General features: G+C 42.9%; 14 protein-coding genes and 5 long non-coding RNA genes across 34 annotated transcripts in view; 13 read left to right on the top strand and 6 right to left on the bottom strand.

Annotated features, from left to right (window-relative positions):
• Positions 1 to 1,096, top strand: part of LOC146756497 (kinesin-like protein KIF20B) — a 6,280-nt gene extending 5,184 nt beyond the window's left edge. Inside the window, exon 7 of the mRNA XM_085524409.1 lies at positions 514 to 1,096. Coding sequence (XP_085380535.1) covers positions 514 to 594 — 81 coding nt within the window. The 3' untranslated portion in view covers positions 595 to 1,096. The remainder of the gene's footprint in view (positions 1 to 513) is intronic.
• A 6,748-nt stretch (positions 1,097 to 7,844) lies between these two features.
• LOC146756496 (pre-mRNA cleavage complex 2 protein Pcf11-like) lies at positions 7,845 to 24,991 on the top strand. Of its 6 annotated transcripts, none has more exons than XM_085524444.1 (16): positions 7,845 to 8,058; positions 11,264 to 11,389; positions 13,494 to 13,682; positions 14,100 to 14,291; positions 15,208 to 16,316; positions 16,588 to 16,777; positions 16,865 to 17,504; positions 17,998 to 19,310; positions 20,252 to 20,339; positions 21,015 to 21,137; positions 21,665 to 21,770; positions 22,068 to 22,251; positions 22,652 to 22,774; positions 23,273 to 23,365; positions 24,039 to 24,074; positions 24,773 to 24,991. In XM_085524444.1, the coding sequence occupies exons 1-16, from the start codon at positions 7,870 to 7,872 to the stop codon at positions 24,896 to 24,898; spliced, it is 4,827 nt and encodes a 1,608-aa protein (XP_085380570.1). In that variant the 5' UTR covers positions 7,845 to 7,869; the 3' UTR covers positions 24,899 to 24,991. The 6 variants fall into 6 exon arrangements, 4 of the variants coding, with proteins under 4 accessions (XP_085380570.1, XP_085380569.1, XP_085380568.1 ...); XR_014937434.1 differs by having other exon boundaries at positions 7,846 to 8,058; positions 23,620 to 24,074; positions 24,773 to 24,875; XR_014937433.1 differs by having other exon boundaries at positions 7,846 to 8,058; positions 23,620 to 24,074; positions 24,689 to 24,801.
• A 1,715-nt stretch (positions 24,992 to 26,706) lies between these two features.
• On the top strand, positions 26,707 to 39,081 carry LOC146756495 (ankyrin repeat domain-containing protein 42-like). The gene is made up of 10 exons (XM_085524539.1): positions 26,707 to 27,982; positions 28,911 to 29,074; positions 30,606 to 30,713; positions 30,974 to 31,093; positions 31,525 to 31,660; positions 34,745 to 34,945; positions 36,490 to 36,615; positions 37,836 to 37,941; positions 38,537 to 38,712; positions 38,990 to 39,081. Exons 1-10 carry the CDS (start codon positions 27,964 to 27,966, stop codon positions 39,079 to 39,081), a joined length of 1,248 nt encoding a protein of 415 aa, XP_085380665.1. The 5' UTR covers positions 26,707 to 27,963.
• LOC146756494 (ankyrin repeat domain-containing protein 42-like) lies at positions 38,090 to 59,500 on the bottom strand. Of its 3 annotated transcripts, XM_085524494.1 has the most exons (7): positions 59,132 to 59,500; positions 57,431 to 57,577; positions 56,897 to 57,132; positions 56,328 to 56,437; positions 55,898 to 56,021; positions 40,517 to 40,643; positions 38,090 to 39,590 (listed from the first exon to the last, which is right to left on the bottom strand). In XM_085524494.1, the coding sequence occupies exons 5-7, from the start codon at positions 55,941 to 55,943 to the stop codon at positions 39,296 to 39,298; spliced, it is 468 nt and encodes a 155-aa protein (XP_085380620.1). In that variant the 5' UTR covers positions 55,944 to 56,021; positions 56,328 to 56,437; positions 56,897 to 57,132; positions 57,431 to 57,577; positions 59,132 to 59,500; the 3' UTR covers positions 38,090 to 39,295. The 3 variants fall into 3 exon arrangements, with proteins under 3 accessions (XP_085380620.1, XP_085380621.1, XP_085380623.1); XM_085524495.1 differs by lacking the exons at positions 57,431 to 57,577; positions 59,132 to 59,500 and having other exon boundaries at positions 56,897 to 57,389; XM_085524497.1 differs by lacking the exons at positions 56,328 to 56,437; positions 56,897 to 57,132; positions 57,431 to 57,577; positions 59,132 to 59,500 and having other exon boundaries at positions 55,898 to 56,287.
• A 14,033-nt stretch (positions 59,501 to 73,533) lies between these two features.
• On the top strand, positions 73,534 to 94,774 carry LOC146756493 (uncharacterized). The gene is made up of 3 exons (XR_014937450.1): positions 73,534 to 73,780; positions 90,009 to 90,119; positions 94,745 to 94,774. It is a non-coding gene; the product is annotated as an uncharacterized LOC146756493 (long non-coding RNA).
• Positions 94,775 to 99,219: 4,445 nt separating this feature from the next.
• Positions 99,220 to 103,047, bottom strand: LOC146756492 (uncharacterized). The gene is made up of 2 exons (XM_085524488.1): positions 100,707 to 103,047; positions 99,220 to 99,348 (listed from the first exon to the last, which is right to left on the bottom strand). The coding sequence occupies exons 1-2, from the start codon at positions 102,305 to 102,307 to the stop codon at positions 99,345 to 99,347; spliced, it is 1,605 nt and encodes a 534-aa protein (XP_085380614.1). The 5' UTR covers positions 102,308 to 103,047; the 3' UTR covers positions 99,220 to 99,344.
• A 1,211-nt stretch (positions 103,048 to 104,258) lies between these two features.
• On the top strand, positions 104,259 to 163,136 carry LOC107309412 (uncharacterized). 2 transcript variants are annotated; one of them, XM_085524487.1, is made up of 6 exons: positions 104,259 to 104,625; positions 154,729 to 155,059; positions 156,586 to 156,954; positions 158,576 to 158,776; positions 159,320 to 160,367; positions 160,786 to 163,136. In XM_085524487.1, exons 5-6 carry the CDS (start codon positions 160,275 to 160,277, stop codon positions 162,487 to 162,489), a joined length of 1,797 nt encoding a protein of 598 aa, XP_085380613.1. In that variant the 5' UTR covers positions 104,259 to 104,625; positions 154,729 to 155,059; positions 156,586 to 156,954; positions 158,576 to 158,776; positions 159,320 to 160,274; the 3' UTR covers positions 162,490 to 163,136. The 2 variants fall into 2 exon arrangements, with proteins under 2 accessions (XP_085380613.1, XP_085380612.1); XM_085524486.1 differs by lacking the exon at positions 104,259 to 104,625 and having other exon boundaries at positions 153,329 to 155,059.
• LOC146756491 (uncharacterized) lies at positions 138,917 to 140,103 on the bottom strand. The gene has a single exon (XM_085524554.1). It carries the CDS (start codon positions 139,826 to 139,828, stop codon positions 138,971 to 138,973), a length of 858 nt encoding a protein of 285 aa, XP_085380680.1. The 5' UTR covers positions 139,829 to 140,103; the 3' UTR covers positions 138,917 to 138,970.
• A 3,503-nt stretch (positions 163,137 to 166,639) lies between the features above and the next one.
• On the top strand, positions 166,640 to 170,669 carry LOC146756490 (obscurin-like). Its single transcript, XM_085524538.1, has 4 exons — positions 166,640 to 166,751; positions 168,647 to 168,823; positions 170,303 to 170,605; positions 170,653 to 170,669. Exons 1-4 carry the CDS (start codon positions 166,640 to 166,642, stop codon positions 170,667 to 170,669), a joined length of 609 nt encoding a protein of 202 aa, XP_085380664.1.
• A 183-nt stretch (positions 170,670 to 170,852) lies between these two features.
• LOC146756489 (obscurin-like protein 1) lies at positions 170,853 to 175,882 on the top strand. The gene is made up of 3 exons (XM_085524493.1): positions 170,853 to 171,271; positions 171,969 to 172,236; positions 175,413 to 175,882. Exons 2-3 carry the CDS (start codon positions 172,077 to 172,079, stop codon positions 175,859 to 175,861), a joined length of 609 nt encoding a protein of 202 aa, XP_085380619.1. The 5' UTR covers positions 170,853 to 171,271; positions 171,969 to 172,076; the 3' UTR covers positions 175,862 to 175,882.
• A 7,553-nt stretch (positions 175,883 to 183,435) lies between these two features.
• LOC146756488 (uncharacterized) lies at positions 183,436 to 185,134 on the top strand. Its single transcript, XR_014937529.1, has 3 exons — positions 183,436 to 183,707; positions 184,403 to 184,665; positions 184,876 to 185,134. It is a non-coding gene; the product is annotated as an uncharacterized LOC146756488 (long non-coding RNA).
• An 817-nt stretch (positions 185,135 to 185,951) lies between these two features.
• Positions 185,952 to 197,647, top strand: LOC146756487 (kinesin-like protein KIF20B). The gene is made up of 10 exons (XM_085524489.1): positions 185,952 to 186,391; positions 187,028 to 187,297; positions 187,935 to 188,201; positions 188,831 to 189,097; positions 190,862 to 191,129; positions 191,625 to 191,686; positions 191,890 to 192,009; positions 193,220 to 193,415; positions 195,856 to 197,055; positions 197,496 to 197,647. Exons 4-9 carry the CDS (start codon positions 189,065 to 189,067, stop codon positions 196,215 to 196,217), a joined length of 1,041 nt encoding a protein of 346 aa, XP_085380615.1. The 5' UTR covers positions 185,952 to 186,391; positions 187,028 to 187,297; positions 187,935 to 188,201; positions 188,831 to 189,064; the 3' UTR covers positions 196,218 to 197,055; positions 197,496 to 197,647.
• A 417-nt stretch (positions 197,648 to 198,064) lies between these two features.
• On the top strand, positions 198,065 to 202,490 carry LOC146756486 (kinesin-like protein KIF20B). Its single transcript, XM_085524537.1, has 7 exons — positions 198,065 to 198,178; positions 198,575 to 198,635; positions 198,879 to 199,004; positions 199,268 to 199,407; positions 200,604 to 200,759; positions 201,688 to 201,878; positions 202,319 to 202,490. Exons 1-7 carry the CDS (start codon positions 198,065 to 198,067, stop codon positions 202,488 to 202,490), a joined length of 960 nt encoding a protein of 319 aa, XP_085380663.1.
• Positions 202,491 to 204,742: 2,252 nt separating this feature from the next.
• On the top strand, positions 204,743 to 209,468 carry LOC146756485 (kinesin-like protein KIF20B). 2 transcript variants are annotated; one of them, XM_085524492.1, is made up of 6 exons: positions 204,743 to 204,982; positions 205,617 to 205,736; positions 206,679 to 206,759; positions 207,488 to 207,614; positions 208,152 to 208,294; positions 209,308 to 209,468. In XM_085524492.1, the coding sequence occupies exons 3-6, from the start codon at positions 206,721 to 206,723 to the stop codon at positions 209,386 to 209,388; spliced, it is 390 nt and encodes a 129-aa protein (XP_085380618.1). In that variant the 5' UTR covers positions 204,743 to 204,982; positions 205,617 to 205,736; positions 206,679 to 206,720; the 3' UTR covers positions 209,389 to 209,468. The 2 variants fall into 2 exon arrangements, with proteins under 2 accessions (XP_085380618.1, XP_085380616.1); XM_085524490.1 differs by lacking the exon at positions 204,743 to 204,982 and having other exon boundaries at positions 205,356 to 205,736.
• Positions 209,469 to 213,442: 3,974 nt separating this feature from the next.
• Positions 213,443 to 230,841, top strand: LOC146756484 (pre-mRNA cleavage complex 2 protein Pcf11-like). Of its 4 annotated transcripts, none has more exons than XM_085524482.1 (16): positions 213,443 to 213,690; positions 216,877 to 217,002; positions 219,105 to 219,293; positions 219,710 to 219,895; positions 220,798 to 221,906; positions 222,178 to 222,367; positions 222,455 to 223,094; positions 223,588 to 224,963; positions 225,907 to 225,994; positions 226,672 to 226,794; positions 227,323 to 227,425; positions 227,723 to 227,906; positions 228,306 to 228,428; positions 228,927 to 229,019; positions 229,692 to 229,727; positions 230,341 to 230,841. In XM_085524482.1, the coding sequence occupies exons 1-16, from the start codon at positions 213,502 to 213,504 to the stop codon at positions 230,548 to 230,550; spliced, it is 4,965 nt and encodes a 1,654-aa protein (XP_085380608.1). In that variant the 5' UTR covers positions 213,443 to 213,501; the 3' UTR covers positions 230,551 to 230,841. The 4 variants fall into 4 exon arrangements, with proteins under 4 accessions (XP_085380608.1, XP_085380607.1, XP_085380610.1 ...); XM_085524481.1 differs by having other exon boundaries at positions 227,320 to 227,425; XM_085524484.1 differs by having other exon boundaries at positions 213,444 to 213,690; positions 227,320 to 227,425; positions 230,425 to 230,841.
• Positions 230,842 to 233,028: 2,187 nt separating this feature from the next.
• On the bottom strand, positions 233,029 to 234,796 carry LOC146756483 (uncharacterized). The gene is made up of 2 exons (XR_014937449.1): positions 234,583 to 234,796; positions 233,029 to 233,570 (listed from the first exon to the last, which is right to left on the bottom strand). It is a non-coding gene; the product is annotated as an uncharacterized LOC146756483 (long non-coding RNA).
• A 2,153-nt stretch (positions 234,797 to 236,949) lies between these two features.
• LOC146756482 (uncharacterized) lies at positions 236,950 to 242,748 on the top strand. Its single transcript, XR_014937448.1, has 3 exons — positions 236,950 to 237,289; positions 240,377 to 240,577; positions 242,123 to 242,748. It is a non-coding gene; the product is annotated as an uncharacterized LOC146756482 (long non-coding RNA).
• A 1,572-nt stretch (positions 242,749 to 244,320) lies between these two features.
• Positions 244,321 to 246,973, bottom strand: LOC146756481 (uncharacterized). The gene is made up of 2 exons (XM_085524480.1): positions 246,274 to 246,973; positions 244,321 to 245,347 (listed from the first exon to the last, which is right to left on the bottom strand). Exons 1-2 carry the CDS (start codon positions 246,471 to 246,473, stop codon positions 244,936 to 244,938), a joined length of 612 nt encoding a protein of 203 aa, XP_085380606.1. The 5' UTR covers positions 246,474 to 246,973; the 3' UTR covers positions 244,321 to 244,935.
• Positions 246,974 to 271,369: 24,396 nt separating this feature from the next.
• LOC146756480 (uncharacterized) lies at positions 271,370 to 276,295 on the bottom strand. 4 transcript variants are annotated; one of them, XR_014937430.1, is made up of 5 exons: positions 276,200 to 276,295; positions 274,881 to 274,920; positions 274,502 to 274,648; positions 274,105 to 274,214; positions 271,370 to 273,801 (listed from the first exon to the last, which is right to left on the bottom strand). It is a non-coding gene; the product is annotated as an uncharacterized LOC146756480 (long non-coding RNA). The 4 variants fall into 4 exon arrangements; XR_014937429.1 differs by having other exon boundaries at positions 274,502 to 274,920; XR_014937431.1 differs by lacking the exon at positions 274,881 to 274,920 and having other exon boundaries at positions 276,200 to 276,291.
• Between the last annotated feature and the right edge of the window lie 2,197 nt (positions 276,296 to 278,492).

Raw genomic sequence — 278,492 nt, 5'->3', positions numbered from 1 at the left:
TGTAATATCCCTCTGAATTTTTTGATGATTTGACGAATGATAGGGGCAGAAACCAAAATGTTATTTTTTTTTGTTAGAGGATGAAGAAGATGAGAATTTCTTCTCTCACTGTAGTTCTGAGAACATGGAACTGAACCGAGAACTGAAATTCTGGGCAAGTCATATCTACAGGGATTGAGGCTAAAAATGTTTTCTGAACGTTTCATGTTTCACAAAACAAGTATTATAATACTCTTTTGAAAACAAGTATTTCAAAATGAAAGCTGCCTTCAGGCTTTCCTCAGATGTGTGTGCTTTTTTAAGATAAACAGGATTTTGTACATTCTCCATATTTGTTCCTTGTGATTAAGCTGCATTAAAATGATCTCGGTATCCCATAGTTTTCTGAATAAAATATAATAAGCAAATGCCATTCTGAAATCCATTTAGGGGAAGAAATATGTTTGCGTGGGTCAAGAAGAGCTTGTCAGTCTTGTGTGAAAAGATGAGTAACTTTTGAAATGTTTTCTTCAGGAATCTGAGGAACAAAAGAAGGAAAGTGATCATCTGATCATCAAGCGACGGCTGAGATCCAGAACAGCTAAAAAACCTTGAAGAAGCATGTTTGTTCCCCTTTCTCAGGACATACTTTTATCGTATTATTAAAACTGGTTGTTAATAAACAGTAACAGTTACTCCTTTGTGTTCTTAAATTTGTATATAGATGTTTGTTGCAGAACGGCGGGAGAAAAGCAGACGACCACACCTGTCATTGACATATGATCAGCTATTCTCGTTTATTCCTTGGCTGCGTGTACCTTTATAATACGGATAATTAGCTCATACATATTCCAAAAGTGGAGCTCATCATTGGTTCCCAATTACATACTATCCCCGAGTATCTTAACAGCTTGTTGTTATCAACTGAAAGCTACTCCCTTGCTGAGTTCCCAGAACCATGGCTAGTTTCTCACCATCCCAGGGCATCCTGTTGTTCTTGCTGTCCTTGCAGGTGTTATGGCTGCTTGCTTAGCTGCACCATGTTTACGACCCTTCTCAGCTAACTAGCTGTAAAAAACACTCTCTACATTTCCCCCGTTTTCTTTTAGGCTGAAAAGGGGTTTGATTTAATGACCGATTAATCATATTTAACAAGCAGTTCAGTTCATTTGTTCAATCAGTTCTCATGTAGTTTTATCCTGCTTCGTAGCTGCTGTTCTGTGAACTTCTCATCTGGATCCATGACGGACGCTCCATAGAATTCTTCTTACAATACTGCCTATAGAATAGCAACACTACTTAAATTAATAACATAACTATTATAACTCAATCAAGGCCTCGATTGACAATACTCTAAAAGTGAAAAAAGAGACAAGTCAAATACAACATAACAACATTACTGTTAAACCCACTAAAAAGAACAAACATGTTTGTACTGCAACCTAAGTTTCTGTAAACTGAAAATAAATCCATGAGGGTCCAATTGTGTTAATCTGTAACTGATCAGGAAAAGTCTTCAATTTTCATATACTCTGATATATTGATTTTAATGACCACTAAAATTTGTGCAATAAATGCTTTTAAGATGCTCATAACCATGCTCTACCGACTGAGTTATCTGGGCTAATAATTGATTAATGATCGTGCAATTTTATGAAGTAACATGTCAAATAGAACCAATTTTAGAGGACAAACGTACTAGAGTATCACTAGGGGCATTATTACTTATTGACCCTTGAGAAACAGCAAGCCATGTTGGTGGAGGATGCGACAGGTAGTGCCAGCAGGGCGTCCCCTGCTTCAAGGTGCACATTTCCTCTCTCACCCATCACAGATTCTCTCCTGCATTCAGGGTCTGAAGGATTTCTTCCAGTTGTACACCATATCCGCATGGCCAGTGCGTGATATAGAGCCCAAGTGGAACACCTGCTTGGAAAACAGAATAAACTATCAAATTTAGTTCTATTAGCGTGCACTTTTGTCTAAAACGATGCATGGTTATATTTCAAAAATCCCAGTTAGTTAGATGTAAGAGAGGTATCTATTCTATGATACAGGGTCATCTCTTTGCCTGGGATTCCTTTCCAGGTTTTGTCTTTGCAAATTAAGAAAAGCTAATTAATAGGCTAATAATATCATAACCAAACAGTACTAAAACATTAAAAGAGCTATTCCTGTAGATTCTAGCATTGATTAGATCAAATCCTGTTTAATACACATCTGATCTATTACTAAAATAGAAGAAGCACACAACATCCTAGCTAATGCCTTAAACTCTAAATCTTGAGACTGCATTGGTAAAACAGAAAATCACACACTATGTCGAACTATTACTAATATTATCTATAACACAGCAAGTTACAAAGCAATATCACTAAGTAAGAAACACACAATTACAATTACTATGAAGGCTGGATGCTATTTTCTGCCTTCAGATGAGACCGAAGATATCATGCTGGAACCCACCAAGGGCCAGTCCCTGTGGAAATACGAGCATATTCATGACCCCAAGTTGTCAGTGGTAGGGGACAGCCCCAAAGTCCTGTGGCCATATTCCAAACATTAACCATAGGCTGTTCCTTTAGCACTGGGGAAGCCTCAAAATGACAATTCACATAAGCTGTATCTCTATGATCACGATTCAAAAAATTCAGCACAAACAAAACAAGCAAAACCTTACATAATATTTTCAAAAAATTCAGCACAAGCAAAACAAGCAAAACCTTGCATAATATTTCTTGTAGCGTGTCTCCCATATTCCCCCTTTTTTGTTTAATAATAATAAGAATGGATTTCAATGTTTGATAAATGTGATCAGTGATAGCTTGTCCAGTGGGAGAATGAGCAATGGCCGTAGTATGTTTAACACCCCCTTCTTGGAGGAAAGTTTGAGTGGCCTTAGAGGTATACGCAGGCCCATTATCTGTTTTTGTAGTATGTGGGATTCCCATAGCAGCATAAGCAGATAACCAGTGTTTACGGGTGTCATGACTGTGTTCACCTGTATGTGCTGTGGTAAATACGTAAGAAAAATTAGTATCTATTATTACATGTGCATATTTTAGACAGCCAAATTCAGGAACGTGAGTGACATCTGTCTGACACAGTTGAAGAGGTGCTGTGCCACATGGATTTGTCCCAATTTGAGGCAAAAAGATATCAGTCAAATTATGTAGCTGGTATTCAGTCATAAACATGGTGTATTGCATAAGAGAGAGGATCATTCTTAACACAGTTTTCCAGTCGTGAGGGGTCATAGAGTAACTGTCACTGTTTGCAACCAAAAGATTGTATGTAAAGGCTGACTGAACTCCGTATGTTCTCACTGACTCCCTTAGCTCCTTCACTGCCTCACAAAGCAGGGATTCCAAATGGGGGACCTGATTAGGAAAGGTTTGCAACGTGTCAGCATCACCCCTTAATATAGTTTCTTTTCTGCACTGCTCTAAGACATCACAGTGCGCTGTAGGGAAATTTGTCATTCCTGCTCCCTTCAAAGTATCATCAGGAGGAAATGCGTCCGATTCTCTTTCTGGATCTACTGGACCGGGATCACAATGATCCTCTGGTTTCGGTCCGTCCGTGTCTTTAACTACGTTACACATGGGCTGCACAGACGCAGCCGTGCACGACGAGGGGGGGGTGGCATGGCGAGGCGCAGAGAACGACGTGGGCGGAGCAGAGGGCGGGGGCGCGACGAGCGACGTAGGCGGACTGAAGGGCGGGGGGGCCGTAGAGACTGACAACGCGGTGAGCGACGTGGGGGGGGCGGCAGGCGGCCGCTGGCTGGGAATGGCTGGTTGTGTCGGAGCGCGGCCGCTGTTCTTTCTCGCGCTGGGCTGGAGGTTTCTTGACCGGTGACGGCAGGTGACGGTGGTGTGGTTGTCCGAGCGGCAGTTCTGGCACCACACACCGACAGCTTGGCAATTCCGTCGCAAATGTCCCTTAGTGCCACACCGGAAACATTTAAAAGAGGTGCTTGGGCCTGCACTGGTTACCACAGATGCTTGTAAGGGTGCAAGAGCTGCTGACACTTGATTCTGAGAAGCCTCAGCCTGTGCCTTTAATCCTGCCCCTAGCTCTTTAATAGCCTCAACTATGAAAGCCTGAGCCCCTGTGGGCACACTCGATAATCTGTCTAACGCCTCCTCTATTGTCCAGTTACTCCTCAAAGTACTTAGAATGCCACGAGCTGTAGCATTACAATTCTGAAGTGCACAATGTTTTAGCATTATTTCCCTCATGTACTCTGGTACTCCAGCCTTCTCTATGGCTCCAGCTACCTTATCTAGAAACGCTCCAAAATCCTCATTTCTTCCCTGCTGGATTCCCATATAAGACGGCAGCCCACCTGGTGCCTTGATCTTATCCATAGCCTGCCTGGCCAGATACATTGACTCCCTACATTTAACTGGTCCTAATAAAGCCTGGGCCTCCGTCCGGATGAAAGGACCCACCCCTAAAAGTTCTTCAACGGCGACATTATACAAGGGATCTCCGGGCTGCCTAAGTATTGCAGCACTCTGTTGGCACATCTCTTCCCAATAAGCATTAAATAGCAGTTGTTGGTGCTGCGAAAAAATCAAACGACAATCAGATGGCAACAAAACCTGAGTACTCCAGGTATAATCCAGTATCTGTCTCGCTGGCTCACTTTTTACTCCAAACTGACTGACCGTAGACTGCAATTGTGACAACAACTTCCAATCTAAAGCACTGATAGTAGCCTTTGTCCCGCCTGCAACATTAGGCGAATACCCCCCCGGCAGCACCATCTGTTGCACCGCTTCCAACGCCTCACCGTCTCCTGCCTTTAAACAAGCCCGCGCCAGCGCAGCCCAAGCCCCCTCCCACTCCTGCGCGACGGCCTCCACCAGGGCACTCCGTGCCCCAGGGAGCGGCTCATTGCAAAGGGGGGTCGAGGGGGCCGGCTGTAGCGCCATGGTCGATGCAGGCGGCTCGTCTGATACAGACGTGCCGGGAGACGGAGACGGGGCACTCGGCTCCGCAGCCACCGGCAATGCAGGCTCGGCGGCCAGCGGCAACTGTACAGTGGACACAGCAGGGGGCACCGGGCAATCCAACCACTCATTATAATTCTTATTCCTCCCCTGCACAGCACTAGCTTGCTCTGCCGCTTTCTTTTCTGCCTGATGTAGCAACAAATCATTATAAATCATATGCCACCACTTCCCACATTTTTTAGCTGTTTTATCCCCATCTAATATTCCCTGAAAAATTGCATCTCCAAATTTACGCCACTCAAAAAGATCATGCACTAAATGCGGATTCTGAAATAACCATTTAGCATACCCATACGCTAATAACTCGGGGAGTTCCTTTTGCAAGTCTGTCCCCTTAACCTGACGCTTTCTTTTCAAAAAACAAGAAAATACCTGACACCTTTTTTTAAAAAAGCAAGAAAATAATTCATAAACCACTTGCCTTCCCATACCTATTTGTCAGCGCGCTGTTGCAGCCTTAAAGGACGTCGTCGGCCCGTATCAGCTAGGCCCTTCTATAAGGTCATGTAGAGCACCTGCACCTTCTTTTCCTGGTGTATGCTATCCCCGCTGCTTAAGAATCCGAACACCTTCGCTGCTGCGATCCTTCCTGGTAGGCCACGTCGGGGGTCACCAATTGTTGCAGAATGGCGGGAGAAAAGCAGACGACCACACCTGTCATTGACATATGATCAGCTATTCTCGTTTATTCCTTGGCTGCGTGTACCTTTATAATACGGATAATTAGCTCATACATATTGCAAAAGTGGAGCTCTTCATTGGTTCCCAATTACATACCATCCCCGAGTATCTTTGCAGCTTGTTGTTATCATCCTGAAAGTTACTCCCTTGCCAAGTTCACAAAACCATGGTTAGTTTCTCACCATCCCAGGGCATCCTGTTGATCTCACTGTCCTTGCAGGTGGCATGGCTGCTTGATTAACTGCACCGTGTTTACGACACTTCTCAGCTAGCTGTAAAAAACACTCTCTACACAGGGCTCCTTTTCCAATTCTGTAATGCTTTTCTCTTTCAGGGCTGCTTTTCCTTGCTCTTTTCCCCTTGCAGGGCTCCTTTTCCCCTTGCAGGGCTCCTTTCCCCCTTGCAGGGCTCCTTTCCCCCTTGCAGGGCTCCTTTTCCAATTCTGTAATGCTTTTCTCTTTCAGGGCTGCTTTTCCTTGCTCTTTTCCCATTGCAGGGCTCCTTTTCCCCTTGCAGGGCTCCTTTTCCAATTCTGTAATGCTTTTCTCTTTCAGGGCTGCTTTTCCTTGCTCTTTTCCCCTTGCAGGGCTCCTTTTCCCTTGCAGGGCTCCTTTTCCCCTTTGGGGAAAACAGTATTTCCTCCTTTGGGAGGAAATTTTACTACTCGGAAAGGGTAGTCAGGCATTGGAATTCACTGCCCAGGGAGGTGGTAGAGTCACCGACCATGGGAGTGTTCAAGAAATGCTTGGATGTGGTGTTGAGGAATATGATTTAGCCAGGAAGTATCGGTGATGGTTGGACTGGATGATCTTCCATGTCTTTTCCAGCCTTGATAATTCTGTGATTCTGTGAACCACAGAGAAACACCATCTGCTTCCTTAAGTGAATCTGGGCTGGAGAACAAAGGACTTGAGCTCATGTACAGTGAGGTGATCTACATGTAATTAAACTGATGTTTGAAAACCTACAGTACAGTGAGGTAATCTACATGTAATTAAACTGAGGTTTGAAAACCTACGGTGTTTGACTCTGGTAGTATCTGCAACCTTAGATGTTTGGGAAAGTACTTAATTCTTGAATGGCTTCTTACCACGGTTTAGTGGGCAAATACTGGTGGTAGGTGGATGGACTGGATGATGCTTTAGGTCTTTTCCAACCTTGGTGATTCTATGATAGTATTTCTATCTATCTATCAGACCTGGCTGCCCTGCCTGTCTCATAGAGGCATCAAGTTCAGTTTCGTTTCCTCATAAAGGAGCAGCATTTTGGAAGGGCTGTGGAGAAAACACTTCGCCACCGAGATTATTTACACAAGCTTTATTATTATCTTTGGGAGAATATCACGAGCAGGCTTTGTTACTACGACTACGGAAAGCCGCGTTACCACAACAACGGCTGGCCAATAGCGAACCTGTTCTAGTAAAGATCTATGTTTGATCTAGTAAATGTGTATGATTGATCTAGTAAAGGTTTATGTTTGGTGGCCCTGCTAGGCAGGGGGTTGGAACTACATGATCCTTGAGGTCCCTTCCAACCCGGGTCATTCTGTGACTGATTCTGTGTGACTCTGTGGAGGGTGAGGAGGAAAGGCAGGATCGCAGCGGAGCACCAATCAGAACTGAGGGCTGAAGGGGAAGGCGGGAGGGATTGGCCCGGGGAGTTAGAGGAGGGGAGTGGGGAAAAACAACCAATCGTAAGTCTGAACGCAGAGGTGAGGGCGGGTTTTTGGCCATAGCAACCAATCATCTGTAGATTGAGATGGTCCAGCGAATCACATTCATGTTCTTCAGGTCGAGCCAATCGCATGCGGAGCGGTTGAGCATCACCCAATGGGGACGCGCTGAGCGAACAAAAGGGGCATTCCAAGCTGCCGGCCCCTTTTTTCCCTCAGCCCAATTTCACATGACGCAACGGTTGGAGGAAGCGGTTTGCGAGCCGTAGTCGCCGCCGCCATTTTGTGAGCGTTGAGACTTGAGCCGGCGGCGGTCGGAAGCGCATTGGCGATCCGGACAGCATTAGCAGCGTCATTAAGCAGCGGAGACGCAGCTCGGAGGATGCGGTAGAGGAGCCCAGCGGCAGCGGAGGGGGGGAAGCGTCGCTCGGTGGCGGAGGCGGCAGGGGAATCGCAGAGAGGGGGCCGTCGGTCGGTGGGTCGGGTCCTGGTGCGGGCCCCGGTCGGAGGAACATGTCGGCCCCGGAGAGCAGCACTGGTAGCAGCGAGGCCCGGGAGGATGTGTGCCGCGATTACCAGTCATCGTTGGAGGACCTGACGTTCAACAGCAAACCTCACATCAACATGCTGACCATCCTGGCCAAGGAGAACGTGCCCTTCGCCAAGGACATCGTCTCCCTGATCGAGGCGCAAATCGCCAAGGTTTTTATATTCAACTGCCTACTACTCCTACCTATACTGCTGGGGGGACCGGCCGGGGTCAGGAGAAAGGGCTGAGGGACGGAGGAGGCAGGGAGAGAAGGAGGGCCCGAGAGAGGGAGGCAGCGGGGCCGAGGCTGGAAGGGGGAGGGAAGGGGAGCAGGGCTCGGGGCCTCAAGTGAGGTGCTCCCAGGGTCAGAGATGGCAATGGGGGGACCAGGGAGAGCTGAGGGAGGGGGGGTGGGGGCAGCAGGCCTGGGGGTCGCTGTTGGGAGCAAGCGGAGGACAGCGTGGCTCGGCAGGGAGCATGGCCCTCCCCTAAGCGGCCTTTTACCCCTCCCTTCCTGGCCAGGCTGAGGGCTGCCCCTTATTCCCACACCCCGTAGGGAACAGGGGACCCGAGGGCACCCGGACGGGTTGGGGTCCCTTGGGTTCGGTAGCAGATGCAACATGGCGGCCTGGCCGTGACTGGGCAGAGCCTCGCCCTTGGAACTGAGTTTTCCCCTTTAAACTGGTGTCAAAACCGTTGAATTTAGCGATTTCTAACGTAGATAACGATTTTATAAGTCTCGTTAGTGAGAGCCTGACCTTGTGCAGGTTTCTTGTCGTCCACCCCCCCCCCCCCCCCCCAATTTATATCCAGGTAGCGTGAAGGAATATAAATAAGGTTGAGTTTATAGCATGGAAATCGTCCGCTTTAGAAAGGCTAAGTATAATGATTTATTTTAAAGTATCGTTTGTAGTTTGAAAGATAAGGTTATTTTCCCAGTGAGATATTAACTGGAGGAGTAAGGGTGGGGGGCTGATCTTGCAGGGAAGTTTTGAGGTGAAAGGCGATCATCTGCTCTTAGTAGGGAAGTGTGTGTGTTGCTGGTCGGGTGATTCTTGTGTTTTCTGCTTAGAGAAAGCGATGTGGGCTTGGGGTAACCCGTTTGGCTTGCAGGTGGCTGTTTGCCCTAAGTAAAGCGAGTGCTGTGTTATCTTCACGTGTCTTGGTTAGCGAGGTTGATTTGGTGAGGATGGGAAGAAGAAATTCTCCCCGACTGTGTAGAAAAGCCTGTAGGATCCTAACATGGCGTCTGAAAGCCTTGTGATAGAAAAGGAAGGGAAAGAGGAGGCTCCCTCTGAGCCCAACCCAGGCAGTTGCTGACATCAGTCAGCCTCAGAACACGGATGGGGGTGGGGTAGGGGGTTACTGTACCTTTCTATTGCAGCTTTCTGTAAGAAAAGGGTTATTTCTTCAATCCACCGTGTGTTCTTGCCAGTCACCCCTTCCCCATTGTCTCCCTTGCTCCCTCTAATACCAGGCTCCCTCTAATATAGGCCTTTTTTTCCCCCCTTTGGCTTTAAATCGCTGTTTATAATGGTGAGAATTGTATTGTCTTAATGCTGGGGAGGGAAAGATCTCTTACATTATTTAATCTGTCTTTCTACCAATGCAGGATGGCTCTTTAGCGTTCCACAGACCTCTTCCAGTCTAGTTTTAAATGGTACCAGTGACCAAGTTTTGCCATTCCTTGGGGAGGTGACGTCATAATCGAATAGATCTCACCATTATATCTCCTAAAGGGCAGTGGTGGATGTATATAACATGTGATAAATATCAATGCTGTCAAATTTCTTCATTTCTGGGTGTTTTAGAGCCTGCCCTGAAGTGTGTTTTTAATTTTTTTTTCCTCCTTCTTTTGAAAGCTGTCTTTAATCTTGTATCAATGGTTAGTTTTGCCTTAGTTACTATTTGTGACTGTGGTTTATTCAAGGCAAGTTTTCTTAGTTGTTTTTTTTGGGGGAAAGTGCTCTCCTTTGCTTAAGCCACTTTTAAAAAGTGTTGCCTGGAGACAGTTTTGTTTAGTGTAAAACTGGAGTGCTCTGCTTTACGACTGAATAAATGGCTCTGAAATGTGTGACTGCTATGATAAAAAAATATGTAAATAAAAAGTGTGAAATATGTATTTGTCTTTTTATTTACCATTGTATAGTGCAGAGTTTGTTTCTGAGACCCATTTTGTGTACAAAGTTGGTTTTTAAAATCTTTTTTTTTTTTGCAAGTTTGTGACTCGGGGTTTGATTATGGTTTGATTTTCAGTTGTTTTTTTTTTTTTTTAAGTTATCTTTTAGGAAACTAATAAAAAAAAACCAAAGCCACACATTTCCAACAATAGCTTTCATACGTTATTTGAAAGAAGAGTGGGAATTCTGTGGTGATGAGCTCAGCGTTAGCATTCTGTGTGTTCTGGTGGTATGCGGAGCCTCCCTGCTGTTGGTTTAGCTCTGTGTGGGTCTCTTTCTTTGCTTAGGGGGTACTGTCTAGATCACCTGAAAACAAGAGGTTCAAATCTGGGATTCCATTTGTGTGGTTATTGGAACGTGGGCTAGAGAACATAATAAACATTACCAAAAAATGAAGACTTAAATAACCCAACTCTTTTGAAGTCACGGTTCTTAGACTGTGCCACCTGAGTAGCTGATGTTGGAAGGAGGGCACTGCTAAACTAATGCTGTCACGTTTTGAAGTAGGCTTCCTTAATTTCTGTGTGATTACTTCTAACTACTCCCAAACACATGAAGTGCCATCAGAGACTGGGACTGCTTGCTCCGTTCCCTTGGATTACAGTGATATAGTTGTGACCTTTTCTGCGTGTGGCTTGTGAAAGGACTGTGATGTTCAACGTATAATCTGCTACTACCGAAGTTCTCTAACTCGGGCTGTTCACAGGAAGTCTGATTTGTGTTCTGTGAGATGGAGAAAAGCAGCATTCGGGAGGTCCAAGTGATAAACTATTTTTTAGAAGTTCCTTGAAGTGCTAGCGATGGCTTCCTGCTCATTTCAAGTTACTTTCTCCAGTGGGTTTTGAAAGGCTGCACTCAGTACACTAGCAGTAATACTGTCTTGTGGGCTTCTTTTTTCTTTTTTTTTTCCCCCCCTTTTTTCACCCCAAAGCTTTGAGACAAACAGGATTAACCCAAGTTGTTCCTTTTCTCTGTGGTAGACCCACCGCGTTATACTTTGAACTGAGTATTGATTTTCCAGATTTAAGTTTTTAAGTTTTTGTATAAACCAAAACCAAAATCCCAAGCAAATCCCTTGGTGTTGATAGTGGCAACCCAAAAGAGAGGTCTGTATTTCTGGGATTGGTAATCCCTTTATATATAGTTTAATGTATGTCTTTGTTGTACTAAACTTCTCAGTTTCTTCTTCTTACTCCAGGCTCCTGCGTCAGAGAAGCTTCCTGTTATGTACCTTATGGATTCCATTGTCAAGAAAGTTGGAAGAGAGTATCTTACTGCATTTACTAAAAACCTAGTTGCAACATTTATTTGTGTATTTGAAAAGGTATATTTACACTTTCAGAAAAGTTCTGTATTTAAGCAAAGTTGTTCCTGGTAAAATAAATACATGCTCTCAGCTTTGGGTTTTCTTGGGTACCGAACCAGAAGAACTAATTGCTTTTTATGAATGGCAAATACTGTATCTATAATGTGGAAGGGCATTCCTGCTGTTGTCAAGCCTGTAAGTTAAGTTAGTAGAACAGTTAATTATGAATTGCTGATTTATTTTTTAAGGAAGTACCTAGTCTTTGTGTCAGGAATATATTGAAAATCAGTTTCTTAGAGGTTTTCTGAGCTCTCTGAGTTAGATTTGTCTGATTCACTTAATTTTTGATGTGAAAAATGGGTGCTTAAATTGCAACAAATACCACTAGCAGCTGATATTCTTCAAGTGGTCTGTGATTAAAAAACATGATGGGCGAGGGGGGGAGGTTGTGAGAGTATATTATTGCTTTGTTACATTAAAGATACCCATTTTAATTTCATTCAGTGTTGAAAATTGCTGCCAAATGTATTCACTTTTTTTTTTTTTTTCCTAAGTCTTTAAACCCAGTGAAGTAATTGTGCTTATTCCTCAATGAGAATGGCAAATCCAAGTCCGGCTTTTGAAAGACTGGACTTGAATGGGTTTAAGTTGAATTAATGGTTAATTTCTGTGGTTTCCTGTATGCCCTAACATAACAAAGTGGCACTGCATCTGAATGAGATAAGTGGAGCTTTGGTGTATTTGTTATTGCATAGCAGCGAGGATCTGTGATCCCAGAATGTTTTATATCTGTTTTTCAGGTGTACAATGAGTGACTAAATAAGGGGTAGATTGTAATAGTGAGCTCAGAGATATTGAACTCCTTTGTATAGAGTAGATAGGCAGGCATTTACTTATTTTTCCAATATTGGTTTGTGTTCTTTCACATAGTTGCATTTAAACTTGCAGCTGAAGCTCTGGGTAATTCATTTGCTGAGTTTTGTAGTTAACTGTCCAATAAGCTAACTAGAACTATTAAATTGATATTCAATATGTAAAGTGTCAGTCACTTTAGATAACTCATGATATCGCAAGATGAAATTCTCACCCTGACATTGCTAGAGATTCTGTTTTATCAGTAAATGATCACTGAAGGTATCTTTAAACACTTAGCGATGTCAGAAACTGGCTCAGTCATGGCAGCGGTGAACTTGATACCCTCACACTGAAAGTTGTGTAGAGGCACCTCCCACCCATACTAGCTAAGTATGAGTTACTTTTATTGAAGTTCCTGCCCTCTTTTTCAAAGAACTTCTGAACTTTCTGGACAACGTGTCTTAATGTGACAACTAAAATAAAACTGTAGCCTGAAAAAGGTTGAAAAGCCAAAAAAAAAGGGTCAATGTGTAATGGTTGAGTTAGCAGCAGCATGTGTTTTGTCAGCAGATGTTTTCCATTTGTTTAAATTAACTACTTGAGTTATGAGATTAATTGAATTTTTTCTTTAATGTGAGTTTTGAGCTTAATTGCTACATCTGATTGCAAAGAGAAAATGGGTTGTAGCACTATTAGTGCTTGATTTATGGGTCTGATTTTGCAGTTGAACTGAAATGTACTTGAGTTCGTTTTGACTCATACACCTTTTGTTGGATTTATTAGGGGGATTTATTAGGGGGAAAAAAACCTTCAGTGATTAAACAGCTCAACAAAACACTTTCTCTGTTCAGAAAGTTTGTTGTTCTCTGATTTGGTTGTTGTTGCTGTGTGCCGCTCAGCACGAACATTTGAGTTACTGTATTGTTTCAGAGGCATTTTCTTTGGATATTTTTGTCGCTGTATTTTTTTTGACAGAAATTGGCCAAGTAAAATGAGAATTTTGGTAATGGAAAAGCTGAAAGAAAATTCTCAGAGAACGGTAATACACAATTAAACCTTCACATGTCCGCATTTGAACTTCTGTTACCGATTCTGTTGGTGTAGATGTATCAATCTACACCACTTACAAGTTCTTTGTAGCCAGTTCGTTGTGTTAAAATGATAACTTTGGTAAGAATATAAAGCATATGAGATCTTAAGTTCTACAGAAAAGTATAGGTTGTTTTATATTAACTTAACAAGCCATAGAATTGTTTTATTGTTTTAGGTGGATGCAAATACTAGGAAAAGTTTATTTAAATTACGCTCCACATGGGACGATATTTTTCCTTTGAAGAAACTGTATGCACTTGACGTCAGAGTCAACTCATTAGATCCTGCTTGGCCAATTAAACCTCTGCCCCTAAATGTGAATACTTCTAGCATCCATGTGAATCCTAAGTTTTTAAATAAATCGGTAAGTCTCTATACCTACTGTATGAACAGATGGCAGTACGTGTTGTTTTTGTTGTTTGTATGCTGCTTTTGACAAACGTAGTGTGATAAGAATAAAGCATCTGATCTCTGGAGACAGGCAAGAGGAATTTATGGACTCAGTATTTAAGGGGCTTATTGTAAGTATTTATAACTTGAATTCTAGATTTCCAAACATTTATGTTAAATGCCATATTCTGTCATGGTGGCACAGTTAATCCTATGACAGTAGGCAATTCCTAGAGGAGCAGAAATTGTTTTGTTTGTATTTTGCATAAAAAATGCAGTCATTAACTTGTGCAAGCTAAGTCCCAGTTTTGTATCACACTAGCAGTTAAGAGAGATGGAGTTAGCTGGATCCATTAAGATGTTGAATGTAACCTTATGTTCTATTTTTTAGCCAGAGGAATCTACTGCATCTACCTCTGCTGTCACTTCTGGTGCCTCTACTCCTCCAGCTGTTCCAGAAATACAAAAGAATTTGACACAGGAGCAACTGATAAGGCAGCAATTGCTTGTGAAGCAAAAACAGTTGTTAGAACTTCAGCAAAAAAAGTTAGAGCTGGAGTTGGAACAGACTAAAGCACAGTTGGTGAGTAGGATAGTTGGTGAATGGTCCATAGTTTGGTCTCACTTTGTTTGGTCGTACCTTAGCGTCTATACTGGTAACTGCAGTTAAGTTTAGACAAGAGGAGCTGTTTTAGGACTAGAGTAGTGCAAGTTGATCTGGTCCTCTAGACCAGTAATTGTTACATAAAAATCTTAAGGATTACATTCAGAACAGATTAAAAATGTTTGTGGTCTTTTGTTCTCATCTTGAAAATTATGTCTACCTGTGATGTGTCTTCCACCTCTTTTTGTGGCTCACCATAAACAAGGCTTTTTTTGAATACATTTGTGCTTAGAAAATTGAGTATTTCCATAAGGAACGGGGAATCCTGATTGTTGGAAATGTCAAGGCAGTTTCTTCTTTACGTCAGGTTGGTGTCTTCATTACGTCAGGTTGGTTTGATGTCACAATCTGAGGGTGACATTGAGGGTGGTGGCTGTCACAATCTGAAGGCGGTGGCATTTAAACCTGTTTTGTTTTTACATTCATAATTGAAAGTCATCTTGTGTTGAAAGTTGATGATACTAAAGTGAAATATCGTAGAAGTGTAGAAATGAAAATATATAAACATGCTTGGCCGTTTAGTTGTCTTGGAAATGAGGAATGTATAGAAAAACTAAAGCTGTATTGAGGTGTGCTTTCGTTGATTTTTTTTGCTGCGTTGACCTTGTAGTATTGACTTTGTACTTGATCTTCGCCTTTTGTGTTGGTACTATGTTATTTTAATTGCTGCGATGAGGAATGAATGGGTCATTTTCAGTTAAATGGATTAGTCTGATAACTACTTCAAAACATTTCTATTTTCATCTTTGTTTTCAAAACAGAACATGATCATCTCTGTGCAGGTGTTGTATCACACAGATTAATGCTATTTTTTTTTCTTGTCACCTTATTTCAGGCTGTTTCTCTTAGTGTTCAGCAAGGATCATCTTCTATACCTTCAGTTCCAGCACCTTCCAAGCCACATGTGTCCCAGACACCTCACATGGCCGTTAAGACGCCTACTCAGGCTTCGTTACAGTCTGAGAAGATCAAACCATCCCCAAGTCCTCCACTTCACGATGTCAAAATAGTAAATAGAGATCCTCGACTTAATAGAATGTCACAACATTCTTCTCATGCTAAAGATCAGTCCCATAGGAAAGAATTTCCACCAAGCGCATCTGGTCAGTCTGATACCAAGGCGAGCAAAACATCCCAGTCTGAAAAACAAAGCTCAACAAAGCCAGAGAAAATGAAAGCAGGTGAAAAACCACAAAAGAAAGAACCTGATCAGTTGGAAACGAAGTCTAAATCTCCATCTCCTTTGAAAAACAAGCTTCCCAATACTAAAGATACTAAAACCCAAGAATCTGAAAGCACAAAAGTATCTGAAATGAGTAAACGGGATCCAAGACTGAAAAAACATCTTCAAGAAAAGCCAGAGAGCAAAGGGGATGAGGTGAAAGAAAAGAGGAGAAATACAGAGAAAAAAGAAAAAGATGAGCATAAGACATCTGAGCATAGACCAGTAGGCAGCAGGAATAAAACAATTAATGGTGTTGTCCAGAAACAAGATGTGACTACAGAAGAATCAGAAAAACAGGGTGAAAAACAAGGGAGATCCAGTAATAGAAAACGGTCACGATCCCGTTCTCCTAAGTCACGGTCACCATCTACACATTCTCCAAAACGAAGAGAGAGGAGATCACCCAAAAGAAGACTCAGGAGTTTATCTCCCACTTCTTCAACTCCTAAAATTGGAAAGATATGCCAGATTGGCGCTGAACAGTCTCCTGCTGAAGAAGCCTCACAAGGGGCAAGAGATGAAAGAAATTCTAATAAGCGAAATGTTAAACAAGAGGTGCGAGATCCAAGGAGGGTGAAAAAAAGCCAAGAAGACAGGCCCCAAGAAACAGCAAGCCAGCATTCTACAAAAGGTTCTCCTGATCCAAAGGAGAATGCAGAGAATTGGCAGGGATCCAAAGCAGGCAAGAGGTGGAAACCCGGTTGGGAGGAAAATAAATAGTAAGTTACCATATTTCAAACAAATTCTCTCTGAAGTAAGTGGAAATTCTGCTCTTGGCTGAAGTACAGTTAGGTTTGGGAGGAAACATTCAGACAGCCCATGCTGACAGAAGTTCTTGATTGAGATTCATAATTTGCTTGTAGTAAAAAATGGCAATTATGCATACTTTCTAAATCGATAGTGATGTTTTACCATGATCGGTTCTGATAGAGATGTAATACATCCTGAATAAATAACTAACTTGTGTTTTAAACGTGTTCCTATTCACAGCTCTCAGCAGACTGAAGAACACCAAGCAGTTGGTAAATCCCCTCACCAACAACACCGAGAAAACTGGCCTGCTGCTAAAGGAATTCTGTCACCCCGAGCACCGAAACAGCAACACCGGTTAAGTGTGGATGCCAATTTGCAAATTCCCAAAGAACTGACGTCTGCAAGCAAGAGAGAATTACTTAAAAAGGTAATACTGATTGATTGATTTGTAGAGGTGTCTTGGATATAGTTGTGCTTTGCTTTTCTTCTTAGAAATCCAAACTTTATGTTACAGGCCAATGACCGCTTAGCATCTGGTGAAATAACACAAGACGAGTTCCTTGTGGTAGCTCATCAGATTCGACAGCTGTTCCAGTACCAGGAAGGAAAGCACAGATGTAATGTGTGGGATAGCCCTACAGATGAAAAAGGCTCTTTGAAAAGGAAGCCTCTTCTGTCGGATGCGGAGTTAACATACTATGAGCATAAAACTAAACTGAAGAGGACACAAGTTCAGCATTCATTGTCAAGACTTGATCTCTTGGATCCTGATGATATTTTGGATTATCATGTACCTGATGCATTGCTCTCTGTGAACTGTGAGCAAGGGAAAGCAAAGTGTGGAGTGCAGTTTGAAAGAAAAGAACCCTTTGGAGAAAGATCAAGATGGCACTCTCCTGTAAGTGGCACCAGCAGACCCTTTGCTGATAACCTTTCACCTCTGGAGGGTCGACAAAGGCTTGAGGAACAAAATGCTAGTAAAGGAGGAAGAGGTTCAAAAAACTTCGACCCTTACGACAACTGGGGAGAATCAGATGAATTCAGAGATGCTCTCAGACAGCAGGGAAAAGGTACAACAGAGTTCCAGAAGATCGATGGTGATGCAGTCTGTAGGTTTGATAACCGTGAAGAAAGACAGCTGCTTGGGAAATCTGGTATGTATTTTTGCCTTATTTTACAGATGTCAAATAATTTGCAATCTTTTTGCAAGTAGTTATTGTTGAGTTGTAGGAGATACATAGTCCAACGCCCCAGTGCTAAAGCAAGTACCTTAGAGTAGGAAAGTGTCTGGGCAGATTATGATTATCTCTGGAGAAGGAAAACCTTTCTGGGCAGTTCGTTCCAGTGCTCTTTAACCCTCAGAGTAAAGTGTTTTGTCTTTTTTCTTTATGTTTTTATGGAACTTTCTATGTTACAGTTTGGTTCCCATTGCACCTTATCTTGTCGCTGAGCACTGCTGAAAAGAGCCTGACCTCATCTATTATTCCCTTGACCTGCTGGCCGTGCTCTTTTTAACGCACTCTAGGTTTATCATTGGTCTCGTTGGCCACAAGGGCCTACTGTTGATACATGGTCAACCTTTTGTCCACCAGGACACCTAGGTCCTTCTCTGTACAGTGCCTTATCTTTTATTTTCTCCTCTTTCAGGTGTTCGAGATGAACCAAGATCACCATTCAATGAACGTTTCAAAAGAGCTAGATACGAAGATCCAGATAAAGAACCATTTCCTGACAGTCCAGGGTCAAGATTTGGAGGCATAGAAGCAAAGCCGAGAATAAGTGCACTAATGGAAGACAGACCTTTATTTGATGGCTCATCTAGACCATCTGCTGCAAGAGTTGGGGCAGATGGACAAGGAAGTCCTTTTATCGATAGCCCTACTGCTGGTTCAAGTTCTAGAATTGATGGACCGACTGGACAAGCTGCTCTGAGATTTGAGGGCCCTTTGGTGGGGGCAGGTGCTTCTCAGTTTGATGGGCCCCTGGCAGGAGCAGGGGGAGCTGGATCCCTAAGATTTGATGGGCCACCAGGGCAGCTGGCAGGGGCTCTCAGGTTTGAAGGACCTCACGGACAGGTTGGTGGGGAAGGTCCTTTGAGGCTTGAGGGACCTCTTGGACCATTGCGGTTTGAGGGGCCTGCAGGCCAGCCTGTTGGTGGTCCTAGATTCAAAGGACCTGGAGTTGGTCTCAGGTTTGAGGGACCCCGTGGTCAGCCTTCAGGTGGTCTCAGGTTTGAGGGACCTCATGGTCAGCCCTTGGGGCCTCATGGTCAAGGTGGTCTCAGGTTTGAGGGTCCGCATTTACAGCCATTGGGGCCCCATGGTCAACCTGGAAGCGGCCTCAGATTTGAGGGGCCACATGGGCAGCCAGGTGTAGGGCCCAGGTTGATTGATGGACCAGTGCACCAGGGCGTTGGTGGACTTAGATTTGATGGTCCTATGGGACGGACCGGTCCGAGATTTGATGGCTGTCATGCTGGCTTTGATGGTCAACCTGGACAACTGTCTCTTTTGCAAAGATTTTATGGAATTCATGGACAGCCCGGCCCAAGATTTGAAAGGGCTCCTGGCCAGCCCGCACAGCCACGATTTGATGCAGCCATACCTCAAAGATTTTATGGCCCTCACCAGCCTGCCTCAAGATTTGACCTGCCCCTTGGCCTTCATGGTTCACGTTTTGAAAATATAGCTAGCCATCCTGCCTCACGATTAGAGATGTCGCCATATGGACAAAGTGGTCCGTTTGTTGACCATCCCAGACAGGGCTACAGCGGACCAGCTCATGGAATGCAGTTCCAAAGGCCTGAAATGTTTGACAGTTCACTAGGACCAAATTTCAGTGGGCCAGCTGGCCCAGGAGCACAGAATTTTGCATTGAGAGCATCCGGACATTACTTTGATGACAAACTTCAAGGTTCACAATACGGAAACTTCAATAATATGTCAATGGGAGGTCATCAGGTAAGAACTGATTCTAGTAAATAATTTACTTAGAGAAGTATTCTTGTGTAGAAAATTAGCAGTTTTTCCTCTAAAAGCATTTTTTTGCAGACTAAAAATACCCTTAAGTAGTATCTGGATGATTCAAGGAAAAAGGGGCAGGCATTGCTATTTGTTAAGTCTTTGTTTTTAGAAATTAAAAGCCAGTTCTTTGCAACCATTTTATAGCTGAGGATATTGCACTGACATCAGTATCTTTTATTTGAAAATGAATTAAGTAATAGGAAGAATGCGATGTTTTCTCTTACACAAAGCATGTTACCTACAAATCATGAGAGATTATTGAAGCGAATATACGTAATTACTTTTTCTGAGAGGTTTAGAATTAAAATGAACCAAAATAATTGCAGTCTTTTTGGAGACAACCATAACTTGGGAGCAGTTGAGAAAGATGCAGGCTTTTAAGCTATGGCTTCTGAAGAATGATCATGGCACTGGCAGGCTTTATGGTGTCAGTTGTCCTTGCGTTTGCTTCTTGGAAGCGCTCTCTTCTAAAGGAGAAAGTAATTGTAAATCAGTGAAAACAATGTCTGTTCTCCCAGTAGATTGGAGGTTGTAGGGGACATACTACAAGCGTGCTGTAAAAATTTATTTTCTTTCTGAAGTTTCTTGCAGCTGGCTTGCTGAAAATCCATCTTTCAGGATGCATTTCATGTCATGGGTACTATCTCAGTTATTAGATAAAACCTCATTGTGATCTTGGTGAACGTTTACCAGTTTCTTTTGCTATTAGCCCTTTTTTTTGGTGAAAAGGATTGCTTTGAAATACTTTAAGTGGAAAATGTGCTTGAAGGATGCGCAAGTAGAAGAAAAGTTTGTACTGAGAAGTGTGTAGAGGTTAATGATGGAATAATTAAAAACAAATTGCCTTGCCAAGATTGCTTAAATGCTTAATTTTACAGGTTTCGCACATGTCTGCTCAGACAGGACCTTATGGCCAAGGTCAACAGTATCTACCAAATCCTGGAAGCTTTGTTCAGAACCCTGCAGGTACTGTAATAGTTAACTTCCTTCTGTGTCCTTTGGACTGTTCTCTGTTCATGACCACAAAAATTAGTGCTGTACGGTGATGGTGCCGTGGGTCCTTGTACACTAAAGGGCATCCTTCTCTGTGAGATGGCAGTAGGTGGCGTTTCAGGAGTACTGTCATCTCTCCAGGGGTTTCTCTCAAGCAGTGAGTGCTTTAACTGCGTGGTTTTGGTATGTAGTTACACTTTAAAACAAAACAGAACCACTGAAACCAATTTTTGGATTGCTTTTCACATAGCAGAAGGGCACCTCAATTGGCCAGGCTGAATACACATTCCCACTATATTAATTGTTAGTAATAAAAGTCTTGTATCAAGTTGTAAATGATACAAGTAGATGGATTCTCATGAGATCTTTAAGCACAGAACAAGAAAATACTACGTTTTCCATGGGAATTTCAGTAGAAAACAGGTAGATGGCATTTCAAAACACATTAGGAAGGAAGTTGTAGGGGCAGAAATGAGGCAAAGGCTGCGTATGAGGCAAACTGAAGTGGATGAGTAGATTGAAGTTAAAAATGGAAGTAAAAAGGGGTAGAAGGAAAAGAGTGTTGTGAAATGCTGATGGAGGTGATTTTTTTTTTTATGCTAACCTTTGGTTTCCTTGAGTGTTGTGACCTTATTTCCCCTCTCCTAGGAGGAGCAGTTCCACATTCATATCCTGATAACCACGTTGGTCAGCTCGATGTCAACGAATTGTTTGCTAAACTGTTGTCAACAGGAATCCTCAAACTGTCAAAAACGGATTCCACTTCAGCACGTATGTAGCTTTCATTACATTCTGACTCACCAGTTTACGCGTAGCTAAAGTGTAAAGTGAAATGTAAGAACTATGTGAACTATTGCATTCTTTTTTCTTAAATGGATCTTTGTGGGAAACCATTTGGTGCGTGTGATAAAGTGAATTATTAACTTTCTAAATGTATCTTTTAAGCTATTTAGAGCCTCCGTTTCTTTTTTTTTTTTTTTTTTGGTGCCCCACCTCAATAACTTGTCAGTGATTCTAATCAGATTCCTGTCAGTCTCTGAAATATTTGTCTCTCTCTAAATACTGAATTTTAGTGCCAGAAGCTTAGATGAAGTAGAGTCATGTTAAATTGCCATTTGGAGTTGTATACTGTTTTTTGTACGCTTTTTAAAGCTATGAGACTGACTCAGCTCTTATGCACATTCAGGTTAATGTAGTCAGATTATATTTATTAGTATTTGAATAAAAATAATATCCAGGTGCACCTTATTTTGTTCTGAAAATGAGCTGAAATTTTGATGAAATTCTTTCTTTTAAAGAAGCGAATGAAACATCGGCGCAGCCAGCTGCTGAAGAGAAGGATGATGACCAGGGTGATCACGATGTCCCAGACCTCACGAACTTTAAAGTTGAAGAACTCAGTCAGTGCGTATTGCAGCATGAGCTTACTCTGCACTAGGAATAATGGCATGGTGGTATCTAGGCGGTTAATCCAAGGCAATTGAGTAGGTGTGATATAACAATGCTAGTGTGTTCACTGTGAGTAGTTCATGCTTATTTGAATGCTTTTTAATGTACTTACATGAATGCTTTGACTGTCAAATGCTTTAACCTTATAGGACAATCATGCTTTTCTTCTACTCCTGAGGTCACTTGAAACAACTTACTGAGGAACTTCCAATTTCTTTCCAAAGAAATGTTAACTTCTTTTTGTTTTTCTAGGCGTTATGATAGTGTTATAAATCGACTATACACTGGAATTCAGTGCTGCTCGTGTGGAATGAGATTTACTACTTCAAAGACAGACGTTTATGCAGACCATTTAGATTGGCACTATCGCCAGAACCGTTCGAAAAAAGACGTTCGCCGAAAAATTACACACAGAAGGTGGTACTACAGCGTAACGGTGAGCAATGCAGGACCTGGGCCTTGTTAATTAGGGCTGGGTTTGGTGTTTCACATACATGGAGTGGGATTGAGATTGAAGTTGTATTACCATTGGAGTTTGGTGATCAGTGATGTATGAAAACTACTTGATATATCAGACATACTTGCCAAAAGAAAAGGCTGTTATGTGGTGAACAATAAGCAGCTTGGAGTTATCCGTACTGCTTTGGTTGGACTAAGAATGAAATGGAAGTTGAAGTATAATGGCCTTTCACAGACTGTTTCAGTTTAACGAACTAAGGCTGATTATATCTGTTACTTCAGGGATTCCATTTTTCTTCTTCTTTTTTTTTTTTTTCCAAACGTATTTTTTAATGATTTCTGGCTGTTTGTGATTGTGATTGAATTCTTGTCCTTAGGATTGGATTGAGTTTGAAGAAATAGCCGACCTAGAGGAGCGTGCAAAAAGCCAGTTCTTTGAAAAAGCTGCAAAAGAAAAGCAGTTTCAGAGTGTGCCTGCTGGACCAGCTGGAGCAGTTGAGGTGAGTTCCAGTTTTCCTGCTGTAACCCATATGGTCTGTAAGTAGATTCAAGTCTTGTGCCTTGTTCTCAGAGGTCGCTGTTTATTTTGCAGAGAAGTGTGAAGGGTGTTAATGCTTTGTGCAGTTCTCACTCTAACTCAGAGTTGAGTTTTGGAAGATGCCATGAAATAAACTAAATCCCTGCACCAGATTGTCTTAATTGACAGTAAAACAGCATTAGATTGTTACAGAGTGTCTTGCTGAGACTTCCTTGTTAAAGGGAAAAGACTTAACTTTTTCAATTGACAAATGTTGTTGCTCATTCTACCAACTGTACTCAAATAATTTCTATTAACATTTTCTTAAAGATATTTTGGAAGCGTGGAGGTAAAATGTAGTTTTCGTGTTATCTTAATGTATATATATATGTGACTGTTACTAGCCAAGTTCTTGATGTTGATGTTCAGTAATGGCTTTAATAACACCATGTATCTATCATGTTACTTCAATAACTTTCAGAGGTGTGAAATCTGCCGGGAGCAGTTTGAGCAGTACTGGGATGAGGAAGAGGAAGAGTGGCATCTAAAGAATGCTATCAGAATGCATGAGAAGGTAATCCAATCTTGTTACGTGGCACTCATTTATATTTAAAAAGCAAAACAAAAGCATAAGAGAAGAATTACAGAAATAGACCACAGTGACCCATCTTTTCTGAAGGACTCCCCTGTTAGTTTTCCTGCTTCTAGTTGTATAAATATCTCAACCTCTGGACATGCTTGAAGTCCTGGGATCATTAGTACAGGCTCAATAGGCTTCCATCGTAATATGTTGCTAAAGGATGAATGAAGGTGATCTTCTCTACTTAGCATTGTTGAGTCTGCCTGGATTACTGGGTCCACTTCTGGGCCCCTCATTACAAGAGAGACCGTGCTGGAAAGAGCCCAGTGGTGGAGCCTGTTTCTCTTTGGAGGCCTTCAAAAGCCAAAGGATGTGGTGCTGGGCAGCTTGGCTCCAGATGTCCCTTCCACCCATTCTGTTCTGTGAATGTCCTGTGAGTGTGGGTGTTGGTTTTGGTCCAGTTATTTCCCTGTGCTAAACAAGGTTTTTATATGATGGCTTTTCCTAACTAAGCATACACCAGATATCTTCCCAGTCACATTTGACACCATACTTGTTCTACACATTGTTGTCCTGGAGGAATAGTGTGATTTGGATTTGTTCTGTTTATGACTGGTGCTTTTACTGTATCCCTAATGTATTTAAATGGTTAACAATTATTTTCCAGATTTTCCATCCATCCTGCTATGAAGATTACCAAAACGTAAGAAAACCTTTACTTTCATATATATATTTTTTAAAACTATTTTGCTTTCAGTTTGTTTGCTTGATCACTGTCTTTATATAGAGCAGGTCTGCAGAATCAGTTCCTCTTGCATGTGCCTAGGCAAAGAATCAGAGGGAATGCCTTGGGAATGGCAAGTTTGTAATGTATAGTTAGAGTTAGCTATGATGTATCCATGACAGCTTTCGTGTTATATAGGTGAGACTAAAGTGAAGCCATTATGATTTTATTGTTAGCATGTGTAATCTTAAGAATTTTAAGAAACGGAGAAAATGAGTGTTAGTATATGTTAAATTTGTTATGACTTGGGAGCTAACAGTGGGGGGAATAGTTGGGAATATTTTACAGTAACATATTAAGCATTTCATCGCTGTGAGGATAATACCGTTTGATAGTAATTATGGAAAAGTAATGCTATGATATAGTAACTTTGTATTATTAGATAAAGTAGAAAGTAATAAGTGGAAGTTTGGATTTTGAGTGCTCTGCTTGCCCACGTGTTTGCGCTTTGAAAGAGACAGAAAGGAAAAGAAGGTAAAAAAAAATGGTTGTTTGAACAATGTGTTAATGCTGTGTGAATGTTTGTTTTATAGACATCATCATTTGATTGCACACCCTCTCCCAGCAAGACCCCTGTAGAAGATCCCCTAAATATTATGTTGAACATTGTTAAACAGGAAACGGATGAGTCCTGTGACTCACCTCAAGTGAAAGAAGAACCTGATGACACCCCTGCTGCCTGTGCAGAAGAGAGCACACCTGCCTCTATAGATGTTAAAACAGAACCAGATGAGTCTGTTTAGAATGAGGTTTGATTTTTTTTTTTTACAGAAGAGCTCCTGTGTTAATTCTGGAAAGCAGATACTTTTTATAGGAAATAAAAGCATTCAAATTGAGGCAGGGCCTCAGCGACTGTTTGGTTAATAAATACATTTTTGTATTTAAATTTCTTATTGCCTGCACTGTTTCAGGTGTCATTATGTGAAAATTCTGTAGATGCGTGAAAATTTAATGGAATGAAATTGTATATGTAAAAAATGTACAATTTTTACTTGTGGAAATGTAAATTATAAATAAAACCTATTTTTGCTATATACGGGGAGTGTAATGTTTATGCACACCATCAAACAAAGACAGCGTTTCTGTACTTTTTTCAGTTTAAATGGAAATAAAAAGACCTCAGTTTTAAACCTGTTGCTGAATCAGATTCAGAAAAGTGAAAGCAAGCAACTTCCTTCAGTTATTTCATAAGCGGGTGATCAAGGGAAGCAATGCTGGGACTTCTCAAGATAAAATCCTAGATTTCTTCTTAACCTTAACTTGAACAATCTTTTACATATCCAGATGTTAAAACAAGTAACCATAAGACTGTTTTGGGTAGAAATGCCAGAATTTAACAAAGCAACCAGAGTTGCTCAGTTGTGAACACAAGTGCCAACAGACCATTAACAAACCAGGATGCCTGGTAGATGAGACATCTTCAATGATAAATTTGCCCATTAGTCACACATAAGAGTTTAATACAGCTGGACAAACTTTTCTTTACAGGGGAGGTATGAATCTAAGAATGCTCATTTGAAGTTTTTTTTTTTAATTTTTTTTTTTTTTAATTTTTTCGTTGCTTATGACTGAATTTAGGTGATAAACCAGATATCCTGAGATGTTAATACTTCTTAAATGTAATAAATAAAATTGAAGCATATGTTTGTGTCAGTCTCTTTCCTTTCTGTAGTGGGTTTGTGTGGTTGGGTGTGTTTGTGGGATGGGCAGTAAGCTGCATAGGTATGTATGCATGGAAGTGTAAGTGTGCATAAGTCATAGGGTGTTTGTCTTGGGATAAAAATGCATTTTGCCAGGTGTGGATTTCAGGGGCAGGGGTGGATTTCATCTAAAAGTCAGAGGAAATGTCACTGTCTTAGGATAGATGGCTCTTGCAAGGTCGGGTACTCAGAAAATCCAAATTCATCCCAGTGCATGTTGTAAGTATCAGCTGTGAACTTTGACAACCAGACCTCAAGCAATAACCCACACCTTTATGTAAGGCTGCAGTGAGAGGTTTGATACAGGGAAAATCTGGTCTAAAAGCAGTGATGCATTGGCACAGGCTGCTGGGGAAGTGCTGTGGCACTGAGGGATGTGGCCTTCATGATTCTGAGAGGAGCCACAGCAACCTCCCGCATCACTGTGGGGCAGGGCCCGTCCCCCTGAGCCGCCATGGCCGCCCGCCATTTTCCTCCCGCGAGGACTGCGCCCATAGCAACCCTGCTGCGGTGTGGGGGAAGGACTGGAAGAAGAGGAGAACGCGGCTCCAGCCCTATTCCGGCCAGTGAGACTGCTCCGCCCGCAGCCTTATCCCCGCGTCCTCCCCTGACGGCCGGGCCGGGCTGTGCTGCTCCTTGTCCCGCTTCCCCCCATCGGCCGTGAGGGGGACGCCCGCGGGGCGGCTGTGCCCGCGCTTTCCGGCTCTCCTCAGTTGTTTTGCCCGTTAGTTAACTTCATATTTCGTATTGGGCCCACCTAAAATACCCCAGACTAATCGATATTTGCCAAACACGCGGAGAAAGGTGGCATAACCCCCACGGGCACTGCTGGGATGGGGTTATAACCCCACACAGGGCTCAGGACCTCGGTCTTTGCCCACTGTGTGGTTTTGTGCCTCATCCCCTTCAACTGCTGCCAAAAAGCACCACAATGGCTTATTTTTGTGTGTTATGGAGATGTAGGGAAAACCTAACACTGTCTCCTTCCCTCAGGCTGAGTAATTTCTTGGGTGAATTCTGGCTAAGTACCATTGTAACACTTACTCTCTTATCTACTTCTTTCTACAGGGCAACTAGGGAACAAGCATTTGATAACAAAGTGCACTGAAGTTATGGAAAATATCACTTGCTCTCAAAACTGGTTGTGTTTTGTAGGGAGTTTGTGTTAACAGCTGTTCATTAAACTCCAGTCCCAGCTGTGCTCGTGGTGCCTGAGCCATGGGGCTGCAGCTTGGCACCCACCTGCACACAGCTGTAGTTCATTGCCCCTTCTGGAAGAAAAAAGAGGGCAAAATTGTTCTGGATTAAAAAACAGTAAATATTACCTTGAACCCATTGCACTGGTACGTGGTGTTAAGCACATTTGTGCTCTGGCAAGCAGTCTGGTTGGCTAGATATGCTTCTGATGTCAGCCTGCATCACCGTGCTGAAGTCTGTAACCCTCACCTGGCATCGTGAGAAGTCTCTCCCTTGGGGGAAAATCAGGTCCTAGTGATGCTTTGTTTAGAAAACACAACACGAGAATGCTGCATGTACTTAAGTTCTATTTAAAAACATGGACCCCAGGAGGTCCCTTCCAACATGAGCTGTTCTGAGTTGCAGCTGGTGTTGGTTCATGCACTGTTTTGCTGCCTCTGTGCAGGGCAGTGGTACAGCCTGGCGCTGGGGGGAGTGGGAGTGAAGTGATGGTACACCAGGGTGTGATACAACACTCAGCTTTGCTTAATGAAACAGTTTAACCCCCTCTTTTCCTCTCTGTGGCAGTGCTGAATCTGGCCAAGCATTACTTTCATGCTACAGACTACATGGGAACAGGTATAAGTACTGGTAAACAACGTCAGCTGTTTTCATCATAATTTCTGCTTTTATGTACGCCAGGCACCTTTGAGCAGCAACTCATTGATATGCTTTAACATTTTTGATCTCACATTTATAACTATTTGAACTGTTGCCTCAATTTCTTCTCCACGGGCAGGAAAACTGAGGCTCTAATAACTTAAGACCAATATTTCTGTGTATGCTTGACTTGCAGAACAACAACCTGCCTCTTCAAGACTTCTTAGAGCCTGAAATTTAATCAAAGAGTGTTGGTGCGTTTTGGTTCCAGAATGATGACTACTCCAGAAGGTGATTATCAATTGTTTTGGCTTACTCATATGCTTAGCTATCTCAAGTTAGCCATCCCAGCCATTAAAACTACTTACATCACTTATTTTTATTGGCAAATATAGGCAAAATGCCAAAATGTTGCAAGAGGATTTAGATATCCAGCTCCCATTGTTTACAGTTACAGTGTCAAACAGTAACTAGGCCTGAAGGAAAATACAGACTATTTGATCCCATGGCCTGGTGATGGTTTTGTTTTTTTTTTTGGACCACGCTGTGTCTACATTCAGAGTTTGATTCTGAGCCACTGAAGTCCACGAAAACACTATTGACTTTGGTGGGAGAAAAATACTAGGTTTCTAACAAAGTAACCTGTGCCAGAGCAGTGCTATGGGTATAGCAGCAGAACAGAGCAGGATGACTAACACATTGTATAAAGCATTGCTTTTATGTAGCAGCTTTAACTGATAGGTTCAGCTCAGTCAAGAGCATCTGCATGACCTTATGTCCTATTAGCAAGGTTTGCCTACTTAGCGAAGGGCCCTTGGTGTGCCGTGTCCTTGGGTGGCAGTAAGGAGTGTGGCCATGCAGAGCCCCTGAGGAGCAATGGCTGAACACCTGAAGGCGTGATTGATGAAACAGTTTAGGAAGAGAGCCAGCATTGGGTTGGACTTGATCCAGCATCTGTATACATAGATGGAGTTTCTCTGCTGTCCTGTTCTTTATCTGTGGCTGCAGGGGACGTGGCTCTTTCAGGTTCTTGAATATTGGTTTGCTTCTGGGAAACACAAAGGGCTAAAGACTTGTGCTGATACAAGTTACCCTCTCATAGGTTACACTATTGTCTGGTTCTTATAAACTGTCACCCTGATGCTTATTTGATTCATCACTTCTTTCATCTCTCTGAAATGTGACTGAGCTGGCTAATGCTTTTATTATCCCTCACTAGATGTCAGGAAGAAGCAAACTTACACCAGTGTACATGAGGCAGTGAAAGCTGGTGATGTAGAACAGCTTGCATTAATGATAAAACGTGGAGCCTCTATCGACGAGGTGGATTTAGTCCACAAGTTCACACCATTGCACTGTGCTGCACACTCTGGAAGCCTGGAGGTAAAATCATAAAATCATAGAATAACCTGGGTTGAAAAGGACCACAATGATCATCCAGTTTCAACCACCTGCAGGGTTGGCAACAACCAGACCAGGCTGCCCAGAGTCACATCCAACCTGGCCCTGAATGCCTGCAGGGATGGGGCATCCACAGCCTCCTTGGGCAACCTGTCACCACCCTCTGTGTGAAAAACTTCCCTCTAATCTCTAACCTAAACCTCCCCTGTCTCAGTTTAAATTCATCCCCCCTTGTCCTAAAAATATCTACCCTTGAAAACAGCCATGCCTCCCCTGTTTATGTTAGTGTTTGGACACAGCAAGGTTTTATGGGTTAACGTTTTCCTCTGGGGAGAGGCTGAACACAACATTGCTAGCTTTGATCAAGCTAGATCTATAATATCTGCCTGCTCTTTTTTTCTGATTTAAGGTATTCACTAAGGAAAGATGTGCAGTTTGTTAGGACTACATTTTACCTTTCTGAAGCCCCAGGCAGTTTATGTAATCAGTGTCCTCAGATTTTACAAAATCAGAGCTTTTCTAACACCAAACAAGGTGTGCCTTCTGGTCTCCCCTTCTAGCCTCATTACCTTCTTTTGTCCTTGTGTTTTCCCCTTCACTCAGAACACTTGGAAAATCCATAAGGATATGTTTAATATTCTGAAAGTGACTGAGCCAAGCGAGAAGTGACACAAAAATGTTTGTTCATTTCCCAGTGTTCTGTCCCATGCCTCATTCTCTACAGAAACAGTTCAAATACAGTTCATTTTCATAAGCAAGAACACTGACTGTTGATGCAGAAATGATTTGATTTCCAGAAGGACTGAGCTGCTGCATTCAGCACATTCACCTTCCTGTTACAGCCTCCTTGTGCAATGTTTATAGCGATCTTACTTTGAAACAGCAAGGCTGTAAATAACCGTATAAAAAATGAAGTCCCAAAGGAAAGAGAGCTGGAGACTAGCCTAAAAGAAGACAGTAAATAGTAATGATGTGTAACAAAAAGCTTTAACTAGTTTTGTAGTTTATTATTTTCTTAATTGTTCTTTAAGCTTTCCATGGAAAGCAATAACACCTGCTGAAAAAAAGGTGAATAAAGTTAAAATAATCTGTGATGGGTGAGAGGAGAGATGGGATTACATATACTCAAGAAAGCCTAATAAATGAACTGAGGCTTTACATTTGATTCATGGCATCTTTCCTGCTGTTCATTTTAGCTGGACTTCAAATGAGCATCTTTGCACCATTTTTCCCCAGTGTTTTTACCTCATGCCACATGAACGCTCTCACAGTCTGCATTTTAAGTATGGAATTGTAAGATAAAGAAGGCACACTGCAAGTCATTGCAATTAGTAGGTTGGTTGTGCTTTTTGTGCCCTTGGATGAAGCCTTGAGACCATGTCATTTCCTAACACTGTTTGAAATGTAACATCTACTGTTGATTTATAGTTAGCATTTGCCTCAGATGAGTTATAAGAATTGTTATGGAATAAGAGTTTATTAAATGAATAAGAGCTTGTTTTTGGTTGCGCAGTGCCTTCACTGGTTGCTCTGGCATGGAGCTGATGTGACACGTGTGACAGTCAGAGGCTGGACAGCAGCTCACCTTGCGGCAATCTGTGGGCAGGATGCTTGCGTGCAGGTATGTAGAGATATTCACTCTCCAGCAAAAGGAAGGCAGGCCTTTGGTTTGGACACTTCCTCATGAAGATCAGCTGAAAGTGTTCCTACTGGAGCTGGCTCTGTGTCTTTACAGCTGAAACCAAGTCACTGGTAAAATGACTGCACTCGTTTGTTCCCTCTGTGCTATCAGATTTATCAGAGGAACCCAGCTGACCATCTCAAGTCACCCTGTGAGACAGTGTTTGCTCTTTCAGCCTGTGAGCTTTGCATTTCTTGTAGGCTTTGTTAATAAATGGAGCAAACCTAGAAGCTCGAGATGACCGCGGGTGCACTCCATCACACCTGGCTGCAGCCCATGGGCAGTCGTACACATTGCAAACCATACTGCGAAGTGGAGCGGTGAGAGCCTTCTACCTGCAATTCCCTAATGCAGAGCCAGAGTCTGGTATCCTTTTCCATACCAAACCCCTCACTAACTGAGGTTTGGGACTATAGATTAACCTCTGTTGGTACATTCTCATTGGTGACGCTGTGAATTTATTTGTAGTGTAAATTTGCATTTTTTTAATCGTAAGATGTTAAAAAAATCCAGTTGTGTATTATATAACGACTAACACGGTGGTAGATGTCTGAAAACACAACTTTTATGTGTGTTTTATTTCAATGAAGCCACGAACCTGTGAGAAATACGTCTTATGCCGCTTTCGTGGCTTGAATTTGGAGAAATATTTGATTTTGTTTAAATAAAGTAGCACAATGAACTGTTGATACTTATTTATAGAATGTCTCATGTCTAAGCTTCATAAACTAACCTGCAGCTTTTGTTTTAGAATGTAAACGCAGCAGACAGGAATGACTGGAAGCCTGTTCATTATGCTGCTTTTCATGGTCGCTTGGGCTGTTTGCAGCTTCTTGTTAGATGGGGAGCATGCATAGGTGATGTGGATACTGATGGAAACCTTCCAGGTATGTCAGGAATAATCATTTGGTTTTTCAGCCCTTGTTGTGGATGTGATAACTCTAGCACATCATATATAAAACACACCAGCAGCACTGATAGGACAATAGATAATGGTTTGGTAGGACAGAAGGGAACCACTTAAAACTAAAAAAGGAGATTAAATGGTAGGAATAAATTCTTTACTCACAGGGTGCTGAGGCCCTGGCATGGCTGCCCAGAGAGCTGTGGGTGCCCCATCCCTGGAGGTTCTCAGGGTCAGGTTGGATGGACCCTGGGCAGCCTGAGTTGTTGGGGGGCAGGCAGCCCATGGCAGGAGGTAGGAACTGGGTGATCTTTGAGGTCCCTTCCAACTGAACATGTCATTCTGTGATTCCAAGTCTCTGGAGCTGTTCAAGGCCAGGTCAGGTGGCATTTTGGGCAGCCTGGTCTAGTGGGAAGCATCACTGCCTCCCTGCCCATGGATGGTCTCTAAAGTCCTTTCCAAACCTAACCGATGACTGTATGATTTGTTCCATGCTATCAACCTCGTTATTCTATTTTTATAATGATGGGGGAATACATAAATCCCAAAGTACTTGTTGGTTGGCAGCAGTATCCTGTTCAGCTCCCACTGCTGCTGGCAAGGCTCAGAGCTCCTGGGAGCTGGCATAACTCACATCAGAAGCAGGCACAGCCTGACTGAGTGCTGTGTAGGTGGGCATTCCCTGTGCCTGTGCCAATGGAGATCATAGGAGGAGAAGGGCAGGTGGGGCAGCAGGCAGGTTCTGCTGCTATCTGCTCCTTTTTGAATGTATGCCAAGCTTGAACAGCTGTGCCAGTGTGATCAGATTCTGGCATGTTCATATGCAAGCTTTTGCATCCAACTACTTCTTAACTGGCTTGGTAAAACCCTTGTTCTCATTTACCTCTGATTTCTCCATCTTGATTTATGGCATACCAGTATTTCTGTGTTATCTATAGTCTGTACTCTCTTCAAAATCCTGTGTGTAGCCACTTTAGCACAAAAAATGAGCACTCTTTGTTTCTTGCCCTTCATAGTTTCTCCACTGTCCCTTTGCTTACCACGCTACTGCCTCAAATTACTCTGTAAGGTGAATGCTGTCTTTCAACCCTTTATTCTTGTTACATCGTTTCCCCTTTAACATTTGCCTTCTTAAGGTTTGTCATATTATTTGTTCTAAATAGCCTATTTTCTTACCTCTATAACTTGTTTGCAGGTTTAGATTTATTCTTTAAATCCATTTTAAAATATTTTATCCTCTGCCGAGTGCCATTTACCCAGAAAACTGATGTCTATGTTCTGTTCTGCAAACCCAGGCTTTGTTAAAGGACCTGGGGCTCTTACATCCCAGCAGGACATCTGGTGTAGTGGCTCAGGCAATAAAGAATCATGATGCTAGGTGCTCTGGTGACAACATAGAAGGTAGCTCAGTTTGCACTTGCTTCTGTTATCATCCAGAAGAAAGAAAATGCATTGTAACACTGTTAATAAAAGATTAACAGAAGTGCTGTGCTCTACATACCACTGTCAACTTAAATCATCTTTATATAATTCAGCTTCAAGATTAGTTGGCCAGTGCTATAATTTAATCTGAAAGTACTGACAGGAATTTACTGAGGTTGCAAATCTATGCTCCTAAAGCTCAAGAATTGTAACACTGCAACTTTTGCATGTTCAGCCTGGAGAAGAGGAGGCTCAGGGGAGACCTTATTGCTCTCTTTAACTTCCTGAAGGGGGGTTGTAGTGAGCTGGGGGTTGGCCTCTTCTCTCGTGTAATCAGTGATAGAACTAGAGGGAATGGTTTTAAGCTGCGCCAGGGGAGGTTCAGGCTGGACATTAGGAAGTATTACTTTCTCGGAAAGGGTGATGAGGCATTGGAATGCACTGCCCAGGGAGGTGGTGGAGTCACCAACCATGGGAGTGTTCAAGGAATGTTTGGATGTTGTGCTGAGGAATATGATTTAGCCAGGAAGTATTGGGAATGGTTGGACTAGATGATCTTCTAGGTCTTTTCCAACCTTGATAATTCTGTGATTCTGTGATTCTGTGATGTGCCAGAAGTTAGCTTAGGGGACTTGTCCTGGATACATCATTAGCAACTATGAAGATAATCAGAAATACATAACTCTTTTGCCCACAGAATGTCAGTCAGAGCATTTTGATGGAGTGATAATGCATACTGAGTTAATACGTGGGGTGATAATCTATATTGAGTTAATACATGGGGTGATAATATGTTGCATAATAACTGTGTTTATTTTGCAACTTCTTCCCATTGATGGGACTGGAGACTATGATTTATTACATAATAACAAACATATATTTTGTACCTCTTACTTTGCTACAGGCCCGGCACTCTACTGGTGTTGAATAACTAAAGCTCAGAGTAGCCTAAAGGACAGGGGAGGGAGCACTTCTGCCATATAGGGAAGCAGTCAGTGCTGCGCTGGGTCAGAACAGCTCCTGCTCACACAACTCTCCACAACTGTAAATGTTAAAATTGTAATAGTGCATTGAATACATCTACATATTAATGGGAATATCAGGGGACGTACCTCCAAAGCTCTTCCCAATAAAGTGAATGTCACTGTCATTTTATAAGGTGAAGTAATGGAGCTGCAGAGGTGTGATGCAGTTTGTTGGGAGTGGTGCAATGGATGTGGGACTGAAACAGGTGCCCTAACTCCTAACCAAAGACTCCTCTTTCAATCCCTCTGTAGTCTTATCTAGGAGAGAGAGGCCAGATCACAGCTGCTAAGGAGTAAACATTCTATGGGGAACAGAAGACCCCACCAGTGCATCCCTAGTTGTTGCTCTGGGGTCTCTTGGCAGTGTCATGATGTGTTGGCTGCAGTCAGCTCTGACAGGGCATTTTCTTTTCAGATCCTGTTTTTGACAGCTTTCTTTTACCTCCTTTGCCTATAGCTGAACTCTGTCCTGGATAGGAGCTGAGCATTCCGTATCCAGCTGCCTGCTCCCTCCCACTGTGCAGTGTTGGACACTAGATCTAACAGTTGGTGGAAACACTGCCTTCCTGGTGGTCAGCAATACCCTGCTCTAACATACTTGGTTTCCCCTTGTTCCATAGCTCATTTGGCAGCAGTGGAAGGACACCTGCATTGCTTTAAGTTCCTGGTCAGTAAAATGGCCAGTGTTATGCACACTTTAAAAGCAAGGAATGACCATGGAGAGACTCCAAGGGACTTGGCTGAGAGGTTCTATAAAGACAATATTCTGCAATATATTGACAGTGTGGAAAAAGAGGGGGAGCATCCAGAGACACAGGAAGGTGAGTAGGCATCAAATCTTAAAAGTTGATTAAAATTTACTGTTAAAATAGACATAGTAATTCTATGAAGCACTCGATTCTGAAATCTTGTATAAGCAGAACTATAACCTTTATATATTGCTATTGTAAGGTATGACTGTTGCTTAGGATGCTTGTGGCTCTTACTGACAGCTAGACTGGGATACTCTGCTCAACTTCATAAATAGTATTTACAATAATCAGAATAAAGCTTCTCACATTGTGTTGCAATATGAGTTGTTGTACCAAGTTGCCCATATTCTGCCTAGACTCCAGCAGAGATCCAGAATCAATGAGTTTGCAGATTTGCCTGTTCATGATTCTCAATAACTGCTTAGCCTGGAAAGATCCCACTGAAATTAAGGTTACTTGCTAACCAGGAATACTACTGCAGTCAGTATAGCAAAGGACACGAGGGTGGTGAGGTTTCAGAGGAGGACGCTGAACAGAACAAGGATATGAGCACTGCACCTTCACCTCTCTACTATTCCCAGACACATGATTTCCCTATCTGCTAGTCTTTTGTCATTGTGCTTACAGGTATAAACACTAACACTCTCCACCTATAAAAAATAACCAGAAAATCAAATGGCCTGCATGAATAGTTTTTAAACAAGAATCGTGGAATCATAGAATGGCCTGGAGTGAAAAGGACTGCAGTGATCATCCAGTTTCAACCCCACTGCTATGTGCAGGGTCACCAGCCACCGGACCAGGCTGCCCAGAGCCACATCCAGCCTGGCCTTGAATGCCTGCAGGGATGGGGCATCCACATCCTCCTTGGGCAACCTGTTCAGTGCGTCACCACCCTCTGTGTGAAAAATATCCTCCTAATATCTAACCTAAATCTGCCCTGCCTCAGTTTAAAACCATTCCCCTTTGTCCTATCACTGTCCACCCTCATAAACAGCCATTTCCCCTCCAGTTTATATGCTCCTTTCAAGGACTGGAAGGCCACAACAAGGTCTCTCCTGAGCCTTTTCTTCTCCAATCTAAACAAGCTCAGTTCCCTCAACCTTTCCTCATAGGACAGATGCTCCAGCCCTCTGATCATCTTAGTGGCCCTCCTCTGGACCCACACCAAGAGCTCCATGTCCTTCCTGTACTGGGGACCCCAGGCCTGGATGCAGTACTGCAGATGGGGCCTCACAAGAGCTGAGTAGAGGGGGAGAAGTAGTATAGTTTATGTATTTGTTTAGACTATGGAAATCTGAATAGGTAGATGACTACTGTTACCGCCAGTAATAAACATTAGCTATAAAATAAAGGTATACTTCTTAGTTCAGATTTGTGAAATTAATCACTCAGCTGTATAAGATGCCTGTAGACATAACCAAGTGAAGTTTAGTCAAGTCTGTGATGAACAATCCTAGATATGCAGCTGCATTTTAGCTAATTAAAGGTGCATTAACCTTGCTATGGAATGCCTGTGAGTGAGTTGTTATCAAAGATGCAAATTGAGACAAATATGAGCACGTTTAGTGGAATTACTGGCATCTGCTCAGAAACATGCATTTCATTTTCAGTTTTAGATTTCCCAGCTCATGACGCTGCTTTCAGAGGGGACTTGTTAGAACTCAGAAGATTAGTGAGTTGTGGAGCAATCAATATTAATGAGCAGGATGATAAGGGATCCACTCTCATGCACAAAGGTCAGTAATTATGATCAGTGTTTGAGCTTTTTACTGTTTATTGCTGGCTTCTTTACTTACATTTTCAACTGGCTGCTCATTAGATAAACTTAATGAAAACCAGCATCTCATTTTCTGAAGGCCTGAAGGAGCAACCTTGAAAAACATTTAATGACATATGCATATGCAGGGGTCACTTTAACAACAAAATAACCAAGCTGAAGTCAAGATAGAACACAGAATCACAGAATCACAGAATGACCCGGGTTGGAAGGGACCTCAAGGATCATGTAGTTCCAACCCTCTGCCTGGCAGGGCCACCAAACATACACATTTACTAGATCAGGTTGCCCAGGGCCCCATCCAACCTGGTCTTGAACACCTCCAAGGACGGGGCATCCACAGCCTCCCTGGGCAGCCTGTTCCAGGCCCTAACCACTCTCCTAGTGAAGAACTTCCCCCTAACATCCAACCTAAATCTTCCCTCTTTTAACTTAAAACCATTTCCCCTAGTCCTGCTATTAACAGTTTGTTTTAAAAAGAAAACAATTTGTATCCAAATAGAAATGGCAAAGAAAAGATAGAGGTATTCCTGTAATATGCTTTTAACACAATTTCCCATAATTCGTTTTGCTCAGAGAAAAAATGGCAGAATTTTTTAAAACATGTAGAGAAAAACTTTACATTCCTTCACATTTCTTCCCACTACCTTTTCTTGGATAGTTTCTAGCCAACAATTGTTTCACCCCCAAACTTCACCTCCAGTGTTTCAGTTACGGAGAACTTTTATGGCTGATTATCAGTACATTTCCTTGTTTTAGTCTGACACATCTCCCAGTGGGGTGCTGTCAGAGGCAGATCTGTTTTACCTTAAGAGAAAGGCTCACTGGTTTCAGCCAGACATGCCAAGGACAATCTTCCATATGTGAGACATCATTACTGGGGACCATGCATTGTGGGCAGTAGCCGTGCTGATGCATGGGACTGAGAACATTTAGTACAGAAAGCTCACGTACAGAAAGAGTTGCACGTACATTTCAGGGACCAGAAAAAGGTTCAAACCCACTCTGTGTGATATTCCCTAAAAATCAATATACTCACATATTCTCTGAAATAGCATCTCTCCTTTGTGGTCTTAATGAACCCAAATTATGTCATGTTAAACCATGACAGAAAGGGGAAGTAGGAAGTTCAAAACGCTGCTGTACATGGCTGACTTGTGTTTACCTTTCTTCCCCCAGCTGCAGGACAAGGGCATATCCATTGCTTGCAGTGGTTGATTGAAATGGGGGCTGACTGTGACATTACAGATGATGCTGGACAGACTCCAAAGGACGTAGCCAAGAGGTAGCAGTACATGCCACAGCTCTTTTCTTCAACATTTATTTTACTATTTAAATATCAAGTCAGCTTTGTTGTAATTACTCCTGATTTTTGGTGATGAAGCAAGAACTAATCAAGCCCTTGAACTACACTGATAAGCAAAGCCACATCGTAGCTGTAAAAGTCTGAACGTTTATTTTTTACTTATTTATTTTGAGCAAGGTCAGGCATGAAAGATGAAAACTATTGGATCTGCAAAAGGAAAATTGCGAACCTGTGTGCTCCAGCTGTACAGAGGAAATGGGAGCTAGAGAAGGCTGGTTGATTTTTATTTGATAAAAGTAATGTAGTTGCTGATGAGATTCAGTTAAGAAATCCTACAAAGCAAAACATGTTTCTGAAGTGGGAGTCGCTGTAATAAGATTTCAGTGAGGCAGAGCGCTGTGGAAAGGAGATTGCTGCTCATGGTTTGTGCACTAATGCTTCCTCAGATCCTGAAACACTGTCCTCTGGACAGGAACACAAAGTGTTTTAGAGTTTCTATCTTATGTGGGGGGCATGGCTGTGTGCTTATAGCTTACAGGGTTATATCAGTGTAGGTTAACTGTTCTCTGTGCAGATTTGCCCAGCTAGCAGCTGTGGAACTTTTGACCCAAAGAACTGGAGATGGTAACTCTAGTGATGAAGAACTGGATGCAAGCAACATAGCATTTTTTGAAAGACATGGTGTGGAAGGGAGTACAGATAGCAAAGAAGACTTAATCCTGGATACAGAAGAGAAAAGGAATGCACGCAGTAAGCACTGTCTTTCTTCACTCCTTATTCCAACAGGCAGAAGAATTAGTTCTGTTTTCTAAGTAAGTCAACCTATCTGCACCTGCTTTGCTGTCAGTGGGTTTGATAATTAAGATGACATGAGACCAGTTGTTGAATTCAGCCACTGCACACAGCAATGCTGTAATACAGGCCTCCACTAACTCTATTTCCAGCCTGGGGCAAAAAGGGGGGAGAATAAACCCATTCTGAAGGAGAGTTCTGATGCAAAAGAGTGATCCTGCAATATGCGTGGTAGCTGCTATGACCTGTGGCAGCTGGGGAATGGGGGGACAACTCCTAAAGTCCCCAGTCCAGTCTGAACTGGGCATCAGCTACCCAGCAAGATGAACAGCCAGCAGCCAGTCACCATGGAAGCATTCAAGGACCATTTCACTCCCTTTTCTAAATACAGAGAATTCATATTCTCTGTCCGGGACAAACTGATAACCTCTCAGTTCAGAATGTAGCAAAGGCTGCAGCTCACTTCAGTGTCCCAAGCTGAAAGCTGTTAACATACTCACTCCAGAATTTCCTTGCACCACACCTCACAATCTTAGCAAGATCAAGCAGCAGGGCTGCCATCCATCCCACTAACCGGAGGCAGAGCAGCAGGGCTGCCATCCATCCCACTAACCGGAGGCAGAGCAGCAGGGCTGCCATCCATCCCACTAACCGGAGGCAGAGCAGCAGGGCTGCCATCCATCCCACTAACCGGAGGCAAAGCAGCAGGGCTGCGGGCTCTATCCCGGCTCTCCCTGAGGCGGCCGATCTCGGCTCGGCAGCCATCCAGCTGGCTCTCCAGGTTTTCCCTCCTGACTCGCTCGGATTCCAGCTGAGCCTCCAGCTCCCTCACAGTCCTGCAAAACACAAAGGGGACAAACAGCATCAAGAACAGCCAGCCGTGCCCAGTCCGCTCCAAGAGTGTTTTAAGGAACAGGCTAGTGAGAGCAGAAAACAGCTCAAATGCAGCGTACTCCTGGCTCGGGACCCTTTGTAAAAGCTCCTGCGTCGACTGCTTTGACTACCATAGAGTCAGCTGTGCTTGACTCTTCTGACCGCGAGATGGAGACGTCTCCCTGCGCAGCGAACCAGCACCGGGCTCCGGATGGGACGAAACCCAGCTCCGCCCCCAGCAGCAGCTGGCTCCTGTGCACACTTTCCAAAGTGATTTGGAACAATCAAATGAGAGACTGCATGACACTTCTAAAAGGAAGCTGAAGCACTGGCTGAGCCAGTTGCACAGGTCACATCAGTCACATTCACAGTGGCTATTAAATTCACTATTAAATTCCCGAAACTGCTTAGCTGAGACCTAATTCTGATCTATACCTATATATAACAGCAATTGACCACCTGAGAACCACTACTTCAGTTTCAGAAGGTCCTAGGGATGGACCTAGAGATGATGCTCTCTGGCCTCCACTAATTGCACATCACTTGTGACATGGGTTTGAGGAGGCCCAAGCACGTTAAGGACATGTTCATCTACAGTGACTAAGAACAGCACATAGCCAAATGTTTGACAGGCAGAGGTAGAGTTAGGGATGTCTTCTTGTGCAGGCTGTCATCCTGCACAAGCACAAGAAGAATGGAGCCATCAGTCATTTGTGTTGTACTGCAGTGTTGATCCTCATGGCAGGAGCCCACAAATGGCCTGAAGTCCTTTTCTTTTAAGCCTGGCTAAATTCACTAAGTGAAAAAGGCAGAAAGGCCAAAGCAATCTGAGTGTAAAGTACCCTTAAAAAATGCACTAAAATGGAACACATTATAATGTTGGCCTTACTTCTTAAACTCCTTTTCCTCTTTTTTCATCTTCCTCTCCTCCTCAGTTATTCCTCCCAGCTGTCTGTAGTTGCTGTAGGAAATTTCCAGAAGTTGCTGAAGTTCCTGAATCCTGCGATAGGCCCTTACTGTAAGACAGGATTCAACAGGTAAGTAAAATGCATGGAAATAGCTGAAGACATTCATGCTGATGTTCAGCATGGGAAAAAGTCACACACAGAGCAGTAACCACGCTCAGCAGATGCTGAGATACACCTGCACAGCACACTGCGCTCAGAAACAATGAGCATTCAACTGTGGTTTCACTGCAGGGATTATAACAGTCTAACAGTCAGAATGTCCTGTGCCACAATTCTCTAGAATTTCCTGAAGGGAGGATGTAGTGAGCTGGGGGTTGGCCTCATCTCAGTGCTTACACTGAGCAAGTGCAAAATAGGAAAAGCAAAACTAAAAGACAAAAGCAAGACTAAAAGGGAAAAGCAGCAGTGAAAGGGAAAAGCAAGAATAAGAGGAAAAAGCAAGACTAAAATGGAAAAGCAGCAGTGAAAGGGAAAAGCAAGACTGAAAGGGAAAAGCAAGACTGAAAGGGAAAAGCAGCAGTGAATGGGAAAAGCAGCAGTGAAAGGGAAAAGCAGCACTAAAAGGGAAAATCAGCACTAAAAGGGAAAAGCAGAAGTGAAAGGGGAAAAAAACAGGGAAAAGCAAGACAAAAAGGGAAAAGCAAGAATAAAAAGGGAAAAGCAAGACTAAAAGGGACAAGCAAGACTAAAAGGGACAAGCAAGACTAAAAGGGACAAGCAAGACTAAAAGGGACAAGCAAGACTAAAAGGGACAAGCAAGACTGAAATAGAAAACCAAGACTAAAAGGGAAAAGCAAGACTAAAAGGGAAAAGCAAGACTAAAAGGGAAAAGCAAGACTAAAAGGGAAAAGCAAGACTAAAAGGGAAAAGCAAGACTGAAATAGAAAAGCCAGATTAAAAGGGAAAAGCAAGACTAAAAGGGAAAAGCAAGACTAAAAGGGAAAAGCAGGACTAAAAGGGAAAAGCAGGACTAAAAGGGAAAAGCAGGACTAAAAGGGAAAAGCAGGACTAAAAGGGAAAAGCAGGACTAAAAGGGAAAAGCAAGACTAAAAAGGGAAAAGCAAGACTAAAAAGGGAAAAGCAAAACTAAAAGGGAAAAGCAAGACTAAAAGGGAAAAGCAAGACTAAAAGGGAAAAGCAAGACTAAAAGGGAAAAGCAAGACTAAAAGGGAAAAGCAAGACTAAAAGGGAAAAGCAAGACTAAAAGGGACAAGCAAGACTAAAAGGGACAAGCAAGACTAAAAGGGACAAGCAAGACTAAAAGGGACAAGCAAGACTGAAATAGAAAACCAAGACTAAAAGGGAAAAGCAAGACTAAAAGGGAAAAGCAAGACAAAAAGGAAAAAGCAAGACTAAAAGGGAAAAGCAAGACTAAAAGGGAAAAGCAAGACTGAAATAGAAAAGCCAGATTAAAAGGGAAAAGCAAGACTAAAAGGGAAAAGCAAGACTAAAAGGGAAAAGCAGGACTAAAAGGGAAAAGCAGGACTAAAAGGGAAAAGCAGGACTAAAAGGGAAAAGCAGGACTAAAAGGGAAAAGCAAGACTAAAAAGGGAAAAGCAAGACTAAAAAGGGAAAAGCAAGACTAAAAAGGGAAAAGCAAAACTAAAAGGGAAAAGCAAGACTAAAAGGGAAAAGCAAGACTAAAAGGGAAAAGCAAGACGGAAAGGGAAAAGCAAGACGGAAAGGGAAAAGCAAGACGGAAAGGGAAAAGCAAGACGGAAAGGGAAAAGCAAGACGGAAAGGGAAAAGCAAGACGGAAAGGGAAAAGCAAGACGGAAAGGGAAAAGCAAGACGGAAAGGGAAAAGCAAGACGGAAAGGGAAAAGCAAGACGGAAAGGGAAAAGCAAGACGGAAAGGGAAAAGCAAGACGGAAAGGGAAAAGCAAGACGGAAAGGGAAAAGCAAGACGGAAAGGGAAAAGCAAGACGGAAAGGGAAAAGCAAGACGGAAAGGGAAAAGCAAGACGGAAAGGGAAAAGCAAGACGGAAAGGGAAAAGCAAGACGGAAAGGGAAAAGCAAGACGGAAAGGGAAAAGCAAGACGGAAAGGGAAAAGCAAGACGGAAAGGGAAAAGCAAGACGGAAAGGGAAAAGCAAGACGGAAAGGGAAAAGCAGCACTGAAAGGGAAAAGCAGCACTGAAAGGGAAAAGCAGCACTGAAAGGGAAAAGCAGCACTGAAAGGGAAAAGCAAGCCGGAAAGGGAAAAGCAAGCCGGAAAGGGAACAGCAAGCCTGAAAGGGAACAGCAAGCCTGAAAGGGAACAGCAAGCCTGAAAGGGAACAGCAAGCCTGAAAGGGAACAGCAAGCCTGAAAGGGAACAGCAAGCCTGAAGGGGAACAGCAAGCCTGAAAGGGAACAGCAGCAGTGAAAGGGAACAGCAGCAGTGAAAGGGAACAGCAGCAGTGAAAGGGAACAGCAGCAGTGAAAGGGAACAGCAGCAGTGAACGGGAACAGCAGCAGTGAACGGGAACAGCAGCAGTGAACGGGAACAGCAGCAGTGAACGGGAACAGCAGCAGTGAACGGGAACAGCAGCAGTGAACGGGAACAGCAGCAGTGAACGGGAACAGCAGCAGTGAACGGGAACAGCAGCAGTGAACGGGAACAGCAGCAGTGAACGGGAACAGCAGCAGTGAACGGGAACAGCAGCAGTGAACGGGAACAGCAGCAGTGAACGGGAACAGCAGCAGTGAACGGGAACAGCAGCAGTGAACGGGAACAGCAGCAGTGAACGGGAACAGCAGCAGTGAACGGGAACAGCAGCAGTGAACGGGAACAGCAGCAGTGAACGGGAACAGCAGCAGTGAACGGGAACAGCAGCAGTGAACGGGAACAGCAGCAGTGAACGGGAACAGCAGCAGTGAACGGGAACAGCAGCAGTGAACGGGAACAGCAGCAGTGAACGGGAACAGCAGCAGTGAACGGGAACAGCAGCAGTGAAAGGGAAAAGCAAGACTGAAAGGGAAAAGCAAGAATAAAAAGGGAAAAGCAAGACTAAAAGGGACAAGCAAGACTAAAAGGGACAAGCAAAACTAAAAGGGACAAGCAAGACTAAAAGGGACAAGCAAGACTAAAAGGGACAAGCAAGACTGAAATAGAAAACCAAGACTAAAAGGGAAAAGCAAGACTAAAAGGGAAAAGCAAGACTAAAAGGAAAAAGCAAGACTAAAAGGGAAAAGCAAGACTAAAAGGGAAAAGCAAGACTGAAATAGAAAAGCCAGATTAAAAGGGAAAAGCAAGACTAAAAGGGAAAAGCAAGACTAAAAGGGAAAAGCAGGACTAAAAGGGAAAAGCAGGACTAAAAGGGAAAAGCAGGACTAAAAGGGAAAAGCAGGACTAAAAGGGAAAAGCAGGACTAAAAGGGAAAAGCAAGACTAAAAGGGAAAAGCAAGACTAAAAGGGAAAAGCAAGACTAAAAGGGAAAAGCAAGACTAAAAGGGAAAAGCAAGACTAAAAGGGAAAAGCAGCACTACAAGGGAAAAGCAGCACTACAAGGGAAAAGCAACACTAAAAGGGAAAAGCAAGACTAAAAGGGAAAAGCAGCACTAAAAGGGAAAAGCAGCACTAAAAGGGAAAAGCAGCACTAAAAGGGAAAAGCAGCACTAAAAGGGAAATGCAGCACTAAAAGAGAAAAGCAAGACGGAAAGGGAAAAGCAAGACGGAAAGGGAAAAGCAAGACGGAAAGGGAAAAGCAAGACGGAAAGGGAAAAGCAAGACGGAAAGGGAAAAGCAAGACGGAAAGGGAAAAGCAAGACGGAAAGGGAAAAGCAAGACGGAAAGGGAAAAGCAAGACGGAAAGGGAAAAGCAAGACGGAAAGGGAAAAGCAAGACGGAAAGGGAAAAGCAAGACGGAAAGGGAAAAGCAAGACGGAAAGGGAAAAGCAAGACGGAAAGGGAAAAGCAAGACGGAAAGGGAAAAGCAAGACGGAAAGGGAAAAGCAAGACGGAAAGGGAAAAGCAAGACGGAAAGGGAAAAGCAAGACGGAAAGGGAAAAGCAAGACGGAAAGGGAAAAGCAAGACGGAAAGGGAAAAGCAAGACGGAAAGGGAAAAGCAAGACTAAAAGGGAAAAGCAAGACTAAAAGGGAAAAGCAAGACTAAAAGGGAAAAGCAAGACTAAAAGGGAAAAGCAGCACTAAAAGGGAAAAGCAGCACTAAAAGGGAAAAGCAGCACTAAAAGAGAAAAGCAAGACTAAAAGGGAAAAGCAGCACTAAAAGGGAAAAGCAGCACTAAAAGGGAAAAGCAGCACTAAAAGGGAAAAGCAGCACTAAAAGGGAAAAGCAGCACTAAAAGGGAAAAGCAGCACTAAAAGGGAAAAGCAGCACTAAAAGGGAAAAGCAGCACTAAAAGGGAAAAGCAGCACTAAAAGAGAAAAGCAAGACTGAAAGGGAAAAGCAAGACTGAAAGGGAAAAGCAAGACGGAAAGGGAAAAGCAAGACGGAAAGGGAAAAGCAAGACGGAAAGGGAAAAGCAAGACGGAAAGGGAAAAGCAAGACGGAAAGGGAAAAGCAAGACGGAAAGGGAAAAGCAAGACGGAAAGGGAAAAGCAAGACGGAAAGGGAAAAGCAAGACGGAAAGGGAAAAGCAAGACGGAAAGGGAAAAGCAAGACGGAAAGGGAAAAGCAAGACGGAAAGGGAAAAGCAAGACGGAAAGGGAAAAGCAAAACGGAAAGGGAAAAGCAGCACTGAAAGGGAAAAGCAAGACTGAAAGGGAAAAGCAGCACTGAAAGGGAAAAGCAAGCCGGAAAGGGAAAAGCAAGCCGGAAAGGGAAAAGCAAGCCGGAAAGGGAAAAGCAAGCCTGAAAGGGAACAGCAAGCCTGAAAGGGAACAGCAAGCCTGAAAGGGAACAGCAAGCCTGAAAGGGAACAGCAAGCCTGAAAGGGAACAGCAAGCCTGAAAGGGAACAGCAAGCCTGAAAGGGAACAGCAAGCCTGAAAGGGAACAGCAAGCCTGAAAGGGAACAGCAGCAGTGAACGGGAACAGCAGCAGTGAACGGGAACAGCAGCAGTGAACGGGAACAGCAGCAGTGAACGGGAACAGCAGCAGTGAACGGGAACAGCAGCAGTGAACGGGAACAGCAGCAGTGAACGGGAACAGCAGCAGTGAACGGGAACAGCAGCAGTGAACGGGAACAGCAGCAGTGAACGGGAACAGCAGCAGTGAACGGGAACAGCAGCAGTGAACGGGAACAGCAGCAGTGAACGGGAACAGCAGCAGTGAACGGGAACAGCAGCAGTGAACGGGAACAGCAGCAGTGAACGGGAACAGCAAGACTGAAAGGGAACAGCAAGACTGAAAGGGAACAGCAAGACTGAAAGGGAACAGCAAGACTGAAAGGGAACAGCAAGACTGAAAGGGACAAGCAAGACTAAAAGGGACAAGCAAGACTAAAAGGGACAAGCAAGACTAAAAGGGACAAGCAAGACTAAAAGGGACAAGCAAGACTAAAAGGGACAAGCAAGACTGAAATAGAAAACCAAGACTAAAAGGGAAAAGCAAGACTAAAAGGGAAAAGCAAGACTAAAAGGGAAAAGCAAGCCGGAAAGGGAAAAGCAAGCCGGAAAGGGAAAAGCAAGCCGGAAAGGGAAAAGCAAGCCGGAAAGGGAAAAGCAAGCCTGAAAGGGAACAGCAAGCCTGAAAGGGAACAGCAAGCCTGAAAGGGAACAGCAAGCCTGAAAGGGAACAGCAAGCCTGAAAGGGAACAGCAAGCCTGAAAGGGAACAGCAGCAGTGAACGGGAACAGCAGCAGTGAACGGGAACAGCAGCAGTGAACGGGAACAGCAGCAGTGAACGGGAACAGCAGCAGTGAACGGGAACAGCAGCAGTGAACGGGAACAGCAGCAGTGAACGGGAACAGCAGCAGTGAACGGGAACAGCAGCAGTGAACGGGAACAGCAGCAGTGAACGGGAACAGCAGCAGTGAACGGGAACAGCAGCAGTGAACGGGAACAGCAGCAGTGAACGGGAACAGCAAGACTGAAAGGGAACAGCAAGACTGAAAGGGAACAGCAAGACTGAAAGGGAACAGCAAGACTGAAAGGGACAAGCAAAACTAAAAGGGACAAGCAAGACTAAAAGGGACAAGCAAGACTAAAAGGGACAAGCAAGACTAAAAGGGACAAGCAAGACTAAAAGGGACAAGCAAGACTGAAATAGAAAACCAAGACTAAAAGGGAAAAGCAAGACTAAAAGGGAAAAGCAAGACTAAAAGGGAAAAGCAAGCCGGAAAGGGAAAAGCAAGCCGGAAAGGGAAAAGCAAGCCGGAAAGGGAAAAGCAAGCCGGAAAGGGAAAAGCAAGCCTGAAAGGGAACAGCAAGCCTGAAAGGGAACAGCAAGCCTGAAAGGGAACAGCAAGCCTGAAAGGGAACAGCAAGCCTGAAAGGGAACAGCAAGCCTGAAAGGGAACAGCAGCAGTGAACGGGAACAGCAGCAGTGAACGGGAACAGCAGCAGTGAACGGGAACAGCAGCAGTGAACGGGAACAGCAGCAGTGAACGGGAACAGCAGCAGTGAACGGGAACAGCAGCAGTGAACGGGAACAGCAGCAGTGAACGGGAACAGCAGCAGTGAACGGGAACAGCAGCAGTGAACGGGAACAGCAGCAGTGAACGGGAACAGCAGCAGTGAACGGGAACAGCAGCAGTGAACGGGAACAGCAGCAGTGAACGGGAACAGCAAGACTGAAAGGGAACAGCAAGACTGAAAGGGAACAGCAAGACTGAAAGGGAACAGCAAGACTGAAAGGGACAAGCAAAACTAAAAGGGACAAGCAAGACTAAAAGGGACAAGCAAGACTAAAAGGGACAAGCAAGACTAAAAGGGACAAGCAAGACTAAAAGGGACAAGCAAGACTAAAAGGGACAAGCAAGACTAAAAGGGACAAGCAAGACTGAAATAGAAAACCAAGACTAAAAGGGAAAACCAAGACTAAAAGGGAAAAGCAAGACTAAAAGGGAAAAGCAAGACTAAAAGGGAAAAGCAAGACTAAAAGGGAAAAGCAAGACTAAAAGGGAAAAGCAAGACTGAAATAGAAAAGCCAGATTAAAAGGGAAAAGCAAGACTAAAAGGGAAAAGCAAGACTAAAAGGGAAAAGCAGGACGGAAAGGGAAAAGCAGGACGGAAAGGGAAAAGCAGGACGGAAAGGGAAAAGCAGGACGGAAAGGGAAAAGCAGGACGGAAAGGGAAAAGCAGGACGGAAAGGGAAAAGCAGGACGGAAAGGGAAAAGCAGGACGGAAAGGGAAAAGCAAGACGGAAAGGGAAAAGCAAGACGGAAAGGGAAAAGCAAGACGGAAAGGGAAAAGCAAGACGGAAAGGGAAAAGCAAGACGGAAAGGGAAAAGCAAGACGGAAAGGGAAAAGCAAGACGGAAAGGGAAAAGCAAGACGGAAAGGGAAAAGCAAGACGGAAAGGGAAAAGCAAGACGGAAAGGGAAAAGCAAGACGGAAAGGGAAAAGCAAGACGGAAAGGGAAAAGCAAGACGGAAAGGGAAAAGCAAGACGGAAAGGGAAAAGCAAGACGGAAAGGGAAAAGCAAGACGGAAAGGGAAAAGCAAGACGGAAAGGGAAAAGCAAGACGGAAAGGGAAAAGCAAGACGGAAAGGGAAAAGCAAGACGGAAAGGGAAAAGCAAGACGGAAAGGGAAAAGCAAGACGGAAAGGGAAAAGCAAGACGGAAAGGGAAAAGCAAGACGGAAAGGGAAAAGCAAGACGGAAAGGGAAAAGCAAGACGGAAAGGGAAAAGCAAGACGGAAAGGGAAAAGCAAGACGGAAAGGGAAAAGCAAGACGGAAAGGGAAAAGCAAGACGGAAAGGGAAAAGCAAGACGGAAAGGGAAAAGCAAGACGGAAAGGGAAAAGCAAGACGGAAAGGGAAAAGCAAGACGGAAAGGGAAAAGCAAGACGGAAAGGGAAAAGCAAGACGGAAAGGGAAAAGCAAGACGGAAAGGGAAAAGCAAGACGGAAAGGGAAAAGCAAGACGGAAAGGGAAAAGCAAGACGGAAAGGGAAAAGCAAGACGGAAAGGGAAAAGCAAGACGGAAAGGGAAAAGCAAGACGGAAAGGGAAAAGCAAGACGGAAAGGGAAAAGCAAGACGGAAAGGGAAAAGCAAGACGGAAAGGGAAAAGCAAGACGGAAAGGGAAAAGCAAGACGGAAAGGGAAAAGCAAGACGGAAAGGGAAAAGCAAGACGGAAAGGGAAAAGCAAGACGGAAAGGGAAAAGCAAGACGGAAAGGGAAAAGCAAGACGGAAAGGGAAAAGCAAGACGGAAAGGGAAAAGCAAGACGGAAAGGGAAAAGCAAGACGGAAAGGGAAAAGCAAGACGGAAAGGGAAAAGCAAGACGGAAAGGGAAAAGCAAGACGGAAAGGGAAAAGCAAGACGGAAAGGGAAAAGCAAGACGGAAAGGGAAAAGCAAGACGGAAAGGGAAAAGCAAGACGGAAAGGGAAAAGCAAGACGGAAAGGGAAAAGCAAGACGGAAAGGGAAAAGCAAGACGGAAAGGGAAAAGCAAGACGGAAAGGGAAAAGCAAGACGGAAAGGGAAAAGCAAGACGGAAAGGGAAAAGCAAGACGGAAAGGGAAAAGCAAGACGGAAAGGGAAAAGCAAGACGGAAAGGGAAAAGCAAGACGGAAAGGGAAAAGCAAGACGGAAAGGGAAAAGCAAGACGGAAAGGGAAAAGCAAGACGGAAAGGGAAAAGCAAGACGGAAAGGGAAAAGCAAGACGGAAAGGGAAAAGCAAGACGGAAAGGGAAAAGCAAGACGGAAAGGGAAAAGCAAGACGGAAAGGGAAAAGCAAGACGGAAAGGGAAAAGCAAGACGGAAAGGGAAAAGCAAGACGGAAAGGGAAAAGCAGCACTAAAAGGGAAAAGCAAGACGGAAAGGGAAAAGCAGCACTAAAAGGGAAAAGCAGCACTAAAAGGGAAAAGCAGCACGAAAAGAGAAAAGCAAGACTAAAAGGGAAAAGCAGCACTAAAAGGGAAAAGCAGCACTAAAAGGGAAAAGCAGCACTAAAAGGGAAAAGCAAGACTGAAAGGGAAAAGCAAGACAGAAAGGGAAAAGCAAGACGGAAAGGGAAAAGCAAGACGGAAAGGGAAAAGCAAGACGGAAAGGGAAAAGCAAGACGGAAAGGGAAAAGCAAGACGGAAAGGGAAAAGCAAGACGGAAAGGGAAAAGCAAGACGGAAAGGGAAAAGCAAGACGGAAAGGGAAAAGCAAGACGGAAAGGGAAAAGCAAGACGGAAAGGGAAAAGCAAGACGGAAAGGGAAAAGCAAGACGGAAAGGGAAAAGCAAGACGGAAAGGGAAAAGCAAGACGGAAAGGGAAAAGCAAGACGGAAAGGGAAAAGCAAGACGGAAAGGGAAAAGCAAGACGGAAAGGGAAAAGCAAGACGGAAAGGGAAAAGCAAGACGGAAAGGGAAAAGCAAGACGGAAAGGGAAAAGCAAGACGGAAAGGGAAAAGCAAGACGGAAAGGGAAAAGCAAGACGGAAAGGGAAAAGCAAGACGGAAAGGGAAAAGCAAGACGGAAAGGGAAAAGCAAGACGGAAAGGGAAAAGCAAGACGGAAAGGGAAAAGCAAGACGGAAAGGGAAAAGCAAGACGGAAAGGGAAAAGCAAGACGGAAAGGGAAAAGCAAGACGGAAAGGGAAAAGCAAGACGGAAAGGGAAAAGCAAGACGGAAAGGGAAAAGCAAGACGGAAAGGGAAAAGCAAGACGGAAAGGGAAAAGCAAGACGGAAAGGGAAAAGCAAGACGGAAAGGGAAAAGCAAGACGGAAAGGGAAAAGCAAGACGGAAAGGGAAAAGCAAGACGGAAAGGGAAAAGCAAGACGGAAAGGGAAAAGCAAGACGGAAAGGGAAAAGCAAGACGGAAAGGGAAAAGCAAGACGGAAAGGGAAAAGCAAGACGGAAAGGGAAAAGCAAGACGGAAAGGGAAAAGCAAGCCGGAAAGGGAAAAGCAAGCCGGAAAGGGAAAAGCAAGCCGGAAAGGGAAAAGCAAGCCGGAAAGGGAAAAGCAAGCCGGAAAGGGAACAGCAAGCCTGAAAGGGAACAGCAAGCCTGAAAGGGAACAGCAAGCCTGAAAGGGAACAGCAAGCCTGAAAGGGAACAGCAAGCCTGAAAGGGAACAGCAAGCCTGAAAGGGAACAGCAAGCCTGAAAGGGAACAGCAAGCCTGAAAGGGAACAGCAGCAGTGAACGGGAACAGCAGCAGTGAACGGGAACAGCAGCAGTGAACGGGAACAGCAGCAGTGAACGGGAACAGCAGCAGTGAACGGGAACAGCAGCAGTGAACGGGAACAGCAGCAGTGAACGGGAACAGCAGCAGTGAACGGGAACAGCAGCAGTGAACGGGAACAGCAGCAGTGAACGGGAACAGCAGCAGTGAACGGGAACAGCAGCAGTGAACGGGAACAGCAGCAGTGAACGGGAACAGCAGCAGTGAACGGGAACAGCAGCAGTGAACGGGAACAGCAGCAGTGAACGGGAACAGCAGCAGTGAACGGGAACAGCAGCAGTGAACGGGAACAGCAGCAGTGAACGGGAACAGCAGCAGTGAACGGGAACAGCAGCAGTGAACGGGAACAGCAGCAGTGAACGGGAACAGCAGCAGTGAACGGGAACAGCAGCAGTGAACGGGAACAGCAAGACTGAAAGGGAACAGCAAGACTGAAAGGGAACAGCAAGACTGAAAGGGACAAGCAAGACTAAAAGGGACAAGCAAGACTAAAAGGGACAAGCAAGACTGAAATAGAAAACCAAGACTAAAAGGGAAAACCAAGACTAAAAGGGAAAAGCAGGACTAAATGGGAAAAGCAGGACTAAAAGGGAAAAGCAGGACTAAAAAGGGAAAAGCAAGACTAAAAAGGGAAAAGCAAGACGGAAAGGGAAAAGCAAGACGGAAAGGGAAAAGCAAGACGGAAAGGGAAAAGCAAGACGGAAAGGGAAAAGCAAGACGGAAAGGGAAAAGCAAGACGGAAAGGGAAAAGCAAGACGGAAAGGGAAAAGCAAGACGGAAAGGGAAAAGCAAGACGGAAAGGGAAAAGCAAGACGGAAAGGGAAAAGCAAGACGGAAAGGGAAAAGCAAGACGGAAAGGGAAAAGCAAGACGGAAAGGGAAAAGCAAGACGGAAAGGGAAAAGCAAGACGGAAAGGGAAAAGCAAGACGGAAAGGGAAAAGCAAGACGGAAAGGGAAAAGCAAGACGGAAAGGGAAAAGCAAGACGGAAAGGGAAAAGCAAGACGGAAAGGGAAAAGCAAGACGGAAAGGGAAAAGCAAGACGGAAAGGGAAAAGCAAGACGGAAAGGGAAAAGCAAGACGGAAAGGGAAAAGCAAGACGGAAAGGGAAAAGCAAGACGGAAAGGGAAAAGCAAGACGGAAAGGGAAAAGCAAGACGGAAAGGGAAAAGCAAGACGGAAAGGGAAAAGCAAGACGGAAAGGGAAAAGCAAGCCGGAAAGGGAAAAGCAAGCCGGAAAGGGAAAAGCAAGCCGGAAAGGGAAAAGCAAGCCGGAAAGGGAAAAGCAAGCCGGAAAGGGAAAAGCAAGCCGGAAAGGGAAAAGCAAGCCGGAAAGGGAAAAGCAAGCCGGAAAGGGAAAAGCAAGCCGGAAAGGGAAAAGCAAGCCGGAAAGGGAAAAGCAAGCCGGAAAGGGAAAAGCAAGCCGGAAAGGGAAAAGCAAGCCGGAAAGGGAAAAGCAAGCCGGAAAGGGAAAAGCAAGCCGGAAAGGGAAAAGCAAGCCGGAAAGGGAAAAGCAAGCCGGAAAGGGAAAAGCAAGCCGGAAAGGGAAAAGCAAGCCGGAAAGGGAAAAGCAAGCCGGAAAGGGAACAGCAAGCCGGAAAGGGAACAGCAAGCCGGAAAGGGAACAGCAAGCCGGAAAGGGAACAGCAAGCCGGAAAGGGAACAGCAAGCCGGAAAGGGAACAGCAAGCCGGAAAGGGAAAAGCAAGCCGGAAAGGGAAAAGCAAGCCGGAAAGGGAACAGCAAGCCGGAAAGGGAACAGCAAGCCGGAAAGGGAACAGCAAGCCGGAAAGGGAACAGCAAGCCGGAAAGGGAACAGCAAGCCGGAAAGGGAACAGCAAGCCGGAAAGGGAACAGCAAGCCGGAAAGGGAACAGCAAGCCTCAAAGGGAACAGCAAGCCTGAAAGGGAACAGCAGCAGTGAACGGGAACAGCAGCAGTGAACGGGAACAGCAGCAGTGAACGGGAACAGCAGCAGTGAACGGGAACAGCAGCAGTGAACGGGAACAGCAGCAGTGAACGGGAACAGCAGCAGTGAACGGGAACAGCAGCAGTGAACGGGAACAGCAGCAGTGAACGGGAACAGCAGCAGTGAACGGGAACAGCAGCAGTGAACGGGAACAGCAGCAGTGAACGGGAACAGCAGCAGTGAACGGGAACAGCAGCAGTGAACGGGAACAGCAGCAGTGAACGGGAACAGCAGCAGTGAACGGGAACAGCAGCAGTGAACGGGAACAGCAGCAGTGAACGGGAACAGCAGCAGTGAACGGGAACAGCAGCAGTGAACGGGAACAGCAGCAGTGAACGGGAACAGCAGCAGTGAACGGGAACAGCAGCAGTGAACGGGAACAGCAGCAGTGAACGGGAACAGCAGCAGTGAACGGGAACAGCAGCAGTGAACGGGAACAGCAGCAGTGAACGGGAACAGCAGCAGTGAACGGGAACAGCAGCAGTGAACGGGAACAGCAGCAGTGAAAGGGAAAAGCAAGACTGAAAGGGAAAAGCAAGACTGAAAGGGAAAAGCAAGACTGAAAGGGAAAAGCAAGACTGAAAGGGAAAAGCAAGACTGAAAGGGAAAAGCAAGACTGAAAGGGAAAAGCAAGACTGAAAGGGAAAAGCAAGACTGAAAGGGAAAAGCAAGACTGAAAGGGAAAAGCAAGACTGAAAGGGAACAGCAAGACTGAAAGGGAACAGCAGCAGTGAAAGGGAACAGCAGCAGTGAAAGTGAACAGCAGCAGTGAAAGGGAACAGCAGCAGTGAAAGGGAACAGCAGCAGTGAAAGGGAACAGCAGCAGTGAAAGGGAACAGCAGCAGTGAAAGGGAACAGCAGCAGTGAAAGGGAACAGCAGCAGTGAAAGGGAACAGCAGCAGTGAAAGGGAACAGCAGCAGTGAAAGGGAACAGCAGCAGTGAAAGGGAACAGCAGCAGTGAAAGGGAACAGCAGCAGTGAAAGGGAACAGCAGCAGTGAAAGGGAACAGCAGCAGTGAAAGGGAACAGCAGCAGTGAAAGGGAACAGCAGCAGTGAAAGGGAACAGCAGCAGTGAAAGGGAACAGCAGCAGTGAAAGGGAACAGCAGCAGTGAAAGGGAACAGCAGCAGTGAAAGGGAACAGCAGCAGTGAAAGGGAACAGCAGCAGTGAAAGGGAACAGCAGCAGTGAAAGGGAACAGCAGCAGTGAAAGGGAACAGCAGCAGTGAAAGGGAACAGCAGCAGTGAAAGGGAACAGCAGCAGTGAAAGGGAACAGCAGCAGTGAAAGGGAACAGCAGCAGTGAAAGGGAACAGCAGCAGTGAAAGGGAACAGCAGCAGTGAAAGGGAACAGCTGCAGTGAAAGCGAACAGCTGCAGTGAAAGGGAACAGCAGCAGTGAAAGGGAAAAGCAGCAGTGAAAGGGAAAAGCAGCAGTGAAAGGGAAAAGCAAGACTAAAAGGGAAAAGCTGCAGTGAATGGGAACATCAGCAGTGAAAGGGAACATCAGCAGTGAAAGGGAACATCAGCAGTGAAAGGGAACATCAGCAGTGAAAGGGAACATCAGCAGTGAAAGGGAACATCAGCAGTGAAAGGGAACATCAGCAGTGAAAGGGAACATCAGCAGTGAAAGGGAACATCAGCAGTGAAAGGGAACATCAGCAGTGAAAGGGAACATCAGCGGTGAAAGGGAAACGCAGCGGTGAAAGGGAAACGCAGCGGTGAAAGGGAAAAGCAGCGGTGAAAGGGAAAAGCAGCGGTGAAAGGGAACAGCAGCGGTGAAAGGGAACAGCAGCGGTGAAAGGGAACAGCAGCGGTGAAAGGGAACAGCAGCGGTGAAAGGGAACAGCAGCGGTGAAAGGGAACAGCAGCGGTGAAAGGGAACAGCAGCGGTGAAAGGGAACAGCAGCGGTGAAAGGGAACAGCAGCGGTGAAAGGGAACAGCAGCGGTGAAAGGGAACAGCAGCGGTGAAAGGGAACAGCAGCGGTGAAAGGGAACAGCAGCGGTGAAAGGGAACAGCAGCGGTGAAAGGGAACAGCAGCGGTGAAAGGGAACAGCAGCGGTGAAAGGGAACAGCAGCGGTGAAAGGGAACAGCAGCGGTGAAAGGGAACAGCAGCGGTGAAAGGGAACAGCAGCGGTGAAAGGGAACAGCAGCGGTGAAAGGGAACAGCAGCGGTGAAAGGGAACAGCAGCGGTGAAAGGGAACAGCAGCGGTGAAAGGGAACAGCAGCGGTGAAAGGGAACAGCAGCGGTGAAAGGGAACAGCAGCGGTGAAAGGGAACAGCAGCGGTGAAAGGGAACAGCAGCGGTGAAAGGGAACAGCAGCGGTGAAAGGGAACAGCAGCGGTGAAAGGGAACAGCAAGACTAAAAGGGAAAAGCAAGACTAAAAGGGAAAAGCAAGACTAAAAGGGAAAAGCAAGACTAAAAGGGAAAAGCAAGACTAAAAGGGAAAAGCAAGACTAAAAGAGAAAAGCTGCAGTGAATGGGAAAAGCTGCAGTGAAAGCGAAAAGCAGGAGAGAAAGGGAAAAGCAGCAGTGAAAGGGAAAAGCAGCAGTGAAAGGGAAAAGCAGCAGTGAAAGGGAAAAGCAGCAGTGAAAGGGAAAAGGAACAAGAAAATGCTGCCCTGAAAGGGAGAAGCAGAACTGATAAAGAAAAGCAGCCCTGAAAGGGAAAAACAGCCCTGAAAGGGAAAAGCAGCCCTGAAAGGGAAAAGCAGCTCCGAAAGGGAAAGGAACAGCATAAAGTAACACTGATAGGGAAAAGGAGTACATAAAGGGCAAAGGCAGCACTGAAAGAGAAAAGGAGCCCTGAAAGGGAAAAGCATCAAAGCAAGGGAAAAGAAGCACTGAAAGGTAAAAGGAACAAGCACAGGGAGCAGGCAGGTAGGCACAGCAAAGCAGCAAGCAAAGCCCAATCTTTCAGAGGGGGCCTGCTAACAGGAAGCCCAGCTATTGCCCTCCCAAAGAAACTCCACCATTTTGACAGCCAAAACAGAAACTACGGTTTCGGTTCTCATGACTCTTCCCTGCGCTCCCAAATAAATGGTTTCGTGACATCCTCTACCACACTGCTACTGCTCTGAATAATCAAAATTATATCATTCATGACATAAGAAACTCACTTTTGCCTGGTGACAACGACAGTCCATTCCCATCCTGTCCCTCCATGTAATGAACATTGCATTTGGCCTTCTAACAGCCTCCTGGATGAATCCACCAAAAGCAAGGAAGCACCCTGCCCTTACTCTGAAGAGAGAAAGAAAGCAAGGTTCATGGAAACAGGCACACAAGGCTCGCAACAAGACACGGTGCTCCAGATCATGACAGAGATAGGGCTACCACAGTGCCAGAACATGATTTACCACTAAAGGAAACATCTGGGGGCACATTCACAACTTCAGCACAAGCTGTAACGGCTCAGCATGTTCAGCTTTCTTATCGTTCAGCTGGAGAACGAGATACTCCGAAGTATCAGTCAGCAAGCACTCGGATGAGCCTGCCCTCTGGTTTTAACGATGACAGACATCATTACTGCCACCTCTGACACCTTACCAGGAGAAGCTTCCATTTATTAGCCTGGTCTTGATTCCTTCCATCAGCAGCTGCTCCTAAACTGACCTCCATTCATACAGTGATACCATCAACTTCCAGCACGAGCTGACCTGCAAGACAGAGAAGAGAAAGCAGGATGGCAACAAACACTGACATAGCACGTTCAAATATTCTTAAACTGCCACAAAAGAGACAAAACAGGAGAGAAACGCATCCACAGCAACACCCCAGTTCATAAAGAAATGCAACTCCAGCCTGGCCTCAGCAGCCCTTATATATTTCTTACACATTTGATTAAGCCGACTGCAGTTTTAACCAGGAGAATTCACAGTCTCTTGCAAATGTCACCGTAAAGCAGAACATGAGTCAGCAAAAGAAAGAAAAAAAATAAAAAATAGCAATACAAACACCAATAAAGAAAAAATCAAGCCAAAGACCAGGGAATCAAAATTTTAAAATAAACACACAAAAGAAATATAAAAAAAAAAAACCACAAAGTATCTGTAATAGCAGAAATACTGGCACAATGGGAACATATTACAAAGGCAAGGAAAGAACAGCTCACCCACCTCTGAGGATAGAATTGCACAGAACAAACTCCACAGCGGAGAAATCCTCAGAAAAATACCACCCAGGGGCAGTCAGCCTTCAAAAATGAGCTGTAAGAGAGGTGCAGCCAGGCTCCATCCCTTCCAGTCACTCAGCTGCATTGCCATCACCTGCACTAACCAGGGCTGACCAGGTCCTTTCCCTAGGTGATAATCAGTGGCTCAGGCTGTGATTCAACAGTTCTCATACAGCGTATCTAAAGAAAAATAGCAAAGCATAGATGAAAAACACAACAACAACAAATAAACCTTGAAGGATTCTAGGAAACAACATAAAATTAAAAAAAAAGATAAATAAATAAAAGCAAAGAAAAAATAATAAATCAAACAAAAGCAAAAAACTAAGACAAGGAAAAACAGAAACAAACTTATTAAAAAAAAAACAAAACAACATAGAAAACACCAAATAGGAAAGAAAACCATAGCACTGCAAAGGAAAAAAAATCACACAGCAAAGCAAAGCACAGATGACAAAAAACAACAAGGAAAACACACCTCCCTGACATGACATCTTGCCTCCTGAGCAGGTCACAATGTTTCTCACTCAGGTGCAGGGCAGGAAGGAAGCTGAGACCCCATGTGTTCCTTGCTGCGCACTCCCATCTTAAAGGTCCATATGCTCCTTGGGAAGCACAATGCCACCTGGGGAAAAGAGAAAGCAGGAACAGGACATGCAGGCAGCTATCACCCAGCAGAAGGCCAGATCCTTCCATCTGTTATCCGCTCATCTTTTTAGTCCTAACAGGGCCCCGAGGATACAGAAATAGCAGTGCTTAGCAGAAGGACTCGGAGAAGGATCGGTAGAAACTGTCAGGAGGACAACTGGCATCGTGTGGACACAAACAGGCTGTTGGTGCAAGGAAGGAAACGGCACCTGAGCATTTCACCAAACAGGTTCCCTCCTCTCTGTCTTCCTGCAAAGATACAAGGATAAAAACCTCATTTCCTCTGAGCAACAATTGGAAACAAGACCAGAAAATTATTCATTCAAAGGCACTTTTAAAAGATGTATAACAGAGTCCTTCCCAGTTACACGAGCTTACGCTGTGGCCTTTGGAGAAACAAGCTGCCTTTGTGGTCCTGAGGGTTCCTTTTTGTCATCTGTTGGGCACAGCAAGAGAGCTTTTCTTGTACAAATCTATGCCCTGTGTACCTTTCTCCATCCCAAAACCTAGAGTTGCGGTGCAGACACTGGATGCTGACCAGAGCAGTAAAAGAACAGAAGAGGGGAAAAGCAGATACAGGTAAGACACCTAAAAGAAAGGAAAAGAGCAGAAGAGAAGGAAGGATACGGTTAAGAACAAAGGACAGAAGATGGAAAGTGCTATAGAGGATTGGACTGGACATGAGCAGATCAGAGCTACACCAAGGTGTGGCTTCTCTGTGTCCCTGTCCACCACTGGCAACATCCCCCAATGACAGGGATGATGCTGCTCCAGCAGCTGATGGGGTTGTGGTCTGGGGTTACGTTCTATGCAGAGCCTCCACAACCTGCTACAGACCCCACGTTCCCTGCCACTTCTTTTTTTTCCAGGTGTCTGCACACAAGGAACAGGTGTTCCCCATGCCCTGCATGCTGGTAATTAGTGTGGGCAATTACTGTGTGGGAACTGGGGGAGGGAAATTCAGGGGTGGGATAGTGAGGAGGAATTGGAGGGGGCTGGGAAATTGTTTGGGTGGGATTGTAGAGATCAGATACAACTGCTAGGATGGGGGACATTTGGTTGGAAATACTGTCATTTCTATTACTCATTGCTTTGTATGATAAGTTATTAAATGCTTTATGTTCCCTCTGCTACATCTCTGCTTGCAGTCATTTGTGCAGTGACAAAGGTCCTCAGCTCTACATGCCCACCTCCAGGGCAGGATGGAGCACCACAGATGGCAGTGTTCCACAGCTGCCACCAGCAGCCCCAGCTTGTCCCTCCACACCTGAGGTGTGAGTGGCTGTGAGAGGAATGTCTCTGTGGAAGTGCAGCTCATTCCTCCCCTCTGATGGGGGCAGAAGGCATCTGCATTTCCCTCATGGCTCTTATTTCCTGTGTTACTGTGGGAAATGAGCTGAGCCACTGTGCCTCCCTACTATGGCAAGCTCTGCAGCTCTGCCACTGTCTTTATACTCAGCTGTTCCTGTGTGTAATGCTCCACACTTGGACCCTGCAGAGCCCAAAGGCCTCCTTGGCTGCTGTTACTCACCTGGACATTGAGGGTGCTGTGTCTCCAGTCTGTACCTGCTTCCAGGTGTCACTTGCAAGACACTGCGAGTCCACCTGGTTGGAACTGCAGTCAACAAACACAAATGTGAAAGAAATAAGAAAGGATTCTCTCATTTCACAGGCTTTCATCTCCATTGAAAGATGTTCTGCTGTGCAGCACAGCTGGGAGCATTTCATATGTGCAAAAAAGGGGGATAGGCCCTGGCTGTGCCGGGCCCCCTTCCGGCCCAGGCCCCAAAGCAGCCCCGACTGTGCTGGGTTCCCCTCTCACCTGGGCCCTGCAGTGGCCTCAGCTGTGCCTGGTCCCCCTCTGCTCTGGGCCCTGAGCTGGCCCTAACTGTGCCTGGTCCTCCTCCATCCTGGGCCCCAAGGCCCTGCCTCTGCCTGCTCCCCCTCTGCTCTGGGCCCTGAGCTGGCCCTAACTGTGCCAGGCCCCCCTCTGGCACAGGCCCTGCCTCAAGCCCCGCCCCCTGTGGGCAGCAGTGCTAGTGCCTGTTGGTTTTGCTCTCTTCCCTCTTCTTTCCCTGTTCTCTTCACAAATGCATTCAGATCCCCCAGGATGACGTGCACTGATACTGCTGCCTTCTTCCTGCACAAACTTTCTGGGCAGCTCAGCTTTTTCTACAGAGCAGCGTGCCTTTGGAAGTGCTTGGAGGATGTAAACTAACAGCAAGAGAACACTGAGCTCTTCTGGGTCTTTCTAGACATGGCAAAGGGACAGGAGAGAGTGCTCAGCCTCGAGTGGTTGCTTGTATGAAGAAATCCCTGTCACGTTTGTCAACATCTGTGCTGTTTTGCTGTAGGCAGTAGTGTGTGACAAGAAGCCTACAATTACCAATTTAGTGAACGTAATTAATTGTAACAGTTCCCCTTCCTTCTTCCCTCGACACTTGGGTTATGGAGTTCTCCTATGCTATGTGCCGGTGTAATACCTCTGAGCCACAGCACTGTTGCGTTTAGCAAAGCTCATGGCAACAGGCTTTGGCCAACCTCAGAGCTACGTAGATGATGAGAAGATATCCAATGATAGGAGGGAAAATGAACAAGCTCCAAGGTAAGTGTTGTTTTTTCCTTCTAGTCAGCACGCCATCGCTAAATCTTCCATGCTGTGACTTTTATCGTGACAGTGATGATCCCTTAACCTCACACCTTTAGCACAGCACTTTCTGTGGAGATTCCCACCAGTGACAAAGTATTAGTGCCGCTTTTCTGCCTGTTTCTTTTTTGTCTGTATTTTCCAGAATGTGGGTATTTCTTTCATTGCCCACAAACACTGCCCAGTGCAGGAGGAGGCAGGGACAAGAGTCAGGAGCAAGGGCAGAATAGTTTCTCTGTTAGTGAATGGAATGCCAGTGTTTTCTGCATATGGACTTGCCATAGTGCTTCTTACAAGGCCTAACAGTGGGATGAAATGTGCCCTGAAGCAGGTGTGCTTTTTAGGAAGGCAAAAGAGAAATGCAGATAATGCTAAGGGAGGCCAGTAAGATGATCAGAGGGCTGGAGCACCTTTCCTATGAGAACAGGTTGAGGGAACTGGGCTTGTTGTGCTTGGAAAAGAGAAGGCTCCAGGGAAACCTCACTGTGGCCTTCTAGTATTTGAAAGGAGTGTATAAACAGGCAGGGGAATGGCTGTTTACAAGGGTGGATAGTGATAGGACAAGGGGGAATGTTTTTAAAGTGATACGGGGACGTTTAGGTTGGATATTAGGTTGATGTTTTTCACACAGAGGGTGGTGATGCACTGGAACAGGTTGCCCATGGAGGTTGTGGATGCTCCATCCCTGGAGGCATTCCAGGCCAGGCTGGATGTGGCTCTGGGCAGCCTGGTCTGCTGGTTGGAGACCCTGCACACTGTGGTCCTTTTCAACCCAGGCTATTCTATGAGTCTATGGCTGTACGATTGTATCAGACCTCAGGGAAGTCACGTGGAAGAGACAAGGCTTTGAAATTAAGCTTGATTCACTTTGCCCCTCATACACCTGATCACTGCATCCCTTACTTGGCAAATGGTCTTTCTGCGGGGTGTAGATGAGGAAAGGGGAGGAGGAAAATAAAGCAGCTGCTTTGTCTTAGAGCTCTTGTTTCGTTGGGGTCTGGCCATATTTTCTGAAACTAAAAGACGATGTGTGAAAGAAGGACAGGGAAAGGCACAAGGAGGTTTTAGGTTTGGTGCTGACTCCAGCTCGCTGCTTGGTGCTGGGAAAGGCACACTTAGCTTCAAGGAAGGGTGCATGCGGGGAAATCCAGTGGCCAGGAGTAAGGGGTACCCAGCAATAGAGGGCAACAAGAGCTGGGGTGATTTGCTTTTAAACTGCAGCCAGTGAAGTCCTGTCCCATTGGATCTGACATATGTCTCCCCATTCCCTTCCAGTTTGTGCAGAGATGGCATGAGGCATTGCTTTCTGCCAGACTGCAGGAGCAGAAGCATTTCAGGTGCCTAAATGGTTTGGTTTCCTCATTGTGGTGGAATGGGGTACACATAGAAGGAGGACTTCCATTCTTGGGGTGGATATGCACATGGGAGGCTGTGCAGGGAAGGCTCCATCCTGGCCAGTTCAGCCAGCAGCTGTATCCAGCTGGCAGAAGCCCCAGCCCATGAGGCCGGCACTGGCCCTGGGCCATAAAGCCACAGTAAGGGAAGCCAACATCAACTCTGGAGCCTAAAGCCACAGTCAGAGAGGCGAGCACCAGCCTCGGGGCATACAGATGTGAACCCCTATTCATTCCCACTATCTCCCTTGGGACTCCATTGAGCGCTATGAGGCCACATTAGTCTTGACTGGTTTTTAATGAAAATTACAAAACCATGACATCTGCACAAGAGTCACCTTCACTTCCCTGTTGTCTTTTAGTCTTGCTTTTCCCTTTCACTGCCGCTTTTCACTTTCACAGCCGCTTTTCCCTTTTAGTCTTGCTTTACCCTTTTAGTCTTGCTTTTCCCTTTTAGTCTTGCTTTTCCCTTTTAGTCTTGCTTTTCCCTTTTAGTCTTGACTTTCCCTTTTAGTCTTGCTTTTCCCTTTCAGTCTTGCATTTCCCTTTCACTGCTGCTTTTCCCTTTCACTGCTGCTTTTCCCTTTCACTGCTGCTTTTCCCTTTCACTGCTGCTTTTCCCTTTCACTGCTGCCTTTCCCTTTCACTGCTGCTTTTCCCTTTTAGTCTTGCTTTTCCCTTCCACTGCTGCTTTTCCCTTTTAGTCTTGTATTTCCCTTTCACTGCTGCTTTTCCATTTCACTGCTGCTTTTCCCTTTTAGTCTTGTATTTCCCTTTCACTGCTGCTTTTCCCTTTCACTGCTGCTTTTCCCTTTCACGGCTGCTTTACTTTTTTGTCTTGCTTATCCCTTTCATTTCTGCTTTTCCCTTTCACTGCCACTTTTCCCTTTCACTGCTGCTTTTCCCTTTCAATTCTGCTGTTCCCTTTTAGTCTTGCTTTTCCCATTCACTGCTACTTTTCCCTTTTAGTCTTGCTTTTCCCTTTAAGTCTTGCTTTTCCCTTTTAGTCTTGCTTTTCCCTTTTAGTCTTGCTTTTCCCTTTCACTGCTGCTTTTCCCTTTCACTGCTGCTGTTCCCTTTTAGTCTTGCTTTTCCCTTTTAGTCTTGCTTTTGCCTTTCAGTCTTTCTTTTCCGTTTCAGTTTTGCTTTTCTTTTTCACATCTGCTTTTCCCTTTCACTGCTGTTTTTCCCTTTCACTTCTGCTTTTCCCTTTAACTGCTGGATTTCCCTTTTAGTCTTGCTTTTCCCTTTCACTGCTGCTTTTTCCTTTTAGTCTTGCTTTTCCCTTTCCCTGGTGCTTTTCCCATTCACTGCTGCTTTTCCCTTTCTCTGCTGCTTTTCCCTTTCCCTGGTGCTTTTCCCTTTCACTGCCACTTTTCCCTTTTAGTCTTGCTTTTCCCTTTCACTGCCACTTTTCCCTTTTAGTCTTGCTTTTCCCTTTGACTGCTGCTTTTCCCTTTCACTGCTGCTTTTCCCTTTCTCTGCTGCTTTTCCCTTTTAGTCTCTCTTTTCCCTTTTAGTCTCGCTTTTCCCTTTTAGTCTTGCTTTTCCCTTTTAGTCTTGCTTTTCCCTTTTAGTCTTGCTTTTCCTATTCACTGCTGCTTTTCTCTTTAATCTTTCTTTTCGCTTTCACTGCTGCTTTTCTCCACCGCGTAGCAGTACCTGCTAAAGGAGCGCTGCCGCAACACCATGTTCGTGAAGGCCAAGCACAAACAGACATTTTCTGTTGGGGTGACCTTCAGTGAGAACTGACCACTGAGGAGTGAGAGCGAGAGCAAACCCAGGCTCTGTGGGAAAGCATCTGGCGTGAGTCTCTGCTGCCAGCCTGCACTGCAGCAAGCACAGCCGTGGCTGCCAGCTCTCACAGAGGGTGGATTAGGGATTTGAAAGTGCAGGAAGAGAAGACAAAGGCAAGGGCTGTGTGCTTGCAAGCCCTTGCTGCCTGCTAGGGTGCAGTCTTGTGTAACTTAAGTCTTGTGATTGGAATAACACCCACTACAGAGGGGTGTAAGATCTAGGAATATAAAGGTATGCTAAAGGATTCAGTAACTTTCTAGAATGAGAAATATGAGTGCAGACAATCAGCATTTCTCTCTAATTTAGATAGGTGATCTGACCTGTCCTTTATCTGGCATGTAAGGCCATGAGAGGTAGCACAGTGGATTTTGCTGAAGAAATGGGCCAAATTTGGTTGGCTGCTCCACCTTTTATCTGTGAATTGCACGCATAGCAAGGCAAGAGACCCCAAAAGATGGGCAAAGAAGGAAGACGGACATCAGTTTTTATGTTGGTGCGCTGAGCCTTCACATGGGATTCTTGCACTTTCCCACCGTCTGAACGGGAGTCTTGATTTCCAGACATGGGAGCAGATTTCCCATGGACATGTGGCTCACGGCTGACAGAAAGGCTGGTGTCCATGCGAGGATGCGCTTTGCTACAGAGGCTTAAGGAGATGCGGCAGTAATGGCGTGGCCCACCTCTTGTTCCCCTCTTGGCAGGCTCTCTGCCCTCTGATGAGATTTCTTTGGCTGGGGAACTGCACAATCACTTCTTCCTTACCCAGATGCTCTCCCAGAACTGGTTGCATCTGGCTATCCGTGGAACTTCCAACTTTGCTGGCAAATACATTCAAAGCTTCAGGAGGTAGGAGGGAATGCATATACGAACATACACTTATGTATATCCATTTGCTACCTTGCAGGACAGTATCATCAGAAGTGCTGTTTCTATGGAAACAAGACTAAAAATACAGAATAACAGAAATTAGAGTCTCATCTAACAAGTATTTTCTATCCTGGACAAGGTTATTCTCATTTATATACTGTGCCTGCACATGTTTGCATGGAGACGGGGTTTCATTTTGTTTTGTTGGTGCTCTCGTCTGCTCTTACATGCAGAGCCTCTCAGCAATAGTCCTGCTGTTATTTCTTCTGAAAAGAAATGCTGCATTGCATCAATATGTGCTGCTGAAGCACCTCAATGAGATCAAGAATTGACGTTAAGGATTCTTCCCCATCTCAGCTGCTTTGCAGCTGCGTCTCCAGGGCACTATAGCAGGTGCCCAAAGCAGGCAGCTTTTGCCCTTTGGCTCAGGGCAGCCACCTGCTTTGCTCCATTGCTGGTGGTGTCGGAAGGGCACTGCAGGCACTGATCTGCCGTCACCTCACAGCTTTCCCAAACAGGCCTTTGGGGCAGCAAAGCACTGAAGCACCAACAGTGTGTTGTGTGAACCCCGTGCCCTTCCCTACTTGAGCTGCCCGAGCCCACTAAAAGCTTTAAAAACCCATGAAAGTGCTCTTGCAATTTGCATATAAGCAAGACTGCACTTCAGAAAATCTTACATTTTACTTCATAAACATAGGCATCTGCTGCTAATTAAAGTAGCAGCATATAATTATACCCTTTCTTATTAGTAGATATAGAGTCTGACAGTTGCTTAGATACAAAATAAGCAACCACGGATTGTCTTCTGCACTTTAACAAGCAGAGAGAGCAGGAACAATAGAAATGTAAACTTATTCTATATTATCTCTGGTAAGTGCGCCTGGGAAAAATGTTTAATCTCATTGGTAGCTTGTAATTTTAGCTCTAAGGTTCTTCAGCAACCCCTCTGTTTTCCACAGTAAAATACCAACCAGTTGGTTCCTTGCCCCATCCTTGGAGGTGTTCAAGACCAGGTTGGACGGGGCCCTGGGCAACCTGATCTAGTAAATGTGTATGTTTGGTGGCCCTGTTAGGCAGGGGGGTTGGAACTACATGATCCTCGAGGTCCCTTCCAACCCGGGTCATTCTGTGATTCTGTGGTTCCTCTGGGGAGAGCAGTGAAGCTCCGTGGGGAAGGTGTCGGGCAGGAGGAGTGATAGTGGAGCGAGTAGACACCATTTTTCAGAGACCCCATCTTCTGGCTTTTTATTTCCAGGGAAGTAATGTCTGCTTCCTGATTAAAATAAAACCAGTGCAATCCAGGATTGTCACTGTAGACAGAGGCAGGTAAACAGGAGCAAAGTGAACTGTGTGCAGAGCGTAGGTAAGGGTTTTAAAAGGCGGTGATATTGCCAAATGTGGTTGCCTTATTTTCTAATGGGTTAAGTTTGCAGCCAAAGCAGCCCGGATGTGACAAGATGGATCTTCAAAGTCCTTACTGCTTCTCGTCAAAATACTAATGACGCTGTAGTGAAAAATCACTTCCCTGTCCCACTGAATATGTCAGCTGCATCCTGAGAGGCACATTGCAGTGCGTGACCTTTTCTTTCCTCTTGTTCTGCTAATAACCCCCAACTTTCCTTGCTCACAAATCTAAAACTCTGTTGATACACCTACAGTCTAAGTGCTCTTGTTATTAAACTGTAGGGAAGGTAATCAGAGCAGCTAATGCCACGATAATCCCCCTGATCCATACTGTTATCTTTGGAGATATCAGAAATGATGCTGCCTGTAAAAGCGATGATGTATGTTCTGGTTAATTCTGCACTGGGAAACATTTGAAGCTAACCTTCAGAGTGTTACATGCTGGAGGCTGCAATGGGATTTCAATTGCCTTTCTTATTGACTAACAAAAAGTGCAATATTTCTCAGCAGAAACCACTGGCTTATTTCTAAAAAGTCATAGTGATAATAAGAAAGTTCATTTTGGGAAAGGTCCTTCTTCCCTCTGCAGCACTGTGACACCTAGGCAAAAGGCCAAGGCTCATAGGGATGGGCAGCAGCCTCCCTTCCTTCTCCCTGTGTGGGGCGTTAGGAGTTGAAGAGAGACATGAAGCTTCCCTTTGCGATGTCAGCTGGAGCAGAATTTTGGGTATGGCTTCCCGTGCTCTGAAGACAGATTCGGTGGGCTGTTGCTGTTCTCTCTTTTCTGAAGCATCACCAGTTTTAGGTTCTGCGTTACTGTTTTGGCAATGATGCCAAGGAGATGGCACAAACACTTTGCCAGCCTACTTGGTGCTTTCCAAGCTGGCCAGATCTACAGCATGGGCATTGCTGGCACACCTTCTGGTTCAAAGTTTTTCTGCTATGGCAGCACTGGGATGCCAGTAGAGAAAGGCCAAGGCAACTCTCTCTCGCTGTGCCAGTCCCTGGAAACCACCTTGCCACCTCCTCCCAGCCTGCACACAAACCAATTGATTTGCTCCACTCTCTGAGCCTCCTGGCAGCCCACTGTGAGCTGACACAAAGGAAGACCCACAGATCAAAAGAAACCAGCACAGAGACAAGGGGAAAGCATTACAGGAAAGCAAAGTGCTGCAGTGAAGTTCTCTTAGCATCTTTTTCCATCTCTGTTTTTGTTACTGGGCGATTTCCTTTTCATTCCCAGTGTGATAGAAACTTTATCATCCCAGTAACATTAATTTGCTAGATCCACCCCTCTCTGAAAGACTCCTGACAAGAGGACTGCATGGCAAACTCCTGTGCTCTCTGCCTCCCCATCGAGTTTCTCAAATATTCTGATGTTGTCTCAGAAGTGCCTTTCTTCTGCTGTTTTTGTTTCTCAGCATGAACTTTATGGTCCCCAGAGGTAGATTCAGAGTTTAAAGGTAAGTGAAATGCAGTGTCACTGGGTGTGCTTCAGGCTCTTCCGCATGAAACGCAGAAACAACAATCTCTTCACATCCTTCCAAGCATAACTAAAGCCCTATTTTCAGTAGGACAAACTCATGCAAAAATTCCATAAGGTTCTTAATAGAGCCAGCTGAGTTTGCTGCTCACCCTTTCAATCTGTGGGCATTTGACAATTGTGAGATGATGTTATTTTAGCGAGTATCTGACAAAGCATCTGGTAAATTTTGCCCCCCTATTTTTCAGGAAACCAGATTTCAAGGTAAGGTGATCTTAGAGGTTGCCTATTGCAGCCGTGCTTGACATTTTGGCTGCAGGCAAGACATGCAAGTGCACGTCTGTGCTGTGCCAAAAAGGTATTTCTCTTTTGTTCTTGGTGTGAAGTCTCATCTAACTCAAGTACAGGTGAAGAGGTTACCCAGTGTTAACAACAGTGGGCTTTCTCCGTGCCTGCTTGCAGGTATAGGTTCTACTAACAAACCATGGGAGACTCACATGTGGTAAGAAAAGCAACCTCCAATGAGCTTGCATAGTTTCTCTGTTCCTTACTATCCCGTTTTTTTCATGCACTTTTCATTACAGCTCCTTTTTTTGTACTTCACTGATCCCTCATTCTTTTTAGAAAGACTTTTTTTTTTTAAATAGCTTTTAAAAATACAGCTTTCTTATAAGATGGGCTCCTCAGGCAGCACGCCTCCCTCGAGACAACAAAGTAGGCATCTCACACAGAGCCCTGAGACGCTGTGGATGTCCTGCCCATCAGTTCACTGTTTGCTTTCCCATCACCCTGCTGAGGATTCTGCTACTTCAGTGATGCTACAGCAGCAAATAGACTTCGTCTGTTTTAGGCCTTCGCAAGGCAAAGGGTGACAGCTCCCAGCTGTCTGCACAGGGCTGCAGGAGGAGGCTCTTCATATGAGCAAGTGCTGCCCATGGATCAGCTGGTGCAGAAACATTGCTTCCACAGGTCCATGAGCTCTCTGTGCTGGCCAGTGTCTGTGTGGGCTGAGGAAAGGGGCCCAGGGGAGAGAGGCTGTAAGGTGGTTCAGTACCAGAATAGGAAGGGACGTCAGGGAGCATCATTTTGGCTGCACCTGGGGGCTCCTGTGTGGGCTGGTATAGGGCTGATACCACTTCACCACATGAAGGGGCTAGGCTGAGAGCCCCCACAGCAGATGTCTCTCCTTACATACACATTACAAGTTGCTGTAGATCCAGGAATGAGTTCCTAGTGCAATGTGTATGGTCTGGGAAGGAAGGTATCTGAGAGGTGGAAATGTAATCCTCCAGCAAGAGTGGAGGTAAAACATCAGTGTACCAAAGGGGTTTTGTACATCCCCATATATGCTGAAGCAATATTTAATTTGTGCTCTCACGAATGCACAGAGCTCATCAAAGCTGTAAATGCAATAAGCTTTTGTAAACTGACTCACAAGAAAGGAGGAAAACTGGGGACCTGGGAACTGCTCTGGAGACTCGGCATATCATCTCGATAAACTGCCGTTAGCATCAGTGCATCAGAGAGCCTAGAGCAGGGTCCTGTTGGCAGTGTTTCTCTATTGGCTATGGGATATCTAAGAGCTACAGCTAACTGATTCCTTGCTGTACCTCAGTGTATCTAGCATCTCCAGCATTAGCAGTATGTCTGCTAAAAGGCGTCTTGGAACAATCTGAAATACAATAAGTGCTGTTGTACAGAAAGCTGTTTTTGTGTCTGCAGTCCAGGCAAAACGGGTAAACACCTATACTGTCACAATGGGGTCATGTTGTTCCCTCAATAAAAAATAGGGTTTTCGCAGCATAGGTTGCTAAAATTTGCTAGTCACAGCATATTTGAAAAAGAGCCTCCAATTTCCCTGTTACCTAGTGCTCTTTCTCTGCCATAAACAGTAATGCTCGATCAAACATCTTGATGCTGTTATAATGAGCTGTACCTAATACCTTAACGAAAACATCTGTGTAGGCTAAAAGGGAGAACAGACTTTCTGGCTCTCAGCAGATTTAGAGCTCTGTATCTGATGCAGTCCAGCCAGATAGTCTCTGTTCATATCTTTCCCTGTTGGCTTTCTTCTTTTCCTACATCTGCTCAGGTAGCACTGGGTGTCCACGACCAGTCACAAGTCACCAACCTATACAGATGTTCTGCTTAGGGCTGTGCCACCTGTGGAGAGGAAATCCAGCAGTGATGGGAGTTAGTGGTTTCTTTGCAAGCCCACCCCATGTGCCATGTTGTCCTGTTTTCCCCTTCAGTAGACCTTTGATTTCTCTTTTTTGCAGGCTGCTTTCAATATTCTGTTTCTCCAGATACTGGTGCCCTTCTCTTGCATTCTCTGTGTACCCACATGCATGTAGTACCTCATGTAGTAGCACGTAATACCTCATTCATAAAATTTCCCAGGCACGCTTCTAGACCCAGATAGCAAGGGCATTTGTTAACTGAGACAGGATTTCAACCTGTGTGATGCAGTATCTGTGGAGTTGACAGAGCCTGCGGAAAGCTGACAAGAGATGATTTCATTCAACTGTGAAGCCTTGAACCATGAAGATCGCAGCGCTGCTCATCCTTTCAGAGCACTGTCATCATTTGATAGATTAATCAGGGTTACTTAGCAGGGATGCTTACCTGGCAAGGCAATTCCTTAGCTTTTGTACCCCTTGAGTAAAAAACTCAAGAGCAATGAGCAGCTGCATCTGGCTCCAGCAGCACTATTAAACTCCAATACCAATGGGGTATTCAGTGAAGGGTATGAGGGCTCCATGTCTTACAGTTGATTTTTTTCTCCCTTGAAGATACCTCTGTATTTTGTCTTCGGTGAGGTGAAAATTTCACTGTAACCCGCATTGTTGCATCTGATAATATTTACAGAGCTTTCTGCCTTAGTAGCCTTGAAGAAATTCCTGTCTCTGGTTTATATTTGCTATGAGCAGACCAGTGCACGTTACCATTGTTGTTTAAAGGATATTTGTGCTTCAAGACCTTTTGTGTAGCATCTCTTTCCAGCTTTGGAGTCAGACTTTCTGCTCCTCCCCTGCAGGTCTTCATGCTTCCTAAAGCGTGCCCGTGGGCACAAGATGAAGCACACACGTACCAGTGTCCTGAGGCTCAAATGCTTTCTGTCCTCAGGAAAGATCCTGAAAAGCCTTTTCCTAAGTGAAGCTCTGGCCCTTGTTTGGGTTGGCTATGAGCTGGCAGACAAGATCCTTAATGCTACCTGCATGCATGCTTAGATTGGATTTTATGGCTTGTGAGCCTTCCTGCAGCCCTCTGTGTGGCAGCCTGACATTTAGGCTTCTTTCTTCTTCCATCTTAAAGAGGGGTCAAAAGCAAGTTAGCTTTCTGCCTTCTTTCTTATCTGATCTGGTCTTTGTACCATGATCTGAGCTTTTGTCACCTGCGTGGACAGCTTATATTAACACTGATTTTAGTTTCCAGCCTTTGATCTGCTCTCTTCTAGCTATTAATCGTCTTATCTCGTTCATCAGTAAGACTGCTTTTCCCCTGAGGGGAGATATTCTCTTCCTCTGCCCCGTTTTCCTTTATATTACTGCTACAGCATGTTTGCAGTGCCTGAACTTGGCTCTGCATTGTATTTTCTCTAACTTCTTGCTTACAGATGCAGATTATCAAATAACATCCCATCTGCAAATGGACTCTTAATTTAAGCTTCATAGTATCTGAATATCACCACGCTGCAATCACATCAAGACTGAAGGGAGAAACACGTTTTGCAGAATGGCAGTGTTGTATTTCAGATTGGAGTCAGCCTCTTGTGAAAGCAGCCAACACTTTTGCTCCAACTGGAGCATACTGATGCTTCTCTTCTGTGACTCACTTGAGGCTGCAAATCTAGCTCAGTAACATCTTATTCTTGGTAACAGTGGTCTTCAGAATCCCTCCAGTTTTGGAAGGCTTGTATCACATTTTTTTTTCCCCAAGGACTGAGCCATAGGTGGGCTATGGCTTCTAGGCTGCAGACCTTGTGTATGTTTTTATAAACCTAAAGGAAAGAACTAATATCTTTCCTAAACAACTTAGTACAAGCTGTGCTACGTTACTTGAATACCCTTTCCAATTAACATCTTCTGTGTACAATTCTTGAACGGCCACTAATTTGTGTTTGCTCCATTTTAGTGTAGCACTGTTTAAGACATCAGTTTATTCATTTAATTATTTTAGCCACAGCAGTGGCACTCCCAAATATACTTTTGTTCCACTGTCCAGGTAGCTTGTCAATGTGCATATTGTTAATGCTTTTGTTTTCTTCTTTGCTTTCCCTTCTTTTTTTTCCCTCCTGCAGTTCTGCTGCAGTCAGCCCTAGAAATATCTTGAAGCATAGATTTCTTCTCTGTGCTAATTCTTTAAATGCCAAAAAGTCTTCCTGCTTCCATATGGAGGCTTTTAAGCTTTTTCTTATGCAGAAAACAAACATTTTCTGACAGCTGCAGAGGAATTCAGCCTGCTCTGGCATTTCAATACAGACACCTTTTTGCTTGCTAGATAACCACTTTGGGATGAGAGGTAGTCTTAAAAGTAGAATTTTATCGAGTATTTCCTTCCTTTCTCATAACAAAATTCAAAGCCTTTGGTCTACAAATACATATGACTTGTACCTGCCTCACTGCTGCTGAGTGTTAGCAGCAGGGTGCAATGAAGCCCTGTTTTCCTGAGTTACAGAAGGTCTTCTCCACCTGCACAGAGGCTTTTTCACCTCCCGCTAGTGCTGTGCAGTGGGAATCAGGGCTCATTTGGAGCAAGTGTAGGTGACCTCTGGGTGCTCACAATGCAATGAAAATACAGTAACCCCAAATACAGAGCTTGCTGTACCTAACACATTTACTTTGCAGATCCCTTTGTTCAGATTCCTGTTGCACAGAGTGATATGCTTTATCCTGCATAAAGATGGGTCACGCTGCTCCTGGGAGTGCAGGCTGTACAACTTTCCACTCTCTTCTGAGAGCATCGTGCCTGACAAGTCTCTCTTCGATCTCACTAGACCCTCAGTAGCTTCCAGATATCCAGACAAGAATAAATGCCAGGATGTTCTTTCATTCTTCATTGTCAAAAAGGATTGCAAGATCATTTTTTCTACAGACTGACTGAACTTGCTCTATCTATCCAAGCCTTTTCCATCTTCATATTAAATTACTTCCTCATATTTCTACATCGGGCTATGATGAGTACAGCATATGGGAAAGTTAATAATGAAAAAGCAAAGAAGTTAAAAGTAAATCTGGAGTTTTAAATTTATTCACGTTAAAAAGCCAAGTGCTACTTTAAAAATTATTTCCTATGTTTTCACAGTGTTATTTCAAAAAATATCTCCACTAAGAAAGCTAAAAATCAAATGCGAGTTGAAACTTTTTTAGTTTCATATGATGTTAATGAAGAATCTGGGCAAAACAACAAACTCTGAACCCAGATTGCAAAGTCTGTACAACCAAAGGAAACAAGGGGGGGTACCTACTGGGGGTGATGGCTGACAGGCAAACCGAGAAGAACGTGAACCCCAAGTACTTCAGCCAATAGGAAAAGGGGGAAGGGCTCACTACTGTTGGGGTATAATGATAAAATAGAGGCTGTGTCCCTCGGTACTTTGAGACATTCCACAGGGGAATGCCCCAGTGAATTCAAAATGAGAGAGCTGAAGATTCGCCTCTGTCTCTTTTTGGGATGATTGAATAAGCCTGCTGGAGCAGAAATTTTCCAAACAACTGGTTCAATGGTTCACCCACAGGTCTTAGGAGAATGGGAGGAAACTGGGGAGAGGCTTATGCATTTCTTTCTGCCTTTCTCTTGCCTGTGACACAGAGGTAGTACTGCAGCATGCAGAAAGGCTGCTCTGCTGAAGAGTGCTGAGCACACTGCCAGCTGCAAAAAATGTCATAGTGTGAGATTTAAACAAGAAAAAACAAATTAGTTCTCCTCACCCTATCTTGGAATTTTGAGGTGTCTGTGGGACTATTTTCTAAGGGCTGGAGGGCTGGAGGTTTGTGTTCTCTTCTCTCCTTTTGCTTTTTAAAAGATAGCTAAATTTCCTGTGGGATTATGTGGCTTAAAAAGCCGTAAGAGAGGGAAGTCTGAATCCTCGGGAGCAGTCATTGCCCTGCACAATGCAGAATGTGCAGGCAGGTGGGTAGGAAGGCTGTTAGTGTACAAAGATTTGTCTTCGTGCATTTTCATCCTGTGAGGACTGTTCAAAAGCTGCTCTTGTTTAAGGCAATTGCAGAGATTATCATTGATGAAGAGTGATTTAACAGTTCCTAGGTGCCATACATTCACTGTGCTGGCAATCCGGGCTCTCCAACAGCCTCCCCAAGGGTGGGCCTACAGCTGGTAAGGACATGCTTAGAGGCGGCATTTTTTCTGACTACTAACTTGAAAAAGTGGTGAACTACTCCTTGGTGTGAGCAAAGGAGGGACATCAGAGAGTGAGGGTGGCTGCAAGACCCCTCCCAGTGCCACGCTGGCCCCTCTGCCCCAACAGCTGTGTGAGGCCTCACCTGTGGCCTTTACCCACCCCTGCCCAGGCCCTGTTTCAGCCCTTCTGAGGTCTGCACCAAAGGATAGCTGCTACAGATCATGCAGGTATGTGTATGTATGCTGTTTTGGTGGGTACCTAGCTCTGTTTAACACAAGTTTGGTTGGCAAAAGATGTCTGGGTGCCTCCTCTCTCCTGCTCCACCATGCAAGACTTGCGCTATGCAGGACACATGGCTGGAACTTGCCTGCTTGATGTACTAAAGCTAGCCAAGTCTCTGTTGTGTCAGCTTTACAAGTCAAGAGGAGCTCCACCTGAGGCTTTCTTTTCCTTTCTCTGGCCAAGATATCTCAGCCCTGGAGCTGCCAGCTGGGGTGTGGGTGGTAGCCAGTGTGCAGGACTCCACCAGAGCTCGCTGCTTGCTTTTCCCAATGTTAGCAGGGTGAGCTGAAGAGTTTGAAAGGAAAGAGGATAACTTCCTCAGTTGGAAACTAGGGGTGTTGGTAACTCTGGGAGTCCTTTCTAGCCTTGTATTTCCCATCCCCTTCCCCTGTGGGAAACCTGAAGGAGCAGAAGTAATCTACTTCCCGCTGCTTAGCTGTATTTATTTTCCACTGCCTGCCCCTCGGCCTGCAGCACCACTAATATTCCCAAAGCACCTGAAGTCATTTATTTTCTACCTCTGCCTATGGCAGTGGTATTGCACCCTAGAAGGTTTTTCTTGAAGCCTTCTGGGCTTTGTTGGGTGCGCTCTAGGCATGTGAGAAAATAAATGGGCATAGAAGCAGTATGTGTTAAATCCACAGCGGGTGTCTAGACTGCCAAGGCTTGTATATGTTTTCACTTTTAATAAGTGTACATAGATATATTACTAAGTATCTAGTAGACAAACATACTCTAGATGCTGGAAACTTGCTGCTCCTGTGGTCCTCACAGGAGCAGTTTGAACAGCATCATCTTCCCTTTATAAACACTGTAACATTTCTCTAAGAACTTAGATTACTTTTTATGCTCTCCATTTAATTAGGAAAATCTCTGCTTGTTTTACAAGCTTTTCTGGGTCATCCAAAGCCCTGTGTGAGAAAAGATGCTTGGATGTTGCTGGGGTTGTGCAGGTCTCCCTGCTCTGAACTGAGCTATGCATGCATAGACCAAGGTTCAGCATTTTGGTTAAGAGGAAAGGAGCCAGTCAGCTGCTTTTTCAAAGAATGATGAGGTTTAGAGTGATTAAATGTCTACAAGCTTCTAAGGTAACAAGGCTTCAATTCTTCTGTGATTATAAATGGCTGAGAGTCAAAATGGGACTATTTATTTCCATGAGTGACTGCGTAGGAAGTGCCTAGTTCATGCTGTGAATAACTTGTGTTTTTCCTCTTCTTCATTCCCTCGGCTTCTGATGGTCTCTTGCAGACGAACTTAGACACATTTCTATTAGCTGTCCCCAGCTGGTGTCACTGGCATCTCCTAGATCTACACCAGCAGTTTTTTGGCCTCAGTCATTAAAAAATACATGAGTAAAAATACAAGTCACTGGCTCCAAGGTGGACATAGTGAGCTAGGCTGCTTTCCCCAGTATCTAGCCAGTCTGCATCTAATGGTGAGCCTGCAACCAATAAAGTCCTGAGGAAGGCACATAAGATGTAAAGCCTTTCCCCTCTTATTTCCCTTGGACTGTTTTTCCCATCTTTCCTCATGTGTTTTGCTAGCAGAAGCACCTGTTGTTTGTCAGACAGCTACTTAAGACTTAGGCTGGAACAGGCACATGATACAGTCAAAACTTTTGTAATTTGAACTCCTATGTAACTTTCCTACTTACCACAGGGGAGATAAATCCTCTTACCCACCTGTCAGGTAGGCCCAACAGAGCAGCTGGAAAGAAGAAAACAAGCTGTGCATGACCATCCAATCCCTGCTGACCATTGCGGGTGTTGCTGGGAGCATGCTTTGCTTTCTCCTGTGTAGGAGATATTACCTGGAGCTTTACCTCTGGGGTCTTCCTAGGCACTCTGGTGCTGAAAAGTCCATTCTGCTCAGCAAAGTCATCAGAGGTGAAAAAAGCAGTTTGAGCAATTGATAGAGCTTAAAGTTACAGATGAAAAGGGAACTTCTCAACAAAGGCTTCAACTTTTTCTATAATGTTGCTGCCCCCAGGCTTGCTCTGCTGATGACTCTCTGTTGGCCTGTGCTCCTTGGGGTCATAGGAAAACTGCTTTGTCTGTTGAAGATGGGGGTGGAGGATGAGAAAATAATAAGTTGGTCTTTCTTTTTTCTTATTTTTTTCCTCTCTGGAACTGAAAAACATGCAGTTTTAGAAGACATTATGTCAGTCTGTTCCTGCTACGGAGCAAGATTAGTGTTGTATACAAATGGAGATGTTAGGAGAAAAATGTAATGCAAAACAATGTCTTGTTCCCATGCAAGCTAGAGTGGCTGCATAATAAATACAAGGCATCCAGTCTGTGTTTAACATGCTTTTTTGAAGCCATGAAAAAACCTTCAGTAAAAGTCTCCTAAAAAGCTGTGAAATGAAAAAGTAGCAGCTGATTCTTACAAATGTTTCTTCCTGGAGGTTTATGTTTATCTTCAGTATTTTTGTTTAGGATTGTTTGACCCTCACACAGCCCTGTGCAGAGGGCATATATAAAATCAGAACAGCTCCATTTTGAAACACGTGGGGTGGCTTCTGAGCTCACTGGCTCTGCTGTAACTAACACTGCAGCACCTCTCTATCTCTCTCTTAAAACTGAGACATCAAAAATGTTTTCTCCAGCCTCCTCCTCCTGGCCACACTTCACCAACATGTACCTTGCAGAAGATGAGGGATAGCAATCCATGAACTTTACGGCTTCAGTGCTGGGGTTGTTCCTGGGCCAGCTGCTCCTCTGGGTCCTGCTGATGGTCAAGGTATGCATCTCTGGAAAAAGCTGGCTTCTGAAGCAAGAGGTATAGCATTGAGACCTATTTGAGATCAGTTCAAGTGCACTGATGAGCTGCAAAGCAATAAGGCATCCAGTAGGAACACGTAAGGTGGTATTTCAGCACTTGCCAAGGAAGGGCATTTATCTGCTATTAAGTCAGCACCCATCAGGTTAACAACTAATTGAAACCAAAGGGACCGCTCACGGTGTAATATACCAGGCAACGTGAATAATGATAATACTATTTGGCCCTCAGTTAGTCATCTACAGTTTCCTTCTAGAGCTAGAGAGCTCTGGCTGTATCTCCTGCTGCTGCATGTGGGCTCTGTGTGGATTAATTTGTGCCTCTGAAGAGGGGTGACTGCTGCTCATGTCTGCAGGTGTTTGGCCCAATCTTACCCCTTCCATTTAAGAACTGAAAAATCAGTTATTTTTTTCTTCCTCCTTTACCACAAACTATCTGGGTTCTCTCAAGTGTCTCAAATAAATCTTTCTGATTTCTCTTTGTGCCTGCTAAATTATGGCATCTTTACTGCAGGATAACAAGCCTGGCTGCCTCCCAGCTGGTTTCTTTGCTGGTTGCCCAGCTGTTAGCCTGACCAGAAAGGTGACATGGATGTCTGTCACAACGCAGGGTTTGCCTTTTCTTTCACATTACTTATGTTGCTGTAAGTATACTTGATGAGGTTCAAACACATGAAGTCTGTGGGAATGAAAATTCCTTGTTATTGCCCATTAACATCTATGCAGGGAGACTGGTACTCAACAGTACCAGTGGATGGGGATTTTTTTTTCTTACTGCTGGGCTTGTTTCTTTTTGTAATATATCTTCCTGGAAACTGATTTTGGTTCTCCCGTTGCTGTCTCTGAACTTTAACAAGTAGACAGACTACTGTGATGGCTGCTGCTGCTGAACAATATTGGATGAGCAGACAGGGTTAGTGCTAAGTTTTGGAACACACTCAGCATGTGCCCCTTGAAGTCTGGATTCTTTCCTGGGACTTGAGGTCCTTCTGTGGACTGCTGCTGTGGCATTGCCTCTGCTCATTAGATTTGATACTTCTGTAAGTATAGAAAGGTGGCTTACTGTTAATAAGCTTCTCTGTTAATCTCAAGCGTGTCCCCTTACTGTGTAAAAGCTCCTTGCAAACATAGACTCCGAATCTCATCTTGGCTGTGCTTCTTCGTTTCTGTTTGTGCCATGCATTGCAGTAACGTATCATTTTCTGAATCCTGCCAGGAAGAATGTCTGCTATTCTTCATAGTCTTCTTTATAAGATGGCTTCTGTAGTGTTAGTCCTTGCCTGCTCTGGGAAACAAATACTTTGCTGACAGTGTTTTCACTGATACATCTTGCTGTACTATTTTTGAAAGCTTGTCTCGTCTTTGCACTTGGGCAATTCTCCCTTTAGAAAATGTGACAATGAAACCCATGTGGCACCTTTTGTTTTCGCCATAGCTGCTGATGAGTCATTGGTAGGAGACGCTCTCAATGAATTTTAAGTTTGCACAGCACCAAATGAAAGTACTTATTTGGACACTTCCAGTCGATGTTGTGCTCAAGCACAATAGCAGCAATTAACTTGAATGTGATTATTGTGAGGTCTGGTTTTGATCCCACCAAAGATGTCCTCAAACACATCCTGCACTGTGAGCTACCAGATCTGAGGGTGGGAGGGCAAAGCACAAGGATGTGTATTTTGGCCACTTCTGAAAACAGAAGCATCTGGATGTAGATTCTGTCTAAAGGTCTCACCCTGCAAAAATGTCAGCCATCATAGTACCAGATTAGATCTTCACTTAGCTCCAGTATGTTTATCAAACTGCAAGGTTTTGCTTCCCCCATCCCCTGCTTCTGCAGTCTAAAGCTGCTGAGGAGTTTCATAAGAATATGTAGCTGTAGTTCCTGTAAATGGGTGAGAAAAATGAACTGCCAACAGTCGTATACTTTATCAATTAGCAGACTGGAGCTGGAAAAAAGAATTATGCCCACCTGTCCTCAACAGTTTCCTGTTTACTGGATTTATTGAGCCCATTCATCTTGACTGAAACATACATCTGGATATGCAGGACTGCTGCTTAATATGTGTGAAGCGGGGGATTTAAAAATCAATCATATTGAGGAGCAACTATTTTCAGTCCTTCACTCTTTCACATTTCTGCCTTTTCATTGTGTTCTCCAAGCTGTGAAAGCTTTTAATTTCAGTGTGTTTGACTGACACCCCAGAGGATGTGACTCATGAGTTAAGGGATGGACAGGAAGTGTTCAGTGGTTTCTCAGTAGGGATACATCTGTCCTGAGGCAATTCTCCTTTTTAAGTGGCAGGGGGCTTTAGTGGGAAGAAAGGAGGTTTTGACTAGGAATTATAAAGGGTATCTAGTAGAGGCTTCTAAGAAAAATGCTCACATAAATTCTTTTAATTCTGTGCTAATAGGGACTTGTCAGTGAGCATCCAAAGGTAAAGTTTGGCCAAGTTTGATCAGCACAGAGAGCAGAAAAGGATGTGGCAGCCCAGAGTGCCTTCTTTCCCCAAGTTTCTCTGGTTGGAAGAGCCACTTCTCTGGTCTTGACAAGAGGTCTAGAAAGAAAAAGACAGATTCTGCCTACACTAGAAATAAAGCTATGCAATATGCCTACATTCTGACACAGAGCTCCTTGGGCAGTTTTCTGTGGGCAATTTCTTATTCTTTCCTTGCTTCCTTATGCTGTTCTCTTTGTCATGGTGTCAAGATGTCCTGTGGATTTTATGACTTGAATTAGCTCATGCTAAGTAATTTACCTGAATGTTAACTATATAATAACACAAGGGGGGGTTCAGGTTGGATATCAGGAAAAGGCTTCAGCCATGGGGAGGCTGGGCACTGGAACAGGCTCCCCAGGTCAGTGGTCATGGCTCCAGACTGCCAGAGTCTTAAAAAGGTCTATTGGTCAGTTTAATCCTACAGCCTAAGCTGACTAGAACAAGATATGTTGCAACTATAATGAGTCTATTTATTTCAGTGTATTCTTATTTATTTATCTTTCTGTTCCATGGGTTCAAACTCAGCTATAGCCCTAATCTATTTTATATATGGTTTTCCCTGGTTTCAAAGTTTTGGTTCAGACCCCTAGGAAAGTGCAGAGAGTTTCTCCAGACAGAAATCCGTTCAGCTTTCTGATGTGTCATGGAAAGACTTTTTTTGGGTGCTCATATGTGGAGCCAGTGAAGCGTTTTGAAGCGTCCCTCACCTGCAGACCACTCTTCTGACTGCTTTGTGAGGGAGACGCTGGGTAAGGGATCTGTGAAAAGTAAAGCAGCTTGAAGCTTTTCTTGTGATCTTGCCAAGCGGGATAAATGGCTTCCCCATTTAAACAGGTCAGCCTCTAGGAGGTTTCTTTTCCAATTGGCTGCTGTGTTAGGGCACTCTGGGAAGACATTCTGTGATGTCTCGGAAAAGTTCAGAAAATGCATATAATGTTTCTCAGTCTTAAATTCTTTCATTACCATTGAAGGAACTTCTGGGATTTTGCTTTTTTATTAAAGAAGACTACGGGTGTGTAGGAATCAAACTTCATAAGCTTATGAACTTGAAGCAAATGAACGCATTTCCTCCAGTTTCCTATGGCTCTAATCTCAATAGGCTTTGATAATATAAGAACAGGGAAAGGACAGCTTGTGGTGATGGACAGTTTAATCTCACCTGCCTGCTGTGAAATACACTGGTCGATCTAGAGAACTGCAAAGTATAAATTGCCTTTTTAATACTGATAAACAATAAAGGGGTAAACAAAAACTTAAGGAAATATTACATCCTAATTGTAGTTATCTGCTGGGATCAACAAATCTGGTTCATCCCACAGCTTCTGCTGTTTATTGAGTCTCTCAGCCCCACAGTAATTATTTCCTTAGCCCTTAGTTTGTTTGTGCTGTAACAATGGCTTGAGGATGAGAAATTCTGTCCATGTTTATTATGCAACCAAAGCAGCTGACCAGCTAAGTATCTGTCTGATTTTTTTTTATCAAGGAGTTTGTAAGCAAACTTATAATCTAAATGATGCCCTGATGTAATGTAAAGAAAGGGAGGTGATGGATAATCCTCTACCCCTCTCCATCCCATTCCTTACAAGTCAATAAGCTGCATTCCGTGCTACTTCAGGCTGTTTGCATGGAAAAGAGGTAAAGAGGGAATAGACTGAAATTATGTAACTTGTTTAATCGTAGAATTATAGGGCTGGCAGCAATGCTTCAAGTCTCCCTCACACCCAGCCTTTACTTGTGCCCTCGGAAGAAGCAGGATCCTTTCAGAAACTCCGAGCTGAGTCTCGCCTCTCTATCACAAGGCAGAGATGGATCTTACCAGATTTTCAGGCTGATCTGATGAAAGAGAGATGGAAAAATGCTACATCCTGTCAGTTTACAATCAGGCAGCCTCCAGGTGCCACAGCTTGGGAGTACAAACACCATGAAGAGCATCTGTTTGAGAAGATCTAACGCAGGGAAAGAGAATGAAATTGAGACTGGGCAGAATATCAGAGCAATGTTTCACAGCAGTGAGGACTACTGAGTATGACTGGGAAAACAGCAGAAATGATCTTAAGAGTGGGGTGATAACTATGAACCAACCCATGCACACTGCCCTGTAAAGGAGGAGGAGCTTGTTATCTGCCTGGTGGGGAAACTGTACATCAATTGGTTGTTTGCAGTCTAATGAAGGATCCAAGTGTGCTGCCCAAAGGTGGACATTTTCACTGATTTATGCCAGAGGAAGACTCCTGGTAGCACTTCAGCTCAGTCTGATTTCAGTGTGTTGCACTCATGTCTTATTCTAGTGAATTAGGCCAGAGTAGAGTCCTTTGTTAACATAGGGTGGTCAATTGTATTTTGCCTGTAAAGCTTTATTTTTTATGCCTTTTTCTCCTTTTGCTTCAGGATCCCAAGTCCCGAAGCATTTAGAAGAGCAGGCTCAGTTAGAAGCACTGTAAGGGCGGTGGAGATGTGTGGCTGCTTACAACTGTCATGGACAGATGTCATGGGAGCTCAGCATTTTGAACAAGAGACAGGCAGAGCTGTGCTGTCATGTCTAAGGAATATGATCCCCGTAAGAGGAATGATATCTGCTATCCTGTAGGGCATCATGTTGATGGGTGATGTTAGCCTCTGAACTGCTTTTCATGACACTTGAGTGGGTCACTGGTAGCTCCCCAAAGAATTAACTGCTGTGGTGAGGTGGGAAAAGATGTCTGACCTTGGATAGCTGGCCTTTGTGCCTCAAGCACAGCAGCTGGTGCCCTCCCTCTGCAATTGTTTTGTGGGAGTCTGGGAGGGCGGACAGGCAGGTATGGAGACATCCCTTTCACAGAGTAGAAAGGGGCTTGTCTGGCTGTGCTTGTATGCTTGAAACGTGGAATGAACTTAAATATCCCCTTTAACTTTCTTAGAAGAAATCCCATTTGCATGTTACACCATTATTAGCAGAGACAATGGGACAAACACTGGTATCCTGTTAATTATGGGCATGCTAATGATATATACTTCTGCAGTCAAATAGCTCTGTAATTCTATTTCCTGTCTTAATTTTGTGCTTTGCTGTTTGAAATGTTAATGAAGCCAGAATTCTAAAAGGTCATCCTCTGAATATATCGGCTTTTTTATTTTTTATTTTTTTATTTTTAATTTTGTTTCAGAACAATTTAAATGAGGTTTTGTTCTTAATGTTGCTAACAATGTTAACTTTTCTGTTTAATTAATGAAGGTGTAGGAATATGCCTTGGCCCTGGTCAGCGAGCTAAATGAGAACAGCTCTGTGTTCTTCTCTAAACCATTCCCTGCCATTTTCTGCCCTGATATGTGTCCTGTTGCCTTGTTTCCCCCAGCAGCCCCTGCCTCTTTCTCTTCAAAGATGACATGGAAGAATAGTTAAAGGAAAAAAGAAAAAGAAAAAACAAGAACAAAAAAAAACCAACAGAAAAGTGCAAATTTAGCAGAACTGAGCATTGCATTTTCCACGAGGCCATTTATCATCCTCAGAAAGTTTAGGTTCTTCACAAATAATAAAGCAAAGAACTGGTAATTGCAGTTTTCGGCTAATTGGCAGAACTGTGTCATGCAAAAAGGAGAATTTCTACACTGCCTTTGCTGACGATACTTGAAGGTTGTTTTAAACTTTCTACTAAATTAAGTGATCGTTTCTTGTCCAGGTTCAATGTTAATCCAACAGGTGGGGTTTTCATTTGTTTTTAATACTCTTAGATGACGGGGAAGTGGCAAGTGTAAGACGTTGTTTCCACCAACTCGATTTGTGTGATAAAGCTCTCCAGGTCTGTTGTATGCACCTTCATATTGTAAGCTAGGTTCTGCTTTCTTTTTCACTGGAAAGCAAATGGAAGCTCTGGGTTATTTGGTGCTTTTGTACATGACCATACAGCTTTTTGGTGCCCTAAATACCTCTCATGCAGCCAAAGCTTCTCAGTGGTTAGAAAATGCAGGAGCCGTTTGTCTGGCTTTTTTCAGTCTGAACTGCTGACAGTTTCCAGCTTTAGGAAGCTCTCACCTGGCTCCCAGTGTTTAAGTCTCTGATACAGTGGGGCTGAAAAGGAACTGGCCAGGGGGAGGATATGCAGGTATTTGTTTCTAATGAATTAATCGAAACTGGATCAGAAGGGAGTGGTGGAATTTTTAGCTAGCTAATCTATCAGCTGTACTTGCATGTACCTACAAATCTGTGCATGAGAGGCAAGCCAAGAGCTTCTGCAGTAAACTTGCTATTTTTCACATATTTAGATAGCGTGATCATCCTGCATGTGGAGGGCAAATGTGTGAGTGGAATTTTACCTGCTTCTAATATAATCAACAGAGAGTTTGCTTACTTCTCTCATACAACGTGAAGGTGACTTTGGTCTACCTCTTACATTTCTCACTTTACAACTGAGATTGTCAGTGTCTTTTAGCTTCACTGCTTAGGGCTGGATAGTTCCTCAAATATTATTTTACAGCAAGTGTTTCCACCTACAGCGCTGAATTTGCATGTTAGAGCACTTCAAGGGCAGCTTCCCAGCCTACAGACCCTGCTGTTCAGGTAGATAGAGGACAGTTAATCAAGTGTCTGAATGGAGTTCAGCAAGCTTTGCACAGGTATTCCTGGTGTGTCTCAGTGTCAAAATGGGGCAGTATTTACCCTGTGGTGAACAACCCTGGATGCAGATATAACAGCTGCTTGGGGAGGAGTCTGTGGCATTTGTAGCTCAAGAACACCCACTAGCTTAAAACCAGGGTTGTGGCCACATAAACTTCTAATCTAACACAACTGGAGAGACTATAAGCCTCTTAAACCAGCTTTTCCTGGTTTGTGGACATCACTTGTCCATCAGCCGTGGTAGTAGAACTGCCCCAAAACTGGGGAGGAGAACCATGCTACTGGTTAATGTCTCCTGCAACACTGCTGTTCTGGGGGGTGAGGCAGTTCGATTATCTGAATGCTTACTACACTGATATTGCCAACTTTTCTTTTTTTCCTCCACTATTATAGATCTAATCATAAAGTCCAGCTTGTACCCAAAGCACTAGCACATCCATCAAGACGCTTTATGTTCTCTAGGGCTTTTTATTTTTATTTATTTATTTTAAATAAAGACTGTATATTTGGCATTATATAAGAAATCAGTTTTGAGAGAAGATTGATGTTTTCAGCAGATTTTGGTATTTTATGATATTTACAAAGCCCAGAGAAGTGCAGAGGGAGAAAAATATGACTAACTTTTCTTGAGTACTCCAAATAGTTAAATTGAAGTGAAGCTCTTTGTTGTTCCCCAGCAAAACAAAAACAAAAGTCTCTTTTGTTTTGTGTGGTAATTATGGATTTTCATGAGCACTCCCTGGTAATCAGGTTTAATGACACCAAACCCAAATCACATTATAGTCATTTTCCAAGGCTGTGTTGGAGACATGCCACATTAACCCAAAAGAACAAAGCTTTCGACGACAAGAAGAGTAAGAAGACAAAGGGAAGCAGCAAAGAAGTAAGATTTTTCTTACCTGTGACTGTACCCTTTGCACAATGGGATGCTGCACTAGAGGAATAAGCACTGATAAAAATATTGGAGAAATAATGTTGTCCTTGGATATCTTGGGAATCTAAGGGATAAACTTGTGTAAGGATTTACTCTTAATTTTATCTTCTTTACTATCATGTCTATTTGATTAAGCTAATAAAAAAACCGTGCTGCAGGTTGCATTATGTTATTTTAATATGCTCTTTTTCTTCTTGCTTGCTAACCCTGACTTAGCTCAGTTGTCGAGTGCCAAGGGTTATGGGTTAGACTGTTCTGTGAGCTCATGAGCTGCAGAAAAAGGTTGGGGCTTGGTGGGTTGGAGGAACTTTCTATAGGAAACTAATGGGGGAATCTCATGTCTGCTGTGATGAGTAATGCTTTAGCAGATGCGCATGAAATGATGGAAATAGATCAACTGTACCACCACATTGAGCACTGAAAATAATTTTGGAAAGCCTGTCTATCCAGGCTATCCAAATAAAAACTTGATAGGAATTTCATTGCTGAGCTGAGGAGGGGATGTGGTCAAGAAGTAGGTAACTTAAAATTCATACAGGGAGCATGCTTTAACATAAATGCATGTTTTGAGTTCTGGTAAGATATGAAGTGTGCACACTGGCACACTTGTATCCATTTTTCTATTATGTCATATGCACTTATTAGTGAAAACCTCCATGTAATTTTTAATATGTGCTGAGTGAGTAAGATAACTCTCAGTGTGAATTTTCCTGCACTATAACTTTTGCTTTCTGGCTTCCACAAAGCACCGTAAGGACTTCATCTGTAATTAGTGAGTTGTTCGCATTGCTGTAAAGTGGTAACCTGCTGTAGCTATTGTCTTCTTGGCTGTACACAACTTTCAAAAATATGGTCTAGGATGTCATTATTCTTTTCTTTGTGGTTCAGAAAAGGAATCCATTTTCTTTGATAAAAGACCCATTGATCTTTGTGATCTATAAATCATTCTTTCAAAAGAAGCCCTTTGAAATATCAATTCAAGGTATTCTCACAGAATATAACTTTATAGCTTTTTCTAGTGATGGAAGATAATCCTTGCGCCTATCAAAAAGGAAAATCCATACTATTTTTCATTGAATTTTGTGACTTTAGTTGAAGCTTTCTGAAGGCCCAACATTACCATCTCTAGCCTTGTATACCATATGAAGTCAAAGCCTTTGTGTCAAAACAGCATTTCCTTACCTCCAGCAGAGCTTGAGATAATTGAATTAAAAACAGGACTGTACGAAACAGCACTCCTTGCAGCACTGCAAAGGCTTAGCACCTTTCATGAGGAACACTTGTGCTGTGTGTGATTTCTTTCTATTTCTATTTTATTTTATTTTATTTTATTTTATTTTATTTTATTTTATTTTATTTTATTTTATTTTATTTTATTTTATTTTATTTTATTTTATTTTATTTTATTTTATTGTCTTTTAAGGAACTGGTTTTCCATTACTGTAAACTGCTTTAGGAGCCCTGATAAACTCTCTCCATAGGATGCGTTTCTTAGATGCCAGCTTGAAAGTGTCTTACATCCAGTGGAAATACCTGATCTTGCATAAACCTCTCCTGGACAAATCTGCCTCTACCAAGGCTACAGGCCAGGGTCTGCTAAGACTGTCGTATTTGGTGAAACAACTGGAGGGGAGGTGGTGAGTGAGTGGTGTCATCATGCTCTCACACCAGCTGTCAGTCCTGTAGCTATCAAGTTTTTTGGCATAAGGGTGCATTCATGTTTCTCCTTATGCAATAAAGGACTGAGACTTTTCTTTGTATAATCTGAAAACCATGGCCACATCTTCAAGGAAAGCACAATGTACGATAACAATGCTGGCTCTATTGCTAGTGGAGGCTAGAGAGCGGGCCTGGGGTGGCTGCCTTTCAGTGCTATAAGTAATGAGCAGTCCTTAAGTGAACAGTTTAGAATTCCTCAGAGACGTTCAGAAACCTGCTGCACAAACCAAGGAATAAACGCAATGCAGCTCTTTTACATAAATAATCCTTTCTGCTTCTAATCTTCTGATTTATTCCCGTGGTGGCATATTGTTTGCGGTGTTTATCTCAAGGGATTGCTATTGATCTCTATTGAAGTGCTGAGGAAATGCATTTATCTGCATGAACCTGTGTCACTGTAGAGGCGCTCTGTGTCTGAGTGTACAGTTCTCCTCTTCGTGGTGATCACGCCTTATCTTTATTTCTCTTTTCCCTCCTCAGTTTATCTTTTGGGTGGCTGGCGCAGAGCAGTGGAATGCTTGGTGTGGTTTGTGAAACTGATTTAGGAAGTCAGCAGTGCTTCTAGTCCAGATCTTACCTCTTCAGTCTGTGACCTGCCTGTGGATATAATGTGATTTGGTTTGGTTTTTTTTTAATAACTTTCTCACAGAGACATCTATACTTCAAGCATGTTCAGTGAAATTGGGGCACTCAGTAGAGGAGGGGAGAAGATGGTAGTGAGGAAATACTACCCAAACTGCATCCTTATTGAAGCTAAATAGGGTATTCCCAAAGGTTGAGAAAAGGACCAAGATCTGAAAGTAGCTGGAGTGCCATGCAGAAGGGGGAGGATTTTGTAGCAAATGTGTCCCTCTGTCTGTATTCTCCTCTGAGAATGTGAGGTCTGAAGGATTCTTCAAAGAGCAGAGCCTTCATCACAGGGTTGTCTCGTCTAAAACTGCAGAATAGAGTGAGATACCTCTTAGGTCTGGTCCTCAAATGAGAAGATTAAAGAGAAAACCACACTTCTATTTTTGTTCATTTGTCCTTCAACATTAGAAACAAGGCAAATGTTAGATTTCTGTTAATTTTTTTTTTTTCCTGTTATTTTTTTTTTTTTAACCTGGCTTGTATTATAGGAAATGTCAAGGTAACTGACCAAAGCTTTGGTATCATTCCTATGGGTTTTCCTGCCCCTTGAAAAAGGCAACTGAGCAGTTTTTGTGAGACCTAACATCCTGAAGATCCAGATCCAGAGCAATCAGATATGTCTTTGCCCCATTGCACAGGCTGTCACAGCAGCTGGCTTCAGGGCCTTAGGCAAAAAAATCTCCTTGGTCTTCAGCAGGATGCTGTGGAAGGAGTCTGAACTCAGATGAGTTCCTTAAAATCACCCGTAGAGTTCTCCTTCACATTTCTGTAAGGAGTTCAGATGCCATTTCACTGTCTTCCTTGGGATAAGTCAGCTTTGCTGTGGAAATCAGTGAGGCAGGCCATATCCTTGCTAGTTGTTCTGCAGAACCAACCTGCTTGTTCCTGTTGGCTGGGTGAATGGGATTTTGGAAAGATGCTTTATGTCTTTGAAGTATTTTTCTGGTTAAATATTGTTAATCGTCAGAACTATTCAGTTCTTAAGGTAATTTGTGGGTTTCTTTTTTTCTTTCTTTTTTATTTTTTATTTTCTTTAAATCCATTAAAGGCATGAAATGGAAAAAATTCTTTGGTTCAAGATTATTCAATGTAATTAGAACAGTGTCACTCATCTTAGTAAAATCCTCTATAAAAGTGTTTGTTTTTTTTTCCTGCTCTCATTAAAACTTAAATCCATGATACATAGGAAAAGATACAAGTTATTGTTCATTTACTCTGTACCTCGCCATATAATATATTCCTAGAAATAGGAGGCTCTTGGTTTTAGTTTTATAAGTTGAATGCAGCTACTGCTACTATAGGTTGCTGCATGTATGGGAGGCCTGGAAGTGCTTTCTGCTGGTATCGGATTAACTACCTCTGTAATGTATGAAATCCTCATGTAAAGGATGGCTGTGCAAGAAGTGTGGCTGGGATGTGAAATATGGATTCACTGGACACCATTAGGCAAGGCAAGCTGCAACGTTATTATCTGCTTGTAGATTGTCTTTAATACCGGAATACATGTTGAGCATCCTTCTGGCCATCAACCAGATGCTGATTGTGACTTGTTGATTTCTCGATTCCAGCTTCAGCCATGACATTCCAGGCTATGAGGAATAAGTTACTCTTACTACCAGTGCTCGGGATGATAAAGAAACTGTTATTGTTTTTTTTCTTCTCTGCTTTTGTCTTTAATTTGATTGCATAAAACCTTATTTTTCATTTTCTATTTTGTTCCTGTAGATCTCATGGTTCAGTGGAAAAGAAATCATGGGATGCTGCTTCCTTCTGCAAGCTCATCACTTTAAATTTTGATCATTCGAGTTAGTATTATTTCAAGGACTGTTCATTAATTAGGATTTGGATTGCCAAATGTGACATTGTGCCTTGTGTAATCATGTATCAACATATCAATGACTGTGCTGTTCAGCAAACTCTAATAGCCATTTTGGGCAGATAAAAATTACAATAGAAATTAAAAGCAGATTTAAGTAGTTTTATGCTTATGCTTTATGCTTATGGCTGCATATATCTAAATTTTCCAAGTGTTTCATTTGATTATTCTGGACTCATCTATTATTATTGAAAGATTTTTTCCCCCCTTTTCTATGCTTCTCATGACTTTTTTTTTTTTTTTTTTTTAAGTGTCACAATTTGTTCCTCTCTCTGTGTGATGAAGAGACCTCCTCCTAGTTTTCTTCACAAAAGTTTGGCTTGCTCTCCACTTGAATCCTAGGAATGAATTTCATTTGTAGCCTGAAGATCCATAATCATTCTTTGTCTACATAGCTCACACCCTGTCAGAGGCTGCTGTTTCTAACAAATTGCTGAATACCTGCAGTGTTTTGCCTTCTTTCTGTTTGTAATGATTGTGTAACAGCTTCCACCATTCCCTAAGTGCTATTACTGTAGTCTGTTCTCAGTTTGCTGTGCTCAGTCTTGCACTTCAGCAAGCCTTTGATATTTCCAGTTGTCCCATGTGAAGTCTCCAACAGGCCTGATTTTACCTACCAAATACCCATTTTCCTTGGCTTTGTGAGTTACCACTCATCTGACAGTCTCTTAGATGGAACTCTATCCCTGTTCCTTAGTGAGGTTGGTGCACCTGGCTGGATTGCCAAAGAAGTTTAAAATGAAACTATTATTTGGAGACATTTCTCCCGCTGTGCCATAAACTGAGTGAGCCCATGAGAGGTTATTAACAACAGGCAGTCATGGAAAAGTCTGTTTCGCAGGACACAAATAAGTTCTATGAAATATAGTCCAGTACATTATTATTACTGTGGAGCAAAGGAATCAGGTTTTATTTGTATGATCTGGAAGCTTTGGTTTTTGGCTGGATAGAATGACTGGAAGATACTGGGAGAAGCTAAATACCAGTAATAAACACTCTTCTTTAGTGCTTCGAGCTTGTATTATATTTTTCTGTATGTTTGTCGGTTTGATATGATTGTCATAACTCAAATCCATTTGTTCTTAGGTGTTTAGGAACTGCTGTGAGCAGCTACAAGTATCATCCATTTATTTGCTCTCCTACAGGAAGATGTGTAAGAATACGAAGTTGCCTGAAAGAGACCTTTCCTGAAGTACTGATTTTGGTTCTCACTCTACAATGTGACAAAGCCACCTTCCTAAGACCTTCATCTACAGGTAATATAACATCAGCTGAGTCCATGGTGCTGCTGTTAGATGCAGCCAAATTGAAAATGTATCATAACTAACAATGCACATTGTACATCAGCATACTGAATACTGAATATGACACAGTCTGTAGCTTGGGATCTCTGGATTCCACAGGTTGGAGTATTGGGCACCATCACAGGTTGTTTACTCACCTGTATGTAATGTATGCTCACTATTTAGCAAATATGATAAATCTGGTATCAAGTTCAATGATATGGTTGGTTGAGGGAATCAGGCTCAAAGAAGAAGAAATGGTATCAAAACCAGCTGTAATTCTGAAGTGCTTTTGGGGTCCTACAGTTGATAGTTTCTGAAGTGCCCAAGCAGCAGGTTGTTTTTGTTTACTTTAAAGCTTGTTGCCTTCTGATTATTTTCTTTCTCTGGTCACTTTTTCTTAAAGGGAAATAATCTGAGTACCAGGTTTACCCACTGTATTTGTTTGTGCGTAGCTTCTTTGCCTTGTTCATGTTTTTGCTTGAGGGGAATGTTGTCTTTGGACTGACTAGGTACTTAGATATTTCTCCTATGTTAGACAAAATATTGTATCCTTTACAGGGTGGGGAGTGCTACCATTTAAGACGATGGAATCAGTCTGTTCCAAAACTGTTTTATATGCATTAGGATCAAGTTAAAGAAGTTTTTTTTTCTGTTGCTATGACCAAACTGTTTCGGTAGCTTTGGACCATTTGCATCCTCATCTTTGTATATTGTCATTCTGAAGTCAGTGTTTTCTACTGCAACACTGGAGCTTTTACAGATTTTGTATTGAGAAACTCTTCCTCAGTCTGGGAACGTATTTCTTGTACAGTCCAAATTATATTCACAAATAACTTGCCTTTGTGCGAGCCCCTACCACCTCCGTGCCTCAGCATGCACCGTACTTTTACAGGATGAATACATTAAAATGCTTAGGCATTCACGGCTGACATTTGTTCTGTTTAATTGAAATAATTTCATCACCTTCTAAACTAAGCTTTTATGACACATCAAAACTTTGGAACATTCTCTTTTCAATTATTTATAAGCCTTACAATATATTTCTAAATTTCTAGTTTAGTTGTCTCAAATCATGTTTTTATGTTTTCTCATAACAGCCTGCTCTTCATCTTAAGAATGCTGTCTAACCTCTAGCTTTCTAGAAAATGTGTCTCCTATGAGCTGTAGGATGAATACACAACACAATCCACTCCATTAAAATGCACACACCATAACAATGCTAAGCTTTTGATGCAAGAGTGCTTTCAAGAAACCCGTGTTTCTTTGTGCTATAACATGTCCATTGCTGAAAGTGGTCTAGTACCTAGAGCTGCCTAAATGAAGATTGTGTTGTAGCTCGACTATATTACAATGACAGTAAATGAAGGACATATTTTGTATTCACTTACCATGTTTTTTTTTCCAATTTACTGAAATCATGGAAGTATTTATGGTTAGGTTACCTTAACTGAATGGTATATAAGCCCACTATATGGTGGTACATCTATTCTAAGAGTCTGTAATTGAATAAAGTAGGAAAACAGGGTAAGAGTTTATTGACAGAAGAGTGGTTCTGTGTTCACAGACTTCTGCACCATCTTGTCTTATTAACTGAAATGTTGTTTCCCTAGCATATAGCTGTTCTATGGTTGTCTTAATCATTTTGCTCTGTAGCCTCTAACAGCACCCTCAATGTGCTATTAGCAGCAGGGTCGTTCTGTAAATGAATAAGACAAAATATCTGTTTTTTTTTCCTTTTTCCGGTGAAATTTCTCTGCCTACACAAGTTCTGTGTCCCTGGGAGCTGCAAGGAGTCAATCTTTGGTTCAGGTTGGGAGGAGTTTTATTTCTTTTTTTTTCTTCCTCCTTTTTAAATGTAGTTCAGCCAGCCACTTGGAAGGTGAAGATAAGATAGCACTGAGGTTGTCTGCAGACTCAAGTCACGAGGACTTGTAGGCTTCTCTCTCTGCTCACAATATAGTGTTGCAGCGGGCACTTCTTGGGATCCATGATGAAGGTGTATATTTGATTCTAGTTTCAGTGCTTTTCTCTTGGTTTCTGAAGCTGTGTTCTTGCTAAGCAGGAAGGTGTTTTTGTAGTGTTAGAATTAGCAATCAGTGTTGGAACTAATACCTTTGCTGTGAGCTGGGCAAGAGCACTTCAGAAACAGCGCGTGGTTGTCATTAAATGCAGTGAAATGCGGCAGTGTCTTCTAAAATATTAACTTCCAGGATTTCCTGTGGAGCTGACTATTTTCTTGATCTTCATGTAAGTGCTCAGAATTAGTGCTCATAAAAAGATTTTAGTACTAATCCTCCTGTAGGTTCCTTTGAAATACAGTGTTAACTTTTTTTTTCTTTACTCCCGTAAAAGTTCTTAATGTGCCTCCTACGCTTCTTTCAGTGAACACACAGCCTCTGATTTATTAATGCACAACGTGTCCCAGAAATCAGTTTAACTGATTCCCATCCATCATTCAGCACCATTTCTTCTATTATGTTACAGTGCGGGTGTCTTTGAAGCCCTATTTTGTATACACTGGGTGATAGTTCCGTCTAACTTTTCTGAAAAAGAGATAGAACTCACCAGTTTTATTATTTATGATTGAAGGGTGCATTAGTAAGAGCAGAGCCAGAAACCTACTTTCCATAAAAATGTTGAATACTGTTTTTCAGAAGCTGCCTTTCATTTATGCTTCTTAAGTTTTAGGAAATAAATTTAATGATCAAGAAAGGACTGACAACACCAGTTCAAACAATGTTTAAGGCCAGGTCTGTGTACAAAAGCAAGGTCTGCAATCATACATTGTGCATTACGAATTAATCTAAACCGGAAATGTTATTTCTTGAAGGCCTGGAGCAAAGACGATATTTATTCCAGGCAAGTACCTTCTGTTCTGCCATGTTGTGTCTGTCCATTGCTCTTAGCTGCCTGTCATCTCTGCTGAATGCAAAATACATTGATTGTCACTTCTGCCCTCTGACATTATTGAAGCCTAAATAGAAGGATGTAGAGCTAGTATTTGTTATGCTACATCAGCCATAACATACTTCCTGTACCAAAACAGTCTCGTAGTCTCTGATGTTCAAAAGTAAGCAATGTCAGGGAAACAAAGTCAAGCCCATCACTTGGGGACTTGTTTTATTAGCCTCCTCTAGCTAAATACTCCCTGACCTACATCTGGAGCTTGTCTGCAATTAGGAAATAACTATGTCTGCTGTGTTGAGCAAATCAGGAGAGAAGCTCTCAAAACAAGTGAGCAGTGGGTTATGCCTAAGCTGGGGATATTTAAGGCAGAATCCTGAAGTTCACATTCAAGCACGGAAAGTGAATGACGTGGTAACTTTCTGGTGCGCAATCCTACACCCTGGTCAGAAAGGTGACTGAAAGCAGCCCTCTGTGGGTTTGCTGATGGAAAAGCTGAGTTACCAGACTTTGATCCATAATCAGCACCATTATTCACTGAGACGGTTGGGATGGCCCATGTTAGAGTCAGGCAGTCTCTAATCTTTAAGTAGGAAGTTTGCAAAGCCTTGGATCAGTTACATTCTGAGTAGGAATAAGCTCTGTTTTTTTTGTGGGGATTGAATATCAGTAAGACTCCACCAGCAGGGCTCCCCTTTGCTCCCACAGTGAGGTGGTGTCCACAGCTCTGTACCTTTTCCCACATTTCATGGTGTCAGTGTGGAGTTTTTAACAATCAGCAGCACTTAAGTTAGCTAAGAGGCAGGCAGTGTGTTGGCACTGCCAAGAATGTCAGCAAGCAGTTTGTGGCCACCCCACATAATTGACACATCAGTGCGTTATTCAGAGTTTGCTCCGTACAAACTGTTAAACAATGAGTTAGGATTGCCAGCAAGGATAGTCAGTTTGGGAGTATGAAAATGTGTGCATCAGCATCTCTAAAATAAGAGAAGAAGAAGCAGCTTTGAGTCTGGGAAAGATTTACAGGTAGGCAGCACCCACTTGCTTTAATTAAGACTGAAAGAGAAGAGCTGAAGGTGACCTGTAGGGGTATAAATGAAGCTGGTGTGTGTAGTAGCAGAATAGGGATTAAAAGACCTGAGGAAGGGAACTGACTATCAGTGTTTGCTAGTGAGGAAGAGGAACCTGCAGCTTTTGGATGAGTACAGAGCTCTTCACTATTCAGTAAGAACCCAAACAGATTGAATGCAGTTTCCTCCTTTCTGGCTAAACAAAGACTGATGGAATATTACAATAAACTTCAGCCTTTTACTGCTTTAGTCAGTATAAAATTATAGAGAACAGGTCAGCCCTGTGAGTGCAGAGGAAATAGGTCAGGGGTAAAGCATATGAACAATAGCATCTCCATTTTCATAAGATATATTATTCCTGTTTTGAGGCAGATTCTGGTCTTTGTGAAGTGCCAGAGGGCATCTGTTGTGAACTCTGGAACAGGTAGATGAATGGTGGCTGAATTTAACTAATATAAGGAAGCCTTCATTAACTAATGAACTGAATAAGTACAAAGAGAAACTGAGCTTGAATAACTCAGCTTCTCCTCTGAAAAGAAGAACAATGGCATGGAAATCAAATAACATACTCCTTACGTGGGAATAAATTTCTGGCCAATCAGTCCTTGATTTGTTTTCCAGGTTGTACCCGTGCTGGCAAGCTTCATTTCTGTCACGGTTTGAACTAAAAATCCACCTGCGTCCGTGACAGGGGGCCGTAGGCCCCGGAGGGGCCCTAGGCCGAAAGGAAAAAAATTAATTAGGAAAAGAAAACAGCGGCAACGATCTAAGGAGGCACACTTATTTACTAAATACTATATCGAAATACAGGATAACACAATATAATACAATATAATTGAAATTGAGCTAACGAATCAAGCAAAATAGGAGAGAGAATGAGTCCCGTAACCGAGAGGCCTACTGTGAATCTAGGCGAACGGCTGAAGGCTCCCACACACTCCCCTGAACGCCAGAACTCGAAAGACGTCAGTCTGTTCTGCGACAGAGTTAATATAGAGTCCAGGTCCCGTGACCTATCGTGTTGTTCCCTGGGAGATGTAGTCTTCTTCTGATAAGTTGCAGATTCAGTAAAATTATTCATGCTTTATATGATGTTATGATGTGGAATACTGATAGCAAAAATTACAAAATTATTAAACCATGACATTCCACCCCTTATTCTACATCATTACATTATGTTTATACATACATACACACTCATATGTATAATTGTGAATAATCAGCAACCTTATTTTTCTCAACAATTTATATTTATTCCATACAAATCCCTAAGTTGAGAACAAAACTCTATAACCTAACCTACTATTTATTAATTTTGAGAAAATGGCAAAACTGCCAGAAAAAGGAAAACATGTCAGCGGTAGAGGGGAAAGGCAGCGCTAGTAGGGCGTCCCCCACATCAAGGTGCACTCATCCTTTCCCAGCCACCACAGCAGATTTCCTTTTGACTTATACTTCTTTCCATGTGTGCTCTACACATGCATGGCCAGTGCAGGATATAGAGTCCAGATGGAAAACTTGCTTACAGAATGCCTAATTAAGGTATATAGAGAAAAGTGTTTCCTTAACATTAATCCACTCTATCTTAAGTCCTATACCTAATTGAACTATTCTGTACCTAATTGAAATATTTTCTGAGACTCTACCTATATATCTACAGGAAAATCATTGGCTGCACTCCCCCAACATCAGATTCCCTTGCGGTACACATTGGACATTCCCATTTTTGTCCATCACCCACCACGTGCACCCAGGTCCCTGGGCAAAGACAGTACCCCGGAGAGGTTTGCCCTTTCCAGACGCTGGAAGGACCCAAACCGTCTTTCCCAACACGCTCTTTATGTGTACTACAGGAACCTTATCTCCCTCCACGGTACGTAGGGAGCTGGATTGGTTAGGACCATTACGATTACTAGATCCTCGAGTGTTGACCAACCAGGTGGCTTCTGCTAAATGGTTCTCCCAATTTTTATACGTTCCGCCACCCATTGCTTTCAACATAGTTTTCAACAACCCATTGAATCGTTCAATCTTACCAGAAGCTGGTGCATGATAGGGAATATGGTAAATCCACTCAATGCCATGATTTTTGGCCCAAGTGGTTACAAGGGAATTTTTAAAATGGGTCCCATTATCTGATTCAATTCTTTCTGGAGTGCCATGCCGCCACAGGATTTGCTTTTCCAACCCTAATATGGTGTTTCGGGCGGTAGCATGGGGTACTGCGTATGTTTCGAGCCACCCAGTGGTTGCCTCCACCATGGTGAGTACATACCGCTTACCATTGCGAGATCGTGGCAAGGTGATATAATCAACCTGCCATGCCTCTCCATATTTATACTTTTGCCATCGCCCTTCCCCCCAAAGAGGTTTCATCCTCTTGGCTTGTTTAATTATGGCGCATGTTTCACAATCATGAATAACCTGAGCAATAGCGTCCATAGTTAAGTCCACCCCTCGGTCTCTGGCCCACTTATATGTTGCATCCCTTCCTTGATGACCTGAAGTTTCATGGGCCCACCGAGCTAGGAATAATTCACCCTTGTTCTGCCAGTCCAAGTCTATTTGAGCCACCTCAATTTTGGCAGCTCGATCAACCTGATGGTTATTTTTATGTTCTTCAGTAGCCTTACTTTTAGGCACATGAGCATCTACATGGCGCACCTTTACAACAATGTTCCTTATTCGGGCAGCAATGTCTTTCCACAGTTCAGCAGCCCAAACAGGTTTACCCTTTCGTTGCCAATTATCATCTTCCCACTGTTGCAACCACCCCCATAAGGCATTTGCCACCATCCATGAATCAGTATAAAGATGAAGCATTGGCCACCTCTCCCGTTCAGCCACATCTAAAGCCAGCTGAACAGCCTTTACCTCTGCGAATTGACTTGATTCTCCTTTACCTTCGGTGGCCTCTGCAACTTGTCGTGTGGGGCTCCATACAGCAGCTTTCCATCTGCGATGCTTCCCTACAATACGACATGATCCGTCTGTGAATAGGGCAAATTTCTTTTCGTTTTCTGGTAGCTCATTGTATGGTGGTGCCTCTTTAGCACGTGATACCTCTTCTGTAGGTGGTGTTTCGATTTTTTTACTCTCAGGCCAGTCCATGATCACTTCTAGAATTCCAGGACGGCTGAGTTTTCCCATTCGAGCTCGTTGAGTAATTAATGAAATCCACTTACTCCAAGTGGCATCAGTAGCATGATGGGTGGAGGGAACCTGTCCTTTAAACATCCAGTTTATTACTGGCAAGCGAGGTGCTAGAAGAAGCTGAACCTCTGTCCCAACTACTTCAGAAGCAGCCCGAACCCCCTCATACACGGCTAAGATCTCCTTCTCAGTTGGAGTGTAGCGCTCCTCAGACCCTTTATATGCTCGACTCCAAAATCCTAGGGGTCGGCCTCGGGTCTCTCCTGAGGCTCTTTGCCACAAACTCCAGGTGGGACCTTTCTCTCCAGCAGCAGTGTAGAGGATGTTCTTCACATCCTGTCCCGTCCGTACTGGCCCCAAGGCCACGGCACGGGCTATTTCTTGTTTTATCTGCTCAAAAGCCTGCTGCTGCTCAGGACCCCATGAGAAATTATTCTTCTTCCGTGTTACCTGATAGAGAGGGCTCACTATGTGGCTGTAGTTTGGGACATGCATTCTCCAAAAGCCCACTACTCCCAGAAAAGATTGGGTCTCTGTTTTATTTGTGGGCGGAGACATAGCAGTGATTTTGTCAATCACATCTGCTGGGATGTGACGACGTCCATCTTGCCATTTTATGCCTAAGAACTGGATTTCCTGGGCAGGCCCCTTCACCTTGCTGCGCTTAATGGCAAAACCAGCTTTCAAAAGAATTTGGATTATCTGTTTCCCTTTCTTGGAAACCTCTGCTGCTGTATGGCCCCACACCACAATGTCATCAATATACTGCAAGTGCTCAGGAGCATTACCCTGTTCCAAAACAGCTTGGATCAATCCATGGCAAATTGTTGGGCTGTGCTTCCACCCCTGGGGTAAACGGTTCCAGGTATACTGAATACCTCTCCAGGTAAAAGCAAACTGTGGCCTACATTTTGCAGCCAATGGGATGGAAAAGAAGGCATTAGCAATATCAATGGTGGCATACCACCTAGCTTCTTTTGACTCCAGTTCATACTGGAGTTCTAGCATGTCTGGTACAGCAGCACTTAATGGAGGTGTAACTTCATTCAGGCCACGGTAATCTACCGTCAGCCTCCATTCCCCACTGGTTTTACGCACTGGCCATATGGGGCTGTTAAAAGGCGAGTGCGTTTTGCTAATCACTCCCTGATTTTCTAATTGGCGAATTAGCTTGTGAATGGGGAGCAATGAGTCCCTATTGGTGCGGTACTGCCGTCTGTGAACCACTTTGGTGGCAATTGGTACCTCTTGGTCTTTTACCTGGAGCAACCCCACAACAGAAGGATCATCTGACAGACCAGGTAAAGTTGACAGCTGCTTAACACCATTTGTGTTTACAGCAGCTATCCCAAAGGCCCATCGATACCCCTTGGGATCCTTGAAATATCCCATCCTAAGGTAATCGATTCCCAGTATACATGGAGCCTCTGGACCAGTCACAATAGGGTGTCTCTGCCAGTTTTTACCAGTGAGGCTTATTTCGGCCTCCAACATAGTCAATTCTTGGGAACCCCCAGTCACTCCATGGATATATATTGGTTGTGTCCCTTGGTGACTTGAGGGCATTAGGGTGCATTGTGCACCAGTGTCCACCAAGGCTTTATATTTCTGTGGTCGAGATGTGCCAGGCCACTTAATCCACACAGTCCAGTATACTCTATTGTCCCTTTCCCCCCCCTGGCTGGGGGCAGGGCCCCTCTATTGTTTACCTCGGCGGCTTGCAGCAACTGGAACTTTCCCCCGTTTGGAAGAGTTCACCTTGGTGGTTGTTTTGGATTGTAATTCTTTCACTCGTGCCTGAAGTGCAGAAGTGGATGAGTTATACCACTTCTTTATATCCTCCCCATGATTACTCAAGAAATACAACAAAGCAAAACGTATGGTCTTATCATTGTCGTTTGCTTGAATACGAGGTGTCTTATCGTTGTCATTTGCTTGAATACGAGGACGTCTCTTTTTTATGGTTGAGATTTTCGATGATACAGGTCGAGAGGAACTCATGTTGTTTAGCTCTCTCAATAGGCGATCGTGGAAATCCTGGTTTCCATCATCTGGTACCACCGTGGATTCATCTACATCAGGCACATTAGCCAATTTGTCAATAATATCACTTTGTGTTTCCTCCACTTTGTCTAACCTTTCCACTATTTTTTTTCCCATTTGGACAATGGCTGAAGTATAAAGCTTAACTTCTGTAGCGCTTATAAATAATTCAAGCTCCTGAAGTCTGCTAATTAGCTCATTTACAGGGGGCTTTCTTTCCCCTTTGCCATATACCAATGCAAGTGCACTGGCATGCTTTTCTGGAGCTGCCTTTGTAAAGTCACGCCACATTTGTCGTGGAACGTGGACTGCTTCAGGATCATGTAATTGGTTTGGATTGTTACGATTGAACTGGGGGCTGTAGAGCATTTCCACCAGAGCCCTTTCTCTCAAAAATTGGATACCTTTCTCCATATCAGTCCATTTCTTTTTCTCAGGCTCCAAGTCCCGTTTAAAGGGGAATCTATCTCTTACCGCTATCAACATCCGCTTCCAGAGGGTGTAGGACCGATTTTGGCATGTGCCTATACCTCTGTCCACACGTGAGTCCCTGGAAATGCTACCCAGTTGGCGAGCTTCACTGCCATCGAGCCACGCACTGTTGGCACCATTGTCCCAGCAGCGAAGTAACCAAGTGACCATATTTTCTTTTGGCTGACGTGTGAAATCCTTTCTCAGATCTCGAATTTCACTCAGTTTAAAAGATCGATCAATAATGGTCGTAATACTTTGCTCACCTTTTGCTCTATCAAGAGTCCCAGGTGTTAATGTTGGCAGCTGTGTTGATGAGGCTGCCCCATCTATAAGTTTGGACTCGAGAAATTCTCGTAAAGAAAATCTAGCTTTTGGCTCCTCGTCTGACTCTGACCCTGACTCTGACGCTTGTGTTATTTCCTCCAGGCGACCTTCCTCCTTTTTCCTCTCTCCTAACTTTCTCTCTCCTAACTTTCTCTGCTCCTCTGACTTCTTCTCCTCCTCTAACATCTTCTTATACTGCTCTAACAACCTCTGCTCCGCCGACTTCCTCTGGTCTTCTGACTCCTCCTGCTCTCCTGAGTCCCCCTGACCTCCCGAGTCCCCCTGCTCTCCTGAGTCCCCCTGCTCTCCTGAGTCCTGCTCTCCTAACTCCCTCCGCTCTTCTAACTCCTTCTGCATTTTCTCTATCTGAGTTGAAACTCGTTTTGTTTTTCGCCCTCTTACAGGGGCAACCAACATTGTATCTGGTGCCCCCAGTGGTTGGTTAAGTTGGAGTACATACGGTTCAGACTTGAGGGTGTCGCATTCTGCCCTGAGGACGTTATAACTAGACTGGAGGGCGTCGTGCTCAGACTGGAGAGCGTTGTGCTTACACAGGAGGGCGCTGCGCGCTGCCCGGAGATTGTCGTACCTGGACTGGAGGTCTTTGTGTTCAGACTGGAGAGTGTCGTGCTCGGACCGGAGGGCATCGCGCTCAGTCTGGAGAGTGTCATGCTCGGACCGGAGGGCATCGCGCTCAGTCTGGAGAGTGTTGAGCTTGGTCTGGAGGGCATTGTGCTCGGTCTGAAGAGTGTTATGCTCGGACTGAAGAGTGTTGTGCTCGGTCCGAAGGGCATTGTGCTCAGTCTGAAGAGCGTTATGCTCGGACCGGAGGGCATTATGCACAGACTGAAGAGTGTTGTGCTCGGACTGGAGGGCATCACAGTTGGATTGGAAGGCATCATGCTTGGCCTGAAGGGTGCCGCACTCAGACTGGACGGCGTCATACTTGGACTGGAGAGTGTTGTGCTCGGTCTGGAGGGCATTGTGCTCGGTCCGGAGGGCATCGCGCTCAGTCTGGAGAGTGTTGTACTCGGACCGGAGGGCACCGTGCTCGGACTGGAGAGTGTCGTGCTCGGACCGGAGGGCGCTGTGCTCGGACTGGAGAGTGTCGTGCTCGGACCGGAGGGCATCGCGCTCAGTCTGGAGAGTGTCATGCTCGGACTGGAGGGCGCCGTGCTCGGACTGGAGAGTGTCGTGCTCGGACTGGAGAGTGTCGTGCTCGGACCGGAGGGCGCTGTGCTCGGACTGGAGAGTGTTGAGTTGGGATTGCAGGGACCTTTTCTCATCCCAAAGTTTTCCTGCGTCAGCTCTAAGATTCTCTTTCTCGTACCAGATTGAGTCTCGTTGGTACAGGAGATCTTTTCTCTCAGCTTCAAAAACTTTTTCTCTCTCTACCTTCTCATCCCAAAGTTTTTCTGCGTTAGCTCTAAGACTCTCTTTCTCGTACCAGATTGAGTCTCGTTGGTACAGGAGATCTTTTCTCTCAGCTTCAAAAGCTTTTTCTCTCTCTACCTTCTCAGTCCAAAGTTTTTCTGCCTCAGCTCTAAGACTCTCCTTCTCGGCCCTGAGACTCTCTCTCTCAGCTTCTAAAACTTCCCTCTCAGGAATGGTATTGACTAAGGCCCAATAAGCATTAGCTAGGCCCAAAATCATTTGTGCCTCCTGAGATCTGCCTGAGCCACAACATTCCTGCCTCAAATATGCAATCAAACTCTCAGGATTCTTCAATTGTTCAGGAGTGAAGCTCCATAACACTGAAGATGTCTGTCCTTTGAGAATCTCTTCAATTCCCTGCCACTCAGTATTCTCTGGTTCTAGGGAAGACTTCCTCCGGATGTTATAAACCCAGATACTGAGTGAGATTATTACAATAATCAACAGTAAGATCAGGGAGATTAAGAGTGTGGCCCACTGATCATTCAAAAACTGCATAAAGGATTCATAGAAAGAAAGAGGAGCACGCTTAAAAATCACCATTTCTGTATAATTAGTTGCATTAGTTGCTCCCTCTGGAGCTGTATACAGATACGAAGTGAGCATTGCTAACCATGCTTTCAATCCATTATACAATTGTATAGCTCCATAAGAAAAAGTGGCTAGCTTAAACATGACCCAATATGTTCGGAGCGTCTCAAAAAAGGAACCAATGGCACACAGTCCCTGGTAAAACAAATTTAGTAGAGAAAACATTTTTTTTTCCTCCAATAGAGAGAAAAAAGTAAAAGAAAACAAAGCTCAGCAGTGTTTATAAAATATACCGGAGTATTGGCAGTCCGCCTGGACTTTCAAGGTCAAGCTCGCAGGTGCAGAATCGCAAACACGAGATAGCTCCTTAACAGGGAAAAAAACTCGTAGCTCTGTTAAAAGCTAAAAGAGCAACAGAAGAAAACACAGAAAAACAGCAACTCAATTTGCCCGCATTCTCCACCAAAATCTGTCACGGTTTGAACTAAAAATCCACCTGCGTCCGTGACAGGGGGCCGTAGGCCCCGGAGGGGCCCTAGGCCGAAAGGAAAAAATTAATTAGGAAAAGAAAACAGCGGCAACGATCTGAGGAGGCACACTTATTTACTAAATACTATATCGAAATACAGGATAACACAATATAATACAATATAATTGAAATTGAGCTAACGAATCAAGCAAAATAGGAGAGAGAATGAGTCCCGTAACCGAGAGGCCTACTGTGAATCTAGGCGAACGGCTGAAGGCTCCCACACACTCCCCTGAACGCCAGAACTCGAAAGACGTCAGTCTGTTCTGCGACAGAGTTAATATAGAGTCCAGGTCCCGTGACCTATCGTGTTGTTCCCTGGGAGATGTAGTCTTCTTCTGATAAGTTGCAGATTCAGTAAAATTATTCATGCTTTATATGATGTTATGATGTGGAATACTGATAGCAAAAATTACAAAATTATTAAACCATGACAATTTCTCATGAGTTGCTGGTAGTTGCTGGCTCTGGGATTCGTGAGTGGTTTATGCCAGAAGGTGAGTCCCAGTCTTGGCATTTGAGCTCTGTGTTCCACATGCAATGTAGTTGTCAGCATTTGGGCTCATGACCTTATTCTGACTGACATATCCTGTCCTATGCCCTGGAAAACCCATATGTGCACAATCCACTGTCAAACAGAGTTCATAGAGAGGACACGTTATTCATATAAACCTTGTTTTGAAATCTTTGGTCTTTGCCCTTTACCTGTTTATCTGTAAGTTTATTTACAAGACTGCTCTGTGTCCATTTGTGTCTAGATGATAAGTAACAAAATCAGATCTCACTTAAGGCTTCCACTTGTTTACTTCTAGAAGATGGTGTGATATAGGTGCTAGGAGAGGTGAATCTATTGCAAAACAAAACAAAAATATTTCATTCAAAATTGAGCTTAGATACTTTCTTCTTGTAGTTCAGACTCTTTTACAAGGAATACAAATATGCAATCAGGTAATAGTGCAATCAGTGTCCTAATCAAAGTCAGGGGTCACTTGCTAGATGATCTCTTCGTTTGACACAAGTAGTAGGTGGCCAGATAGATAGTAGAGGACAGACAATCGCTATAGATAAAGAAACAATACAACCAAAATCAATTCAAACTTTTTTACTCTTATGACAGCAATATGAGTCATGCTGAAAAAACCTTCACAGCACACCTTTGTTTTGTTTTTTTTCCCCTGGTAAATGTTTCAAAGGCTGAATATGAAATTTGGGTACAATTATTATTCCATTAAAAATAAAGATGTACTGCATCTGATTTCACTGTGTATCCAAACAGTTTTTAACATTTTATTTTTTTTTTTTTCCAGAACAAAATTGCACCAAGTAAATTTGTGCTAGAAACTTGCACTTAACACAGGAAAGAAACATTATTTTCTGGGCTGAGTGTACAGATGCTGCTGCTTTGGTACACGTGAAGTTCTTTTGTGTTTTATAGTCAAGTGTGTGATTTTTTTTTTTTCCACGTGGATGTACTTTTCTTTTGAAATGCCATAAAAATGTATTTTCTCTGCTTCCAAACAAAGATCTACAAGTATGTGATGCACTGACATGTCAGCAGTTACACAGGATAATTTTCCATGAAAAGGATGCTAATTAAATTTGAATCAAAATGAATTTGAACTAGAACTTGCCTTCTGGTGGGTGAAGCATGTAACAAAAGTAATAGCCTATGAAAAAATGGGACACGTGTATGAAGGTTTTTCTTTTGTGGTGTGGCACTCAGGAAAATACTCTTCATGTTGTGGAATTTCACGGTGCAGTGGTTGGTAAGTTTCTCTCTATTTCATTCCCCATAGATACTCTTGAAGCAGAACTGCTGAGTCACAGCCTGCACCAGTGACGGAGCTCCTGGTGGGAAGGCAGGGCCTACCCAGGGGAGCTTAAGTGCATGTAATGTGTCTGAGTGATTGGAAGGGCTGGAGCCAAGATCTACCCTTTCCAACACCTCATTTGAGGGTTGGTGAAGGTGAGGATATCTTGTTGGAGATTCCTGTATACCTGAGGCCTTCTCAAAGTAAGTAGCTACTTTTCTTTATTTCTGTGTCTGCTGTGTTTGAGCAAATCCTCACTTGTTGCAGCCTGTGATCTTGCTCCTCTGCTGTTGTAGTTGTGCTTTCTGTTGTGTTACAACCCTAAATTGTGCTCTTCGTCTGTGGTAGCTCTATGGGCTTTTTCCAGACCTTATTTAAAAACAAATGGAAAATGGGCAAAGTGGGTGTGAGAGTCAGACGAAAAAGTTTGGGTTTCACAGTGTCAACAACATGTATTGCCTCCTTTGGATTCCTTGACAGGTGACAAAAGATCAGAATTTCTATATTCTTCGCTGCACTATTTGTTACAAGGCTATACTACAAAAGGAGAACTGTGGTTTCTTTTTCCTATTTCCATTTCTTTTCTTCCTGTTCATTAAACTTCTCTTTGTAGAACATAGTTTATCAACTGGATGTATATGAAAGGATGCAGCCTTTTCAGCCAGAAATTTGACTCAAGCACTGCTGTTGAGAGGAGAATGCCAGTTGTGCTTGACAACTTAGTACTCTGTTGAGTGTGGAGTAGCTTTTGATTAGTTTTAGTTTTAATGTAGGCATTCTGCAGGTGAGAGGAGGTTCATGTAGAATCAAGGTAAATGTTTTTGAAAGGCTGTTTCATTTGCTCAAGCAGCAATAATAAACTTGCAATTGTTGCATATATATTTCTAGGCAAGTCAGTAATTTGCTTCCAAAGTGATTTGGTTATGTTTGGCCACTCGTAATGAAAAGCCTTATTCTGATTAATCTACAGCACATGTCAATTAATCTCTTGTGTAAGACTGAACTATAGTGCCTAATGTGGTTCTTCAAAGTGATAACCCTCTTATGCTTTGCTAAAAAAGTACTTGTCTTTGCAGTTCTGAAATAGATTAAATTAAATTTCACATTGTTGCTGTGAAGAGAGGAGGTAGGAAGAGCCCAGTCTCATAGAATCATAACTGGAAAGCAGTTTTGCTCTTCATGAACACTCTTGTAACCTCACTGTACTAACCTATGGGCAGAACCTAAAGGAAATGACATAAAATCCAATTTAACTTCAGACTCTTTCATTTTATAAGCAAGAAGAATTTGTGAATCGGCATAGATGCAATTGAACAAAATATGTAATGCAAGCCCTTTTTCATTGACTTAATTTAACCAATTTCAGCCACGTGTCAAATCACATGAGGGGGATGCTCTAGAAACTAGTAAAGTCACAAACCTCTTAACTAATCTTGTTGATGCTAATTTAAATTCTTGTAATAAATTTCTATTATAAAAATATCAGAGGGAAATAGGAAATGCTGGTACATAATGCTCAGGAGATATGAAAACTAGTCTGATTGGCTGGGAAACTTGTGCCTTTCAAAATTCCACACTTACGAGCAGTCCTATGAATGTTTTGGTCAGTTGCTGGCATTTAATGAAACCTGCAGAATTCATGGCATCTCTAAGAGTCCCACATTGCATTAGTTGATGATGGGGCTTGGGCCAACAGGCTCAGTGTCTCTGGATGATGGATCTCAGGTTGAAAATCACTGTGCTCGCTCACCCTTCTGATCATCCTGGACGTCAGATTCATGGGAAATCAAAGTTGCTTTGTTGTGCTCATTTCTGAATGGAAACGCTTTGCACGCCTCTCATGTCTACATCTGGGCTTTGGGTCAGATGCTTTGCACACTCAAGATTTCATTCAGTAGCTGTGGCAGAGTGCATCATGTTAGGTTTTCATTTGTCAGTCCTGGGTGCTTGAAACTGTAAGGAAGAGCCATTCTCACAATATGAGTGAGAAACCTGAAGTTGTGGGGTCCTCAGCGCATCAGCTGCAGCTGACTAGCTAGTTAAAGATAATCTGGTCTTTCTAATTTAAAAATGTAGTGTAAGATGATAAGTTAAAGGGAACACTGTTACGGTTGTACATGACGCTAGAATAGATTTGTCCTCAGTGCTGTTACAAAACAAGTCTCCACAAACAAATTTTAGTGTCTCATTAAAGACTGCTTTATTGAGAGCATAGTGAACAATGGATATTTAAGGTTATTTTTTGAGAGCAGAAATTATTTACGTTTAAAGAAAACTTTGACTTTATTTCTTGACCATCTTAAGCTATAAATCTTAAGCTGTGTTTTACTTGCTCTGTTATTACCAGAAATGCAGTGTAGTAAAACATGAAGTACTCAAAAAAAACCCCGCAAACATTATTGAAGTCTTATATGGGCACTTAATGTTGAAACATCTTTACTACCAGTTTATAGACACTTAAAATATCATTGTCCTATAAGGTCAATTGCTCTTGCAACTTCACTAGTGGCAGTTACACTGCCTACCCTGTATTGCATTAAACCTTTGTGTACTTATTTAGAGTCATGTGCTTCTTCCATTTTCAATGCTCTTACATATGTTATAGGAATCAGAACTTTTAAAGTAGGCTTTTAAAAATCGGATGTAACTTTTAAATCATATGTGCCTTCCTTTTGTTTATTTCTAGAGCTGTTAGAGACACAAATGAAAATTCTTTTGTAATATAATTGATGTCTGACTATAACATGAATCTTGTCATATTCAACTTTTACCTCTGTTCTTGTACTTGTATCATTCTGCTCTTTTAGCAGAATTGAAGAGGATAGTGTCTGGTCTTGATAGCTTGGGTACAAAAAGGGATCTATGGCGAGTCCTAAATGAAATCATTTATCTGCTTTAAAACTATACTTCAAGGACTGTTATGCCTTCAGCAGAGATTTGCAGGGGAGGGGAAGAGATCAGAAGGAAAAACTGAAGCGATGGGTCATCATGACATACTTGCGTACAAGCATCAATAAATACACTTCTTAGGGGCAGTTGCTGGTACGTCTTCCTCCCAAATATGAGTACAGAGGTATGGTGTCTGCCAGCACCCACTGGGCAGCTCAACACACAGCTACATGCCACACACACTCAGGAGAATGCACAAAAGGTAATTTGTGTAGGCATAAATATATGTACCGAGAATATAATTCCTTAGGAGCAGGCAAGCTGATTGTTTGATTCAAATTGTTTCTTAATTGAAACACAAAACAGCTCCTCTTTAATCTTCAGAGTACTTGAAATCATGTCTAGCTGGGAATATATGAACAACAGTATATGAACTGCATCTTTGAGGAATGATGTCTCTACTTTTTTCCAGTAACAGATGCCATTTGGATTAACAAATAGGGATTCTCCTCACAGCAGCAGTATCTGATGGGGTTATCAAATTCTCTGAAACTAAAGAGAATGTGACAGTGACATCAATCAGATGTTATTGCTGCACATACAAATTCATTTGCTAGCCCAAGTGGTAGTTCATTTTTGTGCAGCTGGGAAATTCCTTTCAAGATTTGGTAATAGCTCAGCAGTGTGTATGAGTGGATTTGTATACATAAATGACATATATGGGTGCTGTGGCAGCAGTACAAAGCCATACAAATCTGGAGCTGTTTGTTCCTGATTTGAGGCTTTCCATCATCAGAGCTTTGTCTTTTTGGCCTGTGTTAAACATGGGGTGCATAACATCAAGTTGAAACTTGCCGTGGTAGATTCACAGATGTTTCACCTATGTATTTGTTAAATTAAATGTAGGTCTGTAGTGACAAATTTCAGTCTTGATTAAACCTACGTCGGATTATAGTCTGGTGCTGCAGTTTTCACGTTCATTTTGTAGTGGAGTAGGTATCAGGCTTAAAACCTTAACCATAATATTTAGAGGATGTTCAACACTAGACTTCTGTTATAACATTGCCTTTATGGTTTTAAATGGTAATTGCCCTAGTGGCTATTTTATGCACTCAAGTATAAGTGCTCTATATGTGTATAATACCTGGATTTAACAGTTGTCTTTGTTCAGAGCCATATCAGGCATAGCAACAGCTCCTGTGGGTCAAAAGCTTTTGCCTTTTGAATACCCTCCGTGCCTCTCTGAGTTGACCTTCTCTTAGGAAATAGGTTCACAATAGGGCTGAAATGTCCTGCATGCATTTCTCATTTCGTAGTGGAGCATTGCAACTGCTGTGTCCTCTTGGGCTTTGAGCTTTGAAGAGCTCCTCTTCCTTATGGCTGCTTTTAGACAAGAAAAAATATGCCAGCAGACTCTATATCTGTGCGTTAGCACTCCATGTACTGCATTCCCTTTCTGGGCTGTTGCATTAATTTCACAGTGTTTTCCAATATCTAGTAGCTCTGAATCAAAAGAATCTTGGTCTTTTCTGTTTCTAGCAGTTCTGGATTTAGAACAGTCTAGAAATTAAACGATGTCCTAATCTTTCCTTAGTGGCAAATGAGGGAAGAGTACTTGTCTGTGTGGGCATGGCCAAATTGTGGCACTGGGACTTACAGTCCTGATGTTAATCCATGGAGAGAACATCCTCCTATCCACACTGTTATTGGGCCATGAGAAATTAGTTTATTATGAACAGGATTTAGGAAAAAAAATTAATGAAGTGTCATTAAAAAATATATATATATATATATATACACATATATATTTTTTCTTAAAGCACCCTGTAAAGTAAAAGCATGAATTCAGTTTGTTTGTGGAGTCAGAGGCATCTCGATATGTATTCGCACTTGTTAATGAAGGGGGACAGCTGCCTGGAGATGCAGAAATTGTAGTTGAAAGGAACTCTGAGAAACACTTATAAGTGTATGTCTATGTATTTTTATAGTCTTTTGTACAGATTTGTATCTATTCACTGTAAGAGAAACGCTATCCTTTTACAGTCTCCATTGAGTGGTATTGGCTTTGAAAGGTATATTCCACCCCTGCTTTGTTCACATATGCACATTATTTCTATTTTAAGGTTTGCTGTGAGTAAAAGCAATCACTGGGTAGGATTCATCTCCTTACAACTATGTCTCTTTAGAGTCAGTGGAGATCACATCAGGACAGTCAGTAGATTCTCGAGTGCAATTCCTGCTATCTTAAAGCAACACTTAAATAGGTCAGATTAATTGTGCCTGAGAGGTTTATTTCTTTCCACTGATTATGGAGGGAGAGTAGATGTTTGTATCACAGTCATCAGCTCTGAAGCTCAGTGATGTGCATCCCACCTGTGGTGTCAGCACAGAGTGGTTCCTGCAGTGAGGTGCTTCCCATCTACTGGCCTCCCGCTCTGCATTTCTGTGGTTCTGCTTTCCTGCACACCAGTATGATTTTTGCCTTGACATTAGAGTTCATAGATGTGAAAATGTAGTCTCCAGATGTTTTAATTCTGCCTGTCAGCACAAGAACCACATTCTAAAACACTTCATTTGACATAATGCATAGGAGAGAAGTGGAGGTGCTGTAGGAGACTTTGTCAAATGGGTCCTTTGCTGTTACAACTAGGGCAAGTTAGCCCTGTTTTGAGCATGGTTGGATTATGCAACCTCCAAAAGCCTCTTCCAGTCTGGTTAATTCTATGACTCTTCATCCAGAGTTTTTCAAATTCATGGTTATTAGTGGCAGGTTTTAAGTCGGGCAATCTGTCTTTTAACAGGTCATAACATAGCAGCCAGTCTTGGGCCTGTACCTTGCTATCTGACCTATTCCTGGGGCTGGATGAGGAGAGCTGCCTGGATTTTCTCCATGAAGTTAGGCAGGATCTTCTGTAGGTACTCAGCAGAGCATTGCTTGGCAAACTTTTTTTCCCCTTTCCTTCCTCTACAAAGAATAAGTATATAGAATAAAGTGAAAGAAGATATTTTTCTGTTCTGCTAAGGCAATTTTGTAAGACTTGGCGTGAGTATCCTGGGAGTCTAAGCTAAAGATGGTGAACATATGGGAAAGCCCAGGAGGAAGCACAGAGTTTTAGTTTTCAAACCTTACTCTTGGATTGCTACAGTAATGTAATGAAAGGACATTAAATGAGCTGAAGTTATTAAACCCTAAAGGTTACAGAGTCCTATTGGGGGCCACATTCAAAATGTAATTAAGCCAAGTCCAGATATTTTAATTTCTAGCTGGAGATTTACACAACATAAGTAGATTCTTCTTCCAATTCTAAACTTTATTGAAAATAAGCTTGTTAACTTGTTTATTTCTCTCTAGCAGTAACTGAATAGACATTGTTTAGAGCCACTTGGCTCTAGTAAAACAGTAGGTACCAGTATCAAAGAGTCATGGTTCAAATCAGATCATGTATCTGGGAAAACAGATGCTTGCACTCTGCTATTAAAGTCTCACTCCCCCAAAACCATGTAGTCTGCAAATGGTTATCCATTCTGATCCTCCAAGGCTCTCCCTGCCTGTTGTTCCAGATGGTCCATTGCTGGTATAATGCTCTCCATTACAGTGTGTGAGAGAACAATGGTCCTAGAACTGTTAATTCTGCTTATTAGGAATATAGGATTACACTTATAAGAGGTTGTTTCCATCTAAAACATTCCGATTTCATTGTAAAATGAACTTGAGTGAGTTTAACTCTTCAAGAACACTATCTTTAAAAAACAAAACACAAGAACAACAACAACAAAAAGTTCACCAAACATGAACACCACCGAGAAAAATCCTTAAAACAAGCCAAAATCCAAAACCAAGGACATATCTTTATGGATTTGACTTGGCTTCCTATTGCTGGATTGGCTCAGCTTTTAGTAGTCCCTTCTCTCCTTCTGTCTGACTAGCTGCTCTTCTCTGAAGGAGTCGGATTGGCTCTGCTATCTATTTTCCTCAGGGAGAAAGCTGGCATGTGGTTCAGGTGCCTTGTGCTGCAGTTTGCAGGTCTGTGCTGGAAAGCTGACTCTTGAGATGACCTGGGTGAAAAAGAAGACGTCACTCCCTCTGCCCCACATCAGTTTATTTCTTGGACTAATTCTGTGACCTGTTTGGGCATTGTGACTCCAAACAAGTTTATTCATGAAACACATCTTGAGTGTGTCCTGTGACTGCCTTGGAGCTGGGAAGATGATTTGAGGGGGCAAGAAGCCAGCAGTCTGCCTTGGTGAGTTGTGCGCACACTAGCTAGGGTTTGAGTGACCTGGAATAATCAGGCACTGGCAAGGTATACCTGTGTGCTGTGAAAAGGTGTGGATTAGAATTCTTAAGGTGAGGGGAGACTCAGTCCTAAAACTCGCTCCTTGGTTGTTTGTCTTGACTGTTGGAGGCAACGGGCTGGCACTGAAAAAATGCTTAAGTTTTAAATTCAGAACAAAAACCTGCAGCAAGCCAAATCACCTTATTTAGAACTTACTAATTGCTTATAACTTTGCTACATCAGTGAAGACATTAGTTAGAAGCAATTGTGGGGCAAGGAGGAAGATAAGAACATGTTTTTAAGACTGTCTTAATATTCAGTCGTACTAAACAAGGTTGCTATGCTTGAGACAACAAGAGTAGAGGAGAACTGCTGAGAGTTGCTCTCCTGCTGGAAGGTGTTTGTGTTTGGAAGTACAAGCACTCTGCCCAAGAGACAGCGGGCTGCAGGCTGGCGTAAAAGCTGCTTCAAAGACAGAATCCAGTGAGAATGGTTTGTATGCAGGTGGAGGAGAACATGAACCTTGGGCACCACTCTCCCTTTTTTGTTTTGTTTCTCTACTCTGATAGGGTTGTGTAGGGCTGGGCTTCTTAGAGGAGTAACTGTATTAAAGACAGCAATTCCTGAAAAGGTCAATTTAGGATACCTTCGTCTTGATCGGTAAACAGACAAAAAAATAGATGTGTGAGTTTTGCACTTGAATCTCGATGAGCAGGAGGCATGTGGTAATGTGTGAGAAGAGCCTCAATGTGCAGAGCAGCCCAGAGAGACCAGTTCAGCAGCAGATCTGGATGTGGGAGTCAGACAACGCTCCCACATTAATTAATGAGGTGAGGAAAGAAATAGAATCACGTGTTTTCCAAGTTTGTTCTCCAGAGAAGATTTATCTGGAAAAGCTTCTGTGTTGATTTAATGGAGATGTGCACACTATGAGGTGTTTGTATGAACAGTTCTGAGCTATTTGGATGCATGTCCCAAAAGCAGAGTAGGGCAAGCGGTGAGAAACTTCTCCCCTGCTTTTTTATTTGCTTACCTTATTTCTCACTGAACGAAGGTGCATTGGGTCTGAGGGCAGTGTCTGAGCCAGTTATTCCTCTGTCCTTCCGGGGTACAGTGCCAGTCCCTGCCTGTTCCCTGCCGGGTGTTTCCTGAGGGAAAACTGAATGAGGAGTGGGGAGTGAAGAACCTGTTTCCCCCAGGAGAGCAGCTCAGGGATTTGTATTGAAACAGGCCAATGATTGAGCTTAGTCCTTAACCAAAGTGTTAATGCTGGCAGCTTGCCTGCACAGTATAAAAAAAGAAGTAAAAAAAAAGGTAGGGGGAAGGATGAGGGTGAAGATGTGGATGGAAAAGAAAACACAGCAGCCTGTACAACCCATGCAAAAGAGACAAAATGAATGTGCTACAAGGAAGGCAAGCTTCCTGGGTGAGGTCAGAATGGAGAGGGGAGCAGGTCACAGGCACAAGCTTGAGAAGGTTAGCTTTGAAAAGCACTCCAATGGCTTTTTTCTGTGCTAGGGAGCAGCAGCTGTTGGTTGTGCCTCTGCTGAGATTGAATTTTGATCTACTTCAAGCTGCAGTAAAAAAGATGCAATATCCTCTGCAAAATGCCTGCTGAGCACAGAGCTGGGTTTGTAGGGATTGCATGGGTAGATCAATCTATTGGCTTATTAGCTAAAATGATCAGGAATTGCATCACAATGGACTATCGATGTCCCATAGCAGCTGATGGCTCTGAATTCTCATCTCTTCTCTTTGAATATCTATTTTATGTATGTATGTATACGTATATACATACATACATGTATATAAATATAAATTTAAGTTTCTTCATAAATTTTTAGGATACAGTGCACTCGTACCTTGTAACAATTGTATCTTCTGAGATAATTGTGCCCTTAATTTTTTCTGCTGGTTGTTTCTTCTAGGCTTGCCATCTGTGGGACTGGCAGTCCTCAGTGGCTTCAAACGTCCCAGTGAAATTTGATCTGATCTTTCCTTTTTCTTTGTCTAAACAAGCATGGTCTAAACTAGTTGGTTCAGGGTGCGTGGCACACAGAGCATGCTTGACTGAGAGTTTCCAGGAAGGGTGAGGATCCTTATGAGGAAAATCCATTCTCTTCAGTGAAAGCTGCCTTCAGAGCCTGGGAGCCCTGGGACAACTGCAGCCGTGCCTTGCAGTAATCTGGTAAGCAAGAGAAAGATGAGGCTGATTGGAAAATAAACCAAAATGATACAATATTTGCAATGGATAGCTTTCCTCCTGTCTCTGCATATATTGAAAGTTTGTGCTATTTGATGATGCCTCTCCTTTCCCTACCAAATGTTTTACTGTTTTGCTGCTTGCTCTGAAGCTCTAGCAGAGACCTGCTGTGGTACGTAACTTCTAATCTGAGGGTCAGCAGGTTGGGCTCATTCAACAGCAAACTCTGTGGTCACTAAAGTGTCACTGATGCCATGTCCCGAGATACATCCCAGTAAGGTTTTCCAGAAGTGAAAAGATGACAGTTCTGACAAAGGCCGATGAAGTGGGAATTATCAAAGCAATGTAAAAGGGGAGTGTGTTCAATGAAGAAAAGAGAAGTTTCCTTTTGGGATTGGGGGAAAGGACTGAAATGAAATGAAGCTTTCTTGTAAATATTATAGAGAAACTCTTTGCTGGCTTGGCTGAAAGACAAAGTTAGCATGAAGTAAACCGGACAATTAATTGTACAGACAGTTGGATAGGCAGGCCTTGGATTTCTTCATAAAGACCATTTCCTGTGTGTTGTTAATCCTGTTGATTTAAAAACAAAACAACAACAAAAGGTTTCCTTAATTGTCCAGAAGTTTGCTGGACCCAAACCTTGATGGCTATTACGTATTTTCCACAGATTGCATAAATCTAAATTTAGTTTGGATGTCATTCTAGCTGACTCTTTTTCAGCCATGCAGTGGAATTTGAATGTGGGTTATTATAGTGGGTCCCTTTTTCCTTTACTGACAATTTTCCCAGCGGTGTAATCAGTCTGTGATAAGTTTTGATTCTGCGTTAACTCTTGTGAGATTGTTTTTATGGATTCATAAGGAATCAGACCTTTGGAACCTGCGTTAGCAGAACAGAAAAACTTTTCCTCTTGTCCTCTGGATGCAGAAACGTCGTGTCACCTAGAAAAAGTGACACAGTAATCACAAGCTGAATGTGAATTTGCAGAAGAGGGCTGTTGTATGGTCCTTAGCTTAGAACTGCATGATGCTTCTTTAGAAGGGAGACCCTGAGGAGGCGTTCAAAATGGAGTACTTGATATGCTTCATGTAAAAACCAATGCCTTAGTGGAAATCATGTGTTGCATTTTAATATTTCTGGTTTTGCTAAGGGAGAGGAGAAAAAAATAATCCAGGTTGCTATTTCTAAATGAGTTCTAGCAGTGACCCATACAGTCCACCTTCTTCTTTTACACAGGCACACAAGGGATCTCTCACAGTAAAGAGTGCTAAGTTTGCATGCTTAAATTTAAAATCCTGCTTAAATAGAGTTTAACTAAGACCTTAACTCTCTTGACATTAGACCTAATAATTATTAGGCAAAGCAAGTACTGTCTTTTATTAAACTAATGGGTAGAGTTGGAAGGAAAAAAAAGACAAGCTCCTGGGTGTAAAAGAATTTGTCTTTTTTTTTTTCCCCCCCCCCCAACATCTCTTAGCGAGAGGTGGGGAGAATGAAGTATTTTCTCTTTCCATTCAGTGCTTTTCTTGCCCATGTCCTTGATTGACCATAACTCTGTTATATACTACATTATGAACTATTGCTGTTCTGTGGTTGTGTGATTAAAAATGAGAGAGGTCCTATTGGGGGAAGCTGCAGTCTGACTGGGACTAGACTCCATGGTGAGGTGCAGTAAGCAAAGGAGCAGCATCAGGAAGAGACAGTGAAAAAAGCATGTTTACAAAGGTCAGTTCTCCATGTGGTTTTGGTTTTGAAGACCAAGTACGTAATGCAGTAAGCTTCAGAAGCTATCAGCAGCTTCTCCTAGCTGACAATTCAGGTACTGGGGATAAAAGAAGTGATTTTGAAGGAACTGATGAAACTTGTGAGGTTACATGTTAACATCCAGTAGATGTGAGCTCCCAATTGCCAAGCTGGCCTCTGTGTTCTTTCATTTTTTGAGGCCTGTGGCAGATGTAGGAAAACATGAGGAATTCTGACCTGTGAATTAGGTTGGGATCTTTAATTAGGCAGGGAACACTTAGGAAAAAAATTGGCCTGAATGGGGATTTTTGAGCAATGAGCTGATTTGAGAGGTTCAGGTTTGATATCCTGCCAACTAAAGTTTTGCATTAATACTCAGGCCTCTCTTGCTGCGTGAAGTAGGATGGAATCTGTTTGGGTTTGCCCAGTTTAGCAACATTTTAACTGGTACAAAGCACATATAAACTGTCTGCAGGCTGCTCAGTGTCCCTGACTCATGCTGGATACAAGCAGCAGTTAAAGTTACAGCATCCCATTCTCCAGCTGTGCCTGGTCTAACAGGGCAATATCTGCTTGAGACTAAGAATGGTGTGGGTCTTCCTGGCCAGTTGGAAGAAAGCTTTAGCATGCAAGCCTGGATGTGGAAACAGTCTCGTCTGCAAGAGTAACTCATTTCCATTGTTCTGAGACCTCATTTTCTATAATGATGTGGAAACACTGCTAATGAATTTCAATTCATGTTCATCAGATCTCTTGGATTTGATCAAATATAGGCAGGTCTAGTATAAGACTCAGTAAAAGGGGATTTAGTTTCTCAATAGCAGGAGTTATGTTCTCTCTATTGCCCTGTATTATCCAGCATCAGAACTAAGCTTGGTAGAGCCTGTTGCAAAGGTGGAATGTGCTTAGCTTAAAAACTAGGTCAGGGTCTGAGTAGGCAGTGATTAATATCAGGGTTCAGACCATGTGTAACCCATTTCTGTGAAATATTTATATTCTCAAGAAGGATTTTATCATGGGAGGATTTCCCAGCAGGTTAGGCATATACCAATGTAGCCTTCATTTTTCATGCTGTGATTTAACTGGGTCTATTCAAGAAATGAGTAATTGCTACATCATTGTGATTTTTTGCTTTATCTTAGAACTGCAAGTTTACCTGTTGCCTACAGGGTTCTAATATGAACCTGGTGAACCACGAACGAAATGCTGTTTTGGAATGTAGCTGAAATTAAATCTTGATGTGGATCCTTTGCATGATTTCTAGAATAATGTTCTGCAGGGTATCCCATAACACTGCTGTGATTCTAACACTTGCCTGTAAGAATGTTTCCAACGGCATCCCTAACAGCGACTGGGAATCACTGTATGTTTTCATCTGAGATGTGTACTGACAAAACTTTTAGAAGAGTGTTTTGAGAATGTGATCATTTTCTATCACTTCTATTTTCTTGGAGTGTTTGCTGTGATCATAAACATAATAATAAGAAAGCAAGAGGATGAAAACTGAGACACAGGCAAGATCCACGTAGTCTACCTGGTGCTAGTATTGCCTCGCTATGAGAATCATTGTTCTCATCAGCCACAGAAAATGTAGTTTAGTTTTGTCTTCTCAAGCTTATCTACTTTACGCAAGCAGCTCTAAGACACCAGGCTGAGTCATGCCTGGTATGCCTGGTAGATAAGTCTACTTCATGCAGTCATTTAAATTACAGTGCTTATCCCTTTCATAGCATAACGAGTCGTTTTTTCATCTTTGAAGTGCTTTCAGACTGTTTGCTCTTAGTTCACCTAACACCTGAGAGACAGTGACTGAGAAACGGAGGTTAAGGGGCTTGCTTCAGGCACAGAAACAGTTGGTGTCTGGGCTAAATTCAGGTTTCTGTACACTTGATTCCCATTCCAGAATTAGGAGCCTCCATTTAAAAGCCAACTAAAGCTTATATCTCCTTTTTGTTTCTTTACTTTTTTAAAGGGTAAAAACTATTTTGTTGCTCCACTGCAGCAACGCTAATGCAAGTTTTAATGTGGTAGCTGTAAGAAGGTATTTGTTACAGGCGACAGCTTAGAGTTTCTCATAATGACAGCTCCACACAAATAATAATCCAGTAGTTCTGTGTTAGGGTTGTCTGATGGCAACAAAATTCTGAGAATCAAAGGTATGGATGTAATTAGGAATCTTGCTAATGATTCTGTGCGTTTTTGTTTTTTCCGTCTCAATGAAATGAGATTCACACAGATTAATTACTACCTGCTATAAATAAACCCTGAGAATGGCAATCTGCATCGCAGTGGCAGAGGGTAGCTGTCATTTAATATATCACAGCTTTCCACGCACCTGTTCACCCGGTACTGTTCCTATGGCAACTACACTTTATAAGGGAAGCTCTGCATAATTAGCATGGATCGAGGTCTATATCAATCAGAATAATTTGGAAGAGTATGGAGAGCCCAAAGGAGAAGGCAATGCTACTTGTCTCAGTAGGGAAGGTATCAGACCTCTGCTGCGTGCTACATAGTGAGGCAGTTACTAGGAGAATTCAGCAGAATTAGCAAATCTGAGGAAGCCAAATTATACAAAACAAGAAACTTTATCTTTTTTATTTTTTTGGTTATGAAACCATGTTAGAATGAGCTTTGAAAAGTGAACAAAGACAGAAAACCAAACTAAAACAAAAACCATGCTTGCATAGGAGGCTTTGTTGCAACTTAGGACATTTCACAGGGTGCACAAGTGTTGTCAGCCTGGGGACCAGGCGGTGATGGCCAGCACTGCTTGTAATGTCCAGCTATGCCTTTTACCTTATTGATCTTTGTTTTTTGTCAAGACCTGCCAGACGCATTTCAAAGTGACAGATGCAGATGTGTGACCCGTGTTGCCTCACAATGCAGCACATTAAATGTAGAACAACAGCTTTAACTTCAGTTTTATTTTGTTTTCTTGGCTGCTGGTGTCAGAAATGTCACTTTAAAAAAAACAAAGCTCAATGATTTTATAAAATGCCTATAAAAAGAATAGTGCTGAAACTGGGAGAGCTTTGTGTCTGGTTGTGTGTGTGTGCACAGAAGACCGAGCGAGTCTTCTAACACTGTCTTGGTTTCAAGTCTCATCTGGAAGTGACTCAGTTTTCAGTAGAGGAGCTGTATCAGGCTCTGCAGCTGTATGTGAAGTATATGACTTTTAATTCACTGGGGATCCAGTTTGAACGCAAGTGAACGCAAGCAGAATCATACTTGTGTTGTAATAAAACTTCGTAATATGAGTCATCAAAGTATCTCAAAAGAAAAAGGGAATGAGAACTTGAAAATATGTGCTCTTCAGCATTAGTAATGCTGGAAAATAATTTGAAATACAATGGGTGTTAGAGGTCATGCAACAATGTGACAGTGTAGTATGTGTACCATCTTGGCTTTTGAAGATGCAGTTACTGAAATCGGTCTAAATTTGCAGAATTTGTAGATCTTGTATGATAAACAAGGTAGAATCCTTGGGTGATACTGATTTGTGTTACTTCATCATTGCTGAGTTCTGCATTAGGTGACAGGCTGTAGGAAACTCCTTTGCTACATCTGAGTAAAAAGTCTAGGAGAGAAGGTGCTTTTTTTGCTTCTACTGGTTCTGGATTGGGTACTTGGTGGAGAGGCCTCCACTAATGCTATATGTGATTTTTTTATATTTTATTTTATTTTATTTTATTTTATTTTATTTTATTTTATTTTATTTTATTTTATTTTATTTTATTTTATTTTTCCCAATGGGGATGATGGTGGGAGGATTCTTGACTAAAAAAACTGGCATTGCATGCCTCTGTAACAGAATACAGAAAAGATACCCCTCTTAGGTTCTGTGGAGGACAGGGCAGGGACTTGAGTCCTTGATGTCTTGAGGGTTCCTTCCTGCATGGTATCACAGCTTCAAGAGGCAGAGCTTTGGGTGCCTTCCATTTAAGCAGGTGTCTGCAACACTCATTTTGGAGAATTAGTTTTGAATCTCCCTAAAGAGAAACAATGGAAAGAAGAGCTGGGGTGCAGCCTTAGCTGCGCTCATTCCAGCCTGGCTTTGCACCATTACCATTGTGGCCTTCCTGGGCAGGCTCTGAAGAAGAATTTCAGATATGACAATTTCCAGTCAAATAAGAAAATGAATAAGGAGCTTAATTTCTTCCAGGAAAAGGCTGCAATTGAGTGAAGTTTTCTGAATGGCAACTTTCCAGGGAGATAACTAATAACTACATTCCCCAGAAAAATCTTGCTTTTAGGAGCAAATCTAGCTTCAAGTCTCTATTCTAAGTTAAGGATTTTAGCTCTGAGAGTAATGATGCAATGTAAGTACTTTCATAAATTCATTTCATTTAAAAAATATATATATTGTGGCCCCAAAGTGCTGGATCTCATAAGCTACCCATTTGAAATTGTTAGATAAGTGAGTTTTTTTATTGTTTTTCAGTAGGAAAACATAACCTCAAGATAAGGATTGTTTGGTGCAATCTATTCAGTTTTGGAGATGTGTTCTCTTTGGAGTTCTGCCTCATTTTACTTTTTGTAAAGGAGAACTCAGTCCTTAGCTCCAGTGGTTCAAATCTTTTCATATTTCTAATCACGTTGAAGAAAAGGGGAAAAAACTTGGCCAGAAAAGCTTAAGTAATATGCGGTCCTAAGTTTTGGAAGGTAATCTTTGTACTCCATTAAGGTTTAAGGGCGGCACAGACAGTGGTTAAAAGAAATTTCCTAACCTATGTCAAATTATTCTGTGATCTACAAAAACAGCAGACTGGACTTTTCTCAGCATGTCTGCTTCTGTTTTTTTCCAGTGTTCATTTTTTGGTTATAAAATGCTATCCTTTTTGACATCTACTAAAAAATGCATTTAAAATCTTCCTTAAATATATGACCATCCATTTATCTGTGCATTGTAGATCTATCTGAAGTAAGAAGATGAGTAAAATGTCTCCTGATGCAATGCTTTAAACAACTAGACTGAAGCAAAGATTATTTCTAAACAGATAATTTACTGTTTATTAAAGGGACTAGATTGGGATAGCAAGAAAAGGTCCTCTAGATCTGAATGTATTAATAAGGAAAAAGCCCACTGTCTTGTCAACTTCTGTGTCTACACCACCAGGGATACTTCAGTGACAATTACTGAGAGATAGTTACTCATGGAGATTAAATATAAGTTTACTTCCCTCTTCCCCTGCCCCATCCCTCCTGAGCTTAGTGGTATGAGAATGGACCACTGTCATCCAAAAACTTGAGCGAAACCACTGAATCATTCTATATGTGCATTCAGAAACCCCTTTAACTACAACAGGCTTTAATCACTATCTATAAAAGAAATTGAGATGAAATGGAAGTCTGGTACGTGTGTTATCAGTTCCCAAAGCTAGCCAATACACTTGGCATAAAAATACGTTCATATTCCAGGCTTACTTTCAATGTATCTTGCTGAAAATGAAGAGACTGTACAAAACCATTCCACCTTTGAGCTTACAGCTGATTTATGTAAGGTAGCAAAATGGGATCAAAGGTGTCCTGATGTGTCTTCTAGATTGTGGTTCTTGTAGATTCATAAAACACTAGTAAATTCAGCAAATTTCACCCTCATGACGAATAGTTTCTTCAGTGAACAATGTTTAATAGACTCCAGGTGATGAGACAGGCAGAACTGCAGGAAAGATCTTTGAAGGTCTGAGGATTAGCAAAATGCATTTGGAGTTTGGGTTTTCCTTGTAAAATGTATGGTCTAGTTTGTCCCTCAAAGACCCAGACTAACTAGTTTCTTCTGTAAGCATGGACCTTCGCTTTGTTTTGCTTTGGTTTCCACACTTTGGATCTGTGTAAATCTGTGTGCCACGCTGAAGAACAGCTGTTGTGAGTTTGCCTTTATTTCTCTCCTTCCCCCCCCCCTTATTTTTCTGCCTAATTTTTACTGAATCTGTCTTCTCTTGCAGCTTACTTTAGCTCATTCAGGGCTAGAGATCTGGAATGGGAATAGGAAAAGCAGTCAGTCAGATCTGTAAGCCTTACTTCTTTGGCAAAAGCATTGGCACTAACTCTAGTTCTTCATCACTTTTATTACATCATTATGCTGGCTTACTACACTGACTTTTCAGTGTAAAATTGGCACAATGTGGGCTTTTGGAAGGTGGGGTTTAATGCAGGTACAAAGCCATGTAAAGCACTTGCTGGGGTTGCACACTGGAGGAAAGAGTAAGTAGGAAAAGAGGCAGATCCCTGTAGCGCCCACATGCTTTTATCTCAAACAGTGGATCTGTTTGTTTCCACTGGCATATGGAGGTGCTTTGGAGAGCAAAAGGATCCAGAATTTTGCCATCTGAGTGAGACTAGGAGTGAAATGTCATGTACCCTTATAGGACTCAATTAAAACATTTTGAAATGCTTGCATTGGGCATGCATACAAACACATTCAGAAGAAAGGCAAGGCTCGATTAATGATGGTGCATCAAAAGTTCAGCATCCTAAACCTTCCCTTTTAAACTCAGGGAGTCTTTAGAGATCTTGTCAACGCTGTTTATGTTGCTTAACAGTGTCTTCTGCCATTGACAAAGCAGCACTTCGCTTCTGTAGTTAATGTGGCAGATTCTCTCTGTCCCTATTCGGATGCTGATGGAAGTTATTTACAGCCTCAGCAGAAAGATCACACAGCGCTGTGATAACTGGCCCCTATTGACACTGCCAGGTTTCCAGGTCTGTAAGACAAATGTTGCTGCTGGCTCTCAGCACCCTGTGTGCCTTGCATTCTGATGCAGATTTTTATTACCTGGCAGGTGGCTTGGGAGAAAAAAGAGCTGAGATCAATAACTGCAAACGATCAAGTCATGTCAGAGAGGGGTCAGCAGCCAGCACTTGTGGAAGCTGCCCCTTGACACGGCTCTTGTGGAGGAGGAAAGGGCCTTGATTTCTGAAAAGCACTGTGCTGTGTTAAGAGTGCCTAATTATAGCTGTTGCTACGGCCGGCTAAAATAACAGAGGGCTTTGAACAGGACTGGTGAATAACTGCACTTAGCTCTGATTGTTGGCTGTGTTGCTGCTGTCTCTCAGGTCTATGCTGGGTGTTCCTGGTCTGGAGACCCAAATGCACAGTGCTGTGGGCCTGGGAGAAGACCCAAAGGCCTTGGGCAGCCCCACACCAACTGTGGCCATTTTGTGCCTGGGGTGGGCTTATCTCACCTGCTCTTAAACACCACCAGTGTCACCTTCCTTTAGCACACTCCTGTGTGGCAAAACCAAAACCAGCAATTTTTGCTCTGGTTGCCAAAGCAGAACTATGAGAGGCAAGGGCCTTGTCAGAGTTTCAGACAGAACTCCAGCAGATATAGCAACCTCTTCATTTCATCTTGGTTCGTATCTCCTTGGAATTAGATGAGCAGCAGATTCTGCAGTTTTCTTCCAGCGCAATCCAGGAAGATGTCTGTAAGCAATTTCTGCATTAAAGTCCCTATTTATATCCGTAATTAAAGAAGTAAGTATCGTAGTTATCTTTCTAATTTCATAATTACCTCTTTGAAATAATAGCCCTGTTCCAGGTGTTTTCAAAAATAAAACAGCCAGGGAAATTAATTTCAATTAGAATGGAAAAATACAAACTGAAGTGGAGTGTTTTAGTGCTTTAAAAAATAAATAGGGGGAAAAATAATTTTTGAACATTGCAAGATGTAAGGGAATTTACATTGGACGTTTTTCGTAAATGTTCTTTTTGTTAGTAACTAAGGCTTTTGCAGCTTGAAGACTTGATCCCTTGCAGCCTATCATTTTATCTCTCCTTGATCCTGCAGTGAAATCATAATACTTCATTTTTTTGAGCGATATTATGATCATTTCCATGGCAACAGACTGATGTCCAAAGTACGGGATCATGACTTCAGTGTAGGATCAAGGAAGGGGAGATAAAGTCCTTATTAAAATACGCACTTTGTCAGTAAGAAACGAAACTCATGAAAAATCAATTAATTTTATTATGTGTTTCCTTCTCCAACTGAACATAAGTACAATTAAAAGTACCTTTTTTTTTTTTTTAAAGAGGCTGTTTATTTTTGCTTGTTAATGCTGATCAATAAAACTTTGGCTTTAAAGAAAACATGAACAAAGGAATTCAAGCTATCATATATCGTATACATATATAAAACCTTACATAAAATCCTGATAATATACATATATATTTGAAAAACAGAGTGTTTTCTCACAATCTTTAGTAGGTCTACTGTTATGAAAGTAGACCTTCTCCCCAAAAGATTACTTTTGTGCACTTATATGCCAATTAGGAAGCTCCTGATCATCCCAGCTATAGCTGTATTCCATTAGGCTCTCTTGGTCATGATATTTCTCTCTTAAGACATTTGTTCTGCCTCCAGTTACCCACATTAGGGAAAAAGAAATACTGGCCCCAGTGACCTATGCTGCAAACCCTGATATGTGTTTGGCAGAGGTGACTGCCTTCTGACCTACCAGATATTTTGGAGGGCATCATGAAAGCCAATGTTAAAAGATGCTATTGGCAGTCCAGAGGCATCAGAATTTTGCCAGATAAAAATGGTCAGTGTTACATTTGTTTTGTGCACTCTCTTTCCCTAGAACTGGCTTGGAGAGGTCACTGCATGAAGACTTTCTTGATGTTTCTAAGTAGGAGCAAGAAGGAAGCAAGGGATGTCCTGTTTTAGTAGTCCTATACTGAAAAATACACAGTGAGCTCTGTGGAATCGTGCCTCATGCAGTGGTTATTAGCAGAGGTTTCATACTCAGTCTGAAGTGGTTGTCAGTCCTGTCTACTCCCTCTCAGACCTTTTTTCTAACCAGTTGTCCTCCAGTGAGGCAGTACCAGGCTATCTGTATGTCTGTGATGTGTGGAAGGGCTGAACGTGTGGTTGCCAGACTGTAGTGGAGAAGAGGGATGGTAAGGCAAGGATGGATGAGGCTGGACCATGAATCCCAGCCTATCCCATGCTGTTGGCTTCTAAGAAGCCACTATGAGTCAGTCTGTGGTACTCTAATATACTTGCCTTTTGTCACTGGATGAAGATGCTGAATTATCTGCTATCACCCCATGGGCCTAGTTCTCCTCTGTCTTATACCAGGTGTGTCAGAAGTATTCCTCCTGAGACCAATATTTTGGTGTAAATTAGAGGAGAATAAAACCCTCACTGCAGTGGATAAAAAAAAAGACATAGATTTCACGATCTCTCCTCCCATCAGTGTGTGCCTGATTTATGCACAAAACTCCTATTAGCATTGGTGGGAGAAGAGATAACTTACATTGCTAAACAGGTTGTTGTTTTTTTTTTCCTCAGCTGCCTGAAGCTACTCAGCATAAGCCTGTTGTGAAAGTGATTGGAGATTTAGGAGAAGGAATGCCAGAGAGAAATAAGAAAAACAAAACTAATTCTAAACCAAGCAACTGTAAGAACTGTGGGCTTTTTCTTGTGGTTTTCCTTGAAACCTAGAGTTTTTAAGCAACTGAATAACTATTCTTAATGGTTTTGAAGTCTTGGAGCGGCTCTGTGGGTGGGGATTTGCAGAGCCCCTGATGAAGGTGGATGTGAAAGGACAAGGAAAGCTCTTAGGTGAGAAAGCAGGAGTAATTTCTCTGCTCATTTCCCTTATCCCAATGTTCCTTGTGACAGCAGAACTCCGTAGAAATGCAGCTCTAGCCCTTACTATTTTGCAAATCAGGTTTTGCTCCCTTTTCCTTTTAATAAAACTTCTGATCTCATTGCCAGCCTCAGAGCTGTAACATTTAAGATTAGTTTTCCCTCTCTCCCTCCTTCTCTGCAATGTCTTCTGAATTTCTGTGACTCTTCTTGAATTTCTGGTCTCTAACAGAAAACTTGTTGTCTTGCCCTTATATACAGCCACCAACTTACTCACTGAAATTTTGGGTAGAACCTACCCATTTTGCTGTTTTCCAAGTGCTGGCATTGCAGTAAACTCTTCAAGGCAAGAGTTAACCTTTTTAAAGCAGAAGCATACAGGACCCACATAGACTCTATAGTCTCACTATATTCTCACACTTACCATTTCCTTTATTGATTTGCCTGTCTAAATGAGTACTTCTAAACTGTGTGGGAGTTTTCCAATTAGATAAAAGGCAATTCATGTCACCCTGCTGCAGCTCTAACAGCCATAACCAAGAGCGTGCGTTGAGGACTCTCAGCAGAACAACCTGGTTTAATCAAGGCGGCCCCCTTCGGTGCTGCCTCATCTGTAGGACATCTCTCAACATGCTTTCTTTACTGGAACTTTAGAGGAATGGGCTGCAGCTACACTAACAGCTAGATGGCTAGCAGAGAAGATGTGTGAGCTTCCCTCTCTTCACCTGTTTGGGGAAAGTGCTGCTTCTTTCAGAACACAGGTGTGATGCACGCAGAGCTTGGCAACTGTCATCAGCTGGAGCTGCCTGTAGCATCACCCTTTTCAAATGAGAACAAAATGTCTGAGAATGGCACTGCTGCTCATGTGAATGGTGTGGCTTCTGTGAGAGCTGAAACTGATAAACTTGCTAACAGAGCCAAGGTAGCGTTTTCTGAGTCTTATGCGTTTGCTGGAGAGTAATGGACTCTGTGTTTTGTGAGAGAAACTCATTTTCTTGTATGCCTGGAGAGTGCTTATGTACCCTGTCCTGAGAAGCAACTGATGGACAACCTCTGGGCATGGCTGAAGAAACCACAATGGGAAGTGGGGGTTTCAAATTGAAACTCCATTGAACATTTAATGCTCTGCATCCTATCCTGGCTTTGGCCCTCTAAGTTTCTCCCTGCTGCTGCCTTCCACCCTCCTCTGCTGTATGCCCTTCCTAGCTGACCTGTCTACCTTCAGAAGGATCTCCATGCTTTTTGGTTTACTCTCCTGCATCAGGTTTCCGGTGCCTCTCCTTGGTTACTCCAGTGAAACAGCCCACACAACTACCCATCTTTTTGAGGCTGCGAGCAGTCTCCGGGCTCTGCATGGCTTTTAAAGGCAAGGAAGTCCCTCACATCACAAGGATAATGGTCCAGCAGCCTTCTGTTAGCACAACAGATCCCCAGCAGGTCCTTCTTGACCTTGGGCCAATAGTAGGATTTAGCTGCTGCTGAGAGGAGGCTGGGGAAGGCTCAGGAGGGAAATGTCCCTCTCATCCAAGAGGAACAATTCTTGGGCCTGAGGGGGCTGAAGCAGAATTTAGAGTAGCACAGCCTGGTCCCACTAGGTGGGAACCCATCATGAGGATAAAGGGATGGGGAAGAGATGGGCATTTGTGGCCTCAAATATTTGTTATTAGGAGAGAAATGTGTCCGAGTATACAGAACTTCATTTGCTTTGCTTCCTACCTGCAGTCCTCTTGGAAGACACCTTTGCTCAGAATTGAGTGGCACTGGGCTGAAGCAAGGGAGATGGGTTTCTCTCTGTGTACTCCTTGGTCTCATTTACTCTTTGGTGTATAGTGAGGGCTGCTCATAGCTCTTTCCGCCCACAGAAAGAGCTTGTAGCTTTGACTGTAGAAGACAGATGTAGATGTGACCTATCTAGATTCTGAGCACGACTGAAATTTCTTTACATGTGTAAGATCTCCACAAAATACTTCTCAGTATCAGATGCTCTTTCTCAAGGAACTGGGCCATCTAAGAGCTCCTTGAGACTCTGGAGCAGTGCTGCTATGTGCCCCAAACTGCCATCAGAGTCCTGTGGAATATTGGGTGGCTGAGGAGTATTTTTCAGTTGCAACTTCCCACACTATCACTAAAGTTACAATGAGGACTATGTTAATTATTACCAATGCATTTTGTCATTGTCAGAGTTAATGCTGAATATTATTCTTTCTTTTTTTTTTTTTTCTTTTTTTTTCTTTTTTTTTTTTTTTTTCCCAGCAGGGAGAAGTGAAAATCCTGTTATTTTATTTTTTATCTAATATGATTGTGATATTAGTAATGCACTTTTTTTTTGAGTAATACAACTCTTTGTTCAGCCTTAGCAGTGTATTTGGAGTAGTGGTCTCCTCTTGCTGCCTTGTGTGTCTGCTGGGATGAATGCGGCAGTAACTCTGTAATCTGTAGCCCCTTCTCGAAGTGTATCAGCTGCCCTAACATTCTCATTCTGCTGCCCTTTGTTGTGTGGCTACATAAATCTTTCCATCAAGCACGGTGCCCCTTAGCTGAGAACACCTCAATCCACTGAGGCATTAGACTTTTCTGAGGAAACAGTATGGCTGAAAAATCTTGCTTATTGGCAGCGTTGGAGAATGTTGCCAATAGGAAAACCCGTGATTTGTCCCTCCTGCCCGCACTACTGCAGTAACCCCATGGCTGACCTGCAGCCTTGCATTGTCAGTATGTTAATGCCACCTGGCTGCTGTAAAGCAGAATGGGAGACGGCTCTGCTCTGCTTGTCTCTCTTCTGGAGTGTTGCTGGCTGTGCTGATTTCTGTCTTCTCTACTCTGCCTACGCATCCACTAAACTTGTAAGAACTCAGTTATGTTAGAGGCTATACCCTCCCCTTTCAAATTCGGGTGAAGTTAGCTACTGAACTCAAATGATAGGGGAGGACTTGCAGTTTGCACATTTGCTGGACAGACAGCATGAATATATCAGCACACTACTATTAGAAAACTAGGCTAGAAATAAATAGTAAAATTCCTGTGAATTTATGATGTGGTTCTCTGTATCTTAAACATCCTCATGATACTTGACTCACTTAAACAAATCATTATAAAAACATTCAGTGGGGGAAGTTAGGAAAAATCCCCTAACGATCATGGCAAATGCTGCTTTTCAGCTCTCACTGGAGCACATACCAAGACGCAGAAACCCAGCGTCCAGTGCTGTGATGACTAAGATGCTGCTTCTTTCTCACACTGAGAGACCGAGGGCAATGTGAAAAGGAATAAGAAAAGTAAAAGTGTAGTGGAGATGAAAATTATTTGATGGCAATTAACATGTTTTTCCTACACAAGACTAAGAAAGTTCTTCTTCCTTTTTAATGTTTAGAATGCCCCTAGCTGTAAATCTTACAAGTGTATGGGAGGACTTTATTAATTTTGAGAATTCTTTAACCTTGCTTTACCATCATCTGGGAGGCACAGCTTTACTCAGGAGTATGTAATTGCTGAACAAATGCTGCATCCAAGGGTAAGATGAATAGAATTAAGGTTGCCATGGGTACTTCACTTTTGAATTTCTTTACTTTGGAATTTAAAGTCTAAACATAAAAAATCCCAACAATTTTTAGCGCTGAATACACGTGTAAATTAATGTCTTAACTCATGGCTGCAGTGTAGCCATTACTGTCTAATGTATAATTCTCTGTATACAGACAGCTTTGTTTTCACTTGTTCTCTAAGTTTTTAATTGCCTGATGTTTTGCAGTACAACATAAAGCACAGGTGTTCAGAAATTATGTAGAAATGAAGGGAAAAAATTAAAAAAAGAGAAGCAGGTTATCTTTTGACTAAGAAATTACCTCTGGTGTTTGGCAGAGCGAAAGGGAAGATAAATGATGATCAGCGTTCGGCTGGGGGTTTTATGGGCACAGGTGCGGGCTATAAAAAAACAATCAGAAGGAGTCTGTGAATAAAGGCATGTAAATGTCATTGATTGGGGGAATATCAAATTGCAGAGCATCTCTTCTCTTATATGCAGACCTGGGAGCCTGTCTCTGAGAGGGGGGTTATCTGATTCCAGCCTGAAGGTTTCATTGTGAAGGGAGGTTGTGATGAGGAGGGGCTTGGCCTCTTCTCCCAGGCAACAAACAGGACCCAAGGAAATGGCCATAAGTTGTACCAGAGGAGGTTTAGACTGGACATAAGACGGAACTTTTTATCTGAAAGAGTGGTCAGGCACTGGAATGGCTGCTCAGGGAGGTGATGGAGTCGCCGTCCCTGGCAGTGTTCAAGAGGCGTCTGGATGAGGAGCTATGAGATATGGTTTAGTAGCTTGTGGTAGCAATGGTAATGGGAGGACAGTTGGACTAGATGATCTTGTAGGTCCTTCCCAACATTGTGATTCTATGATCAGAAAGTTGTATTACATTGTTTCTGATGTTCATGCTGGCACCTCATGGATAATGCAGTAGGTGCTGCCTTGAGGTGAGGGGCACTGAAACGATCCCAGGAGGGCCAGACTCACCTCACTGCTGCTGATCTGCCTGGGACCTCACATGTTTGAATGGGGCTGTTAAGTTCATTTTCTGCAGTGTGTTTCTGAAACCTGACAGAAAGACCACAAGACCCTTTCAGGCCTGAGTTACAGGGACAGTGCTCTCATCTGCCACTGAATTAGGCACAAGGGAGGATCCCAATATGTTCTGACCCAAGCTACACCTGGTTGAAGTACTCTTAGTGAAGTTCGTGTAGGGTGGGAATTTCAAGAGAGTACTGAGCAAGCAAGCAGAGAAGTGATGGTTATGTAGGGGCGTCTGCTGGCAGGCCCATTTCCAGAGATGCATTGATAGGCAACTCTACCTCTTTGAGTCTTGTGAGATATTCTGGGAAATGTCTTTTTAATGGTAATAGCCACAAGTTATAAGGTGTGCCTTGAGACAGGATGGCTTTTATATATTCTTACCCACATTACAAATTGTGGTACGTACTTGTGGTATGAGCTGGTGTGTGTGTTAGTCTTGATAGAGTTTAGTCATTATTTCAGCGTCAGTGCTTTTTAATCATGCTTCCCCTGTCAAACATAGCAAATATTTCCATTCTTCACTCTGGTAGTTTTTTCTTTTTCCCTGTAGCCCTTCCAAACGAGACAAAGCAATAGCATTATTTTAGTTCATCTGTATGTTTGTGCATCTCTGCTCTTAGCAAAGAGCATGCTAAAATCGATGTCCATTGAGGAACTGTTGCTATTGCCCTTGCTGCCTGATACTCCACATTAACTGTAAACTGAAGTCCACTGGAGAGTTTGGGGCTAGAAGAACACTTAATATCAGAAGGGAACCCATATGGTAAATTGTCTTAAGACTAGTTGCTGGAGGATTTGTAGTTTCTAGCCAAAGCAAAGCAATAGTGGATATTTTGAAGAGAAGGAGCCCAAATTTCACTAAGATCAACAATGCTCAGGCTGGGATCTAGAGAGAGTAACTGTGGAGTTCTTCTGATTTGTTCCCTGACGTGTGTTCTAATCTGGGACAACTCATTTACTGAACCTCTAGCTTTGGGTTTTCCTGGCTGTAAAATGAAGATGTGAAGGTTCACAATGATTAAGATGAGAAATGTTATGCAAGTGCTGGAGGAGAAGGGAATGAGATGCTCCTTCTCAACACCAGTCCTTAGAGGAATGTCATTGTGGCATTGTCTGAAATATCTTCGTCTTCACTGTTTTACTCTTCTTGCACTTTCTCCTTTGGGTTAACCTTTTTATTAAGTCTCCAAACTGGCTCAAATTCTCTGTAGACTTAAAGTGAAATGCTAGTAGAGGGGTTTGGTTCTTTAATTCCATGGGGACTGAAACAGAGAGGAAGAGGCCTTAGGAGAGGGCCTAATCTGCAGTGTCAGAAAGGGCTAGAGAAGAAAGAAAAGTTCCAGAGAAAGCTGATGAATTGTGTATATGTGAGAACAGAATGTAAGATATATTTCATGGAACAGTTCTTGACAGAGGCGAGGTAGAAAAGCAGTCCATTGTGCACCTGATTACCTTGATGTATTCTGTGGCAGGCTGTTGTTGGATGGCTTTCTGGCTGGATGGCTTTCTGGATACTTGTCCTGGGGTGCTGCAATATAGCCATTCCTCTTCAGCCCCCAATCTCTTACTGTTATTTTAATATTTCTTTTAGATGTCTCTCATCTCCCATGAGTAACTAACCACAGGCTATCCTGAGCTCTTCTCTATCTGAGGCAGAGATTTAATATCTTTGATATTGGAGATTCTTTCCATTACAACTCTGTAGTGTTTTTTCTTTCTGTTTATTGACATACGTGCACTAAATAAAACAATGTTAAGCCCTGTTTTTGTAAAAGTTCTTTGGAGCATTATTCCATATATTGGAATTTATAGTTCCCTATATAGATTGCCTTGAAACCTCAACAATAGATTTGAAGAACTTTCTGCACACAGTTTTACTATTAGTCTGGAAGCTATTTTATGTATATATTCTTTGTGCATGGGCTCCCTCTGGAGCTTTCTCTTATTAAAAAAAGAAAGAAAACCCTTTAAAACATATTTAGAGGGAGATTTTAATAAAAAGCATCAGAAGTGCTGCTATGTCATTGCAGGGTTCAGTAGAGCACTGTTTGATATCAGTGTTAGGTACATGAACAGAGTCTTACTGTATTATGCCATCTGAGGAGAGGGGCCCTTATAATTAACATCTAGTTGGTCTTGGAGAGAGCCTTGTGTGAAAACAATGCCTCACAGTGTAAGAGTAATTAATTACAGTACTCTGAAGATGCAAAGTGCCCTGTAAATCCCAGACATTCATCATAGCGTTTAGACTCTAATGGCTAATAACAGATTTGATTTTGCTTTCAATGAATCATCATAATCAAAGAAAATTTTGCTTCTCTGAATATTTTCACTATTTTCCATATGTGTTTTATTAGAGTGTGAGCACACAGGGAGGAGAAACATTTTAATTTACTGAAATCAAACTCTGCCAGTATTGGTGCAGACACTTCCAGTGCTTTCCCCTTGGAAATTCTGGGAAATTTTTGGAAAGAATTTTATGTGTGAAACCTATTCGGTGATGCTGAAGCGTTTACCAGCATCTAGTGGCTGGCAACCCTGCCTGCAGTGGGGCGTTGGAAGTTGGTGATCCTTGATGTCCCTTCTAACACAAGGCATTTAATGATTCTGTGCTTTCATAGTTTTCCTTATCGAGGACAAAGTAAGCAGTAACATCTACATTGGTTTTCTCTGAAGGGAAGATAGTAAAAGTCGTATTTCCTTGAATTATGTTACTACTTTTTGAAGAGCTTTTAGATAGTGTTATTCTGAGGAGCATTTTCTCTTTATTTTAATAAAATTGGATATAATTGTTCTGTGACCAGCTACGTGTACTTTTTAAAAGATGCAGTCTGATTGACAACAGTAACAAAAAGACGTTATGTACTTGGATTTTTATCCTGTGATCTGCTTCCCAAGCGTCTTAAACTGAGCAGGGTTGTAGTTTGCTCATGTCTCAGTGCACTGTGACAGTGGATGAGGTGCATCAGAAATTCGGTCACCCTTCTGGCCATTACTGTTTTTATCAGAGATTTTAGTACCTTATCAGATTTGAAGGAATTTCTACCGCATAGCGGCGCAACTGGGTTTCTGTTTCTTTTTTGAAGCTATTTCAGTGTTTTCTTGGTTTGTCTTCCTTGTGTTTAACATGAATGGAGTCTTGTACAATTAGCTTACAGACAGTGATGTGATAGAGATATTTCTTGCATGGTTGTAATGAATTTATGACTCTTCTTATAAAGGCATTCTGATAACAAACAATCTTTTTCCTGTGGAACACAGGGAAGGAGGCCAGGATGTTCAGCTTCAACAAAGATTCCCCAGTCATTGTTATATATATATTTTTTTACTCTATGGTGAACCAACTTTTATTTGCTAGTATTAGAAGCTCTTTTGCACTCCAACTTTTGGCAAGAATGACCCAGTGAGCACAAACACTGTTGCTGGGTACGTAGAATCTCTCAGTTTTGGCTGGTGCTCCAGACCCCTTCACATCTGGTCAATTTTTCTCTTGAAGTACATTGGTCTGATTAATTGTCTGGGGTGAGAATATCACAGGTGTCCATACTGTTCAGAGTTTCTTCTAAACGTGGAGGTCTACACAAAGTGCATGCTCCCTTACGCTGGTATTAATCATCCTTGCCTATGCATCTTATTTTTGCAGCATTCCTTCCTGTAATGGGAGGTTGTTAGTGGTTTTGCTGGTCTTGCTGCTTATTTTTATTTATTAGCCGATGCAGGACTAATAGTATATTGGTTTTAAAAAATAATAGAGCCATTATCTTTGAGACCACTATAAGTTGAGTTACTTCTTCCATTAATAATTCACATTTTTAGTCCATTTGCAAATTAAACATCACATTTTCATTTTTAACGTCTACTGCTCTTTGGAAAAATTTAATTTCCTATCATTGTCTCATAATTAAGCTCACTGTGCATACTGTGTAACTTAAAGGACTCTAATAAGTAGGACATAGAACCAACTGTTTCAAATCTCTGCCCTTTAGAGTAGACACATTGAACATAAAAGTGGTTAAAAAAATGAAAAAGCAAGGGAAGCAGCAAAATCCAATGGGATTTTGTTGTTTCACTGAGCCATGTGCCTGGTACTGTGACTGTGGTCCTACTGAAAAAATGTTTCTTGACACTGTGGTAAAATGGGAGTTACCTTTCAGGCTGAAAACTTTTAATGAAGTTCTGTTGCAGTTTGGTTTGGCACACAGCACACGCAGGTGTTTTTGCTCCATTTTCTGTCTTCTGGATGCAGCCACTCTTTTCATGTGGCGAGAAACAACAGCAAGGGCTTCAGCCTGGCAGGGACTGCATGGGACTGATGCTTTGCAGATGGAAAGCAAAGTGCCTTACCCAGGCAAACACAGAGGCACGGCAAAAGTAGGACTGCAGGGAGGTGAAAGAACCAGCTATGGGTCCAACAACATTAGTAAGTTAATTTTCTGGACATCTGTTCAGATCCCATGAATTGTAAAAGGATACATTTTCCCCTGGTGATAGGACCCCACAGTCCTATCACCCTGAGATTTCCGCCTCTCTTTGCAGAGTGAATATCAGGTGTTTTATGAGCAAATGAAAACCAAGATTTGCCTTGGTCCTGTGCTGTTAACAAGGCTGATTTTCCTCTGTCTGCTTGAGCTGCTGCTGATGCTGCACAAAGCCCAGCTGGTTGTGCAGGAATGGAAATGATATTCCGTGAATGATATGAAAGGCATAGAAAGGCAAGAAAGAGGGAAAGTAATCGTGTGGGCTCAGCTGTTTACTATTTTCAGCGTACAGGAGACTTTTTCTGGTCTTCCTAAGTGAACCTGGTGAACTGAATGTATAATGTTAGCTCAGACCATGGTTCCTCAGTTTTCTGTGGTTTGCTAAGTAAGGACAGTGATTACAATTCTTCTTTTTCCTGTAGAAGACCACTGAAAACTAAATGAAAACCGTGCGCTTGTGCTGCACTTGCTGCTATGTCTTTTTCTTCCTCTCTCCCTCCTAACTACCTCCTGACCCAATTAACTGATGGAGAGGTAGAATAATAAAAAAGAATGAGTTCACATTAGTTTCTTGAGCAGAGGTGTCTCATTGAAGAAGATGGGTCTTGTGCGTGCTCCCACAAAGCAAAAATCCTTGGAAAATGCACACAGAGTGCAGAGCTGTGCTTTGGATCAAAACTTTGTAGAAACTAAGCTTCTTAGTTTTGGCTGCTGATGGCTCTGTTAGCTTGTCATTTTAAATGCATCAAGTTCCTCTTTGTGATGGCTGAATGAGTGTTATTCCATTCATTTGCTTTATGTGAGGACATTTTCCATACAGTTGATGCATGAATGGGTTTATGGTCCAATTTAAGATGAGTCTGGGGTTCTTCTGGAATGCTCTGCTCTACCTGTAAGGCTGGTGATTCATAAGGCAGGAGGGGTTTAACATCACAGACAAACACTGATTTATAAGAATATAAAGTGTTAAAACATTCTTTTTCCTCTTATAATTGTCAATCCTAAGTCTCTTGTGGGGAAGACATATTTCACATTAAAATAAAAGTAAATGCCACAGTTATACTGAAGACAAGAAGGATTCTTCCCCTCCCCACCCCAGTTTGATTAACCACAGCATTGTTTTTACTCTTGAACATTACTTGTTTCCTCTTCTATCTTGTACCAATAATATCCAGAGAGTGCTTGTACAAGCTTAGAGATTTTATTCCTTAATTTATACTCCAGGGGGTACATCTCCCAGAATCTTTCTAAGGAAAGGCCAGGGAAATAAAAATTGTTGGAGTTCTTATAGCCGCACCACTGAAGTATTTTAACCTTTTTATTGCTGTGTGGGTACATGCCTACAAATATTACCACTGACCTAAGTTTGTTCCGGGTTATAAAACTGCCTCTTGTTGATAAATGGGACTTGTCTTTCCAGAGACCAGGAGGCCAAGTATTTTAGGCCTCACATGATTATGATTTCCTCTTTTATTTCTGCTTATATGAGCTTAATCCAATACCCAGTTGAGGAGATAAGTCTTCCTGTTGACGCATGCAGCAATTGAAGGAAAAGATACAACAAAGCTGTTTGAAAGTTTCTGGTAGTTTATTTTTGTCAAAACAGAAGTGATTTGGTGGTTTCTTTACAGCTCTTCTCTCTGGCTGTAAATATGCCTGGAGAGGGAGCCTCAGTTCTAAACCAGGAAGAGCAGCCCCGAACCACTTACCCCATGCTGCTGATGAGTGTCTGAAGTGTACAGGACCCTTTTGTATTCTCTTTTTGCTACCACGTATAAGAAAGACCTTTTATTTTCATTATTATACAAAGTGACATTAAGTTAGGTCTGCTTTCCCAACAATCCCACTGATGCATATCTTGGACTTTCTCCTTTGGGCTGCTTCTACAGCATGGTGTGATTGCAGTGGTACAGGGGTCATCCTAGGTGGCTGAACTTCCCTTCGTGCAGAGGGCCATCACTGAGCCCAGAGGAAACGTAACTTCCACAGGAGTCCTAGACTGAAATTGAGCAAGGAGTTTAAAGTGGCCTTTAGGGGCGAATTTATGTCAGGCTCTGCACTCTTCCTTGTGTTAAGCATGCCTTCTGTCATGGAAAAATCCAGGCTTGATTTTTTTGATGGATGTATTTCTCAAGCGTATTTAACTCTATTCCTTTCCTCCTTCAGGACTCCAAATAATGTCTTGTGTAATTGCCCTTGCGAGCGAATTTTTGGAAAGAATATTGCATTTGAGCTGTCAGCAATGCAATAATATAATAAGCAAATACAAGGTATGGAATAGGGTTGCATTCACAATATCTAAGTGCGTGTATACATACATGTGAAAACTTGTATGCGTCATATATGTGGTGTGTACATAGGTATAAGTATCTATGTATGTACATGTAAGGAGATTCTTTTACTGCAAGTGGTATTGGTCAGCTGAAATCTGTGAAATAATAAAGTAATCCACATATTGCATGTTGAGAATGAAAGGGAGAAATGTGCATGAGAATACATTGAAAGATCATGTAGCTGTACAGTTAAAGTAAATGTCTCAAAGTTTCAAGAGAAAGTAGGAAAAATACTCTTTACAGCTGTGCACTTTGCAGTTGCTGATCTATGCAAACTGATAAGACTGATAAGCATTTTGGAAAACAGACCAATAGGAAGGGGAAGCTTGTAAAGTCACCTCCCCACACAAAGCAAACAAACAAAAGAAGATAATTCTAGGATGCAGAAATGGGAAGTAATTGCTTTGCTGAGAACCTGAGATACTGCCAAACTCTTCACCTGGTGTGGTTTACTCAGTTTTGGATATCACGCTAAAGAAAGATGTGAACAAACTATAGAGAGCTCACAGAAGAGAATAATCAAAGTGGGAAAGACACACCTGAATGAAGCAATTTCTCAGCATAGAGGGAAGGTGACAGGGTGGGATGTGGTAATGTTTTTCAAATATCCAAGGTGGCTATGTGAGGAAGGAAATAATCAATTTTCGGTATCCAGAGAGTTGTTTGCTAATATGAGTACCGTCATCAGATGCAGAATTGAACTAGGATTTCTTATTTATTTTGTGAATCAACATATGCATGGTCATGTATGCAGCCATTGCTGAATTTGATGGATTTTGTTGGCTCTGCACTACATGCATATGTTGCAGATATCAAAAAGAAAAGTGTATTTTACCAGAATCTATTTCCTTACATTTTCTTGGTGGCTTTTTCTTGTCTTGCTCCCACTCTTGATGCAAGTTCATAATAAAATTAGGCCAACTTGATTCGTTTTTACGCTTGTGGCCTTTTCTTTCTGTAAAGCTGAACTAGATCCACAAAGAGACATAACAGAATTTGGCATCTTTATCCCATCATGTGCTAGGCTGCCTAACTCTAGGTGCAGCATTTGGGAGCTGAGCAGAGGGGCAGGATCACCACCTTTCACTTGCTGGCAGCACTTGCCCTCATGTAGCCCAGGACACCATTCACCTTAGTGGCCAGGGCTCCCTGCTGGTTCTGCCTAGTGTCCAGCAGAACTCTGACTTACTGTCCAGATGGTTGGCACCATCTATGAAAGAGCCTGGTGATTTTTCTCCTCAGTTGCAGAAATTTGCTCTTCCCTTCACTGAGACCCACGGGGATCCTGCCTGAAATGTAACAGTGGCACAGCAGCAGGAAAAAGGGGAGAAAGCATTTGGGGTAGGGAGGCAATGACCACTATGCTGTTGGCAGCACCAACACGATTCTGCATCTCTGTTTCTGCTTGATTTCCATGGTGGAAGTGGACAGCAATGACAGGAGTCCATGGGAGCTGATTTGTGTCCCAGCTGCCACACAGCCCCAGTCTTGCCAGCTCCACCACTGTTGTATTGCTGCTGCTGGCAGGGTGGAGTCTTCCTTGGTGATGGCAGATCCTAGTAGTTACTGGCCTTCCTCTTGGAGGCTCATTGGGTCCCCCCAGATGGGCTGATGCCACAGGGCCCTGCCGTAGGCTCTGCCAGTTCATCACCAGATGATGCGTGATCCACAATGAAGGTGGAATAGATGCAGCTCTTCTGCCATGGTTGGCACCTCATCCCTGTTGAAGCTGGTCGGGCTGCTGAACTGGGCAGAAAGTCTATTACAGGTGTGCTTGCTACGGTGTTTCACTTCATTGAATAATACGAGATTAATTCTCATTTTTCCTGTGTTCCCTTGAACAGCCACAGGAGCCTTGTGCTATTTGGAGTTTTTTTAAAAGCAAATTGAGGTATCACATATGAAGCTGTTCTCCATTTTAAAAAAATCGGGGGATTCAAGTAAAAAAAGATCATGATGTAACTTAAATGTTTCAAAAACCAAGGGTATCACTCAAGGCTATGTGCTGCTATTGGATTGGAGTTTGATTCTTTAGTGTTTCGTGTGTTTTCCTTCCTCTGATGAGTTCCTGCATTACTCACAGTGGGACGGTTTGGGACGGGGTCTGATTTTGTGATGTCATCACGCAGTGTCATCACATGCAATCATAATCGGTCCATCTTCTGCTTATTAGGGTCTTTGTCTCTTTTATTAGTAATATCAGGAGTGCTGATTTACGGTCCTAAATTTCAAAGATGAAATTTAACACCCTCTATCTATAAGGACAGAAATATGGAGAAAGCAGCATGGGCAGCATGGGTAGGAACAGCAGCGCCAGCAATCTTGTCAAAAACACAGAGACTTTTTGTTCTAAGTTTTAAGGGATGTTTATTAGGTATTATAAGCAGCAGGCTGAGAGGCAGATGTTGGGCTCCCGGCCTGCCGGAGCCGTGCTGTGACAGCATTGCGGTGCCGGCCTAGTGCCGCCGCCGGGGCCGCCTCTTGCAGGGCGGCGCAGAGTCCTGGGGGCTGCTGCGGGCCTTCCTCTTCGGGGGGCGCCGGGGCCCCCCAGACGAGCGGTCCCTGCCCTGGGAAGAGGGACCCGCTGTGGCCGCCTGCCCTGGCTCCGTGCTGGGCCCTGCGGTGCTGGTGGAGCGGCCTGGGCCCGAGGCAGGAGGCTCCTGATGGGAGGTGCTGGTGCTGGTGCTGGCTGCAGGACTGTCCTCCCTCCCTCCAGCAGCACGGGTGTCCTGGTGGTCCAGCTGGTGGCGGATGGTGGGACCGTACAGGGCTGCAGCGATGCCGATGAGCCTTCTGACGAAGGGCACCACGTCACCACTGGTGGTCATCTGCAGCGCCTGCACCAAGGCCTCCTGGTCCAGCCCGTGCTGGCACAGGAAGTTCACGGTGGTGCACTGTGCCACGTAGACTTCCCACCAGTCGTCGCTGGACACCTCATGGATCTCTCCCTGCAGCCATCGGAGCAGGGGTCCGAGGTCTTCCGGATGTTGCTGGAAGAAGGCAGCCCAGACCTCGGCTGGGAAGTTGTGCTCAGCTGGGATGAGCACCGGCTCTGCAGGCCCCTGCTCGTCCTGCAGGCCGTCACCTGAGTGCGCTGCGGGCTGCGGGACAGCACACTCCAGGTAATCCTCGTCCGACCTCACCGAGTATCGGATGGTGGCGACTTTGTGCCCGCATACGGCACAACTCGGTTTCTTCTGTGCCCACCAGACGGCACAGCCGTAGCACAGCTGGTGCTGGCAGGGGGTCACGTAAGCCACATCCTCCCGTACTTGCCCACAGATGGGGCAGGTCCAGTCGGATGTTGCATCCATGGCCCGGGCTGTTCGGTGGGCTGGGGAGAGCTGAGGTCGGGAAGCTGCTCCCCTCACAGGTGCTGCAGCAGGCAGAAAGACGGTGTCACCAACTGCAAAAGACAGAGAGAGGCCACGGTCACTCACTGTCCCAGTCTCTCATCAGCAAACCCTCCCGGTCCCTGTTCCCCTCCTGCCACTGCGGGGGCCATGTCCCCACGGGCATAGGCCGGCCTGGGGAGGGGCCCTCAAGAAGCACCCCCAGCTTCTGGCGTCAGGCATTGCCACGCTGCCCACCTGCGCTGCTGCACGCTCCTCTCCTAGATGTCCCAGACGCCTGCAACCAGCAGGGTCGGGGTACAGCTCAAGAGGCTCTGGGACGGCGGCTGAGTGCTGCGCAAGCAACACCCAGATCACGTTCCAGCTCCAAAACTCGCCCTGTCCACACTCCAGTCCTCGCACACTCGCTCGGTTGGAGGCCAGGCACGAACTGCTGGGCTGGGCTGCTGCGCCCGCATTGGAGCAGTGTGGGCCAAGCAGTCACAATCCATCGCACGGAGATGTCACAGACCAGGGCTTGGCCGTGTTGCTGGGCCTCGCCTTCACTGGGGGACATCACCACCCGTCCCACAGCGACGCCGTCATCCACTGCTTGCTCATCACTATGCGCCAGCCTCACGTGCTGCACGTTTTATTATTCAATAAAATTTCCTGCTTCCCTCTGTCTCTTGAAGTTGGTGATCTTGGAGATCTTTTTCGGCCTTTATGAATCTATGATTTTGTGTTACCCACGATCACTCTGATTTAGATGCTGAGGGAAACCTTTGTTAATGAATTTTCACTGCCAGTGTATGGAATCTGTTTTAAGATTTGTTTATCAAGTAGTTTGAAGAAGGTAAAATAAGAAACAATTTTCTATCCAAGTATTTAGTTGGACATATGCTGCTGGTGTAAAGGAAAGTTACATGGTTTTTTATTATGCAAGATTAAAAATATATATTTTTTTTCTGTTTTTTAGTAAAGTGAAGTTTGTATTAGTAAGTGTATAAATTTTATTCCTGTACATAACACTGTGCTTTAGCCATTTTCATAAGCCATCTTGGAGTAGATCTATCTTAGAGTAAAAAAGTTACTTCTTACATCCAGTGTCTTGTTTTTCTGTTTTGGAAGAGATACAAAACAGAAGTCAAATGCACATACATCAAGTTATTAGCACTCAGTGGAGAAAATGTAGTGCATTACCAACAACAGTTCAGCTCTAGCTGATCTCCAGACAAAGGTACTTTATGATTCTTACACCTTCACTTGTATGGAGAGCATATCTACTGTCACAGAATATCGCCCAATTGAATGCTGTACTGGCACTATGTAGAAAATGGCACCCACATAAGTGAATGGATGTTTTGTTACTGCTTTCAAAGTGCTACTGAGTATCAGACTTGCCTTGTGACTTGCATAAGGACTGTCCTATTTGAGTTGTGGCTGAATTGATGCTGTCTCCCAGCAAGTGGTTTTGAGGCTTCTCTCTTTCAGCTAGCTTTGAAGGCTCAGGGGCAGCAATTCCTGGCTGAAGATGAAAATTCTACTGCAAAAAGATGAACTGTCCCCTCGCTAGTGCTTGCTTGTATTTCTGTTCTATTTGGAGTATAATTTCATTTTGGGCCTTCTTCCTCCCGTGTCATATGAAAGTTCTGTGCTTCTTTTTGGGTATTTTTTATTTAATTCCTGTCCAGAGGGGTATAAAATGCAAGATGAATTAAGCTCCTTGAAGATAGGAACATCTACCTCTTTTCATGTACCATTTTGGGTGAATGTATATAAAATGTGTAAGGAGATGTTTCATTGAGAAGTAATCTGAAACCTATGGACTGAGTGACAACAAGTTTGTTTTCTTTTGACATGAAGGACCACGTCAATTAATGTTTGAAATTTAAATGACCTTGTGAAGGAGAAAAATAAGTACTAGCACTGTCGAAGGACCTCATGGGACTGGTATCTAAACCTTTTTCTACTAAGCACGGTCCTTTTCAGTGGGGAAAAAAATATTAAGAATATTAAGGAGAATTAGAACTGGATTTTCTTTAAGGTCCTTTCCAACCTGAGCCATTCTATGACGCACTGCTTGCTCTCTTCTGAACTAGAAGAACTTTGCCCTTAAACTGATGCAAATGCAGTAGCTGACATAGAAGAACAAGAATGCTCTCTGAGAGTTTTTGTTATGAAATACGTCAAATTTGGGTACCTTACTAAAAATACATAGTGTTTTGATCTTATTGGCTGTTGGAGCGCTTGAATAGTCAAAGAAACATTGAAAACCAGGATATTTCTGTTGTGAGGTGACTGTCGTTTGAGTTTTCTTTCGTGATGAGCCTTCTTATTTTAAAGGAGCATGATCTTTGTACTTCTTGTTTATCACCTTAATTTTTTATGAATTCAGAATGCTTTAAGAGAACTTGCTATGTCTCTTTGTTTATCTTTTTGCTTTTGTCACTATTAGTTTTGAACACATGAATGTGCGATCAGCTTTAAGAAGCTGTCCGGACACAGACCAGAAGAGGAAAAGCTGCCGCAAAGAGATGCCATGGTTTTTAACTTCCCAGCAGTTAGCTTGCTCATTCTGACTATGCAATTTTTTAAAAGCCTGCATGAATCCTGGTGTAATCTGAGTCTGCCACACTGTGATTTATGACACCTTAATGCAGGAATTTAGATTTTTGCTTGTCTGCCATGAGGCACCAATTGTAGTAAAGAGTTAACGAGGGGACATGAGTAACTTGAGCACAGAAAAATTTTGCTGCCACAGGTAGGATTTAAGCCTTACAAACGTGAACATTGTGTTATAAATATGGTAAACATTGCCTCTTGTGTATGCCATTTGACAAGGAAAAAAGTAGGCAGTGTGTTTGGAACTTGCTCCCTATAAATGATAGGACACAGAGCATTCATGCATAATTTTCTGGGGTCTGCATGTGCAGGCTGGTACCAAGTTAATATGCCACATAGGTGCAAATACAAAACATGAAAAAACCACTCACAAGTTGTTCTTGAAGTTTCCATCAAATGCCCTTTGAGTTTATACTTTATTTCTAGGAGTCCCTTAGATTTCTTTAAAACTGTTAAACATCATTTGACATGCCAATATTAAGACAGACTTATGTTTTCTTTGATTTTCTTTTAGTAAATTATTCATTATTATTATAAGTGATTGGGCAAAACTTCAAAAGGAAGAAAAAAACAGCTAAGGATTGAAACAGGAGGAACTCACGTTGAACTGTTAATACCCACAAGGAAAGTGTTTTGGAACAACAGTAACAAAAAAGGCATAGCCTTTGTCCCAAATCATTTTTCCTCTTGAGTCACTTATCTAAGGACTGTTTGACAGATTCTGGCTCCATTTAATAACAGTTTTATGCACTCTGCACTCTCATTTTGCTGTGGCATAAGGAGAACCTGTTGCTATTCAGGTGCCTATTTGGCTAACATAGATAAGTTCACGGGAAATTGGTAGCAACCAGTACATCTGGGAAGAGAGAGATCAACTCAGTATGTTCATTCCGATGCTTTAACTTCTCTTGCTTTTTAAAATTAATTTAATTTATCAGAAGTTGGTAAAAGATTGAAGTAAGGGGAGGAAATGGCATAGGCTGTGGTTATTTCACGCTTGTATTTTGAGGTTGTTTTCTGGGCATGATCTGCATTCCTTGGTCTTGCTTCACTCTATGTAGTGGATGGAGATGGAGGGCTTAGCTCTGGTGTAAAGCCAGCTGTTTCTGCTAGGAATCATGATATTCATTCACAGGTTTTTCCTTCAGGTGATTTTTACTGAAATTAAATGGTCTGGGAGTTACTTGAGTAGCTTATGATGCTTTTCTACAAGCATAAGTGAAGTATTCCTGGTCTTTTAGAGCACAGCTTTTCTTTAAATTAAGCCATTTTCTGTGTGCTTTTATATAACCATTTCTTTATCCTTCTTAAAAAAAAATAAAAATAAAAAAAGCAAGTTTATACAGGAGGGAATACAGGAAAGTAGAGAACGATATTTGGCATGTTTTCTGAAAAGGGTAGATTGGGTTCTTGGCATCTGTTTGTTCCATATTTCTGAATATTGGGTTGGCCACAGTTTTTCGCAGTCTTCTTTCTGAAAGCTTTGGTCAGCTTGAATTCTAGAACAGCTGGATCTTCTGTGAAAAGTAGGCGTCAAGAAGACTCTGAGGGTCCTGGATTAGCAATTTCTTTCCCCCAGTCTTTCAGGCTTTCAGTCGATTGTGGCTGACAGTGCTGTACTTAATACATTTTCTTTCCAGTTGTTTCTGACATATGTAAAGAAATCAATTCTGATATTGCTTTAGAGGAGCACCTTGTTCTCTGGTTTCTTGCTGAAAGCTCACTAAGATCTTATTATTCAGAACTCAGCAATTCCTTAGAGGAATAACTGCTGTAATTTGGACTGGGAATTTAGGTAATGGAACAGTATTTATGTGAGTCCACTTACAGTGGAAAAGAAGGAGAAGAAAAATGTGAATAAAGGAAGGAGAAATATGTCAAGTATTAGTTCAGAAAAAATTAGCATTCAGTAGTTTTGTTCATATTTTATATTAGAATGGCAGATTGTTTAAAATTTAGTCCTAAAGTCCCACAGTAGTGCTAGTAGTTAGATAGACCTCATTTTATCTTTAGGATAGCAAGAAGAATTCCCTTTTTTTTTTTTTTTTTTCTTTCCTCCAAAATATGAATTTAATATTGTGACTTGTTAGATATGAATCCGTTTTGCTTTCCTAAGGGCTTGTGCATCGCTGGAGATATTAAAGATGGAATAGCCTTATTCAGTCATCAACAAGGCCGTTACAGGTTTTATTCTCTGGACTATGGTTTCTAGTATTGTGCTCTCCTGGTTTGATATGCTCTCAACAATAAGGCTGCCTTATCTTTTCTCAGGAGGATGTTCTACTGCCTAATACGAATCACTATCAAGAAATACTTAAGATATCAAGTGTACTGTTTCTAAGAGATCTGATGCAGCAGTGTATGAAATTGCTCTGTATGGAACTCGTGCTGATCCATCGACACAGGGAAGCTCAGTCTGAGCTTCATGCTTCTGGAGTTCGCAGGAAGGTTCTCATCAGAGGAAAAGGTTTCTTATTTTGCTGCATATATTCCACCTAAAATTAATTTTGAACAAAACTAATGATAATTCATCCACATTGGTGAAATATGAGGTCTGCTTCAAAAATAATGCTTCCTACTTTGTTGGCCTACAACATTAGAGGCAGATGGTGGTGGTACGGCAGTAGAGAATGAAAATTCCCACCAATATTCCATTGCATTTTGTTGCTGTGTGACAGATAGAAGCAGAAGGGCAGACTAACAAAGTGGTTTCTGGCATGGAAGTGCAGATGAAGCAAAAGTGTGTCATCCAGTGGTTTGGACAGGTTATGGAGGCTCTTAATTCTCCCTTATAGATGAGTTCCTTTACTTCATGTGTCTTACTTGTCTTTAAACTCTGTCCATTTTATTAACATAAAGCAAAATTTGCTATCTACTAACTAGAACTGAAGGCAGTTCAGCATGTGAAGTCACTCTGAAGCCAAAGAAGCATGGATTTTTACCTCCCCGATTGCTAAGCAGCAGATGTAATAAAGCTGAAATATTTGTACCACTTATACTGGAAGTATGCTCCCAGTCCCATTCAGGCAAGAGGGCAGACTGAGTGCCACGTATATCCTTTCTTTGTGTGTTTGTGAGAATAAATTGTCTACTCCTTCATAAAATGCGTCTGTGATGACAATCTCATATAAATGAGGGCAACCTCTTGAGACACTATCTCTTTTTACAACAATTGTTTCTCTTTATTGAGATACACAGAACTATTTTCATGAAATAGGATAGTTTCTAAGGCTTCCAATTGTATTATTTTTTGTTTTTCTCTGTCTGTTGCTTTATAAATCAGCAAATCTCTAATGTGTTTGACACTGGGTTTCAACAGCGTAGGCAGGCATTCTGGTTTTCAATTTTCTGTTGAACACAGTGTCGGAGGGTGACAACCCACACTTTAATGGTATTGTTCCTTAATTAAATAGTACGGAATACGGATAGGAAACTGATTCCAAGGTCTTTCAAATAAGCAATTTATTTTGATACTGTTTTCCAATACCTATTTAAATGAAGGATAATGGTGACTAGTGGTTGCTTGTCTCTAGGTGCTCTTTAAATTCATCTCCATTAAACTCTGGTCCACTTTCAGACATACCTCTGGGCAGGTAGAACATGCAAGAAAAATGCATTTGATATAAGCAGTTGTTAATTCAATTGTGCTATCTTCTAGTGAGACTGTTTCAGAGAAATGCAAGTAGAAATCTAAGGGAAGTTTGTTTTAATACACGGAATGAAAATGGATTGGGAGTATGCCACTCTAGCCGTGCTCTATCATCTAAATTACTTTTGGTGACCTAATCCTTGCCAATAGCTGTTGATAGTAACCATAAATGCAAACTGACACGTGAAACCTGTTTTGTTCAACTTCAGGCAAAGACTGCTGAATTTGCCTGTTCATCAAATTGTTATGCGCCTCATATGTTTTAAAGTACTTCTATTTTCTCTCTTCGATGGTGTGTGATGCCACAGTAAGTAGTTACTAGTTAATGCTGTTTAATTTCCACCCCTATGAAGGGAGACAGGTCATTTTTACACTTTCTGTATATGAGCATGTGGACGTTCAACCTTTGAACTAAACCTTCAGTTTAGTGTTACAAAAGCAACACTAATCCCCATTGCTGGGACATCCATCAAGAAGTCCATTTGTTTAACTGTTCCACACCATAGACATGAATCCTTTGGTTTCTATGTCTATTTTTGCCACAGCATCCTCGTGTTGTCCTCTGTGCTGCCTTGACTTTTTTTCTTTGGTAGCAGACTGCTTGATAGACTTCATCACAGCATATTTGAACTGAAGAGGTCAATTGCGTAGCCTGAGCTGAACTCTGTTCCTAGCATCAGTTGTCTTGAGTGGTGTAGCTCTGCAATCCATCTTTAGTTTAAAGCATCTGTCGTGGTTTTCAACTCCTTCTCCATAACTGAAGAACCAAGTTATAACATTCAGAACAGGGCAATACAGTGAAGCACTGACATGTTTTGGTAGTTTAAAGAAGCTCCAAGTTTATTGTAGTAAAACAGGGACAGGCAGTTTGCATTTGCTTCTGCAACTCTAATCTCATCAGAGTTAAGACAGCCAAGATAAACCTCAGGCAACTTCACACTTAACATATCTTTTTAATGCAGTCATGCTTAACGGTGCTGCTGCTGTATATTCCTAGGGTAACTATGGCCTGTTTCTCAGTGTGTGCTGAAGTGTTTCTGTTTTTAATATAAGGATCTGACTTGAAGAGGAGAAAAACATCCCTTTTCCAAGTTTTTCATGCTGAGAACTACAATTAAAAGTAATTGCTTCTATTTCCAAAGTAAAACATGACTTTTAAAAGCTGTAATATTCAGCAGTACCAGGAGGACGCTTATGTCATGTAGAGACAGTTTCGATATTTCACTTTATAGGTGCTCCCATCTGCCTCTCTTAAAGCAGTTCTTCCTGAGAGATGAATGAAGCAGGTTTCTCAAAAAGGCAATATAAAGGGAAGAGGAACACAAAATACCAGAAGTAGAAAAATGAAATAAATATAAATGCCGCATCAATCTGAAGGCATTTGTGCAAATTGCCTCATAAATATAAACAGTGTAGACTGCTGTGATAAGTAGAGGCATTTTAGGGCTGAGATGTTTTGTATACAACTCCGATGCTAATTGTAAACGAAAAAGATTATATTGATAAATGAACCTTGTCTTACTTCTTTTCTTCTTCTTCTTCTTCTTCTTCTTCTTTTTTTTTTTTTTCCCCTCATAAAATAGAGGTACAAATTGCATGAGTTAAATTTGTTTTACCTATAAGCCATTATAAATAAGAGAATCAAGAGAATGTCTGAACTTTGAGAGGAAACAGAACAACGTAAAATGGGTTTAGAAACCTATCTTGATTGGGCAATGAATTGTGCTGAAACAGCTCAACATAGAAGGACATGATCAGAATATCCCAAATTGGGAAATTTAAGTTTTATGCCTGGGAAGGAGAATAGACTGAATTAAAACAAAATACAAGTTCAGATGACATTGGAAGGGGAGATATGGCTTTCTGCAGAGTTTGCGCCTGCCTGGGAAAATCTGCTGTGATCTGACACATCCAGAACAACTGGACAAGTATTGGTTTTGCTGGCTTCCTTAATGTGTTGTTCCCTGGAGTGCACACTGTGGACAGAGTAAAAGCCAGATGCTTGCCAAATACAACAGAAAGGAATTACAGAATTAGAACCCTTAGCAGCCTCTTAAAACGCTATGAAACTTGTGAGATTTACACATGGCATCACTGCTTTCCGGCTTAATGAATTGGCCAAGTCCATTTTCCACTGCCCTTTGGACCTCCTCTGTAGGTCATCTCCCTGCAGAGACAGGCCAGCCTTTTAGGAGACCCAAGCTTTCAAATAGAAAAGCCATTTTTTTAAAGGCCATGCTCCTGTATCCATAGATGTAGGAAGTACTTTTAGCAGTAAGGATGGGGTAGGTTGGAGCATGTGTAGGAAGGCTGGGAAACCTGATGCCCTGACATCCTGCTCTCCATACATTTCCTGCAGGATTTGGGGCAAATTACTTTGCCTCTTTGCCTGGCAGTTACACAGTTGTGAAATGGGGACAGCTGTCCTCCTCTATTTCTCAGAGGACTTGTGAAAATAAAGGCATTAAAGATTGTGAAGCCATCTGTTGCTATGGTGATGAGGCTCATTTAGGCACTGAAGCACCAAGATTAGAAACTAATATGTTTCCTGCACAACTTATTTAGAAATATGGATAGGCGGCACTGACGTGTCGGGTCTGGCTCTGCCTCCAGTAACAGGGTTACTGATTTTCATTGGGAACAGAATCTGTAGATTGTAGCAGGCACTCTTTGCTAAGCCTTGGTATGTTAAATGCCTCATGGGTCAGTTGCATAATGCCTCATGGTTGCTTGTTACACCAGGTAAAAACAACGTGCAGGATTTTAACACCTATTATGATTGCTAGATGCTTTTGCATTTCTTGTTAGGTATTCAGAGCTCAGGTGAACGCAGTGGGAATGTGAAAATTTTGCTAGGGAGGTACTGGAGGAAAGAGCAGAGAAAGGGTATAGGGAAATGGATTTTCTTACTTCAGCCCTGCCATAAAGAGCATGCTATGGATGAGTCAGAGGCTGGGGAGGAGGATCAGTGGGATACCTGTGATACTGCTGTTGCTGGGGAAGGATGATGAAACTTACTTCCATTGTTGCTTTGCCCTGCAAGTGTAAGTTTGATATCTTGAGGCTGACAGATTTTGCAAATCTTACCTGCCTGTCTTTTCCCAATGCTCTGCATCAGTACAGCTAGTGCCACTTAGCTGTATTGAATAATTCAGGTTGGAAGGGACCTTTGGGTCCTCTGGTCCAATGCCTTGCTCAAAGGAGGGTACGCTTCAAAGCTAAACCAGGTTACTGGAATTCTTGTCTAATCAAGTTTTAAAAATCTCCAAGGATGAGTATTCCATATCCTTTATGGGCCCCAGTTTCAGTTCTGATCCACATTTTTCACTATTATTTAACTAGAATTTTCTTTGATGCTGCTTATCCCTGATGGGTCTTTATTGGACTCTGAGGAAAAACTGCAGTACCTTGAAGCCACGAGACTGTGCTTACAGGACATTTGCTTATTAGCAAATGCTGCATGACCAGAAATCTTCCTGCTTGCAAGGCCTGAGCTTCACCCCACGTGGGACAGCCCTCTGCCACACTGCTGCTCATTCTCAGCCTGAGTCCTTCCTGCATTATGCTGCTGTGCACCATCTGTGTTTGCCCTTGGAAATAAAAAGACTGGAAAACAAAAACCTACTTATGATGAGGAGCTTTAATAAGCACTTGATACAAATAGAGGAAGCATCTGGGGTCGGCTGTAAGATGTTTGCTTTTAAATGGCCTATCAAAGTATGAGATGCTTTCTCTAAATCTGATCTTGAGCGAAATCTGAGTTCTATATCCCATTTCCAGATGGCATAACTTAATATCATGGTGAATTATTTGGCACACTTTAAACAAATTCTTCTTCTCTCTGCACCTGAGACAGAAGCATCATCAAATTATGTCTGGAAAGTTTGGTGAATTATTGTTTCTTATACTTAAAAACATAATACAGCTTTTCAGACTTTTCTGGGACCTGGTTAGTATTCTCTCTTTTTAAACCTAACATGACTTTTCTCCTATGTGTTTGTGTTTGGGAGTTATTCTAGCACACCATTCTCAACCATCTGTTTTTGTTCAGTGTTTTGAATCTTCTTCCAGCTTCCCTATAGCTCAGAAGTCTCCAATGCAGAGGGAGAATAGGCTCCAGTAAAACACTAGAGTGGTTAAGTGGTTCCAGCATGACCAGCGTGAGTTTGCTCTGTTTTTAAACAATGTGAATATGAACTAAATGAAAATGCTCTGAAGGAGAAGGACAAGGCAGGAAAACTTCTTATTTTCTGTATCTTGCTGAGACATTGTATCAGAAGTAACAGGAAAATTGATCATTTTCTCACATCCAGGTGATGGCGCACATGGCCTCTATTAGCTGACAACAAATTTAGATTATGTTTATGTTGTAGCCAGCTTTGTCAGTGATTTTCTTTTGAAGTAGTAAATAATATTAATTGTGTAGAACAGAAGCATAAATACTCTTCTTTACCACTCTCTGCTGTTTAGAACATTATTTTGAGAAGGATTTGTATTTCCTACAGTTTTTAATATTAATTTGTTAAGTCATTCATGGCGTGTTCAAGTGATTAAGACTCAAGGTCTGCTTTCCTGTACCTCTAGGTCATTGCAATGAATTTCAGTTTTTATTTGCTTCTGTTGCCTGAAGTACAAGCCAACAATCACATGTAAATGAACTTCAGAAATTCCACAGGTGTTCCATGAACACTGGCTTATAAATTGAGTTGAGACAGAATAGGATGCAGCTGAAACATAAAAGTAAAAGGTTGCAGAACTGTATTCCTGCAGCTGGGACCATGCCTTGGGGGGCATTTATCAGTTCAGACAGCCTCCTGATTAGGACTCAAAGAAACACAGGAAAGCACAGTGAGGGTGGATGTAGGAATAGGGCATTGCAGAACATACAAGCCAAAATCAAACATCTGAGGAGTCAAAATGTCAGATATGGAGTGGCCGAAAAACAATTGGAAGTCAGTCAAAGGATCCCAAAGCCATCACAACCAAAGCAAAATGTGGTCAGAAACAGGGATAAGGCAGGAATGAGTGGTGCTGACCCTTAGAGCAATCTCAGGATGAGGTGTAAGAGCCCCACGTAGCACAGTGGTGCTGTCCCCATGTCCTCCATGCCTGCCTGGGTGCTGCCACCATGCCTTAGGCTGACTGTGAACACTCTCCAACACCTCTGCAAGCTGTACTGCTCAGTTGCATTTGCAAATTCTTAAACACTTTCTCCTTGGCAATGCCTCTGCAAGGAAACGAGTGACACTTAGGTCTCTTTCCTTTCACTGTCGGCCTTGTTCTTTGGCTTGTCAGGGTTATTATCATTAAGGGGTTGCAAAGCTCTCTTCAGCCTGTTAGCAATTAGCAGACTGTGGCCTGGGATTTCTGAGACAGAAGATGTGGCCTTGCAAAAGCAGTTACAGCTGAGAGTGGTGTCTTTGCTGTGCTCTCTTAATGCGTAATTGACTGCTCCAGGGCAGAGAGGGAATGAGCAGACAGAAGTATCGGGGAAAAGTGTATCGTTCTGCTTTTTCTTGATCTGATCCAAGCACTTGGTTGAATCTACAGTGAGCAAGGCATGCTTGTAATTGGCCTGACTTTTCTTTGCTGGGTTTTGTTATTCCCCGAACTATTTGGAGCTCTCCAAAGTTTTGGTGTCAAGTCTAAAGGAAGGATTTCTGTATGTTATACTCAAAATGGAGTAAAAGGTCTTCAGGGCCAAAAGCCTTTGGACCTTTGTGGTGCTACCATACTGGAAACCCAAGTTAAACACTCTGTCACCACTGCAAGCTTTGTCTCTGCCTTAGAAACTGGACTAGTATTTTGTGGACTAACCTTTGTGTCTGTGAAAGCAGACTTGCACTGTGGTTCAGACCTGGTAGAAGCGAAGTTCTGCTGATCTGGAAGAAATGGTTCTTTGTTCCTATTTTCTTCCACTGTTTGGATAGAGAATGTTTTATGAAAAATGACTGTGTTCCAGGTAGCTTTGTTGCAGCTGATAGCTATAGCACTGCCATGTAGCTGTATCATCTCAGTGACTGCAATAAAAGATTCAGTGGGCTTGATTCTGCTCTCCATCTGATGTGTTTATGCCAGCAGGCTTCTGTGGCTGTATTATTGTTTGTTTCTAACAGTGTCAGAACAAGAACAGAGCTTCTGGGGACAAATATAGGTAAATGGAATATTTCTTTGGAATTCAACTCATTCGTTGCTCTCCCTCACCTGTCTAAGAGCAGACTACCCTGGCAAGGCTCTGAACCAACTTCCCATATTGGTCCTGTTCCAAGAAGGTCATCTGAAAAGTTGTACCACTTGGCAGCGATTTAAAAACAAATAATCAAACCTACTTGTCTCATTTCTTCAGAAGAGAGAGAAAGGGCACCAGTCTTAATAAGAAATTTTTGAGCTGTGAATTCCAAGGAGACAGTGGCATCAACTACGGCCATGACAAAGTTGGAGGAGAATGCAGATTTAAGAATTACTCTATCCTTACTGAATAGTTGTTAGCTAAGGGTGGAGGAGAGTGGATTTTACATGGTCCCTTGGTTAGTGAGCTTGAGTGCATTATATACTGCTATTATGCATTAAATGCACCATGTACTAGACAAGATGTCTCAGTAGAGTTGAGGTCTCTAAAGTCAGATATAGTAGTGGCTGTCTTCAGCTCTGTCTTTAGTGTGAACATCTTTGCCAAAGGAGGGAACTTGTTTTAATTGACTTTTTTTTCTCTGCCAACATTTTGCTTTGGTAAAATAAGTGAAAAATCCTATTAGACAGGGGAAGGAAAAAAGAGAGGGACTTTTTGTCCCTCAGTGTGTTCTGAATATTTGAAGGATGTGATGTTTAGAAATCAGTGAAAGCTAGATAGGATTTAAATATTAAGGGGCAGGAATTTGCCTTCAGGTAAAGGATGATATTTGCATGACTCATGTTGTTAGGTGAACATTCCTGTGTATTGGTGACCTTTTACCTTGGTAGCAATGGGAAATATGTTAAGTAGGGGGCCCAGTTCTTCATCATGTTCCACCATAGGAAATGATTAGAGGGAACTCAAAAATAGTGTGTAGCATAACAAGATGCTGAACTAAATATTTTCACTGCTCAACTAAATCTCCCATTGCTTTTAATAACACACTATTTTTTTTTTTTCTTTCTTTCTTTTTCCCATGAATACCATACAAGAAGAGGAAATCTTGTAACAACTGCTATGGAAGCCATGAATTTCACTGCAATTTCATTTCTGTAGTTTAAATTATATGAAAGAATATGCTGATTTATCTGCTTAACCATGTCTCTCCTCTGCCTGGTATTACAATTTTCAAGGTATCCAAAGAGTAGGAATGTTTTGGTGGAGGTTTGTATGGTTTCTATAATGCAGCGATACTTGAAACATTTGTCAAGTATGTAAACAAAGTTTATTGAATTTATTCTTTCCTGTTTAAGTCTTGTACGGGCCAGGAGTCCAAAAGAGAATTAGAAAATGGTGTTCTGCATGTCTGCTAATGATGACTTAGGATTGCTGATACTTACTGAACTTGTAGTGAAAGGCTTTTTTTCCTGTTTTAAGGGGAAAAGATCTATTTTATCAAACTGTAGCCACAAGTATTCAAGATTATTTTTCTGATTGGATGTTATCTGAGCTGCCTATGACTGTATCTTTAGTGTCAGTCTTTATGTTGGTCTTTTAGCTGATGCAATATAAAGAAATCATAAACAATGGAGTATGTTTATGTAATTCAAATAAAATAGTGATACAGATAAAAATAGCTAAGTTCCATTAACTTTTCAGACCATAATAGTGAAACACTTGTAAGTCGTAGGATACGCTTGAATGTCTGTAGTACCAATTTATCCCTCTGCTTAGTCATTCATTTCTATTTAGATCTTGGTGCTTCTGTGCAGCCTGTGATTAGATTGGCAGTTCTCATTTAAACCCTAACTCATTCAGTCTTGGTTATCAAATAGCTTAAAAGGCAAGAACAAACGCTGTTGTTTTTAAGATGTACTGATATATGATTTGCATCCTTACATGTGGTATAGGCTGGATTTACCAGAGTAAATGTTCTTTCATCTGTAGTTTTCTTTGTAGGTATTTTGTGTTTTGTTGTGTGGGTTCAGTACACAATACTTTAAATGTTATATTTGTTCCAAATTCGCTGTTGTAGCGAATCAGAGCGGAGCAGGATGAGAAAGTAGCATGTTTTGTAAAAGAGAAAAATTTTACTTTACAACTCTAGGAAGTGGAGGAACCGGTACTCCCAAAAATATCCCTACCCATCAGTACTGCATCTCTGGCTCCATTCAACTTTAGTTTTCTGACTAGCAGTACTGTGTCATCGTCACCAAGCACTGTTTCAACATCAGTGATGAACAAGGTGAATCTATGTTGTATGCTATAAATGCTTTCCTGTATGAGTCTGTATCTGCTCTTTTGCAAGTTAACTTCTGTGGTGCTCATGAAATTAACTGGTGTTAGTTCATACTGAGTTGAGTAAGTCAGAGCTGTATTGCAGTTTGGAGAGAAAAATGCAGTTTTTTGATTGTCAGTCTTAGACTTGCAAATGTCTGGTTTGGTTTTGGAACTGTGGCAGAAAATGAAGTTGCATCAGCTTCTTTTGCATTTAAGAAATCAGATGAGAAAAAGGACGAAACTCCTGCATCAAAGAGAGGCTTCTCTTTTGGTAACGTGGAGTCGGCTCCTGCCTCGCAGTTTGTTTTGGGAAGGACAGAAGAGAAACAGGATTCTGTCAGTTCTGCTCCTCCGTTACTGTTTGGGAAGAAAGTTGAGAATGAAGAGTCAAAGGCACAACCTGTCTTTTCCATTGGGCAGCCTGAACGTACCAAAGAAGAAAGCACAGCAAAACCTATGTTCAGCTTCAGCTTTGTTAAACCATCGGAGAAAGAAACTGAGCAGGCAAAGCCAACTTTTTCATTTGGGGCCCAAGCCAATACTTCAGGTAAGCAGAATATCTTTTGTCTTCAGTTGTCTAAGTCCCTCAGATGGTACCTCTGAAGTCATAAGTTACAGAATCTGTAGGAGTTGCTGGGTTCATGTACTGGAGCTTTAGAAAAAGCTTAATTACTCTGTGTAGTGTGATTTGTGTTCCAGTTGTTGACGTATAGACAATTAGTAGAATTCCTGTTTTGATTTCAGTGAGTTTTAAGACTAGGTTTAGACAAAAAATATATACATATTGTCACACATTAAAGAACCTGTATTGCATCCCACATGAGCATGGATGGTTTGTATGGTTTCTGTGCTAGCAGCATAGTTGGTGGTACAGTCTTTAGCGTGGTGACAGAGGCCTCATGCGATGGTTTTCATAGTGAAAGGGGATGTGAGGAGGTGTCTCATTCATGTGTTCTTGCAGCTGTGCTGCTGCAATTTACTGCCATGAAGGTGTGGAAATTGCTTAATAGGTACTACACAGTTTTGTGCATCTTTAACCTTCTGAAAGAGCGGGCTGAAAGATTTTAGTAACAATTGCCATGTGGAAGAATTCTGATTCTGATTTCATGACTTATCAGCCATGGTTTGCAGAACAGCGTTCATTACTCACTTCTACTAACTTTGGAAGTTATAAGGGAAGGAACAGAGAGAATAAAAGCAGCGCATGGGGTTATGGTTCTTATGATTGAGTTGAAGTTCTGGAGTTTGATTTAACCATGGAAATTTGATGAAACACCTTGTGTAAAAATGAGATTTTAACGAGCCTTCTTCAGCACAGTAGAGAGTCCCTTAAAAGTGGCATAGATGAAAAGGGTCCGTAACTTCTGGAAAAACAGCAGTGGGAAATCAAGAACAGGGTCAGGTGTAATAATGAGAGAGCAGAAGCTTAGGGAAAGCTGAAGAACTGCATACTTTAAAAGATAACTTTAAATGTAAAATTGCACTCAGTACTTTGTTACAGTTCTGTAACAGGGGGCTGTTCTCCGTGGCTCCCAAAAGCAGGTCTTGAAAGTACTGAATTACAGTGAGCTTAAGCCAAAAGAGTGAGGCTGCAGGATGATGGGCTTAGCCAGCTTTAGGGCTGTAGGCACAGGGCTGTAATTTCAGGAGAGGCTACAAAAGCAGCTGTACCACTGTGGGGTGTTTTTTTTTTGCTGTGTTATTTAGCAAACTACAGAAGTGTTGCAGGTAATGCATGTTGTTCTTCTCAGAGCATCTGAAGAATAGTTTTGTTTGAGGAGCTGAGATGTACTGGTTCATTCTGGTTCCAGTTGTTATAGCCAGTGCTTGGTGTCCGTAACTACTAAAGCCTAGAACTGTGGTGGTGTCATCATTCTTCACAATTCTCCCATTCCTTTAATTGCACATGGCAGCGATCAGTGTATTAAACCTGGATTTTATGTAATCCACAGTAGCTGGATAATAGTTGAGACATCGTCCAGCATTTCTCCTTGTACAGTGGCTGGAACAGGGTCTCTCTGTTGCGCTTGGTTTGCCGTCTTGCAGCGTTTTATGTTCTGTTCTCCCTCTCAGATCAAGGAGCAGCAAAGCCATCCTTCAGCTTCTTGAGCTCTAGTTCCTCCAGCGCAGCCGTACCTGCCACTTCAGCCAACAGCAGCAGCCTGTTTGGCAGCGTCACTTCTTCCTCCAACCCTGCACCAGTTCCCACTCCCTTTGTGTTTGGGCAAGCCAGCAACACTGTGAGCAGCACCGCTTTTGGCAATTCTGCAGAATCTACAGCATCTCAGTCATTTGGCTTCTCTCAAGAAAACAAACCCACCACCACATCTTCCACCACTGGTGCAGCAGTTAATCCATTTGTCTTCGGTTCAGGAGCCAACAGTAGCAATGCAGCAAGTTCTGGCTTTACCTTTGGAGCCACGGCCACATCGAGTTCAACAGGTACATTTAAGCAGGTGCTTTTGTTTTTGCTCTTAGATCACAAAAGTGGAGCAGGGAAAGAGTGTTTCCTGGAGAATAGATAGGGAAAATGCGTGGAAATTGAGAAAAGTAGTGAATATTTACATCCAACAATATATAAACAGTGCTAATGCTTGGGGCTCAGGTCAAGTTTTGAGGCAGTCTGGGAAATACAGTTTAGGGATCAACTGGCTGTGGTGATATTTTGTGCATTGGATAATCCTTTACTGACTTTCATTTGCATAGGAACTTGTCATTGTGAGAATGAATTTCCCTCTTCTCAGTATCAATCCAGTGCTGAAGGTTAAAAGTTAGTTATAACTTGAATTTTTCTCTCCCATACCTAAAACTCTTCGAGCGTTGTAAATAACATCAAGATTTGTACTATCCACCCTTCACAGGTGTATATTACAAACACAGTATTGATATATGCAGCTGCTGCTTTGTAAAGCATGACTTCTAATGAGCACGATAGCCAGTCCTTCATTTTCTTGGTCTTCATAATCTTCAAATCTTCATAAAAGTACTGGAATGTGGGGATACAAGAAAAGCTGTTCAGAGCAGCAGCTGTGGAGCAAGATAAACAGCATGGGAACCAAGGACACCTCTGCAAGGAGAAGAAGAGTCTCACAGCTCTGATTGGATATGTGCTTGCATGGACAGTTGAAAAGTGTTTTGTAGAATGCTTTGTTGACATATAAGGTGTTTGGGAAAGTTGTAAGGGCGGATGGGAAAGCTAGAAAATAACAACTTGTGAAGGTATATAAGGGATGTGAGAACTTGTAATAAACGATTTGGATCGTTCACATCTGAGTCCGCGTCGAGTCGCTGCACTGGAATGCTTTTTAGTCCGTCTTAACTTCTGTTTTTTTTCCTGGAAAAACAATCAGCCATTCCAAGTTACATTGCAGCAGTTGGTATTTTTGTGTTGCGTGACGTCTGCTTAAATTGCATTTAGATTAATAGCGCTATTTAGAAGGTCTCTTTTTGCTCAGCAGAAGTGTGTATGTTTGAAGTCACAGCTCAGTCCTGTATTTTTTTCTCATTATTTCTGCTGGCCATGCAGAACCAAAGCAGCTAATTGAATGAGCTTGTTTGCTATTATATGGAGAGACAGAATTATTCTGGTAGCTCAGTTAGGTCCCTGCAAGCCTGATGTGGTCTCCAGAAATTGATAATTGTAAACATTTGGATGAGGAAGGGGTGCAGTTGCTTATGAGAGGAAAGATTGGCGTTCTCCTCATTCTAATAGATCAGGAGCTGTGTTTTGAACGCTTAAAATAATACAAATAAGTGAGTGAGTGTTCTTTACCCGTGGTATAAATAAGTCTTAGTAATACAAATCAGCTTGTGCTATTTGTGGGAGCCTGCTTCTAGAGCATGAATGGCTAACAGTAATTTGAGTCTAGACAACCCGTGTTTGAGGTGTGCGTTGTCTGACTCCTTTAAGTATGCTGTTTTTCATGTAACTTACAAGAAAAGGTAGGATTCCTATCATGAATGAGGTGCTGTTTGTTGTTTTACCTACTTGGCTGCAAACATAAAGCTCTGTAACAAACAAAACAACTCAGCACATACTGAAATTTCTCTTCTTTTCCTTTAGGGTCGTCCTCTACATTTGTCTTTGGGTCTGGGTCTTCAGCGCCTGCTGCTGGACCAGCATTTGGTGCCAGTCAGCTACCAGCTTCACGAGTAACCCAGAAGTATTTACTTTTGGTGCAAATCCTCCTGCACCGGCAGCATCGGTACAACCTTCTGGCTCTTCAGGATTTTCATTCAGCCAGCCTGCAACGTTTACAGTGGGGTAAGAGACCAAATCAGATTTTCACTTGAGCTTTTGGTACTATCTGTGGAGCGCAGGCAGCCTCTACTGATGTTAAATTGTGAGGTGCTCAGATGTACTTCGGAATTTATGTCTAAGGACAGCATCTCTCCTCGCTCTGTTAGTGTGACTGGCTAAGTAGGCAACGATGGCTTTATAGCAGCACAGCTCTCAGAAATATCATGCAGCCATGAGAAGTGTTCTTGAAAAATAAGATCTGAATTGAGCTGTTACGCTGCTGCTTACCTGCTGAATGAGAGAGATTTCATTGCTTTTGGTTTCTGGAACTCTCTTCCCATTCATCATACGTTGTCTGTTGCCAGCTGCTGAGCAGTGAGCAGCCAGATGATAAAACAGTTGTTCTGGAATATCTGCTCAGTGCTGCTACTGAACTGTCAGCTAACAGTAGGGAACGTCAGCTGGGTTTAGACCGTCGTGAGACAGGTTAGTTTTACCCTACTGATGATGTGTCGTTGCACTAACTCTGCGTGGTCCTAACTCTGTGCTACCGGTTTCTATTCATAGGACTAATGGAAAAAATATTTTCTCTGCCTCTGGATCTTCAGTTCCCGGTCGGAAGATAAAGACTGCAATTAGACGTAAAAAGTAATCGGCAGATTGGTAAAGCAACTTTCAAAGCAGCTGCTGCCCTGCATTGTTCAGTTGTTGGGATTGTACCTTGTGCTGGGTTAGCTGAAGTCAGATCTGCCTAAAGAAATATAAAACTTTGCTGCCCTTTCCTTTTCACTCTGGTGTAGTTCAATTTGTAACAAGTAGAGTTGGCAACAGCGCCGTTCTCAAGCGAAACTATTTTAGAATCCAGCAAGTTACTTCTTTCACTGACTTGGCATGGTTCGGCTATAGAGATGAATATAGCCCGCACAGTGAATGGCTTGTGCAATACCTCTTCATCTGCACCACTATGTGAGCTCATCCTGTGCAGCAGGAGGAGAACAGATGGGAGCTGGAGGTGCTGCAGGCCCAGCTGGAGGGCGAGCGGCTCCACTGCCAGGAGCTGCAGCGCCGCTGGGCTGCCGAGAGATGTGAACTGCAGAAGGCGGCAGAGCGGGAGCGGCAGCTGCTGACCGACCAACTGCGCTGTGCCTGGGAGAAGCAGCAGGCCCAGGAAGAGCAGCAGCTGAAGGAGTGGGAGCAGCGGCAGCGGGCGACGGGGACCCGTCAGCTGCTGCTCTGGAAGGAGGCCGAGCTGCGCGCGACAAAGGAGCTGCTGCAGCGTGATTGCGATGCAGCCCTGCGCCAGGCTCGGGAGCTGCAGCAGCAGCTGGCCAAGGTGCTAAGGAACCCCCCCAGCAGTGAGGCGGCCCATGCCCAGCTGCAGGACGTCCTCAGCAAGCTGCGCTGGGAGACGGATGGTGAGCAGCCCGCCTGCATCCGCCACCTCCAGCGTCAGCTGGAGCTGGAGAGGAGGCTCTTCACCTATTACATCGTGGGGAGCTGGGCAGATGTGCTCTGTAACGCAATGTCCTGCTCCCAAGAAAAAGAGGGAGCTCTGCACTGCCAACGTGCAGAGCAGGGCTCCAGTCGACTTGCCATGAAGGACGCTCACGTCCAGGTACGATGACACACTGAGAGAGTGGGGATTGTTCAGCCTGGGGAGGGGAGGCTCTGGAGAAACCACAGAGCGGCCCTCCAGTGCCTGAAGGAGACCTGGGGAAAGCTGGAGATGTACTGGTTGTAAGGGAGGGTAGTGATACAACAAAGGACAATGCCCTGAAAGTAGAAGAGGGGAGATCTGGATGAGATATAAGAAGACAGGACACCATGAGGGGGCAGAGGCGCTGGCACAGGCTGCCCAGAGAGGCTGTGGTTGCCACACGCCTGGCAGTGCCCCAGGCCAGGCTGGACGCACCTTTGGGCAACCTGACCTAGTGGAAGTTGTCCCTGCCCTTGGCATGGGCTTGGAACGGGAGAGTCTTGAAGGCCCCTTCCAACACAAACCATTCTGTTATTCTATGATTTTCTGGTTCTAGGTGCCAGAGACAGCCAAGGAAGACCTGGGGCTCCCGGGCAGCCGGCCCTCTCCCCGCCGGGACCCGGCACAGCCCCCCACCTGCCCTGCGCAGCGGGAGGAGAAGAGGCAGGAGCTGAAGGCACTGCAGGCCCAGCTGGAGGGCGAGCGGCTCCGCTCCCAGGAGCTGCAGCGCCGCTGCGCTGCTGAGAGACGTGAGCGGCAGGAGGCGGCAGAGCGGGAGCGGCAGCTGCTGGCCGACAAACTGCGCTCCAAGTGGGAGCGGGTGCGGGTGTCAAAGCTGCAGCGCCTGCGGGAGCAGAGCCTGAGGCAGTGGCAAGCAGAGATCTGCCAACTGCTGCAGGAGAAGGAGGCCCAGCTGCACCAGATGCAGGAGCTGCTGCAGAAGCGGCGCAACGACACCATCCGCCAGGCATGGCATCTGCAGCGGCAGCTGGCGGAGGCGCTGCTGAGGTGCGACAGCAGCAGAGCGGACCGCAGAATGCAGCAGGAAGTCCAGCGGCAGCTCTGCTGGAAGTCCCATGCAGAGCAGGCCGTGGAGAGCAAGCGCCTCCAGTGTGAGCTGCAGGAGCAGAGAAGACACTTCCTGCAGTACATCCTGGAGCACGTGGAGGGGCAGCCACGCGTCTTCTTCAACAGGGCCAGGGCCTGCCATCGGGCTGTAGCAGAGGTGGGTGTTCAGGCTACAGAACAACAAGAGGCCTGCCCACCTGAGCGCAGGGAGCAGCAGGAGCAGAACACCCATCTGCTGAGTAAGCTGAAGGAGCTGCAGAGACGGTGCAGCCTCCTTGAAGAGAAGAGCAGAAGCTCTCAGCAGATGTGGGAGGAGGTGGAGTGGCTCAAGGACAAGACGCGTACGCTCTGCCTCCGTACCCAGCAGCTGCTGGAAATACTCCGGCAGCTCAAGGAGGCCTCTTCCACATCCAAAGAGGCCACAGAGAAGGCAGAGGGCGTCAACCAGCTGCAGGGACAGCATGTGGAAAAGGAGGCTGCAGAGCAACAAGAGGCCTGCCCACCTGAGCACAGAGAGCAGCAGGAGCAGAACACCCATCTGCTGAGTAAGCTGAAGGAGCTGCATAGACAGTGCAGCCTCCTTGGAGAGAAGTGCTGCCTGCTGAGGAGCAGAAGCTCTCAGCAGATGTGGGAGGAGGTGGAGTGGCTCAAGGACAAGACGCGTACGCTCTGCCTCCGTACACAGCAGCTGTTGGAAAGAGTCCGGCAGCTCAAGGAGACCTCTTCTGCATCCAAAGAGGCCACAGAGAAGGCAGAGAAGGTCAACCAGCTGCAGGGACAGCATGTGGAAAAGGAGAATGAGACGGCCAAGGAAGACCCGGGGTTCCCAGGCAGCACCAGCAGCAAGCTGCTGGAGCAGTGCAGCTACCTCCAACAAGCCCTGAGGAACCTGGAGAGGCACTGCCAGGCCCTGAAGGCCCAGAACCACCTGCTGAGAGAGGGACGCTCTCCAGAAGCGTGCCAGAAGCTGCAGAGTCTCCAGCAGGCTGACATCAAGCTTGGAGCGCTCAGCAAGCGTCTGGAGGAAAAATGCACACAGCTCCAGGAGATGGGGAAGAAGCTGAGGCCGCACAGAAATCCCAAACAGGAATGCCCCAATCCCCAGGAAAAGCCAGGGGAGTCAAAAGTGTGGCCAGTGGCAGTCTGCATCTACATTTTCGCAGACCATCACCTCCAAAATGAAGATTCTTAGCTCGTCACAGCTACAAAATCCTTATGAGGGCCCTAATGAGGACCCAGAAAACGAGCTTCCACTGACAGCTGGACAATACGTTTACATCTGTGGAGACATGGATGAGGATGGCTGGTTTCTGGGAGAGCTGACGGATGGCACAAGAGGACTGGTCCCTTCCAATCTGGTGGAAGAAGTTTCAGACGATGACCTGGATATCACCGTGCCTCCAGGGCTTCGTGATCTCCTGCTGGATACCGATGATGAAGAGAGACCAGGAAGCAGGAGCAGGGGCAGAAAGTGGTCACCATCCAGAAATCTGTGTCCGTGTGTTGGCTCAGCCTGGGGGACGCCGAGATTCCTCTCCATAAGACAGCAACATCCCATCAAGATTCCACCTTTCTGGATGAAGGCTACCTCATGCTCCACTTGATGTTCAAGTGGAGTGTGGTCCATCAGCAGGAAGGCCTTAAAAATTCATCCCTTGTAAGACTGAGAATTTATTACATTGGACTGGACTAAAACAACAAAAAACACCAAAAACACCAAAACAACTTAAAAAAATTTATATATTATATGTTATTTATATATTATCTATATTATAATATATGATATTATAATATATATATTATAATATATATAATATACATTATATACATAATATATATAATATAATAAATACAATGATAAATAATATTATGTATATTATAATATTAAAAAAATACTAATAAAAATAACCAAACCCAAAAAGTGTGTCCAGTCTTCTTGTTTTTAGACAGTCTGCTTTTGTAAAGGTACAAGGAAAGGTAGAGGCTGAGGAAAGCCTCCAAAGTCTTTCTCAAGCGCTCTACCTACAAGTATTAGAATGAAGAGAGAAAGGAATCATCACTGCTTGCCTCTGTTCTTTGGGACACCTTAAGCACCTTGGAAGGCCGCACTTCCTGAGCCCTACAGACAGTCTGTCCCAAAGCAGCTGTTTGATCATTTCCATTGGGTGACAATGCATAGTGCTTGCATCGTCTGCAGGCACGGACTCAGATGCAAATCCACATCCTTAACTGTAGGTCTGTACATCCTTTATATACATGCTCCAGCTCCCCCTTGAAATTTTCTTTCTGTCCCTACATGTCAGCATAGCACTTAGCAAGTCTCCTTCACGTCTAGACACCAACTGCCCATACAAGTGCGTGTGATAATGCACGCGGCTGCCGCCAGCACTCTGTGTAAAGAGAAACTGTCAGAGAGCTGCACATCAGGGAGGGGTTTCTTGGTCTCAGCCTCTGCTTGCTTTTCTGGCTGGCTGTGAGGGATGCTCACGACCAGGTGAGATGGCACACAGAGGGCGTGGATCTCTGGGAGATAGGAGAGTTACATTCCTTGGAGCCAGATGTGCATTCTTCATTCTCAAGTGTTGAAATCTCTTCTGGTGACAAAGCTGGTGAGACTCAGACAGAGGGATGCCGGTGGATGAGAAGGCCAAAAAGACAGCAAGAGCTGGAACAGTACCTGTGGGAGATGCTGATGAGCATGGACTTGATCAGCCTGGTTCTCCAAGGAAGGTTTTGGAGAAGGCAAGGGGCAAGAGATGGGAGCGCAGGGAGACAGCGAGATGCTCTCAGCCAGCATTTGTGTGCCGGGGACAGAAAAGCCACTGGCACTGGAGTTTCTTGCTTGCTTGCAGGAGACTCGAGCTTTGTGGATGTGGCCGTGTATTTCAGCAGGGAGGAGCAGGCGCAGTGAGTGCTCTGCCGAGATGTCATGCCGTAGACATATGATTCTATGGCCCTGCTGGCAGAGGGCTTTGCTGCCTTTCCTCCTCATGAAGGCATCTTGGGCACTGCAGAGTGAGCCTGCACAAGCAGCAAAATAAGTGCAGTGCATTTCCTTCCTGATGAATGCAACAGCAACTACAAAAGAAACACGAATGAGTGTGAGTATCAGAAGAGATTAATGTGCTCTGGACTCTGAGGAAAGACCCACAGTCACCGCTGGCAAGCAGGTGTCAGTCAGCCTTTCAATGAGGTCAGGGAGGGATGAAACAAGGCTCCAAGTATTTGTTGCACAGTTGAGTTGCTTCCTGCTGTGCTTCACAGCACAACGTGTTTTTATAAAGATGAATGCCTGGGAAACGGAAAGACTACTTTCATACATCTTGTCTGTGTTAGTTGACTGCAGTTCCAACCAGCTGGACATACAGGGTCTGGCAAATGACACCTGGAAGGAGGTACAGGCAGGAGGCCCAGCACCCTGCAACCTCCAGGTGAGGGAGAGCAGCCAAGGATTCCTTTGGGACCTGCAGGTTCATATCACTGTGTGCAGCATTACATGCAGGAGCATCTGAGTATAGAGATGATGGCAGAGGTACAGAGCTAAGCATCACAGAGAGGGAGAGTTGCTCATTGTTGGAAGTAACCGCGGGAGACGAGTCTCATGCTATCATGATCAACAGGTCTCGTTTATTAGGTGTAACAGCATCTCATTTATACAGTCAGTAATAAGCTCATGCATATTGCAAAAGTAAAGCTCAGGATTGGTGGGTTACATATTACTTCATCTGACCTTTGTGGTTAGCCTTATAGTTACTTTTTCTATGTCTATACATTGCTACACATCTTGTTTTTCCCTTAGGCTGTCCTTGCCTCTAGATACATATTCTGTCTTTAGATACATATCCTGTCTTTCACATCCTGATTTCTCCTCAGCTGGTGCCTTCAATCACGTACCTTCTCTTACAATTTAACTAACGGAGTTTCATCATGTCCTTTCTCACAAAGCCATTCTGCATAAACACTCTCCACAGCTCATCTTGTTTCCCATGGTGAGACAGGAACTAGGAGCCACGAGGAAAATGTGGCCGCATTCTGCTTTCCTCTTCTGTCCCACACCAGCCCCGTCAGAGGGGAGGAACAGCCACGCTTCCACTGAGACGTTCCTCTTCATGCACAAATGAGTGTGCATGGAGCTGTGGACAGTGCTGGGGCTGCACACACGTGGGTGTGCACAGGTGTGTCCATGCACTGCAGAGATTTGTGCACGCATGTGGGAGGGTGTGCAAGGACGAGGTGGTACGTGTGTGTGTGTGTGTGTGTGTGCAGGGATGGGGTGGTACGTGTGTGTGTGTGTGTGTGCAGGGATGGGGTGGTACATGTGTGTGTGTGTGTGCAAGGATGGGGTGATACATGTGTGTGTGTGTGTGTGTGTGTGTGTGTGTGTGTGTGCAAGGATGGGGTGGAACGTGTGTGTGTGTGTGTGTGTGTGTGCAGGGATGGGGTGGAACGTGTGTGTGTGTGTGTGTGTGCAAGGATGAGGTGGTACATGTGTGTGTGTGTGTGTGCAGGGATGGGGTGATACGTGTGTGTGTGTGTGTGTGCAGGGATGGGGTGGAACGTGTGTGTGTGTGTGTGTGCAGGGATGGGGTGGAACGTGTGTGTGTGTGTGTGTGTGTGTGCAGGGATGGGGTGGAACGTGTGTGTGTGTGTGTGTGCAGGGATGGGGTGGAACGTGTGTGTGTGTGTGTGTGTGTGTGCAAGGATGGGGTGGTACATGTGTGTGTGTGTGTGTGCAGGGATGGGGTGGTACATGTATGTGTGTGTGTGCAAGGATGGGGTGATACGTGTGTGTGTGTGTGTGTGTGTGTGCAGGGATGGGGTGGAACGTGTGTGTGTGTGTGTGTGTGTGTGTGTGTGCAGGGATGGGGTGGTACGTGTGTGTGTGTGTGTGTGTGTGTGTGTGTGCAGGGATGGGGTGGTACGTGTGTGTGTGTGTGTGTGTGTGTGTGTGTGCAGGGATGGGGTGGTGGCCATTTGCACGAGCACAGAGGTGTGCAAAGCGGTGGGCGATTGCTCCGTTGAAGCAAGAAGCAAGCGTGACAGTGCTCCAGTTGTAAGGAAGTGCATTGCTGGAACAGGGCAGAGCTGAGCCTGCAACTGCAGCCTCCTTTGCACAGCCCAGCTGTCAGAGGGTGAGACAGTTGTGCTTCCTGAGCAGCTCAGGGACGTTGTGGACAGAAGCAGCCGAGTCCAAAGTTCCTGGTGTGAAGTGCTCCGAACATCGGGCTCTCTGGGCGAGCTCCCGGCTGACAGCACTGCTCCCCTCTGCCCTCGCCCGGGCCTGCTGGGAGCTGCAGGGCCTGCTGGGAGCTGCAGGCCCCGCAGGAACTACCACTCCCAGGATGCTGTGCGGCAGCACCGGGCGCCGCCATGACAGTGCTGTGTGCAGTGCTGTGCAGGGCTGGGCCTGTGGGCTCAGGGCACCGGGTGCTCCTTCCCTGAGCCTGCCAGGAGGTAAGGCACCGTGAGGGTGGTTTGGGGGAGACCAAAAGACGTAGAGAGGACGTAGGTGGGACATGGAGGTGAGATAGATGGGGCATGAACTGGATCTAGAGAGAGGGGTGAGAAGGCAAGGTGGATATCCGACAGGTGGGGACAGGGGCCTGTACAGGTCAAGGGCCAAGTCCAGCTCGGCAAGCACAGCAACATGTCGGGGACGCCGGGCTGTGGCTGGGGATGGAGCAGAGCAAGATGGAGAAAGGGGGGAACATTCAGGGAGCGAAGAAATCTCCAAGTGGGGCTTTCTCCATAGCTCAGCCTGCAGCGCAGCCACACGACCTAGGCAGGCCTCAGACTGGGATCCTGCTGCTGGGTGCTGCAGGGTGCAGCCTGGCTCAGTCCTCTCTGCACCTGGGGACTGATGGCTGTGTCTGGGATGGCAGTGAGCCTCCTCCACTCCAGGCTGAGCCACTCAGCTCTCCCAGAATTCCCGTCCATCCCCCTTTCTCATCCCTCCATTCCCACGCAGAACTGACTGAGGAGGGGAGGGATGGGTCCAATGGTGGTGGCAGATCTGGGACACTGCCCTTTCTGCTGCCCTTTCACATTGCCCTGAAGGTGGGCCCGGGGGCCTGGGGAGGTGGGCTTTGTAACTGAAGGAGCGGCTGCAGGCAGGCAGAAATATGGCAAAGACATGTAATCATTGAACGTAGCAAACAGTCAAGAAATGACAGTATTCCCAACCATTTCCCATCCTAACAATCCTTTCTGATCCCACCCCCTCAAACTCCCACCCCCAATCAACTTCCCTCCCTCTGCCAAAAACCTCCCAGCCCCCTGTTGTAATCCAAGAAGAATGGCAGCAGCCATGGATCAAGAGAAGGACTTGACAGAGCAGCAGCTGTGGAGCAGGATAAAGAGCAAACCGTGTTGGTGGTGGATGCGGCAGGCAGTGCCAGCAGGGCGTCCCCTGCTTCAAAGTGCACCTTTCCTCTCTCACCCACCACACATTCTCTCCTGCATTCAGGGTCTGAGGGATTTCTTCCAATTGTACTCCATATCCGCATGGCCAGTGCGTGATACAGAGCCCAAGTGGAACACCTGCTTGGAAAATGAAATCAACTCCCCCATTTAGTTCTATGAGCGTGCGCCTTCCTCTCAAGTGATGCGTGGTCATATTTGAAAAATCCAAATTAGTTGGATATAAGAGAGGTAATAGCATCATAACCGAGCATTACTAATACATTCAATGATTATTGCCGCAGATTCCAGCACCATTTGTAACATCAGACCCCATTGGATTCACATCCAATCTATTAACATAGTAGAAGCACAAGATAACCTGGATAATGCCTAATAACTCTGGTTCCTGAGACAGTAGTTGGCGAACCTGAAGGCAAAAGGTCAGCGCGCTAGGACAAACAGCCAGACAGCAGTATGGTTAAATATGGCTGCGTCCATCGACTGCCCGAAAAGCCATGCTTTTATAGCAGACAGACGAGGGCATTTAAAAACCACACACACTAATTGAAGGAAAGCTATTGCAATAACAACCCTAAAACCCCCGTTGAAAGCCCCGAGCTACTCATTCTTTTCCTAGAGGTGTCCTTGGTTCTCATGCTGTTTCTCCCTCCACAGCTGCTGCTCTGTGAAGCCCTTCTCTTGATGCATGGCTGCTGCTCTGTAAAATTCTTCTGGTATTACAATGACCCCCCAGATTCCCACCCCAATAATTCCTTCCTCCAAATTGCAACACTGAATTTCAGAGTGTAACATTATCAGAGTACAATTTCTCCCCCAGAATTGCCACTGCACCAAGTTCCTTCCTCATCTCCCTTTCTGCTCTTCTCGTCTGCGCGTCTTCCTTACTTTCATCCTGTCCTTTTTCTTCTGGTGATGGATATCTTCAGGCTGGAGGAGCTCTTGTCTTGCTGCAGCCACCCCAGCATCCCTTGCCAGCTGTGCTGTGCCCAAACTCATCCTCGCTGATCCATGCCAGCCGATCATCAATGTCTGCGATGTCCTCCGGGCTGCCTGCGCTTGTTGTCACTGCTGGAACAGCAGTCTGGAAAAGGCAATCTGGAAAAGTAAGTTCTTTGTACTTGAAAACTTCTCAGTTCCTTCTGATCTCGATATACAAAGTAGTTCCAAGTCCCTGTAGCTTTTGTGTTTTCTTTTGCAGAAGGATTCTGTGATTCTGTGTGATTCTGTGATCTTTGAGATCCTTTTCAACCCAGGCCATTCTATGACTGTACAGTTCCATACTGGAACAAATATAAAATGCTAACTATGTAAAACATGGAGTAAAACCTGTGTGATTTGTCCACACCAGGAGGTGATTAGAAAACAATTTGTAAGCTACAAAGCTGCTTGCTGGAAAGGAAGAGAAAATAAAACTACAAGAAACAGGGAAAACATTTCTTCCTGAAAATAGGAAGAATAATGGACCTGCCATGAAATTTGGGTGAAGCTGCCTGATTTTATGAAGGTATTCACATTATTTTCTTGGTGCTGTGTTTCCCAAATGAGTGGTTTCTGGCTCTGCTGCAGCACCAGTCTGCATGTGAACATCAACTCTACTCTCCATCTGGGAAGATTAAGACTTCACTTCTCCCACCAGCACCACTGAATTACAGTTACTCAGTGATTAAACAAAGGAATCCTTAAAGAAGGGTTTACAGCTGTCGTGTTATCTGAAGTGCTTGGGGCATTCTGATGCTATTAAGCTCTATGTATTAACAAGTTCAAAAAGAAAAGGTAGGCATCTGATTGTTGTGACAGTTTCTAAGTTATTTGGAAAGCTGTACCACCCAACCACTCCTTCTATTTGATGGAGGTGACAAAGCTCAGTTTAATTTCTGACTGCTGTTTAAATTCTGAAGCTCGAGCTGGTTCCTGGAGCAGAAAAAGCTCGGAAGCTGTCCCTCCTACAAGCAGGCACCTCTGAGCAAAATATGACATCTCAGTTTCTGATGGTAAGGTCAGGAGATCTGATACCAGCGTCTAGCTTTCGGCTTCATGCTATGTTAGTGGGACCTTTGGCATCTAGCACTTAATGATCTTGAAGGTTTCTTCCAACCCAAGCCCTCCCATGATCCTATGATTCTGTGATTTCACTCAGGTTTATTAAGATGAGATGAGTTCTCCTAAATGCACTGTTCTCCATATGATTATATTTGGAGTCTTAAATTATAATTGGGTGACTTAAACCAGACACCAAACTTTCTGATGGCCAAAATTAAATGAAATCAATCCTTGACTGTGTCAGTAGTCTGTAACTAGAGCCCATCAGGTAATTCCCAGCCTCCAGCCTGTATCAGTGGCTGCACACAGTGAAAAAGTCTGATGGGATTTTAACCTCTAAAATGTTCCAAAGCAACCAGAGGGTGAATATATTCACTATGCAAATACCTGCAGGAATAAGCTTGTCATGTATGTCCTCAGGTAGCACAGTAGTTAATGGTGGGACTCAGTAGGTCATGCTGAAAGTTGAGTCTGCTGATCTTGAAGGTCTTTTCCAGCCTACATGACCTTCTGCTAATATTTCTGTATTTATTTCTGTTCAGCTCCCAGAAAACCTCCCACCCAGCCCCCAGCTGACCCCGTGGTGAAAAATAAAACAGAAACCTCAGTGACGCTGGCATGGTCCCCTCCGAAGATGCACCTCCCCATTCCAATCAATGGCTACATTGTGGAATGCAAGAAACTAACTGGCTTCACCTGGGTGAGGTGCCACGAGTCTCATGTCCCCGTCCCAGAGTTCACGGTGAGCAATCTGTCTGAAGAGGCTGATGATCAGTTCCGAGTGTCTGCAGTCAATGCGCATGGACAGAGCCCGTCTCTGGAATTCCCAGGGAGCGTGCACCTTGGTAAGCACAAAAACCCCAATGGAAATGGGTCAGTGTGTGCTGAGCAGCTGTGTTGGTTCCCTAAAGATGTTTCCTTTGACTTTAAGGACAGTAGTGCATTAACACACCAAAGGCTTTCCTTTATTCCTAGTTCTCCTATCTCCTATCAACCTCCAGCTACCACTAAAGTGATAAAAGTTCTATTTCTGTGACAGAGACATGAATATCCTTATCTTTTGATATCTCACATGTGCAAGAGGCAGAACTTTCTGTAACAGATCTTAAGCATAGAAGTGCTTCTTCCAGCACTCATGCAAAGGGAGAAGTAGAAATGTCCCTATGATTTAATCTTCCATCTCTAAATGAGATACCAGACTTGCATCTAAAGAGCATTAAGACAAACATGTTGTTCTTCCTCAGACCCAGTCCTGGCTGTGAAATCCCCCCTAACAACTGGTGAAGCTGTACCTGGAGGGGATGCCATGTTTACTATTGACCTTACAACAATGTGTTGCGGCACTTGGTACCTCAGTGGTAAAGTTTTACAGGAAAGCGAGACCTGCATCATCAAGAGAACCCAAACTACTCACAGCCTAATCATAAAGAACGTCACCAAGAACGATGATGGAGCAGAAGTGAAATTTGTTGCCAAAAATGTTGGTTTCAGCAGCAAGATGAGAGTGAGAGGTATTTGCTTTGATCCTTCTCCTTTCCTCTTACAGTCAAGGCATAGTTGCTGTGATCTGATGATTAGAAGTGGGGCTGCAGGCATTCACTGACTGTACCAAATACCTGAAATTGCATCCCATGGACTGATGTGAGTTCTGGTAATGACCTAAACATGATAGCACTGAGTGTAGGGTAAGCCAGTCTACCCAGCTGCTTGGTATCTGAACCAGATTGCTTCATGCCAGCTGATGAATGTCTGCAGTTCACAGCTACTGGCCAGTGCCTTCAGTCACCAGGTTTACCACTGCATCACCATAGAGCAGTACTTTCAGCTCCAGGTTCAGACAGCCTTTCTGATTGCACTGGAATAGTTTAGAAGTAGGGGAGCAATCATTCCAATAATATCTCTATCAATCAGCTTTGCATGACAAAATAGAACAAATAAAGATTCATTATGGGAGGAGCTGTTTGTCATTGGGTGGAAACCTCTGCAGAAGCATGTTTAGAGCATTATTAATCAGTAGAAGGAGATGTTTGGTTGATTTTTACTTAGTAAATCCGGCAAGAAGACCAAATGAAACATCTTGAATTGCTCAGCACTGACACAATGATGAGTGCAGGAACAGAAGGTGATACTTTTTCAGAGATCTTGCAGCAAATATTGACCACGTTAGCCTGATATAAATTGAAATAACGCGGCCTTTGCTCCTGACAGGTGCTGCAGACCAATAAGAGCAAAGATGTAGAAAAGATCTGCGCTCGGCTGCGTGAGGAAGCCAAACTGCAGGCTGAGCTTTCAGACACAGGTGCTACTGTGGAGTGGATGAAGGATGGGAAGGAGCTCAAGGCCAGTGAAAAACATGAACTGCACATCGTGGGGAAGAAACACACCCTGAAAATTCACAGCGTCTCCATGGATGATGCTGGAAGTTATCAGTGCATCTGTGAGGGGGATAAAATGCTCTATCAGCTTTCAGTGAAAGGTATGTGACAGTCTGGGCTGTCCTCTTCCTGCCCAGGGCCAGCAGACTGCATTCACCTGACTCCCCGACAGTCCAGCTGTTGTCAGACAGCATCTGGGGTGTTTTCAGTGGCTGTTTTGACTTGAACTGGCCAATCTGCTTTGTAGAGCCATTTGATTTCTGTGTTTTGTGCTGTGATTCGTCCCTAAGATACAGAGGAAATCAAGGGAAAGATAGGAAAAAGAGCATCCCAGTCTTCCTGTTCTTCTCTCAGGGTGGCCACGAGAGATGATGTCAACAGCTCTTTTTGTAGCAGTGATCCCAAATGTAGAAGAGACCTGTGAAGAGTCACAGGGATGTTTACTTAGCTGTCATTCCATGGTGGGCTTTTTCTTGCACAGATGTAGAGAGAAACTTAACTTTCCCACGCAGGTCTCTGTTTTGCTGCAGGGTGTAGGTCTGATCTCTGAGATCCACACGCTGGGCCTTGATTGCAATAAATGAGAGCCCTTTGTTTGCTCCAGTGGAAGACTTTCCATTTCTGCAGTACCCTCTGCAGATGACACAAATGCAAATGCACCTTCTTCCCAGCAACAATTGCCTTTTTTTTTTTTCCACTGAGTATGCATGAGGCTCTTCATCATATTCTGCTGGCTTGTCACCCTTGTTGATCCATGGAGAAACAACAAAGCCCTAGAGTAGTGTATGCACTTTGGTATTGGAGAGCTTACTTAATTGCTTCTTCTCAAAGAACAAACTCCAGAGAGACATGGAGACAGCTCCAAACAGAATTGAATAATGGGACTAAATTGATGGAGAGCAGAATTCCTGCCAAGGCTTGTCAGCTAGTCTTAATTTTGCTTTTCTTCTCTTTGTCATGTTAGCATAATATTTCATACTGGCAGGTCTGCCCCCAGAATTAATTGAATTCGCTGATGGATGTTTCCATGTGCTTTGCATTGTAATGTGACTATCAAAAGAGTAATCAATGCTGTTATTTTAAAACCTGTGTTGGCAAGCTGTAAGACAAACAACTGCTGTTGGTAGCTTGGTTACTGCAGAATCAGCTTTCGTGTATCTCATAGATAGGGAAGAGACCCTTAAGGGTCAGCTAGTTGGACTCCGCCCGCAATGAACAGGGGCACCGCAGCTCCATCAGGTGCTCTGAGCCCTGTCCAGCCTGACTTTGAACATCCTCAGGCTCACCAATCTTATACCCCTGCCACACACTCGCAGTATTTCACCATTCAGCATCGCCACTTGTATCTTCTCTTGCTGTAAACCAGAGCTAGCTGGTAAATCATCTGCTGTGCGGGTCAGCTGTGTCTCTCCCATGGGCATCACGTGGCTGCTGGGAGGCTCTGAAGAGCTGCAGCCAGAGGTGTGTCACCCGCTGGGCCTCGTGCCCAAAGGAGCCCACAGGAAAGTGTTGTTGCAGTTTGTCATGCACTGCACTGCCATGAGACTTGACGTGCCAGACATCCTCTGACACGTGACCTCCTGCATCCAGGCAGGACATCTGAGACGTCTCCTTCAGCCTGACGTGGCTGCAGTTTCACACTGGTTTTACTAAGGAAGGAGAAGGCACGTGGATGAAACTCTTTTCCTGCCCTTCCTGGCATTAGCTCATAGTACAAGTAGAGCACTGTCAGGTCAAGCCTGGAGGAGTAATGCTTGTCACTGACATGTTCCTGTTCAGGGTGGAGCTGGAGGGTAGAATAACACAAGAAATTGTCATTGAAATTCAATATCTGTGAAATTCAGCTGGCTGCATTCACAGAACCTGGCGTTAAGATCTGTTTTCTGGTTTATTTTCCATAACCCAGTCCTCATTTATGAACTGAAGCTCTACTGAAAGCCTTTCGCTGTGTATGCTCATGCTGCAGTGCAGCTCTTGTGACCTTTAACAGCACATTCACGTTCCTCTGATCACAGGATCCTTAAGGTTGATTAAGACCCTCTAGTCCAACTGCTCACCCATCACCACCATGATGCTCACCATCAGCTAGCTAAAAACTCAGCAGAGATGATAGATCAAGCACAACACTGGATTTGGGATGGCTAGAGATTCCTAAGATATTGAAGGATTGCTTGCAGGTGGTGTTGGCTCAGGTATTCACCCTGCATCCCATCTCCCGTTCTGTTTGGTTGAGAATCATGCATTCTGCAATTTCACTTTGTAATTCAAAGACCCTGGCTTTACCTGTTGACAAACTGATCTAAAACAAGCCAAGAAGACTCCGTTGGAACTGGTGGATGCAGAACAAAGGCATCCCCAAAGGACAAGTTGCACTGTTTGATGAACATTATTGGATGAGAGCTAAGCTAAGATTTAAAAAGTTCTGGGGCTGTCTCTGAGCATCAGATACAGAGGAAGCCTGCATGATTCCCTGAGAATGGATACCTCCTACTTTGGTGTTGGGTTAAGGGAACACTGGCAGTAACTCCTATCACAAAATGTCACATGGCTCAGACAAAATGCCATCAAGTGGGCTTAATTAGAAGCACCAAATGGTCACAAGATGGTCTTAGGGCAGGGAAGTAATCTATCTATGTGATATTGATTGATGCTGTTAGTTCTTAACAGCTTGACTCTAGAGGGACTGTTCTTCTTTGGTCACCTAGTTTTAAAAGAATAGATGGCTCCTGTCTATTACAATTTTTAACGCATTATTTGTTCACTGATGCCATAAATGTGCCTGTCATAGCAATTGGCCTTGGTATATTCAGTGACTGAAAGCAACAGTTGTTGCTCTAAGAACTGCAATACTAAGCTAGGTCTGCCTGTAGCTGACAGCCATCAGCTTGCTCCTCAGGCAGGTTTCTGTGTGGATGGAATGAAGGGCATGAAATACTGATGTGCTCATCAAACGCTGCTTGTTAGCTTAGAGACAAGGTGTTGAATAGGTTTGTTCATGTATTGCAAACACGTTACTTAGCTGCCTTCATTTTAGCTTCAGAAGAACATGTGCAGAATACAGAATTGATTAGAAGAAATAAGAACTGTCTGCATAGAACTTACTCTTTCCTTCCACAGGAGAATCAAGCAGATGTTTGTATGTGAGTACCTCCAGAGGTGAAACTCGATCACCCAAATGTAATGAGCAGAGACATTACAATCAGTTCTAACTGTATCTTCATGCTGTGCTGAATAAGCCTGAGTCAGGATGTAAACCACTTTCTCTTTTTTTCTTCAGATGGAGCCATTAATTTTGTCAAGAAGCCCAAAATGACTCCAGAAATATCAGTCAGTCCTTCTGAAGACCTGGAGCTGGTGTGTGAGGTGTCAGCTGCAAGCGGAGCTGCCGTATGGAAGAAAGATCAAACAGAGGTGAAGCAGGACCAGAGGACAACCATCATCTCCCAGGGGACGCACCTCAAGCTCATGGTCAAAAATGTGACCCTGAAAGACCAAGGGAGCTACAGCTGTGAAACAAAAGATGACAAAGCAACATTCCAAGTGAAAGTCAGAGGTGAGAAAATGCTTGGAATCCCAGAGATAAAGGAACGCTTCATTTTGTGTGTCTTGCATTGGGAGGATCAACTGACAGCCTCTCTGGTGCAAAACATTTTGGCTATAGGACTTTCTTTGTCATCTAGTGTCATAGCAACACTATTCTACATGTGCTTTTCCATCCAGGAATGAATTACTGCAACAAACCATAGGCAAGGAGGGTAACTTGTGCAGCTCTTGTAGTCAGCTGGTGTCTGCAGGGTTACAGTGCAAGAGCACACCAGGCATGCAAGGAGTGAGAAAAGGGGAGGTGTTTGAAGAGATCTGGTTACAAAATTTGAATGACACAATTAGGTGGAAAATGCCACTAATCAGACTCATAAATGGCCTGGGTTGCAAAGCCCCACAGTGCTCATCCAGTTCCAACCCCCTTCTTCCTATGTGCAGGGTTGCCAAGCAGCAGCCCAGGCTGCCCAGAACCACATCGAGCCTGGCCTTGAATGCCTGCAGGGATGGAGCATCCACAGTCTCTTTGGGCAAGCTGTTCTAGAGGGCCATTCCCTTCTGATTTACTGGAAATGTAGAGAGACATGAGAAGAAAAAAAGAGAAGGGAGGAGGTTCAGCAGTGCATGCAGGTGTTCTAAATCTCATGTCCAAATCTGCTATCAGACTGCGAAATGTTTAGCTTTGTGATATGATGTGATATGATATGATATGAAATGATATGCCTATCATTTCCCAAGGCAAGATAGAGGGGAAAGTATTTTCCTGTCTTAATGAGGTATCATGATGCTCCCTGTGAAGGGCAGGTATAGTGAAAACGGGGAACTGGAGTTAGCTCTGCAGCAGACTACAGCAAAACGGTGTGACTGTTGTGATGTCCCTGCCGAGAAAGAAGACCTGTTTACAAACAAGGACAAGGTACAAAAGGAGGTGAAGGCTGTACTCACTCAAAACGCCACGCTGAGCTGCGAGGTGGCCCAGGAGAAGACGGAGGTGAAGTGGTACAAGGAGGGGAAACTGATCACCTCGAGCAAGATGTTCAAGGTGGAGTCAGAGGGCAAACAGCGTCAGCTGGTGGTGAGCCAGGTGGAGAAGAAAGATGCAGGGGAGTACAGCTGCGAGGCTGCTGGCCAGAAACTCACCTTCAAGATTCATTTCACAGGTGAGAGAAATTGTTTCGACTGTACTGAAGCCCCCAACAAAGAAGGAAGGGAAGGTTAAGTGGTTTGACACATTCAACCCCAGCATTCAGTGATGTAGACGGTGCTTAAATTCTGTTTAATTCGTGTACTTTCTGTTTGCCTTCTGAAGCTATGAACGCAGAGGACTTGGGTAGCCTCAGCTTAAGACAGGCTGGAAATAATTGGGGAATTTCCCTGGGCATCTCAAGTAGATGCAATGATAGCAAAATGAGAAGTCAATAATTTCAGGGGAAATTAAAGAATATGAAAGATATCTTCAGGGCACAAGCACACCCCTGCAAATGCTTCTTCCTAAATAGTCTTAGAGACAGCATTTGGTCACAATGCTAGACGGCGGCATTGGTGGTTTCTATTAAATTAAAGAAACCTGCAACTAAAAAGGTTTTCCTGTATTTTCTTTTGTTTTCTTCTCTATAGCAGGTACAAAAGAAATGCTTAAAAATAGAAAGGCTTCAAGCTGGTGCTTTTCTTTCCAGAAATGGAGGAGGACAGGCATTCTATTTATTAGGAGAGTCTGATAAGAAAGTGGAAAAAGGCTTTTTACCAGGGTCTATAGCAACATAAGAAGGGGCAATGGTTTCAAAAGTGAAGAAGGTAGACTCAGTTTGGACATGAGAAAAGTTCTTTATGATGAGGGTGGTGATACACTGGAACAGATTGTCCAGTGAAGGTTGTGGGTGACTCATCATTGGAGTGTCCAAGGCCAGGCTGGATGGGGACCCTGGGCAGCCTCATTTAGTGAATGATGTCCCTGACCACGGCAAGAGGTTGGACTGGATGATCTTTAAAGCTTCCTTCTATACCCAAACCGTTCTATGATTCCATAGGGGAAACCATTTTATTACTGCCTATGAAAACTCAGGAGATATTAGAACTGTTTTCAGAAATAAATAGGTGAGAAAAATACATTTCCTCACTATGACTTAATCACAAACAGAATTTAACCTTGACTCTCACCTGGCTTTTGCTGGCAAAGCAACTTACAGCTGTCAGCTTGTTTGGACAATTTAATGCCTGTCCCCTTGTATGAAACAGACTTTTCAATGACTGCGTATGCTGGTGTGCTGCTGGACAGTGGGGAAAGGGGTGTTTTTTAATTTTTGAAGATTTTGGAACATGATACTGGTGGAAATGAAAACAAGTTTAGGGCTATCTAAGCTGTTTTGGTCTGGCAGGGAGGAAGTTCTTCACTAGCAATTGATATAGTTCAGATGTTGGCATTCAGTTCATAGCACTGTCAGGAAATGTGAGTGGGAAAGCTGTCCTCAACGGTACAGTCCAAAGACTAATTTGGGCATTTGTGGAAGGCTGTGTAGAAAAGATTCGTGTCTTAAATGTGCCCGTTTGCCTTCAATTCCAGAAGCAGAAGATGTTTTTATCAACAAGGAGAAGGTGCAGAAGGAGGTGAAGGCTGCACCAACAGAAAATGCCACGCTGAGCTGCGAGGTGGCCCAGGAGAAGACGGAGGTGAAGTGGTACAAGGAGGGGAAACTGATCACCTCGAGCAAGAAGTTCAAGGCTGAGTCAGAGGGCAAACAGCGTCGGCTGGTGGTGAGCCAGGTGGAGAAGAAAGATGCAGGGGAGTACAGCTGCGAGGCTGCTGGCCAGAAACTCACCTTCAAGATTCATGTCACAGGTAAGACAGGTGTTGTCTGAAATACAGCAGAGAACAGTAAAGTAAAATCTAGTTTCCATTATACAGTGATCCAGGTGCAGTAGTCTGTGCTGAGGTTTTTCCCCTAGACTTGATTGCCTGGGTTTGTAGCAAGTATTTGGTTTTAGTATGGCACAAAGACCTGTTTCAGTCTGTCTGTAGAATAATAATTACTGATATATGTACAATGGAAGCAATATTCAAGATATTATTCAAATCTCTCCAGTGCCTGAGATCCCAAACTGTAATTCTTGTTCACCTAAACATTTGACTAAGATAAGTATGTGCAGTGAGGCTGGAGTGCATGTTCTACGTGCAGCCTTTCGTGGCAGGAGAAGCAGGAACTTCTCCTAGTAGTACACTGCCTTTTTACTATGCCTTTATGTTGGAGGCTGCTTCTGGATAGGTGAGTCTGCTACTCACAGTAAGAGACCTGGTAGAGCTGACTATTCCCAGAGCTCAAAGTAAGATAGATATCTGCAAATCACACACAAAGAACAAAGGACTGCGTTGGTGAGCATATTTCCTTTGTGCCTTTGACAGTCACAGTTGTGGCAATGGTAGAGGCCATGAGGAGTCTGTTCAGGAAGCCAGGAGTACTGTTCTGGGTCATGAAAAGGCAGCCAGTGGTTTGACTATCACATGTTTATGTGTTTTGATGTTTCACAGTGGGTCTTAAGTAAAAGGAACTCAGGTTTTGGTTGCCTGCAGGTCAGATGTTCTTTTGGGTTCAATATGTTTGCATAGTGACTTGCAACCATGGGACTGGTGTTCAAGGACCCTCTTGGTTCCTTCAGTTCCTAGGTTCTTTCTTGCCTAGATTTGACACTTTGTTTCAACAGAAGAGCTGATATTCTCTAGTGAAGGCTATTAGTTTGGGCCCAAGTGGTAACCTAAACCTGTTCCAACCTGTACATAAAAACCTGCAAGATGGTCTCATTTCAGTCCTTCTGTTTTTCTTTTCTTCCCTCAGAGCCAAAACCTGTGTTTATAAACCAGGAGAAGGTGCAGAAAGAGGTGAGTGCTGCCCTGGCAGCAAGTGCCTCCCTCAGCTGTGAAGTAGCACAGGATCCAAGCGAAGTAAAATGGTACGAGGATGGAAGACTGCTTGCCTCCTCCAGAAAGTTCAGAATGGAATGTGTGGGCAAAACACGGCGTCTGGTTGTGGAGCAGCTGGAGAAGAAAGATGCTGGAGAATACATCTGCGAGGCTGCTGGCCAGAAGATGACCTTCGAGCTGGAAACAACTGGTGAGCATTCAGAAATTCTCAGCCAGGATTTTGTAGCCTTGTTGTGAACTGGGTTTTAGGGTGAAATCTCAGTTTTCTTTGCACCTGACAGTGTGAGAATTTGCTCTGGCACTTTGTGTACCTCCCCGGTGCTCAGCTGTTCCTTCCCTTACTTGGGGATAACGTCATTTATTCAAGGTGATGTCCAAACGGGCTTGTTAACAGTCCTCTGCAGTGCTTTAAGCTGTCATAGGTCAGCCAGAATTTATGCATGTTCTATAGCCATTCCTACATGTTGAAAACACTGCACTGTGCTTAAGCTTCAGCATATGTGCCAGTAAGCACAGTTCCATTAATTCTAGGGAATTGGGTGAATTAAGCATAGATCTGAAGGCTGCCTTTACTCAGTGCAGAGATGGAAGGACTAATGTAGATTTGACTTGATATTTTCCCTTCTAGGATGGGAAGGAGCTCTGTCAAAGTAAAAAAGTGGGCATTACTTCCCAGGGAAATAAGAGAAGTCTCATTATTCACAGGTGGTGAACTCTCATTTTCTCTCTCAGTCTGCAACCAGGTTGGGTTGCTGTTTCAGTACTGGCTGTTTTATGCAGGAACTCTGCTCCTGAGGTTAATCCAAGTTGTATCCAGGCCCTTCAGAAGGAAAGGGAAATAGCAGCACAGAAATATGGTCTGATTCTGACATAAATAAGTGCAGACCTGGACAGTTAAAAAGGATTGTGTGATGTTCAAGGGATTTTGAAGCAAAGACGTCCCCTAGGTAAGATTTGTGGCTGACATTCCCCATACATTGTGGGCACACAAGCTAAGGAGAGACTAGTGATGAGCATGCAGAGAAGCCAATGATTCAGACAGGTTTGTAGTGACACGACACTGTAGAGTTCTGTCTAGTTCTCCTTGGCATAGTTTGGAAAATAAAGATGAGGTGATGGTGGTAACCAATATGGCTTCCTCAAGGTCAAGCCATGCCTGACAAACTTGGTGGCCTTTCATGATGGAGTAACAGCATCAGTGGATAATGGGAGAGCAACTGACATCATCTACTTGGACTTGTGCAGAGCATTTGATCCCGTCCTGCATGACATCCTGGTCACCAAACTGGAGAAAAATGGTTTTGATGGATGGACCAGTTGCAGGATAGGGAACTGTCTGGATGGTCACACTCAGAGAGCTGCAGTCAATAGCTCAGTGTCCAGGTGGAGGGTGGTGTTGGGACCAGTGTTATTTAACATTTTTGTAGGCAACATGGACAGTGGAATCAAATGAACCCTCAGCAAGTTTGCAGATGACACCAAGCTGAGCGGTGCTGTTGATGTGCTAGAGGGAAGGGATGCTACTCAGAGGGACCTGGACAGGCTGGAGAGGTGGGCCCTTGGCAGCCTCATGAACTTGAGTGTGGCCAAGTACAAGGCCCTGCACCTGGGTCAGGGCAATCCCAAGCACAGGCACAGGCTTAGAGGAGAATGATTTGAGAGAAGCCTTGACCCTGAGGAGAAGAGTTGGTCTGGAGGGAGGTGTCCCTGCCTATAGCAGGGGTACTGGAACTAAATGACCTTAAAGATTCAGTCAGTTCTATTGTTTTTCTACCCTTAATTTTGCTTGAAAGGTTTTAGAATAAATGAGATTCTGGTTTCCATGAAAACTGTTTGCAGGGAGCTCCATTGTAGCTAGTAAGTCTATCTTTAAGTTCAAGGGCAATAATGCATTGACTGTGTTGAAGAGAGAAATGACTCAGGAATGGATGATGGTTTAGAATAAAACATAATCCTACTTATTTTCTATGCAAATATGTGTAAGGAAAAGATGCTGCACTCAGTTCTGGAAATACCCTGACAAATATATCTCTAGTGTTTCACAGCTGGAGATATCAAGATTGTTAAACCACTGGAAGATGTGGAAGTGAATGAATATGGGAGTGCATCTTTTGTCTGTGAGATTTCACACGATGAGGTTCAGAGCCAGTGGTACAAAGATGACAACAAGCTGAAGGCTGATGACAACATCAGAATGCAGCAAGATGGTAGGGTGTAAGAGGGGGATCTTTCTCCTGAGTGGGGGGTGGGTTGGAGATCAAGCATTTAAGACATCTGAAATGAAGTGAAGAGGGTTCAGAAGGGAGTTCCCCTTTTGTTTTGGGACTGAGGTTAGGGTGGAACAAGTGACATGGTGGGATGCTTAGTGTGGGAAGTGTGATGCTATCCCACCATCCCACACTGCCAGGAGCAGGTAGGAAATGAGTGCAGTTCTTTCCAAAGTGGGGGTGAACAGGGCAGTCAGTTCTCCTCTCCAGAGAGGTTTTGTCTGACAGTGAGTGTGATCCTTCTGTATCAGGTACTTTGAAGGTGACGACGGCCACATTTGGTCAGTCCTTGTAGAAGCCATGTTTAGATTACACTTTGGTGGGGATGTGGACGTGGGGGAATGGGTGGTTTCATTGACATGAGAGAACAGGCAGTGATGCTGTGAAACCAGATGGATGATGCTCAGCCTGGCCATGTGCCTCAGAGCTCTTTGCTCAAGGAAGCCAAGTGTAGTTGTGGGTTTGCTCTCAAGAGCACAGTTTGGTAGGGATGAGCTGGTGGTTGGACTAGATGACCTTAGTGGTCTTTTCCAGCCTTAGTGACTCTGTGGTTCTCTGCTTCAGGAAAGAGCTACTCACTGACTTACACACGTGTCCAAGTCAAAGATGCAGCAGAAATAAAATCTGTAGCAGAAAAGGCAGAATCTCGTGAACCTTGTGTCCATCTTACAGTGAAAGGTAATTATGCTTCTGATGACGATTTTGATTAAATTATCTTATATTATAAACGAGCTAACATCCTTTGCTTTAATGTCAAGGAAGTTAAACACCACCAGGACCTTTCACAGAAATAAAAACTCCTACCTACCTACCTTTCTGCCCACAAAATATCCAGCTTCTCTTTTGGAATTTACTTTTGCTAAGTAAAACAGATTATTTTCTTAGGAGGTTGATTTTCTATGTTTAGACTTCAGATTTGTGTTTGAACGTTGAGGGATAAAAAACATAGCTTGACTTTTTCTTCATTTTCTCTTGCTGTTTGAAAAGAACACAGGGTTTTGTTTTTTTTTTTAATATATACAATGTTAGGGTATATATATGATGTTAAGTGTTACAAAGAAAAGGGAGACATTTGAATTAGCACACTACTTAAGAGTTCAGTCCCCAGCTTTACCACTGTTACAATTATAAGGGCAAGAACTTCCTGGAAAATGAATTTCTCCTAAGTAGAGTCATTACATTTGAGCTACAGAGACCTTTACTAGGAGAAAACTTGTTGTTCAGAGCTAAGTTGCTGTATTTAACCAAAGTAATTGTCAATGTCCGTGTTTCATTGAACCTCTTTTCCATTTCGTAATGCGAGGAGTTTGATATTGGGATGGGAAGGTCATGGTTTGATTTAGATGTTGGACTGGGAATCAGAAGATCTGGGCTCTTTTCAGGTTGTCAATCTTATTGACTGACTTCTTAACAACATTCTTTTCTTTCTATTATTTTTTAATGATGTTTCAAGGCATTCTGAGCTGATAGGTGTAGTGTTCATGTGCAGTAATGCTGACGTGACTAAGTAGGGTGATAATGTAAGGGTTTTTTACATTCCTTCTAAATCTCTGCTTTCTCTTGTTCCATCCTTCTTAAAGAGCAATCCATTAATCTAGTAAAGGAGCTGTGTGATGACTATGTGACTGAGCCTGAAAAAGCCAAATTTGAATGCGAGATATCCATTCCTTCTGTGAAACCTCCCAAGTGGTATTCCTACGTGGGGAAGTCTTACAGGCTGGCAGAAACTTGATTATGCAGCAAGAAGGCACCATCCACCAGCTGATCATACCGAAAACCACCACTGATATGACAAGCACCATTCAGTTCTCAATTGGCAAATCAAAATCCACAGCCAATCTGCTTGTCAGAGGTAACATATCCTGGCTTGGTTTACATCATGAAGATGAAGAATTAATTAACGTACAGCCTTCCTTCACTGGGGTCTTTGAAATATTTTGTGTGTGTCTGGAGGGTCTGCTCCATTTCCAGTTCAAAGTCGTTGGACACTAAATGAGACAGCTGCATCTCAGTAAAAGATCTGTTTGAATAGCTGTGATGTGCTTACTATTCAGATCTACAGAGCTGAGGTTTTGTCCTTGGCTATACCAAAGAAGTCAAATCAGGTGAAATTAATTGTATTTCTGAACTAGACAAGGTTAAGTTTGGTAGCACCTAAATTTGATGCAGTTTGTCATTGATTTCATCTGAAAGAAACTTGCAGGCTTTTTATCTGCTGTTGTCCCCAGCATAAGAGTCTCCATTCACATCCTGAAGTATTTGTTATATTTTCAACTCACTCTTATTTGAATAAAAGCCTCAACAATTTGGAGCAATTTAATAAGCACAGAACAAGAGCTGGACCTTGCATTTGGTAGATAATATACAGTATTACTTTATAGAAATGTAGTCAATGGCATTCCCTATAGACAATCGTTTGTTTTATCTTTAGAGTCGTTCAAAGAACCATTGTGAACTTGACATTAATTGGAATGGAATACACGCAAGAGACTTTCCTCTTCTTCCAATTGTCCTCATCCTTTCTTCTCTTCCACCCCTGCTTTGCAGATTACCATATAGAAATCACCAGGAAGTTGGAGGACAAGACAGCTTTGGAACGTCATTCTGTCATCCTGTCCTGTGACTTCAGGCCTTCTCCAAAGGTTGTTAAATGGTTCAAAGGCCACACACTCATCAAGCCCTCTGAGAAGTACAAGATCAAGAGGGATAAGCATTCAGCAGAGCTCCAGATTCTGAAGCTGAAGCCCGATGATGCTGGTGTGTACAAGTGCAAGGCAGGAATTGCAGAGAGGCCACGCTGACAGCTGAAGGTATGAGCAGGGAGGGTGGCCTCTTCCATGTCCTATTTCACCTCAGATTTCTCTTCTTGGGGTTGATTTCTGCCGTTCTCTCCTGCTAACTTTATAAATGTATAATCTTCACTGAGAAGATTACACAAAGATCATCTAGTCCAACAATTCTGCCACATCCCAGTATGATTTATAGTAACAGTGGTAACAGTTCACCTTGTTTCCCCACAGCCCGCAATGTAGAAGTAACGAAGCACCTGCAGGATGTAGAAATTGAAGAAGAGAGCTCTGCTGTCTTCTCCTGCGAGCTGTCCCATGATGACGAGGACGTGGAATGGTTCCTGAATGGCAACCTCCTTTACACCAACAATTACAATGACATCAAGAACGTTGGCAATTGCTGCACACTGACAATGAAGCAGGTTAAGCCTGAGGATGCTGGCACAGTGACAGTGAAGTCAGACAAGGTGTCAAAAAGCGCGCCTGAAGGTGATAGGTGGGTCTGATCACACCCCTCCTGGATGTAAGAGATGCTAAAGAGCTCCAGTTCATTCTATTGTGCAGCAATCCTGCTTCTAAAGCTGACCTCTATGGGGTGACAAGTCATCAGAGGCTTTCTTCCAGTGGAAGGTTCCATTGCAGCAGATATCAAGGAAGGAGGATGGTTTTGGTGTCCTGCCAAAGCATTCCATTGCTTTTTATCATCATTTTCTTTAGCACAAGGAGAGTTACAAGAGCAGTTTCTTTTACTGCTTCAGTGCCATGCAGTGTCAATGCTGTTGTCTCCAAGGATTTATGACTGCAGGGAGAGATCATTCAGTGTGTGTTTTGCCTCTGGGATGACTAATGACCAGGCTGTGAGCAACCTGATCTAGCTGTGAATGTCCCTTTTTATTGCAGGGGAGCTGGGCTAGATGGCCTTTAAGGGTCTCTTCCAATTCTAAGGGTACTGTGATTCTAATCTGCTCTCCCCAGCAATTAAGCTCTTTTACTCTATGCGCTCAGAGTTTGAAGGATTTCCTCTTTCTCCTTTCTTTTGCATTTGGTGGAAGTTTTTTCCCCAGTATAAACATCTGATGTGTGAAATAGAAGATAGATAAAAGGAGTCAATAAAACAGGAAAATCAAAAGTGTTCAGCAGCTTATCCTCTTAATCCTGTGGCCTGCTGTATGAGCTCTGCTCCATGTGAGGGCAGTGCCAGCTCTCCAGCTTTAGAAGAGCTGCATCCCAATTACTGCATATGATATCAGTCCCACCCAAGGCAATGCAGGCTGTCCCTCCTGTTCCCTGTATTCTCCTACTGATTAGTTCAGAATTACATAAAGTGCATTCAGTCAACAGACATGAAACCGCTTTAGGTTCTATATTGGTGTCGTCAGTGCTGGTAAAGATTTATTTATCCCTCTTTAAAAATCTGAAAGCAACTGGAAATGTCTCAACTTCTGTATCACATTGTTCTGTTTTGCCCTTTTAATTGCAGAGAAGCCTGCTGTCTTCATGAAGTCCTTGGATGATGTTTTTGGTGAGGAGCGGGGTGTGATTAAATTGGAATGCGAAGTCTCTAAAGAGAAGGTCAAACCAGTGTGGAAGAAGGACGGTGTTGTGCTCACTTCTGGCAACAAGTATGAGCTGGTACAGTCTGGGAAGACCCTATGTCCCCTTATCCATGACTTTGAGAAGTCAGATGCAGGTTTCTATACCTGTGATATTGTCCGTGATGTTGCCAAATCAAAGGTCGGCATTCAGGGTAAGTACTGTGGAAAGTAAAGGAGTGCTGAAAGCACATTCAGTGTCTTACACCTATTCCCCCACGAGCCTTAATAGTTTCTACAATAGAAGTGTATTACTGCAATTTAGCACAGTGATGTCTGGAAAATTCCCATTGCTTTTGATGTAAATGTATCTCATTTTACCATGAAAATCACCAAACACATCAAGAATGTCCTGGAAATATTTCCTTTCTAAACATCCCTAAAATGGAGAAATGGTTTGAACACCAGTAGGGGTAGGATGGTAACAAATTAGCTAATAGAAACATTTAATTTCTTGTCATAGGCAAAACCCTTTTTCTCACGCAGCATCCTAGAGTTGTCCTCTCTGTTAGGTTGTTCCCTCTGTAGCTCATTGAATCTTCATTCTGCTCCATGGACTGAGCTGCTCTAATTGTAGTTCTTCCAGAGCAAAGACAAGAGATTCACGTCTCTTTTTTTTTTTTATAGCTTTCTGGTAATTCTGAGTGGAGAATGTCTTAGAGAATACATCAGTAAGGAATGCAGCCATGTTCTGCAAATCCTGAGTTAAAACACCAGTACTGCTACTCATGTCAGTCACAAATGCCTTTTCTCCATATAAACCTCATACTAACCTATCTCTTACCTTCCAGAGCTGAATAGTGGCATTACCAAACGGCTGAAAAACACTGAAATCCAGGAGGGAGAAGATTGTACTTTTGAATGCATTCCGTCCCATGAAAGCATTGATGAGTTCAAGTGGACACTGAATGGAAGCAGAGTGGAAAGTGGTGGGCAATTTAAAGCTTCTAACGTGAGTCGGAAATATACTCTCCTTATCAAAAGTGTGACTCCTACTGACGCTGGGGAAGTCGTTTTTACTGCCCGTGGTCTAACCTCCAAAGCCTCTCTGTCTGTGAAAGGTAATGAGATGGGAGAGATTCTGGGGTCTGATTCCTTCAACTGTCTTCTGATAAGATTGTCATGAGAGCTAACTCATAATATGGTTAAAGTGAATAGCAACCTTCTACTTGAACCTTGAAGCACTGAGAATTTCTCTTAAAAATAAGTAAAAGGAGGAAACATTTTACACAAATGTGAGAACTACCCAAAGCACTGGGGTAGTGTTGGAAATGGGCATCTCACTACAGCTTGTTCCATTAACAGTAAATCAGGAATGCTCTGTTGAGGGAACTGTGGGAGCAAATATCCTCTAAGTATAAGCTGAAGGGATGGCCTTCACATCATCTAGCTGTACAACAAATTCCTATCTAGAACATGTGCATCTGAGAGCATCATCCGAGGCTCCCAGTGTGATGAGTGGAGAGAAGAAAGAGGCAGTTTTCAGACATGGTTCATCATCCTCAATTGGGTAGATTTAAGAGAGAATAAATGCTGCCTGGAATTCTATTGTCTGTACTTTGCAGATTACTGCTGGCTGTAGGATGGCGTCTGTTGCAAGTGCCTCTCTAACTTATCTCCAGCATGTAGATGCATGTATTTTGAGAGAGGCATCCTACCCTAACTGTATGTTACTCAAAAAGCAATGTTTTCTTCCAGGAAAACCTACTGAGGTTTCAAAACAGCTGGAGGATAAGACAGCAGCAGCAGGACAGGACATCAGCCTGAGCTGTGAGCTGTCAAAACCGGATTTGAACATCAGGTGGTACAAGGATGGCAAAGCAATCTGAAAAAGCCATAAGTACGACTTGCAGCAGGAGGGAACTGGGGCCATTCTGATCATCCATGACTCTACTGCCAAGGACAGTGGGGAGTACCCCTGTGAGACAGAGGACTCCATAACAAAAGCCAGGGTCACTGTGCAAGGTGAGTTGAAAAGCACACTGGGGATGGCATGTAGAGAAGTCGAGGTAAATATCTGCAGCCTGTGGGTGATGTTTTTCTCTTCTCTTTCCTTGAGCAGGATCAATTCTTAGTTTTCAGAAAATATGATGGATTAAAATCTTTTCCTTAAAATAATCTGGAAACCGAATGATTCTCCAGTGTGATGTGGATCTGGGCAGCCTGGTCTAGTGGTTGGTGGCCCCTTGACAGGGGGTTTAAAACTAGATGCTCTTTGAGGTCCTTTTCTTCTCAGGCCACTATATGATTCTGTGATCATTCTATGGTTCTATGATCTTGGTTGTTAGTGAGCCAAGAAAAGATGGCAATCTGAATTAGTCTATATTGAATATGTGTAATCAAAACTATATGCAGTTGATCAGATGAGATCCTACCAGCGCATGTATAATGGTATTGAACTTTCCAGATATCTACTGGAATTATCAAACCTATGTAAATGGGTGGACTCTGTGGTCTTCTTAGACTCTTTGCATCTCTATGTGATATTCTGAAATGAGGGCAAAGGAGATTCAAGACACCTCTGTATGCTTGGGACTTGTTGGGGTAACAAATCCCTTTGTCCTACACCCACATCCTTTTTTTTTTCCTTCCAGAAAAACCTAATTACTTTATCAAGGAACTTTCAGATGTGAAAATTGAAGAAAGTGGAAGTGCACTTTTTACATGTCAGAGCGAGAAAGCCGCATCCTTCGTCATATGGAGGAAAGGCATTGCTGAGCTCAGGCCTGGCAGGAAATACAAGAGGGCACAGAAAGGACAAGACCTGCAGCTGTGCATAAAAAATCTGGAGAAAAGTGACAGTGACGTGTACACCTGTGACATTGGTGATGCCCAGTCCAGAGCCAAGCTGGTTGTACAAGGTATGTGTGAGAGCCATATGACTGCGCATCCTGTTTCTCCACTACCAAGACATTATCCTGGTAGAATTTGTACATTTATGGCAGGTCTTTGGGGCTGCAGCTGTCTGGCCTGAATAGCGGTTCACAAGCCATGCACAGAGCAAGCTGCACGGAAAGGGAAAGAGCTACCGACTAGAGCAGTGCCATTGAGAACTTTATGTATCATTTAAAAACCAAAAATGCTGATGTACGGTGAGGCTGGTGACCCAGAAATCAGTGTGAACTTTCTATCTCTGACCTTTCTGAGTTACAAATAGTCCTCCAGAGTTCTAGGCAAAAATTCCCTTATGCTGCATTCTGGGTAGTTGTCACGGTTTAAACAAAAATCTACCTGTGTCCATGACAGGGGGGCCACAGGCAAGTGAGGTGCTAGAAGGAGCTGAACCTCTGTCCCAACTACTTCAGAAGCAGCCCAAACCCCCTCATACACAGCTAAGATCTCCTTCTCAGTTGGAGTGTAGCACTCCTCAGACCCTTTATATGCTCGACTCCAAAGTCCCGGGGGTTGGCCTTGGGTTTCTCCTGAAGCTCTTTGCCACAAACTCCAAGTGGGACCTTTCTCTCCAGCAGCAGTGTAGAGGATGTTCTTCACATCCTGTCCCGTCCGTACTGGCCCCAAGGCCATGGCACGGGCTATCTCTTGTTTTACCTGCTCAAAAGCCTGCTGCTGCTCAGGACCCCATGAGAAATTATTCTTCTTCCGTGTTACCTGATAGAGGGGGCTCACTATGTGGCTGTAGTTTGGGACATGCATTCTCCAAAAGCCCACTACTCCCAGAAAAGATTGGGTCTCTGTCTTGTTGGTGGGAGGAGACATAGCAGTGATTTTGTCAGTCACATCTGCTGGGATGTGTCGATGCCCATCTTGCCATTTTACACCTAAGAACTGGATTTCCTGGGCAGACCCCTTCACCTTGCTGCGCTTAATGGCAAAACCAGCTTGCAAAAGAATTTGGATTATCTGTTTTCTTTTCTTGAAAATCTCTGCTGCTGTATGGCCCCACACGACAATATCATCAATATACTGCAAGTGTTCGGGAGCAGTAACATTGTTCATGCTTTATATGATGTTATGATGTGGAATACTGATAGCAAAATTACAAAATTATTAAACCATGACACCCTGGTATTTTTCTTTTTTTTTTTCTTCAATATTTTTCTTTTTTTTTTTCTTAAATATTTTCCTTTTTACTATTTAAATGTTATGGGCACATCTTATAGAAACACAAGGCTGTTTACAAAGAAGTGCATGCTGTGTTGCTGTATGATGAGCAAGATACATCTATTCTTCATCTAGCAGGAATAGTTGCTGAGCCTTAAGAACAGTTTCAGAAAGCTTTGGGAATTTGGGCATTTTCCTTGTTTCTGCAACACAAAATGAAAATTTACGCTGTATACAAAGAAAAGGGGAGTCCAAACTTGTACGTTAAATTTGAAGGAGATCAATCTGGGGTAATATTTAAAAAAAAAAAAAAAAAAAAAAAAAGGGAGCGTGGTCATCAAATACTATAAAATATATTAGCTGTTACTAGAATGCCACTTATCTTCCCCCCATACGAATCACTGTCATGTTGTATGTGAATTTGTGAGGTGGGTTTTGAAGCTGAAATTAAAAACTTCTTGTATGGCTGTCTTCATAGTGGCTATCCAGACTATGTGTAGAAATAACAGCTATTATGTAGTCAGCTATTCACCAGTTTTAACTGATTATAAATTACGTTTCAGGGTGGAGAACATAGCATAGTGCCTGACACCTGTGTTGATCCTGAGGGCATTCTTGATTCTGTGCATTATGATGTCATGGATATTAAAGAGCAAGCTGAGGCAGCACATAGTTCCATTGTATCCCTGGAGGACCCGAAGGAAGATATTGGCTGGTTTGAAAAGCATCTGGAGAAAACTAACTTTGAACTGATGGAGACCAAAGAAGAGCTAACAGAGAAAAACACCAAACTACTTAAAACTGAAGAAGAGCTGATGCAGAAGAACAGAGGTGAGTTATGTGATGTGAAAGGTAGAAGACAGAAATAGTTCATTAATCTAAAAGAGAAATAACCAGTTTGAGTAGGAATTAGAGGAGATGTTCTACCTTTGGAACCATAGCCTGTAGATAAGTGATAGTTTGTTCCTTGTGTATATTCAGGTTCAGCAATTCCACGGTTTTTGGTTATTTCTTTTCTTTTTTTCCCCCCCTCCTTTAAACTGCAACTAGCAGCTTTACGCTTTTGTAAGTATGGGGTTAAATGTCTATATCTTGATTTTTACTTTTATATTGTAATCTCTACTCTTCTTTATGTCTTGTTGATGCAATGTTTTCGTTCCAAGAAATATAGAAAACTTTTGAATCACTCCCAATAAGTGAAGACCACATGCAAATTAATTAATCTGTTCAAAAGCTACCTAAACGTTAGAATATCTGGAAAAATTGATTACTTAATAAACTATCTATTGGCTACTTATGTAATACAACCTTTTCTGTGTGTTACAGACTTTGAAATGCAGGTGATTAAATTGGATGAGTCTGTTGAGCAACTTAAAGAAGCAACTGAGGTAACTTTATCAAGAAGATGTTGTGTAAAATTGTTTTAATACCAACTTGTGGTAGCTTAAAATGCTATTCCAGTAGGCTCCATTAATAGATTTCTTACCGAGCTTAGCTTAACTGAATTTGCCTTTAATGCATTGTGTAATTCAGCTACTTAACACTACATTAGAAACTGATGACTGAATTTTTTTTATTTTTTATTTCCAAGAAAATGAATGCACAAAATGAAAGGATTCGAGAGCTAATGGACATCGTGGTGCAGAAAGATGACATTATTACAGAGCTACAAGACTTAAAATCTCATTTAGAAGAAAAAGTAAAAGATTATGTGAGTTTTACACATCTCCGTATCCTTATACAAAAAAAGGAAAACACTAATTCTATGCTTGTAATCAACACAATTTTGGAAAACTGATTTTCTGTATGTAGCTGGTACTCGCTTGAAATTGTAAACAATTCAAATTTATCTGAAGGTAGTTGTTGTTAACACAAACAACAAAAATATCAGTGTGTTCCACTATCTCCTGCCTCACACTCCTACATCAGAGGAAGAGCAACAGTAAAAGTATGTTGAGTAGAGTTGGAAGTACGAGTATGAATGGTCAGGATATCTCCACGTTCTATGCAGTCCATAAAACTTTATCCTGACTAATGTACTGCGAGCTACTGAATATGTGAAGACTAGCTTGATTAAGTATGTGTGCATACCACTTCTGGTGGTTTTTGTTCATTTTTTGATGTTTGGTAGCCTGAAGTAACATTTATAGTTAATTCTGTCACTCAGATCTCTAACCTTGTAAGCTTAGCAACTTGACCCTTCTTAGTCTTTGACTGTCTGCATCACTGCAACTTAGTATTTCCATGGTGTTAAAGCTGACTGTGATGAGTAGTCATGTCCTCACCTATTACTTCTTCCAAGAACAAGGCTCCAACTCTATCTGTGAGATTGTGTGGCCTGAACACTTCTGAGGCTTTTCTTTTCATAAGCTACTAAAGATGAATAATCAGTCCTTGGCAGTGCCAGCATGGCTTAACAATCGTCATCTTGTAAGTAAGGAAGCTTCACTTGTGGTCAAGGACACAATCTAAAATATGCGTGACAGAGCTGACTAAGCTTTAAGGTTGGATTCTATCTGTCACGATGAAAGTGATTTTAGCAGCTTAGCAGAAGTGTGATGTGATGAACTTGTATGAGAGCTGACCATTTGCTCTTTGACCGTGTTTGTAATTTTGTTGACTTCTTGGAAACAGGAAATTCTTTGATAAACTGGTAAACTCTTGATTGTGTGCAAGTCTTTTACTTTGTAACCTGCTAGGCTCTTGCTTTCCCTTGTATACTCTACCGAGTATTGCACTTGTCATTATCTGAAGGTGTACTTGTTCTGTCTGCTATTGAAATTTGTAACTGATGTCTATAGAGTCACCGGGTAAATATTTTAGCTGTATGGTTTTGTGTAAATATTTGCCTACAGAAGATTACTGAGACTTAAGTGCTCCTTTTGTTAAGCTTCAATGTAACTGATCTTATATCAATACAGGAAAAGACTACCTACCATTTAACTACCATTAAAGCAGAACCGGCAGAAGAGAACACTAATAAAGGAACTGAAAGCAGCCAATTTTCAGTGCTTTCAGTTAAAGCACTGAAACAAGAGAAAACTGAGTTGGAAGTGGGAAGAAAGCGCAGTAATGATGAAGATAAGCCTACTGTGGAAGAGCCACCTCCAAAGAAAGGTACAGTTTCTTCCATCGTTGAACAGGGTGTCTTCCAAAACAATAAATTGCTTCCTATTCCGGATAGGAAACAAAAGGCTGTGAAGCACGTTACCTTATGGTATAAGGAGAAAAGCCACTGTGTTAAACTGTAAATAGAAGTAACTGTTATGTAAATATCCCTTTTTCAGAAGGTCCTATGCTGTTCATTTTTGAATGCTTAAGAATAAAAGTTTTTTGCACTATTTTTTTACTTTTTTGCTGCTTTTTCCTCATCTGTTGATGAACTTGCAGATTTGGTAATAGTTTTAAAGCAGTTTCTTTAGGATTGTTTCAACTGCTGTTGCTGATCTTCTGAGTAGCATTAGCTGCTCAAGTGCTTTTGTTTGTTTGTTTGTTTTGTTTTTCCTGAAGCAACTATCAAAATTGTTGACGACCTGCTAATTGCTCGCTCATGGGCAATATTTGAGCAAAATGGTTTGGATAAGCTCTGATGCATTTAACTTCACTTCTGGGCACAGCTGAGCATCAGTGTTCCTAGAATTACGGAAGGCATATACAATGTAGAAGGGAAAATCTAAAACTTAGCTGTAGTCCCTTCCTTTCTTGTATTCCTCTTGCAAAATATGTGCAAGGGAGAAAGTCAAGGCCTTCTTTGGATGAGATGCTGTTCTTGGATGATTTGTCCCTGCTGCCTTTATTTGGCATAAATATTGAATCCTAATGTGACCACTGAATGGCATCACATATAAGCATCTTACCAGAGACTGAGGGAGGGATGTGGACTCCTCCATACTCCAAATAGTAGTGGGTTTGTTCTAATCATATGACCAAAGCTCTCATTTAAAAATTAATGACAGCAATGCTCCACATAGGAATTAAAATGGGTAGCTGATAGTCACAATGTCAGCATGAAGTTTTCGGTTAAGAAGTACTGAGTATTCAATCATGTTAAAATTTTCTTCTATTTGTGAGTATTAATAGCGTCCAATTTCAAAAAACTCTTAATATATATTCTTTAGCTGTGTTAAATATACACAGTAGAACAATGAGCACAGGTATGTTGTGCTGGTTCTTTTGTAGAATTAGTTATATAAGTAGCACGAGCAAAAGTGTTTTAGGAGATGCTAGGTTATCTCAGCTTAAAGTTCAGGGTCTTTACACCATTCTCTGAGCTTTTAGGTCTTGTTTCCTATGCTCTGTAATAATGCTTTTTCCCTACTTCCTGTGTAAGGAGCTTCTAGACTGAACATTACAAATCTTCTCCCTAGTCTTATTTATCTTGCTTTAGTGCTTGCTTGTTGTTTTCAGCATAAAGTGTTTAGATTACTTATAAATCATATTCCCCTCACTAGTGTTGCTGGGAGCAGCAATCAAAACCAAAACCTGGTTTGGGGTGGAATATGCCACTGCTGTTTCTTCAGTATGACTTTTAAATCAGTTGAGGGCTGTATATAAAACTCCTTAGATGAGTTAAGAGGCTGTTTCCATGCAGTACATGTGAATCTGTATGTAATGCAGGCTGCACGTGGGCACTATAAAATTCTGCATTGTAGTAATAAAAGGACTGTACAAGAATCACCATTGAATATATTGTTGTGGTGACCCAATCCCTAGTAAGTCTTGACTTATATTTATTTTTTTTAATACTTAAAGTATGCATATTATGGAATGGACATAACTGGATTCTAAAGCAATGATGAAATACAGCAGAAGTCGCTTTTGATAGAAAGAAAATGCATGTGATTTTAGCTAATTGCTCACCAGTTAAAGAAAAAAACAGCCCCAAGCTAATGGAATATTTATGGAAACTTGAATCTGCAAATTTGTACAACTTTACGAGTGAACTTCATATGCAAAAGAGTAAGTGTGGACAGAAGTAGGAATCCTCATATTTTGTTTAGAGATCAACTGAATAAGAGAGACAGATATCAACACTTAAGTGATCAACTTGTCCAGGGTTTTATCTTTCTTTTGAAAGTAAGAGGACTGTGAGTTGGAATGAAATTTCTTAGAGAACTGTTTATCTACCATTTAGATGTAGATGGAGTGATTCCTGGCTGCCTTATAGGGATTGCTGAAGCAGGGAAGATAGAAAGAATATAGCTGTGAATTATCTATCTCGTTCCCATGTTTCTTAAATCTAATTAGATTTTCTACTGGTGTGGAGTGGAAGGTTTGAGTAGTGCCATGGTAAAAGTGATCTTACAGACTGAAAACCTTTTGCTGTTAATTCTGTATAGAAATCTGAGGCACCTGATTACGTGTTCAGAGGACTTTAATTCCTTCACTAGTATCAAATACTATGTGATGTGAGGGCATAGCTTGCATATTACGACAGTGTTTCACTTAGAAGTTGCTACTTGGTGTTGTGAACTGCTATGTAATAATGATTTTAATCAATCTGAGCTACATTCCTTTTCCCTTTTTTTTTTGGTTTGTTTGTTTGTTTGTTTTACAGTAGTTGTAAATGAGAGAAAGAAAAAGAACACTGTAGAGCAAAAGAAAATTGAACACATGAAACAAAAGTGCTCCGCGTACCGAAAGGAAGTACTAGCACTGAGGGAAAGAACTGAAATCTTGGAACATCATTTAACTGTGCTTGAAGAACAATGCAGAAGAGAAAAAAATAAAAAAGAAGATTTCAGTAAGCAGGTAACAAGCCTGCGTATTGAGCTTTCTTTTTCTGAAGAAACAGCTGATGCCCTCCGTGAACAAATTCTGCAGGGTCAAGCTGACTATCGGGAAATTGCTTCTGAACTGGATGAACAGAAATCTATAAATATGACACTAGAAGACAAAAATGCCCAACTAACAACATAGAAGTTGCCAAAGAATGTATAATTGATAAAGTGTCACAAGTAAAAGAAATGCGGACCAAATTAGATGAATTATACAAATGTCACTTAGAGTTTCACGCCATCGGTACTGACTTTGTCAGTGTAAAGGATTCCTCAGACTCTGAAAAAGATGAGACAGGGACATCTCAAATTAGTTCTGCATGCATTCAGTCACAGACTTCTTCCATCTCAGATCTTGTGCAGGACCTCTCCTTTAACTATAGTCTTGAAAGGATTTGGGAAGTATGCAGAAGTATTGTTGATGTTTCCTCACAAAAAAGTCAGCACATCAAAGCACTGCTTCAAGACAATGAAAACCTAAAGGCGGGACTGAATAATGCTGAAAATCATAATCGTCAACTTGTAATGAAGCTATGTGAGATTACAACTCACACTAGTCAGGAAGAAGATCTTGTGAATCAGTTACATGAGCAAATAGAAAAGAAAACTCAGGAGTTTGAAGAAAAGACTGCAGAAGATCAGAGAGTGATTGCAAAACTTCAGGAGGAAGTTGCCAACTGTGAGGTAAAAATAAGAGAGCTTGAATATCGCCTGGAGGCTTCCAAGACAATTGAAGACAATGTGTCAAAACTCAATGAATTACTTAAAGAAAAAGAATCTATTATTGTTAATCTAGAGACAGTTACAGCAACTCTGCAGGAGAAGTCTGCAAATGCAGACAAAAAGTTTGAAGAGTTAAGTAGCAAAGAAGCAAATCTGATTCAAGAAGTTATGCAGCTTAAAAACAGCTTGGAGCAGATGAAACACTCTCTTCGGGAAAAGGAAAAGAGTGAAATGGAGAAAGTGCAACGTATAGAATCGTAAGTAACCACTGAGTTAACTTAGAGCCCTTTGAGAATGAACTAGAGTTAAAAATAGTTAATGGGAACATCCCTTCGACTTAATGCATCTGCATGCTTATCAATGGCCAAACTACTACTTTAGGATGCTTTGGTATGCTACTTGAGTTCCAAGGGAAAACAGGAGTGTGCAAGGAAATAAAGAATAATATGGGGATTTCTGGTGGTTTTGTTGTCCATCCCTCAGAATAGCATCTGAATAATTTATTGCTTCAGCATCTGATTATGAGAAGCAAGCTGAAATTCAAAAGTAATTGTTTAAATCTTGTCACTGGTCTAGATAGATTTAAGAGTCTATTTACAAATAGAAACCAACAGGCAGGGCATGGATTAAGCTGTAATTGCTGTTTCCATGAGATGTGTAACAGTAATGTTCTTTGTCTCTTTATTTTTAACATAAGGCTAGAAAATATTCTTTCTGAGAGTTCTGCCCTTGTACTGAATTTGAAAAAAGATTTGCAGAGGAAAGAAGAAGAGTATGCAGATCTAAAAGACAAACATTCTGATGCCGAGAAACAAATTCAGCAAGTACAAAGCGAGGTTTGTAACTCCAAAGCCTAAAACCTAAGTCTTGTGAAAAAACGCTGATAACTGGGAAGAAGAATGCTATTTACTTGAAGAGAAATAGACTAATTTCCAGAGGCTCTTTAATATAAGCATGTATATTTTTTTTCTTCAATTTCAGCTTCAGTGATGTTAATAGTTAAAATTTAATTATTAAACAAGAAGATATCTTAAAACCCATTTTTCAGGATCTTAGTCTGAAACTTTATTGGGTGTGCTTGGGGTGGAAAATTGAAGCTTAAAAATGAATTCATGTCTTCCTTGGTAACCTTGCACTTGCTGTCGTTTTCCTACTCAGCACTTGTTTGTGAATTCCTCTTTATTTAACAAAGAAGTATTTGGCCAGGTTGGATTACAGAAGTCTTTTAATGAACCGTGAGCTGTGCTTACATTACAGGTGTCCACGATGCGTTCTGTGGAGGAATCCCTCAGGAACAGGATGGATGAACTTGAAAGGATTAATAACCAGTTTAAGGATGAGCTGGATTATAAAGACTATACTATCCAACAACTTAAACAGGTATTTTTCATGCTCTTATTTTTTATTAAATGAATGATGCAGGTTTTCCAAGCAACAGGAAAAAGGTCAAAAAAAAAAAAAATTGGAGCAAAATGAAAGTGGCCAACTGAAATTAGCGGTAGACCATGAAAGATATTCAAATAATTAGTCACTACAGAGCATTGGCAGATTGCTTTAAATACAATAATCTGCATAGTAAATACATATGTAATACATGCATGTAACCTGATCTTGTTGAGTGACATCACGATATGTTAATTGAAATGTCTTACCATAAACTCTTTATATCAGCTTGAGTCCTTATTTATGCTATATGAAAAGCTTATTAATTCTAGGCTGTCTTAAAGATTCTGCTTGTTTTTACTGTGTATGCTTTTCTTTCAACATGAAATATAGGAGCTGGTGGAAACTGAGAGGATGGAAGATATCTCCAAAGACTATGACCAACTATGTGACGGTCAGCCATTATTTGTGTGTGTGTGTGTGTGTGTGTGGAATATCCGTGTAAATGTTGTCACATTGCTAATGACTTTGAGTCTTCTGTGTTTCGATTTTAAAACATGTCTGCATATATTTGTATGTAAATATTTCAATGGAGATGCTCTATTTCTTTTAAAAGAGCTTTTGGTCATGGGAGAATCTTGATTTGAGAATAATGGGAGCTAGTAGGGAGTTCATCTGTAAATTTTCAAACCTTCAGATCTGTGTGCAAGGGATAGAACAATTGAAGTTATGCGGATGACATTAGAAGAAGAAGAGGAAATGCAGCTTGAACAAGATGAAATGCTTCAAGCTCAGTTAGAAGAGAACCAAAAATTAGCTTCAGGTAATCTTTCCAGGGAAAGGGAGCAGGGATGCAAAAGGGGTTTAGACGTACTGTGATAACCACTTCCATTTTCATGTGACTGTTACTTAGGCATTAACGTTCCATAGTAAACAACAAATCTCTTGTAGTTAAAGGCTTCTGTTATTTCTTTATGTCTGTAGCAGATAAAACTGAAGCAGCTTTAGTAAAAAGTCATTGGTGTGGTATTTCAAATATATATTTGAAATGATATGCTATCTAACCTCATTTTGTGTATTGAGTAGAACTGATTGCATGGAAACACAAATACAGTGAACTGGAATACCAGAGCAATAGTGACTGGCAGCAAAAGAACAACGAAAGTGATGAGGCAAATTTGAATGAAAACAATACAGAATTAATAAAGCTGCAAAAAGAGCTGGAGGTAACTTAACTTCAAAGTTGTAACTTGATAAAGTAAACTGTTATATTGATTACAGAAACTTCCTGTAAAAGCTGCAGTGCAACATGCAATAGGGACCAGGTGCAGCTTTTTTGTGGTACGTTAAGAATGGCATCACTGATGCCCCCATAGTATAGGAAGTGTAGCCTTCCCTACATTATGCTGCCATGAGCAGTGCTTCTTTTGCTGGCCTCTGAACAGTTAGTTGTCTTATCCCATCTGATCTTATTTTTTGTTGTTGATGTTTGTTTGTTTTTTTAAATAAAAGTAATGGGCTGGCAGTGGGAGTTTTCTAAGTGAGTATACAATAGGTTACATTCACTCTGTTAGTGGAATGGTTCTGAACTTCTTTCCTCCTTCACCTTGAGTAAGCTTATTCATGATATTTTTTTTAATGCGCAGAGCCAATTCACTTTTTCAAGAAGAGGGGAAAGTTGAACATTCATTGCTTCATTCTATACCACGTCAATGTGCTATAAGCAGAGTATGCTTATACAATTGTTGTTTGCAAGAAAGGAATACTAACTCAAAGCAAATTGTAACTTACAATGTATTTGTCAAAACTGTTTTCTGTTAGTTGCTCGGGCAACTAATATAAGCTATCGAAATCATCATCTAACTTTATCACCAGGAAGCCTTTTTTGTTGGGCTGCGGGTCTACTAATTTTCCTTGGTTAAAAGACTTTTATTTTTTCCAAGCAGTTTCTCAGGTGCTCTGTCCTATATATGAGAATGTCTGCCAGTAGGTTTGATAGGAAAGGAGACTAGTCCTACAGTGTAAACTGTGTTGCTTTTCTTTGTCTTTCAACCCTAAAGGAGCTGCAAGTTTTTGTACAACTGCTGCAAGGCAGCGTAAAGTGTTAGAAGTTTTTAAGTTAAAAGAGTTTTTCTTATACTGACTTTTGGTGTAAGTTCTGTAAAGCTTGTGTGAACATTTATAAAGAAAAAGAGATGTTTTATGGAGGCTCTCCAGTCTGAATAAGAAATACTGGAAATGATTATTTTTTAATGGAAAAGAACTAATGATTATCCAATACCTGCCTTTGGGAATATTCTGTAGTAAAAACTGCTAATGTTTCTGTTATCTTGCAGAAACAAGTCTATTTAATGATGACCTGGCTTTTAAGACTTTTATTCCTTAATGACTCACTATTTCATTTTTGGTTTCTTTGAAATAGGAAAGTGAGACTAAGTATCAAACTGATAGAAAAAAGTGGCTGGAGGAGAAAGAAGAGCTTCTAAATCAGATAAAAGAAGCAGAGAATCTTCGCAACAAAGAAATGAAACAATTTGCTGAGGACCGACAACATTATGGAAAGCAACAAGCAGAAATCGTAAGTGATGAGGTCCTGGCAGAGTTGTCTGGTGCCTGTAGTTTGGAGACAACTACATACCAAGTATTAACAGTAAGGGTGCATAAGAGCAGCTTGTCCAAGTCCCCTTGCTTTCTTATGTGGCAAAGCCCATATGAGAACTGCTTGATTTGGAAAAGGAAGGAATGGGGGGGCCACAAAAAGAAAGATCTTTCATAAGTGCATAATGAAATGTCACGTATGTGGGACATCAATAAGAAAATTACAGTTGAAAAATAGATCACTATTTAATGAGGCTAAGAAAGTATTTTGTACAATAGCTTTTGTTTGTTCTCTTTTCTGCAAAGCAGAAGGCCTTTAAGCCTTTATAAGGAAGAAAAGGCAATTGAGTTTCTAAAGAAACCCCACAAACTTCTCTCCAGATACTGAATAAAAATACTTGGTCAAACGGCCACAGTTTTGCTCCTTTATCACTTTCCAAATAGTGACTGATAACAAAGTCACTAGACTTACTTGAGCTGTTTGCTGGGCTCTTGTCATGTAACTTCTTAAACATGTGAATCTGTACATTCTGCAAAGCTTTTTTTACATCTGGAAGTAGTTAGTCCCGACTTTCTGGACCTGCAAGCAGCATAGAAGGATGTGAGGAGCTTAGTATTATTATCACTTTGTGACTTTATTTTCCTAAAGCTCATTAGTAATCATTAAATGAGCAAATTGAAGTTCTTAAATAATACTAATATTTTTTCACAAGGAGAGTAATGTAGGTTGTCTAATAGAAGCATGGTTTTGCTTCTGTAAGATTGTAGTGCAACTAGTTCTAGAGCTCCTGTGGATCTTGAAGAGATCATACATTTACTAAGACTGTAAAACGGTGCTAACTACCGAAGTGTTAGAACAGTTCAGTGTGTAGTAGGTGATGTTCACTGTTCATCTGTTCTTCTTTTAGGAAAGACTTGTTGCCCAGCTGGAGGAAAAGGACCATAATCTTCAAAAGTGGCGTGAGGAGAGAGATCAGTTAGTAGAAGCTTTGGAAGAACAGCTCAAAAGTTTGGCTTTAAATGAAAGCTTGGAGCAGATGAAACATTCTCTTCGGGAAAAGGAAAAGAGTGAAATGGAGAAAGTGCAACGTATAGAATCGTAAGTAACCACTGAGTTAACTTAGAGCCCTTTGAGAATGAACTAGAGTTAAAAATAGTTAATGGGAACATCCCTTTGACTTAATGCATTTGCATGCTTATCAATGGCCAAACTACTACTTTAGGATGCTTTGGTATGCTACTTGAGTTCCAAGGGAAAACAGGAGTGTGCAAGGAAATAAAGAATAATATGGGGATTTCTGGTGGTTTTGTTGTCCATCCCTCAGAATAGCATCTGAATAATTTATTGCTTCAGCATCTGATTATGAGAAGCAAGCTGAAATTCAAAAGTAATTGTTTAAATCTTGTCACTGGTCTAGATAGATTTAAGAGTCTATTTACAAATAGAAACCAACAGGCAGGGCATGGATTAAGCTGTAATTGCTGTTTCCATGAGATGTGTAACAGTAATGTTCTTTGTCTCTTTATTTTTAACATAAGGCTAGAAAATATTCTTTCTGAGAGTTCTGCCCTTGTACTGAATTTGAAAAAAGATTTGCAGAGGAAAGAAGAAGAGTATGCAGATCTAAAAGACAAACATTCTGATGCCGAGAAACAAATTCAGCAAGTACAAAGCGAGGTTTGTAGTCAACTGAGATATTTTTTTCTGTAAGATTATGCTTGGCTTTCTGCTGTTAAAACTTCTCAAACTTTAACTATGAAGCTGGAAATTTCACACTAGTGTGGCTAGCAGCAAATCTTAGGTAAAGTTGCCATTGAAGCTCTAGAGGGGACCAGAAGTTAAAACATGGTTTCGCATAGATAATGAACAGAGGAAAGTAAAGTTGGTTGGTAGTCTGGAATAAGGTTTGTGAAGAGAATAGCTAATCTGCCTCTGGAGGGGACTTGTTATTATCTCTACGTTACTGGTGACTTGCCATTGGTATCCGTGGTAACTCCAAAGCCTAAAACCTAAGTCTTGTGAAAAAACGCTGATAACTGGGAAGAAGAATGCTATTTACTTGAAGAGAAATAGACTAATTTCCAGAGGCTCTTTAATATAAGCATGTATATTTTTTTCTTCAATTTCAGCTTCAGTGATGTTAATAGTTAAAATTTAATTATTAAACAAGTAGATATTTTAAAACCCATTTTGCAGGATCTTAGTCTGCAAGTTTATTGGGTGTGCTTGGGGTGGAAAATTGAAGCTTAAAAATGAATTCATGTCTTCCTTGGTAACCTTGCACTTGCTGTCGTTTTCCTACTCAGCACTTGTTTGTGAATTCCTCTTTATTTAACAAAGAAGTATTTGGCCAGGTTGGATTACAGAAGTCTTTTAATGGACCGTGAGCTGTGCTTACATTACAGGTGTCCACGATGCGTTCTGTGGAGGAATCCCTCAGGAACAGGATGGATGAACTTGAAAGGATTAATAACCAGTTTAAGGATGAGCTGGATTATAAAGACTATACTATCCAACAACTTAAACAGGTATTTTTCATGCTCTTATTTTTTATTAAATGAATGATGCAGGTTTTCCAAGCAACAGGAAAAAGGTCAAAAAAAAAAAAAATTGGAGCAAAATGAAAGTGGCCAACTGAAATTAGTGGTAGACCATGAAAGATATTCAAATAATTAGTCACTACAGAGCACTGGCAGATTGCTTTAAATACAATAATCTGCATAGTAAATACATATATAATACATGCATATAACCTGATCTTGTTGAGTGACATCACAATATGTTAATTGAAATGTCTTACCATAAACTCTTTTTATCAGCTTGAGTCCTAATTTATGCTATATTGAAAAACTTATTAATTCTAATCTGTCTTAAAGATTCTGCTTGTTTCTACTGTGTATGCTTTTCTTTCAAAATGAAATATATGAGCTGGAGGAAAAGGACCATAATATTCAAAAGTGGCATGAGGAGAGAGATCAGTTAGTAGAAGCTTTGGAAGAACAGCTCAAAACTTTGGCTTCTATTGCCATACAAAAAGAGACAGAAATAGCAGAACTGAGACAATCTGCCTTAAAGGATTCAAGCAAGGTCAGCTCTCCTTTCCTCCTACCTGATTAGCTACCCATAAATTCTGTAAAACTCCTGTACCTGCTCTTTGTATTCTGGGTGTGGTTCTGTTCTTGAACACTGTCGTATTGACATCATGTGCAACTAACCAAAAAAAGCACCAGCTTTTATTTTTGTTCTTCAGAAACAGAATTTCTGTTAATTACTAAAATTTCAATTTTTTCAGTAGTTCAGATAAGCAGATGTCAGTTTGATGCTTATGATCCTACAATCATACTGGACATCTGTAGCTTTTTCTGATAATTCCCAGCATTTCCGGATCCCAAGCTAGGCTCAATACTCAGACAGTAGTTCTGTCTCAGGTTTCTTACTTTCTTTGCTTTCTCTGAGGTAGTATCTACAATGGCATGAAAAGACAGAAGGGGACGTGGAGAGAGATTAAGGGAAGCATCAAAAAGCAGAGGGGGGATGATCTCTGGAAGTTGCATTTCTTATTTCAACATCCAGCTTTTAATCAGGATAGCCAATCTAAGCCGTAGCATAGAATTTCAGAAGCTAAACAGAAGACTAAATGAGTTGTGCTGTTTTGAGAATGTTTGGATTCACTTTCTCTGAGAAGAAAGATGTTCTCATAGCAAAACTTCCCCTACAACTGCTGACTTTCTCACAGTACCGAGGATTTGGGAACAAATAAAAGCTTGGATTATTATATCTTAAGAGAGATGAAGGCTGAAGCACATAAGTAAAATAGAAGAATCAAAATATATTGTATTACAACTTCCCAGGCAATTCTGTGACTACTGCACTTGTAACAGTGACCGTACAAATCCGTGAAATGTTACTGTTCTTGAATAGTTAAGTGTTCTAGCCTGCAATTCTAAAACTGATGCTACTAAGTAATTGCAATACTGCTTGTGTGTGTTAATTCCTTTTGCCAATCCCATAACTCAGCAGTTTTTACTGTTTATTAGGATAATGCAACTGTGATAGAAGAGTTAAGAAAAGAACTGGCTGACAAAGATGACTTTATAAAGGAATTAAAACAACGCATTAACCACAGTAGCCCTCAGTGTTTGCCAGAAATACCTTTACTTGAAGAAAGACAAAGTAGAAGGAATGACTCTGTAAATGAAAAGGTATGATTATATTTATAGAAAGTCAGTACTTAACATCTTGTTAACCCCTTTTTGTTCTTCTGTTTTCCTAGGAGATACTGGAGCTAGAATCATTTTTCTTAGCATATAGTCCTTTAACTACATATTCAGTGATGAGTACTTGTTGGTTCTTTTTGTCTTCCACTCAAACATGAGCTCTCATCTTCTCAAAACTATTTTATTTACTAGAACACCATCTCTCTGTGTACATTATGGAACTTTTCCATGCAGTTTTCCATGTATTCGTATGTGGATGCTGAAGATTAGGCAGAGGTTTAGCCTTTGGTGTTCTAACATAGCAGCTGTGAGCGTGCAGAGTATGGGGGGAATGGATGACAAAACGACCAGCGTTACAGATTTTGTCCCTAAATAATGTCTCGCTTTCTCTCTTTTGGAGGCAGAATACTGCCTGAGACTGTTAGTGAGACCCAGTAGGGTGTATCTGAAGATCACACAATGAATAGATGTTACTACCTTCCCACACTTGTGCTGTGTTTCAGCTTACGTGTTCATGTGGCGTCTGAGCTTGAGGTTTTACACTGTAACTTTAGAAACCTCGAGATATTTTGGAGGTCTAATGCATAGCCTAATCTTTACTCCTTTTAAATATTTACAGCCTAGGAAACAACAAAGCAAAACTAAAACTGGAGAAAGTATTCCATTAAGATGCAAAGCTGAAGACAATTATTTGTCACGTCGATGTACTAGGAGCCTCACTTCATTAAATGAATCTGAGGTTAGTATGAAACTTCAGATCTGAAAATGTTGTGATTGTATTGCTTTTGATAAGGAATGAGTAGGAAAAGATCTCATGTTCTCTAAACAATTCCCAAGTTTTAATTTATTTATCCCTTTCAAGGTGATCAGATCACCTGTTTTTATAGCCTTTGATAGGAATAAAAGCTGTTGAAACAATTGTGTGATGCATTTTTGTCAGGTGCTGTTGAAAACTCTCCTCATGTTAATGCTTATGAAGTGGCTCATGATTAGATAAGTTACTTGGAAAAAATTCATAGAGCCACTGAAACGGGCACAGCAAATTGAACTTATTTTCTTCCTCTGCAGGATTTCTGGATATTGTTTTGTTAGCAGATGATGTTAATCATTCCTATATAAGTTTTTAATTGCTAACTTTCATAAAATAGCAGTTACATATATTTTAAAAACAAAGTATTTATTAACCAACTTAATTCTTGGAAATACAGTGGGTGGTGATACTCCATTCAGATTCTTAGCAGAGCCTGATAAAGTGGCTCTGACTACTTTTTGTCTTTCTACAATTAAAAAAAGCATTAAAAACAAGCATTAAAAATGCTATTTCTACCTCAGTAAAGTAGCTGAAGAATTTAATTAATGAACTGCTTTAATGAACAAAACTAATAGCCAAGCTCAGTGATAATGGTTTAAGAGAAGGGAATTTCTCTTAACTCCATTGTGTATTTTCTTTGAAACCTGTAGACATAAATCAGCTTTTTAGACATCATGAGATGTCTAATACTGATATCTTCATGTCCTGTTTTTATAATTGAATGCTTATTTATTATTTGATTTACAGTGGAATAGTTACTACTAGCAAATACTTCCCTACTATTAGCAAAAGTGTTTAAAGTGTTCACTTTTGTGACATCAATTGTTCTTTCCAAAAGAATCATGGCTGAAACTTGTCTTATTTTCCCAGGATTCTGTGAAAAGTGAGAACACGAAAAATACAAAATCTGTCATGGCTTTTAATTCACCCTCTGCAAGTGACGAGAAAATGGTTGTTTTTTGTTCTAGTTTTGAAGCTAGCTTGGGACTTCCTGTAATTGTGTGGTCACACGAAAGAAGCAGTGTCTTATCCTTATGTGTATACCTGAATGGGAATCTTACATGCTTATGAGCTCTTCCTATTAAATTCCATAAGCTAACCAAAGGGCAAGTCAGTCTGTCCCCAGAGCGTGTAATGGCTGTACTGTGTAATGATTTGGAGGGAAGGATATTGCACACTGAATAGTTGGGAAGAGAAGCTTTAGTGTATTATCGTGTGCTTTTGTAAGTGAAGCCCTTGTATTAAACTAAGGTTCATATCATTAATATGCATGGCAGTTATTAAAAACAGATGCTCACATGTGATAGCAGTATCCTTGGCATGGTCAGAGTATGAGTAGTAGATTTTTCCCATCTGTTGTCTTCTGTTTTGTATGTTTGTTTATTTTATGTAATTAGAACAGCTTATGTAAGAAACAACTCCACAGCTTGGGAGCTACTTTTAAAGAAACTACTGCCTTATTAAGAAACTTTAAGAAACGTATGCCTTGAAATAGCTGAGATTTTGACAACTCCCTAAAGGGTATAAAATTGTCTACATTACTTGCCATTGTGGTATCATCAGCATAATGAACAGAGGTGTCAGTAGTAAAGCTCAAAATGTCAACTTAAAATAACGTTGATCTAAAATGAAGTTTAAACAATGCTCTTGTTTCACATGTTCACATCTCTGTTGAACAGAAATCCGGAAAAGACTACTTCCTGAGAAAGCGAGTACATGCTTCAAGACTGACTAAAAAGAAGGATGAAACACTGCAAAAAGTTGGAGATTTTATTCAAAGCTCTCCTTCTATTATACACTCTAAAGGTTGGTGTAGAATAAGTTTTATTCCATGTTTTCTAGACATTGTAGAATGGCTTGTTTCTGCTGTAGGCTATTAATGTATGTGTTCTTAGACTTGTCTGCCATGTTAAGTTGTCCTTTGATTTATGAAGTAAATGCATTTATTCGTCTCTTCAGAGATTCATTATTACATTTGTGAAAACCTACAAGTATACAGAGAAAGTTGGTTCTGTCTTGTGCTTCTGTCAGCACGAAAGTTAGGCCTGTTGTTTAACTCCTGCTGAAGTTTCTGACTTCCAGCGACTTCTGAGCCATGATTGTCTTTCATACTCCATTTTAACGCGTGCTTTAAGCTGCCGTACCTGAAACTATAAACTGTTTCAGCTATAGAAGCAATAAAGAACCTCGACGAACAAATACAATTTCTGAGTATTTTCACTTAAATGTTACATGTCATTTATAAACCAAGTTTGTTACGAAGCTTTTTTTGCATTCATTGATTTAAAGACTCACAAAACCAGTAAGTTGATTGGTTTATGTATCAAAACAAATTTATTCTAGCCAAGAAGCTGATGTCAGCAGTAAGTTCTCCTAAATCAAATGAACCTGAAAGTCTCGAAGAAGGAGAGACCAAGCCAAAACGATCCAAAAGGAAGCTGTATTCCACTGTCGTTTCTGGCCCTCTAGATATACCTGCTTATTCGGTAAGCGATTATACTGTAGTCTTGGCTTAAAATAAACTACTAAGGAGTCCAAACAGACTGGAGGTTTCATCTATTTGCAGGAGGAGGTTGAAAGTACTGAGGTATTTCTTTATTCTACCAAGTCATTCTTGTTGGTCTTCCTGCTGTTCTGTTTTAGTTTGTCCTCAAAGATCTCTGTGTTTGGCTGGCTTACAGTTTACTAAGTAGGTGATGTAGCAATCACGGAGATGTCTTCTAATTTGGAATCATAGATAATTTCAATGTGTTGGAGTGGGATTATTCTACTACACGCTTTTCTAGAGCACAACGTAGACAGCTTTTTAGGTATGCTTAAACTATGATCTCCTGTCTAAGCCAACTTGCAAAGGATCTGATGTGCCAGTTTCATGACTCTGTCGGCAGCTATTGTGCTAAGAACATTCTTGCTCTGTTGGAACTGCATCTTTTAATTATATTAGAGTCCTTTTTCTGTTCAGCATAGTGATCATTTGCCCATACTGTAATATCCTTCTGAATTCTTTGATGATTTGACGAATGATAGGGGCAGAAACCAAAATGTTATTTTTTTTTGTTAGAGGATGAAGAAGATGAGACAATTTTTTCTCTCACTGTAGTTCTGAGAACATGGAACTGAACCGAGAACTGAAGTTCTGGGCAAGTCATAGCTACAGGGATTGAGGCTAAAAATGTTTTCTGAACGCTTCATGTTTCACAAAACAAGTATTATAATACTCTTTTGAAAACAAGTATTTCAAAATGAAAGCTGCCTTCAGGCTTTCCTCAGATGTGTGTGCTTTTTTAAGATAAACAGGATTTTGTACATTCTCCATATTTGTTCCTTGTGATTAAGCTGCATTAAAATGATCTCGGTATCCCATAGTTTTCTGAATAAAATATAATAAGCAAATGCCATTCTGAAATCCATTTAGGGGAAGAAATATGTTTGCGTGTGTCAAGAAGAGCTTGTCAGTCTTGTGTGAAAAGATGAGTAACTTTTGAAATGTTTTCTTCAGGAATCTGAGGAACAAAAGAAGGAAAGTGATCATCTGATCATCAAGCGACGGCTGAGATCCAGAACAGCTAAAAAACCTTGAAGAAGCGTGTTTGTTCCCCTTTCTCAGGACATACTTTTATCGTAGTATTAAAACTGGTTGTTAATAAACAGTAACAGTTACTCCGTTGTGTTCTTAAATTTGTATATAGGTGTTTGTTGCAGAACGGCGGGAGAAAAGCAGACGACCACACCTGTCATTGACATATGATCAGCTATTCTCGTTTATTCCTTGGCTGCGTGTACCTTTATAATACGGATAATTAGCTCATACATATTACAAATGTGGAGCTCATCATTGGTTCCCAATTACATACCATCCCCGAGTATCTTAACAGCTTGTTGTTATCAACTGAAAGCTACTCCCTTGCTGAGTTCCCAGAACCATGGCTAGTTTCTCACCATCCCAGGGCATCCTGTTGTTCTTGCTGTCCTTGCAGGTGTTATGGCTGCTTGCTTAGCTGCACCGTGTTTACGACCCTTCTCAGCTAACTAGCTGTAAAAAACACACTCTACATTTCCCCTGTTTTCTTTTAGGCTGAAAAAGGGTTTGATTTAATGACCGATTAATCATATTTAACAAGCAGTTCAGTTCATTTGTTCAATCAGTTCTCATGTAGTTTTATCCTGCTTCGTAGCTGCTGTTCTGTGAACTTCTCATCTGGATCCATGACGGACGCTCCGTAGAATTTTTCTTACAATACTGCCTATAGAATAGCAACACTACTTAAATTAATAACATAACTATTATAACTCAATCAAGGCCTCGATTGACAATACTCTAAAAGTGAAAAAAGAGACAAGTCAAATACAACATAACAACATTACTGTTAAACCCACTAAAAAGAACAAACATGTTTGTACTGCAACCTAAGTTTCTGTAACCTGAAAATAAATCCATGAGGGTCCCATTGTGTTAATCTGTAACTGATCAGGAAAAGTCTTCAATTTTCATATACTCTGATATATTGATTTTAATGACCACTAAAATTTGTGCAATAAATGCTTTTAAGATGCTCATAACCATGCTCTACCGACTGAGTTATCTGGGCTAATAATTGATTAATGATCGTGCAATTTTATGAAGTAGCATGTCAAATAGAACCAATTTTAGAGGACAAACGTACTAGAGTATCACTAGGGGCATTATTACTTATTGACCCTTGAGAAACAGCAAGCCATGTTGGTGGTGGATGCGACAGGTAGTGCCAGCAGGGCATCCCCTGCTTCAAGGTGCACATTTCCTCTCTCACCCATCACAGATTCTCTCCTGCATTCAGGGTCTGAAGGATTTCTTCCAGTTGTACACCATATCCGCATGGCCAGTGCGTGATATAGAGCCCAAGTGGAACACCTGCTTGGAAAACAGAATAAACTATCAAATTTAGTTCTATTAGCATGCACTTTTGTCTAAAACGATGCATGGTTATATTTCAAAAATCCCAATTAGTTGGATGTAAGAGAGATATCTATTCTATGTTACAGGGTCATCTCTTTGTCTGGGATTCCTTTCCAGGTTTTGTCTTTGCAAATTAAGAAAAGCTAACTAATAGGCTAATAACATCATAACCAAACAGTACTAAAACATTAAAAGAGCTATTCCTGTAGATTCTAGTATTGATTAGATCAAATCCTGTTTAATATACATCTGATCTATTACTAAAATAGAAGAAGCACACAACATCCTAGCTAATGCCTTAAACTCTAAATCTTGAGACTGCATTGGTAAAACAGAAAATCACACACTATGTCAAACTATTACTAATATTATCTATAACACAGCAAGTTACAAAGCAATATCACTAAGTAAGAAACACACAATTACAATTACTATGAAGGCTGGATGCTATTTTCTGCCTTCAGATGAGACCGAAGATATCATGCTGGAACCCACATAGGGCCAGTCCCTGTGGAAATACGAGCATATTCACAACCCCAAGTTGTCAGTGGTAGGGAACAGTCCCAAAGTCCTGTGGCCATATTCCAAACATTAACCATAGGCTGTTCCTTGAGCACTGGGGAAGCCTCAAAATGACGATCCACATAAGGCGGGAGAAAAGCAGACGACCACACCTGTCATTGACATATGATCAGCTATTCTCGTTTATTCCTTGGCTGCGTGTACCTTTATAATACGGATAATTAGCTCATACATATTGCAAATGTGGAGCTCTTCATTGGTTCCCAATTACATACCATCCCCGAGTATCTTTGCAGCTTGTTGTTATCATCCTGAAAGTTACTCCCTTGCCGAGTTCACAAAACCATGGTTAGTTTCTCACCATCCCAGGGCATCCTGTTGATCTCACTGTCCTTGCAGGTGGCATGGCTGCTTGATTAACTGCACTGTGTTTACGACACTTCTCAGCTAGCTGTAAAAAACACTCTCTACACAGGGCTCCTTTTCCAATTCTGTAATGCTTTTCTCTTTCAGGGCTGCTTTTCCTTGCTCTTTTCCCCTTGCAGGGCTCCTTTTCCCCTTGCAGGGCTCCTTTTCCAATTCTGTAATGCTTTTCTCTTTCAGGGCTGCTTTTCCTTGCTCTTTTCCCCTTGCAGGGCTCCTTTTCCCCTTGCAGGGCTCCTTTTCCCCTTTGGGGAAAACAGTACTTCCTCCTTTGGGAGGAAATTTTACTACTCGGAAAGGGTAGTCAGGCATTGGAATGCACTGCCCAGGGAGGTGGTGGAGTCACCGACCATGGGAGTGTTCAAGAAACGCTTGGATGTGGTGTTGAGGAATATGATTTAGCCAGGAAGTATCGGTGATGGTTGGACTGGATGATCTTCCAGGTCTTTTCCAGCCTTGATAATTCTGTGATTCTGTGAACCACAGAGAAACACCGTCTGCTTCCTTAAGTGAATCTGGGCTGGAGAACAAAGGACTTGAGCTCATGTACAGTGAGGTGATCTACATGTAATTAAACTGATGTTCGAAAACCTACAGTACAGTGAGGTAATCTACATGTAATTAAACTGATGTTTGAAAACCTACGGTGTTTTACTCTGGTAGTATCTGCAACCTTAGATGTTTGGGAAAGTACTTAATTCTTGAATGGCTTCTTACCACGGTTTAGTGGGCAAATACTGGTGGTAGGTGGATGGACTGGATGATGCTTTAGGTCTTTTCCAACCTTGGTGATTCTATGATAGTATTTCTATCTACCTATCAGGCCTGGCTGCCCTGCCTGTCTCATAGAGGCATCAAGTTCAGTTTTGTTTCCTCATAAAGGAGCAGCATTTTGGAAGGGCTGTGGAGAAAACACTTCGCCACTGAGTTTATTTCCACAAGCTTTATTATTATCTTTGGGAGAATATCATGAGCAGGCTTTGTTACTACGACTACGGAAAGCCGCGTTACCACAACAACGGCTGGCCAATAGCGAACCTGTTCTAGTAAAGATCTATGTTTGATCTAGTAAATGTGTATGTTTGATCTAGTAAAGGTTTATGTTTGGTGGCCCTGCTAGGCAGGGGGTTGGCACTACATGATCCTTGAGGTCCCTTCCAACCCGGGTCATTCTGTGACTGATTCTGTGTGACTCTGTGGAGGGTGAGGAGGAAAGGCGGGATCGCAGCGGAGCACCAATCAGAACTGAGGGCTGAAGGGGAAGGCGGGAGGGATTGGCCCGGGGAGTTAGAGGAGGGGAGTGGGGAAAAACAACCAATCGTAAGTCTGAACGCAGAGGTGAGGGCGGGTTTTTGGCCATAGCAACCAATCATCTGTAGATTGAGATGGTCCAGCGAATCACATTCACGTTCTTCAGGTCGAGCCAATCGCATGCGGAGCGGTTGAGCGTCACCCAATGGGGACGCGCTGAGCGAACAAAAGGGGCATTCCAAGCTGCCGGCCCCTTTTTTCCCTCAGCCCAATTTCACATGACGCAACGGTTGGAGGAAGCGGTTCACGAGCCGTAGCCGCCGCCGCCATTTTGTGAGCGTTGAGACTTGAGCTGGCGGTGGTCGGAAGCGCATCGGCGATCTGGACGGCACTAGCAGCGTCATTAAGCAGCGGAGCCGCAGCTCGGAGGATGCGGTAGAGGAGCCCAGCAGCAGCAGAGGGGGGGAAGCGTCGCTTGGCGGCGGAGGCGGCAGGGGAATCGCGGAGAGGGGGCCGTCGGTCGGTGGGTCGGGTCCTGGTGCGGGCCCCGGTCGGAGGAACATGTCGGCCCCGGAGAGCAGCGCTGGTAGCAGCGAGGCCCGGGAGGACACGTGCCGCGATTACCAGTCATTGTTGGAGGACCTGACGTTCAACAGCAAACCTCACATCAACATGCTGACCATCCTGGCCAAGGAGAACGTGCCCTTCGCCAAGGACATCGTCTCCCTGATTGAGGCGCAAATCGCCAAGGTTTTATATTCAACCGCCTACTACTCCTACCTATACTGCTGGGGGGACTGGCCGGTGTCAGGAGAAAGGGCTGAGGGACGGAGGAGGCAGGGAGAGAAGGAGGGCCCGAGAGAGGGAGGCAGCGGGGCCGAGGCTGGGAGGGGGAGGGAAGGGGAGCAGGGCTCGGGGCCTCGAGTGAGGTGCTCCCAGGGTCAGAGATGGCAATGGGGGGAGCAGGGAGAGCTGAGGGAGGGGGTGTGGGGGCAGCAGGCCCGAGGGTCGTCGTTGGGAGCAAGCGGAGGACAGCGTGGCTCGGCAGGGAGCATGGCCCTCCCCTAAGCGGCCTTTTACCCCTCCCTTCCTGGCCAGGCTGAGGGCTGCCCCTTATTCCCACACCCCGTAGGGAACAGGGGACCCGAGGGCACCCGGACGGGTTGGGGTCCCTTGGGTTCGGTAACAGATGCAACATGGCGGCCCGGCCGTGACTGGGCAGAGCCTCGCCCTTGGAACTGAGTTTTCCCCTTTAAACTGGTGTCGAAACCGTTGAATTTAGCAATTTCTAACGTAGATAACGATTTTATAAGTCTCGTTAGCGAGAGCCTGACCTTGTGCAGGTTTGTTGTTTCCCCCCCCCCAATTTATATCCAGGTAGCGTGAAGGAATATAAATAAGGTTGAGTTTATAGCACAGAAATCATCTGCTTTAGAAAGGCTAATTATAATGATTTATTTTAAAGTATTGTTTGTAGTTTGAAAGATAAGGTTATTTTCCCAGTGAGATATTAACTGGAGGAGTAAGGGTGGGGGACTGATCTTGCAGGGAAGTTTTGAGGTGAAAGGCGATCATCTGCTCTTAGTAGGGAAGTGTGTGTGTTGCTGGTCGGGTGATTCTTGTGTTTTCTGCTTAGAGAAAGCGATGTGGGCTTGGGGTAACCCATTTGGCTTGCAGGTGGCTGTTTGCCCTAAGTAAAGCAAGTGCTGTGTTATCTTCACGTGTCTTGGTTAGCGAGTTTGATTTGGTGAGGATGGGAAGAAGAAATTCTCCCCGACTGTGTAGAAAAGCCTGTAGGATCCTAACATGGCGTCTGAAAGGCACGTGATAGAAAAGGAAGGGAAAGAGGAGGCTCCCTCTGAGCCCAACCCAGGCAGTTGCTGACATCAGTCAGCCTCAGAACACGGATGGGGGCGGGGTGGGGGGTTACTGTACCTTTCTATTGCAGCTTTCTGTAAGAAAAGGGTTATTTCTTCAATCCACTGTGTGTTCTTGCCAGTCACCCCTTCCCCATTGTCTCCCTTGCTCCCTCTAATACCAGGCTCCCTCTAATATAGGCCTTTTTTTCCCCCCTTTGGCTTTAAATCACTGTTTATAATGGTGAGAATTGTATTGTCTTAATGCTGGGGAGGGAAAGATCTCTTACATTATTTAATCTGTCTTTCTACCAATGCAGGATGGCTCTTTAGCGTTCCACAGACCTCTTCCAGTCTAGTTTTAAATGCTACCAGTGGCCAAGCTTTGCCATTCCTTGGGGAGGTGACGTCATAATCGAATAGATCTCACCATTATATCTCCTAAAGGGCAGTGGTGGATGTATATAACATGTGATAAATATCAATGCTGTCAAATTTCTTCATTTCTGGGTGTTTTAGAGCCTGCCCTGAAGTGTGTTTTTAATTTTTTTTTCCTCCTTCTTTTGAAAGCTGTCTTTAATCTTGTATCAATGGTTAGTTTTGCCTTAGTTACTATTTGTGACTGTGGTTTATTCAAGGCAAGTTTTCTTACTTGTTTTTTTTGGGGGAAAGTGCTCTCCTTTGCGTAAGCCACTTTTAAAAAGTGTTGCCTGGAGGCAGTTTTGTTTAGTGTAAAACTGGAGTGCTCTGCTTTACGACTGAATTAATGGCTCTGAGATGCGTGACTGCTATGATAAAAAAATATGTAAATAAAAAGTGTGAAATATGTATTTGTCTTTTTATTTACCATTGTATAGTGCAGAGTTTGTTTCTGAGACCCATTTTGTGTACAAAGTTGGTTTTTAAAGTCTTTTTTTTCTTTGCAAGTTTGTGACTCGGGGTTTGATTATGGTTTGATTTTCAGTTGGTTTTTTTTTTTAAGTTTTTTTTAGGAAACTAATTAAAAAAAAACCAAAGCCGCACATTTCCAACAATAGCTTTCATACGTTATTTGAAAGAAGAGTGGGAATTCTGTGGTGATGAGCTCAGCGTTAGCATTCTGTGTGTTCTGGTGGTATGCGGAGCCTCCCTGCTGTTGGTTTAGCTCTGTGTGGGTCTCTTTCTTTGCTTAGGGGGTACTGTCTAGATCACCTGAAAACAAGAGGTTCAAATCTGGGATTCCATTTGTGTGGTTATTGGAACGTGGGCTAGCGAACATAATAAACATTACCAAAAAATGAAGACTTAAATAACCCAACTCTTTTGAAGTCACGGTTCTTAGACTGTGCCACCTGAGTAGCTGATGTTGGAAGGAGGGCACTGCTAAACTAATGCTGTCACATTTTGAAGTAGGCTTCCTTAATTTCTGTGTGATTACTTCTAACTACTCCCAAACACATGAAGTGCCAACAGAGACTGGGACTGCTTGCTCCGTTCCCTTGGATTACAGTGATATAGTTGTGACCTTTTCTGCGTGTGGCTTGTGAAAGGACTGTGATGTTCAACGTATAATCTGCTACTACCGAAGTTCTCTAACTCGGGCTGTTCGCAGGAAGTCTGATTTGTGTTCCGTGAGATGGAGAAAAGCAGCATTCGGGAGGTCCAAGTGATAAAATATTTTTTAGAAGTTCCTTGAAGTGCTAGCGATGGCTTCCTGCTCATTTCAAGTTACTTTCTCCAGTGGGTTTTGAAAGGCTGCACTCAGTACACTAGCAGTAATACTGTCTTGTGGGCTTCTTTTTTCTTTTTTTTTTCCCCTTTTTTCACCCCAAAGCTTTGAGACAAACAGGATTAACCCAAGTTGTTCCTTTTCTCTGTGGTAGACCCACCGCATTATACTTTGAACTGAGTATTGATTTTCCAGATTTAAGTTTTTAAGTTTTTGTATAAACCAAAACCAAAATCCCAAGCAAATCCCTTGGTGTGGATAGTGGCAACCCAAAAGAGAGGTCTGTATTTCTGGGATTGGTAATCCCTTTATATATAGTTTAACGTATGTCTTTGTTGTACTAAACTTCTCAGTTTCTTCTTATTACTCCAGGCTCCTGCGTCAGAGAAGCTTCCTGTTATGTACCTTATGGATTCAATTGTCAAGAAAGTTGGAAGAGAGTATCTTACTGCATTTACTAAAAACCTAGTTGCAACATTTATTTGTGTATTTGAAAAGGTATATATACACTTTCAGAAAAGTTCTGTATTTAAGCAAAGTTGTTCCTGGTAAAATAAATACATGCTCTCAGCTTTGGGTTTTCTTGGGTACCGAACCAGAAGAACTAATTGCTTTTTATGAATGGCAAATACTGTATCTATAATGTGGAAGGGCATTCCTGCTGTTGTCAAGCCTGTAAGTTAAGTTAGTAGAACAGTTAATTATGAATTGCTGATTTATTTTTTAAGGAAGTAGTTAGTCTTTGTGTCAGGAATATATTGAGAATCAGTTTCTTAGAGGTTTTCTGAGCTCTCTGAGTTAGATTTGTCTGATTCACTTAATTTTTGGTGTGAAAAATGGGTGCTTAAATTGCAACAAATACCACTAGCAGCTGATATTCTTCAAGTGGTCTGTGATTAAAAAACATGATGGGCGAGGGGGGGAGGTTGTGAGAGTATATTATTGCTTTGTTACGTTAAAGATACCCATTTTAATTTCATTCAGTGTTGAAAATTGCTGCCAAATGTATTCACTTTTTTTTTTTTTTTCCTAAGTCTTTAAACCCAGTGAAGTAATTGTGCTTATTCCTCAATGAGAATGGCAAATCCAAGTCCGGCTTTTGAAAGACTGGACTTGAGTGGGTTTAAGTTGAATTAATGGTTAATTTCTGTGGTTTCCTGTATGCCCTAACATAACAAAGTGGCACTGCATCTGAATGAGATAAGTGGAGCTTTGGTGTATTTGTTATTGCATAGCAGCGAGGATCTGTGATCCCAGAATGTTTTATATCTGTTTTTCAGGTGTACAATGAGTGACTAAATAAGGGGTAGATTGTAATAGTGAGCTCAGAGATATTGAACTCCTTTGTATAGAGTAGATAGGCAGGCATTTACTTATTTTTCCAATATTGGTTTGTGTTCTTTCACATAGTTGCATTTAAACTTGCAGCTGAAGCTCTGGGTAATTCATTTGCTGAGTTTTGTAGTTAACTGTCCAATAAGCTAACTAGAACTATTAAATTGATATTAAATATGTAAAGTGTCAGTCACTTTAGATAACTCATGATATCGCAAGATGAAATTCTCACCCTGACATTGCTAGAGATTCTGTTTTATCAGTAAATGATCACTGAAGGTATCTTTAAACACTTAGCGATGTCAGAAACTGGCTCAGTCATGGCAGCAGTGAACTTGATACCCTCACACTGAAAGTTGTGTAGAGGCACCTCCCACCCATATTAGCTAAGTATGAGTTACTTTTATTGAAGTTCCTGCCCTCTTTTTCAAAGAACTTCTGAACTTTCTGGACAACGTGTCTTAATGTGACACCTAAAATAAAACTGTAGCCCGAAAAAGGTTGAAAAGCCAAAAAAAAAGGGTCAATGTGTAATGGTTGAGCTAGCAGCAGCATGTGTTTTGTCAGCAGATGTTTTCCATTTGTTTAAATTAACTACTTGAGTTATGAGATTAATTGAATTTTTTCTTTAATGTGAGTTTTGAGCTTAATTGCTACATCTGATTGCAAAGAGAAAATGGGTTGTAGCACTATTAGTGCTTGATTTATGGGTCTGATTTTGCAGTTGAACGGAAATGTACTTGAGTTCGTTTTGACTCATACACCTTTTGTTGGATTTATTAGGGGGAAAAAAACCTTCAGTGATTAAACAGCTCAACAAAACACTTTCTCTGTTCAGAAAGTTTGTTGTTCTCTGATTTGGTTGTTGTTGCTGTGTGCCGCTCAGCACGAACATTTGAGTTACTGTATTGTTTCAGAGGCATTTTCTTTGGATATTTTTGTCGCTGTATTTTTTTTGACAGAAATTGGCCAAGTAAAATGAGAATTTTGGTAATGGAAAAGCTGAAAGAAAATTCTCAGAGAACGAACGTTCTCAGAGAACGAACAATTAAACCTTCACATGTCCGCATTTGAACTTCTGTTACCGATTCTGTTGGTGTAGATGTATCAATCTACACCACTTACAAGTTCTTTGTAGCCAGTTCGTTGTGTTAAAATGATAACTTTGGTAAGAATATAAAGCATATGAGATCTTAAGTTCTACAGAAAAGTATAGGTTGTTTTATATTAACTTAACAAGCCATAGAATTGTTTTATTGTTTTAGGTGGATGCAAATACTAGGAAAAGTTTATTTAAATTACGCTCCACATGGGACGATATTTTTCCTTTGAAGAAACTGTATGCACTTGACGTCAGAGTCAACTCATTAGATCCTGCTTGGCCAATTAAACCTCTGCCCCCAAATGTGAATACTTCTAGCATCCATGTGAATCCTAAGTTTTTAAATAAATCGGTAAGTCTCTATACCTACTGTATGAACAGATGGCAGTACGTGTTGTTTTTGTTGTTTGTATGCTGCTTTTGACAAACGTAGTGTGATAAGAATAAAGCATCTGATCTCTGGAGACAGGCAAGAGGAATTTATGGACTCAGTATTTAAGGGGCTTATTGAAAGTATTTATAACTTGAATTCTAGATTTCCAAACATTTATGTTAAATGCCATATTCTGTCATGGTGGCACAGTTAATCCTATGACAGTAGGCAATTCCTAGAGGAGCAGAAATTGTTTTGTTTGTATTTTGCATAAAAAATGCAGTCATTAACTTGTGCAAGCTAAGTCCCAGTTTTGTATCACACTAGCAGTTAAGAGAGATGGAGTTAGCTGGATCCATTAAGATGTTGAATGTAACCTTATGTTCTATTTTTAGCCAGAGGAATCTACTGCATCTACCTCTGCTGTCACTTCTGGTGCCTCTACTCCTCCAGCTGTTCCAGAAATACAAAAGAATTTGACACAGGAGCAACTGATAAGGCAGCAATTGCTTGCGAAGCAAAAACAGTTGTTAGAACTTCAGCAAAAAATGCTGGAGTTGGAACAGACTAAAGCACAGTTGGTGAGTAGGATAGTTGGTGAATGGTCCATAGTTCGGTCTCACTTTGTTTGGTCGTACCTTAGCGTCTATACTGGTAACTGCAGTTAAGTTTAGACAAGAGGAGCTGTTTTAGGACTAGAGTAGTGCAAGTTGATCTGGTCCTCTAGACCAGTAATTGTTACATAAAAATCTTAAGGATTACATTCAGAACAGGTTAAAAAAGGTTTGTGGTCTTTTGTTCTCATCTTGAAAATTATGTCTGCCTGTGATGTGTCTTCCACCTCTTTTTGTGGCTCACCATAAACAAGGCTTTTTTTGAATACATTTGCGCTTAGAAAATTGAGTATTTCCATAAGGAACGGGGAATCCTGATTGTTGGAAATGTCAAGGCAGTTTCTGTCTTCATTACGTCAGGTTGGTTTGATGTCACAATCTGAGGGTGACATTGAGGGTGGTGGCTGTCACAATCTGAAGGCGGTGGCAGTTAAACCTGTTTTGTTTTTACATTCATAATTGAAAGTCATCTTGTGTTGAAAGTTGATGATACTAAAGTGAAATATCGTAGAAGTGTAGAAATGAAAATATATAAACATGCTTGGCCGTTTAGTTGTCTTGGAAATGAGGAATGTATAGAAAAACTAAAGCTGTATTGAGGTGTGCTTTTGTTGATTTTTTTGCTGCGTTGACCTTGTAGTATTGACTTTGTACTTGATCTTCGCCTTTTGTGTTGGTACTATGTTATTTTAATTGCTGCGATGAGGAATGAATGGGTCATTTTCAGTTAAATGGATTAGTCTGATAACTACTTCAAAACATTTCTATTTTCATCTTTCTTTTCAAAACAGAACACGATCATCTCTGTGCAGGTGTTGTATCACACAGATTAATGCTAGGTTTTTTTTTTTCTTGTCACCTTATTTCAGGCTGTTTCTCTTAGTGTTCAGCAAGGATCATCTTCTATACCTTCAGTTCCAGCGCCTTCCAAGCCACATGTGTCCCAGACACCTCACGTGGCCGTTAAGACGCCTACTCAGGCTTCGTTACAGTCTGAGAAGATCAAACCATCCTCAAGTCCTCCACTTCACGATGTCAAAATAGTAAATAGAGATCCTCGACTTAATAGAATGTCACAACATTCTTCTCATGCTAAAGATCAGTCCCATAGGAAAGAATTTCCACCAAGCGCATCTGGTCAGTCTGATACCAAGGCGAGCAAAACATCCCAGTCTGAAAAACAAAGCTCAACAAAGCCAGAGAAAATGAAAGCAGGTGAAAAACCACAAAAGAAAGAACCTGATCAGTTGGAAACAAAGTCTAAATCTCCATCTCCTTTGAAAAACAAGCTTCCCAATACTAAAGATACTAAAACCCAAGAATCTGAAAGCACAAAAGTATCTGAAATGAGTAAACGGGATCCAAGACTGAAAAAACATCTTCAAGAAAAGCCAGAGAGCAAAGGGGATGAGGTGAAAGAAAAGAGGAGAAATACAGAGAAAAAAGAAAAAGATGAGCATAAGACATCTGAGCATAGACCAGTAGGCAGCAGGAATAAAACAATTAATGGTGTTGTCCAGAAACAAGACGTGACTACAGAAGAATCAGAAAAACAGGGTGGAAAACAAGGGAGATCCAGTAATAGAAAACGGTCACGATCCCGTTCTCCTAAGTCACGGTCACCATCTACACATTCTCCAAAACGAAGAGAGAGGAGACCACCCAAAAGAAGACTCAGGAGTTTATCTCCCACTTCTTCAACTCCTAAAATTGGAAAGATATGCCTGATTGGCGCTAAACAGTCTCATGCTGAAGAAGCCTCACAAGGGGCAAGAGATGAAAGAAATTCTAATAAGCGAAATGTTAAACAAGAGGTGCAAGATCCAAGGAGGGTGAAAAAAAGCCAAGAAGACAGGCCCCAAGAAACAGCAAGCCAGCATTCTACAAAAGGTTCTCCTGATCCAAAGGAGAATGCAGAGAATTGGCAGGGATCCAAAGCAGGCAAGAGGTGGAAACCTGGTTGGGAGGAAAATAAAAAGTAAGTTACCATATTTCGAACAAATTCTCTCTGAAGTAAGTGGAAATTCTGCTCTTGGCTGAAGTACAGTTAGGTTTGGGAGGAAACATTCAGACAGCCCATGCTGACAGAAGTTCTTGATTGAGATTCATAATTTGCTTGTAGTAAAAAATGGCAATTATGCATACTTTCTAAATCGATAGTGATGTTTTACCATGATCGGTTCTGATAGAGATGTAATACATCCTGAATAAATAACTAACTTGTGTTTTAAACGTGTTCCTATTCACAGCTCTCAGCAGACTGAAGAACACCAAGCAGTTGGTAAATCCCCTCACCAACAACACCGAGAAAACTGGCCTGCTGCTAAAGGAATTCTGTCACCCCGAGCACCGAAACAGCAACACCGGTTAAGTGTGGATGCCAATTTGCAAATTCCCAAAGAACTGACGTCTGCAAGCAAGAGAGAATTACTTAAAAAGGTAATACTGATTGATTGATTTGTAGAGGTGTCTTGGATATAGTTGTGCTTTGCTTTTCTTCTTAGAAATCCAAACTTTATGTTACAGGCCAATGACCGCTTAGCATCTGGTGAAATAACACAAGACGAGTTCCTTGTGGTAGCTCATCAGATTCGACAGCTGTTCCAGTACCAGGAAGGAAAGCACAGATGTAATGTGTGGGATAGCCCTACAGATGAAAAAGGCTCTTTGAAAAGGAAGCCTCTTCTGTCGGATGCGGAGTTAACATACTATGAGCATAAAACTAAACTGAAGAGGACACAAGTTCAGCATTCATTGTCAAGACTTGATCTCTTGGATCCTGATGATATTTTGGATTATCATGTACCTGATGCATTGCTCTCTGTGGACTGTGAGCAAGCGAAAGCAAAGTGTGGAGTGCAGTTTGAAAGAAAAGAACCCTTTGGAGAAAGATCAAGACGGCACTCTCCTGTAAGTGGCACCAGCAGACCCTTTGCTGATAACCTTTCACCTCTGGAGGGTCGACAAAGGCTTGAGGAACAAAATGCTACTAAAGGAGGAAGAGGTTCAAAAAACTTCGACCCTTACGACAACTGGGGAGAATCAGATGAATTCAGAGATGCTCTCAGACAGCAGGGAAAAGGTACAACAGAGTTCCAGAAGATCGATGGTGATGCAGTCTGTAGGTTTGATAACCGTGAAGAAAGACAGCTGCTTGGGAAATCTGGTATGCATTTTTGCCTTATTTTACAGATGTCAAATAATTTGCAATCTTTTTGCAAGTAGTTATTGTTGAGTTGTAGGAGATACATAGTCCAACGCCCCAGTGCTAAAGCAAGTACCTTAGAGTAGGAAAGTGTCTGGGCAGATTATGATTATCTCTGGAGAAGGAAAACCTTTCTGGGCAGTTCGTTCCAGTGCTCTTTAACCCTCAGAGTAAAGTGTTTTGTCTTTTTTCTTTATGTTTTTATGGAACTTTCTATGTTACAGTTTGGTTCCCATTGCACCTTATCTTGTCGCTGAGCACTGCTGAAAAGAGCCTGACCTCATCTATTATTCCCTTGACCTGCTGGCCGTGCTCTTTTTAACGCACTCTAGGTTTATCATTGGTCTCGTTGGCCACAAGGGCCTACTGTTGATACATGGTCAACCTTTTGTCCACCAGGACACCTAGGTCCTTCTCTGTACAGTGCCTTATCTTTTATTTTCTCCTCTTTCAGGTGTTCGAGATGAACCAAGATCACCATTCAATGAACGTTTCAAAAGAGCTAGATACGAAGATCCAGATAAAGAACCATTTCCTGACAGTCCAGGGTCAAGATTTGGAGGCATAGAAGCAAAGCCGAGAATAAGTGCACTAATGGAAGACAGACCTTTATTTGATGGCTCATCTAGACCATCTGCTGCAAGAGTTGGGGCAGATGGACAAGGAAGTCCTTTTATCGATAGCCCTACTGCTGGTTCAAGTTCTAGAATTGATGGACCGACTGGACAAGCTGCTCTGAGATTTGAGGGCCCTTTGGTGGGGGCAGGTGCTTCTCAGTTTGATGGGCCCCTGGCAGGAGCAGGGGGAGCTGGATCCCTAAGATTTGATGGGCCACCAGGGCAGCTGGCAGGGGCTCTCAGGTTTGAAGGACCTCACGGACAGGTTGGTGGGGGAGGTCCTTTGAGGCTTGAGGGACCTCTTGGACCATTGCGGTTTGAGGGGCCTGCAGGCCAGCCTGTTGGTGGTCCTAGATTCAAAAGACCTGGAGTTGGTCTCAGGTTTGAGGGACCCCGTGGTCATCCTTCAGGTGGTCTCAGGTTTGAGGGACCTCATGGTCAACCTCTGGGGCCTCGAGGTCAGCCAGGAGGTGGTCTCAGGTTTGAGGGAGGACCACATGGTCATCCCTTGGGGCCTCATGGTCAAGGTGGTCTTAGGTTTGAGGGTCCGCATTTACAGCCATTGGGGCCCCATGGTCAACCTGGAAGCGGCCTCAGATTTGAGGGGCCACATGGGCAGCCAGGTGTAGGGCCCAGGTTGATTGATGGACCAGTGCACCAGGGCGTTGGTGGACTTAGATTTGATGGTCCTATGGGACGGACCGGTCCGAGATTTGATGGCTGTCATGCTGGCTTTGATGGTCAACCTGGACAACTGTCTCTTTTGCAAAGATTTTATGGAATTCATGGACAGCCCGGCCCAAGATTTGAAAGGGCTCCTGGCCAGCCCGCACAGCCACGATTTGATGCAGCCATACCTCAAAGATTTGATGGCCCTCACCAGCCTGCCTCAAGATTTGACCTGCCCCTTGGCCTTCATGGTTCACGTTTTGAAAATATAGCTAGCCATCCTGCCTCACGATTAGAGATGTCACCATATGGACAAAGTGGTCCGTTTGTTGACCATCCCGGACAGGGCTACAGCGGACCAGCTCATGGAATGCAGTTCCAAAGGCCTGAAATGTTTGACAGTTCACTAGGACCAAATTTCAGTGGGCCAGCTGGCCCAGGAGCACAGAATTTTGCATTGAGAGCATCCGGACATTACTTTGACGACAAACTTCAAGGTTCACAATACGGAAACTTCAATATTATGTCAATGGGAGGTCATCAGGTAATAACTGATTCTAGTAAATAATTTACTTTGAGGAGTATTCTTGTGTAGAAAATTAGCAGTTTTTCCTCTAAAAGCATTTTTTTTGCAGACTAAAAATACCCTTAAGTAGTATCTGGATGATTCAAGGAAAAAGGGGCAGGCATTGCTATTTGTTAAGTCTTTGTTTTTAGAAATTAAAAGCCAGTTCTTTGCAACCATTTTATAGCTGAGGATATTGCACTGACATCAGTATCTTTTATTTGAAAATGAATTAAGTAATAGGAAGAATGCGATGTTTTCTCTTACACAAAGCATGTTACCTACAAATCATGACAGATTATTGAAGCGAATATATGTAATTACTTTTTCTGAGAGGTTTAGAATTAAAAAGAACCAAAATAATTGCAGTCTTTTTGGAGACAACCATAACTTGGGAGCAGCTGAGAAAGATGCAGACTTTTAAGCTATAGCTTCTGAAGAATGATCATGGCACTGGCAGGCTTTATGGTGTCAGTTGTCCTTGCTGTTGCTTCTTGGAAGCGCTCTCTTCTAAAGGAGAAAGTAATTGTAAATCAGTGAAAACAATGTCTGTTCTCCCAGTAGATTGGAGGTTGTAGGGGACATACTACAAGCGTGCTGTAAAAATTTATTTTCTTTCTGAAGTTTCTTGCAGCTGGCTTGCTGAAAATCCATCTTTCAGGATGCATTTCATGTCATGGGTACTATCTCAGTTATTAGATAAAACCTCATTGTGATCTTGGTGAACGTTTAACAGTTTCTTTTGTTATTAGCCCTTTTTTTTTGGTGAAAAGGATTGCTTTGAAATACTTTAAGTGGAAAATGTGCTTGAAGGATGCGCAAGTAGAAGAAAAGTTTGTACTGAGAAGTGTGTAGAGGTTAATGATGGAATAATTAAAAACAAATTGCCTTGCCAAGATTGCATAAATGCTTAATTTTACAGGTTTCGCACATGTCTGCTCAGACAGGACCTTATGGCCAAGGTCAACAGTATCTACCAAATCCTGGAAGCTTTGTTCAGAACCCTGCAGGTACTGTAATAGTTAACTTCCTTCTGTGTCCTTTGGACTGTTCTCTGTTCATGACAACAAAAATTAGTGCTGTACGGTGATGGTGCCGTGGGTCCTTGTACACTAAAGGGCATCCTTCTCTGTGAGATGGCAGTAGGTGGGGTTTCAGGAGTACTGTCATCTCTCCAGGGGTTTCTCTCAAGCAGTGAGTGCTTTAACTGCGTGGTTTTGGTATGTAGTTACACTTTAAAACAAAACAAAACCACTGAAACCAATTTTTGGATTGCTTTTCACATAGCAGAAGGGCACCTCAATTGGCCAGGCTGAATACACATTCCCACTATATTAATTGTTAGTAATAAAAGTCTTGTATCAAGTTGTAAATGATACAAGTAGATGGATTCTCATGAGATCTTTAAGCACAGAACAAGAAAATACTACGTTTTCCATGGGAATTTCAGTAGAAAACAGGTAGATGGCATTTCAAAACACATTAGGAAGGAAGTTGTAGGGGCAGAAATGAGGCAAAGGCTGCGTATGAGGCAAACTGAAGTGGATGAGTAGATTGAAGTTAAAAAATGGAAGTAAAAAGGGGTAGAAGGAAAAGAGTGTTGTGAAATGCTGATGGAGGTGATTATTTTTTTTTATGCTAACCTTTGGTTTCCTTGAGTGTTGTGACCTTATTTCCCCTCTCCTAGGAGGAGCAGTTCCACATTCATATCCTGATAACCACGTTGGTCAGCTCGATGTCAACGAATTGTTTGCTAAACTGTTGTCGACAGGAATCCTCAAACTGTCAAAAACGGATTCCACTTCAGCACGTATGTAGCTTTCATTACATTCTGACTCTCCAGTTTACGCGTAGCTAAAGTGTAAAGTGAAATGTAAGAACTATGTGAACTATTGCATTCTTTTTTCTTAAATGGATCTTTGTGGGAAACCATTTGGTGCGTGTGATAAAGTGAATTATTAACTTTCTAAATGTATCTTTTAAGCTATTTAGAGCCTCCATTTCTTTTTTTTTTTTTTTTGGTGCCCCACCTCAATAACTTGTCAGTGATTCTAATCAGATTCCTGTCAGTCTCTGAAATATTTGTCTCTCTCTAAATACTGAATTTTAGTGCCAGAAGCTTAGATGAAGTAGAGTCATGTTAAATTGCCATTTGGAGTTGCATACTGTCTTTTGTACGCTTTTTAAAGCTATGAGACTGACTCAGCTCTTATACACATTCAGGTTAACGTAGTCAGGTTATATTTATTAGTATTTGAATAAAAATAATATCCAGGTGCACCTTATTTTGTTCTGAAAATGAGCTGAAATTTTGATGAAATTCTTTCTTTTAAAGAAGCGAATGAAACATCGGCACAGCCAGCAGCTGAAGAGGAGGATGATGACCAGGGTGATCACGATGTCCCAGACCTCACGAACTTTAAAGTTGAAGAACTCAGTCAGTGCGTATTGCAGCATGAGCTTACTCTGCACTAGGAATAATGGCATGGTGGTATCTAGGCGGTTAATCCAAGGCGATTGAGTAGGTGTGATATAACAATGCTAGTGTGTTCACTGTGAGTAGTTCATGCTTACTTGAATGCTTTTTAATGTACTTACATGAATGCTTTGACTGTCAAATGCTTTAACCTTATAGGACAATCATGCTTTTCTTCTACTCCTGAGGTCACTTGAAACAACTTACTGAGAAACTTCCAATTTCTTTCCAAAGAAATGTTAACTTCTTTTTGTTTTTCTAGGCGTTATGATAGTGTTATAAATCAACTATACACTGGAATTCAGTGCTGCTCGTGTGGAATGAGATTTACTACTTCAAAGACAGACGTTTATGCAGACCATTTAGATTGGCACTATCGCCAGAACCGTTCGAAAAAAGACGTTCGCCGAAAAATTACACACAGAAGGTGGTACTACAGCGTAACGGTGAGCAATGCAGGACCTGGGCCTTGTTAATTAGGGCTGGGTTTGGTGTTTCACATACATGGAGTGGGATTGAGATTGAAGTTGTATTACCATTGGAGTTTGGTGATCAGTGATGTATGAAAACTACTTGATATATCAGAAATACTTGCCAAAAGAAAAGGCTGTTATGTGGTGAACAATAAGCAGCTTGGAGTTATCCGTACTGCTTTGGTTGGACTAAGAATGAAATGGAAGTTGAAGTATAATGGCCTTTCGCAGACTGTTTCAGTTTAACAAACTAAGGCTGATTATATCTCTTACTTCAGGGATTCCATTTTTCTTTTCTTTTTTTTTTTTTTTCAAACGTATTTTTTAATGATTTCTGGCTGTTTGTGATTGTGATTGAATTATTGTCCTTAGGATTGGATTGAGTTTGAAGAAATAGCTGACCTAGAGGAGCGTGCAAAAAGCCAGTTCTTTGAAAAAGCTGCAAAAGAAAAGCAGTTTCAGAGTGTGCCTGCTGGACCAGCTGGAGCAGTTGAGGTGAGTTCCAGTTTTCCTGCTGTAACCCATATGGTCTGTAAGTAGATTCAAGTCTTGTGCCTTGTTCTCAGAGGTCGCTGTTTATTTTGCAGAGGAGTGTGAAGGGTGTTAATGCTTTGTGCAGTTCTCACTCTAACTCAGAGTTGAGTTTTGGAAGATGCCATGAAATAAACTAAATCCCTGCACCAGATTGTCTTAATTGACAGTAAAACAGCATTAGATTGTTACAGAGTGTCTTGCTGAGACTTCCTTGTTAAAGGGAAAAGACTTAACTTTTTCAATTGACAAATGTTGTTGCTCATTCTACCAACTGTACTCAAATAATTTCTATTAACATTTTCTTAAAGATATTTTGGAAGCGTGGAGGTAAAATGTAGTTTTCGTGTTATCTTAATGTATATATATTTGTGACTGTTACTAGCCAAGTTCTTGATGTTGGTGTTCAGTAATGGCTTTAATAACACCATGTATCTATCATGTTACTTCAATAACTTTCAGAGGTGTGAAATCTGCCGGGAGCAGTTTGAGCAGTACTGGGATGAGGAAGAGGAAGAGTGGCATCTAAAGAATGCTATCAGAATGCATGAGAAGGTAATCCAGTCTTGTTACGTGGCACTCATTTATATTAAAAAGCAAAACAAAAGCGTAAGAGAAGAATTACAGAAATAGATCACAGTGACCCATCTTTTCTGAAGGACTCCCCTGTTAGTTTTCCTGCTTCTAGTTGTATAAATATCTCAACCTTTGGACATGCTTGAAGTCCTGGGATCATTAGTACAGGCTCAATAGGCTTCCATCGTAATATGTTGCTAAAAGATAAATGAAGGTGATCTTCTCTACTTAGCATTGTTGAGTCTGCCTGGATTACTGGGTCCACTTCTGGGCCCCTCATTACAAGAGAGACCGTGCTGGAAAGAGCCCAGTGGTGGAGCCTGTTTCTCTTTGGAGGCCTTCAAAAGCCAAAGGATGTAGTGCTGGGCAGCTTGGCTCCAGATGTCCCTTCCACCCATTCTGTTCTGTGAATGTTCTGTGAGTGTAGGTGTTGGTTTTGGTCCAGTTATTTCCCTGTGCTAAACAAGGTTTTTATATGATGGCTTTTCCTAACTAAGCATACACCAGATATCTTCCCAGTCACATTTGACACCATACTTGTTCTACACATTGTTGTCCTGGAGGAATAGTGTGATTTGGATTTGTTCTGTTTATGACTGGTGCTTTTACTGTATCCCTAATGTATTTAAATGGTTAACAATTATTTTGCAGATTTACCATCCATCCTGCTATGAAGATTACCAAAACGTAAGAAAACCTTTACTTTCATATATATATATTTTTAAACTATTTTGCTTTCAGTTTGTTTGCTTGATCACTGTCTTTATATAGAGCAGGTCTGCAGAATCAGTTCCTCTTGCATGTGCCTAGGCAAAGAATCAGAGGGAATGCCTTGGGAATGGCAAGTTTGTAATGTATAGTTAGAGTTAGCTATGATGTATCCATGACAGCTTTCGTGTTATATAGGTGAGACTAAAGTGAAGCCATTATGATTTTATTGTTAACATGTGTAATCTTAAGAATTTTAAGAAATGGAAAAAATGAGTGTTAGTATATGTTAAATTTGTTATGACTTGGGAGCTAACAGTGGGGGGAATAGTTGGGAATATTTTACAGTAACATATTAAGCATTTCATCACTGTGAGGATAATACCGTTTGATAGTAATTATGGAAAAGTAATGCTATGATATAGTAACTTTGTATTATTAGATAAAGTAGAAAGTAATAAGTGGAAGTTTGGATTTTGAGTGCTCTGCTTGCCCACATGTTTGCGCTTTGAAAGAGACAGAAAGGAAAAGAAGGTAAAAAAAATGGTTGTTTGAACAATGTGTTAATGCTGTGTGAATGTTTGTTTTATAGACATCATCATCTGATTGCACACCCTCTCCCAGCAATACCCCTGTAGAAAATCCCCTACATATTATGTTGAACATTGTTAAACAGGAAACGGATGAGTCCTGTGACTCACCTCAAGTGAAAGAAGAACCTGATGGCACCCCTGCTGCCTGTGCAGAAGAGAGCACACCTGCCTCTATAGATGTTAAAACAGAACCAGATGAGTCTGTTTAGAATGAGGTTTGATTTTTTTTTTTTACAGAAGAGCTCCTGTGTTAATTCTGGAAAGCAGATACTTTTTATAGGAAATAAAAGCACTCAAATTGAGGCAGGGCCTCAGCGACTGTTTGGTTAATAAATACATTTTTGTATTTAAATTTCTTATTGCCTGCACTGTTTCAGGTGTCATTGTGTGAAAATTCTGTAGATGCGTGAAAATTTAATGGAATGAAATTGTATATGTAAAAAATGTACAATTTTCACTTGTGGAAATGTAAATTATAAATAAAACCTATTTTTGCTATATACGGGGAGTGTAATGTTTATGCACACCATCAAACAAAGACAGCGTTTCTGTACTTTTTTCAGTTTAAATGGAAATAAAAAGACCTCAGTTTTAAACCTGTTGCTGAATCACATTCAGAAAAGTAAAAGCAAGCAACTTCCTTCAGTTATTTCATAAGCGGGTGATCAAGGGAAGCAATGCTGGGACTTCTCAAGATAAAATCCTAGATTTCTTCTTAACCTTAACTTGAACAATCTTTTACATATCCAGATGTTAAAACAAGTAACCATAAGACCGTTTTGGGTAGAAATGCCAGAATTTAACAAAGCAACCAGAGTTGCTCAGTTGTGAACACAAGTGCCAACAGACCATTAACAAACCAGGATGCCTGGTAGCTGAGACATCTTCAATGATATATTTTCCCATTAGTCACACATAAGAGTTTAATACAGCTGGACAAACTTTTCTTTACAGGGGAGGTATGAATCTAAGAATGCTCATTTGAAGTTTTTTTAAAATTTTTTTTTTTTTAATTTTTTCGTTGCTTATGACTGAATTTAGGTGATAAACCAGATATCCTGAGATGTTAATACTTCTTAAATGTAATAAATAAAATTGAAGCATATGTTTGTGTCAGTCTCTTTCCTTTCTGTAGTGGGTTTGTGTGGTTGGGTGTGTTTGTGGGATGGGCAGTAAGCTGCATAGGTATGTATGCATGGAAGTGTAAGTGTGCATAAGTCATAGGGTGTTTGTCTTGGGATAAAAATGCATTTTGCCAGGTGTGGATTTCAGGGGCAGGGGTGGATTTCATCTAAAAGTCAGAGGAAATGTCACTGTCTTAGGATAGATGGCTCTTGCAAGGTCGGGTACTCAGAAAATCCAAATTCATCCCAGTGCATGTTGTAAGTATCAGCTGTGAACTTTGACAACCAGACCTCAAGCAATAACCCACACCTTTATGTAAGGCTGCAGTGAGAGGTTTGATATAGGGAAAATCTGGTCTAAAAGCAGTGATGCATTGGCACAGGCTGCTGGGGAAGTGCTGTGGCACTGAGGGATGTGGCCTTCATGATTCTGAGAGGAGCCACAGCAACCTCCCGCATCACTGTGGGGCAGGGCCCGTCCCCCTGAGCCGCCATGGCCGCCCGCCATTTTCCTCCCGCGAGGACTGCGCCCATAGCAACCCTGCTGCGGTGTGGGGGAAGGACTGGAAGAAGAGGAGAACGCGGCTCCAGCCCTATTCCGGCCAGTGAGACTGCTCCGCCCGCAGCCTTATCCCCGCGTCCTCCCCTGACGGCCGGGCCGGGCTGTGCTGCTCCTTGTCCCGCTTCCCCCCATCGGCCGTGAGGGGGACGCCCGCGGGGCGGCTGTGCCCGCGCTTTCCGGCTCTCCTCAGTTGTTTTGCCCGTTAGTTAACTTCATATTTCGTATTGGGCCCACCTAAAATACCCCAGACTAATCGATATTTGCCAAACACGTGGAGAAAGGTGGCATAACCCCCACGGGCACTGCCGGGATGGGGTTATAACCCCACACAGGGCTCAGGACCTCGGTCTTTGCCCACTGTGTGGTTTTGTGCCTCATCCCCTTCAACTGCTGCCAAAAAGCACCACAATGGCTTATTTTTGTGTGTTATGGAGATGTAGGGAAAACCTAACACTGTCTCCTTCCCTCAGGCTGAGTAATTTCTTGGGTGAATTCTGGCTAAGTACCATTGTAACACTTACTCTCTTATCTACTTCTTTCTACAGGGCAACTAGGGAACAAGCATTTGATAACAAAGTGCACTGAAGTTATGGAAAATATCACTTGCTCTCAAAACTGGTTGTGTTTTGTAGGGAGTTTGTGTTAACAGCTGTTCATTAAACTCCAGTCCCAGCTGTGCTCGTGGTGCCTGAGCCATGGGGCTGCAGCTTGGCACCCACCTGCACACAGCTGTAGTTCATTGCCCCTTCTGGAAGAAAAAAGAGGGCAAAATTGTTCTGGATTAAAAAACAGTAAATATTACCTTGAACCCATTGCACTGGTACGTGGTGTTAAGCACATTTGTGCTCTGGCAAGCAGTCTGGTTGGCTAGATATGCTTCTGATGTCAGCCTGCATCACCGTGCTGAAGTCTGTAACCCTCACCTGGCATCGTGAGAAGTCTCTCCCTTGGGGGAAAATCAGGTCCTAGTGATGCTTTGTTTAGAAAACACAACACGAGAATGCTGCATGTACTTAAGTTCTATTTAAAAACATGGACCCCAGGAGGTCCCTTCCAACATGAGCTGTTCTGAGTTGCAGCTGGTGTTGGTTCATGCACTGTTTTGCTGCCTCTGTGCAGGGCAGTGGTACAGCCTGGCGCTGGGGGGAGTGGGAGTGAAGTGATGGTACACCAGGGTGTGATACAACACTCAGCTTTGCTTAATGAAACAGTTTAACCCCCTCTTTTCCTCTCTGTGGCAGTGCTGAATCTGGCCAAGCATTACTTTCATGCTACAGACTACATGGGAACAGGTATAAGTACTGGTAAACAACGTCAGCTGTTTTCATCATAATTTCTGCTTTTATGTACGCCAGGCACCTTTGAGCAGCAACTCATTGATATGCTTTAACATTTTTGATCTCACATTTATAACTATTTGAACTGTTGCCTCAATTTCTTCTCCACGGGCAGGAAAACTGAGGCTCTAATAACTTAAGACCAATATTTCTGTGTATGCTTGACTTGCAGAACAACAACCTGCCTCTTCAAGACTTCTTAGAGCCTGAAATTTAATCAAAGAGTGTTGGTGCGTTTTGGTTCCAGAATGATGACTACTCCAGAAGGTGATTATCAATTGTTTTGGCTTACTCATATGCTTAGCTATCTCAAGTTAGCCATCCCAGCCATTAAAACTACTTACATCACTTATTTTTATTGGCAAATATAGGCAAAATGCCAAAATGTTGCAAGAGGATTTAGATATCCAGCTCCCATTGTTTACAGTTACAGTGTCAAACAGTAACTAGGCCTGAAGGAAAATACAGACTATTTGATCCCATGGCCTGGTGATGGTTTTGTTTTTTTTTTTGGACCACGCTGTGTCTACATTCAGAGTTTGATTCTGAGCCACTGAAGTCCACGAAAACACTATTGACTCTGGTGGGAGAAAAATACTAGGTTTCTAACAAAGTAACCTGTGCCAGAGCAGTGCTATGGGTATAGCAGCAGAACAGAGCAGGATGACTAACACATTGTATAAAGCATTGCTTTTATGTAGCAGCTTTAACTGATAGGTTCAGCTCAGTCAAGAGCATCTGCATGACCTTATGTCCTATTAGCAAGGTTTGCCTACTTAGCGAAGGGCCCTTGGTGTGCCGTGTCCTTGGGTGGCAGTAAGGAGTGTGGCCATGCAGAGCCCCTGAGGAGCAATGGCTGAACACCTGAAGGCGTGATTGATGAAACAGTTTAGGAAGAGAGCCAGCATTGGGTTGGACTTGATCCAGCATCTGTATACATAGATGGAGTTTCTCTGCTGTCCTGTTCTTTATCTGTGGCTGCAGGGGACGTGGCTCTTTCAGGTTCTTGAATATTGGTTTGCTTCTGGGAAACACAAAGGGCTAAAGACTTGTGCTGATACAAGTTACCCTCTCATAGGTTACACTATTGTCTGGTTCTTATAAACTGTCACCCTGATGCTTATTTGATTCATCACTTCTTTCATCTCTCTGAAATGTGACTGAGCTGGCTAATGCTTTTATTATCCCTCACTAGATGTCAGGAAGAAGCAAACTTACACCAGTGTACATGAGGCAGTGAAAGCTGGTGATGTAGAACAGCTTGCATTAATGATAAAACGTGGAGCCTCTATCGACGAGGTGGATTTAGTCCACAAGTTCACACCATTGCACTGTGCTGCACACTCTGGAAGCCTGGAGGTAAAATCATAAAATCATAGAATAACCTGGGTTGAAAAGGACCACAATGATCATCCAGTTTCAACCACCTGCAGGGTTGGCAACAGCCAGACCAGGCTGCCCAGAGTCACATCCAGCCTGGCCTTGAATGCCTGCAGGGATGGGGCATCCACAGCCTCCTTGGGCAACCTGTCACCACCCTCTGTGTGAAAAACTTCCCTCTAATCTCTAACCTAAACCTCCCCTGTCTCAGTTTAAATTCATCCCCCCTTGTCCTAAAAATATCTACCCTTGAAAACAGCCATGCCTCCCCTGTTTATGTTAGTGTTTGGACACAGCAAGGTTTTATGGGTTAACGTTTTCCTCTGGGGAGAGGCTGAACACAACATTGCTAGCTTTGATCAAGCTAGATCTATAATCTCTGCCTGCTCTTTTTTTCTGATTTAAGGTATTCACTAAGGAAAGATGTGCAGTTTGTTCGGACTACATTTTACCTTTCTGAAGCCCCAGGCAGTTTATGTAATCAGTGTCCTCAGATTTTACAAAATCAGAGCTTTTCTAACACCAAACAAGGTGTGCCTTCTGGTCTCCCCTTCTAGCCTCATTACCTTCTTTTGTCCTTGTGTTTTCCCCTTCACTCAGAACACTTGGAAAATCCATAAGGATATGTTTAATATTCTGAAAGTGACTGAGCCAAGCGAGAAGTGACACAGAAATGTTTGTTCATTTCCCAGTGTTCTGTCCCATGCCTCATTCTCTACAGAAACAGTTCAAATACAGTTCATTTTCATAAGCAAGAACACTGACTGTTGATGCAGAAATGATTTGATTTCCAGAAGGACTGAGCTGCTGCATTCAGCACATTCACCTTCCTGTTACAGCCTCCTTGTGCAATGTTTATAGCGATCTTACTTTGAAACAGCAAGGCTGTAAATAACCGTATAAAAAATGAAGTCCCAAAGGAAAGAGAGCTGGAGACTAGCCTAAAAGAAGACAGTAAATAGTAATGATGTGTAACAAAAAGCTTTAACTAGTTTTGTAGTTTATTATTTTCTTAATTGTTCTTTAAGCTTTCCATGGAAAGCAATAACACCTGCTGAAAAAAAGGTGAATAAAGTTAAAATAATCTGTGATGGGTGAGAGGAGAGATGGGATTACATATACTCAAGAAAGCCTAATAAATGAACTGAGGCTTTACATTTGATTCATGGCATCTTTCCTGCTGTTCATTTTAGCTGGACTTCAAATGAGCATCTTTGCACCATTTTTCCCCAGTGTTTTTACCTCATGCCACATGAACGCTCTCACAGTCTGCATTTTAAGTATGGAATTGTAAGATAAAGAAGGCACACTGCAAGTCATTGCAATTAGTAGGTTGGTTGTGCTTTTTGTGCCCTTGGATGAAGCCTTGAGACCATGTCATTTCCTAACACTGTTTGAAATGTAACATCTACTGTTGATTTATAGTTAGCATTTGCCTCAGATGAGTTATAAGAATTGTTATGGAATAAGAGTTTATTAAATGAATAAGAGCTTGTTTTTGGTTGCGCAGTGCCTTCACTGGTTGCTCTGGCATGGAGCTGATGTGACACGTGTGACAGTCAGAGGCTGGACAGCAGCTCACCTTGCGGCAATCCGTGGGCAGGATGCTTGCGTGCAGGTATGTAGAGATATTCACTCTCCAGCAAAAGGAAGGCAGGCCTTTGGTTTGGACACTTCCTCATGAAGATCAGCTGAAAGTGTTCCTACTGGAGCTGGCTCTGTGTCTTTACAGCTGAAACCAAGTCACTGGTAAAATGACTGCACTCGTTTGTTCCCTCTGTGCTATCAGATTTATCAGAGGAACCCAGCTGACCATCTCAAGTCACCCTGTGAGACAGTGTTTGCTCTTTCAGCCTGTGAGCTTTGCATTTCTTGTAGGCTTTGTTAATAAATGGAGCAAACCTAGAAGCTCGAGATGACCGCGAGTGCAGCCCATGGGCAGTCGTACACATCGCAAACCATACTGCGAAGTGGAGCGGTGAGAGCCTTCTACCTGCAATTCCCTAATGCAGAGCCAGAGTCTGGTATCCTTTTCCATACCAAACCCCTCACTAACTGAGGTTTGGGACTATAGATTAACCTCTGTTGGTACATTCTCATTGGTGACGCTGTGAATTTATTTGTAGTGTAAATTTGCATTTTTTTAATCGTAAGATGTTAAAAAAATCCAGTTGTGTATTATATAACGACTAACACGGTGGTAGATGTCTGAAAACACAACTTTTATGTGTGTTTTATTTCAATGAAGCCACGAACCTGTGAGAAATACGTCTTATGCCGCTTTCGTGGCTTGAATTTGGAGAAATATTTGATTTTGTTTAAATAAAGTAGCACAATGAACTGTTGATACTTATTTATAGAATGTCTCATGTCTAAGCTTCATAAACTAACCTGCAGCTTTTGTTTTAGAATGTAAACGCAGCAGACAGGAATGACTGGAAGCCTGTTCATTATGCTGCTTTTCATGGTCGCTTGGGCTGTTTGCAGCTTCTTGTTAGATGGGGAGCATGCATAGGTGATGTGGATACTGATGGAAACCTTCCAGGTATGTCAGGAATAATCATTTGGTTTTTCAGCCCTTGTTGTGGATGTGATAACTCTAGCACATCATATATAAAACACACCAGCAGCACTGATAGGACAATAGATAATGGTTTGGTAGGACAGAAGGGAACCACTTAAAACTAAAAAAGGAGATTAAATGGTAGGAATAAATTCTTTACTCACAGGGTGCTGAGGCCCTGGCATGGCTGCCCAGAGAGCTGTGGGTGCCCCATCCCTGGAGGTTCTCAGGGTCAGGTTGGATGGACCCTGGGCAGCCTGAGTTGTTGGGGGGCAGGCAGCCCATGGCAGGAGGTAGGAACTGGGTGATCTTTGAGGTCCCTTCCAACTGAACATGTCATTCTGTGATTCCAAGTCTCTGGAGCTGTTCAAGGCCAGGTCAGGTGGCATTTTGGGCAGCCTGGTCTAGTGGGAAGCATCACTGCCTCCCTGCCCATGGATGGTCTCTAAAGTCCTTTCCAAACCTAACCGATGACTGTATGATTTGTTCCATGCTATCAACCTCGTTATTCTATTTTTATAATGATGGGGGAATACATAAATCCCAAAGTACTTGTTGGTTGGCAGCAGTATCCTGTTCAGCTCCCACTGCTGCTGGCAAGGCTCAGAGCTCCTGGGAGCTGGCATAACTCACATCAGAAGCAGGCACAGCCTGACTGAGTGCTGTGTAGGTGGGCATTCCCTGTGCCTGTGCCAATGGAGATCATAGGAGGAGAAGGGCAGGTGGGGCAGCAGGCAGGTTCTGCTGCTATCTGCTCCTTTTTGAATGTATGCCAAGCTTGAACAGCTGTGCCAGTGTGATCAGATTCTGGCATGTTCATATGCAAGCTTTTGCATCCAACTACTTCTTAACTGGCTTGGTAAAACCCTTGTTCTCATTTACCTCTGATTTCTCCATCTTGATTTATGGCATACCAGTATTTCTGTGTTATCTATAGTCTGTACTCTCTTCAAAATCCTGTGTGTAGCCACTTTAGCACAAAAAATGAGCACTCTTTGTTTCTTGCCCTTCATAGTTTCTCCACTGTCCCTTTGCTTACCACGCTACTGCCTCAAATTACTCTGTAAGGTGAATGCTGTCTTTCAACCCTTTATTCTTGTTACATCGTTTCCCCTTTAACATTTGCCTTCTTAAGGTTTGTCATATTATTTGTTCTAAATAGCCTATTTTCTTACCTCTATAACTTGTTTGCAGGTTTAGATTTATTCTTTAAATCCATTTTAAAATATTTTATCCTCTGCCGAGTGCCATTTACCCAGAAAACTGATGTCTATGTTCTGTTCTGCAAACCCAGGCTTTGTTAAAGGACCTGGGGCTCTTACATCCCAGCAGGACATCTGGTGTAGTGGCTCAGGCAATAAAGAATCATGATGCTAGGTGCTCTGGTGACAACATAGAAGGTAGCTCAGTTTGCACTTGCTTCTGTTATCATCCAGAAGAAAGAAAATGCATTGTAACACTGTTAATAAAAGATTAACAGAAGTGCTGTGCTCTACATACCACTGTCAATTTAAATCATCTTTATATAATTCAGCTTCAAGATTAGCTGGCCAGTGCTATAATTTAATCTGAAAGTACTGACAGGAATTTACTGAGGTTGCAAATCTATGCTCCTAAAGCTCAAGAATTGTAACACTGCAACTTTTGCATGTTCAGCCTGGAGAAGAGGAGGCTCAGGGGAGACCTTATTGCTCTCTTTAACTTCCTGAAGGGGGGTTGTAGTGAGCTGGGGGTTGGCCTCTTCTCTCGTGTAATCAGTGATAGAACTAGAGGGAATGGTTTTAAGCTGCGCCAGGGGAGGTTCAGGCTGGACATTAGGAAGTATTACTTTCTCGGAAAGGGTGATGAGGCATTGGAATGCACTGCCCAGGGAGGTGGTGGAGTCACCAACCATGGGAGTGTTCAAGGAATGTTTGGATGTTGTGCTGAGGAATATGATTTAGCCAGGAAGTATTGGTAATGGTTGGACTAGATGATCTTCTAGGTCTTTTCCAACCTTGATAATTCTGTGATTCTGTGATTCTGTGATGTGCCAGAAGTTAGCTTAGGGGACTTGTCCTGGATACATCATTAGCAACTATGAAGATAATCAGAAATACATAACTCTTTTGCCCACAGAATGTCAGTCAGAGCATTTTGATGGAGTGATAATGCATACTGAGTTAATACGTGGGGTGATAATCTATATTATGTTAATACATGGGGTGATAATACGTTGCATAATAACTGTGTTTATTTTGCAACTTCTTCCCATTGATGGGACTGGAGACTATGATTTATTACATAATAACAAACATATATTTTGTACCTCTTACTTTGCTACAGGCCCGGCACTCTACTGGTGTTGAATAACTAAAGCTCAGAGTAGCCTAAAGGACAGGGGAGGGAGCACTTCTGCCATATAGGGAAGCAGTCAGTGCTGCGCTGGGTCAGAACAGCTCCTGCTCACACAACTCTCCACAACTGTAAATGTTAAAATTGTAATAGAAGTGCATTGAATACATCTACATATTAATGGGAATATCAGGGGACGTACCTCCAAAGCTCTTCCCAATAAAGTGAATGTCACTGTCATTTTATAAGGTGAAGTAATGGAGCTGCAGAGGTGTGATGCAGTTTGTTGGGAGTGGTGCAATGGATGTGGGACTGAAACAGGTGCCCTAACTCCTAACCAAAGACTCCTCTTTCAATCCCTCTGTTGTCTTATCTAGGAGAGAGAGGCCAGATCACAGCTGCTAAGGAGTAAACATTCCATGGGAAACAGAAGACCCCACCAGTGCATCCCTAGTTGTTGCTCTGGGGTCTCTTGGCAGTGTCATGATGTGTTGGCTGCAGTCAGCTCTGACAGGGCATTTTCTTTTCAGATCCTGTTTTTGACAGCTTTCTTTTACCTCCTTTGCCTATAGCTGAACTCTGTCCTGGATAGGAGCTGAGCATTCCGTATCCAGCTGCCTGCTCCCTCCCACTGTGCAGTGTTGGACACTAGATCTAACAGTTGGTGGAAACACTGCCTTCCTGGTGGTCAGCAATACCCTGCTCTAACATACTTGGTTTCCCCTTGTTCCATAGCTCATTTGGCAGCAGTGGAAGGACACCTGCATTGCTTTAAGTTCCTGGTCAGTAAAATGGCCAGTGTTATGCACACTTTAAAAGCAAGGAATGACCATGGAGAGACTCCAAGGGACTTGGCTGAGAGGTTCTATAAAGACAATATTCTGCAATATATTGACAGTGTGGAAAAAGAGGGGGAGCATCCAGAGACACAGGAAGGTGAGTAGGTATCAAATCTTAAAAGTTGATTAAAATTTACTGTTAAAATAGACATAGTAATTCTATGAAGCACTCGATTCTGAAATCTTGTATGAGCAGAACTATAACCTTTATATATTGCTATTGTAAGGTATGACTGTTGCTTAGGATGCTTGTGGCTCTTACTGACAGCTAGACTGGGATACTCTGCTCAACTTCATAAATAGTATTTACAATAATCAGAATAAAGCTTCTCACATTGTGTTGCAATATGAGTTGTTGTACCAAGTTGCCCATGTTCTGCCTAGACTCCAGCAGAGATCCAGAATCAATGAGTTTGCAGATTTGCCTGTTCATGATTCTCAATAACTGCTTAGCCTGGAAAGATCCCACTGAAATTAAGGTTACTTGCTAACCAGGAATACTACTGCAGTCAGTATAGCAAAGGACACGAGGGTGGTGAGGTTTCAGAGGAGGACGCTGAACAGAACAAGGATATGAGCACTGCACCTTCACCTCTCTACTATTCCCAGACACATGATTTCCCTATCTGCTAGTCTTTTGTCATTGTGCTTACAGGTATAAACACTAACACGCTCCACCTATAAAAAATAACCAGAAAAATCAAATGGCCTGCATGAATAGTTTTTAAACAAGAATCGTAGAATCATAGAATGGCCTGGATTGAAAAGGACTGCAGTGATCATCCAGTTTCAACCCCACTGCTATGTGCAGGGTCACCAGCCACCGGACCAGGCTGCCCAGAGCCACATCCAGCCTGGCCTTGAATGCCTGCAGGGATGGGGCATCCACAGCCTCCTTGGGCAACCTGTTCAGTGCGTCACCACCCTCTGTGTGAAAAATATCCTCCTAATATCTAACCTAAATCTGCCCTGCCTCAGTTTAAAACCATTCCCCTTTGTCCTATCACTGTCCACCCTCATAAACAGCCATTTCCCCTCCAGTTTATATGCTCCTTTCAAGGACTGGAAGGCCACAACAAGGTCTCCCCTGAGCCTTCTCTTCTCCAATCTAAACAAGCCCAGTTCCCTCAACCTTTCCTCATAGGACAGATGCTCCAGCCCTCTGATCATCTTAGTGGCCGTCCTCTGGACCCGCACCAAGAGCTCCATGTCCTTCCTGTACTGGGGACCCCAGGCCTGGATGCAGTACTGCAGATGGGGCCTCACAAGAGCTGAGTAGAGGGGGAGAAGTAGTATAGTTTATGTATTTGTTTAGACTATGGAAATCTGAATAGGTAGATGACTACTGTTACCGCCAGTAATAAACATTAGCTATAAAATAAAGGTATACTTCTTAGTTCAGATTTGTGAAATTAATCACTCAGCTGTATAAGATGCCTGTAGACGTAACCAAGTGAAGTTTAGTCAAGTCTGTGATGAACAATCCTAGATATGCAGCTGCATTTTAGCTAATTAAAGGTGCATTAACCTTGCTATGGAATGCCTGTGAGTGAGTTGTTATCAAAGATGCAAATTGAGACAAATATGAGCAGGTTTTGTGGAATTACTGGCATCTGCTCAGAAACATGCATTTCATTTTCAGTTTTAGATTTCCCAGCTCATGACGCTGCTTTCAGAGGGGACTTGTTAGAACTCAGAAGATTAGTGAGTTGTGGAGCAATCAATATTAATGAGCGGGATGATAAGGGATCCACTCTCATGCACAAAGGTAAGTAATTATGATCAGTGTTTGAGCTTTTTACTGTTTATTGCTGGCTTCTTTACTTAAATTTTCAACTGGCTGCTCATTAGATAAACTTAATGAAAACCAGCATCTCATTTTCTGAAGGCCTGAAGGAGCAACCTTGAAAAACATTTAATGACATATGCATATGCAGGGGTCACTTTAACAACAAAATAACCAAGCTGAAGTCAAGATAGAACACAGAATCACAGAATCACAGAATCACAGAATGACCCGGGTTGGAAGGGACCTCAAGGATCATGTAGTTCCAACCCTCTGCCTGGCAGGGCCACCAAACATACACCTTTACTAGATCAGGTTGCCTAGGGCCCTGTCCAACCTGGTCTTGAACACCTCCAAGGACGGGGCATCCACAACCTCACTGGGCAGCCTGTTCCAGGCCCTAACCACTCTCCTAGTGAAGAACTTCCCCCTAACATCCAACCTAAATCTTCCCTCTTTTAACTTAAAACCATTTCCCCTAGTCCTGCTATTAACAGTTTGTTTTAAAAAGAAAACAATTTGTATCCAAATAGAAATGGCAAAGAAAAGATAGAGGTATTCCTGTAATATACTTTTAACACAATTTCCCATAATTCGTTTTGCTCAGAGAAAAAATGGCAGAATTTTTTAAAACATGTAGAGAAAAACTTTACATTCCTTCACATTTCTTCCCACTACCTTTTCTTGGATAGTTTCTAGCCAACAATTGTTTCACCCCCAAACTTCACCTCCAGTGTTTCCGTTACGGAGAACTTTTATGGCTGATTATCAGTACATTTCCTTGTTTTAGTCTGACACATCTCCCAATGGGGTGCTGTCAGAGGCAGATCTGTTTTACCTTAAGAAAAAGGCTCGCTGGTTTCAGACAGACATGCCAAGGACAATCTTCCATATGTGAGACATCATTACTGGGGACCATGCAGTGTGGGCAGTAGCCGTGCTGATGCATGGGACTGAGAACATTTAGTACAGAAAGCTCACGTACAGAAAGAGTTGCACGTACATTTCAGGGACCAGAAAAAGGTTCAAACCCACTCCGTGTGATATTCCCTAAAAATCAATATACTCACATATTCTCTGAAATAGCATCTCTCCTTTGTGGTCTTAATGAACCCAAATTATGTCATGTTAAACCATGACAGAAAGGGGAAGTAGGAAGTTCAAAACGCTGCTGTACATGGCTGACTTGTGTTTACCTTTCTTCCCCCAGCTGCAGGACAAAGGCATATCCATTGCTTGCAGTGGTTGATTGAAATGGGGGCTGACTGTGACATTACAGATGATGCTGGAGAGACTCCAAAGGACGTAGCCAAGAGGTAGCAGTACATGCCACAGCTCTTTTGTTCAACATTTATTTTACTATTTAAATATCAAGTCAGCTTTGTTGTAATTACTCCTGATTTTTGGTGATGAAGCAAGAACTAATCAAGCCCTTGAACTACACTGATAAGCAAAGCCACATCGTAGCTGTAAAAGTCTGAACGTTTATTTTTTACTTATTTATTTTGAGCAAGGTCAGGCATGAAAGATGAAAACTATTGGATCTGCAAAAGGAAAATTGCGAGCCTGTGTGCTCCAGCTGTACAGAGCAAATGGGAGCTAGAGAAGGCTGGTTGATTTTTATTTGATAAAAGTAATGTAGTTGCTGATGAGATTCAGTTAAGAAATCCTACAAAGCAAAACATGTTTCTGAAGTGGGAGTCGCTGTAATAAGATTTCAGTGAGGCAGAGCGCTGTGGAAAGGAGATTGCTGCTCATGGTTTGTGCACTAATGCTTCCTCAGATCCTGAAACACTGTCCTCTGGACAGGAACACAAAGTGTTTTAGAGTTTCTATCTCATGTGGGGGGCATGGCTGTGTGCTTATAGGTTACAGGGTTATATCAGTGTAGGTTAACTGTTCTCTGTGCAGATTTGCCCAGCTAGCAGCTGTGGAACTTTTGACCCAAAGAACTGGAGATGGTAACTCTAGTGATGAAGAACTGGATGCAAGCAACATAGCATTTTTTGAAAGACATGGTGTGGAAGGGAGTACAGATAGCAAAGAAGACTTAATCCTGGATAAAGAAGAGAAAAAGAATGCACGCAGTAAGCACTGTCTTTCTTCACTCCTTATTCCAACAGGCAGAAGAATTAGTTCTGTTTTCTAAGTAAGTCAACCTATCTGCACCTGCTTTGCTGTCAGTGGGTTTGATAATTAAGATGACATGAGACCAGTTGTTGAATTCAGCCACTGCACACAGCAATGCTGTAATACAGGCCTCCACTAACTCTATTTCCAGCCTGGGACAAAAGGGGGGAGAATAAACCCATTCTGAAGGAGAGTTCTGATGCAAAAGAGTGATCCTGCAATATGCGTGGTAGCTGCTATGACCTGTGGCAGCTGGGGAATGGGGGGACAACTCCTAAAGTCCCCAGTCCAGTCTGAACTGGGCATCAGCTACCCAGCAAGATGAACAGCCAGCAGCCAGTCACCATGGAAGCATTCAAGGACCATTTCACTCCCTTTTCTAAATACAGAGAATTCATATTCTCTGTCCGGGACAAACTGATAACCTCTCAGTTCAGAATGTAGCAAAGGCTGCAGCTCACTTCAGTGTCCCAAGCTGAAAGCTGTTAACATACTCACTCCAGAATTTCCTTGCACCACACCTCACAATCTTAGCGAGATCAAGCAGCAGGGCTGCCATCCATCCCACTAACCGGAGGCAGAGCAGCAGGGCTGCCATCCATCCCACTAACCGGAGGCAGAGCAGCAGGGCTGCCATCCATCCCACTAACCGGAGGCAGAGCAGCAGGGCTGCCATCCATCCCACTAACCGGAGGCAGAGCAGCAGGGCTGCCATCCATCCCACTAACCAGAGGCAAAGCAGCAGGGCTGCCATCCATCCCACTAACCGGAGGCAGAGCAGCAGGGCTGCCATCCATCCCACTAACCAGAGGCAGAGCAGCAGGGCTGCGGGCTCTATCCCGGCTCTCCCTGAGGCGGCCGATCTCGGCTCGGCAGCCATCCAGCTGGCTCTCCAGGTTTTCCCTCCTGACTCGCTCGGATTCCAGCTGAGCCTCCAGCTCCCTCACGGTCCTGCAAAACACAAAGGGGACAAACAGCATCAAGAACAGCCAGCCGTGCCCAGTCCGCTCCAAGAGTGTTTTAAGGAGCAGGCTAGTGAGAGCAGAAAACAGCTCAAATGCAGCGTACTCCTGGCTCGGGACCCTTTGTAAAAGCTCCTGTGTCGACTGCTTTGACTACCATAGAGTCAGCTGTGCTCGACTCTTCTGACCGCGAGATGGAGACGTCTCCCTGCGCAGCGAACCAGCGCCGGGCTCCGGATGGGACGAAACCCAGCTCCGCCCCCAGCAGCAGCTGGCTCCTGTGCACACTTTCCGAAGTGATTTGGAACAATCAAATGAGAGACTGCATGACACTTCTAAAAGGAAGCTGAAGCACTGGTTGAGCCAGTTGCACAGGTCACATCAGTCACATTCACAGTGGCTATTAAATTAACTATTAAATTCCCGAAACTGCTTAGCTGAGACCTAATTCTGATCTATACCTATATATAACAGCAACTGACCACCTGAGAACCACTACTTCAGTTTCAGAAGGTCCTAGGGATGGACCTAGAGATGATGCTCTCTGGCCTCCACTAATTGCACATCACTTGTGACATGGGTTTGAGGAGGCCCAAGCACGTTAAGGACATGTTCATCTACAGTGACTAAGAACAGCACATAGCCAAATGTTTGACAGGCAGAGGTAGAGTTAGGGATGTCTTCTTGTGCAGGCTGTCATCCTGCACAAGCACAAGAAGAATGGAGCCATCAGTCATTTGTGTTGTACTGCAGTGTTGATCCTCATGGCAGGAGCCCACAAATGGCCTGAAGTCCTTTTCTTTTAAGCCTGGCTAAATTCACTAAGTGAAAAAGGCAGAATGGCCAAAGCAATCTGAGTGTAAAGTACCCTTAAAAAATGCACTAAAATGGAACACATTATAATGTTGGCCTTACTTCTTAAACTCCTTTTCCTCTTTTTTCATCTTCCTCTCCTCCTCAGTTATTCCTCCCAGCTGTCTGTAGTTGCTGTAGGAAATTTCCAGAAGTTGCTGAAGTTCCTGAATCCTGCGATAGGCCCTTACTGTAAGACAGGATTCAACAGGTAAGTAAAATGCATGGAAATAGCTGAAGACATTCATGCTGATGTTCAGCATGACAAAGAGTCACACAAAGAGCAGTAACCACGCTCAGCAGATGCTGAGATACACCTGCACAGTACACTGCGCTCAGAAAAAAAGAGCATTCAACTGTGGTTTCACTGCAGGGATTATAACAGTCTAACAGTCAGAATGTCCTGTGCCACAATTCTCTAGAATTTCCTGAAGGGAGGATGTAGTGAGCTGGGGGTTGGCCTCATCTCAGTGCTTACACTGAGCAAGTGCAAAAAGGGAAAAGCAAGACTGAAAGTGAAAAGCAAGACTGAAGGGGAAAAGCAGCAGTGAAACGGAAAAGCAAGACTAAAAGGGAAAAGCAGCATTGAAAAAGAAAAGAAAGACTAAAATGGAAAAGCAGCAGTGACAGGGAAAAGCAAGAATAAAAAGGGAAAAGCAGCAGTGAAAGGGAAAAGCAAGAATAAAAAGGGAAAAGCAGCAGTAAAAGGGAAAAGCAGCAGTGAAAGGGAAAATCAGCAGTGAAAGAGGAAAGGAAGACTAAATGGTAAAAGGAGCAGTGAAAGGGAAAAGCAAGACAAAAAGGGAAAAGCAGCAGTGAAAGGGAAAAGCAAGACTAAAAGGGAAAATCAGCAGTGAAAGGGAAAATAAGTAGTGAAAGAGAAAATCAGCAGTGAAATGGAAAACCAGCAGTGAATGGAAAAGCAGCAGTGAAAGGGAAAAGCAGCAGTGAAAGAAAAAAGCAGCAGAGAAAGGGAAAAGCGGCAGTTACAGGGAAAAGAAAGACTGAAAGGGAAAAGCAAGACTAAAATGGAAAAGCAAGACTAAAATGGAAAAGCAAGACTAAAATGGAAAAGCAAGACCAAAAGTGAAAAGCAAGAATAAAAGGGAAAAGCAAGAATAAAAGGGAAAAGCAAGACTAAAAGAAAAAAGCAAGACTAAAAGAAAAAAGCAAGACTAAAAGGGGAAAGCAGCAGAGAAAGGGAAAAGCAGCAGTGAAAGGGAAAAGCAAGACTAAAGGGAAAAGCAAGACTGAAGGGGAAAAGCAGCAGTGAAACGGACAAGAAGCAGTGAAAGGGAAAAGCAAGACTAAAAGGGAAAATCAGCAGTGAAAGGGAAAATCAGCAGTGAAATGGAAAAGCAGCAGTGAAAGGGAAAAGTAGCAGTGAAAGGGAAAAGCAGAAGTGAAAGGGAAAAGCAGCAGTGAAAGGGAAAAGCATGACTAAAAGGGAAAGGCAAGACTAAAAGGGAAAAGCAAGACAAAAAGGAAAAAGCAGCAGTGAAAGGGAAAAGCAGCAGAGAAAGGGAAAAGCATCAGTGAAATGGAAAAGCAAGACTGAAATGGAAAAGCAGCAGTGAAACGGAAAAGCAAGACTAAAAGGGAAAGGCAGCAGTGAAAGGGAAATACAGCAGTGAAAGGGAAAAGCAGCAGTGAAAGGGAAAAGCAAGACTGATAGGGAAAAGCAAGATTGAAAGGGAAAAGCAAGACTGAAAGGGAAAAGAAAGACTAAAAGGAAAAAGCAAGAGTAAAAGGGAAAAGCAAGACTGAAAGGGAAAAGCAGCAGTGAAAAGAGAAAAGCAAGACTAAAAGGGAAAAGCAGCAATGAAAGAGGAAAAGCAGAAGTGAAATGGAAAAGCAAGACTAAAAGGGAAAAGCAAGAATAAATGGGAAAAGCAGCAGTGAAATGGAAAAGCAGCAGTGAAATGGAAAAGCAGCAGTGAAAGGGAAAAGCAGCAGTGAAAGGGAAAAGCAGCAGTGAAAGGGAAAAGCAGCAGAGAAAGGGAAAAGCATCAGTGAAATGGAAAAGCAAGACTGAAATGGAAAAGCAGCAGTGAAACGGAAAAGCAAGACTAAAAGGGAAAGGCAGCAGTGAAAGGGAAATACAGCAGTGAAAGGGAAAAGCAGCAGTGAAAGGGAAAAGCAAGACTGATAGGGAAAAGCAAGATTGAAAGGGAAAAGCAAGACTGAAAGGGAAAAGAAAGACTAAAAGGAAAAAGCAAGAGTAAAAGGGAAAAGCAAGACTGAAAGGGAAAAGCAGCAGTGAAAAGAGAAAAGCAAGACTAAAAGGGAAAAGCAGCAATGAAAGAGGAAAAGCAGAAGTGAAATGGAAAAGCAAGACTAAAAGGGAAAAGCAAGAATAAATGGGAAAAGCAGCAGTGAAATGGAAAAGCAGCAGTGAAATGGAAAAGCAGCAGTGAAAGGGAAAAGCAGCAGTGAAAGGGAAAAGCAGCAGTGAAAGGGAAAAGCAGCAGTGAAAGGGAAAAGCAGCAGTGAAAGAAAAAAGCAGCAGTGAAAGGGAAAAGCAGCAGTGAAAGGGAAAAGCAAGACTGAAATGGAAAAGCAGCAGTGAAATGGAAAAGCAGCAGTGAAAGGGAAAAGCAGCAGTGAAAGGGAAAAGCAGCAGTGAAAGGGAAAAGCAGCAGTGAATGGGAAAAGCAGCAGTGAAAGGGAAAAGCAAGACTGAAAGGGAAAAGCAGCAGTGAAAGGGAAAAAGCAAGACTGATATGGAAAAGCAGACTGAATGGGAAAAGCAAGACTAAAAGGGAAAAGCAAGAAAAAAGCGGCAGTGAAAACGAAAAGTAGCAGTGAAATGGAAAAGCAAGACTGAAATGGAAAGGCAAGACTGAAAGGGAAAAGCAAGATTAAAGGGAAAAGCAGCAGTGAATGGGAAAAGCAGCAGTGAAAGGGAAAAGCAGCAGAGAAAGGGAAAAGCGGCAGTTACAGGGAAAAGAAAGACTGAAAGGGAAAAGCAAGACTGAAAGGGAAAAGCAGCAGTGAAAGGGAAAAGCAGCAGAGAAAGGGAAAAGCGGCAGTTACAGGGAAAAGAAAGACTGAAGGGGAAAAGCAAGACTAAAATGGAAAAGCAAGACTAAAATGGAAAAGCAAGACCAAAAGTGAAAAGCAAGAATAAAAGGGAAAAGCAAGAATAAAAGGGAAAAGCAAGACTAAAAGGGGAAAGCAGCAGAGAAAGGGAAAAGCAGCAGTGAAAGGGAAAAGCAAGACTAAAGGGAAAAGCAAGACTGAAGGGGAAAAGCAGCAGTGAAACGGACAAGAAGCAGTGAAAGGGAAAAGCAAGACTAAAAGGGAAAATCAGCAGTGAAAGGGAAAATCAGCAGTGAAATGGAAAAGCAGCAGTGAAAGGGAAAAGTAGCAGTGAAAGGGAAAAGCAGAAGTGAAAGGGAAAAGCAGCAGTGAAAGGGAAAAGCATGACTAAAAGGGAAAGGCAAGACTAAAAGGGAAAAGCAAGACAAAAAGGAAAAAGCAGCAGTGAAAGGGAAAAGCAGCAGAGAAAGGGAAAAGCATCAGTGAAATGGAAAAGCAAGACTGAAATGGAAAAGCAGCAGTGAAACGGAAAAGCAAGACTAAAAGGGAAAGGCAGCAGTGAAAGGGAAATACAGCAGTGAAAGGGAAAAGCAGCAGTGAAAGGGAAAAGCAAGACTGATAGGGAAAAGCAAGATTGAAAGGGAAAAGCAAGACTGAAAGGGAAAAGAAAGACTAAAAGGAAAAAGCAAGAGTAAAAGGGAAAAGCAAGACTGAAAGGGAAAAGCAGCAGTGAAAAGAGAAAAGCAAGACTAAAAGGGAAAAGCAGCAATGAAAGAGGAAAAGCAGAAGTGAAATGGAAAAGCAAGACTAAAAGGGAAAAGCAAGAATAAATGGGAAAAGCAGCAGTGAAATGGAAAAGCAGCAGTGAAATGGAAAAGCAGCAGTGAAAGGGAAAAGCAGCAGTGAAAGGGAAAAGCAGCAGTGAAAGGGAAAAGCAGCAGAGAAAGGGAAAAGCATCAGTGAAATGGAAAAGCAAGACTGAAATGGAAAAGCAGCAGTGAAACGGAAAAGCAAGACTAAAAGGGAAAGGCAGCAGTGAAAGGGAAATACAGCAGTGAAAGGGAAAAGCAGCAGTGAAAGGGAAAAGCAAGACTGATAGGGAAAAGCAAGATTGAAAGGGAAAAGCAAGACTGAAAGGGAAAAGAAAGACTAAAAGGAAAAAGCAAGAGTAAAAGGGAAAAGCAAGACTGAAAGGGAAAAGCAGCAGTGAAAAGAGAAAAGCAAGACTAAAAGGGAAAAGCAGCAATGAAAGAGGAAAAGCAGAAGTGAAATGGAAAAGCAAGACTAAAAGGGAAAAGCAAGAATAAATGGGAAAAGCAGCAGTGAAATGGAAAAGCAGCAGTGAAATGGAAAAGCAGCAGTGAAAGGGAAAAGCAGCAGTGAAAGGGAAAAGCAGCAGTGAAAGGGAAAAGCAGCAGTGAAAGGGAAAAGCAGCAGTGAAAGAAAAAAGCAGCAGTGAAAGGGAAAAGCAGCAGTGAAAGGGAAAAGCAAGACTGAAATGGAAAAGCAGCAGTGAAATGGAAAAGCAGCAGTGAAAGGGAAAAGCAGCAGTGAAAGGGAAAAGCAGCAGTGAAAGGGAAAAGCAGCAGTGAATGGGAAAAGCAGCAGTGAAAGGGAAAAGCAAGACTGAAAGGGAAAAGCAGCAGTGAAAGGGAAAAAGCAAGACTGATATGGAAAAGCAGACTGAATGGGAAAAGCAAGACTAAAAGGGAAAAGCAAGAAAAAAGCGGCAGTGAAAACGAAAAGTAGCAGTGAAATGGAAAAGCAAGACTGAAATGGAAAGGCAAGACTGAAAGGGAAAAGCAAGATTAAAGGGAAAAGCAGCAGTGAATGGGAAAAGCAGCAGTGAAAGGGAAAAGCAGCAGAGAAAGGGAAAAGCGGCAGTTACAGGGAAAAGAAAGACTGAAAGGGAAAAGCAAGACTGAAAGGGAAAAGCAGCAGTGAAAGGGAAAAGCAGCAGAGAAAGGGAAAAGCGGCAGTTACAGGGAAAAGAAAGACTGAAGGGGAAAAGCAAGACTAAAATGGAAAAGCAAGACTAAAATGGAAAAGCAAGACCAAAAGTGAAAAGCAAGAATAAAAGGGAAAAGCAAGAATAAAAGGGAAAAGCAAGACTAAAAGGGGAAAGCAGCAGAGAAAGGGAAAAGCAGCAGTGAAAGGGAAAAGCAAGACTAAAGGGAAAAGCAAGACTGAAGGGGAAAAGCAGCAGTGAAACGGACAAGAAGCAGTGAAAGGGAAAAGCAAGACTAAAAGGGAAAATCAGCAGTGAAAGGGAAAATCAGCAGTGAAATGGAAAAGCAGCAGTGAAAGGGAAAAGTAGCAGTGAAAGGGAAAAGCAGAAGTGAAAGGGAAAAGCAAGACTAAAAGGGAAAAGCGGCAGTGAAAGGGAAAAGCAGCAGTGAAAGGGAAAAGCAGCAGTGAAAGGGAAAAGCATGACTAAAAGGGAAAGGCAAGACTAAAAGGGAAAGGCAAGACTAAAAGGAAAAAGCAGCAGTGAAAGGGAAAAGCAGCAGTGAAAGGGAAAAGCATGACTAAAAGGGAAAGGCAAGACTAAAAGGGAAAAGCAAGACAAAAAGGAAAAAGCAGCAGTGAAAGGGAAAAGCAGCAGTGAAAGGGAAAAGCAGCAGTGAAAGGGAAAAGCATCAGTGAAATGGAAAAGCAAGACTGAAATGGAAAAGCAGCAGTGAAACGGAAAAGCAAGACTAAAAGGGAAAGGCAGCAGTGAAAGGGAAATACAGCAGTGAAAGGGAAAAGCAGCAGTGAAAGGGAAAAGCAAGACTGATAGGGAAAAGCAAGATTGAAAGGGAAAAGCAAGACTGAAAGGGAAAAGAAAGACTAAAAGGAAAAAGCAAGAGTAAAAGGGAAAAGCAAGACTGAAAGGGAAAAGCAGCAGTGAAAAGAGAAAAGCAAGACTAAAAGGGAAAAGCAGCAATGAAAGAGGAAAAGCAGAAGTGAAATGGAAAAGCAAGACTAAAAGGGAAAAGCAAGAACAAAAGGGAAAAGCAGCAGTGAAAGGGAAAAGCAGCAGTGAAATGGAAAAGCAGCAGTGAAAGGGAAAAGCAGCAGTGAAAGGGAAAAGCAGCAGTGAAAGGGAAAAGCAAGACTGAAATGGAAAAGCAGCAGTGAAATGGAAAAGCAGCAGTGAAAGGGAAAAGCAGCAGTGAAAGGGAAAAGCAGCAGTGAATGGGAAAAGCAGCAGTGAAAGGGAAAAGCAAGACTGAAAGGGAAAAGCAGCAGTGAAAGGGAAAAAGCAAGACTGATATGGAAAAGCAGACTGAATGGGAAAAGCAAGACTAAAAGGGAAAAGCAAGACAAAAGCGGCAGTGAAAACGAAAAGTAGCAGTGAAATGGAAAAGCAAGACTGAAATGGAAAGGCAAGACTGAAAGGGAAAAGCAAGATTTAAGGGAAAAGCAGCAGTGAATGGGAAAAGCAGCAGTGAAAGGGAAAAGCAGTAGTGAAAGGGAAAAGCAAGACTGTAAGGGAAAAGCAAGACTGAAAGGGAAAAGCAGCAGTGAAAGGGAAAAGCAAGATTAAAAGGGAAAGGCAAGACTAAAAGGGAAAGGCAAGACTAAAAGTGAAAAGCAAGACTAAAAGTGAAAAGCAAAAATAAAAGGGAAAAGCAAGACAAAGAGAAAAAAGAAAGACTAAAAGGGAAAAGCAAGACTAAAAGGGAAAAGCAGCAGTGAAAGGGAAAAGCAGCAGTGAAAGGGAAAAGCAAGACTGATACGGAAAAGCAAGACTGAATGGAAAAAGCAAGACTGAAAGGGAAAAGCAACAGTGACAGGGAAAAGCAAGACTAAAAGGGAAAAGCAGCAGTGAAAGTGAAAAGATTGACTAAAAGGGAAAAGCAGCAGTGAAAGGGAAAAGCAAGACTAAAAGAGAAAGGCAAGACTAAAAGGGGAAAGCAAGAATAAAAGGGAAAATCAAGACTAAAAAGAAAAAGCAGCAGTGAAAGGGAAAAGAAGCAGTGAAAAGGAAAAGCAGCAGTGAATGTGAAAAGCAGCAGTGAAAGGGAAAAGCAAGACGAAAAGGGAAAGGAAAAATTAAAAGGGAAAGGCAAGACTATAAGGGAAAAGCAGCAGTGAAAAGGAAAAGCAGCAGCGAAAGGGAAAAGCAGCAGCGAAAGGGAAAAGCAGCAGCGAAAGGGAAGAGCAGCAGTGAAAGGGAAAAGTAAGACTAAAAGAGAAAGGCAAGACTAAAAGGGAAAAGCAAGTATAAAAGTGAAAAGCAAGAATAAAAGGGAAAAGCAAGACTAAAAGAAAAAAGCAAGTCTAAAAGGGAAAAGCAAGACTAAAAGGGAAAAGCAAGACTAAAAGGGAAAAGCAAGACTAAAGGGAAAAGCAAGACTAAAAGGGAAAAGCAGCAGTGAAAGGGAAAAGCAGCAGTGAAAGGGAAAAGCAGCAGTGAAAAGGAAAAGAAGCAGTGGAAGGGAAAAGCAGAAGGTAAAGGTAAAAGCAGCAGTGAAAGGGAAAAGCAGCAGTGAAAGGGAAAAGCAGCAGTGAAAGGGAAAAGCAGAAGGGAAAGGGAAAAGCAGCATTGAAAGGGAAAGGCTAGACTAAAAGGGAAAGGCAAGATTAAAAGGGAAAGGCAAGGCTAAAAGGGAAAGGCAAGACTAAAAGGGAAAGGCAAGACTAAAAGGGAAAGGCAAGAACAAAAGGGAAAAGCAGCAGTGAAAGGGAAAAGCAGCAGTGAAAAGGAAAAGAAGCAGTGGAAGGGAAAAGCAGAAGGTAAAGGTAAAAGCAGCAGTGAAAGGGAAAAGCAGCAGTGAAAGGGAAAAGCAGCAGTGAAAGGGTAAAGCAGTAGTGAAAGGGAAAACCAGCACAGAAAGGGAAAATCAAGACTAAAAGGGAAAAGCAAGATTAAAAGGGAAAAGCAAGACTAAAAAGGAAAAGCAAGACTAAAAGGGAAAAGCAGCAGTGAAAGGGAAAATCAGCAGTGAAAGGGAAAAGCATCAGAAAGGGAAATGGAAAAGCAGCAGTGAATGGGAAAAGCAAGACTAAAAGGGAAAGGCAAGACTAAAAGGGAAAGGCAAGAGTAAAAGGGAAAGGCAAGACTAAAAGGGAAAAGCAAGACTAAAAGGGAAAAGCAAGAATAAAAGGGAAAAGCAGCAGTGAAAGAGAAAAGCAGCAGTGAAAGTGAAAAGCAGCAGTGAAAAGGAAAAGAAGCAGTGAAAGGGAAAAGCAGCAATGAAAGGAAAAAGCAACAGTGAAAGGGACAAGCAAGACTAAAAGAAAAAAGAAGCAGTGAAAGGGAAAAGCAGCAATGAAAGGGAAAAGCAGCAGTGAAAGGGAAGAGCATCAGTGAATGGGAAGAACAGCAGTGAAAGGGAAGGGCAGCAGTGAAAGGGAAGAGCAGCAGGGAAAGGGAAGAGCAGCAGGGAAAGGGAAGAGCAGCAGGGAAAGGGAAGAGCAGCAGGGAAAGGGAAGAGCAGCAGGGAAAGAGAAGAGCAGCAGGGAAAGGGAAGAGCAGCAGGGAAAGGGAAGAGCAGCAGTGAAAGTGAAAAGCAGCAGTGAAAGGGAAAAGCAGCAGGGAAAGGAAAAAGCAAGACTAAAAGGGAAAAGCAGCAATGGAAGGGAAAATCAGCAGTGAAAGGGAAGAGCAGCAGTGAAAGGGAAGAGCAGCAGTGAAAGGGAAAAGGAAGACTAAAAGGGAAAAGGAAGATTAAAAGTGAAAAGGAAGACTAAAAGGTAAAAGCAGCAAGGAAAGGGAAAAGCAGCAGCGAAAGGGAAAAGCAGCAGCGAAAGGGAAAAGCAGCAGCGAAAGGGAAAAGCAGCAGCGAAAGGGAAGAGCAGCAGTGAAAGGGAAAAGCAAGACTAAAAGAGAAAGGCAAGACTAAAAGGGAAAAGCAAGTATAAAAGTGAAAAGCAAGAATAAAAGGGAAAAGCAAGACTAAAAGAAAAAAGCAAGTCTAAAAGGGAAAAGCAAGACTAAAAGGGAAAAGCAAGACTAAAAGGGAAAAGCAAGACTAAAGGGAAAAGCAAGACTAAAAGGGAAAAGCACGACTAAAAGAGAAAAGCAAGACTATTAGGGAAAAGCAAGAATCAAAGGGAAAAGCAAGACTAAAAGGGAAAAGCAATACCAAAAGGGAAAAGCAGCAGTGAAAGGGAAAAGCAGCAGTGAAAGGGAAAAGCAGGAGTAAAAGGGAAAAGCAAGACTAAAAGGGAAAAGCAGCAGTGAAAGGCAAAAGCAGCAGTGAAACAGAAAAGCAGCAGTGAAAGGGAAAAAAGACTAAAAGGTAAAAGCAGCGGTGAAAGGGAAAAGCAAGACTAAAATGGAAAAGCAGCAGTGAAAGGGAAAAGCAGCAGTGAAAGGTAAAAGCAGCAGTAAAAAGAAAGGCAATACTAAAAGGGAAATCAGCAGTGAAAGGGAAAAGCAGGAGTAAAAGGGAAAAGCAAGACTAAAAGGGAAAAGCGACACTAAAAGGGAAAAGCAACACTAAATGAGAAAGGCAAGACTATTAGGGAAAACCAAGAATAAAAGGGAAAAGCAAGACTAAAAGGGAAAAGCAAGAGTAAAAGTGAAAAGCAGCAGTGAAAGGGAAAAGCAGCAGTGAAAGGGAAAAGCAAGACTAAAAGGTAAAAGCAGCAGTGAAAGGGAAAAGCAAGACTAAAAGGTAAAAGCAGCAGTGAAAGGGAAAAGCAGCAGTGAAAGGGAAAAGCAAGACTAAAAGGTAAAAGCAGCAGTGAAAGGGAAAAGCAAGACTAAAAGGTAAAAGCAGCAGTGAAAGGGAAAAGCAGCAGTGAAAGGGAAAAGCAGCAGTGAAATGGAAAATCAGCAGTGAAAGGGAAAAGCAGCAGTGATAGGGAAAAGCAAGACAAAAAGGGAAAATCAGCAGTGAATGGGAAAAGCAAGACTAAAAGGTTAAAGCAGCAGTGAAAGGGAAAAGCAGCAGTGAAAGGGAAAAGCAAGATTAAAAGGGAAAAGCAGCAGTGAAATGGAAAAGCAGCAGTGAAAGGGAAAAGCAAAACTAAAAGAAAAAGGCAAGACTATAAGGGAAAAGCAAGACTAAAAGGGAAAAGCAAGAATAAAAGGGAAAATCAAGACTAAAAAGAAAAAGCAGCAGTGAAAGGGAAAAGCAGCAGTGAAAGGGAAAAGCAGCAGTGAAAGGGAAAAGCAGCAGTGAAAGGGAAAAGCAGCAGTGAAAGGGAAAAGTAGAAGGGAAAGGGAAAAGCAGCAGTGAAAGGGAAAAGCAGCAGTGAAAGGGAAAAGCAGCAGTGAAAGGGAAAAGCAGCAGTGAAAGGGAAAAGCAAGACTAAAAGGGAAAGGCAAGACTAAAAGGGAAAGCCAAAACTAAAGGGGAAAAGCAAGACTAAAAGGTAAAAGCAGCAGTGAAAAGGAAAAGCAGCAGTGAAAGGGAAAAGCAGCAGTGAAGGGTAAATGCAAGAGTAAAAGAAAAAAGCAGCAGTGAAAGGGAAAAGCAGCAGTGAAAGGGAAAAGCAAGACTAAAAAGGAAAAGCAAGACGAAAAGGGAAAATCAAGACTAAAAGGGAAAAGCAGCAGTGAAACGGAAAAGAAGCAGTGAAAGGAAAAGCAGCAGTGAAAGGGAAATGCAGCAGTGAAAGGGAAAAGCAGAAGGGAAAGGGAAAAGCAGCATTGAAAGGGAAAGGCTAGACTAAAAGGGAAAGGCAAGATTAAAAGGGAAAGGCAAGACTAAAAGGGAAAGGCAAGACTAAAAGGGAAAGGCAAGACTAAAAGGGTGTCATGGTTTTGTAATTTTGTAATTTTGCTATCAGTATTCCACATCATAACATCATGTCAAGTATGGATACTTCTGTTGAATGTGCAGTCCACAGAAGAAGACTACATATCCCAGAGAACAACAGGAGTAACAATAAGTCACGGGACCAGGACTCTATATAATCTCGTTCCCAGGCTGGAGTGCCCTCCTTCTTCTCTCGAACTTCTCGGAGAGTGGGAAGCGTTCCAGCCGTGTCGCCTAGAGTTCACAGTAGGCCTCTCGGTTTTCGGAGACTCTCTCTCTCTCTGTTTCGTTCGATTTGTTAGCCTTAATTATATTATATTGTGTTATCTTGTATTTCGATATCATATTTAGTAAAATAAGTTTTTCCTCCTTAGATTGTCGCTGTTTTATCCCACTCCCCTTTTCCCCCTCCTTTCCAGGCCCCGGGGGGGGGCGTGGGGTGGCTTCCCCTGTCACGGGCATAGGTAAATCTAAGTAACCCGTGACAGATTTTTTTGGTGGAGAATGCGGGCAAACGAGCTTTTTAGCTTTTAGAACAACTCTCTCTTTGCTCTTAAAGAGCTTCGTTACGGGAGTGTTGGGAGTGTTATCTTTCCGTAGCTGCTCACAGAGAACGTGACCTTGAAATACCAGACAAATTGTCAACATTAAGGGCTGCTGCACATTCTCAGCATTGCTATCTAACTTTTGTGTAGAAAACAAAGGGATTTCTTTCTCCCTTAGAGCAAAGCTAGCTAGCTCTGACTTTTACAGAGCCTGCCAGCTATGAATCCACTCTTCATCCCAGTTGCTCTGTTTAAGGGATTGAAAGCAATTATGATCTTCTTAAAGTATTGGTCAACTATTAACACCATAATTTGGTGTTGTGGAATTGTGCAGATATATAGCCTAATAAGGTGGATACTGATGGAGACACCTGCCTGGTACTTTTACGAGATGTGGTATGGTCAGAATTTTGGCATCTACACCTCAGATGGAATTGTGAATCTTACAAACACTTGCATCCCAGATGGAACAGGCAATTTTACAAATACTTGCATCCCAGATGGAACAGGCAATTTTACAAAAACCACCATGTTTAATTCATTGTACAGGCTAAAAAAACCCTTTTTATTTGGGTTGTACTCTCAGATTTCCACACGCTTTTCAATAACTGAGATAGGGTTCATACTTGCACTCATGTTATCACTATCAATGCATGCATATATGTTCCTATGCATTCGTTCTATGCGGAAGTCCCCTCCAGAACCAGAGAATGATGACTGGCAGGGAATATGGAAAGGTTTAGGAAAAGTCTTAGAAGCATGGGGACCCGCAGTGTCATGGGATTTCACTCTTGAACACCTAAGGGACCCTAAGAAATTAAGTGAGTATTTGGGTCAGAGATCTAAGGAGGTAAACCTTATGTGGGGTTTGGCTTATGCATACCGTGCTTTGTATCATACTATTCTGGAGAGAGAGAGTTTCCGATCTGAGATTCAAGCCCAAGTTAATTCTGATCAGTCACAGGAGGCATCAGTAGCAATATCAGTTGCCCCTGTGGAAGGCAAGAAATGGAAACGGGTGTCCATGCGTCTAGAACGAAAAGAAGGAGAAGCACAGGGGGGGGCTGCAGAAGACCCAGGTGCCGGGCATGGAGCAGTACCGAAAAAAGCAAAGGCAAAAACCAAGAGGCATGAAGAAGAGACTGATGATGAGGAGGAAATCACCTATTGTCGACCTCTGAAGCTGACTGAAATCCAAGGCTCAAGAAAGGAGTTCACACGGCGTCAAGATGAAGGTATCCTTGCTTGGTTGCTTCGCTGCTGGGACAACGGGGCCAACAGCTTGTCTCTAGATGGTAATGAAGCTCGCCAACTAGGAAGCATTGCCCAAGATGCAGGTATCGACAGAGGGATTAGCAGATGTTCGGATGGAGCTGCCACTCTCTGGTTGCGGCTGTTAGAAGCCGTGAGAGAAAGGTACCCCTATAAGGATGCTTTGAAGCCTAAATTTGATAGTTGGAATACCGTCCAAAAAGGTATTCAGCGCCTGAGGGAATTGGCCATGGCGAAAATGTTGTACAGCCCTGATCCAAGCGAACTTGACCCTGAGAGAGTGAGGGCCGATCCTGACATGTGGCAGAAAATCACAAGTACAGCACCAGAGAGAATTGCACAGTCATTGGTATCAGGATCTAAAGGATTCGTGGACAGATGGCCCCGAGTTGTTGAGCTGATTATAATGCTTCAAACCATCGATCAGCAGCTCCCCCAACTGCATGCCGCAGTTTCTGCCATCTCACGGCTAGAAAACCGAGTAGATGAAATGTGCAAGAAATTGTTTCCATCAACTAATTGTAATGATCCTGTAATAGTATCAGAAACAACTGATGAAGGTCAATCCTCGTACGGGCCACCAGGTCTAATGAAGGATCTGATCAAACTAGTCCAGTCCTACTCCCCACCTGCATCATCAAAAGTCTCAGCTGTTAAACGCACACGCTTCCCAGCTCGAGCAAAGAACAACAGTACGATTGCACCGCGTGTTTCCATGTGGCGCTACCTACGTGACCGTGGAGAAGACATGAGGAAGTGGCATGATCAGCCTACTTCTGCACTACGAGCACGGGTGAAAGAACTGCTAGACATACCAACCACCAGTGGAGTTGCTCCAGTCATCACAGGTAACCAATAGAGGGGCCCTGCCCTCAGTCAGGGGAGGGAAAGGGATAATAGAGTTTATTGGACTGTGTGGATTCGATGGCCTGGCACATCAGAACCACAGGAATATAAGGCGCTGGTGGATACCGGTGCACAGTGCACCCTAATGCCCTCCAGTCATGAAGGGACAGAATCAATCCATATTTCTGGAGTGACTGGGGGCTCTCAAGAATTGACTGTGCTGGAGGCTGAAATAAGCCTCACTGGCAAAGACTGGCAAAAACATCCTATTGTGACTGGCCCAGGGGCTCCATGTATACTGGGTATTGATTACCTCAGAAGGGGGCATTTCAAGGATCCTAAGGGGTATCGATGGGCCTTTGGGATAGCTGCTGTAGACATGGACAACATTAAGCAGCTGTCTGTTTTGCCTGGCCTGTCAGAGGACCCGTCTGTTGTGGGGCTGCTACGAGTAAAAGAGCAGCAGGTACCGGTTGCTACAAAGACAGTGCACAGACGGCAGTATCGCACCAACAGGGATTCCTTGCTCCCCATTCATGATTTGATTCGCCAGTTGGAGAATCAGGGAGTGATCAGTAAAACTCACTCACCTTTTAACAGTCCCATATGGCCAGTGCGTAAAGCCAGTGGAGAATGGAGGCTGACAGTAGACTACCGTGGCCTGAATGAGGTCACACCCCCATTGAGCGCTGCTGTGCCGGACATGTTGGAACTCCAGTACGAGCTGGAGTCAAAAGCAGCCAAATGGTATGCCACCATTGACATTGCCAATGCCTTCTTTTCTATTCCTTTGGCCGCAGAATGCAAGCCACAGTTTGCCTTCACCTGGAGGGGCATTCAGTATACTTGGAACCGTTTGCCCCAGGGGTGGAAACACAGCCCAACCATTTGCCATGGGTTGGTCCAAACTGTACTGGAACAGGGTGGTGCTCCTGAACACCTGCAGTACATTGATGACATTGTTGTGTGGGGCGATACAGCAGAAGAAGTTTTCACAAAAGGAGAGCAGATAATCCGGATTCTTCTACAAGCCGGCTTTGCTATTAAGCGAAGCAAAGTAAAAGGACCTGCCCAGGAAATTCAGTTCTTAGGTATAAAGTGGCAGGATGGACGTCGTCACATCCCAGCAGATGTGATCGACAAAATCACTGCCATGTCTCCACCAACTAGCAAGAAAGAGACACAATCTTTCCTGGGTGCAGTAGGCTTTTGGAGGATGCACATTCCAAACTACAGCCTCATTGTAAGCCCCCTTTATCAGGTAACGCGGAAGAATGATTTTGCATGGGGCCCTGAGCAGCAGCAGGCTTTTGAACAGATTAAACAAGAGATAGCCCGTGCTGTAGCCCTGGGGCCAGTACGGACTGGACAGGATGTAAAGAACATCCTCTACACTGCTGCTGGAGAGAAAGGCCCTACTTGGAGTTTGTGGCAAAGAGCCTCAGGAGAGACCCGAGGCCGACCCCTGGGATTCTGGAGTCGATCATATAAGGGGTCTGAAGAGTGCTACACTCCAACTGAGAAGGAGATCTTAGCCGCGTATGAGGGGGTTCGGGCTGCTTCCGAAGTAGTCGGGACTGAAACACAGCTCCTTTTGGCACCTCGACTGCCAGTGCTGAACTGGATGTTCAAAGGACAGGTTCCCTCCACCCATCATGCTACTGATGTCACCTGGAGCAAGTGGATTACGCTGATTACACAGCGAGCGCGAATGGGAAACCTCAATCGTCCAGGAATCCTAGAGGTAATCATGGACTGGCCTGAAGATAAAAAGTTTGGAACATCACCAGCAGAAGAGGTATCACGTGCTAAAGAGGCCCCACCATACAACGAATTACCAGAAAATGAAAAGAAATATGCCCTATTCACAGACGGATCATGTCGCATTGTAGGGAAGCATCGCAAATGGAAAGCTGCTGTGTGGAGCCCCACACGACAGGTTGCAGAGGCCACTGAAGGTAAGGGAGAATCAAGTCAGTTTGCAGAGGTAAAAGCTGTCCAGCTGGCCTTAGATGTTGCTGAACGGGAGAGGTGGCCAATGCTGTATCTTTATACTGACTCATGGATGGTGGCAAATGCCTTATGGGGGTGGTTACAGCAGTGGGAACAAAATAACTGGCAACGGAGGGGAAAATCTGTTTGGGCCGCTGAACTATGGAAGGACATTGCTTCCCGAACAAAGAATATGGTTGTAAAGGTGCGTCATGTGGATGCACATGTGCCCAAAAGTCGGGCTACTGAAGAACAACAAAACAACCATCAGGTAGATAAAGCTGCTAGAATTGAGGTGGCTCAAATCGACTTGGATTGGCAGAATAAGGGCGAATTATTTCTAGCTCGATGGGCTCATGAGACCTCAGGCCATCAAGGAAGAGACGCAACATATAAGTGGGCCAGAGACCGAGGGGTGGACTTAACCATGGACGCTATTGCGCAGGTTATTCATGATTGTGAAACATGTGCCATAATTAAACAAGCCAGAAGGATGAAACCTCTCTGGGAGGAAGGGCGATGGCAAAAGTATAAATATGGGGAGGCGTGGCAGGTTGATTATATCACCTTGCCACGATCTCGCAGTGGTAAGTGTTATGTACTCACTATGGTAGAGGCAACCACTGGGTGGCTTGAAACATACGCAGTACCCCATGCAACTGCTCGAAACACCATATTAGGTCTTGAGAAACAAGTCCTGTGGCGACATGGCACCCCAGAAAGAATTGAATCTGATAATGGGACACATTTCAAAAATTCTCTTATAAATACTTGGGCCAAAGATCATGGCATTGAGTGGATTTATCATATTCCCTACCATGCACCAGCTTCTGGTAAAATTGAACGATATAATGGGTTGTTGAAAACTATGTTGAAAGCAATGGGTGGTGGAACATTTAAGCACTGGGAGAAGAATCTGGCAGAAGCCACTTGGCTGGTCAATACTAGAGGATCTGTCAATCGTGATGGTCCTAGTCAATCTAGCCCCCTACACACTGTAGAAGGAGATAAGGTCCCTGTTATACATGTAAAGAACATGTTGGGAAAAGCTGTTTGGGTCCTTCCAGCTTCTGGAAAGGGCAAACCTATCCGTGGAACTGTCTTTGCCCAGGGACCTGGGTGCACTTGGTGGGTAATGCAGAAGGATGGGGATGTTCAATGTGTGCCACAAGGGAATTTGATGCTGGGGGAGTGCAGTCAATAATTTTATGTATCTATATATATATATATATATGTTTGCATGTGTAGTGTATTTTAGTTATTATAGTTGTACATTTAGTTATGTTACATGCAATTCTACTATTTAGCTATCACAATTTTACATACGTGTATATATATGTATATATATGTATATATTAACCATGATGTAATAATGTAGAATAAGGGGTGGAATGTCATGGTTTTGTAATTTTGTAATTTTGCTATCAGTATTCCACATCATAACATCATGTCAAGTATGGATACTTCTGTTGAATGTGCAGTCCACAGAAGAAGACTACATATCCCAGAGAACAACAGGAGTAACAATAAGTCACGGGACCAGGACTCTATATAATCTCGTTCCCAGGCTGGAGTGCCCTCCTTCTTCTCTCGAACTTCTCGGAGAGTGGGAAGCGTTCCAGCCGTGTCGCCTAGAGTTCACAGTAGGCCTCTCGGTTTTCGGAGACTCTCTCTCTCTCTGTTTCGTTCGATTTGTTAGCCTTAATTATATTATATTGTGTTATCTTGTATTTCGATATCATATTTAGTAAAATAAGTTTTTCCTCCTTAGATTGTCGCTGTTTTATCCCACTCCCCTTTTCCCCCTCCTTTCCAGGCCCCGGGGGGGGGCGTGGGGTGGCTTCCCCTGTCACGGGCATAGGTAAATCTAAGTAACCCGTGACAAAGGGAAAGGCAAGACTAAAAGGGAAAGGCAAGAACAAAAGGGAAAAGCAGCAGTGAAAGGGAAAAGCAGCAGTGAAAAGGAAAAGAAGCAGTGGAAGGGAAAAGCAGAAGGTAAAGGTAAAAGCAGCAGTGAAAGGGAAAAGCAGCAGTGAAAGGGAAAAGCAGCAGTGAAAGGGAAAAGCAGCAGTGAAAGGGAAAAGCAGCACAGAAAGGGAAAATCAAGACTAAAAGGGAAAAGCAAGATTAAAAGGGAAAAGCAAGACTAAAAGGGAAAAGCAGCAGTGAAAGGGAAAATCAGCAGTGAAAGGGAAAAGCATCAGAAGGGAAATGGAAAAGCAGCAGTGAATGGGAAAAGCAAGACTAAAAGGGAAAGGCAAGACTAAAAGGGAAAGGCAAGACTAAAAGGGAAAGGCAAGAGTAAAAGGGAAAGGCAAGACTAAAAGGGAAAAGCAAGACTAAAAGGGAAAAGCAAGAATAAAAGGGAAAAGCAGCAGTGAAAGAGAAAAGCAGCAGTGAAAGTGAAAAGCAGCAGTGAAAAGGAAAAGAAGCAGTGAAAGGGAAAAGCAGCAATGAAAGGAAAAAGCAACAGTGAAAGGGACAAGCAAGACTAAAAGAAAAAAGAGGCAGTGAAAGGGAAAAGCAGCAATGAAAGGGAAAAGCAGCAGTGAAAGGGAAAAGCAGCAGTGAAAGGGAAGAGCATCAGTGAATGGGAAGAACAGCAGTGAAAGGGAAGGGCAGCAGTGAAAGGGAAGAGCAGCAGGGAAAGGGAAGAGCAGCAGGGAAAGGGAAGAGCAGCAGGGAAAGGGAAGAGCAGCAGGGAAAGGGAAAAGCAGCAGGGAAAGGAAAAAGCAAGACTAAAAGGGAAAAGCAGCAATGGAAGGGAAAATCAGCAGTGAAAGGGAAGAGCAGCAGTGAAAGGGAAGAGCAGCAGTGAAAGGGAAAAGGAAGACTAAAAGGGAAAAGCAAGATTAAAAGTGAAAAGGAAGACTAAAAGGTAAAATCAGCAAGGAAAGGGAAAAGCAGCTTTGAAAGGGAAAAGCAGCAGTGAAAAGGAAAAACAGCAGTGAAAGGGAAAAGCAAGACTGAAAGGGAAAAGCAGCAGTGAAAGGGAAAAGCAAGACTGAAAGGGAAAAGCAGCAGTGAAAGGGAAAGCAGGATTGAAAGGGAAAAGCAGCAGTGAAAGGGAAAATCAGCAGGGAAAGGGAAAAGCAGCATGAAAGGGAAAAGGAAGACTAAAAATGAAAAGTAGCACTAAAAGGGAAAAGCAAGACTAAAAGGGGAAAAGCAAGACTAAGAAGGAAAAGCAGGAGTGAAAGGGGAAAGCAGCAGTGAAAGGGAAAAGCAAGACTAAAAGGGAAAAGCAGCATTGAAAGGGAAAAGCGAGACTAAAAGGGAAAAGCAGCAGAGAAAGGGAAAAGCAGCAGTGAAAGGGAAGAGCAGCAGTGAAAGGGAAGAGCAGCAGGAAAAAGGAAAAGCAGCAGGGAAAAGGAAAAGCAGCAGGGAAGGGGAAAAGCAGCAGGGAAGGGGAAAAGCAGCAGGGAAGGGGAAAAGCAGCAGTGAAAGGGAAAAGCAGCAATGGAAGGAAAAAGCAAGACTAAAAGGGAAAAGCAAGACTAAAAGGGAAAGGCGAGACTTAAAGGGAAAAGCAGCAATGGAAGGGAAAATCAGCAGTGAAAGGGAAGAGCAGCCCTGAAAGGGAAAAGCAGTAGTGAAACGGAAAAGCAGCAGGGAAACGGAAAAGCAGCATGAAAGGGAAAAGGAAGACTAAAAGGGAAAAGCAAGATTAAAAGTGAAAAGGAAGACTAAAAGGGAAACACAAGATTAAAAGTGAAAAGGAAGACCAAAAGGGAAAATCAGCAAGGAAAGGGAAAAGCAGCAGTGAAAAGGAAAAAGAGCAGTGAAAGGGAAAAGCAAGACTGAAAGGGAAAAGCAGCAGTGAAAGGGAAAAGCAGCGGTGAAAGGGAAAATCAGCAGTGAAAGGGAAAATCAGCAGTGAAAGGGAAGAGCAGCAGTGAACGAGAAGAGCAGCAGTGAACGGGAAGAGCAGCAGTTACAGGGAAAAGCAGCATGAAAGGGAAAAGGAAGACTAAAAGGTTAAAGCAAGATTAAAAGTGAAAAGGAAGACTAAAAGGGAAAATCAGCAAGGAAAGGGAAAAGCGGCAGTGAAAGGGAAAAGCAGCAGTGAAAAGGAAAAGCAGCGGTGAAAACGAAAAGCAGCAGTGAAAGGGAAAAGCAAGACTAAAAGGGAAAAGCAGCATTGAAAGGGAAAAGCAAGACTAAAAGGCGAAAGCGAGACTAAAAGGGAAAAGCAGCAGTGAAAGGGAAAAGCAGCAGTGAAAGGGAAGAGCAGCAGGAAAAAGGAAAAGCAGCATGAAAGGGAAAAGGAAAAGCAGCAGGGAAAAGGAAAAGCAGCAGGGAAAGGGAAAAGCAGCAGTGAAAGGGAAAAGCAGCAGGGAAAGGGAAAAGCAGCAGGGAAAGGGAAAAGCAGCAGTGAATGGGAAAAGCAGCAGTGAAAGGGAAAAGCAAGACTGAAAGGGAAAAGCAGCAGTGAAAGGGAAAAAGCAAGACTGATATGGAAAAGCAGACTGAATGGGAAAAGCAAGACTAAAAGGGAAAAGCAAGACAAAAGCGGCAGTGAAAACGAAAAGTAGCAGTGAAATGGAAAAGCAAGACTGAAATGGAAAGGCAAGACTGAAAGGGAAAAGCAAGATTTAAGGGAAAAGCAGCAGTGAATGGGAAAAGCAGCAGTGAAAGGGAAAAGCAGTAGTGAAAGGGAAAAGCAAGACTGTAAGGGAAAAGCAAGACTGAAAGGGAAAAGCAGCAGTGAAAGGGAAAAGCAAGATTAAAAGGGAAAGGCAAGACTAAAAGGGAAAGGCAAGACTAAAAGTGAAAAGCAAGAATAAAAGTGAAAAGCAAAAATAAAAGGGAAAAGCAAGACAAAGAGAAAAAAGAAAGACTAAAAGGGAAAAGCAAGACTAAAAGGGAAAAGCAGCAGTGAAAGGGAAAAGCAGCAGTGAAAGGGAAAAGCAAGACTGATACGGAAAAGCAAGACTGAATGGAAAAAGCAAGACTGAAAGGGAAAAGCAACAGTGACAGGGAAAAGCAAGACTAAAAGGGAAAAGCAGCAGTGAAAGTGAAAAGATTGACTAAAAGGGAAAAGCAGCAGTGAAAGGGAAAAGCAAGACTAAAAGAGAAAGGCAAGACTAAAAGGGGAAAGCAAGAATAAAAGGGAAAATCAAGACTAAAAAGAAAAAGCAGCAGTGAAAGGGAAAAGAAGCAGTGAAAAGGAAAAGCAGCAGTGAATGTGAAAAGCAGCAGTGAAAGGGAAAAGCAAGACGAAAAGGGAAAGGAAAAATTAAAAGGGAAAGGCAAGACTATAAGGGAAAAGCAGCAGTGAAAAGGAAAAGCAGCAGCGAAAGGGAAAAGCAGCAGCGAAAGGGAAAAGCAGCAGCAAAAGGGAAAAGCAGCAGCGAAAGGGAAGAGCAGCAGTGAAAGGGAAAAGCAAGACTAAAAGAGAAAGGCAAGACTAAAAGGGAAAAGCAAGTATAAAAGTGAAAAGCAAGAATAAAAGGGAAAAGCAAGACTAAAAGAAAAAAGCAAGTCTAAAAGGGAAAAGCAAGACTAAAAGGGAAAAGCAAGACTAAAAGGGAAAAGCAAGACTAAAAGGGAAAAGCAAGACTAAAAGGGAAAAGCAGCAGTGAAAGGGAAAAGCAGCAGTGAAAGGGAAAAGCAGCAGTGAAAAGGAAAAGAAGCAGTGGAAGGGAAAAGCAGAAGGTAAAGGTAAAAGCAGCAGTGAAAGGGAAAAGCAGCAGTGAAAGGGAAAAGCAGCAGTGAAAGGGAAAAGCAGAAGGGAAAGGGAAAAGCAGCATTGAAAGGGAAAGGCTAGACTAAAAGGGAAAGGCAAGATTAAAAGGGAAAGGCAAGGCTAAAAGGGAAAGGCAAGACTAAAAGGGAAAGGCAAGACTAAAAGGGAAAGGCAAGAACAAAAGGGAAAAGCAGCAGTGAAAGGGAAAAGCAGCAGTGAAAGGGAAAAGCAGCAGTGAAAAGGAAAAGAAGCAGTGGAAGGGAAAAGCAGAAGGTAAAGGTAAAAGCAGCAGTGAAAGGGAAAAGCAGCAGTGAAAAGGAAAAGAAGCAGTGAAAGGGAAAAGCAGCAGTGAAAGGGAAAAGCAGCAGTGAAAGGGTAAAGCAGTAGTGAAAGGGAAAACCAGCACAGAAAGGGAAAATCAAGACTAAAAGGGAAAAGCAAGATTAAAAGGGAAAAGCAAGACTAAAAAGGAAAAGCAAGACTAAGAGGGAAAAGCAGCAGTGAAAGGGAAAATCAGCAGTGAAAGGGAAAAGCATCAGAAAGGGAAATGGAAAAGCAGCAGTGAATGGGAAAAGCAAGACTAAAAGGGAAAGGCAAGACTAAAAGGGAAAGGCAAGAGTAAAAGGGAAAGGCAAGACTAAAAGGGAAAAGCAAGACTAAAAGGGAAAAGCAAGAATAAAAGGGAAAAGCAGCAGTGAAAGAGAAAAGCAGCAGTGAAAGTGAAAAGCAGCAGTGAAAAGGAAAAGAAGCAGTGAAAGGGAAAAGCAGCAATGAAAGGAAAAAGCAACAGTGAAAGGGACAAGCAAGACTAAAAGAAAAAAGAAGCAGTGAAAGGGAAAAGCAGCAATGAAAGGGAAAAGCAGCAGTGAAAGGGAAGAGCATCAGTGAATGGGAAGAACAGCAGTGAAAGGGAAGGGCAGCAGTGAAAGGGAAGAGCAGCAGGGAAAGGGAAGAGCAGCAGGGAAAGGGAAGAGCAGCAGGGAAAGGGAAGAGCAGCAGGGAAAGGGAAGAGCAGCAGGGAAAGGGAAGAGCAGCAGGGAAAGGGAAGAGCAGCAGGGAAAGGGAAGAGCAGCAGGGAAAGGGAAGAGCAGCAGGGAAAGGGAAGAGCAGCAGGGAAAGGGAAGAGCAGCAGGGAAAGGGAAGAGCAGCAGTGAAAGTGAAAAGCAGCAGTGAAAGGGAAAAGCAGCAGGGAAAGGAAAAAGCAAGACTAAAAGGGAAAAGCAGCAATGGAAGGGAAAATCAGCAGTGAAAGGGAAGAGCAGCAGTGAAAGGGAAGAGCAGCAGTGAAAGGGAAAAGGAAGACTAAAAGGGAAAAGGAAGATTAAAAGTGAAAAGGAAGACTAAAAGGTAAAATCAGCAAGGAAAGGGAAAAGCAGCAGCGAAAGGGAAAAGCAGCAGCGAAAGGTAAAAGCAGCAGCGAAAGGGAAGAGCAGCAGTGAAAGGGAAAAGCAAGACTAAAAGAGAAAGGCAAGACTAAAAGGGAAAAGCAAGTATAAAAGTGAAAAGCAAGAATAAAAGGGAAAAGCAAGACTAAAAGAAAAAAGCAAGTCTAAAAGGGAAAAGCAAGACTAAAAGGGAAAAGCAAGACTAAAGGGAAAAGCAAGACTAAAAGGGAAAAGCACGACTAAAAGAGAAAAGCAAGACTATTAGGGAAAAGCAAGAATCAAAGGGAAAAGCAAGACTAAAAGGGAAAAGCAATACCAAAAGGGAAAAGCAGCAGTGAAAGGGAAAAGCAGCAGTGAAAGGGAAAAGCAGGAGTAAAAGGGAAAAGCAAGACTAAAAGGGAAAAGCAGCAGTGAAAGGCAAAAGCAGCAGTGAAACAGAAAAGCAGCAGTGAAAGGGAAAAAAGACTAAAAGGTAAAAGCAGCGGTGAAAGGGAAAAGCAAGACTAAAATGGAAAAGCAGCAGTGAAAGGGAAAAGCAGCAGTGAAAGGTAAAAGCAGCAGTAAAAAGAAAGGCAATACTAAAAGGGAAATCAGCAGTGAAAGGGAAAAGCAGGAGTAAAAGGGAAAAGCAAGACTAAAAGGGAAAAGCGACACTAAAAGGGAAAAGCAACACTAAATGAGAAAGGCAAGACTATTAGGGAAAACCAAGAATAAAAGGGAAAAGCAAGACTAAAAGGGAAAAGCAAGAGTAAAAGTGAAAAGCAGCAGTGAAAGGGAAAAGCAGCAGTGAAAGGGAAAAGCAAGACTAAAAGGTAAAAGCAGCAGTGAAAGGGAAAAGCAAGACTAAAAGGTAAAAGCAGCAGTGAAAGGGAAAAGCAGCAGTGAAAGGGAAAAGCAAGACTAAAAGGTAAAAGCAGCAGTGAAAGGGAAAAGCAGCAGTGAAAGGGAAAAGCAGCAGTGAAATGGAAAATCAGCAGTGAAAGGGAAAAGCAGCAGTGATAGGGAAAAGCAAGACAAAAAGGGAAAATCAGCAGTGAATGGGAAAAGCAAGACTAAAAGGTTAAAGCAGCAGTGAAAGGGAAAAGCAGCAGTGAAAGGGAAAAGCAAGATTAAAAGGGAAAAGCAGCAGTGAAATGGAAAAGCAGCAGTGAAAGGGAAAAGCAAAACTAAAAGAAAAAGGCAAGACTATAAGGGAAAAGCAAGACTAAAAGGGAAAAGCAAGAATAAAAGGGAAAATCAAGACTAAAAAGAAAAAGCAGCAGTGAAAGGGAAAAGCAGCAGTGAAAGGGAAAAGCAGCAGTGAAAGGGAAAAGCAGCAGTGAAAGGGAAAAGCAGCAGTGAAAGGGAAAAGCAGCAGTGAAAGGGAAAAGCAGCAGTGAAAGGGAAAAGCAAGACTAAAAGGGAAAGGCAAGACTAAAAGGGAAAGCCAAAACTAAAGGGGAAAAGCAAGACTAAAAGGTAAAAGCAGCAGTGAAAAGGAAAAGCAGCAGTGAAAGGGAAAAGCAGCAGTGAAGGGTAAATGCAAGAGTAAAAGAAAAAAGCAGCAGTGAAAGGGAAAAGCAGCAGTGAAAGGGAAAAGCAAGACTAAAAAGGAAAAGCAAGACGAAAAGGGAAAATCAAGACTAAAAGGGAAAAGCAGCAGTGAAACGGAAAAGAAGCAGTGAAAGGAAAAGCAGCAGTGAAAGGGAAATGCAGCAGTGAAAGGGAAAAGCAGAAGGGAAAGGGAAAAGCAGCATTGAAAGGGAAAGGCTAGACTAAAAGGGAAAGGCAAGATTAAAAGGGAAAGGCAAGACTAAAAGGGAAAGGCAAGACTAAAAGGGAAAGGCAAGACTAAAAGGGAAAGGCAAGACTAAAAGGGAAAGGCAAGAACAAAAGGGAAAAGCAGCAGTGAAAGGGAAAAGCAGCAGTGAAAAGGAAAAGAAGCAGTGGAAGGGAAAAGCAGAAGGTAAAGGTAAAAGCAGCAGTGAAAGGGAAAAGCAGCAGTGAAAGGGAAAAGCAGCAGTGAAAGGGAAAAGCAGCAGTGAAAGGGAAAACCAGCACAGAAAGGGAAAATCAAGACTAAAAGGGAAAAGCAAGATTAAAAGGGAAAAGCAAGACTAAAAGGGAAAAGCAGCAGTGAAAGGGAAAATCAGCAGTGAAAGGGAAAAGCATCAGAAGGGAAATGGAAAAGCAGCAGTGAATGGGAAAAGCAAGACTAAAAGGGAAAGGCAAGACTAAAAGGGAAAGGCAAGACTAAAAGGGAAAGGCAAGAGTAAAAGGGAAAGGCAAGAGTAAAAGGGAAAGGCAAGACTAAAAGGGAAAAGCAAGACTAAAAGGGAAAAGCAAGAATAAAAGGGAAAAGCAGCAGTGAAAGAGAAAAGCAGCAGTGAAAGTGAAAAGCAGCAGTGAAAAGGAAAAGAAGCAGTGAAAGGGAAAAGCAGCAATGAAAGGAAAAAGCAACAGTGAAAGGGACAAGCAAGACTAAAAGAAAAAAGAGGCAGTGAAAGGGAAAAGCAGCAGTGAAAGGGAAAAGCAGCAGTGAAAGGGAAGAGCATCAGTGAATGGGAAGAACAGCAGTGAAAGGGAAGGGCAGCAGTGAAAGGGAAGAGCAGCAGGGAAAGGGAAGAGCAGCAGGGAAAGGGAAGAGCAGCAGGGAAAGGGAAGAGCAGCAGGGAAAGGGAAGAGCAGCAGGGAAAGGAAAAAGCAGCAGGGAAAGGAAAAAGCAAGACTAAAAGGGAAAAGCAGCAATGGAAGGGAAAATCAGCAGTGAAAGGGAAGAGCAGCAGTGAAAGGGAAGAGCAGCAGTGAAAGGGAAAAGGAAGACTAAAAGGGAAAAGCAAGATTAAAAGTGAAAAGGAAGACTAAAAGGTAAAATCAGCAAGGAAAGGGAAAAGCAGCTTTGAAAGGGAAAAGCAGCAGTGAAAAGGAAAAACAGCAGTGAAAGGGAAAAGCAAGACTGAAAGGGAAAAGCAGCAGTGAAAGGGAAAAGCAAGACTGAAAGGGAAAAGCAGCAGTGAAAGGGAAAGCAGGATTGAAAGGGAAAAGCAGCAGTGAAAGGGAAAATCAGCAGGGAAAGGGAAAAGCAGCATGAAAGGGAAAAGGAAGACTAAAAATGAAAAGTAGCACTAAAAGGGAAAAGCAAGACTAAAAGGGGAAAAGCAAGACTAAGAAGGAAAAGCAGGAGTGAAAGGGGAAAGCAGCAGTGAAAGGGAAAAGCAAGACTAAAAGGGAAAAGCAGCATTGAAAGGGAAAAGCGAGACTAAAAGGGAAAAGCAGCAGAGAAAGGGAAAAGCAGCAGTGAAAGGGAAGAGCAGCAGTGAAAGGGAAGAGCAGCAGGAAAAAGGAAAAGCAGCAGGGAAAAGGAAAAGCAGCAGGGAAGGGGAAAAGCAGCAGGGAAGGGGAAAAGCAGCAGGGAAGGGGAAAAGCAGCAGTGAAAGGGAAAAGCAGCAATGGAAGGAAAAAGCAAGACTAAAAGGGAAAAGCAAGACTAAAAGGGAAAGGCGAGACTAAAAGGGAAAAGCAGCAATGGAAGGGAAAATCAGCAGTGAAAGGGAAGAGCAGCCCTGAAAGGGAAAAGCAGTAGTGAAACGGAAAAGCAGCAGGGAAACGGAAAAGCAGCATGAAAGGGAAAAGGAAGACTAAAAGGGAAAAGCAAGATTAAAAGTGAAAAGGAAGACTAAAAGGGAAAATCAGCAAGGAAAGGGAAAAGCAGCAGTGAAAAGGAAAAAGAGCAGTGAAAGGGAAAAGCAAGACTGAAAGGGAAAAGCAGCAGTGAAAGGGAAAAGCAGCGGTGAAAGGGAAAATCAGCAGTGAAAGGGAAAATCAGCAGTGAAAGGGAAGAGCAGCAGTGAACGAGAAGAGCAGCAGTGAACGGGAAGAGCAGCAGTTACAGGGAAAAGCAGCATGAAAGGGAAAAGGAAGACTAAAAGGTTAAAGCAAGATTAAAAGTGAAAAGGAAGACTAAAAGGGAAAATCAGCAAGGAAAGGGAAAAGCGGCAGTGAAAGGGAAAAGCAGCAGTGAAAAGGAAAAGCAGCGGTGAAAACGAAAAGCAGCAGTGAAAGGGAAAAGCAAGACTAAAAGGGAAAAGCAGCATTGAAAGGGAAAAGCAAGACTAAAAGGCGAAAGCGAGACTAAAAGGGAAAAGCAGCAGTGAAAGGGAAAAGCAGCAGTGAAAGGGAAAAGCAGCAGTGAAAGGGAAGAGCAGCAGGAAAAAGGAAAAGCAGCATGAAAGGGAAAAGGAAAAGCAGCAGGGAAAAGGAAAAGCAGCAGGGAAAAGGAAAAGCAGCAGGGAAAGGGAAAAGCAGCAGTGAAAGGGAAAAGCAGCAGTGAAAGGGAAAAGCAGCAGGGAAAGGGAAAAGCAGCAGGGAAAGGGAAAAGCAGCAGGGAAGGGAAAAGGAGCAGGGAAAGGGAAAAGCAGCAGGGAAAGGGAAAAGCAGCAGGGAAAGGGAAAAGCAGCAGGGAAAGGGAAATGCAGCAATGGAAGGAAAAAGCAAGACTAAAAGGGAAAGGCAAGACTAAAAGGGAAAGGCAAGACTAAGGGAAAAGCAAGACTAAAAGGGAAAAGCAGCAGTGAAAGGGAAAAGCGGCAGTGAAAGGGAAAAGGAGCACAGAAAAGCAGCACTGAAAGGGAAAAGGAACAAGAAAATGCAGCACTGAAAGGGAGAAGGAGCCGTGAAAGTGAGAAGCAGAACTGATAAAGAAAATGAGCCCTGAAATGGAAAAGGAGCCGTGAGAGGGAAAAGGAGAACTGATAAAGAAAAGCAGCCCTGAAAGGGAAAAGCAGCCTTGAAAGGGAAAAGGAGCCCCGAAAGGGAAAGGAACAGCATAAAGTAACACTGATAGGGAAAAGGAGTACATAAAGGGCAAAGGCAATACTGAAAGAGAAAAGGAGCCCTGAAAGGGAAAAGCATCAAAGCAAGGGAAAAGAAGCACTGAAAGGTAAAAGGAACAAGCACAGGGAGCAGGCAGGTAGGCACAGCAATCAAAATTATATCATTCATGACATAAGAAACTCACTTTTGCCTGGTGGCAACAACAGTCCATTCCCATCCTGTCCCTCCATGTAATGAACATTGCATTTGGCCTTCTAACAGCCTCCTGGATGAATCCACCAAAAGCAAGGAAGCACCCTGCCCTTACTCTGAAGAGAGAAAGAAAGCAAAGTTCATGGAAACAGGCACACAAGGCTCGCAACAAGACACGGTGCTCCAGATCATGACAGAGATAGGGCTACCACAGTGCCATAACATGATTTACCACTAAAGGAAACATCTGGGGGCACATTCACAACTTCAGCACAAGCTGTAACGGCTCAGCATGTTTAGCTTTATCGTTCAGCTGGAGAACGAGATACTCCGAAGTATCAGTCAGCAAGCACTCGGATGAGCCTGCCCTCTGGTTTTAACGATGACAGACATCATTACTGCCACCTCTGACACCTTACCAGGAGATGCTTCCATTTATTAGCTTGGTTTTGATTCCTTCCATCAGCAGCTGCTCCTAAACTGACCTCCATTCATACAGTGATACCATCAACTTCCAGCACGAGCTGACCTGCAAGACAGAGAAGAGAAAGAAGGATGGCAACAAACACTGACATAGCACAATCTAATATTCGTGAACAGCCACAAAAGAGACAAAACAGGAGATAAGTGCATCTGCAGCAACACCCCAGTTCATAAAGAAACGCAACTCCAGCCTGGCCTCAGCAGCCCTTATATATTTCTTACACATTTGATTAAGCCAACTGCAGTCTGAACCAGGAGAATTCACAATCTCTTGCAAATGAGCAATACAAAGAAATATAAAAAAAAAAAAAAAAGGAAAACACACAAACACACCTCCCTGACATGACATCTTGCCTCCTGAGCAGGTCACAGTGTCCCTCACTCAGATGTAGAGCAGGGAGGAAGATGAGACCCCATGTGTTCCTTGCTGCGCACTCCCATCTAAAAGGTCCATATGCTCCTTGGGAAGCACAATGCCACCTGAGGAAAAGAGAAAGCAAGAACAGGACATGCAGGCGGCTATCACCCAGCAGAAGGCCAGATCCTTCCATCTGTTATCCGCTCCTCTTTTTAGTCCTAATAGGGCCCCGAGGATACAGAAATAGCAGTGCTTAGCAGAAGGACTCGGAGAAGGACCGGTAGAAACTGTCAGGAGGACAACTGGCATCGTGTGGACACAAACAGGCTGTTGGTGCAAGGAAGGAAACAGCACCTGAGCATTTCACCAGACAGGTTCCATCCTCTCTGTCTTCCTGCAAAGATACAAGGATAAAAACTTCATTTCCTCTGAGCAACAATTGGAAACAAGACCAGAAAATTATTCATTCAAAGGCACTTTTAGGAGATGTATAACAGAGTCCTTCCCAGTTACACGAGCTTACGCTGTGGCCTTTGGAGAAACAAGCTGCCTTTGTGGTCCTGAGGACTCCTTTTTGTCATCTGTTGGGCACAGCTAGAGAGCTTTTCTTGTACAAACCTATGCCCTGTGTACCTTTCTCCATCCCAAAACCTAGAGTTGCGGTGCAGACACTGGAGGCTGACCAGAGCAGTAAAAGAACAGAAGAGGGGAAAAGCAGATACAGGTAAGACACCTAAAAGAAAGGAAAAGAGCAGAAGAGAAGGAAGGATACGGTTAAGAACAAAGGACAGAAGATGGAAAGTGCTATAGAGGATTGGACTGGACATGAGCAGATCAGAGCTACACCAAGGTGTGGCTTCTCCCTGTGTCCCTATCCACCACTGGCAACATCCCCCAATGACAGGGATGATCCTGCCCCAGCAGCTGATGGGGTTGTGGTCTGGGGTTACGTTCTATGCAGAGCCTCCACAACCTGCTACAGACCTCCAGTTCCCTGCCACTTCTTTTTTTTCCAGGTGTCTGCACACAAGGAACAGGTGTTCTCTATGCCCTGCATACTGGTAATTAGTGTGGGCAATTACTGTGTGGGAATTGGGGGAGGGAAATTCAGGGGTGGGATAGTGAGGAGGAATTGGAGGGGGCTGGGAAATTGTTTGGGTGGGATTGTAGAGATCAGATACAACTGCTAGGATGGGGGATATTTGGTTGGAAATACTGTCATTTCTATTACTCATTGCTTTGTATAAGTTATTAAATGCTTTATGTTCCCTCTGCTACATCTCTGCTTGCAGTCATTTGTGCAGTGACAAAGGTCCTCAGCTCTACATGCCCCTCCAGGGTAGGATGGAGCACCACAGATGGCAGTGTTCCACAGCTGCCACCAGCAGCCCCAGCTCGTCCCTCCACACCTGAGGTGTGAGTGGCTGTGAGAGGAATGTCTCTGTGGAAGTGCAGCTCATTCCTCCCCTCTGATGGGGGCAGAAGGCATCTGCATTTCCCTCATGGCTCTTATTTCCTGTGTTACTGTGGGAAATGAGCTGAGCCACTGTGCCTCCCTACTATGGCAAGCTCTGCAGCTCTGCCACTGTCTTTATACTCAGCTGTTCCTGTGTGTAATGCTCCACACTTGGACCCTGCAGAGCCCAAAGGCCTCCTTGGCTGCTGTTACTCACCTGGACATTGAGGGTGCTGTGTCTCCAGTCTGTACCTGCTTCCAGGTGGCACTTGCAAGACACTGCGAGTCCACCTGCTTGGAACTGCAGTCAACAAACACAAATGTGAAAGAAATAAGAAAGGATTCTTTCATTTCACAGGCTTTCATCTCCATTGAAAGATGTTCTGCTGTGCAGCACAGCTGGGAGCATTTCATATGTGCAAAAAAGGGGGATAGGCCCTGGCTGTGCCGGGCCCCCTTCCGGCCCAGGCCCCAAAGCAGCCCCGACTGTGCTGGGTTCCCCTCTCACCTGGGCCCTGCAGTGGCCTCAGCTGTGCCTGGTCCCCCTCTGCTCTGGGCCCTGAGCAGGCCCCAGCTGTGCCTGGTCCTCCTCAATCCTGGGCCCCAAGGCCCTGCCTCTGCCTGCTCCCCCTCTGCTCTGGGCCCTGAGCTGGCCCTAACTGTGCCAGGCCCCCCTCTGGCACAGGCCCTGCCTCAAGCCCCGCCCCCTGTGGGCAGCAGTGCTAGTGCCTGTTGGTTTTGCTCTCTTCCCTCTTCTTTCCCTGTTCTCTTCACAAATGCTTTCAGATCCCCCAGGATGACGTGCACTGACACTGCTGCCTTCTTCCTGCACAAACTTTCTGGGCAGCTCAGCTTTTTCTACAGAGCAGCGTGCCTTTGGAAGTGCTTGGAGGATGTAAACTAACAGCAAGAGAACACTGAGCTCTTCTGGGTCTTTCTAGACATGGCAAAGAGACAGGAGAGTGTGCTCAGCCTCGAGTGGTTGTTTGTATGCAGAAATCACAGTTGTCAACATCTGTGCTGTTTTGCTGTAGGCAGTAGTGTGTGACAAGAAGCCTACAATTATCAATTTAGTGAACGTAATTAATTGTAACAGTTCCCCTTTCTTCTTCCCTCGACACTTGGGTTATGGAGTTCTCCTATGCTATGTGCCGGTGTAATACCTCTGAGCCACAGCAATGCTGCGTTTAGCAAAGCTCATGGCAACAGGCTTTGGCCAACCTCAGAGCTACGTAGATGATGAGAAGATATCCGATGATAGGAGGGAAAATGAACAAGCTCCAAGGTAAGTGTTGTTTTTTCCTTCTAGTCAGCACGCCATCGCTAAATCTTCCATGCTATGACTTTTATCGTGACAGTGATGAGCCCTTAACTTCACACCTTTAGCACTGCACTTTCTATGGCTGTATGATTGTATCAGACCTCAGGGAAGTCACGTGGAAGAGACAAGCCTTTGAAATTAAGCTTGATTCGCTTTGCCCCTCATACACCTGATTGCTGCATCCCTTACTTGGCAAATGGTCTTTCTGCGGGGTGTAGATGAGGAAAGGGGAGGAGGAAAATAAAGCAGCTGCTTTGTCTTAGAGCTCTTGTTTCGTTGGGGTCTGGCCATATTTTCTGATACTAAAAGACGATGTGTGAAAGAAGGACAGGAAAAGGCACAATGAGGTTTTGGTTTTGGTGCTGACTCCAGCTCGCTGCTTGCTGCTGGGAAAGGCACACTTAGCTCCAAGGAAGGATGCATGCGGGGAAATCCAGTGGCCAGGGGTAAGGGGTACCCAGCAATAGAGGGCAACAAGAGCTGGGGTGATTTGCTTTTAAACTGCAGCCAGTGAAGTCCTGTCCCATTGGATCTGACATATGTCTCCCCATTCCCTTCCAGTTTGTGCAGAGATGGCATGAGACAGAGGGCACTGCTTTCTGCCAGACTGCAGGAGCAGAAGCATTTCAGGTGCCTAAATGGTTTGGTTTCCTCATTGTGGTGGAATGGGGTACGCATAGAAGGAAGACTTCCATTCTTGGGGTGGATATGCACATGGGAGGCTGCGCAGGGAAGGCTCCATCCTGGCCAGTTCAGCCAGCAGCTGTATCCAGCTGGCAGAAGCCCCAGCCCATGAGGCCGGCACTGGCCCTGGGCCATAAAGCCACAGTACGGGAAGCCAACATCAGCTCTGGAGCCTAAAGCCACAGTCAGAGAGGCGAGCACCAGCCTCGGGGCATACAGATGTGAACCCCTATTCATTCCCACTATCTCCCTTGGGACTCCATTGAGCGCTATGAGGCCACATTAGTCTTGACTGGTTTTTAATGAAAATTACAAAACCATGACATCTGCACAAGAGTCACCTTCACTTCCCTGTTGTCTTTTAGTCTTGCTTTTCCCTTTTAGTCTTGCTTTTCCCTTTCACAGCCGCTTTTCTCTTTTAGTCTTGCTTTTCCCTTTCACTGCTGCTTTTCCCTTTCACTGCTGCTTTTCCCTTTCACTGCTGCTTTTCCCTTTCACTGCTGCT

This window comes from Coturnix japonica, chromosome 27 (assembly GCF_054131305.1).
Source record: "Coturnix japonica strain WE chromosome 27, WE-NBRP24, whole genome shotgun sequence".
Classification (NCBI taxonomy): domain Eukaryota; kingdom Metazoa; phylum Chordata; class Aves; order Galliformes; family Phasianidae; genus Coturnix; species Coturnix japonica.
The sequence above is the reverse complement of the archived record's forward strand: the minus strand, read 5'-3'. Positions and strand labels throughout refer to the sequence as shown.

What these genes read in the sequence shown, in the direction of transcription:
- LOC146756496 (XM_085524442.1), top strand. Translation starts at nt 7,870, where the DNA reads ATGTCGGCCCCGGAGAGCAGCACTGGTAGCAGCGAGGCCCGGGAGGAT. An exon ending in AGAGAGAATTACTTAAAAAG is followed by an intron (nt 16,778 to 16,864) that starts GTAATACTGATT and finishes TTTATGTTACAG; the next exon opens with GCCAATGACCGCTTAGCATC. An exon ending in GCTATGAAGATTACCAAAAC is followed by an intron (nt 24,075 to 24,688) that starts GTAAGAAAACCT and finishes TTTGTTTTATAG; the next exon opens with ACATCATCATTTGATTGCAC.
- LOC146756495 (XM_085524539.1), top strand. An exon ending in CACACTCTGGAAGCCTGGAG is followed by an intron (nt 29,075 to 30,605) that starts GTAAAATCATAA and finishes TTGGTTGCGCAG; the next exon opens with TGCCTTCACTGGTTGCTCTG. An exon ending in CCATACTGCGAAGTGGAGCG is followed by an intron (nt 31,094 to 31,524) that starts GTGAGAGCCTTC and finishes CTTTTGTTTTAG; the next exon opens with AATGTAAACGCAGCAGACAG.
- LOC146756494 (XM_085524494.1), bottom strand. Translation starts at nt 55,943, where the DNA reads ATGGAGGGACAGGATGGGAATGGACTGTCGTTGTCACCAGGCAAAA. An exon ending in GTCGTTGTCACCAGGCAAAA is followed by an intron (nt 40,644 to 55,897) that starts GTGAGTTTCTTA and finishes CCTGTCTTACAG; the next exon opens with TAAGGGCCTATCGCAGGATT. An exon ending in GAGGAAAAGGAGTTTAAGAA is followed by an intron (nt 39,591 to 40,516) that starts GTAAGGCCAACA and finishes TGTGTTTTGCAG; the next exon opens with GACTGTGAGGGAGCTGGAGG.
- LOC146756492 (XM_085524488.1), bottom strand. Translation starts at nt 102,307, where the DNA reads ATGTTTTCTCTACTAAATTTGTTTTACCAGGGACTGTGTGCCATTGGT.
- LOC146756491 (XM_085524554.1), bottom strand. Translation starts at nt 139,828, where the DNA reads ATGGATGCAACATCCGACTGGACCTGCCCCATCTGTGGGCAAGTACGG.
- LOC107309412 (XM_085524487.1), top strand. Translation starts at nt 160,275, where the DNA reads ATGTCCTGCTCCCAAGAAAAAGAGGGAGCTCTGCACTGCCAACGTGCA. An exon ending in TGAAGGACGCTCACGTCCAG is followed by an intron (nt 160,368 to 160,785) that starts GTACGATGACAC and finishes TTCTGGTTCTAG; the next exon opens with GTGCCAGAGACAGCCAAGGA.
- LOC146756490 (XM_085524538.1), top strand. Translation starts at nt 166,640, where the DNA reads ATGCTGTGCGGCAGCACCGGGCGCCGCCATGACAGTGCTGTGTGCAGT. An exon ending in TTCCCTGAGCCTGCCAGGAG is followed by an intron (nt 166,752 to 168,646) that starts GTAAGGCACCGT and finishes GGATATCTTCAG; the next exon opens with GCTGGAGGAGCTCTTGTCTT. An exon ending in GGAAAAGGCAATCTGGAAAA is followed by an intron (nt 168,824 to 170,302) that starts GTAAGTTCTTTG and finishes ATTTCTGTTCAG; the next exon opens with CTCCCAGAAAACCTCCCACC.
- LOC146756489 (XM_085524493.1), top strand. Translation starts at nt 172,077, where the DNA reads ATGAAGGATGGGAAGGAGCTCAAGGCCAGTGAAAAACATGAACTGCAC. An exon ending in CTATCAGCTTTCAGTGAAAG is followed by an intron (nt 172,237 to 175,412) that starts GTATGTGACAGT and finishes TTTTTTCTTCAG; the next exon opens with ATGGAGCCATTAATTTTGTC.
- LOC146756487 (XM_085524489.1), top strand. Translation starts at nt 189,065, where the DNA reads ATGCCCAGTCCAGAGCCAAGCTGGTTGTACAAG. An exon ending in GCTGATGCAGAAGAACAGAG is followed by an intron (nt 191,130 to 191,624) that starts GTGAGTTATGTG and finishes TGTGTGTTACAG; the next exon opens with ACTTTGAAATGCAGGTGATT. An exon ending in AAGAAAAAGTAAAAGATTAT is followed by an intron (nt 192,010 to 193,219) that starts GTGAGTTTTACA and finishes ATATCAATACAG; the next exon opens with GAAAAGACTACCTACCATTT.
- LOC146756486 (XM_085524537.1), top strand. Translation starts at nt 198,065, where the DNA reads ATGCGTTCTGTGGAGGAATCCCTCAGGAACAGGATGGATGAACTTGAA. An exon ending in CTATCCAACAACTTAAACAG is followed by an intron (nt 198,179 to 198,574) that starts GTATTTTTCATG and finishes CATGAAATATAG; the next exon opens with GAGCTGGTGGAAACTGAGAG. An exon ending in AAAGTGCAACGTATAGAATC is followed by an intron (nt 201,879 to 202,318) that starts GTAAGTAACCAC and finishes TTTTAACATAAG; the next exon opens with GCTAGAAAATATTCTTTCTG.
- LOC146756485 (XM_085524490.1), top strand. Translation starts at nt 205,512, where the DNA reads ATGTGGCGTCTGAGCTTGAGGTTTTACACTGTAACTTTAGAAACCTCG. An exon ending in CTGCAAGTGACGAGAAAATG is followed by an intron (nt 206,760 to 207,487) that starts GTTGTTTTTTGT and finishes TCTGTTGAACAG; the next exon opens with AAATCCGGAAAAGACTACTT. An exon ending in TTCTATTATACACTCTAAAG is followed by an intron (nt 207,615 to 208,151) that starts GTTGGTGTAGAA and finishes AATTTATTCTAG; the next exon opens with CCAAGAAGCTGATGTCAGCA.
- LOC146756484 (XM_085524481.1), top strand. Translation starts at nt 213,502, where the DNA reads ATGTCGGCCCCGGAGAGCAGCGCTGGTAGCAGCGAGGCCCGGGAGGAC. An exon ending in TTATTTGTGTATTTGAAAAG is followed by an intron (nt 217,003 to 219,104) that starts GTATATATACAC and finishes TTATTGTTTTAG; the next exon opens with GTGGATGCAAATACTAGGAA. An exon ending in CTAAGTTTTTAAATAAATCG is followed by an intron (nt 219,294 to 219,709) that starts GTAAGTCTCTAT and finishes TTCTATTTTTAG; the next exon opens with CCAGAGGAATCTACTGCATC.
- LOC146756481 (XM_085524480.1), bottom strand. Translation starts at nt 246,473, where the DNA reads ATGCTGAACATCAGCATGAATGTCTTCAGCTATTTCCATGCATTTTAC. An exon ending in GAGGAAAAGGAGTTTAAGAA is followed by an intron (nt 245,348 to 246,273) that starts GTAAGGCCAACA and finishes TGTGTTTTGCAG; the next exon opens with GACCGTGAGGGAGCTGGAGG.